General features: G+C 38.0%; 15 protein-coding genes and 1 long non-coding RNA gene across 29 annotated transcripts; 12 read left to right on the forward strand and 4 right to left on the reverse strand.

Annotated features, from left to right (window-relative positions):
* The first annotated feature begins 1869 nt into the window (after positions 1 to 1869).
* hephl1a (hephaestin-like 1a) lies at positions 1870 to 44677 on the forward strand. The gene is made up of 20 exons (XM_036562389.1): positions 1870 to 2242; positions 11002 to 11246; positions 11851 to 12063; positions 12227 to 12400; positions 14394 to 14648; positions 16507 to 16675; positions 17985 to 18124; positions 18539 to 18670; positions 19979 to 20184; positions 22454 to 22607; positions 22690 to 22902; positions 27777 to 27996; positions 28126 to 28265; positions 33745 to 33873; positions 37233 to 37333; positions 37938 to 38163; positions 41315 to 41454; positions 41545 to 41698; positions 43682 to 43714; positions 43840 to 44677. Exons 1-20 carry the CDS (start codon positions 2079 to 2081, stop codon positions 43905 to 43907), a joined length of 3276 nt encoding a protein of 1091 aa, XP_036418282.1. The 5' UTR covers positions 1870 to 2078; the 3' UTR covers positions 43908 to 44677.
* A 6364-nt stretch (positions 44678 to 51041) lies between these two features.
* panx1a (pannexin 1a) lies at positions 51042 to 64065 on the forward strand. 2 transcript variants are annotated; one of them, XM_036562432.1, is made up of 7 exons: positions 51042 to 51394; positions 56658 to 56782; positions 57192 to 57382; positions 59357 to 59858; positions 60614 to 60794; positions 60959 to 61057; positions 63735 to 64065. In XM_036562432.1, exons 1-6 carry the CDS (start codon positions 51211 to 51213, stop codon positions 61015 to 61017), a joined length of 1242 nt encoding a protein of 413 aa, XP_036418325.1. In that variant the 5' UTR covers positions 51042 to 51210; the 3' UTR covers positions 61018 to 61057; positions 63735 to 64065. The 2 variants fall into 2 exon arrangements, with proteins under 2 accessions (XP_036418325.1, XP_036418324.1); XM_036562431.1 differs by lacking the exon at positions 60959 to 61057.
* Positions 64066 to 67023: 2958 nt separating this feature from the next.
* LOC118802004 (guanylate-binding protein 1-like) lies at positions 67024 to 82606 on the reverse strand. Of its 6 annotated transcripts, XM_036562437.1 has the most exons (12): positions 81791 to 82605; positions 80878 to 80987; positions 76084 to 76291; positions 75525 to 75652; positions 74971 to 75080; positions 74432 to 74643; positions 73427 to 73669; positions 73115 to 73263; positions 71654 to 71779; positions 70098 to 70310; positions 68382 to 68484; positions 67024 to 68013 (listed from the first exon to the last, which is right to left on the reverse strand). In XM_036562437.1, exons 3-12 carry the CDS (start codon positions 76268 to 76270, stop codon positions 67619 to 67621), a joined length of 1866 nt encoding a protein of 621 aa, XP_036418330.1. In that variant the 5' UTR covers positions 76271 to 76291; positions 80878 to 80987; positions 81791 to 82605; the 3' UTR covers positions 67024 to 67618. The 6 variants fall into 6 exon arrangements, with proteins under 6 accessions (XP_036418330.1, XP_036418331.1, XP_036418329.1 ...); XM_036562438.1 differs by lacking the exon at positions 80878 to 80987 and having other exon boundaries at positions 67024 to 68010; positions 81791 to 82606; XM_036562436.1 differs by lacking the exon at positions 80878 to 80987.
* Positions 82607 to 83152: 546 nt separating this feature from the next.
* LOC118802002 (guanylate-binding protein 1-like) lies at positions 83153 to 100502 on the reverse strand. Its single transcript, XM_036562433.1, has 11 exons — positions 100402 to 100502; positions 97337 to 97542; positions 92106 to 92233; positions 91663 to 91772; positions 91071 to 91282; positions 89975 to 90217; positions 89668 to 89816; positions 87444 to 87575; positions 86526 to 86738; positions 86264 to 86366; positions 83153 to 84767 (listed from the first exon to the last, which is right to left on the reverse strand). The coding sequence occupies exons 2-11, from the start codon at positions 97521 to 97523 to the stop codon at positions 84346 to 84348; spliced, it is 1899 nt and encodes a 632-aa protein (XP_036418326.1). The 5' UTR covers positions 97524 to 97542; positions 100402 to 100502; the 3' UTR covers positions 83153 to 84345.
* A 39-nt stretch (positions 100503 to 100541) lies between these two features.
* Positions 100542 to 122722, forward strand: gbp2 (guanylate binding protein 2). Its single transcript, XM_036562435.1, has 13 exons — positions 100542 to 100647; positions 100872 to 100919; positions 101008 to 101138; positions 112149 to 112335; positions 113826 to 113953; positions 114134 to 114243; positions 114339 to 114532; positions 115327 to 115569; positions 116192 to 116469; positions 117074 to 117286; positions 117938 to 118040; positions 119289 to 119482; positions 120976 to 122722. Exons 4-13 carry the CDS (start codon positions 112149 to 112151, stop codon positions 121198 to 121200), a joined length of 1875 nt encoding a protein of 624 aa, XP_036418328.1. The 5' UTR covers positions 100542 to 100647; positions 100872 to 100919; positions 101008 to 101138; the 3' UTR covers positions 121201 to 122722.
* A 2298-nt stretch (positions 122723 to 125020) lies between these two features.
* vcpip1 (valosin containing protein (p97)/p47 complex interacting protein 1) lies at positions 125021 to 132238 on the forward strand. The gene is made up of 3 exons (XM_036562385.1): positions 125021 to 127776; positions 128295 to 128381; positions 129582 to 132238. Exons 1-3 carry the CDS (start codon positions 125157 to 125159, stop codon positions 130250 to 130252), a joined length of 3378 nt encoding a protein of 1125 aa, XP_036418278.1. The 5' UTR covers positions 125021 to 125156; the 3' UTR covers positions 130253 to 132238.
* Positions 132239 to 132590: 352 nt separating this feature from the next.
* Positions 132591 to 144370, reverse strand: adhfe1 (alcohol dehydrogenase iron containing 1). Its single transcript, XM_036562386.1, has 14 exons — positions 144250 to 144370; positions 143199 to 143251; positions 141377 to 141420; positions 141150 to 141203; positions 138684 to 138838; positions 138136 to 138332; positions 137362 to 137439; positions 137016 to 137121; positions 136488 to 136640; positions 135482 to 135580; positions 135065 to 135143; positions 134687 to 134783; positions 133570 to 133727; positions 132591 to 133073 (listed from the first exon to the last, which is right to left on the reverse strand). The coding sequence occupies exons 1-14, from the start codon at positions 144300 to 144302 to the stop codon at positions 132990 to 132992; spliced, it is 1410 nt and encodes a 469-aa protein (XP_036418279.1). The 5' UTR covers positions 144303 to 144370; the 3' UTR covers positions 132591 to 132989.
* Positions 144371 to 144413: 43 nt separating this feature from the next.
* LOC118801993 lies at positions 144414 to 149048 on the forward strand. Its single transcript, XR_005006606.1, has 3 exons — positions 144414 to 144728; positions 148401 to 148443; positions 148765 to 149048. It is a non-coding gene; the product is annotated as an uncharacterized LOC118801993 (long non-coding RNA).
* Positions 149049 to 167097: 18049 nt separating this feature from the next.
* On the forward strand, positions 167098 to 167562 carry LOC118801991 (corticoliberin-1). The gene has a single exon (XM_036562416.1). It carries the CDS (start codon positions 167098 to 167100, stop codon positions 167560 to 167562), a length of 465 nt encoding a protein of 154 aa, XP_036418309.1.
* Positions 167563 to 167870: 308 nt separating this feature from the next.
* Positions 167871 to 184421, reverse strand: trim55a (tripartite motif containing 55a). Its single transcript, XM_036562425.1, has 10 exons — positions 184071 to 184421; positions 179495 to 179667; positions 178731 to 178914; positions 178484 to 178579; positions 177166 to 177311; positions 176742 to 176829; positions 175514 to 175536; positions 175305 to 175429; positions 171586 to 171908; positions 167871 to 168659 (listed from the first exon to the last, which is right to left on the reverse strand). The coding sequence occupies exons 1-10, from the start codon at positions 184188 to 184190 to the stop codon at positions 168561 to 168563; spliced, it is 1377 nt and encodes a 458-aa protein (XP_036418318.1). The 5' UTR covers positions 184191 to 184421; the 3' UTR covers positions 167871 to 168560.
* Positions 184422 to 191206: 6785 nt separating this feature from the next.
* Positions 191207 to 217871, forward strand: LOC118801988 (high affinity cAMP-specific 3',5'-cyclic phosphodiesterase 7A-like). Of its 3 annotated transcripts, none has more exons than XM_036562412.1 (13): positions 191207 to 192153; positions 200744 to 200804; positions 203057 to 203194; positions 204485 to 204657; positions 205258 to 205321; positions 206322 to 206417; positions 206539 to 206639; positions 206857 to 206988; positions 210813 to 210904; positions 211952 to 212096; positions 213564 to 213660; positions 214789 to 214869; positions 215566 to 217871. In XM_036562412.1, exons 1-13 carry the CDS (start codon positions 192016 to 192018, stop codon positions 215757 to 215759), a joined length of 1512 nt encoding a protein of 503 aa, XP_036418305.1. In that variant the 5' UTR covers positions 191207 to 192015; the 3' UTR covers positions 215760 to 217871. The 3 variants fall into 3 exon arrangements, with proteins under 3 accessions (XP_036418305.1, XP_036418306.1, XP_036418307.1); XM_036562413.1 differs by having other exon boundaries at positions 191208 to 192153; positions 204509 to 204657; XM_036562414.1 differs by lacking the exon at positions 191207 to 192153 and adding an exon at positions 195319 to 196180.
* Positions 217872 to 221720: 3849 nt separating this feature from the next.
* On the forward strand, positions 221721 to 232651 carry LOC118801999 (armadillo repeat-containing protein 1-like). The gene is made up of 7 exons (XM_036562429.1): positions 221721 to 221768; positions 222160 to 222384; positions 222820 to 222911; positions 223026 to 223233; positions 224796 to 224912; positions 226794 to 226868; positions 228697 to 232651. Exons 2-7 carry the CDS (start codon positions 222223 to 222225, stop codon positions 228892 to 228894), a joined length of 852 nt encoding a protein of 283 aa, XP_036418322.1. The 5' UTR covers positions 221721 to 221768; positions 222160 to 222222; the 3' UTR covers positions 228895 to 232651.
* A 3281-nt stretch (positions 232652 to 235932) lies between these two features.
* On the forward strand, positions 235933 to 248499 carry LOC118801984 (cytochrome P450 7B1). The gene is made up of 6 exons (XM_036562410.1): positions 235933 to 236191; positions 241769 to 241905; positions 242996 to 243634; positions 245676 to 245882; positions 246064 to 246242; positions 247811 to 248499. Exons 1-6 carry the CDS (start codon positions 236115 to 236117, stop codon positions 248135 to 248137), a joined length of 1566 nt encoding a protein of 521 aa, XP_036418303.1. The 5' UTR covers positions 235933 to 236114; the 3' UTR covers positions 248138 to 248499.
* Positions 248500 to 248600: 101 nt separating this feature from the next.
* slc39a6 (solute carrier family 39 member 6) lies at positions 248601 to 259436 on the forward strand. Of its 4 annotated transcripts, none has more exons than XM_036562405.1 (11): positions 248601 to 248761; positions 250903 to 251598; positions 252688 to 252832; positions 252932 to 253042; positions 253185 to 253354; positions 253498 to 253683; positions 255046 to 255133; positions 256676 to 257017; positions 257899 to 257979; positions 258271 to 258461; positions 258574 to 259436. In XM_036562405.1, the coding sequence occupies exons 1-11, from the start codon at positions 248735 to 248737 to the stop codon at positions 258724 to 258726; spliced, it is 2190 nt and encodes a 729-aa protein (XP_036418298.1). In that variant the 5' UTR covers positions 248601 to 248734; the 3' UTR covers positions 258727 to 259436. The 4 variants fall into 4 exon arrangements, with proteins under 4 accessions (XP_036418298.1, XP_036418302.1, XP_036418301.1 ...); XM_036562409.1 differs by lacking the exon at positions 248601 to 248761 and adding an exon at positions 248788 to 249016; XM_036562408.1 differs by lacking the exon at positions 248601 to 248761 and adding an exon at positions 249061 to 249239.
* Positions 259437 to 261831: 2395 nt separating this feature from the next.
* On the forward strand, positions 261832 to 264374 carry cavin4a (caveolae associated protein 4a). Its single transcript, XM_036562417.1, has 2 exons — positions 261832 to 262388; positions 262858 to 264374. Exons 1-2 carry the CDS (start codon positions 261834 to 261836, stop codon positions 263452 to 263454), a joined length of 1152 nt encoding a protein of 383 aa, XP_036418310.1. The 5' UTR covers positions 261832 to 261833; the 3' UTR covers positions 263455 to 264374.
* A 2522-nt stretch (positions 264375 to 266896) lies between these two features.
* ift57 (intraflagellar transport 57 homolog (Chlamydomonas)) lies at positions 266897 to 273220 on the forward strand. 3 transcript variants are annotated; one of them, XM_036562421.1, is made up of 12 exons: positions 266897 to 266912; positions 267276 to 267435; positions 267949 to 268123; positions 268328 to 268446; positions 268556 to 268643; positions 270207 to 270273; positions 271133 to 271254; positions 271488 to 271559; positions 271857 to 271988; positions 272268 to 272330; positions 272742 to 272808; positions 272922 to 273220. In XM_036562421.1, the coding sequence occupies exons 2-12, from the start codon at positions 267281 to 267283 to the stop codon at positions 273101 to 273103; spliced, it is 1242 nt and encodes a 413-aa protein (XP_036418314.1). In that variant the 5' UTR covers positions 266897 to 266912; positions 267276 to 267280; the 3' UTR covers positions 273104 to 273220. The 3 variants fall into 3 exon arrangements, with proteins under 3 accessions (XP_036418314.1, XP_036418313.1, XP_036418315.1); XM_036562420.1 differs by lacking the exon at positions 266897 to 266912 and adding an exon at positions 267080 to 267195; XM_036562422.1 differs by lacking the exon at positions 266897 to 266912 and having other exon boundaries at positions 267281 to 267435; positions 270207 to 270272; positions 271135 to 271254.
* The last annotated feature ends 937 nt before the right edge of the window (positions 273221 to 274157 follow it).

Raw genomic sequence — 274157 nt, forward strand, 5'->3', positions numbered from 1 at the left:
ATACTTAGGTGTTCAGTAAACAATGTTATGAATGTTTGTTCAATTATATATGAAGTCAGTCAGCATTTATTAGAGAGAGACAGTTGCAGAAATTCAACCCTGATAATCCAGTTCTATCACAGAATCCACCCTCTCTGTCTGCTAACAGTTCAGGACATCTACAACTGCAGGGTCATGAAGAGTGCTGGCAAGATTAGAACTGACTCCTCTCATCCTGGGCATCCCCTCTTCTAGCCACATCCCTCTGGTAGAAGATTCAGCACCATCAAAGCCAACACAACCATTCAGACATTCTGTAGCACTCAACCACAGTGGACACATCACACCTAAAATGAAACCAACAAAACTCCTTTACTGCATTACAGTGTATCCGTACAAATGTTACTTTTACTAATGTTCATATAATTATGTAATTTACTTTGAATAGTAGTTCTTATATGTCTCCTCAGACCCTGCTTGTATGTACATATTTACATATTCAACAGCTCCTTTCACATTGGATATTTATTACCTACTCTCTTATTCTTTATTGAGTTTAGTCTGTTTGTATTTCTTTGTCCCTTAGTTAAATGTTATATTCTCTTTTCAGCATTTGTTAACAGTCAACGTACTTGGTTTAGTAAGTTACATGTCATACATGTAGGCACGCACCAAGACAAATTCAAATGTGTAACACACACAGCAAAATAAAATGATTCTGATTTTGGCAGTATCTTAGCTCTAAGGTGTCTTTAGATTCTAGAATATTTATACTAGCCCCTGGGGTACATTCTAAAATGGACAAAAACACACATTAGCCTGTCACACAAAACACGACTGTCTACTAAATGTAATAAATGTAAACATAAATACACACAGCATCTCAATCAATACCTTCTTGATGGCTAGATGCTGAGTGTGTGTGTGCACCTATGTATGTGTGAGTGTTTATATTTAAAATAACGCACTGTGGAGAAATGTTAATGTGCTATTTTTTACCCATGTATTTGATAAACCTCAGAAAGATAAATTAAGCTTAATTTATTATTTAATAAAAAAAAATCAGCACCTGTAGTAGTTACAGAACAACATATAACTATGAATACCACTTATAGTCATGCAACAGCAAAATTATCAGTATAGCAATTAAGTTCCATTTGATGTCTTACTTTCTGTTTAAACTTTCAAATAACATATTTCTGTTAAAAGTTCCACAAAACACATTCATACACAATAATACGTAAGTATAAGATGAATACAGCAGTCCAAATAGCATTACTTACATGACAAGTAAAGTGCAATGCAAAAGAAGATTCATACAAAGATAACAATATAAGTACAGCCGATTCAGTTGTTATGCTGAACAGATCGTTTCCATTGGAAGACCCAAAAGTAGGTACATCATATCATAATAAATGTTGGGTTCAGTGCTCAAACAAAATTTAGCTACCCTAAATATTGTTTTCTTGCATTATACAATGATCATTTAACGATGTAGACGGTTAGACTGCCTTTTTGTTTTGCAACATTGGTTTAAAGAACATGACGAGACTAATGAATAAGATCTACTTTCCCTCGAAATCACATACAGGCAAGTCACGAATCAAAGAACACGCAGTAGGAACTGTTAATAGTTTACATATATATGGACAGATTGTTTGTGACCGAAATATATAAAAAAACTCATTGTCATTGTTCAATACAGCATCTTTTCCACCGTAGGTCCCGCCTTCTTTTGGAGAAACTTAAGGTGTATGGTTACAGTAGAAAAGACAAGTACTATCGGTTAGTGATTGGCTCATAAAAGTGGCTGTCAACAGACAGCTTGTGGTTTGCAGTCGAAAATGATCAGCTTCCCCGCCCATTCCGGGTTGAAGCATAACGCACTTTGGGATTTACATATCACTTTCGGTTTCCAGCAGAGCGCTACAGACTGTTGAGACAAACCGGTATCTTAGCCAACCGCCCGTTTCATAAGCGGAAACCCTGCGAAAGTAGCTGCGTTTTTCAATTTTTTTCCTCTTACGTGTGTATTCAGATTTCTCACTGGCTGTAGCTCGAACTCGCCGAACGCTTCAGTTTCTCTGGTTGTTTGTACAATGAAAGAAAAAGCCTTCTGTTTCTGCTTGACAGTCCTGGTTCTGTGTTTACGCCTGAGCGAAGGCGTTACAAGGACATACTACATCGGAATTCGGGAGGAAAACTGGGATTATGCACCTCAAGGAAAAAATGTGGTTAAGGGCCTCGATATCAGCGAAGACAGGTAAGTTACTTATAGTCTAGTTATTTTATTACCGCGCTTGAAACATGAAACCAACATGACTCGCAAACATGAAGCAAGAGATCTTGTCTAGCTTTTAAAGGGGAATTCCGATTTTCCAAAACGGCAGCGTATTTCAGTCGCTGAGATGTAAACAAAGTCATTCAGAGTGGTTTGAGCTGAAATGGTGCATTGAAGAGAAACTTATCGTCTCAAGTTGCTGTGTTTCTGTTTCTTTACAATGGTGGTGAAAGGAACCAGAGTTCACATGTCTACAACGTAAAATAGCCACTTTAATTTACTGCCCAAACTATAGTGAACCTACGTGTGTCTTCTGAGTTTTCTATGTAATGATCATGGTAAATCTATGTCTGTCATTTTTAGTACATTTTAATTCAGGAGAATCTTGCTTGTAATTAAACTCTGCACGTATTTCAATACTGCTCTTGTTTTTTGTTAAGTATACGATGGAAACAAAAGGCAAATCAGGATTTGTTTTTCCCCATGGTAGATAGACATAGATAAGCAAACTCTCTTATTGATTACGACTTAAAGCACTGAAGAGAAAGCCTAGCATAATTACAAAATAACAGAGCAATCAACCGATCATGCTTTAATTTCCAGAGGACAGGACCAATTCAGTGAGGAAAAAACATCACTCTAAACCTAGGGGTGCCCGGAGATCCTCCTCATTCCTAGAAATCTAACACCCTGCACCCTGCAGAATTAAGCTTCAACTCAAATCAAAAAACACTAATCCAGGTAATGGAGGCTTGCAGAAGTGTCTGAATATTGGAGACAAATGTGTTTGATCTGAGGTGTCCAAGGTGGTTGAGCTCCAGGACCATGATTGGTCCAGCTCTAAGGCTTAAAGCTGGAATTCTTAGATACGTCACTGACTGTGAATATGAGCAGCAGCTTAATCATTGGGTTGTTAGAAATGGAAAACAGTGGGTTGTTAGAAACAGAAAACATAATTCTTCTCATTGTATCCATCTTGTAGTTGGTTGTTTTTTACTTCAACACTTCCAAGCATAATAGTCTTTTCTAAGGAATTGTTTCTTCTCAGAATATGTCCAAAATAAGCCTCAGTTTGGTTGTCTGGGTTTCAAGAGAGACGAGAAGTGTTGCTGCATGTTTGCCATTGGAACGTTCATAATCTGCTCCTACTTCCTCCTATTTATGTTGAGGTTGCCTTCAATGTGGCGAGTCCCCAGAGTTAACATAAAAATGAGTAGTCAGGCTAGAATGAGAGTGGGCCCTTGATTCTGTAAAGCAAACATTGAGCGTTGATCTTTTCTGCTGCAAGCCTTAACCACTGGTACATCTGCATGTCACATAGACTACAGCTTTGCAGTGGAGTCATGTTACTGATATGTGTATTTTCCATATGACTTAAACACATATAGCTTAGACCAGGGGGTGAGATAATTCAGTCCTGGAGAGCTGGACTCCTGCTTTATTTTTTTCCTGCTCTGCTCAAACATGTCTTATTCAACTCACCAGTTGTTTGCAAGGTTTAGATGGTGTTTTTGAGCAGAGAAATCAGCAAACTGTGCTGGACTCCAGCACTCTGTTCCCCACCCTAAGACTTTGCACTGAAGGGGAAATCGCCCGACAGCAGTGCTTTGGACCAGGCCTGTTCATACCTTTAGAGGAGCAGTGTCTTATTCCTTGCCTCCCTATGGCTAACCCCTGCATAGTGAGTTCTACAGGTCATTCTTTATCAGTTTTCAACAGTATGCCATTACTATTAACGGAACTTTCACTGCAGCTACCAGGCAAGCCTTTCGAGGCAGTATGAGTATGTCAAATGCTTGTCAAAACAACCACTATTTTGACAACTAAACTAAATTTTCTTGCTTATATGTGATGTGATCTACTTAGCTGGAAGGTCAAAAATGTCCATTCTGTTACATTTTCTTGTATTTAGATATCTAACACTGAGTAAATTGTTACATTAGTAGGCTTAGTAGTGTAGTATAAATCATTACTTCCTTTTGAATCTGTAGAAAATCATCTATCAAAAATGTAACAAAACTCAATAATGTAATAACTTGCCCAATAAAGTAGTAAAATGTAAAGTGCTCATGTAATGATACTTTTGCTTATAATGGAACACCTTATTACATTTTTGGGATTTAATTATATTTACTAGGTGATTTGTTTTTGACAGATGATGTAATACTTAGTCTGGTCATATTCTACATTTTGGGCTCTATTCAGAGTTGAGTTTAGCACATGTAGTGAGGAGATATTCTTGAACCTGTGCACATTAGTATTTAGACCTCAGATGTATTGATAGACTTGATAGGCAATGCTCAGACAGATGTGTGGAGTGGGAAGCGTTTTTACAAAAGGGAGGCTTGTTTCAGTTTTCTGCCATTCATTTCTCTAGCATGATATCTACTCCGTTACTACTGACTATTTTCTGTAATTTCTTTAATCAGTTTTTTCCCCTGACATTCATGTCTTTAAAGCAAAAAAAACACCATTGAATACCATTTGAGGCCAGTATTAAACAAATACAAAATACATAAATTATCATATGAATAAATACATTAATTTGTACAAAAGATCAAATAATTTGTGGAATACATTAATATCACAGTTTCACAGTTTTTAAAATGAATTTTCATTTCATACCTTTATGATATAAACATATTAAGCAGTCTACAGAACTGTAGCTTTTGATGGTGCACAACATTCTGTAGATATGTAAGATCGCAGCAGTATTGCAATTATGCTATTTTGAACCAAATATAGGATCTATAGTCCACAATCTGCCCGCTTGTATTTAGCACCTGCTCATTCAACATGTGTTCATCCATGCATGCTTATGTTTCATTCCAAAGATGCAACTCTCACTTTGCGTTATCAATGAAACAAAATATTCATGGTTCATTACATATAAGTAATCATTGTGGCTGATCGCTTTATAATCAAACATGTTTTTTAAGCATGTGAAAAGTGTCCCACTCTTCATAATCCATTTTTTTCTAGTGAAACAAAAAATTGTGACCGAATTAAAGCACCAAGTGTGAGGTTTGCAGGTAATTCAGAAGTGATTCATATGAGCTTCTTCAGCCAACAATCATTTTACTTCTTCAATTTAATCAAGTTTGAGTTTGTTAAAAGATTGGATTTTTTGTGTGTATTGAAATCCCATGAGATTCTATTGTCCTATACTGCATTTTGGGGGAAAAATCTATACAAATGCGTGTTAGCAAGTATAGTGTGGCTTGCTGGTATCCTAAATAATATTATAATTGACCTCCTATTTCACTCATAAAGTACAAAATGCTTGTTCAGTTCACTAAATTATTCCATTACTCTTTAAGAGTCCACTCAGCAAGTCTTAAAGAAATCTTACTAGAATGTTTAGTCACCAGCTCTGAATACATTTTCAGAAGGGTATTCCTGTACCTCCAGGAGGTACCACTGCTGCAGCTCAAATTGTGTTCTCATCAAATTTGACTGATTTACTTTTCATCTCGATCACAAATATATTTCTTTTATCTGATTGCCAGATGACTTTATAACTTTATGACTAGGCATCTGAACGCATAAAATTGACGCAAACTAGGTTTCACCAATGTTTTCACTAATGTTTTATTTAAATTTCTAACATCGGTGGTGTTTCCAGTCTATTAACATGCAGAAATCTATAATCAGATCTCCAAATACACACTTACACCCACACTTGCAGAGTTACAGTTGTAAGTCTGACAACATGTCAACCCATCCAAAATGTAAACAAAAAAAGTAAAAATAATTAATGCCCAATAAAGTCATTAGGTTGTTGCATATAGACTATATAAAAAATGTAATAAATTTCCAATAATGAAATAAAGTATTGCATATGGTTAACCTTAAAGATCCTGCACAGTTGTTTTTTTTTAATCTGTGAAAAATAAATATTTCTGCAAAAAATTTCATATATTTAAGTTACTTTATATTTTTCCCCAAAAACCACATTAAAAGGAGTGTTTTATATTTTCTTTTTTCTTTGTTGCCTTTTCTAGTGTGTGGGTCTGGACCCCAGTGGGTTTATTGACAGCTTCTCCATCAAGCGTAATCCAGACTGTGAATGCTGGACCATTTAAGATGAAACAGAATACACAGACAAGAAGCTGGCAAGTTAGAAGCAGACTTCAGCTTTGTGTTAACATTACAGTAAAAATGCAAAACCTTTGATTAGATGGCTAACAAACAGTAATCTAACCAGTACTAGTACCAGTACCAGTACTGAACAGTACCACTAAGAAGCTGCTACAAGGCTGCGATTTTCAGGTTCAGGGCCAGGTTACATTTTACGATTTTGCATTTTAACTATATTGTTAACACAAAGGTGAAGTCAGCTTTTAACTCGCTAGCTTCTTGTTTGAATTTTCCCATTCCACCTTAAATGGTGCAGCAGGCATTTTAATAACTTGTAAGTTCAAAATGATCTGAACACAAGCTGGATGGACATTTTACTAGCATGTTATCTCCCTTTTTTGGGGGGTGCAGGTGCCCTACAGACAACTGCAGAAAGGCTGTTAGGGGTCCCAGTTCACAGTCACAGTGTGGATTCCACTGTTGACCGATACTCCGCTGTTAGACAACGCTAGCTAGCTAGTTTTTATCCAGCTGGTTAACAAGGTCTAGCTAACAGGCTTTAACTATACATGCTAAACATGGAAATTGTTAAATTAAAAAATGTCAGGGTATTATATCATATATTGTTATAAAAATAAATGTGTAGTTGTTTTGCATCATAGATTAATATATTTGATGACAGATAGCTAACAAAAATGTAACATTAGCAAACTGAATTAGCTAGATAACAAAATTAGCTATTGTTATCATTTTGCTACATTGTCATTGCTATCTACATTATTGAAAAAGTGTCAAATGAAAATGATGACTTTTATTTAAACATAAAGATTTCCTCTCTTAACATCCACATTGTCCCCAGTTAGTGTCAGGAAAGTTAAGTTAATTTCAACTGGAGTCAGATTTTTTATGCTTCAAGTGAAGCTCTCCTAAAGAAAATCTTATGTATGGTCATATATGGTCCTGTATTTGAAAAGAGTAGATATTTATCATTATTTTCATTATATGTTATTTTCTTACTCACTATATGACCATAAACACATAGTAGATACATAATTAGTTAAATATGCAATATATGGTCTATTTTTTATCAGAATTTTTGTTTCATTTATTCCTTCTACAAGCTAAAAAGTGTTATATATATGTGCATGTAGACACATGCTCATCCAACGTCTTTTCCAAAATAAAGGGTTTTCTGACTGCACCACAAATCTGCTCTTGTGGCATTTGTGTTTTGATTGTGTATTGAATTGCAGGGTGAATGAGACGTATTAGTCTGATTTATAAGCCAAAGCCAAACCATGTGGTATTCATAGGTAATTAGCAAAATTTTAAAATCAGTTCTAAAACTGACTGGTAGGCAACGTACACATGTAGTGTACTTAGCTCAAAAGCTATTACAGTAGTCGGAATAGAATTATACAAAATTAAAAATTTTTGTATAATTCTATTCAGTTCAATTTAGTTTGGTCAGGGGATGGTGGGTTCTTCTTTTGAGTCTTGGATCCTCTCAATGTTTTTTCTTATTTCTCATGTTTTTTCCTTTTTTCTTGCCTTTGTCACTCTTGGCTTGCTCACTAGGGGCATGCACGTGGATTTCTGCTCGACAGCCAGTAAAAAAAGAAAAGCGCTATATAAATAAAGTTGAATTGAATTTTAACTGTTAGTTTTACATTAGAAGCTGGAGCAGCATTTCTCAACTTCAGTCCTAGGGTCTGCCCTTCCCTCAGCACTCCGCAGATATGTTTTGTCCCCTGCTCTTACACATCTGAGTCATATAATTAGCTAATTATCAACCCCTTCTTGAGCTGAGTCAGAGAGGTAGAGCAGAGAAATGCATGTGAAGCCATGTTGTTGTAACACATGCAGAATGTGGCTTGGTGTTGTCATATTGAACTAAGCATGGGTGTCCCTGAAAAAGTCTAGAAGACAGTGTATGTTGTGTCAAAATGTGCACAGGGATGATAGAACACGACGTCCATTATTTCCATTAGCAATCTGAAAGGCTGACTCATCTGACCACAGTACACATTTGCACTGTATGTCAGCGCATTTCAGATGAGCTTTAGCCCAGAGAAGTGATGTTTCTGGGCGCTGTTGGCATATGATTTGCACTGTGCACACTACAGTCTTTACTTGTATTTATGGATGCAGTGCTGAACAGTGTTTATTGACAACAGTATTCCCAAGCCCATGCAGTGATATGCATCATAGAAACATGCTGGTTTTTAATGTAGCGCTGTTTGAGGGGTTGAAGGTCATGGGCATTCATTTGTGGTTTTCAGCTTTGCCTTTATGCACAGAGATTTCACTGCATTTTGTAAATTTTTGATGACACAATGCACTGCAGAGAGTGAAATACCAAAAATCCTTGCAGTCTCTGGCTTAGGAATGTTATTTTAAAACTGAATTTTTTGTTGATTGCATTTTTGGCAAACTTGTGAGCCTCAACTCATCCCTGGTCATAAAGGACTAGACCTTTCCTGAATGCTCCTTTTATATCCAAGCATGAGTACATTAACAAGATGTTTTTTGAACATTTCACAGTGTTCAAAGTCTTAAATTGCTTCTGAGAGAATAAACATATATTTTATTCTGCACTCAAATCTAGGCATGTATTTAACTTTGAGTAACAGATTAATTGTCCTTTTTTGTTCATTGAGCACAAATATTATAGTACTGACCTGAAGTGGCCAATTGGCTGATCAGAGCTATCTTGCTTCGTATATGTCAGTACTTAGTAGCTCCCTTTAGACAACAGAAAGAGCTCAAGCTCAAATGAACAAACATTACCCATTGCTGCCCTCTACATGTTATAGCACTATTCAGAAGTTTGAATGTTTGTTTTTGTGAGACCCATGACGAGTCTAGATAAGCGTGTTTCTCTGCTCTCTTTTATTTACATGCATCAACCCAGCTGATGAATACACACCCAACTCATATTCTGTTTGTTGTGATATAAACAAGCTGACAGATGTGGAAAATAATTGCTTCAGCTTAAATAATTCTGATAATAATACTGTCAAAAGAAAGAAGATTGAAAATAGCCATTAGATCTACACCTACCACTGGCAGGTTTGAGCAGAGTAGTGTAAATAAATGGAACCAGACTTTTTTTCCAAGTAATTTTGGGCCGTTTCTTCTGTTCCATGCATTATGTATGCAGCACGCATTTTCAAATTATGTCAAAAACAGAAAAATGGAGATACAAGGTTTTGTGCTGACAGCAGCAAATTACTGCACTGAATAATTGTAGTGTAATCTTTTTTTTGTGTTGCTTTCTTATATATATCAATGCTTACTCTTGTCCCAGGCAGAGCATTAAGAAAGCTGCTGACTTTTGGAATAAGTATCCTTAAGTTAGTACAAATGCTGAACCCCTGAACTAATTATTCTGCCAGGGACAAAAGTCAGTGCTGGCATCAGGATATACAACAAAAATACAAGACCTTTAATAAGTGCAAGACATTTATTCCTGTTAGTCTCTTGAAAGAAGCCTTGCCAAAGTCTGAAGGACAAAAGTAAAAGCTTTAAAAGAATTAAAAGGAGGAGCTGTGCAGGGAGCATGCTTACAAGATATGTTGGGTTAAATGTTAGATATTAATCAAATTTAAAATAAATTTGTATAGTGATTTTCGCAATGAAGATTGCCACAAAACAGAACCAGCGATCAAAAGTGGAACCTGTCCTCTTCTGGTTGGCAATGATAGCAGAATTACAACAAGGAGAAGGCAATTTTCTCACATTAGATCAACATTAATAGGGAATTTACTGACCGGCTGATCAGTGGTTTTATGCTATAACCTATAGCTACATTTATTAGTCTCAGTCAATGCAGAGAACAATTTATTCTTAGCTCTTTAAAAAACCTAAAACACATTTGGGGCTAAACCATATTTGCCTGCATTGTTCTTATATTTAATTCTTACGAACTCTTACAAAAGCCTTTGAATTTGTGTTTAAAAGATTCAAGTAGTAATTGAAAACCAATTTGAAAAGGCAAACTCCTGTCTGTCATTAGATCAAGGGTGTCGAGTTTTAACCACAAAGGGCCGGTGTGGCTGCAGGTTTTCATTCCAAACAACCTGCAACCACACCAACCCTTTGTGGGTAAGATTGGACACCCCTGCATTAGACTGATAGACTGATATCTGATATATGTATATATATATTTCCACAGATGAAGATTAGAAAGAAGAATATATTGTGCTTCATATTATAACCAAAATTATAATCATAACTGGTCAGAGAACCTCAGTGTGAGGTAAAGGTACAGACTGGTGAGAGTTTAGCTCTTTTTTTTGAGGTAGGCTTGAACTGTGCTCTACTGCGTGTAGATGAAGTAATTCAACCATTTAGCTAATGGTTATTCTCATGCACAGCTCAAATACTACTGTATTCTCAAATTCTACTCTATAAAATGTGTGGAGCAATAATGGCTACTGTCAGAACAAACCTACATCAGCATAGTGAGCCTTTAAAAGGATTAAATATATATTTATTAATTTTTGTACACACACACACACACACATACATTTTCTAAGATGCTTATCCTTCTGGGTCTACTACGTGTAGTGTAATGCAGTGTAAAAAGGCACTTTTATTTCAGGATTTTGGTACTTTTCTTTCCTCTCATTGCTCTCTCTCTTCTTCTGTTCTATAAGGGATGCCACTACATATTTGGGGCGTGGCCCACACCGCATTGGCAGCATCTACAAAAAGGCTGTGTATCGGCAATACACAGATGAGCAGTTCTCCACCGAGGTCAGAAAACCAGATTGGCTGGGCTTCCTTGGACCAGTGATCCGCGCGGAAGTGAATGATGAGATTGTGGTGCATATGAAGAACTTTGCATCTCGGCGTTATTCACTTCATCCACACGGAGTGTTCTATGAAAAAGACTCTGAAGGTAAAGTGTGCCTTTCTTGTTTCCTAATCATTCTCTCTGTTTGTGTGTCTTTCTGTATATCTATCTGTCCACAAATTTTGTTTATCAGGTCAAACATGATTGATAACAAAACAGGAGTGTTGAACTGGAGAGCCGATGTCCCCAGGGTTCAAGTCATCAGTAAAACCCAGATTTAGTTTGCGTGTTAGATCTGAGTTCAAAACAATGTGAGTAAGTCTAGAAATGACAAAATTGCTGTAAGGAATTTTCAACTTTTTTTTCTGATCCTAGTGCTGTTGAGAATTTTCTGATTCTCAACAGCACTAGGATTAGGGCCATGCTTTGGGTGAATTTAATGCATATTTAGTTGAATGTAAGTCAAATGCAAGGTAAACATTTACAAAGCACCTACAGTGAGCTTTCCAAGTAAAGTGTTACCCAAAACAATTCCTTACATTTGTTTCTTGGAAAGTCATAGAATACAACCGCATTTAGACCTTCTTTTAAAAACTTATCTATAGTAATCTCAAGCATATTGTAACTACTCGATCTCAGCAGGCTTCTAAGATTGAAAAAAGAATTAATTAAATAAATAATTTGATAATGACATCACTGTGAATGCCAGGTGCACTGTATCCAGATGGTACATCTGGTAAGAACAAGAGAGATGATGCCGTGGCTCCGGGTGAAAGCTACAAATACAGGTGGAAGGTGAAAGAAGAATTTGCCCCCATGCAAAACGACTCCAAATGCCTTACCTGGATCTACCACTCACATGTAGATGCACCTAAAGACATTGCAACTGGCCTTATTGGTGTGCTGCTAACCTGCAAGAAGGGTAACTCACACACAGCATGCATGTTTGTGCAGATATACAACATACATAAGTGCACACACATGCACAAATTCACACTTGTATATGCTTACGCATGTGCAACCAAACACATTACCACTTATGCTATACAAATATTCAGCATGCTTTCTATGTCTTTTGTTCCTAGGTGCTCTGGACAGTTATGGACTTCGTTCTGATGTAGGTCATGAGTTTTTCCTTATGTTTAGCGTGGTGGATGAAAATCTTAGTTGGTATTTTGATGACAACATCAGGAACTGCTGCTCTGACACTGACAATCTGGATGCAGATGAGGAGTTTCATAAATCCAACCTCCTGCACTGTAAGCTGTCCAGGCAGTGGTCATTTGACAAATACATTTACTCAGTTTAGGCTGTTTGATTATTAATATTCTTGTTATTATAAATATATATTTGGATATGTCACATGTATTACTTTTATTATTATTACTTTTATTATTATTATTATTATTATTATCATTATGCGTTCTGTTATGTGCCCTAAGTGTCAGACAAATACACCCAAAGCACCTTTTGTCTAGGGGTGTAATGATACGCAAATTTCACATTATGATATGTATTGTCATTACAATACACTGCATTTTCAGTACAGAATTAGAAAAGAAATGTTAACATTTAGTTTTATAGTTATTTATTTTTTGGTAATTCCCAAAACATTTTTTTTGTAATTTGTGGAATAATGTAAACTGTAAGGCTACATCTGAATAATAACTGAATTGAGCATTACAGCTTTTACAATCTTACTTTACAACCTGATCTTGTGTTTCTATATAAAGTGTGGCTCTTACCTTCTGGCTAAAATGAGTTAGAGGGAATTTTCTAACGTGGTAAAATGTGATTTTCTAATCACTCCCAGCAAACTTCCACAGTCGAATAGAGGTGGATGCTACAACTGAATAGAGATGCAAACCAGTATCTATTAACATCACTACTGCGCAAGTTATCCCGGCTTTACACCAAATTACTTCAAGCAATTTCACTGTCGCAGACTGATTTCCAATGTTGAAATAAAACCATTAGAGTCTTGCTGCAGTGGCGTTGTGCTCACATCATCTTGATCATTTAGTAGGTGGTCTGGATGGCTGTCTTATGCCAGTCTTTTCTTGTCTTGATGCTGCAACAAAATCAACCATGTTTAATATTATGTACTTAGGGAGAGAGAGAGACAGTGCAATTAGTTAGTTCTTAACACCCGATCAACAGTGCTGAATCGCTGCATGTTTTGTTGATGTGTAAATCTTAATGTTAAATATAAAAAGTAACTACACATTTTACAGTCTTTGCCCATCATAATTGTAATCCACTGAGAAACCATTTCAAACAGCTTGGCTGATCAGCCATCAGTAGGCTAACTAAACCATTTTTTTCCAGTTCTGAGAGCTCTGCAGTGGAATTTTTAGGAAAATAATAGATTCCCAGTGTTATGTGTTTAATAGCATGAATTCTATCTATATTCTGTTCAGAGAGCGTAATGTCTTGCAACCTTCGTATCGAAATGAATATTACCATACGCATCGCTTTTGTCTTAGATTGTGTTCCGGCTGCTGCACTAATCGTGTAACATATATACATACATCATCTAAACCGCTTATCCTTCTGGGTCACTGGAGCTTATCCCAGCTGTCATTGGGCAGAAGGCAGGATACACCCTGGACAGGTCGCCAGTCCATCGCAGGGCAGACAGACAGACATACACATTCACACCTAGGGGCAATTTAGCATGTCCAATCAGCCTGACTGCATGTCTTTGGACTGTGGGAGGAAACCCACGCAGACACGGGGAGAACATGCAAACTCCACACAGAAACGACCCTGGTCGCCCGGCCGGGGATTGAACCCAGGCCATTCTTGCTGTGAGGCGACAGCGCTACCCACTGCACCACCATGCCGCCCTAATCGTGTAACAGTGACAAAAAAATATGTTTTCTCCAGACCTGAGCTCGTCACTGGGTATTATGGACCCATACTGAGTCTTATCCTTCAAGATCTTATAAACTTATTTTTACTCCAAGAACACTTGAAAACACTGTTATTTTTAAAATAACACAGTATTAGTGTGGGTATTTGAAGGTCAGGGATAATATAAATGGCGAGGATAACAAGTAACAAACATCAGCCATTAGCTTAACTATCTACTATATAGTCTCAGTTTCACTGTACTGTTTTAGCTTGCACATAATAATAATAATAATAATAATGCTCTTACTGGTAGCTGTAGTGTGTAATATTTAGTGTCCTTTCTCACCATGGCTTTTATGCATTTCAGTTTCTCTTTGTTTCTCTGTCTTCTTTCAGCAATAAATGGATTTGTTTACGGGAACTTGCCAGCATTAAATGTATGCGTTGGAAAGACTGTGTCTTGGCATCTTTTTGGAATTGGAAATGAAGTTGACATTCACTCTGCCTACTTCCATGGCCATACTCTACTTGATCGTGGTCATCGCACTGATGTGCTCAGTCTTTTTCCTGCCAGTTTTGTAACTGCAATAATGGTTCCCAAGACACCTGGGACGTGGATGCTTAGTTGCCAGGTCAACGATCACATGAGAGGTATCTCTTTGAAGTATATATAATATCTCATGAAATAGTTATTGCATAGCATTACATTTGCAATGAATGAAAATTTGCAGTAGCTCTTTATTTTAGGGTACGGTTAGTATTTAACAGATAAGTATGAAGTTCTAATAAGTAATTTTCTGGAACATACTTTGGACATACATCGTAACTATATAAACAGTGGCAAGTATGTATTTGTGTAGATTTTAGTTATACTTGGTGCACAGTATGCAAGCTCAGTATGTTAGTACAAAGTGAGAAATGTGAGTGTATATTTCATCTTCTGTTGATTCAGCATTTAAGTAAATACATGCATATGTGACAAAAAGTAATACAGAGTGGGTACATTCTAATACAACAACTCATTCCATATTATTTGGCATGTTTGCTTGTAAGTCTTCTTCTACTAACTCCCTATTTATCGTCATATCATCATCATGTGCAGAAACTATCCAGACATGCTACCAGGTGCATACTGGTAAGTTCTCTGTGATATAATAGAACCTCGACTGCAAAAATAAAGTGTAATTTTTCACATAGTAATTAGACAGTTACTGTCTCTTCTCTTATCACCATCATATGCAGAAATTAACCAGACAGGCTACCGGGTACATACTGGTAAATTCTCAGTAAGTTGATAAAAGCACAGTAAAGAAACAAATGTAGAGTAATGAGTCTGGGTGCCAGAGCTAACAGGCCAGTTATGCATCTTAAATCAGGTCTTTAGTTTTCTGCATATTTGCTCATTATGTTCTGTTCTGAACTCTGAACTGTTTGAATCTTTACAAAATTTTGTGTGCCTTTTGGATTTAGTAGCTCAATAGTTTGTTGAATTTGTGTATATTGTGTAGATATTGTCCATATTGAAAGTATAATTTTACTAGGTAGCTTGTATTATTGCAATACATTTCCATTTTTGCCTTAATCCTGTGAGTCGTTTTTGCTTCATTTCATATTTTACACTTCAATACACACACTGCTAGCCTTTTACCATTGTTTTTTAACATAGATCAGATCCATAACAGTATGTATGGTCATGAACACTATGTATAGTTGTGTTCTGCAAACAACAAATACTGTGTACAAAGTCACACTTTACTTTGCAGTCATGTTTCCATAAAATTACAGAGAACTTACCAGTAAATGTACCGAGTAATATGGAATTACTATACTGGAGTATATACTGGAGCTACTTACTGAGTACTCAGTGGTAGGTACCTTACCATTTTACACCTTTGATCACCGGTACCTGTAATCTGTTATTGTTTATCACACAGGCATGTATTTCCAGAAGCTGTTTAGGAGTATTTGCCGTTACCAAGTAACTTCTTAGCACTAAAACTGAAATATACCTTGTATTACTTGCATTATTAACTCTGTACATATATATTAAACTAATTAAATTAAATTAAAGTATGCACCAAGTATTTATTGCTTGTAAAGACCACCTGCGTTCCAATAAATTCTCCAAAAGTACTGCTGTACATACTTGCCATGTGCTGTGTACTTGCAAAGTATGTATGAAAAAATTACTTGTAAGTACTACAAATGTACCTATTAACACTGGTTACTTAGCGTACTGTAAAATAAACTACTATTCAGTGGTGACTGCAATATGTTACTATTTTTTGGTGAAGCTTTATTGTTATTATTATTATTATTATTATTATTATTATTATTATAACAGTACCATGACTGAAGGTTGATCATACATTTTAAAGACATTATGTGTACTTGTGTTTAAGTGGCTCAGGTCTTATTTGTTTAACTTTGTTTGATGTACATCAGAACCAAAATGCTCTATCATGCTTTTTATGTCTTTCAAAATCGCTGCTACCACCACAATGAGCAGCAGGTATGCAGGCGTTCTATCAGGTTTCTCTTTGTGGGAGTAACACTACACCCAAAGCACCCTCTGGCCATGAGAGACATTACTACATCGCTGCAGAGGAACATCTTTGGGACTATGCTCCCTCAGGGAAAAACTTATTAACCGATAAACCATTGAATGTAACAAACAGGTAAATATATACATGCAAGTTTATACACATGCATTCGTACTGTACGTACAAGCAAAAACAAACATACAGATGTATGTAATTTCCACCATAGCCAAATTATTTATTTTTTATTTTTTAAGTAAAAAGAAGTACTACTTCTGCAGCAAAGTATTTTAAAAAGATATAATTTTGGCAAATGTTAATCTACAGGTACTTTATATTTGATGAACTTAGAAAAATAGAAAGCATAAAATAGTAATTATCACATGTGCAGTAGTTTAGACTCCCTACTAGGTCAGTACTTAGTAACGTCTTTTCTGGTAGATATCACAGCTTGCAAATGCTTTGTGTAGCTAGCTAGGAGTATTCTTTTCTTCTTCTTTTAGGAAGTTCCACCCACTTTTCCTCGCGAAACACTTTTAGTTCTTTGACCTTCGGTCCTCTTGTGTGCATAGCCATGACATTAAATTTAAAAGACTGTGAGGGCCATTCCAAGATCTTCAGCTTTCATTTCTTGAAGTAGCTCACGGTGGATTTTGAGCTCTGTTTTGGATCTGTCTTGTTATAGAGGACAGCCTGTTTTCAGTTTCAGTTTCTTGACTGACTGTATCATATTTGCTTCCAGAATATGATACTTGTTATTTAATGGAATACATTCTTTTTGGCAAGGTGTTCTTTTTATCAAATATTGCTCCTTTTCTCACTAAACATATTCTTGTGATCAAAATGTTCCATTCATCCATTCAACCATTCATCAATCCATGGCACTTATTTCCAAAATGCCCCTGGCTTATCTAGATGTGGGTTAGCATACTTCAGATGTTGATTTTTGTGATGAGGTTGCAGGTAAGGTTTCCTTCTGATGACTCATACATGCAGATGCATTGAAGAAGAGCTGCATAGAACAGTGCTTTACCACTCAGCTAAACCTCCCTTTGCTGTCATATGGTTGTTTTGCTTTGCCTTTCTGGCCAGCATACAAGCAGTTATATCCAAGACTTTACTTGGTCTTTCAGATCTTTCCTTGACTTTCATAGTTTCCTTTTAACTGCCATTTCTTAATGACATTTTGAACAGTGAAAACTGCAAACTGGAAGCACTTTCATGTCTTTTTACAGCCTTCCCTGCTTTGTAGACATTAGTTAGCTTAAGTTTCAGATACTTAGCCAGCTGCTTAGAGTTTTTGCTGCAGATTGTGTTTGCTTTTTTCACAACATGTAATTTGCCAGGGGTGCAAAAACATTTCCATACAACTGTAAATAAGTGCACTTTTAGAACACAGCATAACTCTTAGGCAAACACTTGAGAGTTGATATTTCTCTCTTTGCAGTGACTCCGAACAATTCTTTACTAATAAGGGGGGTAAGCTGGGTGGAAGGTACTGGAAGGCCAGATATGTTCGGTATAATGACAACACGTTTAAAAACAAGCTATCGCAACACGGCTCAGAACAACACCTTGGCATTTTGGGTAAGCTTTCTTTAAATATATACAGTTAATGGTATAGCTATTTTATTTAATATTATTTATACGCACTTGATCTACGTCCCATGCCTTCCTCATAATAAAAAGGCAGTGGAAAGTGAGTGTTAGACCACTAATAGGCTGTTATTTATTAGATTATATACATAAAAATGTCTTAGTTTATATAACCTATCAATGACCCAGTGTATCTGGCCTAATTGGCAGAAGTTCTCTTTTGTTTATAAAAGATTATGAGTGATTCAGCAGATGAAATAAGCCTACTCTGTGAAAACTGTCACAGTGGCCACAGAAAGGTTGTGTTCACTCATGATCAATAAATATCAGTTATTTCCCTGTGTCTGTGTGTGCATGTTTGTTTTTGTGGGATTTGTTTCCTGATATAATTTCTGCCCTCCACAGGTCCAGTCATCAGGGCAGAATCTGGAGATGTCATTGTGGTAACATTTAAAAATATGGCTAAACGTGCCTTCAGTATGCAGCCTCATGGCCTACATTATGATAAAGCTTATGAAGGAGCAACATATCAGGATGGTGAGGCTGACACACACACACATACACTTGTATTACTACCTTTAAACAGGTTTTCCATTGAACTGTGTGTTATTTTGGCTAAATACTGTCTAATCTTAACCTCAGTAATGAAATCTTTTGACCATTTTACTTTTTCAAATAAAAGTATCATGTTACATACATGCACATAAACAAATATACACTTCCTGCTTACTTTCATTAATGCTGTTGTATGCAGTAATGTGCAAAAGTCAGAAAACATCCTTCCAGCCAAAACAACCATTAAGTAAAAGCTATTTATTTTTTATACATTTAACAGAAATTTATACAGAAGCCTCAACCACTAAATGTAATAAATGTATAATGCCTTTATTATAGCTTGTATTCTTTTTGGGAGATTTGCTTTCAGTTTTTCAAAGAAATCAGCAGTTCAGTCTTAGAAGTCTTAGAATCTTTTTCTGCTTGTCACAATCCCAGTAATCCCAAAAACATTCAATGATGTTCAGCGTTGGGCTCTGGGGTGGCTGTGAACCCTAGCAGCTTCTGTGTTTGATTTGCAGTTTTTTTTTGTCTACTTCTGTTTTCTCAGTACCACAACTTCTTGACAACTACACATCCTTTCAAACCCATAGTGTTGAGTTGTGTTCTCACAATGGAAGAACCGAAACATCTCTTAGGCTTGTTTTCATATGTAGTTTTCACATCTAGTCCACAACAGAGTTTGGGGTTTTGTGACTTTATATCTTTTTTCTTTGGTTTAGTTAGTTTCAGACAGCAACTGCTGAAGGGCATCAAATTACATATGTGGGTCTATCTGTATCACGATCAAAGCAATTATAATAAACCTTAGCAGATATCCATATTATTGGTTTGTGAATTAGAATTTAATTAATCAGGTAACACCTTTAATGGGCCTTACAAATGAAGACTATAAGTGCTGTTTTTCTGATGGTGACTGTTTTGGTGGTGGTTTTGATGGTTGTATTGCATGATCAATTTCTCAATATCTTTAAAACATTTTTTAGCTCCTGTTATGGAAACTCCTTTTTTCCCTTATTTTCTTTTGAGTTTTCCCTTTTTTATCAAAGTGGATTGTCTAATAGCTAAACTCCTCCAAAACATCTCCTGAAAAATAAATAACTTGTACTTAATGGCTGGACAATGGAAAATTGGAATTGGAAATTAATAGAAGGGTGGTCTCTTGCACAGTACTTTAACAGGTAGACTTTTGCACACTACTTTAGATCTCTCATCAATCAGACTTCTCTCATCAGTAAAACCTTAAATTCTGAATGCCGCATTGGACAACTCTACCTTTGTTCGCTTTAGGTTCTCAGAAAGATGGGGCCAGTGTGGCTCCAGGCCAGACATTCATCTATCGCTGGATTGTGACAGAAGGTCCCTCACTCAGTGATCCACCCTGCTTGTCATATTTGTATTACTCTGGGACTGATCCTGTCAAGGATACCAACTCTGGCTTGGTGGGACCCTTACAAGTGTGCAAAAAAGGAGTTCTGGATGAGAGTGGTCGACAGGTAACCCCTTTTTCTCCTCCACACTCACAACGAAAGACAGTCCAGTTTATTATCACAATGCAGCATTACATAATGACCCCCATAGAGCACACTGGAGGCAACAGTACTAATATGGTCAAATTTTAGGTTCTAGTAAGAATTGTACCTGCTGCAGTTAGAGCTTGCTTGTTTTGTCACATATAGAACATCCATACAGTAGATGCAAAAGACTTTTTCTAACATAATATATATATATATATATATATATATATATATATATATATATATATTATTATTATAAATTAACATTTTATTGAAAGTTTAAATACAAAATAAAGAGACAAAAAGAAATTGATTGAAGAACCATCAACACTTTGACTTACAAAACAGAAAAAAAGAGAACCACCAAACTGGCATTACCTCAAGGTACAAAGTTACAGCCTGTTTATAATACTGAATTACTAGGTTGACCTTTAAGTTACAGATAGCCAGTTGGAGAAAGGGCCCCACATAAGCATATATTGATCAAACCTTTTCAGTAGAACTTGTGTTACTCTCATAAGCAGCCATTGTTGTAGACCATTCTTAATTCTTCGGGGGGCGAATGTCTCTTCCTCCAGTGTCTTTGTAGAATCAGTTGTTATCTCTGTAAAAGAGAAGTCAAAGTCCTGAAGTTCAGTGGTTTAACCTAAAATAGAAAGTTAGGCAGATATTTGAAACTTTTTGTTTAGAACTTCAAACACAACCTCTTGAATTTTATTCAAGTGCTGTAAGTGCTGGACATGACCATAGAATATGTAGAATGAAGTTGCTGTTTCAATCACATCTCCAGCAGGAATCTGCTGGTATTAGATTCTATTTAAATGGTTGTTCTGGTTTTCAGTGCCATCTGTGTATTATTTTTAGTTAAATGAGTCTATTACCCATTTCTTTCTACATTGTATTAATGTTATTCGAACATACCTCCACAGCTAGGTCCCCTGTCCACTGTTTCTTCACCGTGAGCAAAGGGTCACACAATCGTTCTTTCAGTAAGAGATAACTCTTGGGAGTGATGCTGCGACATGATAATGATCTAATCAGTAGTTCTTCCATTGGGCTGCCAATGGGGCAGAATATGAGGCTTCCTAACTATTTAGACAGGGTACTTCGCATTTGGACATACCTCCAGAACTGATTATGTGGAAATTTACATTGTCAATTTGTCACTTGGTTGAAGCGTAGGAAAATAGCTTAGTATTGCTATCAAATGCCTAACATAAGGAATCCCTGCTGTATGCCTTAGTGACCAATTAACATTTTTGGCATCATTATTCCACAGAGATGCTTGGGGGACTTGAAAAAGTCCTGATGATCAGTTCTATGCATTTTATACCACCCTGATTTAGTGTTGGCTGGTCTTTTTGTAGCCATGTTCTCCTATAATTTATGTTAATAGCCCGATAGTAACATTTAAAATCAGTAAGAGAAAATCCCCCTTTCTTTGTATATGCTTGCCGTTTCTTTTTGCCTAAACAGTGTTGTGAGTTGCCCTAAAGAAAATCTGGAATAAGAGTATCTATATATATTTTATGTAATAAATCATAGGTGCATTCATTATTTTGATGGAATGTGTTTTCCCCCAAAGTAAAAGATGAATTTTGGTCCACCTACCAAAATTTTCTTTGAGGGCGGCATGGTGGCGCAGTGAGTAGCGCTGTCGCCTCACATCAAGAAGGGCCTGGGTTTGGTTCCATGGCTGGGAAACCAGGGTCCTTTTTGTGTGGAGTTTGCATGTTCTCCCTATTTGCATTAGACATTGGCAGTGTTTTTTCCATTTGAATGGAGAAAAATGAACATCCTCTCTCTTTCTCACCCTCTCAGAAAATAAGGTGTAAGTTTTGGCATTTTTACAAGTTTTTCAAGTTGACTTTTGCCATTTTTTCGCTGGACCAATTTACAGTTAAATATTTTGTCTCCTTCTGTCCCCATGTGCTACCATGGCTCATTTTTACTTCTCTCCCAGTTCTTTTTATTCTTTTATTGTTTAATGGCTGACGATAGCCTGTCTTAACTTTCACACTGCAAACCGAACCATGGTTCAGCTTGATCCAGACCGAGGCCACCTCTTTTGGTTGAATCAAATTTTGGTCCTTGCTACTTTGGCTAATAAAAAGGACATTTGAATTAGAGATTAGATTTTAATCTTTTTGCTAAATTTACTCAACTGACATCTGCTTGTCTCTCTGTGACATTTCTACAAACAAATGTCTGACATCTGGCCTTTGTGCGTACATGTGTGTGTGTCTAGCATTCAGGGTCAGAGGTGCAAAAGGAGTTTTTCCTGCTCTTCTCAGTGATGGATGAGAATGAAAGCTGGTATCTGAACCAGAACATTGAACAGTTTGGAAGCATTGAGAAAGACAGAAATGATGAAGGATTTCAGGAGAGCAATAAAATGCACTGTAAGTACTATTAATGTGTATATTTGCTTCACTGTGAATACACAGCTTAATGTGTAAATGTCTTGTGTGTGTTCCCTCTTAGCGGTGAATGGTTTCATGTATGGGAACCTTCCTGGGCTGGATTTGTGTGAAGGGGACCATGTTGTGTGGCACACGTTGGGCTTGGGCACAGAGGTGGATCTCCATGGTGTTTATTTCCAGGGCAATACATTTCAGCGGGATGGCACCACACGTGATACACTCAGTCTGTTCCCTCACACTAGTGTCACAGTTTCAATGATACCCGACAATGATGGTAAGTGGCTGCCTTGATGTTATGAAAAAAGTAGATGTTTTTCAATATGCTGCTGAAATGTTCACTGAAAGATTTTGCTAATTAGTGGTCACCAACCCTGGTCCTGGGGAGCTACCTTCATGTGGAGTCTAGTTCCAACAACAGTCTGCCACACTTGCTCCAGCTTATTAACTTCTTCAGAAGTTCTTGGTTGGCTGGATTAGATGCATTAGTGTTATTTATGGGTAGGGGGGCATATTAGATGCAGGATGGAACTAAACTCTGCAGGAAAGTAGATCTCCAGGAGGAGGGTTGGTGACTTCTGATCTAAATCATACAGAAGCCCTGAAGGGTAAGATAAGAAAAGAGTTCAAGTCCAAAGAGTCCCACTTTTACAGCAGAAGATGTATTTTGAAGTATTTAACACTTATTTATACCAATTTCATCAGGCTCTGAAAATTCTTTGGGAAAAAAAAAAACAAGAAGAATGGCCTTCTCAGCTGCCATAGTTGCTTCCCAGCTGCCATGCTGTTCAACACACCACTGTTTTGCTATGTTTTCTTGGGGATGAATGCAGACTAGGTGAAAAAATAGGTAACTGACTAACAATTAGTGTGCTAAGATTTTTTTTCCACCTTACCCACTTAGCTTCTCAGGATTTTTTTTTACCTCGTCCCTGGAGAAAACTATGGAGCCCCGGAGGGGATGGAGGTAAAAAAAAAATTATTTCGAGCGAATGGTTTTTTTTATTCGTGGTCACGATTTCTTAAATTGTTCCCTCGTTGTCTTTTAAACGTTCACACGTTTTCTTTACTTCATGGGTACATTATTTTTTATTTGTGATCACGATTTTCTAATTTGTTCTCTCGTTTTCTTTTAATCGTTGTCATGTTTCATTTTTAATGGAATGCGCGTTGTTTATTTTTTTTTATTCGTGCGCAAAATCAATGTAGTAGATGCAGGTCGTGTTATTTGTCCTGTGCAGAAGTAACTAACAGCTCCCTGACACTGTCTGACGGCTTTTGACATGTTAGAATGACGTGATGATGGACAGAGATGCTCATCAGGTCTGATTTTGATTTGGGGCGTTATGAGGAAACTGCAGCTCCTCTTCACAGCAAATGGCCCACAGATTCATCAGTGCAGCTGCAGTTTGAAGGTGAAATAAAGGAAGACATTAAACACAATCTTCACTAAACTGCACTTTCTAATGATTATATTTAACAGAGATATAGACGCAGCGCGTTCACTCAGCGCTGTTTCTGCTCCCGGGACAAGCTGTGGTGTTAGAGATCATCACACAATTACAGGAAGAAATGATCAGCGTCAACGTTTCAACAAACTCAAATTAAACACAAACAGAAATGTTCATGTGGAATGATGTCAAATGGCAAGAGAGTTTAATAGATCTATTGATTAGATATAGATATGTTAATGTGAGGATGTTGAATCACTGATCATTTCTTCTTGTAATTGTGTGATGGTCTCTAACACCGCAGCTTGACGTGGGAGCAGAAACACCGAGGGCTGTTTGCTGTGAAGAGGAGCTGCAGTTTCCTCATAACCCCCAAATCAAAATCAGACCTGATTAGCATCTCTGTTCATTATCTCATCAATCTAAAACATCAAAACCCATCAGACAGTCTCAGGGAGCTGTTATCAAAATACAAACAACGTGCATTCAGTTAAAAATGAAACATGACCATGGTTTAAAAAAAACCGAGAGAGCAAATTAGAAAATTGTGATCATGAATGAAAAAAAAAAGGTACCCACGAAGTAAAGAAAATGTGCGCGCGATTAAAAGAAAACGAGGGAATGATTTAGGAAATCGTGACCATAAATAAAAGAAAACGTGTGTACGAACTGCAAAACGTTCACTCTAGTTAATTATTTTTTCTACCTCCATCCCCTCCAGGGCTCCATAGAAAACAGCCACTCCTTGCTGGTGAAAGCTGGCGTAATTTTTTTCCATTGCTGCATGAACAAAGCATGCAAAGTGTTTTTTAAAATGGAAACGGTGGTGTGTTGAAAACCGCAGCAGCTGAGGCGTCCTGAGGAGTCTGATAAAAAATGAATTTAAATATGTGAATAAAAGTAATTATACAAACAACTATATTATAAAGTTGATGTTTTCAAAAACATGACAAAGAGTGTTTGTGGAAGTGTACACATAGCTTATTCTTTTAAAAAACTACAATAAAAATACAAACATGTCTTCTAATGTCCTCAGTAGTACTTTGCTAGAGGATTTTTTTAGAACCCATTGTGTGCACTGCCTTTTTGATAGGGCAGGGTTTATATACACGTCTCTGATTGGGCAAAACCTCTGATACACCCATCAAACAAGAGAAAACTTACATCAAAGCCTGTTGCACACTTTTTCGCACCATTTGGATTAAACATGTTCAACTCGGAAACCATAGCAAAACAGTACACAGGGTTTTGAGATTGAAAGTGCCTCAGGTGAAAAAAATTAGGGAGCTTTCTGGCTAACAATGAACATGCTAATGCTAAGAATGTTTTTTCACCTGGTCCTGAAATAGCATGCAAATCGTTAGCCATTTAGTTTTCCAGTGTTTTTTTTTTCACCTGTTCTTTAATGGGTAAGGGAACAATAGAGTTAATTTTGTGCCAAACTTTTCAACTAAAATAATAAATAAGAATTAAGTCAATTTAACTTTTTTTTCTAAAAGTTTATTACTGATTTTGGTATAAATGTAATATTTATATTGCCAGCCTTTGCTATCGTTGTCTGCTTCTGGAATATTTCTTTTGCTTCTGACATTTGGCACATTTTCACAAGGTGGGTCTTAAAAGAGGGTGTTCACCTGCAGTATCTACTGGTCAACTGATTTAGAATGACAGGTCTTCTGGCACTAAACCATGGCCACTCTGTGACATGGGAATCACACAATTGGGGTCCTGTACCGTGTGTATAAACATATATTTTGGAAATGAGTATAGAAATATATTGGGTAAATGTATTTGTTCAACAAACCTGTACCACTGTTTACGTTTGCAGCTGCTAGCGCTGACTAGCCTAGCATTGCTTGCTGAAGGGCTAACTAGGTGAGCTTTGCAGCTGTTTAAATCAGTGTTTTTAGCTTTTCCTTCAGAGACAAGATTGAAAAAAATACTTAGCATTAGCATGCTAGTTGTCAACCAGTTATCTCCCCAAGTTTTTTGTTTCACCAAGCTAATTGTTTGCCAGTACTTTTTTCATATATTATCTGTCTGGAGCACCTCTAGACTAGAATGTGAAAAAGCTTGTTTAGGTTTTCTTTCACATGGAGTGGTTCATGCAAAATTTTTTTTTTAAGTTTTGAACTTTTTTTTTTTTGTGCTCTCAGTCGTGGCCATACATCTATGCGTCCATCTTGGAGCAGTCAAGACACATAAACAAATGCTCATGTATGCATATACAGGTTTTCATGATTAAATTGCCCATAATTTGCTTATAATCCATAGACATTTTTGCATGTTTCTGATTGTTTAAACATACGATGTACATGGCATTATATTTGTAATGCACCTCTGTTTTCAAAAGACAGCTGCACAAGACCTGTCAAAATTTAAATAAGGAAGCTAATACAGCCATAAGACATGCCTGAGTGAATTAATATTTAGATTTACATTTATCTGATGCTTACATGCAGTGATGGGATCTCTCTGGAACAGAGAGACAGTAGATCAAATGTTTATGATCTAGGTTTTAAAAAACTGAGCATTAATGTTAATCTAGCTGTCTTAAAAATGCACACAAATTGTAAATACAAGCGTGTTTACACTCCAGTGATAGAGCTTGATAAGAGTGTTAAAGAAAATGATCACAAAATGCAATGCAGATTTCTGTATTTTGACAATTTGCTTACATCTGTGTACCAATTGAGTGCTATAACTAAACGAAAATAAACTAAAAATACATAAAAAAGGTGTTCAGGTTGCACACATTGCTGTCAGTTGATACTATTTCTATTTCATAACTGTGAATATGCTGGTTACCTGTCTGGAGCAGCACAAAAAAAATTTGGTGTGCACCTGATGTTAAAAAACACCAGCAACACTGCTGTGTCTGATCCACTCGTACCAGCATAACACACACTAACACACCACCACCATGTCAGACTTACTGCAGTGCTGAGAATGATCCACCAAATAGTACCTGCTCTGTGAGGGTGCATGGGGGTACTGACCACTGAAGAACAGGGTAAAAGGGGGCTAACAAAGTATACAGAGAAACAGATAGACTACAGTCTGTAATTGTAGCTTATAATAAATGCTTATGAGCGTAGAAACAAGGAGGTGGTCATAATGTTATGCCTGACTGGGGGGTGTGTGTATATATATATATATATATCGCTGTTGTTGGAACAAAACCTCATATCATTTCTGTCGATTTTCAGTTTTTGACATAATTTGAAAATTTCTGTTGCCCTTTACATTGTGTTTAAATGGCCCAAAATTACGTGGAAAAAAGTCTGGTTCCATTGACTTACATTAAAAGTAAAGTATGTTTTTGCCTTCTCCTGTAAAGTTACCATTTTGAAGATACGAGGTTTTGATTCGACAGCAGCGATGTATATATAATCCCTTTTTGCAATATTATAGATGCAGGTTGGAACTAATCTCTCCAGGGGGTTGGAAGGATGGTGACCACTGGTCTAGTACAAACCACAGTCTGCCATACCTGCTCTAGCTAATTAACAATAACATGGAACTTCTTGATTGATTGGGTCAGCTGCATTAATGTCAGGTAAGGGGGTGGGGCAGCATGTTAGATGCAGGTCTAAACACTGCAGAAAAGTAGGTCTCTAGGGGGAGGTTTGGTGAACACTGATGTATATCTATGCTTTAGATACCCTAATCTTTTATGCCCTTTGTTCTTTGGCCCCAGGTACTTTTGAGCTGAGCTGTCTTACAACTGATCACCATCGTGGGGGCATGCGTCATATATACACAGTCAAGCAATGCTCACAGAGCCAGAACCCCATGTCCAAAGTCACGACCTCTCGGCCTGATAGGATGTTCTATTTAGCTGCAGAAGAAGTGGTGTGGAACTATGCCCCAAACCGGACATGGGAGTTGGAGACACATAATGCTGCTTTGGAGGAGAGGTCAGTGTCAGTTTTTAAGGTACAAAGATCTCCACACATACACACCCTGGAAACAGACATACACATGTTGTTCTTAAGTACTGAATTAAAATATTAAAATGTTTGATCATGTCTGTCTCTCTCTTTCAGTCCTGGAAGTGTTTACCTCAGCAAATCAGAAAGTCTGATTGGCCCTGAATACAAGAAGGTGGTGTTCCGCCAGTACACAGATGATACCTTCGCAAACAGGATGGTCAGGGGTCCTGATGAAGAGCATTTAGGAATTCTGGGTACAGCATAAACATAGATCTATGACCTCTGAAGTTTCAGCATAGCTGTAGTCATTAGAGCATGTATAATGGGGCTCCTGAATGGTGCATTCCACTAATGTCTGAATCCAGATTATGCTGTTTCCATCCATCTGTTCAGAAGTTGCATGTTTAATATGCCAGAGCATGAGGGCATGATCATTAGTGCTCACTAATGTCCACTAAAATGTAAAAATCTACAGAGAGATTTTTTCTGCACAGACTTACTAAAGCCCATTATGAGAGCGCTATGCTTACGCAAATCAGCTGAATCTTTCAGTCAAATTTGATGGTTGTGGGATGGTGACAAGGTGAAAAAAGTATAGCAGGGTTAAGTAAGTTGTGTTTGAAAAGTGCTTTCAGTTCTTTTCAGCCTTCATTGAATCTTTTTATACCAAGTTTCAAGGCTCTAGCTTCACAAAGAGGAAAGAGGGAGAAAGGTACAAAAATATGTGAATCTAATGCAATTTACTTTTAAAAGCAGTATATGTTTCTCACTCGAGAATACATAACTGTTAAGAATTATTATAGGACCCCATCATCAAGGATACCCTCCAAGATTCTCCCTAAATCCTATACACTTAAGATGTTGTTCTCATATCTTTTTCAACACTTCTGTTTTACCCTTAAGGTAAAATATTTGCTTCTCCAAAGACATTAGGTCTTTTAAAAGATTCATTTATCTTTTTGAAAAAAAGGGTTGTGTCCAACCTACTTAATCATAATAGCTCTTTTTTTTCCTGATGTAACATGTTTTATGGTCACTAAGGGAGGAGGCATACAAGTGGGTTATCTGGGATTTGTCTTATCAGATAGAAAACTAGAAAACACTCTTTGCATTCTTACAGATAGTGAAATAAATTTGTTGCAGCTCATAATAGGTCACGGGTTCACTCAGATACTGCCCTAAAGGTCATTTAAAGCTTTCAGTCAATAGCAATATTTTGTTATCAGTACAGCATTTGAGTGGCAACTAGTGTAATGTTGACAATACAAGAATAATATGCTTTTTGTATAAGAATGACTGCTGCCTTCTAGACTTACTGGACCACCTACCTGAAGCTTGTTTAGGCTTTTATTGGAACATCTTCATAGCAGGTATTACAGGAGCCCAACCAGGAAAAATTAAATGCATTTAACTTGTTGATCTGCAGCATTTAAGAATAGTGCACTTAGCAGTATTTTTATGGATTTAGTAGTCTGTTCCAGTGTTGTAGCATGTGCCCTGAAAGACAAATTACAATTAGAAACAATGAATTCATACAGTTTTTTCTGTTCAGTTAAAATTTATTTGCATAGCACTTTTTACAGCAAGACATCACAAAGCAGTTTTACAGAAATCTCCATGTTCGTAATGAGCAGGACCTCAGTGGCAAGAAAAACCTCCCTGTGAGAAAGAGGCAGAAACCAAGACTCAAAAGAAGAACTACCTTCTAACTGGTTTTGGGCCAAGCAGAGAGATCTGTGTTTTGTCTTATTTGAATAGGAGGAAGTTGCTCAATGTCCAAGCTTTAAAGTCTTCAGACTTGTTAAGTTGATATTCATCATCTGAGTGTCACTGTCATTTAGTGGAAGCTGATGAGTTGTCAAAGAAGAGTTAAAGATAATTTATTTTCAGTAAGTCTGTGTCTGTTCTACAATGAGGCCTAAGCTTGACTGATAATTTTCACATATTTTACTTGTAAATATGAACTTGACTGTATGACTGACAGCTCACAGACAAAACAAAGTGTACCTTCAGAAAATGGTGCACCATTACGAAAACAGGAAGAATGTGTCAAAGACGTTCTGAAATCCGGCATTACTGAGAACTGGGAATAAGTATGCATTAAGAACAATGAAAACAAATTCAAAATATAGAAAGTGCAAAATTCAAAAGCTAATGGTAGAGTCAGCATGCAAATAAGCAGAGAGATAAACCTTACATTGTGAGCATGGGTTGTAGCAATACTGCTTTGGTTATGTAACTCAGGGGAAGTGCAGGAATGACACTCCCTGCCTAGTAGAAAGCTAGAAATTGATATGTAAGTGGCCAGTAACTAGACTAATATTCACTGATCCATTGTTTAATTTAAACTGTTTCATTTTTTACCCCCTTATTACATTTTTGTGGGTCAATAATTAATTAAAATTACTATATATATATATATATATATATATATATATATATATATATATATATATATGTATGTATATATATATATATATATATATGTATATAGTAAAGATTTTGGCAAAGATGCTGTTAACTCATTCAAGAAACAAACTTTCTTTGTCAGATATAATAATAACCATAATAAGAATCTTACTAATTCAAGCCTTTTTCCTATTCATTATACAACCCCATTTCCAAAAAGTTGGGATGCTGTGAAAAATGTAAATGAAAACAAAATGCAATGTGCAAATGATTTAAGCCCTATATTTGTTGAAACTGAGAAATTTTATTGTTTTTTAAAAATATATATGCCTATTTTGAATTTGATGCCAACAACATGTTCCAAAAAAGTTGGGACCGGGGCAACAAATGGCTGGTAAAGTTGTGTAATGCTTAAAAAATAACCTGTTGGTTAATTGGCAACATGAATGGGTATAAAATGAGCCTTCCAGAAAGGCTGAGTCTTTCAGAAGTAAAGATGAGGAGGGTTCACCACACTGTGAAAGACTGCATGATCAAATAGTGCAGTAATTCAAGAATAACATTTCTCAATGTAAAATAGCAAAGAAAGTTTGCTTTTCATCATCTACAGTACAAAATGACATTAAAAGATTCAGAGAATCTGGAGAAATCTCTGTATGCAAGGGACAAAGCCAAAAACCATTGTTTGCTGGTTGTGATCTTTGGGCCCTCAGATGGCACTGCATTAAAAACATACACGATTCTGTAATGGAAATCACTGCATCGGCTCAGAAAAACTTCTGAAAACCACTGTCTATGAAAACAGTTCGGCATTGGATCCACAAATGCTAATTGAGACTCTAAAACGCAAAGAAGAACGCCGCCACCTTCTCTGGGCTTGAGCTCATTTAAAATGGGCTGAGGGGAAGGGGAGAAGTGTCCTGTGGTCCGATGAATCAACAATTGAAATCCTTTTTGGAAATTATGGACACTGTGTCCTCTGGACTAAAGACCACTCAGCTTGTTATCAGTGCACAGTTCAAAAGCCAGTATTCATCATGGTATATGGGGTGCATTCGTGCACATGGCATGGGTCACTGGCACATCTGTGAACTGTGAACTGTGTAACTATAATAACTGTTACTAATGTAATTTAAAGTTTAACATTTTTTTTTATTACAATTAAAACTCAAATTAACATGCTGAAATACTCATTACTATGGCAAGCCATTTTTGCCTTATTTTTCATTTTTTCTTGATCTCAGAAATTCAATGTACACAATGAAATTTGAATTTCAACTAGCAAATATTTAATTCTTGATATCAGGAATTTGATTTGCATGTGTGAAAGTTAAATATTAAATATCAACTGCTTAAATGTACTTTTACTAGTAAAATGTTTTTCTCACTTGTAAATTCCATTGTAAATTGAAAAATAATATTAAGTTGCTAAAGAAGTGCAACATGTCAAATTATTCTTCACATATTTGGACTGCAAGCTAAACCTGTTTTCCATACACAAGTGGAAGATTCGCCAAACATCGAATTTGACATAGGAAAAAGAGGCAGTTTTAAGTACAGTGCCAGTTAAAAAGCCAAATCTGACCTCCATCTCTAGCAAGTCTTTTTTTCCCTCTGTACTCCTACAGCAGCATTTATGGTTAATTTGTCTGTGTGTATGTGCATTGTATGTGGAATCAAACATGTGTAATACATAATTTAATCCAGTTCAGCTTCTTACCGGGAAAATTACCATCAGAGTAGTTCAGGCTTTATTTTCTGCAGGATTGTCAGTTGTGAATTGATACCACCAAGTAAACATGTGTCAACGCCTCACATTGCCCAAGCAGTTGTCTCGAACATCGAACTCAGCCAACCATGCCATTGTATGCCTTGCTTTTTTGCACTGGGGCAGTCATGCTGTAACAGAAAAGGGCCTTCCCCAAACTGTTCCCACAAAGTTGGAATCAAACAATTTGTCCAATTAGTATGCTAATGCATTAAATTTTTCCTTGAGGGGTCTAGGCCAACCCCTGAAAAATAATACCTTAGCATTGTCCCGTCTTCACCAAACTTTACAGTGCAGTCAGGCAGGTAACATTCTTCTGGCATTCGCCAAACCCGGACCAATCCATCAGACTGCCAGATAGAGAAGAGTGAATCGTCACTCCACAGAATATGTTTCCACTGTTCCAGAGTCGATTGGCAGTGTGCTGTACACCACTCCATCCGATGCTTGCCATTGTGCTTATGATGTAAGGCTTGCAGGCAGCTGCTCAGCCATTGAAACCAATATTGTGTCCCAGCACACAGTTTTTGTGCTGATGTTAATGCCAGAGGTGGTTTGGAAATCTGCAGTTGTTGGTGACTTTTATGCACAGTGCGCCTCTGCGCTCGGCGATCCGCTCCGTAATTTTACGTGGTTTGCCACTTTGTGGATGAATTGCTTTGGTTCCTATCTAGGAGGGAAGAAATTTCGTGAAGTGAGGTGTTGCAACGGTGGCATCCTATTACAGTACCATTACAGTACCAATTCATTCTTTCACAAATGTTTGTAATGGCAGACTTCATGGCTGGGTGATTGATTTATACACCTGTGGCAAAGGGACTGAATTAAAAAACACCTGCATTCAGCGATGAAGAGGTGTGTCTTAATACTTTTGCCCATGTAATGTATTTCTTGATTCACTCTGAAAGCTGTTCTGAAAGTATGTTTAGATTACTGAGGTGAGGGTATAAGTCAAAGAATTCACACCCACTTTTTTTATTACCAATTTGTTGGCTGTCATACAGCACTATTTGAAGCATGTACATGTACAAATCACAGTAAGAGCTAGCCAAGCTGATGTGCAGCCTCCACATGGCATGGTTAGTTGTAATGCTGTGTTACAAATAGGACTCCTAAGATAAGAGATAAAAGTAGTCCATAAAAAATACATTTACCACATTTAACACAGCACCTTTTCACTACTCCTATTTATTTTGATGAAATATAATTTTTGTTTTCCATGCACTCCGCATTTAGCTTCAATCTTTATAAACGGCAGGTACTGGAAACAAAATTTTCATTCAGTTTTCATTCATTGTTTTCATTTGTAGCAGAGATGTATAGGCTACTTGCATACCAACATTAATCTTGATCAAATACATTTAAAATTATTAAGCAAAAAACAAAATGCGTCAGGTTGTGCCCCAACGAGGGAGATTGGTGAAACTCTGTATTGATAGGAATATCACTGAAGATTGGTGACATTTGCAACTGCAGTGCAGTGTCATTGTAAAATTATTTCAGTTCTATTTGTACATTCACATTTGTGTTTGATTATGTATTTGTTTATTGTACAGGTCCCATCCTCAGAATGGAGGTTGGTGAGAGGATTCAGGTAGTGTTCAAGAACAAAGCTAATGGATCATTCTCAGTTCATGCTCATGGTGTGAAGACCAGCGAGGCTCACCTGACACCTGTTTCCCAAGGTATACAAAACAGTGCTCCATCTAATGTAACAACATTATGAAGTGAGTTTTTATATTTTGGGGCAAGTTGGTCTTCACTCACATTACAAGCGTTATTTCTAATGTACAACAAATGAAGATACTCATCAGCTGTGCATGATTAGGGGATAAGCAGAAAAATGGCCAGATGCATTATGGTTTTGGTGATAACTTCACATTATCCACCGCTGCCAAGCTTCCAACACTAGATGATAACAGTAATACGTGCAAACTAATGGTGCTGAAAAAAACATGAAATCCAATCTGGCCATTGTCATTACAGAAGCATGGCCCTGAATCGGATATGTATCCAATCTAGGAACACATCATCGTTATCCAGAGAATAAATTCTTACATGAAAAGTAAAGAACATTATTCTTTACTTACATGAAAAGTAAAGAATAATGTTCTTTACTTTTCATGTAAGGGAATGAAAAAATATTTTATTACAAGCAATTTTGGAACATTTTAGTTACTCAATTCACCATGAAATTTTCAGAGTATGTAAAGGGCAACTTATGTGCTCAAACAATGTAGAAAAAAGCAATTGGAAAAAAATGGAAATACATTTTGTTGGGAAGCTACAATATATATATAAGTGGTTCAGATCTGACTTGACATATATGATATTTTTGCATTCACACAGCTCTTAAAAAACAGATTTGTGTCACATTAAAGGAATAGTTCGACAAAAATATCTAAAAAGATTTAAAAAAAAAAAAAAAGATTTGGGTGACTGTTGACTTATAGGGTTTGTTAGCTGCATTAGCTCCAACGCTAAACTAAAGAAGCCAAATTTGAACAGGAAACATATCTTGGTTGATTGACTACAAAACCAATTCCAAAAGAAATGGGACATTATGTGAAATGCCAATAAAAACAGAAATCCACTTTGACCTGTATTTAAATGAAAGCAGCACAATGACAAGATTTAATGTTTTATCTTATCAACTTCATTGTTTTTTTGTAAATAAACACTCATTCTGAAATTGATGCCTGCAACATGTTCTAAAAAGGTAGACGGGGCATTTTAAGAAACGCTTTTGAATGTTCAGAAGACATGAAAGAGGTGATGTAATCATGTTTGGGTAATAAAGGAGCACCCTGGAAAGGCCTAGTCCTTTATGAGTGAAGATGGATTGAGGGAGACCTGCAACGTTGCCTAAAAATGCATCAGCAAATAGTCCCACTGTTGAAGAACATCGTTTCTCAATGAGTGTTTGCAAGGATTTTAGGTATTTTACCCTCTACAGTCCATAATATCATCAAAAGAGTCGAAAGGGCATAAAGGGCAAGGCATGTGACACATCGTTGTCAATAAATACTGTTTGTTGCTGCATCCACAATGTATGTTAACACTACTTTGCACAGTGGACGAACAACATCCAGAGTGCACTGATGCACAGTGAAAAATGTGGTCTGATGACAGCCTTTCAGTTTGCTTGTGGAAAAAATGGGCATCATATTCTCTGGACCAAAGAAGAACAGAATTGTTATCAACATAAAGTTTAACAGCCAGAGTCATGGTCTGGGATGGTATCTTGGACATCTGTGAAAACACCATTAACACTGAAAGATACATACACATTTTGAAGCAACATATGTTTTAAGACGCTTTCAATTTCAGTGATGTCAACACCATGCCGCATTGTGCAAGTTACATCAGCATGACTAAGCGTCAGAGAGTGCGGGTGCTAGGACTGGTCTCCTGTTGAAAACGTTTGGTACATTATGAAGTGCAAAATATGACAAAGAAGGCTCCATACATATGCACAACTGAAGACACGTATAACTGAAGAATGGCAAAACAATTCTGCTTTCAAAACTGGATTGGTATGTGTCTTCAGTCCCCAAATGATTATTAAGCTCTGTTTAAAGGAAAGATGATGTAAGAATGATCAACAGGCTCCTGTCCCAATTCTTTTGGAAGGTGTTGCAGGCATCAAATATCATGTTTTTGTTCTGTTTTCAGTTGAACACAGATCAAACAGAATTTACTAATCCCTACTTTGTGTTTTTGGTGGTATTTCATATACTGTCCCGGCTTTTTGGGAATTGGCTGTGTATCTCTGAGGAAGTGGAAAACTGTCAATTTGATTTTTTGCCAAATTATTCCTTTAGGGCAAAAAAATGAATTTGTGCCACTTCAATCTAGAACTCTGTTTCCAAAAAAGTTGGGATGGTCTGTAAAATGTAAATAAAAGAATGCAATGATGTGCAAATGATTTAAACCCTATATTTAACTGAAAATAGTACAAAGACAACATATCAAATGTTGAAACTGAGAAATCTTGTTATTTTTTGAAAAATATATGCCTATTTTGAATTTGATGCCATCAACACATTTCAAAAAAGTTGGGACAAGGGCATGTTTAGCACTGTGTTGCATCAGTTCTTAACAACACTCTGTAAGTGTTTGGGAACTGAGGTGATCAATTGATGTAGTTTTTAATATGAAATATTTTCCCATTCTAGCAACTGTTCAGGGTCTCCTTTGTCATGTTTTTTGTTTTATAATGCAGCAGATGTTTTCAGTGGGCGACAGGTCTGGACTGCCGGCAGGCCAGTTTAGCACCTGGACTCTTAATATGGAGACGTGCTTGTAATAATGCATTAATGGTGCCTTCACAGTACAAATCACCCTTACCATGTGCGCTAATGCACCCCATACCAACAGAGATGCTGGTTTTTGAACTGTGTGCTTATAACAAGCCGGATGGTCCCTCTCCTTTTTAGCCCAAAGGATGCGGTGTCCATGATTTCCAAAAAGAATTTCAAATTTTGATTAATCAGGCCACAGGACACTTTTTTTCACTTCACCTCAGTCCATCTTAAACAAGCTTAGGCGGTCATGATTCTGGTTTCTGTTTATATGTGGTTTCTTCTTTGCGTGGTAGAGTTTTAACTTGCTTTTGAGGACGCAGTGATGAACTGTGTTCACAGACAATGGTTTATGGAATTGTCCCTGATTTCACTGGATTCTCTGAATCTTTTAATATACCGTAGATGTTTAAATCCCCAAGTTCTTTGCTATTTTACGTTGAGAAACATTATTCTTGAATTGCTGCACTATTTGCCCAAACAGTCTTTCACAAATGGTAAACACCTTCCTATCTTTGCTTCTATAAGACTCAACCTCTGTGGGATGCTCTTTTTTGTACCCAATCATGTCACTGGCCAGTTAACCTCATTAGTTGTGACCAACTTTTTTTGGAAATGGAGTTGTAGTAATATGAATGGTGCCTTAGTATAACACCTGTCTCACATACTGAAGAGTGTGTGTGTGTGTGTGTGTGTGTGTGTGTGTGTGTGTCTTGGGTATGTGTGTGTGTTTATTCTAGGTGAAGTGATGAGATATAATTGGACTGTCAGTGCCGGTCCTGGTCTAGCTGAGCCCAACTGCATAACCTTTGCCTACTACTCATCAGCTAACTTTGTCAAGGTATAGTTTTAGCACCATGATGGGAGCATGCTGACTTTGGTTTTGGGTACATACAAATGTATGCACAGGTTTTAACACCCACAATCAAATAACATGTTGATTTTGTAAGTGAAAATAAGTTAAACTGTCCCCTATAGCGAATTTAATATAGCATTTTCTAGCTTTTTTTTTATTTGCTAACTTTAACATATTGGAAAAATAAAGCATGGATTTGACCAGAAGTGCCCATTCTTTTGCACAAGTCTATAATAGTGATTTTTTTTTTTAACATTTTTGAATATTCCTACCGATGCACAGTGCAGAGTTTGTGGCATACAAAGTGAAAGCAGGCCATTGAGGGTGGGGAACTCAAGTCTTGTAGGGCTGTATACCAGCACAGCTTTTTTTGCCTGTTCAAACACACAAAATCCAACTTGGCAGTTACCAGGTTTTTTCCTGCGTTGGAGCAGGGAAATCACCAAACTGTGCTGGACTGTTTTGAAGGCAGTTTGATATGCATTCACTCCATATGCTTCTATGGCTTTGTGTTTGTATGTCTTTTGGATTGTGGTAAAATTGTGTTTTGTGTTATGGTTGTGTGTACGTGTATTGTGCGCTGCAACAGGACTTGGCAAGTGGTTTGGTTGGGCCTTTGGTGGTATGTCGTGAAGGGATTCTGACAAAGGACAACCGGCGAAGGGATGTAGATAAAGACTTTGCTCTGCTCTTCATGGTGTTTGATGAGAATGAGTCCTGGTACCTGGAGGAGAACATCAGAACTTACCTGCAAAAAGACCCTAAGACTTTCAATGCAGATGATGAACAGTTTATGGAAAGCAACTTGATGCACGGTAATCTGCTTGTGTGCATGCATATGTGTGTTAAAAAAAGGAAGAATCCAAATGGCATTATATGTATACCAGAGAAAGATAAGTTACAGAGGGGCCAGGCACCGTGTGATGACGTACTGACAATTGTGTTTTGTTTTACTCTCTTTCCCTGGGCTCTTTGAATTTCCCAGTTTTATTGGATCTCCAGAAAAGCATACAGTAATTAATTATTTTGATTTGGACAATTGGCTTTTGGTTTGAGTGGTTTTGTTTTCCTTTGATATGGATGACATATCCGGAAAGTAAATTAAACAGCTTAAATACGCATGCCCATTTGAAATCTTTGATGAATGACTACCTGAAATTAGAAATGAGTACTTAGCTATTCCTGTAATCACTAGCAAACAACCTAGGATCATCCACTCAAACATGGGAATAAACTGGTAACTTTTTTATTAACCCAGCTAATCTCATCATTTTAAGCCATCCCGGTAACCCTTTTGCTCCCAAACTGCCTCAAAGACCCCAAAACCTATGCTTGCTACAAAATTATTAATAGAGCCTATTACTTTCAAACACAGAGAAGCCATAGGCTTTATCCATTTAAACATTAGAAGCCTTCTTTATGATAAATTGGATAATCTGACCAGTTTGATTTCACTAGCTGATACAGATATTGTAGTTGTGACTGAATACTGGTTAAAACAGTCTGTGTCTAATGCAGTAGTATTGGAAACAAAACAAAGTTAATAGGAAAGCATCGTTTGGGGGAGTGGCTGTTTACATTCAAAAAAGTCTTAATGCATTATCCAGAGTAAAATGTTTTGGGTTTTTAGTCTTAAATGTGAGCACAGGACACCATAACAGGTTTTTGGTAGCTGGGATTTACAGACCTATGTCCGGGCACTCTTATGCTTTTGATGATTTAGCTGAACGTTTAAATCCATACATCAACTCAGAAATGCTGATCCTACATGTTTTTAATGTAAATTGGTTAACTCATGCATCTGATCACTTGAAGGAAGTGTGTATAAATCTCTAATGCAACTAATTACATACCCAACATGACCAAATTTGCTTGACCCCACCAAGTCAGCACTAAAAGATTGCATCTTATCTGACAGATCTAAAAAATTACTTCTGTAGATGTATATGACTTTGGTTTTAGTGAGCACTGCCCTATGGGATGCATAAGAAACACTAGCATAATAAAGTCAAGCGGTCGGAAGGTGGTTAGAAGAAACTTTAAAATTTTAATGACCAGTCCTTTTTAAATTACTTGCCGTTGAGTGATACTCATTACGCTTCTGAAATCCCTTCAGGCAGCTAAGAAATAAATGTACATCCTACATCAGAAATGCTAAAGCAGAATTTTACCTTGAGTTTTTTCAAATTCAGCTTCAAACTCTTCAAACTTCAAATTCTGGAAGACAGTTCATTTGCTCAAAAAGAAATCAGTGTCTGTTCCAAACTATATAGATTTCTGTATATATAATACTCTATATATACCAAATATTTAACACTAACTTTGCAGGTGCTGGACATTTATTGGATAATACTAATATGGACGTGCTTCTCAATGAAATAGACACACCCCTTACTACTTCTCTTTACAATTCACTTTTTCTCTCCTCGCTTAGTAGCTAAAGCCCTTAACACTCTCAACACTAAAAAAAGTACAGCAAACGATAGTTTGGACCCCTTTGGCTTTCACTTTCCAAATTGATTATTGCAACTCCCATTTCAGTATGGGAGGCAAATACAGCCAAAAAGAAATTAAAATTCAAACAATAAAGTGTAAATGCAAACCTCTTTTTGCCACTTCTTTTTCCAAACATCTGCGCAAATATCCTGCCAAAATTGAGAATGAAATTAAATACCTACATTTGCAATTTAATTTTTCAAATAAGCATGAGTCATTTGTGACAAAAATAAAAATAAATTTAAAACAGCTATTGATCATTTCATTTCAGTCATTATTCTGGTATTTCATGGCCTTATCTGAAATGGAAAAGCTAATAGAGAAAAAATCCAAGCCTCACTTGGGTCTGAGGTCTGAGGATGTCCTAAAATGTACCTCATAGCCCTGCCTACTGTTAATTAACATATATTTGCATGTTGGTCACCTTGAAAAGGAAAAAGCAAAGTGGGAAATGAAACGTAAATCACCACCAGATGGCGCCTGTGTTCGTTTCCGCCGTTCTGACACTTAAAGCACGTCCACACCGAAAACTGACTGTCACTTTGCTGTTGATTTATCCATTTTGCATTTTTCATTTTGTCAGATATGCAGCCTATTGCTATGAAATAGAAATGCAAACATTAACATTGCATTTTGATTTTAGTTTTGACACGCATTCTGCATTTCATGAAGGCAAAGCCAAACTGAGTCTTGGATTTTCTTTTCTCTATTAGCTTTTGGATTTCAGATATGGTCATAAAATACCAGAATAATGACTAAAATAAAATGATAAATAGCTGTTTTAAATTTATTTTTGTCACAAATGACACATGCTTTTATGTGAAAAATGAAACTGCAAATGTAGGTATTTCATTTCCATGGCAAAAAGAGGTTTGCGTTTACATTTTATTGTTTTAATTTTAATTTGTTTTTTGGGTGGATTTGCCTCCCATATTTCCGTGGGTTTTTTTGTGAAAACTTTAATCAAGCACTTTGTACACATCATCCTCATCCTCCATCAGCTTCACTGGTTAACAGTATCCTCCCGTATGAAGTAGTAAACCTCTCCTGCTATCTTTCAAAGGCTTTCATAGTCTCACCCCTACATACTCCTCTTGCGCCCTCAGATCTTCAGGCACTGGTGCACTCCCAAACACAAAAGTCATCAGTTGGTGGCAGGTCTTTCAGTGCCACTGCCCCTAAACTTTGAAACTCTCTCCTAAAATCTCTTTGTGACTGCTCTACCCTCGCTTTCTTTACAGCCCAACTTAAGACATTCCTCTTTACTGCACACTATTCTTCTTCCTCCAAGTCTTCTCATTGTAAAGCATCCTTAAATTTATGAAAGGTGCTCTCTAAACTGAAATTATTATTATTATTATTATTATTATTATTATTATTATTATTATTATTATTGTTATTATTATTTGTACAAGTACACTGGTAGCACTTTGTACTGATTTATGTTCTATTTCCTCCTGTGGTGATCAGGCATTAATGGAAAGCTCTACGCTAACCTGCATGGTTTGAATATGAAGAAAGGAGATCGCACTGAGTGGTATCTAATAGGACTGGGGAATGAAATAGATCTGCACACAGTACACTTCCATGCTCAGAGCTTCGTATACAAGGTACGCATTCCTTCATATAGGCATGTACTCTTACATTCAGACAAAAACATCTCTCTCATCTTCCACTTTCTCTTTTTCTTCCTCTTTCAGATGGACCACGCCCACAGAGCTGATGTATATGACTTGTTCCCTGGAACCTTTCAGACTGTGGAACTGGTAGCAGGAACTCCTGGAACATGGCTCCTCCACTGTCATGTGACAGACCACATCCATGCAGGCATGGAGACCACCTTCACCATCTTCAGTAAGTAAAGCCCAGGAAAGGTAACTGCACTAGACTAGTGCAGGAGATAGACACCATGGATATCTATAGAAAGTGCAGTGGAAATGTGCTGTTGCTTATCTGTTTATATTTGTTTATGAAACTTACACTATATCTTGCAACCAAAACTCTTGTTGAATTGTCCAACTCCTCTCCTTTCTTGGCCAAAGAAATGAGATTGTCCTCTAGTACATATCTCCCAGTACATTGCTCCATTCATGCTATGACTTGTAATGTCCCAGTACTGTTTGCAGAAAAGCAGCCCTATAACATGATACCCACCTTTGTAACTGTGGGTTTGGTGTTCTTGGGATCATATGCACATCTTCTGTCTCCAAATATGAATTATTGCCAAAGAGTTCTTTTTTGTTTATGTCTGACTAGAGTTTTGTTCCAAAACAGTTCTGAATTGTCCAAATGCTTGTGTGCAAATTTTAGAGGTGCTTTAGATGTGCTCCTTTTTTTAGTTGAGAAGCTGTTGTTCCTGCTGCTTCCAGGTCGTCCTTCAGTTCTTTTCGAGTGACTGCTTGGTTCCTTACCTTCCTTATCATTAGTCTGAGAGAAATCCTGCATGGCACACCTGCACAGGGCTACTTAATTGTGGTTCCATGAACTTTCAAATCTATATACATTTATACATTTAAGGTGCAAACAATTCTGCGGTTTAAGAACATGTCATTAATCTGACGTAGACTTTTTCTTAGGACTTTTCTCAAGAACAAATTTAAGAGACAACTTAAAATAAGATACTGGTAAATGATGCCCATTGGCTATGTTTACACGCAAAGATTTTTCCCAATCCGATTGAATACATTCCGATTACAGATTAAGACTGACGTGTTTATATGCACACTCTGTTCAACAATCTGATGGAGAATCTTCGTTTACATTCGCACTACAAGTAATCCAGTCCAAAATGACGTGCGTGCGTGGAGTACCACTTAGAGTAAACATTACCATGACAGCGAACCTCAAGTGAGGTCCAGTCAGAGTGAGATGAGTTTTAAGTTGGCACACTTGTGTTTTTAATTGCTTTAAAAATATGTCAGACTCAAAAAAATGTACCTCACGTGTACTTATTAAAGAAGGGTGAGAGGAAGACATCATGTTCTGAGACACATAAGCTGGATGCCTATCCGACCAACGTCTTTTAAAGTTTTTTTAAAGAACTTCGTCTTTATTGGAAGTTGATTGGAAATGTAATCGGATACAAACATTTACATGGCTATTATTCTTCTGTTTAACAGATTATTTACAGGATTACCCACCTCGTTTCATCGGATAGAAATTGTATTCTGAATGGCCTCAATCGGATTAGACTATTCTGATTGAAGTGTACACATAGACGTATTCTATTCCAATTGAGCTATTAGTCGGATTATTAACGGATTTGACCATGTTCCTCGTCTTAAATTGCCCCAGTTGCAGCTTTTATTTAGAATTGTGTTTGTAATAGATAGTTGATCAAGGTTGGGAGGGTTACTTTAAAAATGTATTCTGATACTGATCACTGATTACCTGTTAAAAATTGTAATCTATAACCTAGTCTGAGCTAACCTAAAGGATTACTATATTAAAACAATGTAATATGATTACTTTTTAAAGTCATATAATTAAACAAAGAAGAGAGAAAATTTATTGCAGTAATATGACTTTAACAGAACACAAGTTGAACAGAAAACTCCTGTGTTTTATGCTAAATGATACAGGTAACCTCACTGTCTGTACTTTGTATCAAAGTCAAAAGGTCATGCTGGTAAACATCTTCTTTTGAGACTCCTTATCAGCAATAATTATAAATAGAGGCCATTCTAAAAACTCTAACTGACCATCACTGGTGTTCTGTCTGTTATAAGACCTGTACAGGCTCATAACTGTAAAAATCTTCAAGAAATCTGTAAAATTATGTTATTTTGTTTTGGAGTTTCTAGTAGTTTTAGTTACTTTTCTCTCTCTCCAATGCAGATGCAGAATCCAAGCACACGACACCTGAAAATGGTAGAGTAGAATTTTCAATTACATACCAAATTAACAATCACATCCATCTACCTTTGTGGCTTTATAAGAATTATAACATCTTATGCAGCACATGAAACTCACCAGATTTATCTTCTATAATGTAGGTTTCATGTGTCTGGAGTGCTGTTGGAAAACACTGCTATTCATCGCAGTGGCCTCCCGGCTCCTGTGACCTAACCAGATGCAGAAACGGACGTGGTTATAAGCAGAATCTGCCCTTACTGCAGCTTTACTGGCAACTACTGGAAGGCAGGAATGGAAACACTACTGCTGAGAAAAACATGCACTAAACATGAAGTGAATAAACACCAGGAACAGTCCATCAGTGCTTTTTGGAAGCTTCTTTAAAGTAGTAGCCACTGACCAGAGAGTTTATAGTGTCCTTGTACCTAAGGCTTAAGCATCAAGCTTATTTTTTCATTATCTGGGCTGAAGAGGACTACAAGCATTATAGGAATAATCATTAGCAGACTAAGTGATTTTGATAGATTTAAGACAGACCTGCAAGTATTAAGTAGAATTTTTATTGTGAATAAATGTATACTATGTATTGTCACATACACTGAAATAAGTTAAAGAGAAAAGATTGATGTGAACTTGAGTGTAAACTCCACAGTAAATTTACTCACACTAAATATAAATGAACAACTGGTGAGAGGGCTTAGCCTTCACAAAAATAGTGAATAAAAAGTCCCTAGTGGTGGCAGTCTAACTTCAGCTTTCTTTTAGATATTTATCAGTGTTTAAATTTTTTTTTACATTTTGTTTTCACAGCATGCTGTTATTCTTAGACCGCTGATCAAATTTGCTCATTTTGTTAATGATTGCATTTTCATTGTGCCTTGCGATAATGTTTTGTTTAATATTTCTGCACTTTAAATTACTATTGAAATTTAAGAACTACATGTTTAAATGAGAATATAAAGTTTATAAATACTATAACAACAACCTGAGTGTCTCAGAGTTCATGACCGTCTTTAAGTACTGGGATGGGGTGGGGTCACTTATCAAAATGCGTATGCAGTATGTATAAATGGCCTTTGTGTGTATTTTGGAGAATGTTTTCTGTCCTGCAAAATTTATCTGAAATGTACTGGCTATTTTCTGGAAGTGAATAGTATTCAGCACTGATGCACAGAAATACTAACTTTTGATTTTGGTAGTGTGCCAGTGATGTGGTCCCAGGTATCAGTAAACCTTTTAAAGAACCTGCTTGCTTTTCCAAAACCTTAAAAAGCAAAAAGCTGTGTAAGCTTTTCAGTTCTTTTGTTGTGCTGCTTTTTTTTTTTATTTGTTTTGAAGTTGCGCTGTTGTTCTGGTGAATCTGGCTTTAAGTATCTCTTCATGTATATCCATGTACGCCTTGTCTTTCCTTTAGGAATTTCCTTTTTTATCTTGTATTTCCTTTAAGGACAATTCTGCCAGTAGAGTGTGAGGTTCTTTTAAGAACCACTAGTCCTTATAGTTTTGTGCTTTTTTTTTATTTATTTTCTGAAACAAATGATAAAATAGTGTTATTTAATTCTGCTTTTTTTTTTGACTTTTGAAAATGATTGCTTACATTGATCCCTGTAAACAACATTACATGGTAATAACATTATCCCACCCCACGATTCTTTGTGTTACTGGTTCCTTCATTCCAAACCAGCAGGATTATGGGGCCAGAGAGGCACTGATGATTAGGCACTCCATCTGTGGAAGAGTGGAAAAGGGATAGATAATGACCAGTGTTTGTCTTTTAATATAACACATAACAGGCCCCTGCAAAGGTAACAAATGACCAGAATAAAACTAGCATAGCATCACATACAAATACAGCAACAGCTTGTGACAGAGCTACCGCTCTAATTTGAGAGAGCTAAAGAATACCAAAGTTTGCCAAGTTTGAATGGAATCGGAAAAATGAGAAATGTTATCAATAAGTTATCTGTTGAATAACAAATAACTAAATACAAAACATAATTTTGTAAAGCAAGTTTAAAAGTTGCTGAATTATAAACATTGCTGTGGTTGCTCCGCAATCTAACCCATCCGTGCAGCGAGACACACACACACACACACACTAGGCTGGTTCCCTAACCTCCAGCCCACCACTGCCCCAAAAAAATTATTTTTGAAGAAAAAAATTTCTTGAGTGCGGCGAGAGACACAACGCTCTTCTCCTTGGAATTTAAATTGGTAAAATAAAAAAATAGATATTATGTAAGAGTTTTAATGCCTTAAAGGTTGTTCACACATTTACAAAACTCTTTTCAAATGTGGTTCTTTAGGGAACCAAAAGTAGTTTTTTCAGTGGCATCACTTAAAGAAACCTTTGTGGCCATTAAGTCTCCACAGTAGCATAATACTCCCTGCTACCTTTTCAACAAGTCTGTGTGCCAAATTCTTGCCCTGCTAGAGCTGTCCCATTCATTTTGTAAGTGCTATTATTGTCAAGTGAAATTCTCTAGAAACAACAAAGAGCTGTAAAGTGGATGCCAATACAGTCTCACAGAACAGGATCACTGGGTGAGCATAAACATCATCTGTCCTCAGTTGCTCAGTTGCTATTGGCTAATAAAAGAAATGAAAGTCAATATGGGTAAATGTATCAATAAGCGGACACCAGACTGAAAAGTGCCATTTCTAATTTTGTTCTACTTATTTGCCCCAGAAATCTCATAGTTGCATTTTGATAATTACTCATAGTTGCTTTTGTGTAAACCAAAGCCTGAGGCACCAAATGTGACCTGACAATAAAGAGGTTTGTAGTGGTCTTTCCCATATGTTTAATTGGTCTTGGATGAACAGCAGACTAAACTCAATTTTTTCAGCACCTAACCAAAGAGTTATGGATAAGGGATATGTAGAATTGGGCCAGTTTTACCTGTGGGAGGTCTCTTCACCAAGTGCCTAGGAACTATTTAGGTGTCTAAACCATATAAAACTAGTGGAGGGTGAGGTGGTTGTTGCTTCCTGAAGTGTACAGCCATCTCCTGTGTTTTAAATGTTAAGATCCAGGTTATTGAGATTATACCAGATTGACCAAAATTCTACCTCACATCTGCATATGGACTCATTGTTGCATATGAAAACTTTTATGCTACAGTCAACTAGCTTTGGGTGCAGTCATTTGTGTATGGGCAGAAGACTAAGGGGGATAGCACATATTATTGAAGTGATTAGGGAAAAACGTGACATACTTCTCTTGCTGCACCTACCATTTGTTGGCTGTCTGTGATCCATGAGAAAGAGTGTCAGATTAAGTGAGTAAATTTTTGTAAAGCTGCTCTGGGATGATGGTGTTAAAGGTGAAGCTGAAGTTTACACTTTGTTTGCTATTAAAAAAACTGTCAAGAGAACTCAAAAGTTTAATACAACATAATGCATTAAGATTTATATATTTTCTCAACAGTTGCTTTTGCAGTCATTACTAATGTTAATTTGTTTTTACAAACTTAGATTTGTTTGTTAGTCCAATATTAGGCTGCCAATAAAACTAATTTTTAGAATAAAACTTAACCTCTATTAAAGCAGGCACCCAGAATGGCTTCCAGTCTAATCATGTTACAGAGGTAAATTAATGCAGCATTAAGAGCCTTGCTCAAAGATGTGTATTTGCACAACCTGATGGGCTTACCTGTGTAGCGAATCAAACCTCTGGCTGCTGGGTAGAGGGTAAGGGTGTTATCTGCTACACTATACTGAAGACCAGAATGATGTTCTCATCCTTAACTTACAGTTGGTATGGTGTAGTGGATAGCACTGCTACCCTGTACCAAACAGACTGAGGCTTGAGTCCCTGCTTGGGCAAGATTCCTAATGCTACTTTAGTTACCTTAGTAATATGATTAGATTGTAAGTCATTCTGATGATAGTGTCTTCCAACGAACATACATGTAACATAGGCCGTTTGCAAATGTTTTCGAATAATCAAAATCTCCAGTTTTCCTTAATGGACACTCTGGCCAAAGAGAAAAATCACTACAGCTATTGTAAACATGTATACTCATCTCTTACAGCAGTGCTGCAGTAGTGCAAAGTGAGATTTCCTGGTTTAAAGACTAGGAAAATCCCTTTCAGATAATGTATCTTAATAGTGTGAAGTAAATTTTGATTTAAATGCTTTGGGGGTGGGCTTACATCTTTATTTGCTATCTTGCTAATTCTTCAACTGACTTATTCCTTTAACAAAGAAAAAAGTTTGACTACCACTTAAGGTTAGTGCTTATATTGCTAATTCCAGCTAGCACCACAGATGCATTTATTATCTTCTAGATCAGCATCTAGCAGCAAGGAGCGAGCAGTTTTTTGCTTTTTAACTGTTTGACCAATTTTCTCTCTAATTTGCTCAGTTGCGTTCAAGTCTGGGAAATTAGGGTAGTCAGGGTAGTACTTAGAAGTCTTGGTCATGCTCTTCAAACCAACGTCGGACATTGACATGAGCTACACGCTGCCGCCGTTGAAAGTAGGAAGTGGTCACAATAATGAGACTCGATTGTGTATATAGTAAGAACTTTAATAACGGCTTCTAAGGCAACTCAGCCAATCAGGACTGGAACTATTTGTTTTATAATGATACTTTTTAAAAACAACATTCTTTCACTAGGCGTAGCTACTATGATTAGTAAATCATCTTTCAGGATTTTGGTAAGACTGTCAGGAATAGTGTATGTGATTGTGTATGTCTGTCTGTCTGCCCTGTGATGGACTGGCGACCTGTCCAGGGTGTATCCTGCCTTCCGCCCAATGACAGCTGGGATAGGCTCCAGCACCCCACCGCAACCAAGAAGGATAAGCGGTTTAGAAGATGGATGGATGGATTCTGCCGAGTAGTTAATTGCCTAAATTTTGCTTTTTTTAGTTTTGCACTGAATATACAAGCCCAATGTAGCAAGCAGTGAAAGCTTATACCCCATCCCAGCAAACACTACATTGTCATAACATTGTCTACTTTTTTTACAATGCTGCTACAATGTTGTCAAAAAGTTGTGCTGTTTATGTTTGGACAAGATTGTCACAATGTTGTCACAACCTCATTATTCAGAAACGTTGTCATGTTTTATTATGACTATCTATTCATAGTACCGAATTATGTCATTAAGAATACCACATTGCCATGTTGGTAGGCAAGCTGTGCTCTGATAGAGCTTGCCTCATCACTGTTACTGCAGCTTCAGCTCTGCAGGTGGATAAAAACCAAATAAAATAGACCAGAATGACCACAAAAAACCTGAAAAGATATGGAAACGCTTTAGATGCAGTGTCCAGAAAACGCTTTCCTTCCTATTTTCCCATTTATATCAAAAACAGGACTGCCAGAGGGTGCTCACGAGTGAGTCTCCTATGAATGGGGGTAAATGGAGCTAAAAACGAGAAAATTAAAATTGTTTTTAGTCACGTTGCAAGAACTTTAGCTAATTTTAGAAAGTAGAAGCTTGTATTTTGCTAAAAAGCAAAGAGAACACCTGCGTTTCCCTGTTTCTACAGTAAATGGGTTTGGGGCAGCGGGACGCTAGCGTTACTGCTACTGAGTGCTGATTGGTTGGCGAGCGGAGCAACTTATTGGCTGTTTGCATTCACTAACGTCATGAATGTACATGAGGCACTGTTTTAAACTCCTTTAGCTAACTGGAGTTCAAAAGCGCTAAAGAAATATAGCAGCAGTGTTAAAAAGTTTGCAGCAAGTTTGCTGCTCTGTGTTCAGGAAATGAATGTTTTCCTTTACATTAAAAATGTTTAAGCATTTATAAACTATGATTTTGCTCAAATTCTCCATTTTAACCGATTTATTTAGGACTCGCTCAGGAGCGCCCTTTAGCTTTGGAAAACCCGGAAGGCATTACAGAGTGGTAATTCTCCTTTCTACAAGTTCTCTGATACTATAAATTGGCAGCGTAGCAAAATTCCTTTGAGTTCCTGCATCACATAATGGAACTTTTGAGGAATCTAGATGGTTGTGACAACTTACTGACAACGTTGCCAGTATCTACTGATGGCCGATGGAGCATTTGACACCCGGCTCCATGCTGCCATCTACTGTCCAGTTTAATTTCCTACAATGACTGTTTCCTATTGATTGTCATAGTTCCATTGAAGCTTATTCGCACAAATAAACCTTTATTGCAACACATATGTGTTAATTTGATTATTTGAACATTAAATACAGCACTGACAAATGGTTTATATTAATCTTTGGAGAAAGAAAATTATTAAAAATATTTAATAAATATTATTAAAAATAACTTTATTTGCCCATTACAATGGCTTCTCATCGTGCATACATCATAAACTTCCCAAGTAAGAGAAGAGTCATATTGTAATATTTGTGGTAATAGTGTTTGAATATGATAGCGTTTGGTCACATTTCATACAGCTCACTTTATTTTGGCTAGCTAAATAAAAGTAATCCCATACTTGAGGCCTGGGTCTCTTTCTTGAGTCCTCCGTGATAGATCTGTTTAATTAATGGAACAGTCTCTGTGATGTTTTCTGTGATGTTTTCTGTCCGTGTACGCGTCAGTTCTCGAGTTGTTTTTTTCACACTTTTGAACTTCTTCTGTGTAAGCGGGCGTGAATGGGTTCAGACACAAAAATAGGCCAATTATAGATGTCTTTTTTATTTATGGATCAGTGTACAATGCAAGAACACGGTATAAAGTATTTTAAATCTTACTGCTGAAAACAACGAAACCGTTTTGGAGTTCATTCAGTTTAACCCCATGGAAGAAGCCCGGGGTATTTGAATCGGTTTCAATGACGTAACGAAGCTTCGCTGGCGGTTATGTGAGCGTTCGAGGCGAGGCACAGAATCTGTTTCGAAACAATTCGCTGCCCGAAGTATCGACACTGATTCGATGCTCCAGCATCTCTACCAGTACGTTGCCACAACTTTCTGAGGATTTACATTTCAACGTTGTCACAACGTAACTGTGTTTGCTGGGATGACGCTGTTGTTTTAAATCGCCCTGTCTGATGTGCAGATGATACATATACGACGTTCCAAATGGAACGCGATGTTTTGACGATATACTAAGAAATCCAACATCTCGGGACGTACCTGTGCTATCTGGGTAATTACCTTAAAGCAAACTAAACAATACTAATTTACATATGCATTTATGGCATTTGGCAGACGTGCTGGAGTTACTTACGATTTATAATTTTTTAATTGGGTGGATGTGAATAATTATTTTTGTCATTTTTTTATTAAAATAATATGATAATAACAAACAACAGCGCTTCCAAACATGGTTAACAGAAGGCGTCCCACTTTTGCTTCTGGAGTCGGCGTTCCCTGCAGTAGGTGGCGCTTAAATGTGGTTCGGCACCGCAAATGAACAATAACAGAGGAAGAAGAAGCCTGTAGTCAAGACAATGCTCCATTTCTTTAATATTAACGCCCGGACAGTTTCTGTTTCGAACTTTTTTCAGCTAACTCTGCGACACACTTGAAATTCGATCAACATCTACAATTTTGTTATCGGAAGTTAGAAATGGCTATAGCCCACGCTGCTACAGAGTATGTTTTTACAGATTTCCTACTCAAGGAGCCAACGTCAGAGGCGAAGTATAAAGGTATAAGACTGGACCTGGCTTTGGATAAGATGGTCACTTGTATTGCGGTCGGGCTGCCTTTATTGCTCATCTCCCTCGCCTTCGCCCAGGAGGTATCTGTCGGTAAGATATAATTAGCTACTTTTACTAAGTAAATCACTTGTTAGTTTGTAGGTGTACGCTCACGCAGCTTTGACGGCGTTACGTAGTATCTCAAATTCGCCGGAGGCTGCTCACCTTTTCCTCCTTGTGTCTTTTGCTCATTTTGTCTGTGGTCGATGCAGAGTTAAGCAAAACTAATTTAAAATGGCCTGACTGGTATAAACACTAGTTAAATACTATAATAGTAACATTTTATTGTGCCTGCCGTTAGCACTCTTTTATTTGCCTGACGAATACGTCTATGCGAAATCTGAGCTCAGTAGCTGATAGTTAAAACACTAAAATGTGTTCTAGGAGTTTTAAACAAGCTGCCGGAAGGCAGTTGGATTATACATTTGTCGTTATGTTAATTTAGGTTACTTTGGCTAATGGTGGGGCATTACTGTTCCGTCCAAATCATCAACTGAAATGATTCCTTCTGAATTGTTCACTGATTCGTTTCAGTATTTCGGAAAGAATACGTAGTATTAAAGGATTCCTATAAGAATCTTATAGTAAATTGGATAATTACTGTTTACTACAGCATTATATTGGTAAAATAGGAGAAAGGAAAACCTTCTTCCAATAGAACCATTAAAAAATATTTAAGATCTTTCATTTTGTATGTTAAATTAAAACAGAAAACAATGATTTGTAAATTATTTCTGACCTGTATTACATTGAAAACAAGGTAACTGCACATTATTTGATGTTTTAACTCATGAACTTTATTGTTATTTCAAAATAAACACTTCAGTTTTGATTCTTGCAACATATTTATAAAAAGTTGAGACAGTAAAGCATTTACCACTTTTATAATATTGTAATATTGCCATTCCTTTTCAAAGCTTAAACAGATGGGACTGAAAGTGTTGAAGTGTTTTAGGTGTAATTTTGTCCCATTTTTCTTGCAAACTAGTTTTAAGGTGTGTAACATGGGGTCTTAGTTGTTGCATTCTGTATTTAAAAAAGCACCACGCATCCTCTGTTGGCAACAGGTTGGGACTGCAGGCAGGCCAGTCCAGCACCTGCACTTTCTTCTTCTGTAGCCTGTATGCTTTCATAATGTGTGCAGAATGTGTTTTTGCATTGACTTGTTGAAATATGCTTGGGTGTCCCTGGAAAAGATGTCTTGAAGACATCATTTGTTGCTGCAAAGCCTCTGTGTACTTTTTTGGCAATAATAGTGCCATCACCAGTGTGAAAGTTACCTTTGCCAAGGGCACTGACATGACCCCACTCCATGACAGACCTTGGCTTTTGGACTTATTGCTGGTAACAGTCTGGATGGTCCTTTTCATCTTTGGTCCGGAGCACACGGCATCAATTTCTTCAGAAAAGACCTGAAATACTGATTTGTCTGACCACAGTACACGTTTCCACTGTGTGATGGTCCATCCCAGAGGCCTCAGAGTCCAGATACTTGTACATTAGGCTTCCTTTTGCCACAGTAAAATTTTAACTGGCATTTGTGAATGTAACTATATATTGTAGTGCTTGACAAAGATTTGCCGATGTAATCTTGAGCCAATGAGGTTATATTGCTTAATAAACGACAGTTCCCGATGTAGTGCTGTTTAAGGGATTGGAGAGCACAGTTATTCAGCTTAGGCTTGCGCCCTTGCCCTTTTCACACTGTAATTCCTCCAGATTTGTTGAATCGTTTATTATGTTATGCACCATATAAAATATCCAAACTCCTTCCTATCTTTCTTTGAGGAACATTGTCTTTACACATTTCAATAATTTTTTCACTCATTTGTTGGCGAACTGGTGGTCCTTGGCCCATCTTTCCTCCTAAAGGACTAGGCCTTTCTTGGATGCTGCTTTTGAACCAAATCTTGATTACAGTCACCTGTTGGCATCACCTGTTTCGAATCATCAATACTGAATTATTTTACCTCATTACTAGCCCTAAATTCCCCCTGTCCCAACTTTTTTGGAATGTGTTGCAGGTCTGAATGGATGGATATATATTTACAAATGAAATGAAGTTGACCGGACAAAACATGAAATATCTTGTGTTCAAATTGTCTGCAACAAAGTCAAAGTAAATTTTAGAAATCACTGCTTTCCTTTTTGTTTGAGTTTTCTATACCGTCCCAACTTTTTCTGATTTGGGAATCCTAACTAGACAAACTTTTCTAAATACTGTCCAAACTTTAAGACAACCCCAGAAGTGTCTTAACATCTGTTTTAACTGCCTGTTTCTGTTGTTTCATGAAGCATGGTTCACTAACACATAACTAGCATAAAAACATTACATTAATCTACATTGAAAACGATGCTTTGACTTGGTTTTTTTTTTCCTAAAAGCGTTGTAAAAATCTCAGACTCAGCTTGCTGAAAGTTAATTACATGTTTATGTTTCAGCTATGTGCATATGGTCTAATATCTAACAACCGACATGACAGTTGCTTATTGACTGCGATTGAGTTAGTTAAGATTTCCTAACTTGAGATATGATACTGTAAGTTAAAATTCCTAAATTGAGATAAGATTTGAATCTGTATTATGATACTAAAACTTGTCTCGACTTGTAAGATATTAACTAAAGGCAAAAAGATAGGAAGTGTCTAACACAGCTCCTGGTTTGGAAAAGGAGTATGCTGCTTCCTCTGAAATTATTTCAAACGTGGAACCCCACTTGTTAAACACTTTACTACCGAAGTATAAACTTTGGTAGTGATTTGTGATTACTGAAGTATATACACCAAGATATAGAAGATCCAGTTTAGGTTTCCCACGTTACCCATATGCACCTTACACACTTAAAGATCGTTCTTGAAGGGTTCTTTAGTAAAGAAAATGGTTCTCTACGTCATGGTGAATGTGCTGTAGTTGGTTCTATATAAAGTAGAAAAGGGTTCTATATAGCATCAAAAAGGGTTCTTCTGTTGTTACAGACTTGACATTGTAACAATAGAAGAATCCTTTTTGGCTTTCTGACTTGGTTCTTAAGAAGCTAGCAAACCATAGCAAGAACAAAGTTAACTTGTGACACCAAATTAAATGTGTGACCAGCAAGCATGCTTGATCTATGGTTTAAGCAGGCATGGCAGGTTATGTGATCCCAACACCCGTGCTAAAACAGGTTATTGGAGAAAGGGGATATTAATTAGGTCGTCTGTCTGTTAGTGTAAGGACCAGCCTGCAGTCAGTATTTGCAGTTCCTTTTTTCTGTGCATACAGAAAACAAACTCAGGTGGTAGTATTTTTTTTCTCTCTAAAGTGACTTGTCTACATCTAACCATCCCAGTTTGTTTTGTCTGCAGATAAAAATGATTTAGAATTTTGTCATCAAAGGAGTGTTGCAAGTCTTCTTTTTTATATATAGTGCTGCTTGAAAGTTTATGAATCCTATTGTATTATGTGCATTTCTACATAGATTTGACATAAAATGAGATCAGATCTTCATTTGTCATACCAATAACAAGCAGTTATATAGTTTTTTTTATTCATTTATTGAATAGTGTGATCCAACATTCTAATATTTTTTGTTAGCAAACGTATATGTACCTTTTGAATTATCAGTTTGGTATAGGGTCAGGAGGTTCAATAAATTGGATAACAATCAGGTGTGAGGGTGGCTGACCTTACCCTATTGTGGGAGCGCTCTGGAAGAGGGAGACCACAGAGACAAGAAAATTCAGTTCAAGTATGGCTCTGGGCTGGTTTTATTCACAGTTACTGAAGTAAACATAAAAGTTAGAAAAATAATAAGTACTATAGAGTCCTTCAAAGAAAGGTTGCCTCTTGAAACTGATGGCTCATCTCTCTCTCTCTTAGCAGGGAGGGGTAGTTACAGGAGTAGACAGGTGAGGCTCAAGGCTGTGTGGCAGCTCTGTACAGTAAGTGAGGCGCAGTTCAGTCTCCTGGGCTCGGCGAGAGAGAGACGGAGAGGAAAAAAGGTTGAAAAGTCAGGAGAGGCAAAAAAATAAATAAATAAAAACACCAGGTGTTAATACAAGAGGCGTGTGAAATACTAGGAGTCACTCACTTGACTTAGCCTCTGATGGCATTTTTATGGTGCCATCTCTGTCTCGGTGAGCAAACCCAGCTGCAGTTATCAGCGGCGGCCCGACGTATTAATTTCTGAGGCCACGCAGCTGCCAGCTGTCCAAAACAACTTTGACTGTTCTTGTCAGCACCCATCGTAGAGCTGTCCTTGATAGTGATGGCTCGGGAAAACGGGTTCTGCAGGAACCCTGGACCCGCCATCAGCAACACTATTTAAAAACAACAAACTTCAGCATCAAAGTCTGGTTGATATAGCACCTTTCTCATACCCAAGGTTGCTTTGCAGAGGCAGGAAAAAAATCAGTGAGCAGAAGAATGAAAAGGGTGAGAAAAGAGGTACCATGTCACTACAGCTATGCATAATGTTCTAATGATTTATGCACATTATGATACAAAGCAATTGGTAGGCCATACCGTTTGCCATCCTGGTTTGTTGAATTTGTTTGGTATCAGAGAACGTATTGGCTGGTGAAAGTCACAACTCGGATAACATAGAACTTGCTGGTGTTTTCAGATGTTTGAGTGTGACTTCCTTGTGGAAATTTGCAAGTCGACATACCCAACTGTATAATTTTTTTGTCCTATATTGTTCTGAGTATTTGTCCTAGTTTGTCTTTTTTCCATTTAAAAATTCTGAAATCTTTGAAAGCCTCCACATACTGAGATAACTGATAGTGACAGCCCTCTCAACCCAAGTTGAAGCTACCAAAATTTAACTTTTTTTGATTATTTGTTTTTGTAAGATCCATAGAGCTGTGTATATTTCCTCATTTTAACCACATGTACTGTTGTTATTACTGCAAATGAACTGTAACATTCTTCTGTTGGGAAAATAGTTTGTGAAATTTCTTGTGAGTCCCAGCTCTAAATTACAGTAATGCACAGCCTAACTAGAGTTAATTCCGCTATCTTGACTCATATGAGGAGCATCTGGTATTAAATCTACCTACATATAATTTTGCTGTTGAAACTCCTATTTCATTCAGTACAAAGCTGCTATATGCATTTATGGCATATATGAGCTGCTATATTACTGTTAGGCAGTTTATTGTGTATCTTTATTTTATTGTCATTTGTATTCTATTGTATTCCATAGTGATTTATGGAATATGGATTTAGCTGTGGTAAACGTGGTTCATGTTTTTTTCATCTTTTTCATTTATGTTTTTGTGCTTTTATGCTTTTAGCATTCTGCATTCACATGCTGTTTTTTCTTCTTCCCCAGGCACTCAGATCAGCTGTTTCTCCCCCACTAACTTCTCCTGGCGGCAGGCTGCCTATGTGGACTCCTATTGCTGGGCAGCTGTGCAAAGACAGGACACCGGAGGGCTACCACTCTCACTCCATAAGGTACTCTCTTCATACAAGCATGCATTACACTCACATAGAGTAATATGTAAAGGTTCTGTTGCCTATTTACACTGGACTACCTCTGCCCACTTCATACAGATGTACACCCATGTGCACTGCTGTCCATGCTCTCATGTGGGCAGATTGTGCAGTGTCTGAAAGAATTACGCCTAGCTGATTTGTAATGAAAAACTCCTAAAACTCTCCTGTTGTAACAATAAAACTTGTAGTACAGCCTTGGAACTGGAAGTTGTGTGTCAATCCTGGAAGACTAGAGGAATGATTTTGTGTACGGTTTTATATATATTTTCTTGAATGCCTATTCTTAGCTGGTGATTAGTGAATATATACAAAGGCTGTTTAAACTAATAAAATGTTTTCTTTATCTCTCTTCCCTCTTCCCCAAAAGTTTTTCCCATATATCCTTTTATTTGTAGCGGTGCTGGTGTATGTTCCAGCATTGTTTTGGCGTTTTACAGCTGCTCCGGTTCTTTCTTCTGATTTGACCTTCATCATGGAAGAGCTGGACCGCTCCTACAACAGGGCCATCAAATTAGCCAAGTGCCTGCACAGCAGTCCCACACACCTTGACGCTCAAAGGTATAAACACATAAACACGCACACACATACCGCACTACATACCCCAAATCACACAGGTATGCAGTATGTTACTATACTTTACCCCATTGTTACCCGATCGTTACCATATTTACCCAGCAATACTATGACAACATAGCCCTACATACCTAACAATATCTGTAGCCAAAACATAGCCATAGAAGAAAGGCTGTGTAAAAAGTATCTTTTTGTAAATTAATTTCTGCAAATGTTTGAGGTCCAGCATGCAAGTTCTACTTTCTCCAGGAAAACACTGTCTTATGAGGACGTTTGGACCTCACAAATCCTGCTGTACAAGTACACAAATAATCAAACCCAGCACACCTCAGTTCACACACACATATGCAAATCCATGGAAAGAACACATCAGCACTGTTTTTAAAGCACAGTTTAGAGTAAAGAACATCTGAGAAAGCTGACTCATGAAGTGTTGGGATGCTCTTTAACCATACAAGAATGTGATCAAACTCTTAATTCAAACTCTTAATCAGCAGACCACAACACTGACAGCAAGCTCCAACCAATGGCAGTCAGGGTTCATGAGTGTACATGACTGCAAGCTGCACATAATGTGTTCATTTGTCACCGTTTTGCAGTTGTAGCATTAGGGGTGAGCAATATGATATTTTATCGTTGTCATGATAAATTACACCACAACAAGCCTTCCTAAGCATACCATAGATGTCAACACTGATGAACTGCCTGTTTCATTACAGTGGGAGCACAGTTATTCCTGTTTAATTGGATTTAGTACAGTGTGTGATATGTTAAAGGGTCACTCTCATACATTGCTCTTATTTTATTGTTTTCCATGGTCCACTTACATTTGTTTAGATTTATAAACCAAGAACAGTCCAGCCTCTCTTATCCTTTACACTTCACTTTTAACAGGCTGCTTTTGTTGACCTCTATTCTGATGCAGGCTATAGGCTGAATATGCATATATTAAATAAAAACCGTTAATTCAAAATGGGATGATTTTGCAGCTTAGTTTCCATATATGGACTGGGGAATTAATGAAACATGTTGAACTGCTACTGTTTGTGTGTGTGTGTGTGTGTGTGTGTGTATAAATATATATATATGGTTTGAGTGGACAAAGAATTGCCAAGGATCACAGACAGGGAATTGCATACATTAGTTAGGTCTTGGGGTCAGAATGTCTCCCAAACCACAATCAAACACCACCTATATCACAAGTTGTATAGAGGGGTTGCCAGAAGAAGGCCTCTGCTGTCAAAAGGGCAAACAAATTCAAGCACCTACAGTTAGTCAGACATTACTGGAACTTTCAGTGGGATTGTGTTCTATGGTCAGATGAGACCAAAATAGAGGTTTTTGGCAATAAACACCAGGTGAATTTGGCATGGACTTGGCATGGACACAAAGATAGCCATATAGAAAAGTACCCCATCCCCATTGTAAAGTATGGTGGTGGATCTGTGATGATGTGGGGCTATTTTTGTTTTTATATATATATATATATATATATATATATATATATATATATATATATATATATATATATATATATATAAAAAACATAATATAGGCATATATTATGGAGGGCCTTTGATCATTCTCGCTCGAAAATAATTAGGGATGGTGGAAGGGAATGGTGGAACATAAGGGTACTGGTTATTATTGGTTACTTGTACTGCTCGCTGTTGCAGGGTGATGTAGACAGAAATCAGGCAAAAGTCATTACATTTTCATGGGGGATGATGGGAAAACAAGATTTTCTTTGTCTTTTAAATGATGTTATGGATTGTACTTGATGTAGCCAAGCTAGTAAGATTGTGTTTAATGTAAGGAAGACAGTTCAGTGTGGTTACTTTTACCCACACTTTGTCATTTTTTTGTTGTAACTGAATTTTTTTTTTGTGTGTGTGTGTGTGTGTGTGTGTGTGTGTGTGTGTGTGTGTGCGCGTGTGTGTGCGCATGCGTGCACTGTAGCTCTATGCCAGACCTGACGGAGAACTGTTTTAAGTACCCTCTTGTGGAGCAGTATCTGAAGACGAAGCGTTTTTCCCATGGCCTGCTGGTCCGCTACTTACTTTGCCGAGCAGTCACCTTCTTGGTACTGGTGCTGGCCTGCGTCTACCTCTGCTACTACATCCGGCTGTCTGTAACAGACGAGTTCCACTGTAACATCCGCACCGGTGTGCTGATCAATGACTCATCCGTGCCCAGCGCTCTGCAGTGCAAACTGATAGCTGTGGGAGTGTTCCAACTTCTCAGCTACATCAACCTGTGTGTGTACCTGCTGCTGGCACCTGCATGCATTTATGCTACACTGGTTCCCATGAGGAGCTCAGCTGATTTCTTGAAACCCTATGAAATGCTGCCCACTCTTGGGGTGATAAAGCTTGGAGCAAGAGCCTGGAATGATCTAGCCATGTACTTGCTGTTTCTGGAGGAGAACCTGAGTGAGCTGAAAAGTTATAAATGCCTGAAGGTGTGTGGGTGGGGGTGCATTTTTCCATCTGCATCAATTTATTAAAGCTTCTATTATGGTAAAATAACGATATAATGGTATAATATGAAAATGGGATCATCAATTTTGCAACCTACGAAATGTTAGTTGGCCCAACTACACATTTTATATATAACCAAAATTTTTTGTCACTTTAGCATATTTACCATTACTAAAAATGTGTACACATTACCTTTATCCTTGAACTCAAGTTTATACATACATTTTTTCAAATAAATAGGCAAATTATAATAATAAGACATTTTCCTGCTTCTCCTGGTAGTACTGCACCTGACCTTGGTAAAATTTAACAGCCTAACCATGACTCAAAAATTATAATTTTTAAAGGCCTTCTGACACTAGCATTGCACCATGGGGTTTTCTTTATGATGTGAAATGCTGCCCACTTATTCTTAAAACCATAATTACAATGTCCATTGTTGTCAGTTGTGCTGCATGACATATGAGGAAATCAGAATTTACTGTCAGAAGTTGAAGTTTTGACTTTATTATTTTAAAAGTTTAAAAACATAGAACCATGCATAAGTATTTTATTTAGTTTTATATGACTAAATCACTCATTTTAATCGAATACTTAATGTTTGGTTGGTTGGCAACACTACCTGCATTTTGGTGTATGTGTTTTCATGCAAGTTATATGAAATATGAATATGTACAATTATAGGGGTGCTAGACTGTCTACATCAAATAATTTGTGTGTTTATCCATATTTGTAGGTATTGGAGCTCGTGAAGGATTGTGAAGATGAACATGCTCCTGATACAATGCTCCTCCTGCAGTCACTAGGCCAAGTTAAAATGGACGTACTGGATGGCAGATTGAAGACGATTTCACATGCTTCAGACACCAACAAGACCAGAAACCAGGACGGAGAGAGAAACTGCCTGGAGATGAAGGGTGAGGAAGTGGGTGTGGCTGGGCCCTTTGGTGTAGCACAATGGTTAATCACAAGATGATATAGAATTTTTAAAGTAAAAATCAAGATTGCAGTCTTCTCAAGATTTCCACCACATGGCACCGGCTCGTCTCAACTCTACTCGCCTTTTTTGGTTTTCCTTTAGGCCTACCTGGCACTATTTTTGGTATCGCCTCTCTCGAGCTTCCAAGCGAGCTGAGCTGATACCAAAAGGTGAAATGGAAAAACTGCAGACTGCTCATTGGTGAGAGAAAATAGTCGCCACTCCAGCTAAGAATGAAAATGCTCAAGCAATATCTTTGTAGTATTTTTACATATCTATCAAAATGATTGATTTCTGTGTGAAGAATTTTAAGCTATAATGAGTTCCACCCTGTAGGGTTAAATAGGGTCAAATATTTAAAATTTAACCTTGTCATCTTCTGATGTTTTAAAAACATTCAGGCTCTTTTTCTGCAGCTGGAACACAAAAATAATTTTCATGATCAGCAAGAAAGAGTTCATTTTGGATGCGTCTATAAGAGATTATGTGCAAAATAAATGTCCACAGAAATAGAAGAATGTATATGGTCATATGCAATGATTACATTTGTATTTACCTGATTTACATCCGGTACAGGGAACAAGCTTTTTTGTATGCACAGTTTCTATTTATATATATTTATTTTTATTTCTATTTATTGAGTTTAACATATTGGGAAAAAATAAAACATAAAATCTGAACCGTGTCATAGCGTTTGCATTGGCCACATTTTATGCTTTCAAGATGCATTAGTTGCACACTGCAAGAAAATTAAGACCAAGTCTAGCAAACGCTGTAAACCTCCCCTTTTTCAAAACCCAAATAAATTGCTCCCATTTGTGTAGATCTTGCTAGGAACTGTAGGGACACTACAACAACTAGAGGATGTACTCATTTAACCAGTTAAAGGTCAGATATGTCAAAACCATTTTGGAGTACAACACATTGATAAAATGTAGCTTGTTTATTAAAAGTAGAGAAAATTAAGGTCCTCATTCATACCATTAGGAAACAAAGATATAAGTTCACAGATCCAAAAGGCCTTCCACTGTAGTAATTTATTTATTTTATCTCCCCATCTTTGCAACAAAACCCTCTTAATGCCGAGTATTTAGCTGGTTCAGAATGACGGAAAACAGACGTGTCATCCAGTCTACGGATTAAACTCGTAAATACAATCATTCTGGTCTTGTGTGGATTTGCAAATTATAAATTGTCTAATATATGTTAATCTATATGTTTTCAGAGTATGAGAGTGTTCAAAAGATTTGTGGTTCACAAGCTGAGAACAAGACATACAATTGTGACAAGGAAAATTACGTTGGGCATTAGAGAGAGTTGCAGACACAGTGTGAATATAAGTATCTGCATGTACCAGTTTATTTCACTGAGCGGATTATCTGTAAAAAGATCTGATAATTAACCATCACCATTTTCTGGAGTTCTAGATGGTATGCAGAGTGTGCCTTCTTTATAGCAGAAGCAAGCTAATCAGTCTGGGCTTCAGCCTCAAAATCAGCTGTATCCAAACAAATACATTGGAGACCTGTAAACTGGCTATAGGACAGGCTGCATTTTACTTGAACTGGAAGGTCACTTCTGGCATGAAGAAGACTGCTTTTCTCTGTGTGCTTTGCATATATGGAAGAGAATTTTTTTAGTCACTGATTTTAATACAGGTGTTATATATATCTCACAATTATTTGAGATGACCACAGTTTTTTAAGCTGACTGCAATCATTTTCCACAATCATTAGTTTTCATATAATGCTGCAGCAAACAAAATGTGTAATGTGTATGTTGGGTTTAGGCAAAAGAAATGTACTTCTGAGTAAAAAAAAAATTCTAACTTCTAAGTTGGTGCGTTTTTGGAGGATTGAGCCAAGTAATGCTATGTAGCTAATTCTAACAATTTTAGCATGTATGCTGGCAGAATGCAAAAAGTAAACAAGACATTAAAATTAAAAAAAAAATTTGTTGTAATTATTTGGATAAAGGGCCAGCAGACCCTCTGTGAGGAATGTAGCCAGAGTGACGTCAGACTCAATCTGAAGTTCTGAAAGACACTGTAGAAAATCTGCAGTGTGTCTGAGATGGCTAGAAAGGGATCTTAAGACAAAATCCAAAAACTTGGAAAGGGGTTCGGTCAAACTGTTGCTATCTGTCACTGGGACAACAATTGCTAAGTCTTTATGCGCTTTAGGCAGAATGTAAAATACAAACTTTGTGGGGGATTTACTAAGATAATGGCTCTTTTTCAGAAATACAGAATATGTCTTGAAAAATGTTTTTTTTTTTATTTACAGTATGTTAAATTCAGCAAATTAACAGTAATTGTGCATTAAAATGTGCAGAGGTTTAGTTCACTTATCACTTAGAAAATCACCAAAACATAATTTGACCAGGGGCATCTAAACTTTTGCATAGCTCTCAAAAACGTATACAGACTTTTTAGAGCATTATAACATTTATTTAAAAAAAATGTTATTGGAAGTTTTTATCTGTTTACAGCTTTACTGTGCTTTTATTGTGCTATTGTTAAACGTTTTAAAAATTACACTATGAAGGAGCCATAGGAATACCTTTATTTTGTAATTTTTTATGTTAATCAGATGTAACTGTTCTTATGTGGAGAGTGTTCATTGGAAAAAGAATTGGTCCCTGTGGTCCCTATTGGCCCCTATAATTTACTTAAAAACTGAAAAACGTAATTTCTTAAAGTAAAAGTTGTATTTGTACCCGATTAATAATTCACCGTTTTTTTTTTTTGTTTTTTTTTTTGCTAGAGATCCATAAAAATATGGGGGTGGGAGATTGGAGGGAATATCCAGCCAAAGGATGGCATTTGTTTGTATGTTTTTGTTCCTCATGATGTGTGTTTGTGTTTTGGATTCTCCAGAAGTCTCCCCTCTCCTGCCTAAGGATGGCATCAAGAAGTCTGAGGATGAAAAGGTACTGCGCCAGAGAGTTATCTAATGTGTTTATGTTTACTTAGATGTAAGTGGTGTAGATGGAACTGTACAGACTGGAAGACAATGGACTGAGATATACTCCCCAAATGTTGCCTACTAGGTATTCCTTCTGCACTGCATGTTTGGATGTATGAGGATTTTTATGAGCATTGATAAAGCATTTATGTGCATTGAAGTGCAATGTGCTTACAAATTTTATTTATATGAGCTGCTGTTTTTTACCACTTGAACTGTCATTAAAACACAGAAGTTCGGGAAGTTTGTGTTTGTGTATATGGTACGTATGGTTGTTTTATTTATATATATATATATATATATATATATATATATATATATATATATATATATATATATATATATATATATATATATATATATATATAAGATCACCTTGATCTGTGAAACCGATGGATACATACTGACAATCGAGGACCAGCAATGCAAGCACTGTACAAAAATCCTAAGTGTTGCTTGGTTCATTGGCAGCTGAATGACTTCAGGCAGGGAGCAAAGCTTCTAGTGTTGACCTACTTACTGTTGACAGACTGTAGTACACTATGTTCCATACAAGCTGTCATTCAGTTATGCTACTTTTTTGGTATCCAGTGGTCTTTGTATACATTAGAAATACCCTGCTTTTATAGAATTTCAGCCTGAGCCATCTGACAGATGAGTTCAGAGGCCTTTTATTGTTCAGTATTCACTTACAAAGTGGGTCTTGCAATATAATGGCATGTAGTCTGTTGCAAGAAAATGTATGATGTACCTCAAAACAAACATTAGCTGTCTGCTGTAATGACATGGCATAAATAATATAAGCAATGACCCATGTGAAGCCTTTTAGAAGTCTCATAACTTCTGCTTAGAGGAAAAACAACAGACCCTACCCAGGAGTTACAAAATAACCAATGATAGTAAGTCTTAGTGTGTGGCACTATATGTACCAGATGACAGTGCCTCCAGCTTCAGGTGATCTGAAGCAATCTGAAGAAAGAGACAAAATATTTGTGATGGTATTTATTCAGTGGTGAACAGTAGAAAACACTGTATTTTTCTTATCATATGTAACAGCTGCCAATTGTGTACAGTTTAGATATACTTTAAAAAAACTCTCCTCTGAATGCATGTGTTCTTCAAAGGTACTGGATCTATTTCTGCATTCTGTATTTCTGTGTGTGTTTTAATAAACCTGAACAATTTTACACATAGTGTATGCAGTTGCTTTTTGAGCTTGTGCTTGTGATGTTACCATATGAAATTCTGGTCATAAATTTAACCAGACACATCTAACTTTTAAATTATTATTTTAGACTTTCCAAGGTGGCTCACAGCAGAGCACTTTTCTCTTGACTCAGTAAAGCTGCTACTTTCAATTGTAACCAAAGAAAATCTTACATAGTGCAGCTTTAATAATTGGTTTACTCAATAATGAGAATAATAGATATAACAGAAGGTATTTAAAGCTGTTTAAAAAGCTTTTTGGGAAGAGCAAGAACTTACTAAATGACAAATACTAAACTATAATAATGTATTAAAACAAATTCCTTAATAAGATATCTAATTTTTCAAATACAAGGCACTCTGGATCTTGTAGTTTCATTATCAGTGTTCTACAGCTTTATCATTTACTGCTCTGGTCATCCAAATGTTTTACAGCTATATACACATTTGTTGGAATAATACAATAATTTTATACATGTACATGTGACAAAATTGGTTATAAATGAAAAAAGAATTCCAAACTTTTGAGTGGTTGTGGTTTTGTGTTCTATGCTTACTACCTTATTATAGTAAATGTGATTGAAAATGGCAACAGCCCTGTTGACCTTCTCTGTGATGCTCATTAAGTCAGTGAGTCAGCTACTGGTCTACTAGAAGCTTAAGATTGAGCCTGGCTGATTGTCATGAGTAGGTATAGCCTACACTATTTTTTTTATTTATTTATTTTTTTTTGCAAGATAATTTTGTAGGATCTCACACTGTGGCTGTAGATTTACTAACTGTATATACTTTATATATAGTCTCTGACATAAATATTTGAATGAAAAAGACAATTCTTTTGTTTTTGCTATGCACAGAAGACATTTGTGTTTGAGATCAAAAGATGAATATGAGACAATAGATCAGAATTTCAGCTATTATCTCCTAATGACACCTTTGGTGGCAGGCCACCCAATTTTTAGATGAGCAAAAAAGGAACTGATGGTCTTAAAGTAAATTAAGTAACACTTGGTTTAGTATTCCTTGCTTGCAGTAACTGCATCAAACTGGCGACCCACTAACATAACCAAACTCTTGCTTTTCCAGGCTTTAACCACAGCTTATTGTTTGCTTTGGAGGGTTTCTTGCTTTAGTCTCCTCTTCAGGAGGTGAAATGAATACTCAATTGGGTCAAGGTCTGGTGATTGACCTGGCCAGTCTACAAACCTTCCACTTGTTGGCAGTGTGTTTTGGGTTCTGCATGATAAAGTTCCTCCTGATTAGACTGGATGCATTTCTCTGCTGGCAGACAGAATGATGCCTTAGACTTTTGAATTCATTCTGCTGTTACCATCATGAGTTACATCATAATGAAGAATAGTCAGCCCTTTCCATAAGCAGCCATGCAAGCCCAAGCCATGACACTACCTCTACTTTGCTTGAATATTTTGGATCATGAACAGATTGTTTCTTTCTCCACATTTTGGCCGACCTGTTCGATGTCTGATTGTTAGTACACCAGTGGTTTCTTTTTTTTCAGGATATTCCAAATTGTTCTATTTATTTATGCCTAATGCCTGTACAGTGCCTCTCATCAATTTTCCCTCTTTTCTCAACCTCAAGATCACCTGCTTCTCTCCCATAGGCAGTTCCTTGGATGTCATGTTGGTTTATCCTTTTTAACAATTGCAGTTTTCACAGGCAAAACCCAGACTTCAAACCAAGAGACATTTAGGGCTGTTTAAACGAAGCAGTCAATCTAACAAGGCACACTTGGCCAATAAGAAACTCCTGTCAGTCACATGTTCCAGTATTTTTGCTCATTTGAAAAATGGGTGGGTTCAAACAAAAGGTGTCATGTTGTAAGTTGTTTAACAAATCTAGATATAAATGTAAAATCTTTTTATCTCAAACCCTAACGTCTTTAGTGTACAGAAAAAACAAAAGCTCTTCCAATACTTTCGGCAGAGAATGTATATCATGGCTGCAGAATGCACAGATGAACATGAAAGAGAACAAGTGCACAAGAATTTAATCCAATACATAATAAATGCAAACACTATTTAAAAAGTAAAAATAAAACATGAAGATTCCAGAATTTAGGGACAACAAAACAACATGTAGTTGGATCACAAAAACAACTGTGGTTCATACTAGGAAATATTTATAACCAGATTGATCAGTGGCATAACGACTGTCAGCAACTATCAGAAAAAGGCCTTTAAGAAAATGGTTCACCTAAGAATAATTCAAGCTAAAATTTACTTTAATTTAACTTTCTTATACAGGGGTAGAATATAACAAATACATTCTGGCTACTTCTCTGGTGCATAAATATTAAGACAAAGACATGAGTGCACATGCACCACAAAATAAACAGACAATACACACACACACCCACACACACACACATCATCTAAGCCGCTTATCCTTCTGGGTCACGGTGGGGTGCTGGAGCCTATCCCAGCTGCCATTGGGCGGAAGGCAGGATACACCCTGGACAGGTCAACAGTCCATCGCGGGGATGGACAATACAATAAAAGGCAAAATTAAGCAATATCACAGTGTAAATGTAACATTGCATTTTTTAGCAAAGCACCTGTCTGGTGGGTTACAACATGGCTTTCCTCATAAGTTTATACTGGAGAAATGTAGAAAATATATCTGTAGCAGCATGCACAATCGGCATGACATAATCTTTAAAAATGCTGCCACTGCCAGAACTCTCTTTCTCTTTTTTTAGCTGTTCTATCTCCTGGTCCAGCAGCTTGGCCTTCTCCTTGAAGCCTTTCTCCAGGAGGTCTTTCTGTTCGGCCAGTTTGCTCTCCACAGCTTTGTTTAGCTCCTCCTGCTGCAAACGCTTCTCCTCCTCAAACTTCTCCTTCATCTGCTGCAACCGCTCCTGATGACTCTCTTTCTCCACCTGCATCACTTGTGCCATCTCCATCTGTTTCTCCTCTGCTGCCTTTTTCTGCTGCTCTATCAGAGCGGCTTTTTCCCTCTCTTCTGTCAATCATTATTACATACAGAGACAAAGAAGGAAGGGAAGCAAGACAAATACAAATTGAATGATATCTTGTCTGGTAAACCCTGAGCCTTCTTTCTGTCTTATCTTTAGAAGTCTTACATGTTAATTTCAGGATGCTTATTCCTTGAATGGTCCTATTACTTAATAACAAAGTAACGTTACAGTTGAACTTTATTTACATTTATTGACTGCATTCTACATTCTACTTCTGGTTCCAAGTGATATGTTGTAATACTAATAGATTTTTTGATGTTTCAAAGGCTCAAACCCACAGCCTCCATTATATAAAATAAATAACAAACTAAAGCTTACATACACTTTAATAACATCATAGTAGCCAATTTACCTTGAATTTTTTTCTCATTTTCAGTCATTTTTTTGTCAGTCTGGAGAATTGAGTTTGCTTCCACATTTCTGGCCCTTAAAAATTCTTCCAAGACGTCCTCAGCCTGCAGAGGGAACAAACACACACACACAAGGTTCTCAGAAAATTTCTGCAATAGAATTCAAAGTGCATATCAAATACAGTCTAAAAAGGTGATAGGTGTCATAGGCTACCCTCAATCCCTGTTCTTGAATACCTGGTTAAGCATCCAAGTGGCAGTTCTGTCAGGTAAGGATTACACTAGTATCTGGTCTATCTTAGCCCACTCTTCCACTAATTTTGAGCTTCATGTCAAAAGGTATTTCAGAATTGACACATAACCAAATATTATAATAGAAATGATGCATGCAACTACTTTTTTTGTCCAGTGAGGTTATGAAGGACAACAAAAGCAACAGATCTGAAAAAAACAAAACATTTGAAAGGTAATTTTTACAGAAATATTAATATTTACCTTAATGAGGGGAAGTAAACTTTGGGACCTTCTAAGGTTCTAATGGGCATTCATCTTTTTCTTGGATAGTTTTATCTCTTTTTATTAAACTAAGTTTATTTAAATTTTGTAGAAAGGCCAATATTTGGCCCCTAGCTCAGGGAATAACTATATAAATAATGTACATAACCATACAAATATGTATTATTCACAACTGTATTTTGCTGATGATAAAAAATACTGTGAATTGTGCATGTGTTGATTATCTTATTCCATTTGCTTTTATTGAATTTAATATGAAAATGTTCAAAGCACATTTTGGTATAGCATACATCACATAAATGTACAACCCCATTTTCAAAAAAGTTGGGACACTGCAAAATGTAAATTAAACAAAATACAATAATGTGCAAATCATTTAAACCCTATATTTCAGTGAAAATAGTACAAAGACAACAAATCAAATGTTGAAACTGAGAAATGTTATTGTTTTTTGAAAAATATATGCCCATTTTGAATTTGATGCCAACAACACGTTCCAAAAAGCTGGGACGGGGCATGTTTACCAATGTGTTTCATCACCTCATCTTTTAACAACACCCTGTAAGCGTTTGGTAATTGAGGAGACTAATTGCTGTAGTTTTGAAAGTGAAATGTTTTCAGATTTTTGCTTAATATAGAATTTCAGCTGCTCAACATTTCAGAGTCTCTTTTGTAGTATTTTCCATTTTATAATGTGCCAAATGTTTTCAGTGGCGACAGGTCTGGCTGCAGGCAGGCCAGTTTAGTGCCCGGACTCTATTAATACAGAGCCATGCTGTTGTAATACATGCAGAATGTGGTTTGACATTGTCTTGCTGAAATAAACAAGACCTTCCCTGAAAAGACATCATCTATATAGTTATATAACAAATATAGTTTTATATATATATATATATATATATATATATATATATATATATATAAAACTTTATTTGCTATTTCATGTTGAGAAATGTTATCCTTGAATTGTTGTACTATTTGATCGTGCAGTCTATCACAGAATAGTGAACCCCTCCTCATCTTTACTTTTGTAAGACTCAGCCTCATTTTATACCCAATCATGTTATTGACCTGGTGCCAATTAATCACCAGGTGTTTTTTTAAGCATTACACATCTTTAGCAGCCTTTTGTTGCCTCTGTCCCAACTTTTTTGAAACATGTTGCTGGCATCAAATTCATGACCACCTCCTAGCATTTTTACCTTGACTCCTTTGTTGGGCTGTATATGGTACTGGGTGATGATGCTGTCTCTGTGCCTACAATAGAGTTCGTATCCTCCAGGCTTTGTGTAAACTCCCTGCTGCAGGTTCTTATTCATCTCTTCATGCAGATCAGACAGCAGCTCCTGACACTTTTTCTCTGATACCTCAATGTTCTCATGAAGTAGCACAGCATAGTGCTTATCTACTGCCTCCTGAAAACCCATAGCCACACACAGAGACATAAATTAAAAAAATTTGGAATTAGGCAATAAGTGTTCCTGTGTTATCAGTTTGCAATTCTCATCAGAATTGTGGCCAAAAGGTGAAAAGGACAGACAGAGACTGCCGGCGTGTTTCACGTCTTGTGAATAAAAATAACTTCACTTCCAGGCAAGAATTACAACTACATTTCTTGCACAGGTGACTAATTTTTTGTCCGGTGAACTTATATGGCATAATCCTTGCAAATATATAAGGTCTGAATTGTTTTTTAAAATACTTTTTTTACAGTGGGACTGCAGTTTGAACTAATTAAGTATAATGAAATAGTGCCAGTAACCAGTTAGTCCAGGTAGGGTCGCAGGGCAGGGGGACCTGGAGCCTATCCCAGCGGTCAGTGGGTAGGATACACCCTGGAGAGGTCGGTAGTCCATCGCAGGGCAAATTAAGAATTGTCATTAGAAAAAAAAATGCAATTAAGTAAACTTTTTTGTGTCTTAATGAAAAAATCTGTCTGCTAGTTATGTACTTGCTAGCGTTTTTGAGTTGTATTCAATGTTAGCTAAAATTGTCAATACTGAAACATTTGGTAAAGTTTCAGAGGCATTATTGGTAGTGACAAAATGGAATGTTCAATAATTTATTTCAAAAACATAAAGACAATTAATGTATAGTGTCACTATAGAAAGAAGAATTTTAGTGTGAAGTCCAAGACAGTTAAAAGACCGAAATGTGTTTTCAACACTGACTTTGAACTACTTTGGTCGAATGATCCACATATACTACATATATACTAATAATCATCTGTTACTCTACTAATGTTAATTAATGTACTAATTTCCTGCTCACAAGAAACTATGCTTATACTTTTTTATTAGGTACATCTACCATATAACATACAAGTGCAATTACTTTGTATGTATACAGTTTATGTATATGTGACATAGGTGTTTAATTGCACAGAAATGCATTGCCAATTGAATGCGTCACTCTAGTGCTGCTGCACATGAGCTCAAGGTCAATATGCCCAATGCCAAGTGACAGCTAGAGAGAATAAAGCTCCACGGCCCAATGCTGTGAAACTGTATTCTCTGGAGTGATGGAACACCATCAAATATATTTTGGATGAGTTGGAGTGGCACTTCAGAACTAATCCAACATCAGCACCTGACCTTACTAATGCTTCTACAGCTCAGTGCACTCAAATCCTAACAGCAATGTCCCATATATTAGTGTAAAGCCTTCCCAAAAGAGCTGACGCTGTAACTACAGCAAAGGTAAGGGGGTGGGAGGAATAAACTTTACGAATACAAAATATTCAAAATGACTAACTTACTGTTAATTTCCTGAGATACTCTCCTTGTTCATCCTTAAAGGAGCGCCTCATGAATTCAGTGGTGGCTATGTTGCTAAGCTTCTGGTGTTCAGCAGAAATCTCATTTATGCTGACAGGAAACTTCACCTGTGATACATCATTACAGATTCAGATTCTAAAACAAAGTGTTTATTGTTGTATATTTGTTCAGTGTTTCTGTCAGTGGTTGGGTGGTAACATTTTTTAACTCTTAGAAGTTGCTGTTATTACTTGAGTTAACAAAAGTATGTTTTAATACCTATATAATTATTTCTCACTTATTGCTTGTTGAAACAAGCAGAAATTCTGTCAGAAGTGTAAGTTTTCAACTTTATACAACATTTGTGTTCATAAATAAGTTAGAAAGTAATTATTTTATTATTAATCATTTGTTGAAAAGGTACATTTGGGCATAGTGCAAATGACCTTTTCCCACATTTCTGTCATTTCTTGAAATCAAAACGAACCTGTCAATACAAAGTGTAAGCTGAATGTTAATGTAATCCATTGTACGACCTACATAATTTCATTTGAATAGTGTAGAAAAATGAAAGTCGTAACTCTTAATTATCCTGTTAAGTGTTAACTCATATGTTACTCTGAGAGTAAAAATGAGCAAAAGCTAAGAAATATACTGATGCGGAAAATTGTACCTATAGCATTACAACTACATTTCTTGTATTGTTATAAAAGGAAACCAGTAACATTACTTGTACTTACATAATCAAGTTACAATTACTTAATTTCTTGCAATAAGTTGCTATCACTGAATCCAGGCAAGTTTCTACTGTCTGGTTGAAAATTCAAGTGTAAATGTCAAACTCACAAAGACCAGAAAAAAGATAGTACGCAATGTAGTAACCCAGAATTCCTAGTGAGTTAGCTGATTTCTATTTATTTTTCCTTCTTGTGATTCTTTCCTCCTGTGATTTCTTATTTTTCCTTCAGATGTTGTTTTCAAACAAAAATTTTCACATGGTTACATATGGGTTTGGATGCACTGTGCAAATTTTAGGTATTCCAGGCATTAATGTGTTTAATGTTTCTGCTTAGTAGTGAGTTTGCTTGTAACAAAACCATTTAAATTACTGTCAACAACAGTAGTTTTTCTCAAAGCCATTATAAGAGTACGTAACCCTTAAAACTTTTTTTTTCTTTTTTTATTGTACCACATTTGTGGTCATTACAAAAATCTAGTAATTACAAGTTTCTGCAACAATATAGTTTGTGATGTATGCTTATAGTTTATTTTGTTAAAAGCTTGAATGTATTCAACTCCATGTATAATTACAGACAAAAGAAAAACTTTTCAAAGCTTAATTCATTTTAGATAATGAGTTACCTCAAATAGTTTGAGTAAAATGAACATATGAGGGTTTTCTGTGCGTGTGTAAATGGGAACATATTTTGCAAAATCAAATGAATAAAAGATAATGGAGAAACCTTTTCCATTCCACTCTGGTACACCTTAAGCCCTTCCTGTACAGCAGCCTGGTTCTCTATCTGTGCCATGGCGACCACAGCATTCTCCAGACAGGGCACTTTGCCGCTACAGATTGTATCCACGTACAACTTCACCAGATGACCAAACACTGATAATACACACACACACACACACACACACACACACACACAAAGTTATAGTATTATTATGCAGTTATGCAGATGCAGTCACTTTACTAACTAATTAGATGAATAAACAAAAGTGTGTAAATAAAGAATTAGATTAAAAGTGAATTGTGCTAAAGCTCTTACTCCTTCCAGTGACTTTGTGTCCTCCTTTAAGTGTTTTCACATTGCTCTCTTTAAAGATATAGTCACAGAAACGCTGTGTGACCTTCAGGAAGTCTGGCCAAATATCACGCTCGTCCAGGCTCTCAAGGCGAGCCATGTTCTCTTGGGAGGCCGGCAACGGGAACACAAAGCACTTTCTGGTAGGGAAATAACTTCGAATACACTGCCGTGGAAGATTATAACTGCTTTGCTTCTTGCCCATGCCTGCAGCAAGAAAGAAAAAAGGAAAAAAGCAATTTTTAGTTTTATATGTGAAGATTACACAATAGTAAATATAAGCAGGCAATTTTACATGAACGGTTTTATTTTAACAAGGCTTTTATTACCCCTACAGTTCCTAATTACTCCCTTACGTTGTTCAGTATTATAGTCCACAAGCAAGGCCAGAAAATAAATTGGTATGCTTTTGACACAAATAAGGCATTTTGGTTATATGAGGTTTTCTGCATTTGCATATCTGATCAAAGCTAAGTAACAAGAACTCAAAAAAGAACTAAAGTGCAGCTTTGCTCTATGAAGAGCTCCACTAAAGCTGTCTTCCAAACCTTATCTTTGTTCTTTATGTCTAAATGCTTATTGTTGTTGACCAAACAAAAACAAATATCTCCAAAATGCTAACTTTCGAGGAGAAGACTAAAGATTCATTGCTTTTAATGTAAGTTCATGTAAACAGGTTTTATTCCAAGCAGTTTTGGAGCATTTATATTGGTTCATCCTTCTTGAAAATTTCACACCATATAAAGGGTAACTGCTGTATTCAAATGATTCACATGGCCGTCGTTAGAAAACACATTAATAAGAGCTGGTTCTGTCTTTAAGGATACAATCAGCTAGTATAGATTCCATATCCCAAATCTAAATGCCACAAATTACCAAAGGAAGCTGAGAGATGTCCCTTCCCTGGTGTCTTTGGTCTGGCAGCCCTTCTTCTATTGTGGATTTTTAAAATATATTTCTTATTATTACCTTTCTTTAGCTGAAGGGCAAAATCCAGGTACTCGTCCTCAGTGACCTGACCCCTTTTCTCGATCACCAGCTCCAGAACAAAGTCTCGCACCGTCCAAATGAAATTTGGGAAAAACTGCACAAACTGAGAGTCGTCCTGCTCCTCCTCATCTTCAGCTCCTGCTGGTGAAGGTGACTTGATCCTAATGTGCTCTGCAAGCTCAGTGACATAGCTACAACGTGTTGAGGAGTTACCACTTAAAATGAAGTTTTGCAATTTGGGTTTAGGTTTCAGATGGGTTGTTTATATATGTGGCTGGCTTTGGGTGTTAGGGAAAATTGTGAGTCAAGATGAAGAATGCTTGTGTTTAGTGTATAGTATGTGTATGTATACCTCTGTCTATTTTTGGAAAGAAACTTCTTAACAACCCTAAGATAAGTGGTTGAGATTAGGTTATATTTAAGGTCTTGTTAATATGCTACAGTAGCAGTGTCATTACTATGGTTATGTGTTGGGTGGATGTTAGGGTTGTTTTTCTGTGGGCTAGAATGAAGGATACTGCAGCTTTTCCAGTGCTGTGTTGTCGATGGTGCCACGGCTGTTGTAGACCAGAGTGCTGCTGAACAGAACAGCCAAGCAGAAGATCCAGGCATCGTTCTTAGAGTCTCCCTAGAAGAAGCCAACTCATTATTATTATTACAGTGCATTGTGAAGCATTGGTTGTACATTCTATATGCATCATGTAGCAAAGTGGCAGTACTTTATGTCATCGCTGTCGGGGACAAAACCTTTCAATTATTTTACTGAATTTGAAAATGCCAGCTGTTCTTTACACTATGTTAAAATTTCACAAGGAATGGAGTCACATGGAAGAAAATCTTGTTTCATTACAGGCCATTTTGAAGATAAGAAAGATTTGTTTTACCTGTAAAGTTACTCTTTTGTTGATATGTTTCGCTGCGACACTGACAATAGCACAGTTTAAAGAAAATAAAGTGACTAATGCCCTTCATATTCCTAATTTTATTGTCTTAAGGTTTGAATGTATATTGTGTGTGTTTTCAGGAGGAAGATGTTATGGCTAAAGTGTTGTTATGGAGTTTGTATTCTTACCTTATCTACATCCCCCAGTCCCTCAGTGTCCAGCAGCACTAAAGTGTGTTCTGCTTTAGAAGGGTGTGGGACACACCACATCCAGATGCCCTTAGTCTTAGACTCAATGGTGCTGCCCAGGGCAAAACCTCAAACAACCACAGACAATTATGACTTAGTAATATTGAATTACAGCAGTACTGAATTGAAGTACAGACTGTAATTGTCACACCTGTCTGTTTGAAAGGCAGGATGGCTACACAAACCTGTTTATACCCTATCAAGTGTCCAGCCTTTTTATTTTGTTGTTCTGTTTTTAAACTTCAGGGTATGAAAAGGTACAAATATGTACCTTCTTTTCTGGGAAAAACTTATTGAAGGTATACAGTTGGAGCTCAAAATGACTATTGTACCTTCAAGGATACATTTACATTGTTTGTACTGTAACAAACAAAAAATGTACCTGCACAGTACCTTTTTCCTTGTCACAGTGTAAACTGTGGAACTCAATTCCACACATTTAAAAACATATCTTTTTAATTTAGAGTTTAATGAAAAAATTCTTCCTGATTGCTCTTACCAGTTTGTTTTCCTGCCAGGCGGTTCATGAGGTAAGATTTCCCCGTGCGGTAGAGCCCCACCACAGACACCACCACCACCGGCTGGTTAATCCCGTACAGGTACTCAATAGCTCCAGTGTTTACATGCAGTGACCCGTTTACATTTTCCACCATACAGATGGGCTCTGGCATGGGATCTCTGCACATGATGTTTTCTTGCTCTGCTGTCTGGAGAATGGCATAAAACTTATTGTAAATATGTTAGACAACCATTTTGAACAGCCATAATTGCACTTAGTCTGTTTTATTATTAAATAAATTGTTATTTAGATATAATGTGTTGTTTTATGATGTCTAATTTGGGGGGGTGCAATGATAAACATGCATTCACTGGCCACAATATTAGGTACACCTTACTTTTATCTACACTAATTGTGCATTTTATCAGCTTCACGTACCTTATAAGTACCTATTATAGTGCTACAATTACAAACTGTAGTCCATTTGTTTCTCTGCATAATTTGGTAGCCTCCTTTAACCCCATTCATCAGTAGTGTTGAAGAACAGGATGAATGAGGATTAACAAATTATTTAGAGAAACAGTAGACTGGACTGCAATCTGTAATTGTAGAACTCAGGAGCATTCCACCAAATTTTGAGCTCTTGGCACTGTTGTGTGCCCCAGGCCTGATCCCAAAAAATCAAGAAAAAGGGTTTATGTTGTATTTCTTTATGAGGTTATTTGGTATGCATTTAAGGGTAAAACAGCTAACAATCAATAAGGTAAGCTCCACTTTTACTGCAAACATTTTTTTTTCTTGATAACTAAAATCATCTAGACAATATATCTAATAATTCTCATTTTGATGTTGTAAGCTTATTTTAAGATTATTTCACTTATTTGCAGGCATTTTTACTTGCTTGAGGTAATTTTTTCAAATTAAATTTTCTCATTATATTGGCAGATAAGTTGGCTAGTTTCAAGCATGTTTCTTAAAACAAGCAAAATTATCTGTCAATGAGGTTAGATAATCTGATTACTAAAATCACTTAAGTAAAAATGTCTAAAATTGAGTTAAATAATTGTAAAATAAGCAAGATGAGAAATATAAAATATTTACTAGCTTTAAAATAATTTCACTTGCAAAGTGACCATTTTTGCAGTGTTGAATCATCAATTTTACTGTGGTTGAAAAAAGATAAGACTTAAACTAAAAGGTCTCTGTTAAAGACAATCAGTGTAATTACAGAGAAAAACTAAACAAAATTACTATCATTTTCACTCAAAATGCTCAACAATGCATGGGGGCAGGAAGCAGGCAAATAAGCAGAACTCATCATCAAAGTTATTTGTATAAAACAGAAAAAAATCAAATTTAGCAAAATAAGAAACCAAAATTGCAAGCCTTTTGAAGGGTGCCCCATCCAGGCAGGGCCCAGGTTAGTCAAGTCCACCCATACAGTCTATAGGTCCACCATTAATTGCGGTCTGGTGGCCCTAGTGATCCTATGCGTTGAGTAGTGATTACCGTTTCACAGTAAACCACTGTAAAATTCCTGAACTCCATTATAGGACTTTATAATGATGCCTCATGTATGTTCATGACGTCAGTTAGTGCAAACCGCTTCACTCAGCCAAAACCTCCCCAAAACCTCTGCACTCTAAAATTAAAGGAAGATCATGGACAAATAAAAACCTAATTTAACTCTTCGTTTTTAACAGTTTAGCTCCATTCACCCCAATTCATTGAAGACTTGCTTGCAGGCACCATCTGGTGTTCTGATCTCATGTTTTTGATTTAACACGAGAAATAGGAAGTAGCCAAGCTCTCCTTAAACTGGCTCAGAGATTTTTACCTTTTAAAGAGAACCAATGCCGTGGTGCTAATCGGAAGATTGTATATACGAGATGGTAAGTAGTAAATATGACTAAACACTGTTTGGGTGCTTGTTCATAGATACGCCATCGAAACCATAGAGATGTGGAGAATACAGGGTTGGGATAGCTACTGAAAATGAGTAGTCAGCTACTTTGCAGCTACTTTCCCAAAATTTGTAGCTAGCTACAATTTAGCTACTTTTCCAGAAAAAGTAGTGACTACTTTTTAGCTACTTTTTGAAAATTAGTGCACTACTTTTTAGCTACTTTCAAAGCGCAATTGTCAGAATGTTTGTGAATCTCCACCTCACACACCAAACAAGCCCAACTGAACAAGACACTGCATTTAGTCATGTGCCAGAAAGAAACATATACCTGAAAAGCTGCAAATATACAAACAGATCACCAGTGAATTTAAGTTTAACCAACAATCAAACTTACACAACCAAAGGCATGATATCCAACAAAAATGTAGACTAAGTAAAGGCAAAGTCAATCATTCCAGGTTTTTCCTAACAAAAATCAACATAAATAACTGTATATAAACCAAACAATATTGTGCAAATCATTGTCAACTGTTGAAATAAAACTGCTCCAATTTAGTTCTAACACGGTTTTCACAATAAATGGTCTTAAACGCTGTAGTTAACGCATAACTGCTAATTCATCAACGTTTAACGCTGGTCACACAGTAATGCAGACAACGAAAAGGCAAAGAGAGATACTTAAGACAAACGTCGATAATTTGAAAATGAATGGACTTATTTGCATTTATAAGAACTCAGCAGGTTTCCTCATGTCTCCTCCTCTAGTCTGCAACAACTCGCGTAGCTGAAGGCGCTTCTCATTTTCCAGCTTCTCGTTCGAATTTTCCCGTTCCACCTTAAATGGCGCAGCAGTACAATCTGGCGCCTCAGGCACCATTTAAGGTGGAATGGGAGAATTCGAGCGAGAAGCAGGAGAATGAGAAACGACTTCAGCTTCATACAAAGTCAAACATTAAGAGACATTTTACAAGAAACTCGCGGAAAGGTTTCCTGAGATGCGAGAGAAGCGGGTACAGCTGAGCTAAAGGTTAAAGCAGAGCAAAGTAAGTCTGCGTTTTTGTTTCTATTATTAGTCAAGATGGTAAAACGAACATAAAATGTTTTGGCTCCCAAGCCGGTTTCATTTTTGTTGAAAGGACAAAATGGCTCTTCTTAATGTTTCGGTTGGCGACCCCTGAGCTAAGCCTACTAGTAAGCGATGATCAAGCGCGTGCCCGTTTACTCGAACTGTCCGCGGCTCAGTCAGGATTGCATAGCTGCCAACAGCCCAGTTAACGACCGCGTTCTGTGGTTCACATTTTGCGCGGATTGTCTGAAGCCTGTAGCTAAATTGTAGCGAAAATTATCGCTATAGCTACACAAAAAATTTCTAGGCGCTACAGCTATTAGCTACATTTCATAAAACTGTAGCGGCTACAGCTATTAGCTACAAAAAATTGTAGTTAACTACAAAAAGTAGCGCGCTACTTAGCTACCCCCCCATCCCTGGGAGAATACATGTCCTGCTTTTTCTTTGTCATGCTAAAAAGCACATAGATCTAATAGAAGTGCATCAGGTATACATTTTTCCACATTCACTGCGAGTTAAGTGTTTTTCACTTAAAGGTTAAAGGTCGCGTTATGCATCACATCTCGTAAACTCGTGTATCATCTAGAATCCAGAGTTTACCCGTTGTAAATACCACTTTGCTGGCCAAGCGGGAAGACTGTTATTTCTGACCCCATTTGAACACAGCTCTAACTAGGATAAACGCTAGGTAGGATATTTATATTGCCCCAATCACACAATACCACCAGCGCTAGGAGGGCAAAGGCAAGCACAGCTTCCTTCCTGAGTCCAATGAAGCCAGCCACCATATCTTTTTGAACTGCTGCTAACGCAACTTCAATTGACAGCTGAACACACCCTTGGAGGAGAACGCTAACTGCCAATTCTGTTACATCAGACAGATGCCTGGGCTGACTAGCATGCACTGGGTGATGGGGGAAGAGAAGGGCCATCCAACCCACCCAGGGAGAGCGAAGCTAGTTGTGCTCTCTTGGACTCTCAGCTTTGAATAGAAACCTGACTTCAGCCTCATTAAAACTACAGGTAGGATAGTTTCATAGTCTAAATGTCCTTTTTAGAAAATATTACCATTATTAAAAAGAATTAGAATGTTTTGAGAGCCTGTACCAGCTTATGAGGGAGTATGTAGTATTATTAAACGGTATCTGTACTAAATTAGGGCGGCACGGTGGGGCAGTGGGTAGCTGCCTCACAGCAAAAATGGCCTGGGTTCGATTCTCAGCCGGGCGACCAGGGTCATTTCTGTGTGGAGTTTGCCTGTTCTCCCCATGTCTGCGTGGGTTTCCTCCGGGTACTCCGGTTTCCTCCCACAGTCCAAAAACATGCAGTCAGGCTGATTGGACATGCTAAATTGCCCCTAGGTGTGAGTGTGTGACTGTGTATGTCTGTCTGTCTGCCCTGCGATGGAGTGGCGACCTGTCCAGGGTGTATCCTGCCTTCCGCCCAATGACAGCTGGGATAGGCTCGCAGCACCCCACTGCGACCCAGAAGGATAAGCGGTTTAGAAGATGTATGTATATACTAAATTACATTAAAAACATAATAAAACGTAAACACTCTCATATTTGAACCATTTGAATCTGTCATGGACACATAGTACCACCTTTAATATGAATGCACATTTGATATGGTTTTCGTATGTCATAACCAATCAGCACTCAGTAGCAGTAATGCTAACCAGTGTTAGACAATTAAACTTAATCTTTATGGAAAAATAGAGTGCACAGTGCTGCTAATGTTATTTGTAGTTTTCAGTATAAAACAATACTATGTGATACTATATATATATATTTTTATATTCTTAATATTTTATTTTTACCTTTTCTTGTTTTAACTGCAAGTCCAACAAAAAAAATGGAACCACTTGTTCAAAGTGGTAATACCCTTTTAAGGTGATGTTCAAAAAAGCCTTGCCAGTCCTCTAGACACCTGTAAGAACATCAGAGAACTATAAGTACTGCTCCAGTATCATGTTGAATATTTTTGCACTGAACCTATAATGTTAAAGTATAATGCATTTTCCAATACACATCCTTATAGTACATTATGTTCCTGAGTTGGAAAAAATGATATCAGAAACATTAATTGTTAAAAATTGGTTACAGAAAATATCTTACTACTTAGCTACTTAAATCCAAATGCAGTGCTTTGTTAACACCTAGTTTACGGAAGTGCTTCAATACTATAGGCCTTAACAAAGGCATCATCTGTGCATCTGCACTCCATACAAAGGTGGTAGTATGCGATAAGGTACATTTCTTAACCATCATGTCAGTTGCATTTCACATTTGCTCAGGTTAATACGAATGCTTTTTACACAATTCAAATGTTCATTGCTTTTCTTGCTTACAAAAAATGTACATGGGATGTAGTTCATGAGAAAAGTCACAAGCCCATAAAATTAGCTTCTGTAGCACACACCATACATGCGAAGGCAAAGACGGCATGGGTAACTACAGTGGGAGGTTTAAAAATGATTAAAATTAAATACATTTTTAAAGTAAAATATGTCAAATTTACCAAAATACAAACAATTTGAGACCAAGGACTACAATATACAGTGAAAAAAATGACTGACATGAAAATTACAAGAAGTTGGAATAAAAAATCGTATTCAGAACAACTGGTTTCCAATTTCCTTACTGTAGACTGTACAGTTTTATGTCCTAAGGCATAAATGTGTCAAGCTGCTATTTGTGTACATGAACTATGAAATGAACAGAACATCTTACCGTGCTTTCGCCGCTGCTGTAAGAAGAGGAGCTGTGTACTGAAAAGTGGTGTTGTAGCACGGACCAGAGCGAGTGTGCAAAAGGAAAGCAGGTTGCTGCTCGTTGTTAGTGCTGCGGTTATTCTGTTTCTGGCGCAGAGGGAGAGCATGTCCTTTTCAGAGCTTAGGACCCGCCCAAAACCGATGCAGTCGGCACATCATTCAGGAAAAGAAGGGCTTTCCGAGAAATCACGCACAGGACCAGGCAGCCTAGCGACGCTGCAAGGTCGTGTATGCTGCAGGAATTTGCAGCCCAGTGATAATACAGCACAGTCTCTGATACTTGAACAGTTAGCTAGACATAGCTAGAAAGACAAACACAGTTTATGTGTTTATTAGTTCAGACGTGTTTTTATCTTATCTTCTTTAACTTCTTAGGACATACGTTTGCCTATTTCGCTTTCTCTCGTTCTCTTTCAGTTTCACTTTTAGTGACCGCAGGGGTCATGGATGGATTCAGTACCTTGTAAGGACAAACCAGTACGAGGCACGGACACCGTGCGCTATATTTACTTGCCAGATGAATTACAGAGATTAACTGGGGCATACGTGAGGTGTTTTTGTGTCTGTATCTGTTGGGGCGCTTAATTTTTATATTTGATACAAATTAGTAAAAAGATACTAATATTTTTCATTGGATACAGGCAAAAAAGTCTTGTCTTTACTGTTAATGTTTACAGCTTAAAGTAAACTAGATATGCATTTCCTGAAGGACATATAAGTGTTTGCAAAGCAATAGATAGATAGTTACAGATAGACACATGGATAGATAGGTCGAGTTATAGATAAGTGGAGTAGATAGATAGATAGATAGATAGATAGATCGATAGATAGATAGATAGATAGATAGATGGATACATAGATGTGTGGAGTTGTAGATAGATAAATCGAGTTATAGATAGATAGATAGATGGAGAGTGATAGAAGGATAGATACATAGTACATAATTAACTTAGTTATATGTTGCAATTGAATTAATAATATGATAAGGCTATACAAAAAAAATTGTAAATAAGACAAATACCACATTGAATACTACCTGAGATAACCACCTGAATATGACCTGGTAGACAGAGAGAGAGGGAGAGATAGAGAGACAGTCTCTCCACAGAATCCCCTTCTCTAAGGGCTTGTTCCACGCTCTGTCCCTGGAACTCTGACAAACTCAGAGTTCCTTCCTCCCTTCCATGACCCAACTACTATTGTTTAAAACGAAGAGCTTGCCCATTCTGACCAATCAAAAGTGACCACATGTTGAAAACATCTCCCAACCTAAGCCAAGTTTCTGAACACACAAATAGTTAAATGGATACACGAAAAAAAATGTAATTGTCTTTCGTTTTATTTTATAATTCTGTCCACTCAGAATCACAAGAAATTAAATTAACTGTACGCAATTGTTGCACTTCAGGAAACACGTCTGTGTATGTATAAGTGTGTGTGAATGGATATCTAATCTGTCCAAAAAGGATTTACAAAATCACACTGAATAAATAGTATGTTTCTTTTGCATAAGGCTACTGAACAAGTTCTTCATTCTCAAAATGGCAGTTGTAGAGAGTAATGGAATAAAAGATTAATACTTAACAAAGTATGGAATGAGAAATTGATTTGACATTCTAAGTAGAATTGGCATCCTTTGAAATTGCAACTGAAACAGCACTGCAGCTTTATAAAACTTTTTACATGTGTGTGACTAGGATAGTCTGCCTTTGAACCACTGGATTCAGACTCAAGCCCTTGAAGGCCGCAGATCTGCAGAGATTTGCATTGTTCCCTCTTCTAATCCTTTGAATTCATAGAGGTCAACAGAAAAATTGTACCTGCTGTTTCTGACTAAATAAACTTGGTCTCAGTTTCTGTTTCTTTGTACTATTACACCATTTCCTTCTCCAGCGATTATTTGTTTTGGTGGGGATTTAAAATATCAAAAAAAAATATTTTTACCTTGTCTCTTGGCCTTTATATTATTGCTAACCAGCATGTCACATGTGCTCAATTTTGGTTGACATGACCACTGAGTTGCATATAGTGCTGTGAGTCAGTCAGCATTAACATGTTCTCTCACTGTGACACGTTCAGGAGACAGGCTTGACTTTTTACCAATGTCTATGACAGCTGAAGAGAGTCGACACTCTCACTCTGACGACTCCACCTTATTTCAAATATGGTATTCCTGTTTTCATGCATTCATCGCTTATTTCAGAGGCTATTCCCTAAGCTCATTATTTACGAGGGAAGCCTGGCTGTTTTGGTTCAAATTCTAGTGTCCATAAGGCAAAGATGGAGGCTTCCAAGACACATACCTCCAGGGGTATATTTAAATATACAAGCACTCAAGCTACTGCTACTCTTCCTTCACTTCCTCCATGGTTGAAGCAGGTGTGGTAAATGACACAGCATGACATATAAAGCTAAACTCTGCAGTGATGTGGCCCTCTAAGACTGGAGTCAGTCATATTGTCTGCACAATTTATTCTCTTCTTGTTCTCATTCTCATTTCTCCAGGATGCTTAACTAAATTTTACTAGTTGAATTATTTTTCAAGCCTTTCAGTTTTGTCCTCACAAGCTTATACTGGAGAACAGTGGAAAACAAATCTTTGCCGACCCCCACAAGAGGCATTAAAACCTCTTTAAAAAAGCTACGAGAATTTTCTTCTTTCTCGTTTTTAAGATGCTCTATCTCTTGGTCCATAAGCTCAGCCTTCTCCTTGAAGCCTTTCTCCAAGAGGTCTTTCTGTTCGGCCAGTTTGCTCTCCACAGCTTTGTTCAGCTCCTCCCGCTGCAAATGCTTCTCCTCCTCAAACTTCCTCTCCATCTGCAGCAGCCGCTCCTGTTGACTCTCCTTCTCCACCTCCATCATTCGCTCCATCTCCATCTGTTTCTCCTCTGCTGCCTTTTTCTGCTGGTCTATCAGAGCTGCTTTTTCTCTCTCTTCTGTTTTTAGATGTAGAGGGAGAGACAGAGGGATTGAGGATGTGAAAGATAGAATATTCTATGTCAACCAGTGCCCTACACATGTACTGAATCAGTGAAATCAAAATTGATCTTTTAAGTAAAGAAAATGTATAAGGCAAGTGTAAACATATTTGGGGCCTTTACTGTGAGGCAATTACTTGGAACTAAGAAAATGCATGTCTGCAATTTTTAGTTAATTTATATTCAAAAGAATCTCACTTGCATTTAAACTCTGCAAGTATTACAGTACTACTCTTGTTTCATTGTTAAGTTTCAGATGGAAACCAAACAGGTTAATGTTTTGTAATGCAGAGCAAAAAACAGCCCAATCAGGAATTGTTTTTTTCCATGTTATCTAGATTAATACAGCTAAGCAAGCGCTCCTATTGGTTACGGTGTCTAGAGCTAAACTGAAGTCCCAGCAGATTGCCTTGTCTAGACTGCCATTAGATTAACTATCAGCATAATTATGCAGTGACAGAGGAATCAACCAATCACATTTTGATTTCCAATGGCTTGAATCAATTGTGTGAGAAAAAAAGGTCACTCTAGACCTTCTGAAAACATCACTGACTGTGAATACAGGCAGCAGCTTAATGAATGGCTTGTTAGAACGGAAAACAGATGTGGCAGCTCTATAAAAGAGCTCACTACTAAAGTCACTGTGAAACTGCTACAAGGTAAACTATATGCTAATATGTCTGTCACAAGCTTCAAGTAAAACATGAAATGCCTTTTAGAAGCTCCAAATGGCTATATTTAATCTAGAACTGCCTTTTTCAAATTTCTCATTTCAATCTTAAATGAGGCAGCAGTTGCATCTGGCGCACTAAGGCATCATAATGTAACTTGTGCACCGTTTAAGAGTAAACACATTTAGGGCTTCTAAAAGGCATTCCAAGAAGCTAACTTTAGCATGTTCTGGAAGTGTATGAGAAGTTATCTTAGTACTAACTACATAAGTTAACTATATCATCTTTATCAAGGTGTTTTCTTCCTAATGGTTTTCACATTTATGGCTGGAGCTGAGCACCTAGATAGTCATAGTTCACCACTGCTTGAGGATATTGTATGACCACACCAAAAATAAATAGAAAATTATAAATATCGGCGTTTCTCTTTTGACTTAATCCTAAAGACTTTCCCTTGCACTATAGCTTCATTTAGACAGGCAAATTTGATTTCTTGTTTACATATATGTCTGTCTTTATTGATTAACTAATTATTTTATATTGGTTATTTATCTCAGTGTAAATCAATCATCAAAGAACTCTGCTCTTCACTCTATGTGACTTCTGTGTTTCAATCAAACTGCGGGAAAAGCGACCTCTATTTATTCATTCATGTATGTACAGCATGTACCAGAACAACAAAGATCTCATTTATGGAAAAGAAAATAATAATAATAATAACTGTAATACTTTAATAACTGTATTACTATTATTGGGCCTAGTAATTTCATTGTAGTATCTTACCTTGAATCTTTTTCTCATTTTCAGATAGTCTTTTGTCAGCCTGGAGAATGGAGTTTGCTTCCACACTTCTTTCACTCAGAAACATCTCTAACACATCCTCAGCCTACACAAAGAAATCGCACACATACTGAGATATACAGTGAGGAAGGTTTGTACAGCAGGATCCTCCCTATTTTGATTCTGACTTCTTTTCCCTACTACTGTTGTCTGTTGTTAGAACAGTGGAAGACAAGTTACCATTTTCTTATAGATGATTTTTTACCTTGACTCCTTTGTTGGGCTGTCTGTGGTACTGGGTGATTATGTTGTCTCTGTGTGTACAGAAGAGTTCATATCCTCCAGGTTTTGTGTATTTTCCCTGCTGCAAGTGCTCACTCATGTCCTTATACAGATCAGACAACAGCTCCCAGCACTTTCTCTCTGACACAGTCATGTTCTGATCAAGAAGTTCAAAATAATGTTTGTCTACTTCTTCCTGAAAATACATGAAAAGACATACTCAAAAATGTCCACTAACATGAGCAATCTGTATATACAGAAAAGTGACAAATTAGAGAATAAAACAGCATAAAGAGTCTCTGAAACTGTACTGGAGGAATTAAATGAAGGCCAAAGAATAAGATTTATGACAGTTTCATATTCATCAAACCATTCTGTGACCTTCCTGCTCTGTGGATGGGGCCATTGTCATCCTAAGAGACTACTTCCATCAGGATGGAAATGTTTCATCATATTCATCATAGGACAGTTTCATGTCACTACAGAAATACAAATTGTTTTGGTCTAAAAGCAAAGCCTTGAGCTACACCCTTGCATTTTAGAGTAGGAAGTGAGACTGTAACCCTGTCCATCATGGTGAGCAGATAGATCCCATTGTTTTGAAGTGAATGTGTCTGAAAGTCAGTGTGTAACATTAAGAATTCACTACTGAAACATATTTTCTGCAATTAAGTAAACCAAAACAGTCACTATTCAAATATTGTATTGGTAGTGACAAAATGGAATGTTCAATCACTTGTTTTAATAAAATAAACAGAATCAAGGTATAGAGTCACTCAAAGACAAATAATTTTACCCCAAATCCAACTCAAAAGTTTGAAATGTGTTTTGGCCTTTGAACCAGTTCGGTGGAGTGATCAATATATGTGTGTATGTATGTGTGTGTGAATGTGTAACTCACTGAAAGTGAATTAAGGTATTCTTTTGTTTCATCTTTAAAAGAGCGCTTCATGAATTCAGTGGTGGCCAAGTTGCTGCACCTCTGGTGTTCAGCAGAAATCTCATCAATACTGACTGGAAACAAACTTTTCACCTGCAAAGGAATTGAATTCCTGAAGAAAACTTATTTTCTTAATGATATACTTTAGGTGTAGATTAGTGACTTTGCTGAAATAATTACTGTAATAGATCATAACACCTTTATGTTAGCTATTGAAAGTGGTAAAATGGATACATCAGAGATTCTCACAGTCTGCCAGCATGCCAACATTCTCATCTTATTTTTTGTGCTGCTCCAGATGAAACTTGTGACATTGCTAACATTATCAAGCCTGCATCTAGGATCATGCAGCTACATTTTGGTCAATTTACTTTCAGGTCAGTAGTAATACATGATATAATACCCAATTTTATATCCCAATGTACAAACCCAGTTCCCAAAAGTTGAGACAGTGTGTGAAATGCTAATAGAAACAGAAAGCAGTAATTAGTAAATTCTGCTGAACTGTATTACATTGAAAATGGTACAAAAGCACAATATTTTATGTTTTACCTTATTAAGTTCATTATTTTTTGTAAATATATATGCCCATTAGAAATGTGATGCAAGCAAAATGTTCCAAAAAAGTTGGGACAAAAGCATGTTTACCACTGTGTTACATCACCTTTCCTTTTAACAACATTTAATGATTGGGAACTGAAGACACAACCCAATCCAGTTTGAAAGCTGAGTTTTTTTCCATTCTTTTGTTATTTAAGTCTTAAGCTGTACAACAGTATGGGTCCTTCAATTGTTGTATTTTGCACATGTTTTCAGTAGGAAACAGTTCTGGACTGCAGGTAGGCCATACTAGCACTCACACTCTCTGATTATGCAGCCAAGCTGTTGTAATACCTGCAGAATGTGGCTTGATGGTGTCATACTGAAATAAGCATGGGCATCTCTGAAAAAGATGTCATCTTAAAGGCAGCTTATGTTGCTCCAAAATGTGTTTAGCCTTAATGGTACCTTCACAGATGTGCAAGTTACCCACTAAAACCCCCAATACCATGACACACAGTGGCTTTTGAATTTCATGCTGGTAACAATCTGGCTGGTCCTTTTCTTATTTGGCCCAGAGAACACAATGTCCATTATTTCCACAAACAATCTGAAAGGTTGACTCATCAGACCACAAATTTCAAATTTCCACTGTGTCAGTCCATTTCAGATAAGCCCAGATAAGTCAGTAGCATTTCTGGATGCTGTTGACATTTGGCTTCCATTGCACATATTACAGTCTTCCATTTGTGGATGCATCAACATACAGTGTTCATTGACAACAGTTTGTCAATGTTTTCTCAAGCCCATGTGATGATATACATCACATAAGCATTCTGCAGTACTGTCAGAATGGTCATGGGCTGTCAGTTGTGTTTTTGGCCTTGACACACTGAGATTTATCCCGATTCTCTGAATTGTTTTTATGATATGCTCTGTAGAGGGTGAAATACCTAAAATCAGTCGCTCACTAAGAAATGTTATTGTGTTGGATTTTTTGCTGATGCATTTTTGACAAAGTCGCGAGCCTTGACCCTTTCTTGCTCATAAGGGCCTAGGACTTTCCCAGATGATCATTTTGTATTTAAACATGATTGCATTACCAGTTTAATCTGTTTTTTGAACTTTTCACAAATGTTCCTAGTCTTAAATTGCTCCCCAAATTTTTTGGAACATGTTGCAGGCATAAATTTCAAAATAACCATATGTTTACCAAAAAACATAGGTAAAACTTTACATTTCTTGTCTTTGTACTGTTTTTTTTTTTAAATACAAGTCAAAGTAGATTAATAAATCACTGTTTTTATGTGTTTATTTGCATTTCACATAATGTCCCAGCTTTTTTGGAATTGAGGTTTGTATACTTGAATAGCCCAAAAATAGACATTCTTAGATTTTGAATGCATTGTTATGCTGCATTATGATAATATTTTTTATAATTTATTTATTTACTTAATTGGAATTCCAGACAAGTTCCTGTGAACATACTGAAAATATTTTGTAAAGCGGCTGCTTTTTTTCTGAAGACTACATCTTCAATCTATCCCCATGGATAGAATTTAGACAGAATATAAGATTTAGTTACACTTACGTTTTTGTTAATGCTTAGTCTTTATTTAAAAGTGTGTGTGCATGTATGTCTAACCTGTTCCATTCCACTCTGGTACACCTTAAGCCCTTCCTGTACAGCGGCCTGGTTCTCTATCTGTGCCATGGTGACCACAGCATTCTCCAGACAGGGCACTTTGCCGCTACAGATTGTATCCACGTACAACCTCACCAGATGACCAAACACTGATAATACACACACACACACACACCACACACACACACACACAAGTTACAGTATTGTTATGTAGGTATGCAGATGCAGTCACTAACTAATTAGATGAATAAGCAAAAGTGTGTGAATAAAGAATTAGATTAAAAGTGAATTGTGCTAAAGCACTTACTCCTCCCAGTGACTTTGTGTCCTCCTTTAAGTGTTTTCACATTGCTCTCTTTAAAGACATAGTTACAGAAACTCTGTGTGACCTTCAGGAAGTCTGGCCAAATATCATGCTCGTCCAGGCTCTCAAGGTGGGCCATGTTCTCTTGGGAGGCCGGCAACGGGAACACAAAGCACTTTCTGGTAGGGAAATAGCTCCGAATACACTGCCGTGGAAGATTGTAATTGTTTATTGCCTTACTACAGCCTAAAAGAAAGACAAAAAGTTTTTTTCTTACATTTGAAAGTTAACCTTACACACTATTCATTAGTTTTTATTCCACAGATTTTATTCCAATTGCAGGTAAAATTTTAAGTCCAGTTTAAGGAACATAACATCTGCAGGTAACTATTTAAAAAATATTTTCTGCAAATGTTAATGCACAGTTACTTCCTATTTAAATAATTTGAAAATAGTAAAATATCAATTGCAACATACAAAAGTTCTGCATACAACTGTAAGCTTTTTCAAACCATCAAGCAATTTTCTTTGCACATGTTCCAAAAGCAAGTAAGATCAACATGGCTGTGTGGCATGGCTGTTGTAATGCTGGTTAAGTTTCCCACTTCAAAAATAAAGACAAAGAAAACCTTGCGCATATTTCAAAATGAATTAAGAAATTCACTAATTAAAATATAAATAATACATTAATAAATAGTCTAAAATGAAAAGCACTTACTTCTTTACTTTAAAAAAATAAAAATGAAAAAAAGTGTATGCATGCAACAGGAACAGGATTTTTGTTTTTCATGCAGTTTCATGCAAGGATTACATGTTTTTTAAGCCTTTACAGTGTTCTAGGTTGTTCTAATTAAACCCTATTTTAGACATTAATCAGTAGTTACAGAGATCAATTTTAATGTTAGAAGTCTCAAAAAACTTTAATGGTACACTTTTGATTTATTCCTTTTAAGGGTAGAGCAGTAAAGGTTCAGTCAGCCTCGAGGCAACTAAATTTGCCAGACAGAACAACCCGAAAGTGGTCATCTCACAACATTACTTCATCAAACAAAAGCCAGACTGCTATCATGAGAATCTCAACAAGAAACATTATTATCACCTTTCTTTAGCTGAAGGGCAAAATCCAGGTACTCGTCCTCAGTGACCTGACCCTTTGTCTTGATCACTAGCTCTAGAACAAAATCTCGCACCGTCCAGATGAAATTTGGGAAAAACTGCACAAACTTAGAGTCGTCCTGCTCATCCTCATCTTCATCTCCTGCTGGTGAAGGTGATTTGATCCTAATGTGCTCTGCGAGCTCAGTGACATAACTGCAGCCTGCTAAGGATTCAACTGCATGAGAAATGTTCTTGTGTGTGTTTGTGCTTAGAAAAGCAGACTGTGTGTATACTTTTGCAAACGAGTGTTAGAAAGGCTTGTGTGAGACAATTTTCTGAAACCAAGAGGTGGTTTTCAGGGTTCTTTAGAAATGGTCATAGAACAATGACTTCTCAAAGAACCACTTGAGTTATTATATTGTTGCATTATTATTACTGTTATTATTATTATGTATCTCCATATGGAGAACATGCTGTATTTAGTTCTTTAAAGAATGCTTCAAAATACTTCCAAATAGAGCCAAAAAGTGGCAGAACTATAGAACCCTTTTTGCATAGACTGTATGAATGTATTTTTTTAGGATGAAGGATACTGCAGCTTTTCCAGTGCTGTGTTGTCAATGGTGCCACGGCTGTTGTAGACCAGAGTGCTGCTGAGCAGAACAGCCAGGCAGAAGATCCAGGCATCATTCTTAGAGTCTCCCTAAAACAGTTCAACATTTTACATTAGAAGAAAGGGCCATTGCTACAGGTGCCAAAAAACACCAAAAACTTGCATCTAGATTCACATAAAAGAGCGAGTTATTAAATATTTTAGCCCCCAAAAAAGGTCACACTGTGAAAGAGGTTAAGAACCTCTGGGTTAGTTGAAAGTCCTCCTAACTCACCTTTTATTGTAGTGCATCTCAGTTAGGTAAACAATGCAATTTCAGTTTTACTTACTTTTCTTACTTTAAAAATTGTGGATGTGGTTTTGGTTGCCTTATTACAAGCTGAAATTGCTTGGATTTTTTTCCTCCACAGTTGGTGTCCTTACCTTGTCCACATCCCCCAGTCCCTCAGTGTCCAGTAGTAGCAGTGTGTGTTCTGCTTTAGTAGGGTGTGGCACACACCACATCCAGATACCTTTAGTCTTCGACTCAATGGTGCTGCCTAGAGCGAAGCCTGAAAAGGTCCGCAGGAATTATTATCATTATTTGGGGAACAAACAGAAGTAACTTGGTCAGTTATGAATTACGAATACTTCTATTGTCATTGTACAAGTACAACGAGATTCAGTGTGCACTTCACTACAAGCTACCTTTTTGCTGCAAATGTTGGTTTTCTCTTTCTCTATCAGTATCTCGCAGAGATTTAGCAGGCTGATAGTCATATTTCTCTTGAGATGTCTTAAAAACAACTCATCATTAACAAACTGTGTTAAAAGGGGGCCCTGTGATGGACAGGCGACCTTGTCCAGAGTGTTTTCTGCTTTCTGCCCAATGAGCACTGGGATAAGCTCCAACACCACCCCGCAACCCAGGAAGAAAAGCGGCTTAGAAAGTGTGTGTGTGTGTGTGTGTGTTAAAGGGGACAGATTATTTAATTTTTTGGGGTCTATCTGAATAGATTTACATGCCCTAATGTTACAAAAACACATTAATTATCTCAGACCGTACATTTCTGTTCATGCTGTGAAACACTTTGTTAGAGTTCCTGTGTCTTTAAGCACCCCCTCCTGATGAGCCCAGTGTGCTTTGACTGGTCAATCACCAGAGCCACGCTGTCCCTACTCATTTTGCCCCTGTCTTGCAGTGTGCAGACAGACTCCCTCCTGAACAGCTGCTATTTTACCAATGGTGTCAGTTTGGCCATATCAGTTTGAGCCAGAGTTTAATGCTTTCAGGTAAGTGTCTTCTCAACATGGCTACAAAACTGAACTAAACTCCTCCCGGCCTCCAATAGCTGAATGTTGTGTGAGGGCGTGCCAAGCTTGCCAGTAGGCAGGCAATAAGGATTATCTTAAGAGATATAATGAGATATAAGAGCGTAATGTTGTAACAAAGAAAAAGGGCTGGAATTCCAACAAACTCGTTTCAGGCAGCTGAGAAAAGTGGCTTCTATGGAAGAGAGTTACTCCCTCTGGCGTACTTTGAGCTTTGTAACTTTGCAGACTGTTTACATGCACAAAAAGCTCCATAGCACAGTAAAGAGAAAAACTGGAATAGATAAGTAATATAACATGTGTTAAAACAGCTAACAAAAAGTGGTACAATGTACAATTTGCAGCCGAATTTGAAAGGAAAATCTCTTTGACAGTTCATTTCCAGTGTTTTAACAAGTATGATGTACATTAAATACTGTATTTACTGTAAACTGATATGGTTTTGCATTTTCACTTTCAATAAAGTACACCTTTCAATCAAACACTGACTTATTAAATTTGGAAGCCATTTGTACATTGTTTACTCACACAGGAAATGCAGCTGCAAATACTGACTGGTTAAATGAACATTTTTGTCCTATCTCTAAGGACATGCTGCCATTTAAAGAAGCTGTAAACTCAACTGCAAAATTGAAAAATCTCTATAGATGACTTGATGATCATTAACAAAGTTACATTTGAAAAAAAAAACAAAAAACAAAAGTGCAAATGGTGTTGAACTATATTTAAAATGCCTGATCAACACCGTGTAGGTGTAAAAACCCTATGGCTGAAAGCTTTTTTTTTCAGACATCGAGTCTGTGTGAGCTATCAGCTTACGGGAGTGACTGCAGTAACCCTTGTGTTCAGTGTTAGTGGCAAATGCAAGTAGGAAATAGGCTGCATTTTTCAGTTCAACTTCAAAAGGAGCAGCAGTAATATGGAAAGGAATGGAATGGAAAATTGGCTTTATTTGCATTTTCTCCTCATTCTGGCAACTGACACTTTTGAGTAACATGAGTGAGCATATTTAAGGTATTAGAATGTTGGCACTCTGTCACTGTTGACTGTTGACTCTTTGCCCATCATTATTGTACTCAACTGAGAAACCAAGCCATTTCAAACAGCTTGGCTAATCAACCATCCAAGGTCAGCTTATTCCAGTCAACAGTGACAGAGTGCCAACATTCTAATACCTTAAATATGCTCACTCATGTTACTCAAAAGTTGAAGTAGAGTCCCCCTAGAGTCCCTTATGGTCGTGATCATCTCTATTAGGGATATAAAGAATTGTGCTGAAAGTAAAAGAATATTAAGATGCATATTGTCAAACCTTGTTTCATAAATGAAGCAGTCACCAGAGAAAAACTAAGCTATCTAGCCTGTGTGAGTGGTTAGGCTTTACGGTGAAAATCTGCCATTAGGTCAGCTACCAATCAGTTTTAAAAGTCTAATGATGTTGCACTCAATAATCAGCATATGTTCCTGTGATAGCATACTTTGCTGAGCAAGCATGGGAGTGAACAACGTTTTTATTCATTTTTGCCTAATGAAGCAACAAACACTTTATACATTAGGAAAATTGGTTAATGCATAAATAAATCTTTATATGCACTGTTTTTTGTTGTTACATGCCATGCTGAATGTGGATCGTATTAGTGTAAGATTTTAACAGTGTAAGACAGGATACAAAGAAAAAACCTATATTTTTCACATAACGAAATGGATCTTCTAGTTTTTCTAGAGTGAACACTATTTAAAAATTTGGTTACCAGTTAACAATAAATTACTTTTTTATTATTATTTACATCCATTTCCATATGAATACAATACATTGTTATGTCTTTTGGGTTTACTTATTTTGGAAATAATTGTACATAAATTTTGTTCTTGTGGAAATTATATATATAGAATTATGTACAGTAAACTTATTGCAATATACATACAGACAAACATTATTAACTACTCTTAAAGATTGTTTTTTTTCCTTATAGTTTGCCACACCAATAAAATCACTAACCTGGTTTAACCTGTCTAACCTGGCCACCCTGTTAAAAAGTTCTGGCTACACCCTTGAGTGGACATAGTTAAACTAGCCAACAAATTATGAAACAAGATCTTGACTTAATACAGTTAAGTAGTGTTCACCTGTGTTGGGCAGGGCTGTGGAAAAAAGACACTGATGAAAAATATGCCCTAATTCTGCTTAGTCTAGGGAACAGTTGACATCAGTGCTTCCAATATAGTCGCACGCAACTTAAATCCAACAGAGGAAACACAACAGAACAACAATCTCAAATCAAAATGACCAACATTGTTCTTTATTAGACAGTCAGTAGTACATTCGTGAAGGATGAATGAACAACCCCATTTCCAAAAAAGTTGGAACACTGTGCAAAAAAACAACAAAAAACAAAATTCAATGATGTTCAAATCATTTAAACCTTATATGTCATTGAAAATAGTACAAAGACAACATATCATATGTTGAAACAGAAATTTTATTGTTTTTTGAAAAATTTATGCCCATTTTGAATTTGATGCCAACAACATGTTCCAAAAAAGTTGGGACGAGGGCCTGTTTACCACTGTGTTTCATCACCTCTTCTTTTAACAACACTCTGTAAGCACTTGGGAACTGAGGAGACCAATTGCCGCAGTTTTGAAAGTGAAATGTTTTCCCATTTTTGCTTAACATAGGATTTCAGCTGTTCATCGGTTCAAGGTCTCCTTTGTTGTATTTTTCATTTCATAATGTGCCAAATGTTATCAGTTGTGACAGGTCTGGACTGTAGGCAGGCCAGTTTAGTGCCCAGACTCTTTTAATATGGAGCCATGCTGTTGTAATACATGCAGGATGTGGTTTGACATTGTCTTGCTTTTATAAACAAGGCCTTCCCTGAGAAAGTCATTGTCTAGATGGCAGCATATGTTGCCAAAACATGTATATATCGTTCAGCATTAATAGTGCCTTCACAGATGTGCACGTCACCCACGCCATGTGCACTAATGCACCTCTATACCATCATGAATGCTGGCTTTCAAATTGTGCACTGATAACAAGCTGAGTGGTCTTTAGCCTGGAGGACACAGAATTTCAAATGTTGATTTGTCAGACCATAGGACACTTTTCCACTTCCCCTCAGTCCATTTTAAATGAACCTGGACCCAGAGTATGTGGGAGTGTTTCAGGATCCTCTTTATATATGCTTTCTTTTTTGCATTTAAGAGTTTAAATTTCCAATGGGTGCAGCGTGGAACTGTTTTCACAGACAGTGGTTTTCAGAAGTTTTTCTGAGCCCATGCAGTGATTTCCACTACAGAATCATGTCTGTTATTATTGCAGTGCCGTCTGAAGGCCCAAACATCATGTCCAGCAAATACTGGTTTTTGGCCTTGTACAGAGTTATCTCCAGATTCTCTCAATCTTTTAATGTTATTATGTACTGTAGATGAGGGCGGCACGGTGGCGCAGTGGGTAGCGCTGTCGCCTCACAGCAAGAATGGCCTGGGTTCGATTCCCGGCCGGGCGACCAGGGTCATTTCTGTGTGGAGTTTGCCTGTTCTCCCCATGTCTGCGTGGGTTTCCTCCGGGTTCTCCGGTTTCCTCCCACAGTCCAAAAACATGCAGTCAGGCCAATTGGACATGCTAAATTGCCCCTAGTGTGACTGTGTATGTCTGTTTGTCTGCCCTGCGATGGACTGGCGACCTGTCCAGGGTGTATCCTGCCTTCCGCCCAATGACAGCTGGGATAGGCTCCAGCACCCCACCGCGACCCAGTAGGATAAGCGGTTTAGATGATGTATGTACTGTAGATGAGGAAAAACAAAAGTTCTTTGCTATTTTAAGTTGAGAAATGTTATTCTTGAATTGTTGCATTTTTTGATCGTGCAGTCTTTCACAGAGTGGTGAACCCCTGCTCATCTTTACTTCTGAAAGACTCAGCCTCTCTGGGATGCTCATTTTATACCCAATCATGTTATTGACCTGTTGCCAGTTAACCACCAGGTGTTTTTTTTAAGCAATACACCACTTTTTTTGGAACATGTTGTTGCCATCAAATTCAAAATGGGCATATATTTAAAAAAAAAACAATAAAATTTCTCAATTTCAACATTTGGTATGTTGTCTTTGAAGCATTTCCATTTAAATATAGGGTTTAAATCATTTGCACATCATTGCATTTTGTTTTTATTTACATTTTTCACAGCGTCCCAACTATATTTTAGTGTAAAATCTCAAAAGCTGTGTGACCTTATTGCCTGTCCTGTCCTCCACTGTAGAAACTATACAAAGCAGCAGTTGGCCAAATCACGTCAAATAGCTTAAATACAGCCACTAAAAAGCAAGAAAAATGTCTTACCAGTTTGTTTTCCTGCCAGGCGGTTCATGAGGTAAGACTTCCCTGTGCGGTAGAGCCCCACCACAGACACCACCACCACCGGCTGGTCAATCCCATAAAGGTACTCAATGGCACCATCATTCACACGCAGTGACCCGTTTACATTTTCCACCACACAAATGGGCTCCGGCATGGGTTTTCTGCACATGATACTTTCTTGGTCTGCCCTGGAGCATGGAAATACAACTCATTTTTTTTAGGTCTTGGCTAAATACACTTCCATGAAGCTACAGATAAGCATGTCCTGTATGGTTCTGCATTTAGCCAATAGCCATGCCTGGCATCAGACTGTTAGCCACCACTAATCCCACAATTTTTTGGACATGTTTCTATATAGTGGCCCACAAAGTGTGTGCTGACTCTGCTTGCTGTGGGTACTGAAAACAAAAGTGGGAGATATGCTTTACTACAAGTGAAATATTACACAAAAGGCCTAAAGCCTTGGTTGTAGCACATTCCTAGGGGGGTGGATGCCTTGCTATAGATCAAATATTACATAAAACATTTAATTTGTTAAAACATAATTTGATTAATTTTTAGTCTTTTTTAATTTTTTAAAAATGTTTTACTCTGTTCATATCTGACTGTAATTTTGTATTTGACCTGTAGTAAGTTAACCATTCCTCTGGGAACCCACTACAACCGTTAATGTGATGATGTTTCATGATGATAATTTCAATGATATTTTTTACATTTTGTGATTTACTACTGTAGTCTAGGACTTTCTTGTGTAGTAAGTCAACCTACAACCTACTACAAGCTTTTAGCTGTTGTTATTTTCTTAAGTTTGACTGAAAGACACATTAAATCAATTAAAAACTTAACATTAATGTTAAAATTTAACTAAAAATTAAAATGTAATATTAAATTTTTATGCTATCCTGTATGTTATCCTGTACTATTGAATGGATAACTTCTGGAATACTGGAATACTTCTAAGTCATCCATCCCCCAGGGAACACAGCTTTTAACGTGCTTTTAACGTGTTGATCTTAATTTGTTATTTTTCTATAATTTTCTAATAATTTTCTGGCTATTCTAGAAGACAGTTATTTTTCAATAATTTTTTCATTCTTTTTTCTTTTCTTGTTTGCAATTTATTAATGTACCAAGATTTTGGATTCTTCTTGTAGTAACATCATTTTATTGATTGTCAGTCATTTTTTTCAAATGTTTTTATTTATTATTGTTTCCATGCTATAGGGTTTTAAATGATATTTCATTTGTAGTCATTTGTCCACTCCCCTAGGGAGTCTTAATGGGTTGACAAATAAATGTGCATTTTTTTTGTTGATTTTTTAGGGGGGGTTTTTAAACAATGTATTACTGTATCAATGCTTTATGACTTTTGTGTAGTGATTTCCCTTTCCCACTTGGCAGCTAGTACAACCTTTGATTTGTTTAAATATTGGAACATTTTCTTGATTACTAGTAGTTTTTTTATGTTTGATTAATTGCTGTATCCATGCTATAGGACTTTTATGCGATACTTCACTTGTAGTAAGCCATGCACCTTTCTTAGTACTACAAAGTACTACAACCTTTAATGTTTTGACAAGTTACTTTTTGTTTTTTTGTATTTAAAAAATATATTACTGTATTCCTGCTTAGGACTTTTATGTAATATTATGAATTTGTTTAAATGTAATTTTATTTATTTTTAATATTTCTTTTTAAAACACTGATGTACACATTTATGCTATTTCACAAAACAATATTTAAATTACCTTTATAGTAAGTCTGTGGCTATCTGACATATATAAAAAAATCATCTGCAGTAAATAGACTGGCTTCTTCCAAGCTTACTATATGTTTTAATTTTTTTTTTAACATGTAGAGTAACTAAACTTTACAATTTATTCATGACCTGTTTAGTATTATGTCAAAATTATTTGTGATGAAGCATAAACAAAATTCCACCAATGGATAGTTTTGGAAAAAATCTAAATTGTAGATGTCTTTATCTTTACAGTAACTTATTCATTTTCCAAGGTACAGCACTATTTAAATCACAAAATAATATTTATTAAAATACAACTAGTAAAAATTTTCATCAGGCTTGGAAGAGGCTTTTCTCTTTACTGCAAGCGATTTTGTGACTAAAGGCCAACAGGTATGATAGCTTTAGGACAAAAAAGCGACTCTTAAAATGCAGCAAAGAGGGTTTCTGAAAACTGGGATTAATAGTAGGCTTAAAGGGGAATATCACTCATTTTCCAAAATTTCTGCATAATTAAACGGTTAAGAAAATCATTCAGGATGGTTTGGTGTGAAATACTCTATTGTAATATACCAGGTCAGAATTGTTTGCAGTGCTGGTGATATAGGACCAAAGTTCTGAAGAGTTTAATGCTTCTAAAAGCTCCCTTACAGAAAGTTATTGCATAGAAATGGTTATGACATTTGTTTGTAGTATGTTCTCTGTCTTCCCAAGAGAGAGAAAATGTAGTTGAACATTTTTGTATTTTATTTCATGAGAAACCGAGGGCTGAATCTCAAATGACTCCCTTCTTACATAGCGCACTACATAGGAATTAAAATACTGACTCCTACACCCAAGCAGTGCAAATAGCCATTTGGGATTCAGCCACATGTGCATAATACCATACTGGACAAACAATAAATAAGTTTGGCGTAGACGAATTTCAGAATTTACCTACATAGGAAGGGGGCGCCATTTGGGATTCAGCTGGGGAGTAAAAAGTCAAATATCCAGTGATTGTCCCATATAAAATCAATTTTACTACTGCAATTTTAACTACTCCATTAAAGTCTTAATGCAATAGACAGCTTTCGAGACTGCTACGACGTAAAGTTCCCACTGCAGCCCACAAAACGCGTGTTAGTCTTGTATTACTGCATGACTTACAGCCATTTATAGTATTTCTACCACTCAACTGGTTAGCTCAACTACAGAAAGCGTTTGAGAGCGATAAGGTGTTAACTGATGTAACGCATGTAGTCCGTTTTTAACTCCGTCTCAACAAAATCTAATAGAGCACTAAAAATAACAGGCAACTACTTACCGTATGATGTCACTTGCTCTCAAATGTCTGCGAACGGACCAGCAGCTGCGCTAAAATGGTGCATAGAGCGAGGTGGCTTGGGCTGGTTTGGGGGATCCGCCCAAACTGCAGGAAGAGTCTGCAGCAGAAGGAGTTCGGGTAAAGTAGGGGCTTTCCGAGAAATCACCCCGTTGAGGCGAACAGGAACACAGCAGCACCATCAAAAGAACCGGCTGACGGGAGTGCAGACCAATTAGCCTAAAGGAGGTGCAGCATAAAATAACAAAGTGAAAATCCCCTCTAAGATGCTGCGTTTATTTCTGGGCGAGGCTGTTCGAATAGACTATGTATTTTGTGATTTGATTTTTCTAAGTCAATTGTTGTTCTGAGTTGTTCCGAGTGTTTATATGTAGGCTGGGCACAGACTGTTCCATGACGCAGTCTGCATACTTTCTCTTTCACTTTCATTTTCCGCGTCGCGCTTTCTGCAGGCAGAAGACAGAGCTCGGAGGAGTAAGGACGGTGCATCGCTGGGTCTGGTAAAGTGATTTTTAATCCGCTGCTTTTCCACAACCGAAACCGATGTGTAGACTTAGCTGTGTCTCTGGGTCTTTCCTTTCACTTCAGACAATAAAGACGGGGTCGGTAAAGCGCGCGGGTGGGGTGAACTTGGGAGCACCATCACTGCTGCACTGCACCGTTATATGAGAGCAAACCGCTGACCTTCAACCAATATCTTCTTAAGGACAACAGCCAAGGTAAGCACGTGTTCTTCAGCCAATATCAATCATGAAGACTAACGGGTTAGATGTTGTCTTGTGATGATGTAAGCATTTTTAACAACCATTTTACTTACAGTTGCTAACAAGCATTTTCAATAGTGAGCTCCTTCATTTATCAAACTCTTCAGTTAGTACAACAAATCTCTGTTGGGCCTAACCATGAGCAGTTTTTTTCCATGTTTGAATACAGAATTCATTCAGAGATCATTTTTCCTAATTCTTTAATTCATTTATCTCTGTCTCAGTTTAATAAGACTGCACTCTAAAAAGTGATTCAAATAACCACACACTTACCTGTGTTACTCGTATTGACTAATTTTTGTGTCATACTGAATGGTCATTTTATAATATAAAAAAAACGTGTTCTTAGGCAGCAGGGTAGTGGGGAGCTTTGTCGCCTCAAAGTCAAGAGGCTTTTATTGTCATTCCATTTTTGTACAAGTACACAGTTGAGCAAAATCCTCCAGGAACAAGGTGCAACATGAAACAAAATAGACAGTAGGCAAAGTGCAAACGTGTGCAAAACTAGAAACAATACAATAAATATGATAATTAAAATGGACATTAGACACAGTAAACAGACAGGACAGTGCAGCACCGACGCAGCACTCATTTCTGAGTATGAGGTAGTGAGAATAAGGTGCAAATATATTTAACATGCTGTGATATGTGAGTATACAGTCAGGCGAATTGGAGAAGCTAAATTGCCCCTAGTTGTGAATGTATGTGTCTGTGTGTCTGCCCTGTGATTATCGCTGGGATAAGCAGCTTAGATTGTGTGTGTGTGTGAGACATACTCCCCTTTCGCTATGGTATCAGTTTCTTCCAAAAGTTGCAGGATGAAATCGGTTCAGGTACAGACACACACAGCACTATATGTGTCAATGCTGAATGGTTGATGAATGCTGTGTTGCTTATGTGGTTAGTAGAACATCAATCAGTTTTCAAATGTGTGAAAATGAAATGCAGTTAGTTACACATATTTAAGTGCATTTGAGAAATATAAAATAGTTTCCTTTGCAAAATAGTTGGCTATGGCGAGTACCAGCTAAAGTTAGTAGTCGTCCTTCAATCTGGTTGTTTAGCCTTCTGGCTCGCTATCTAGCTGTGACGTGATAGAATAGCATCCTATTAAATATTGGTAAAGGAGAGCTTTGTGAATCATATGTACTCATGCTGCTTCCTATGCATTGTGTTTAAAAATACATCATGTTGATTGGCTTCTTTCATCTGTGGCTTTATTATTGTGAGACAGTAATTTTAGTTACAATTCTAAGAGTATTATTACGTTATTGCCTTCTGCATATTACAGACTTTTATTATAACACAGAGGGGATAGAGTGTGTCACGTGGTTGTTAAGTGGGGCAGTTGCCACTTTCCTACACTCTATCATTTATTTGATTATTTTTGCCCATTAAAAAGTAGACAAGTGCAACGCTTCTCTACTGAGTTTCTGTAAGATTGTGCTTCACTTACATGAAGACTTAAATCACCTGCAACTCCCACACCTTACATTATCTATGTTCTCTAAATTAATTTGGATTGTTGATATAGTATTTTTATGTCAATTTATGCCCCTTAATTTATTTCCCTTTTTAGGTAAAGCAGACAAGATTTAGCTCTTTTTCAATAAAGTGGCAGCAATGTAAGCTAGTGTAGAAGTGAGTGAATAAGTGAGTGTCATTTGCAATTGACACAAAAAGAAGTGAAAATAACTAAAATAAAGTGGAAAATTACTGAGGTACAAAAACTGATTTAGTGAAGTTTTTAAATAATCCCCCAAAGTCTGCAAAATTGCAGAAAATTGCATCATTATTCCCCACCCCCGCGAACATTACCTTTGCACAACACTCTAACCCCCATAAAACATTAAACACATGCCAGAAAAACAAACTTTTGAAAGTGAATATAACTTGCTGATCTGCTTAGTCACTGTGTTCAGGATATGAGCAGCCTGATGCATGCAGTCTTTTAGGAACTGTCCCTCTGTAAACAGCTTCCCTGCTTTCACTATGAACTCGCTCACCGCATAGCTTGCCCCACCTGCTGCATCACTTTCTCTTTTTGCTTGGTGAAAATTTTTCTGCTGCTGGTGTAGCAGACATCAACAAGGCCGGAAAAGTAGATCAGGACAGTTCAAACAGCCACACCGCACACAGGGATATGGAGCTCTGTGTCGTTTATTTCTGAACACATGAGACATGGGGCAGGATTAGTGCACATACGCAGACTCGCTCTTTCTCTCTCTCTCTCTCTCTCTCTCTCTCTCTCTTGCCCATTCAGCATTCACAATGCTTTTTCTTCCAAAGATGCATATGCATACATATACATAAAGACAATGAAACTGGAAAACTGTGAAAAACTTAAATGTTAGTGTTTATATCCTTAGCAATGACTAAAAGACTTCTTTTTATTCTTAGAAAGAGAACTATATGGGAGAGAGTGAAATCGCCTGCTTACCCATTCAGCATTCACAATGCTTTTGCTGATTTACCGGAAAGCACACAGTACACAGGCATTGTGTTGCACCAATTAATGCCCCATCTACAACCAGCAAGGGGGGAACCCCATAAAAACCATACACATTGAAATTTGTTTGAAACTCAGACATTTCACAGTAATATTCATTTATCATTCCCCAAAGAGACTTAGTAAAGCTTAGTGAAGCTCACAATAGCGATGCAAAATAATATTTAAATAAAATAAAAAAAATAAAAAATTTAAAAATAGTCAAAATCAGTATTATTATGGCTACACAGGGACAGATCATTGTGAAGCTGACTGACTCATCTCCCCCTCTTCTCTCCCTTCTACTTACTGATATTTAACTGAGACATACTGATGCTCTGCGTGTTTAGTGGTGTAATGGCCTTGAGATTGTGTTCATTAAGGACAGTTACTTTCTATTTGCATTTCAGACAAGTGGTAGCCATGATAAAGTCAATAGAGATATATCTCAGATCTCTCTGTGCTCCAAGTCAACTTTTCTCTTATGTTTTGAGAGTTTCAAAAGAGACATTTTTCAAGAACAGTGCTTTTTTGCAACATGTAGGAAGGGTTTAGCCCACTTGTTATGGGAGTGTTCACTGGGTAACCGGGATACAGGAATACAACCTCAAGCGGTGTTACACAACTAAACATGCAGATCAGTATGTATCAGTAAGCGTAATGTACTGCACACCACACAATCAAACCCAAAACATTCAGAAACAAACAATGTACCTGTTTGTTTCTATATTTAATACATAATGTAAGTGGTGGAGAATGACACTGTATCCAAAGAAGATGGGAATCACCTGTGTTTGTCAGCAGAATATTAGGTTGTGGCAGAGGGTCCCAAACAAAAGGCCTTGGCATACAGACTGAACTAAGCTGAAATATCCAGTAAAATTGGGGCAGCAATTATAGACCACGTTATCAATTACAGCTTGTACATTACAGAAGGTGGAATGAGGTCCCAAATTCAAGTCAATCATTTTCCATGAAACAATACAATTTACAATCAGGAGAGTAAATTACTTCAATCCCTCACTAAACAATGATCAAAAAACACAAAATAAGTGTTTCAATTTCACAGGTTTCAGCCCTCATTAGTGCTGTGTCAAAGTGTAAGAATATCACAATGTGAAACTTACTCTTGTCTCTTGGGTAGTTTTACTAGAGATACATTTCCAGGCAATATACCGTATAACCCCCTGCAAAAATAATCATCCTTAATATTCTGAAACAAATACAATTACTCCTTTTTTCTTATTTTCTATAGTCTTGAAACAAAGGCAAGAATGGTTGAGGGCAGCGCTGTCCAAAATGATACCAAACCCTAGGACTGATTATATCAGTCAAACGTTAGACTGCATCTGACAAATCATAGCTGTACTGTGGTAGTTATCTGGTATTACTGTGTTTTTTTACAGAACTTTTACAGAAACACTCTACAGCTAATTCCCATTACAATAAAATTCGTAGACACTCTGCAAACTCAGAAAGCACTTTCATCAAAATGGAGGTGTTTCCGAAGGACACTCAGAGAGGATGGAGCCATTCAGACTTTTAAATTCTATGCAGCACAAACATTCACCACAAAGTAAGTTAACTTTTATTTAAGCAGATTACTACTATCACTGTATTGTAATGGGAATTAGCTGTAGAGTGTAAATGTAAAAGTTTAACTGGTAATACCTTAAGTCTTATCTACTTCTCTCAGGGATTTTCCATCATAAATATTCCATCCCCGTTGAGCCATTTGAGTGTTCCAAGAATATTTCACTTGTGTTTTGATTCACTTCTGTTGTGACTGGCTTTGCAGTGTTTCTGAAGTGTTTTTTATTTTCAGTGTGTTTGTAAAATTTAACTCCTATGTAGTCATGGTGATGAAAGTGTTTTCTGCATTTACAGTGCGTTTGTGAAATGTAGATCAGGTGTAGTCATTTTGATAAAAGTGTTTTCTGTGTTTTTAATTGTACTGTAATAATGAATATGTTCTTGTTGGCCACTGTAAATAATGGTGGTGGTTCTTTCTCCGCAAACAGACATTAATTGCAAAGAGCAAATACTGTTTTCCTCACATATTGACTGCACAGACACAGGGATTAAACAAAAATAAGAACACGAGCAATTTCTCACCAGGATTTTTAATTTTAGCGGCAATGCATCTGATTTGTGCTTGAGGTCGGCAAAACCATGGCGAACAACATCAGATTGAGTTTAGAAACGCCCACAGGCGATGAGGGATCAGCAGTTTGGGTAACAAGAGGCGAAAAATCGTTGCTGGTGTGAACGCAGGGTAAAGCGTTGTAACGTTAAATGCTGCACTACTTAACAGGAAAATTCGAACAAGAAGCTAGCGAATAAGAAGCTTACTTCAGCTTTGTGTGATTTAAATAAAATGTCATGCCTATGGTTTTATGGTTTTACGCTTCCTATAAATATTCCTATAAATATGTGCAAAAATGTAGGACATTTCAACACAGCAGCACAATCTTTTAGAACAAGGCTGCTGTAATATGGTGAATACAATGGAGCCTCGTTACACCACACACCATATAAGGGTGGGGGGAAAGATCGATTAGATTAAATGTATCAGGAAACTAGCTGGAGTGCTTATAAATGCAAATAAGTCTCTTCGTCTCCAAATTATCGATGTTCGTCTAAAATCTTTCTCTTTGCCTTTTCATTAGCTATTAGCTAAGTGAACTAGCTTATTTAGACTAGATTAGACTCCATAAATTCTAGCGTTTAATATCATTTATTGTTAAAACTGTGTAAAAAGATCAGCAGAGCTTTATTTTACTGCAAAGGAGGAATATTTTATTTTTATCTGGAAACTGCAGGTTGCCGACCCTTGAGCTAGCGTACGGAAGCACTCTGGCTTCTATGGAGTTGAGGGGGAAAACCATATTAGATGTTTCCACCCATTTTCCGTCTGGTTGTAGTTGCTGCCAACCAGAGAAGGGTCTGACTGCAGAGCCGCAGAGCCGCAGATTTACACCCGCAGTTTCCCGCCAGCGGTTTCAGGCCAGTGGAATGCATGCGCAGTTGGACAGCGCGATTGTGCCATGTAAACAAAGTTCTTATTAGAAAGTTGAGCATTACGAGTGACCCATTCATATTTCAACCAGAGAATGGTCTCATTTATAACATCTCTGATGTAAACAGAGTCTGTTCGTGCTGGTTGTATGTGTCGCCATGAACATTATCATTCAGGAAGGGATACCGTCACCAATATATTAATCAACCACTGGTAACCGGTTAAACCATAAGACAAAAACACTTTACGAAACCATCAGAAAGCAAAGGAAACACTTAGCTTAATGGTTTCCTTCAACGATTTAGTTCAAAAACTAAAGTTTGTTTTAGCGTAAAGCTTAATATTATGCTCAGTTTAAGCCTGCTTAAGGTAAAGTTCTATTCCTGTACATGTAATGTAAGTGTACGCATAAAGCCCTCGTATTAAGGGTAAGTTGATTGAGCTATATTTGTACATAACCCATTAGTTTGCCCAGGCCACATCAGCCGAGATACAGCGTCCTGTCTCAAAGATAACTGTAACATGTGATGCATGGACGTCCATTGCCACAGAATCTTATGTCATTGTAACTGCGCATTTTATCACAGATGAGTGACAGCCTGCGTCTCATGTGCTCCAAACAAGAGCAGTGAATGAGAGCCTTCCAGTTGACATCGCTTCCGTTTGATTTATTAATAAAAGATATTGGAAGTAGATTTATTATGGACTATTACAAATACTTTGCTTTAAAAGTTCCAAGTTGTCACACAGTGAGAAGAAAAACAACACATCACTGACATTGCTGTGCTCTAGTTGTACAAGGAGATAAAAACTTTAGTGAATAAAGACTAAAAAGGTATATTTTGTCTTATCATTCCATATGTTTACACAGATTTTAGAATGAAAAAGAGAAAGCATCTGAAAACAGGGGTTTTCTTCAACTTTATTAGTACCTTTCAGATGGTAGTATTTTGGTTTAATAAGTCTATTAATGAAATTGGCATTAACAGTTACTAAAACTGTAGTCGTTCAGAAGCAATGTTCCATATTTTACTGATATGTGATGCTTTTTATTTGCTTTTACACTGGACAAAAAATTGTTATTGTTTGACACAGTCTCACAATGGTACCACATGTGAGAGTATGAGAGTATTTTCTATAAGCTATCGCTACTTGTTTTCCTTTTATTTTGCACAGTTATTTAATGAACTTTTGTGTTCTGTAAAAGTATTTGAAAAATGACAGAGAGAAATGAGAACACATTAATACATTTGCCAAGGGACACTTCTGCTTTGCTAACAAAGTGACAATGAAGATTATGTTGACCCCAATTTTGTTAAATGTGTTTTAGCGATAAAAAATTGTAATAAACCTATAACAATGTGAAACATAGTTATTATTATCATAATTATTACTTTACATATTTACATTAAATAGTGAGTGAAGATGAAATAGTTGTTCAGGTTCATGTGGAAACCCATTAAATGCCTGGTGGCATTGTGAGATAAGAAGTGTCCCACCTTAAAATGAGCTTCAAATAAAAATCTGCTCCTTTTGTGCAAAGACCTTAACATGGTAAATGCCACTTGCTAATGACTTATATATTTGAAATATTTTTGAATATTTGTTCTTCATTTTACCTGTCCTGACATTTTTTTTTGTTAAAATCCTAAAACTCGTTGTTCATTTCCATGTTGAAATGGGAAAAAAAGCCCAGATTTTTAATGTGGTCTCAGACTTTTGGACCCCACTGTGTATATATTCTATATTGTTTACTAAACTGAAGTGCAGTACTAAAAATGTGAGTTGAGAGAACCTTTAACTCAACTAAGAAGTTGAGTGAACTCTAGTACCCTCAAATTGAGTTAACTCAAAAGACACAGTGTAACAAGTTGAGCTGACTTTTCATTTTTTACAGTGTACCTTCAGAAAAAGTAAAATAATGTAAAATCCAGGAAGCTATTTCAGATCATCACCACTCACATTTGGGCACAGGGCACAGCTTAGCTTTGTTCTCTTGTTATAAGGACATGATTATGCATGTGGTAAATAACCTTGACGTAAGGTTACCTTTAACATTTAATTGATTTAGTTAAAATCTATTTTACATGCATATTTTACCTCTAGAACAGGAGTATCTAACCATAGGCGTGTCTAACCCCTTTTTAGGGGTGCTATTGAGTCCCTGCACCCCTAAAAATAAGAGTAAAAAGTGTTTTTTTTTGTTTTTGTTTTTTTTTTTTAACGGAAGTTTGTCTCTGGTAAGCAAATACTATGATTCACTTTCTCTCTCCTACTCTTTCACTACCCCGAAGCCATGCATTAGCTCACTATAGAGCCAGTAGAGCCAGTTACAGTGTGACTGTGTGGTGTGTTGGCTCCAGTAAGTGGCGCACACCAATATTTCTTATCACTCAGCATCAACACATTACAGTCATTAGCAGCAATCCTCATTTTTGCTTCACTGAATCACAGATCACTCTTTATGTTGTAATTGTCAGCTATCTGATGTTTTTTTATCTAGCAAGCCGATGTTACAGGTTGTCAATCAACAACCATCCACTGTTTGAATTCGAGTGAGAAAAGCTAGCTATTGTGCCAATGGTAGGCCTATGTTGATATTAAAGCCAAGGTGCTAGACTAGTACTGTCTGTATTCGTATCAGCTAATTAATGTTAAACAATGATAGACCTTATGATGAGAAAAAAAAACTGGTGGTCTCATTGGGTGCTCAGCACCCCTAAAGCTCTGATCTTAGAATCGTCCCTGTATATAACTCTGGTCCTGGAGGGCTGGAATCCAGCAGTATCTAAGCAAGAATATCACCAAACAGTGCCCTCTAGGACCAGACTTTAAGACCTCTTCAGTAGAAAATTCCTCCTGCACATTGTTGTGCTTTTTCTCTCACTGTTGTTCACTTTTCTGTTCATCTCAGTTCTTCTCCCTGTCAGAGGCTATTTATTGTCAGAAGTTTTTTTTTCATTTTATTGTCAGAGGTTGAAATGCAATGCCGGAACATGATTGTGATTTTTTAGTTAATGAAGTTAATGAAGTTACTGGAATATCACTTTCCATTGTTATATTACATTAGTAAAGGTTGTGTCAGGGAATATTCATGTTCCACACTTTTGTATATAAAAGTAAACACAGTATAAAATATAAAACATAAACATTCTCAGTGAGATGTTTGCATACTGTTGATTCAAAGTAAAAAAAAATGTAACTCAGGCTACCAGGCTGGACTGGGCTGTTTGTTGTAACACACACATCATAGGCAGTAGGTCAATAGAGCGAAAAGAAGTAAAATCACAGCAACTTGGAGCACCAGCAACATCAAATAGACTGTTCTAGCCCTTTATGAACTACAGGAAAATACGTGATTATTTAAATTAACTTCAACACACAAAACAAAATCTTTGACCCTAGACAATCCAAACAGTAGGTCTATGGCACGAGTGAACAAGCAGACAGTAGATTTGTATATTAATACATTCAGACAAACGAGTAGGATTATGGGATGGTCATTGAAAAAAAAGTAAGGCTTTTATTATTTATAACGTATTTTGGATAATTTTTTTTATAAAATCTTTCTTCCAATCATATTGTGGTGGCACCTCTGTTTGCTGCTCTGTGGGGAGTGGACCACGCCCTTAGTAAACACTGTTTAGCTCGTGTGGTGTGCTTCAACCTCACTTCACTTTTTAATTTAAGCATGTTCAAGTTAAAAAATGCTGGACCAGGGCATTTCCTCCCCCTCTAGATTTTCTCTCTGCACCCCCAAGTACAAGCAATGTCCTCCTCTCATGTCTCTGGTACAAGTCAAGTGATTCATTTGAGCACTGTATTTTTTCTTTTTGTTCTTTGCACCATTTCTTCTTAGTCAATAACAAAATAAGTTTTTGATATACAATATAAAGAGATAGCTGTTTTGCAGTTTTGATCTATAGATAATAGATATAAATAATATGGCACACACCTTCAACCAGCTTGGGATATTATTCATTTCGACAGCTTTCAGGCTAGAATTGATAAATTCATATTCTTCATGAGACATTGTTAACTTCAATTATATGTAGTGTTGGTGCTTACTGATGAGACAAAGTTAAAATTAACCAAACAAGGACTTTTACAAACCCCTTTGATAATGCACAGAGTTAATGCTTTTAAATATTTATGAAAGGATTCACTAAAAAAAGTGCAACATATAAAGTAAAGTGGCACAATGCATGTCTTAAAAGCTTGAAGTGTCAGTGTTCCAACTCAACTCCAACAGAGGAAACAAAACTCTCAACTGAAATGATTCTTGTTTATTTGACAGTCAGTTGTACATTCATGCAGAATAGCTAAAATCATAAACAGATGAACAAAATTAGTTGCCAACCCAATTAAAATATCATGTGGCCCCCTTAAACTATCACAATAGTGTAGTGATACAGTAATTAGTATACTCAGAGATTGAAGCCATCTTTAGAATTTGCAGAGACTACAGTGGATTTGTGATTATTAGGGTGTTGGCAAATAATTACACCTTTATGTCTGAGCAAACTAAGGATGCAGGGTATTAAAAATGATAGTATAATTTCATGATTAATGAAACTTGATTCAGTCTGCTTACAAATATAAGGATGGACTACAGGTCATATGATTTGTAACCAATCGCCCTGCAGAGTAATTGATATCTTCTGAGTATTTTACCAGTGTCTTTCGTTAATTGGTTCCCAGCACTTCTAGTTGGTACTTACACATTTTATTGCTGTTAATTCTGTCATTATTGACTAAATAATATATTAGTAGTTTAGCACTGCATTTTCTTTTGTAACACATCATCTATTGTTCAGATATCAGATATTATGGACATTTGCATGCTTACTATCTCTCTGCCTTAACCATGTCATAACCTCTGACATGATTTTTGTTGGTGTAGTGCAGTGGGTAACACCTCTGCCCTCCTTGTTACAGACTATGGGTTCAGTCACCTGCTTGGGCAAGCACCCTACACTAAACTGATGAGAGTCTTAGCAAGACTCCTAACACTGCCTTTGCCTACCTCTGTAAAAAAAAAAAAGATCAAATTGTAAGTCACTCTGGATAAGAGCAATTTACAAATGCCACAAATCTAATCAGAGACCTCTGAAAATAGTTCACCTTTGTTACAAGTGGGAATTTTGGTATGGCTGCCCTGTGTTGGCTGACCCTCGGCATAAGCTGCATTAATGTAATGATAGACAGATTTAGTTACGTACAAACAAAAAACAGCACTAGAGTAATGCTATTTCATTTAGCTATTTTTTCTTGCAGTGCACCACTCTTTATCTGGCTTTATGTTTTTAAAAGTATCCTGATTGGTCAGTCCACTATGTGCTTCGGGCCAGTTTCATACCCCTCTTAACAATGGACCTGAATATTACATGAATATTGTGCTCCACTGATATGTTGAAATTCAACTGGTTTGCCAAATTGCACTGTAATTTGTGTTCAGATGTCCCACATCATGAAGGAGCCAATATGTCTGATCAGCAGCGATCATGAGGGACAACTACGTGTTCAAGAAGAAGCTAAAGCAATTCTGGATGAGATAACTCAGCCAGTGGTGGTGGTGTCTGTGGTGGGGCTTTACCGCACAGGGAAGTCTTACCTTATGAACCGCCTGGCAGGGCAGCAAAAAGGTAAGAAAAACTTGCAAACCTGAGAAAATGTATTAGAATAATACTCTCAATGAGATCTTATTTGACTAGCCATACCTAGACCTGTCACAATTATGAACACCTAACTGCAATTATTTGAGATGATTGCAATTATTTAAGCTGACTGCAATTCTTTTCCACAGTCATTAGATTTCACACTCATATTATGGCACAACAAACAAAATGTGAATTAGGTGCATTGAGGCAAACATATCGCTGTTGTCAGAAGAAAACCATGTATCTCCAAAATGGAATCAGACATTTTTCCAAGTAATTTCGGGCTATTTCTTTTGGTCCAAAATTATGTCAAAAACTGAAAAACGACAAAACTGAAGATACAAGGTTTTCTTCTGACAGCACACACACACACATCATCTAAACCGCTTATCCTACTGGGTAAGTGGGGTGCTGGAGCCTATTCCAGCTGTCATTGGGCGGAAGGCAGGATACACCCTGGACAGGTCGCCAGTCCATCGCAGGGCAGACTCTTCTGACAGCAGTGAAATGTAAATAAAAGAAAACAGTAAATGCATTAATTGAGACATCATGTGGCTTATGAAAAAGTTGTAATTTCTAAATTGGTGCTCTAACCTGTTTAGAGGGCAGCGCTGAGTAATGTTTGTTTATTTGTTATGTATATAGGTAATTCCAATGTTATTAACATGTTTGCTAGCAGTGATTCCTTATATTTTCATTATTGTGAAGAACAAATAACTTTGCTTAACTATACAAATAATTCTGTGTAAATATAGACATTTGTGTGAGTGTATTGTTCTGACCATATAACCAGTTTTAGCTACTAAGTAAATATAGCTAGCAGGTAAGGTGGCTAATCTTTAGGCTTTGGCCACTTTAGGCATGTATTTTAATAATTACAAACAATGAACAAGAAAACACAATTAAATCATTAATCACAATTATTTATATGACAATAAATCATCAGCTAAAATGTAATGATCGTAACAGCCCTAGTTATACCCAGTATGAATTTGTGCATGCTGGCCTTTACCAACACATGTGGTGGAATAAAAAAATGAGACACTAAGTGGATTTATGCAAATGCCTGTCTCAAAAAGATTACAATGTTTTCCAAGCAGTTATCATACACTGTAAAAAATGATTTAAAGTGTTTTTGAGTTTTGATTTTATGTAAAATGTTGCATCTAACCTATAATTGTGCTTTGCTTCATTCAAAGCATTTTGAGCTGAAGAAAACCAGTTAAAATGCTTATATTGTAGTGACTCTCAGAGTATGACACCACTACTCCGAAGGCTCTGATTTTGTTCAGTTTCCCAGTGAAAGAAGTCTATAAAAAGCCCACAATACAATGCAAAAATTTGAGTCAACATTCTTGAAAATTATGTAAAGTATCTTTTGTTCTTATTATCGTTCTTCACAAACATTTGTTAGTAACTATGTAGTTACTTCATAGCAGTTCAAGAGCAATGTTGTTTTCTTTGATCCTGCCTAGGTTTTGCCCTAGGCAGCACCATTGAGTCGAAGACTAAAGGTATCTGGATGTGGTGTGTGCCACACCCTACTAAAGCAGAACATACTTTGGTGCTGTTGGACACTGAGGGACTGGGGGATGTGGACAAGGCAAGGCATTTTCATAGAATCTTCATTTCATTCCATTTTGTTCTTGTCATAAATGGATATAGTCACATAGAACATATGGTGCTGTACTTGTGTCATGTCACCTGACCATACAGTCTCTTCTGATTGTCAGAGTAGTTGGTGGAATTTGGTGCTAATTGAGTCCTACTGGCATTTTTTAAGGGTGATGAAAAGCATGACACCTGGATCTTCTGTCTGGCGGTTCTGCTCAGTAGTACTCTGGTCTACAACAGCTTAGGGATAATCGACAACAATGCACTTGAGAAGCTGCAGTATCCTTCACCAAATGTCACATACACTCTGCATCATGAATTCAGAGAGATATACACACAGGTACAGTTGCTTTCTTGAACAGCGCCCTCTGCAGCTATGTGACAGAACTGACCGAGAATATTCGGGTGAAGGCACAGAGGGGCGCTGACGATGATGACTCAGCAGAGTTCATGCGCGTGTTCCCGTCATTTATCTGGGCAGTGCGAGACTTCACACTGGAGCTGAAAAAAGAAGACCAGCCCATCACAGCTAATCAATACCTGGAGAGTGCTTTGGTGCTCAAACATGGTAAGAAAGTCTAAACACATAGATACACACACACACTCATTTACACTCTTGTAGTCTCTAAATTAAGAGTTTGAATGGATCATTGCTACTATATTAGTGTAGCTAAATGCTGCTACTACACTAACTTTAGTACAGCATCTCAGGTTAAAGCAACAAAACCCCCAAATTAGTCATTGGTAATGCCCATCCATGGACTACAACTCCCCCTATCACACAGTACCATCAACCTGGAGATGTGAGGACTGCCTCCTCTCAGACTGCTTTCAGATAGATGGCTGAGGAATCACTAGGTTTTGAACTCATGAGCTTTTAATGATTAGGCAGTTAGATGACTGTTTAAATTTCCACAAAGCCACAAAATTGCTTACATTTCTGTGTCCAAGTAAGAATGAAAAGGTGAATTAACTCAGAGCAGTGTGACATGTGCTTAAATAATTTCATGGTATTTTAGGGGCTTAAATTAGATGATGAGTTAATTTTCTCATCTAAATTTATGAAGTTGAGAACATTTTTAAAAAGCTATGCAGAAGGTTTACTTAAAATGTCAAGCTGACCTCACAGTGCACATATTTCACAGTGCACACACATACACAGTATCTGCGCTATATGTAAACACTTTTTCACTGGTGCTCAGAAAAGGTGGGAGGGCAATGCTTGTGTCAAGTCTAAGCACAGACATATATATTTGTAAATATATGTTTAATTTGGGTTTCCTTATTTTTAGGTACTGTGACCCAGAAGGATAAGCAGTTTAGAAAATGTGTGTGTGTGTGTGTGTGTATGTGTATTTCTAGGTAACTCTGCTAAAATTGAGCAGTTCAACCTGCCCAGGCGTTGTTTGCGGAACTTTTTCGCAGAGCGGCAGTGTTTTGTGTTTCCACGGCCAGCCGGAGATGATGACCTGAGGAGGATGGAGGAGCTGACGGAGGTGGAGCTTGACCCACGGTTTCTGCAGCGGGCTAAAGAGTTCTGTAACTACGTGTTCAGCAATGCCAAACCCAAAACCGTAACAGGAGGACGTACACTTACCGGCACCGGTCAGTCATTACTGATGGAATCTATCCAAGCAAAGCTTACTGTTTTAAAGGGCCCACTTTCTACATTTTTCTTGTATTTTTTCTTGATTTCCACTTTTAACATTTGTGCGGTTTTACAGACAAACAGCAGTCATAGTTTATTTTTACAAGACCATTTTCCAACCTTTCTTTATGATATAGAATTAAACAGGCTGTTTTGTTATGTAGATGACCTCTCTTTAACACATGAGGAACATTTGGTTTTCCACTTTGAAGTCAAAATTGGTGATGAATGAATGAATGTACGAATGGATGAATAAATAGATTCATGAATGGGGGTATACTTATAAGATATGTATAGGTAAAAAAGACATGTTCTTGAAAGACTAATTTAAATATAAAACTTCAGTGATTTCAGACGCAGTACAGCAGTTCATTTTTTTCCTACTTTGGTGGTCTCTTTTAGAAATGTCATGGAATTCAAATCAAAACCATTTGAATTTATGTCAGTAAGTCTGATCACAAATATGTTTATAGGGTAAAATCTAACGAGATTTGATCCACAGAACGTATTGTATTGCAACCACGTTAATATCATCATCATCATAACACCCCATGACTAAATAATAATGTTCTCTGCCAGTTCTGGGCAATCTGACAGAAGTATATGTGGAGGCCATCCGTAGTGGTCGGATTCCATGTCTGGAGAACGCAGTGGAGACTCTGGCCCAGATCCAGAATGGGCGAGCAGTGGAACAGGGCCTGCAGGTCTACCGGAGTGAGGTATTCGAGTATCTGTGCTTTCCACTGGACCCGGCTGAGCTTTCCGACATCCACGCTCAAGCAGAGAAGAAGGCAGTTGAGGTCTTCATCAGCACTTCCTTTAATGACACTGAGCAAAAATCACAGCTGGAACTCATGGTACATCACAGATACTGAGAAATAAATGCTAAAAGGCTTATTTTTTGCAATGTTTTATTATTTTTTCTTGATAAACTTTATCCACTTTATTTTTCACATGACCACTGTGTTTCGAGATTATGGCTGAAATATCTTGTTTAGGAATGAAAGTGTCATTTATTACTGTTTTTAGCCTACTTTTTAAGTTTTTGTTTTGTTCCATTCAATGTCTCTGAGTGATTTTGGAACAACATGCAGTTTGGGGCTGTCAGGAACAGCAATGTTATAGGCATGAAAAGCGCAGTTAAATAATTTCACTTACCTGCCTGTTGTATTTAAACTAGAGTTAACATCAAAATCCAGTATTGCTCGGTGCTAATGCCACTAGCATGATGCTAACATACCATGGAGAGCATACGAGGAGCATTATCATACCGCTGGTTTAAAAAACTCATTTCTATCATGATAGGCACAGAAATAAGGTGGATAATGTATTTGACCTGTGTTTATTTTAGGGTTAGCCATATAAGATTTTATTTGGAAAAAAAGAAAAACTCTCACTGTCTCTCAAATATACACAAATCACTCACTCTTTTTTCATTTTTTTCTGTCTGCATTCCCAAAGAGGCAGATCCAGACTGAGTATGAGGAGCTGTGTAGTCAGAATCAAGACGAGTGTATGCGTGTGTGTCACTCAGCGCTGGAGTGTGTGTTTGCTCCTCTGGAGGAATCTCTGAATGATGGCTCCTTCATGAAGCCTGGAGGATATCAAGACTATCGAGACACACTCAAGCGCCTCACAAAGGAGTACAGACAACGCACACTCACACAGCTAATGGTGTGTCTGCCCACGCAGTCTGTTTGTTTGCTTATGTACAGACAAAAGTGAAAAGCATTTGGGGGGCATCCAACCTATGTGTCCCCACCCAACCCAGCATTATCATTTTGTATGCCAGAACTAAAAAACTAATTAACTAAACAAAACTAATTAATACTTTTATACAGTTTTGATATTTTTTACAAGAATTTTAATACTTTTTATTTTAATTAAGAGAAAGTTAGTTATGGCCTATAGAGGATAAATAGAATCTGCTAAATTATATGTCAGACAAAAACCTTCTTTATCACTTTACAAAATTGTAACTTTACAGGAGAAGGAAAAAGATTTATAACCCTGAGTATAAGTTAAAGGGGTTTTATTGCAGGTGATTTTGGACCATTTCTATTGGTCCATTCATCAGGAAATTTTCTCCCAATGTAAAGTGTAGCTGGCATTTTAAATATCCAAAAAATTAAAAACACTGACAAAAATGGAGATACAAGGTTTTGTTCCGACAGCAACAATATATAAATACAACAATGAAACAATAAATAATGTACAATAAATAGCAAGAATAGCAAGGGATCCTGTGATAACAGTAACTACACTATTAAAATACACAGTGTATTTGTGTATAAGTGTGCGTTATGCATGTGTGTGTGTTTACAGAGTGAGGAAGTGTTGAGTCAGTATCTAAAGGAAAAGGAAAAGTTTGCGAAGAGTATTCTGGCAGCGGATCATTGCCTTTCTAAAGCAGAGCAAGAGATGGAGGGTAAACAGAGACACACACACACACTCTCTCTCTCTTTCTCTTTCTACCTCTCTCTCTCTTTCTCCCATTTAAACCACAAGTAGTCTCTCTCACACATAATACAACCCACATTGGCACTACAAAAAATAAAACACTATGCTTGCAGGGATGGGTCCCAGCAGTGGTGTAACTATCTTAAGACCCTCCCCCATCTGACAATTACTTTCAGTTAATAAAAATGAATGTAATTTGTTGGTTTACTTGTTACTGAACTTGTTTCAAACAACTTGATGGTCTCTAGGCCTGCCACTCTACTCTACTAGCATCTAACTTTAACCTGAATGTTTATGTTAGCGGGGCTGCCAACTCTCACACACTGGCTGTGAGACTTTTAAGTCTAATCTCATGCTCTCACGCTGCACTTGACATTTCTTACGCATTTTTACATCTCTCCTCAAAACAACCCAAAAATTATCAGTATTGAACAAAAGCAGAACTTACCAGCTTTCAGTTTTTGCTCCTCTTAAGGTTTACCTGTTGTCACTCCTCACTTAATGTGACAGAACATCATTTTATGTAAGTTATGCAAAATGTTCTATGTATGTATTAAATTTTACTTAAAAGTAATGATTTTATTTTGAACGGGTGTTTATGGTGATGATGTGGAAACAGGTCAGATTTGAGCCAATTAAAGATCTGATGCTGATACAACGTTTTAGTAATATTTAAGATAGTGTTTTAGGCTAGAAAATTAAAAATGTCTGCATTCCTAAGAAAATCAAATGTTGTTGACCCAAACTGCTCTCACAAAATGATGCAGAAAATTAATTAAAAAGTTTTTGTGTTAAACATTATATGTAATGGCATTCATCACTGGTAACAAAACATTTATCAAGAACCTGAAATAGTGAGCATAAGGAGTAGCACTTTCTCTACTTCAGGAGTCTCAAAGTACTGGCCCACAGGTCTGCCATATGTCTGATTAATTTAAGACATAACAGTAAATAAAGCATGTCAGAATGAAGAAATTAGCCAAATTATCAAGCAATAAAATAACTGCTTTCCATTCTCAGCAGTTCGCTCACAAAAACTTTACTTGCATTCAGCAGAAACATCAGTGCTATCATAATAATCCCATGCAATTCTACTGTTCTATGTAGTCCAGATAAGTAGCTTTTTAAATGTAGTTTTTCTCAGGTGCCTAAACCTTTTGCACAGAACTATATGTGTGTGTGCATGTTTGCGTAATGTTGCTTTTTTATCTCTCAGTGGAGCAATTAAAAAGAGAGGCTCTAGAACAGAAGCAGAAGGCTCTAGAAGAGCAGAATCGGCTGCAAGAGCAAGTGTTCCGTGACCAGCAGAAAACCTATGAGCAACATATGCACCACCTGCTGGAACGCATGGAGAAAGAGCACGAGAGAGTGAGAGAGGATAATAAACAAGTGCTGGAAGCCAAACTCAAAGTAAGAGATGAAATGAACTTTATTACTATGTATATGTTTGACTGTTGCAAGCAAGGATGCACTGATTGATTCTCTGTCCATGCTTATTCCAAAATCTAAACTCATACAGAGTACCAATCTGATACCAGTACTCTATTAAGAAGCTCATGTTTTGTAGTAGCACAGTATATACAATTAAATATACAGTAGAGGTAAGTGTATCGTAGTGGTGATGTTTATATTATTGTACAACGTTTATTAAATTACACTAATAAATTGTATTCTTTTTGAATGTGACTAATATCTAAAGAGTTTAATATGGTTAATATCCAGTTCAAATAAAGTATACTGGAATGTTTCATCATACTTGTTGAATGTTGTGTGTGATTGTATCTCGTATATGCTGTGCTTCAGGCATGTTGTACTACGGTTGTATGCACAAATAATTTGGAACGTTTGGCCAAATTAACATATTTTGTAGATTTTTAAGTGAAAAAGCTTCTTGCAAAATTCTCATATGACAGCAAATCATCTGCAAGAAGCTGTAGCTGACAGAAGTCTTGCTTGCACAAACATGATCTTCATGGAAGAGTCAACAGACGGAAACTTTGCCTACAACCTCATTACAAAAGTCAATGTCTGAAGTATGCATAACAACCTTTAGATAAGCCAGAGGAAGAAATAAAAATGGAACTCTTTGGCCATGATCACCAAAGGTACGGAGAAAGAAAAGGAGCATTAACTGATTAATAGAACAGATTGCTAACTGTTAAACATGAGGGTGGCTCTATTATGCTTTTGGGTTGTGTGGCACAGTCAGTGGCACAGGAAACATGATGGGTGGCAAGTGTGACCCAGTTAGTTAAGAAACAGAAGAGAAAAAAAAAGTCTGGCTTCTACAACAAGACCCAAGTGATCCAAAATATACCTCAAGATTGAACATAAACTACTAAAAGGAATGCAAGCTGAACCTTTGGAGTGGCCCTCACAGTCCCCTGACCTGAACATCTTGGAAGATCTGTGGGTAGATCTTAAAACATGCTATGCATGCAGGAAGGCCCAAGAATATAACACGGCTAGAACTGTTCTGCATGGAAGAGTAGGATAAAAATCCTAAAACAAGAACAGAAAGACTCCTAATTGGCTAAAAAAGGCATTTACAAACTGTGACAACTCTGGAACTGTGCCAGTGTAGGTGTTACTAAGTATTGACTCAGTAATGTGTTCAAACATTTGTACATGCCAAAATTACTACTTTATTTAAGTAACTGTGCATTAACATTTGCAGAAAGTTGACATTTATAAAAGTAGTTTGCTGCAGAGTGTGCAGGGGTAGCCAGGGGTACCCAAACTTTTGCATACAAATTTGTGTGTGTATTGAGTGTACGGTCATACAAAACTAGAAGCTTTTTGTTGTACCATCTACTTACATAGTTAAGATAAAGTCAAGTGCTACAAATACTGTGTGTATGTGTGTGCCTGCGTGGGTGTGTGCATGTGTGTGTGTGTTTCAGGAGCAGGAGGCTCTGTTACAACATGGTTTTCAGGAAAAAGCTGCTCTGATGCAAAAGGAGATTGAGAGCCTAAAGCATGAGATGAAGAAAGAGGGCGAGTCAGAGCGCTCTACATTCAGTAAGGTGGTGGACACCGTTGGCACGGCAGCAGCACTCTTTCTGCCTGGCATTGTCCCCAAAGCTATTGGACTTGGCGCCTCCTTTCTATCAAAGTGGTTCAGATGATCCAACTGTTCGCAGCTTTAAATTGTGAGGAACGTCATTACATTTTTTTCCCCAAGTGTACATCAGCAGTAGCATACAATAAAGGTAACACTGAACTATACCAATGCTAATACTGAGCGACACTCTTAAAATATAAAGGTGCCTAAAGGTTTTTTAGGGTGCTTCGCACCTACCTTACACTCTTTGGATACAGTCCAAAGAACTGATCCAGCAGTTCACTAGTGGTGGGAATTTTCATGATGGTGTGCACCAAACGAGGAAATTCAGCATGCTCTGTTATTCTTCTAGCAGTACATCAGTGCTGTACTGGCCACATTACCTGTCTGTTTTGCCGTCTGATTTGATTGTGACAGAGATAGACATTAAATAGTCTCTGGTTTCTATTTCTCTACTTTTATGGTGGCAAATGTGAGAGTAACAGAGCACTTGTATCCATGCAAAACTTCTGACCAATAAACAAACACCCACCTTTGTCATTTTTTTTAATTCAGTGCACTTTAACAGTTGCCATCAAAGTTGCATTCGAACCAAATAAAAAAGATACAGTGTCTCAAAACCCAAACTCTGGTGTGGACTTTAGCAAGCAAACTAGGTATGAAAACAGCTGTAAATTAGATGTGTAAGAGTTTAAAAATGCTTCTTTATAGTCTTTTGTCTCATGTACAAAATGTTGGAAGGATCCGTTTATTGAAAGGGGAGAAAGGCATTGCTTCAAAGAACGCTTTTGATATCTTTGCTTTTAAGAGTGTACTAGGAAGTATAAAATGACACAAATATCACAAGCTTAGTAATAGTCCATTACAGCATACGACTGCATACCTATATGAGATGTTCATACCTCTATGCCAATTCTTTCTTCAACCTTTCTCTGGTTAGGAACTATAGGTGAAAATATTCCATGCAAAATGAATGGTGCCATTCTAGCTAACTCTGACATGTTCAGCATTATTGTTACATAAAACTGATAAAACGTACTTTTCTAAATGTGCTTCAGAACTGTTACTAGAACTGACATGCAAACTGAGAAAGATACAGCCTTGAAGATAAGGCTGCAGAAGTTTTCGCTAATGTAAAGCAGACAGTGGACAATTGTATCTTATACAACCCCTAGTGTCCCTGTAATTTTTTTTTTAATGTTATCAAGCAACATTTAATTAAAATGTATTTTCTTTTTTAAAGCATAAATATTTGCTTGACAAAGGCTATAAAAGATCCTAAAAATTGTTAGTAATAACAGTCTGTAATGTGTACTCCAACTGTGTGGTGATAATAATGCTTTATGTTTGCAAATTCTTTCACACAAATCTCAGAGGATTCATCTTACATTTTGTGTTTTTACAGCAATGGCTTCTATAATGAACTAACAGTTTCATAGTTATGGTATTTGCCCTCTGTTGTTCTTTACTATTAGCAGTGCTTTGTTAAATGTTTACTGGCTTTGTTTTCACAACTGAAATGTATTAGTATATAAATACATATATCTATATGAATAAAGTGCATTATTTGACATCAATCGACCTTACCTATAACGTCACTGAAACTTTCTGTCAGTCTTTCAGAGTTTAGTTGTTTCTTAATGTAATTGTGCAGCTGAAAACCATGTTACACAACTATGAAACAAGGTGTAATTGTACAAACTCAATTCCAAAAAAGTTGGGACAGTACATAAAACAAATAAAAACAGAAAACGATGATCTGTAAATCCACTTTCACCTGTGTTGTGGTGCATTATGAAGTGCAACATATGACAACTAAGAGCCCCATATGGTTGCCCCGCTGAAGACTTTTACTGAAAAATGGCAAAAAATGTAGTCCCCAAACATTAAGTGCTGTTAAAAGGAAAGATGATGTAGCATAGTCCTAAGCTCTTATGTCAACATTTTTGGAACTTTTTTAGCAGGCATCATATTGAGAATGTGCATATATTTACACAAAAACAATAAAGTTCAAAAGGCATAGCATTGAACATTGTGTCTTTGCCCTGTTTTCAATTTAATATGGGTGCTTCTAGTTTTTTTGTAGCATTTCATGAACTGTCCCAAATTGTGGAATTGAGTTTATACTTAAAAGCACCTATATAGTCTACAGTTAACTCCACTGGACTGGTTTACTGAAGAAAGTGTTCAACAGTATTTAACCACTAGCCAGGTTAGGAAATTCAAGTATCTGCACAACACCACATGTTTTTGTAAGAGGACTCAGACTTTATAGAGTATATGGGTAAATCGCAAACATAAAATACCCTTAATTTTCCATTCTCATGTAAGGTTTTTGAACAAAATTTACACAGATTATTCACTAAACATCTGTCTCTCTATATATTTATCAGGACTGAGTTAATGTGGCCATTTTTACCAGCAGTTAAATGCCTCGGCGCCCTTGTCACTAAAAATGGTTTAAGAGAAAGATTAAATATGCATAACAATTTAGAAAATTGCAGAAGTAAATTAGGATGTGATTACAAAGAGATATTACCATTATAACAAGAATGTACTGTACTTCACTATGATAGTTTAGCAGGATGATATCAAACAGCCCAAATAAATAGAACAAGGGTATTGCAGTAAAGGGTTTGAATGGTTTTCAAATTGGCCTACCTGTCCTAAATGAGGCCATTTGTAAAATCATCACTATGTGCCCATGACATACCCACAAATTTTTGTCTCTCTGTTAAAAAGTAAGATCAGTCCTACTACATACTGCTTAACCCTCTCCATCCAACATGATTGGATTAGCCAGCCTTTAATTAATTTTAATGTGAAATCTATTCGTCTGTGAGAAACATCAGCCTCCCATAGTTTAAACTGGACGCTCCAGAAACAATAGTTAATTTAATAAACAAAGATCATGTAGTACTCATGTTCTTATAAATCCAACATCTCCAACGTAAGCAGCACTTCTAATGTCTATGCAAATAAAACGGACTTGACATATTAAAAATGATCTAGTCAAGAAAACACCCCCTTAATTAAAAAAAAAAAACATTTTAAAACGTCTATTTCATCATCCTTAATAATACTTTTATTCAGTTAAATTGAGAATAACAACAACATATCACAAATTTCCCTTCAATTTACTGCCCTTATACTGAACACGTCACACTTCCTTTGCCTCACATGGAATCATGGAAAAACTATTTTTAAAAAAATCCTCAATCATGCCTTTTCCCATCATATTTTAGTAGAAAGATTTGCCTTTTTAGTTATAACTGTAGAAATATACGTATTTTTTAAACATTATTTATTTTTGCACTGGTAATTTTTATTCATAAGTAGACGAACTCTAAAATAACAGACTCGACAATAAACATTTTTCCTCTCATACAATAAAGTGGCGTATCTTTCAGGACTGTTTTTTTATATTTGGTCACCCTCATTGCTTTTTTCCTTCGTTTGAATTAACACGCGATTTTGCACTTTTATCTTACTTTAAACCGACCGCTGATCTTCAAGCGATTTCCAACGGCAGTTGAGTTCATGTGTCTTTTTTAAGGAATGACACTTCCGGTACATACATAAGCGGTCGTCTCTTAAAGATCAGCGGTCGGTTGTAGGAAAGCAGCGGCGGTCTTCAGCGCTGCATTGCATTCTGGTTATTGTAGTGTATAAAAGCACCCCGTTCAATGAGTACACAATGCTTTGTCGCTATATCTAAATCATTATTAGCAAAACGAAGTACGAAATAATAGTAATAGTTGTGCATATATTTGTATGTTAAACGGGTACATATTTTGTTGCTGGGGACTTCATTCAACTTCACTGCAAACTACAATTTCCGGCTTCCTAAGTTCTTTGCGAAGGGTATGTCCTAAAACAGACAGTGGGGTCTCGGTGGAAAAAATAACCGCTTCCGTGTTGTTCTCTACGGATAAATAACAACTGAGGATTGAACAAACTGCAGAGTAATACTATAATGGTTTTATAAACTGCTACGACACTGAAGAATCACCGGTCAAAATGTCGTCAGCGCAAGGCACAAAGAAAAGGGACAAGCGAATTTTATCAGGTATCTGCCCAGATTCCAAATGCCAGGCGAAGCTATTCTTCCCTGCTTATGGCTCAATTAGCATCGAATGCACTGAATGTGGCCAGCGTCACGAGCAGAAGAATCTTTTGAATGTGGAAGAAGTAACCGACCCAGATGTTGTGCTTCATAATTTACTGAGAAATGCCTTACTCGGTGTTACGGGAGCTCCGAAGAAGGGCACGGAGCTGGTCAAAGTGATGGGTCTCTCCAACTACCACTGCAAGCTGCTGTCACCGATTCTCACCCGTTACGGGATGGACAAACAAACGGGGAAAGCGAAACTGCTACGGGAGATGAATCAGGGCGAGATCTTTGACTGTTCTTTGCTGGGCGGTAGGGCCTTTCTTATCGAACAGGAGCACGTATCGACAGTTGGTTATGGTAAGGACAGATCCGGTAGCCTTATATATCTCCATGACACTTTGGAGGAGATTAAGAAAGCCAACAACAACAAAGAATGTCTCATTCCTGTTCATGTGGACGGAGATGGCCACTGCCTAGTCCATGCTGTGTCCAGGGCGTTAGTGGGTCGCGAACTGTTCTGGCATGCATTAAGAGAAAACCTCAAACTTAATTTCAAACAGAATCTAGACCGCTACAAGGCTCTCTTCCAAGACTTCATTGACACAGCAGAATGGGAGGACATAATCAATGAGTGTGACCCTTTATTCGTCCCCCCAGAGGGAGTCCCACTCGGATTGAGAAACATACACATATTTGGGTTGGCAAACGTGCTGCACCGTCCCATAATCCTCCTGGACTCTCTCAGTGGTATGCGAAGCTCAGGTGACTACTCGGCCACGTTCCTTCCAGGCCTGGTGCCTGAGGAGCAGTGCCGGGGAAAGGATGGCGCCCTCAACAAGCCCATTTGCATTGCCTGGAGTAGCTCAGGCAGGAACCACTACGTCCCTCTGGTGGGCGTTAAGGGTATGCCACTGCCCCAGCTGCCTACAGAGCTGTTGCCCAAAGCTTGGGGTGTTCCGCAGGAGCTTATCTGCACATACGTGAGTCTGGAACCCTGTGGAGGATGCATGATTGGGGGTGACCGAAGCTTGCAGGAGAAATATCTGCTCCGTTTAGTTAGTGCCATGGAGAATGTCTTCATGGAGAAGCATGGCATCCACCCTGCGCTCGTGGCTGATGTTCATCAGTACGTTTACCGCCGTACAGGAGTGATCGGCATCCAGCCTGAAGAGGTGACTGAGGCGGCAAAGAAGTCAGTGCAAGAGAATCGTCTGCACCGCTGTCTTATTTGCGGTGCGCTGTCTGAGCACCATGTTCCTCCTGAGTGGCTGGTGCCTGGTGGGAAACTCTACAACCTGGCCAAATCCACTCATGGCACTCTCCGGGGGGACAAGAACTACAGCTTCCCCCTGAACAACTTGGTATGTTCCTACTGCCCTGAGAGGGACACGCTGCTGCCTGACTACAAACTCAGCTCGCTTTCCACCTGCTCCTGGTGCCATGGAACCTCTATGCGGCACGTCCATGGTGACGGATCAGTGGTGTACCTGGATGGGGACCGCACCACTACACGCTCGCAGGGAGGGAAGTGCGGCTGTGGCTTTAAACATTACTGGGAGGGAAAGGAGTATGATAACCTGCCAGAGGCGTTTCCTATCACGCTGGAGTGGGGGGGCCGTGTAGTCCGAGAGACTGTTTACTGGTTCCAGTATGAGCCAGACCCAGCACTGAACAGCAATGTATATGAGGTGGCAATGCGCCTTGTCACCAAGCACTTCCCTGGAGAGTTTGGCAGTGAGATTCTGGTACAGAAGGTGGTGAACACCATCCTGCACCACACAGCCAAGAAGAACCCTGATGAATACCACCCTGTGGCCATAGAGGCTGCTCACATGCAGGGCCAAGGACAGGGTGGAGGAGAGGTGGTGGAGTCAGATGCGAACCCCCCCACAAAGATCATCCTAACGGGTCAGAAGGGCCGCACGCTACATAAGGAGGAGTTGGTGATGAGCCGAGCTGAGAGAAGTCTGCAGCACAGCATCAGCGAGCAGGCAGCTCTGTCCCAACGCAGACGCACACAACGCCAGCGTATGCAGGACCAGAGTGCAGAGCCACGCCCTGTCTCCCCTGCCTCGTCCTCTTCTTCCTCAGCTCCACCAACACCTACAAAAGCCCCACCCCCCAGCGGCGAGAAGAAAATCCGTGTGACAACGAGTGATGGGCGGCAAGCAATGCTACAGCTGCAGGCCCACACCACCTATGCAGAGCTACAAGCAGCTATCGCCCAGGCCCTCAACCTGCAGCCCCATCAGCAGTGCATCCGGCATGGCTTCCCCCCTAGGGAGCTACTGCCCCCACCGCCTGAGCAGCAGGACCTGCCTGTGGCCCTGCAGCATGGAGACCGCATCACTGTGGAGGTACTGAAAGAGAAAGTCTTGGACACACAAACACATACTGGGTCTGAGACGCACACATCAGATGCTCATACCCTAACAGAGCCCCGGCTCAGAAGGACCAGCAGCCGAGAGATGCAGGACAACATTGACCTGGAGATGTCATCACTCTGTCTCCTAGCAACGCTAATGGGTGGGTCCACTTCCAGGCATAGAAAACAGTACTTGTTCATAAGCACCTGTTTATATAACAGTTTTGGAAAAAGAAGAGTAATACCGTACACATACCGTGTACTTAAAACTGTTTAAAGTGTACAGGTCATGTACTATTTGATCTGTTACTGTAAAACATTGATACTAAACCTGCACCCCTGGGTTACAGTGTTCATTCACACTGACTTCAAAATGAGGCTTTGATGTGTAATTATTAACATAGGTGCCAACAAATATATAACCTAAAAATGACTATTGCATTGGCTTGCTGGTAACCACTGGAGTGAACCTCATAACTGTAGCATGAGATAATACAGTATTATTAGGTTTGAAAGACTTGTAAAATGTGAGAAACTGTGAAATCAGTGATGCACAAATGAGAACATTCTAGTATAATATTTAATCTGAATTATAAGCTCATTCCATCAGCCTCTTATTGCTCTGCTCTTTTTCAGTGTGGTGACTATTATTATGTCCATATGTCCTGTTCTCTTTCAGGTGAAGATGTGTGGTCATATGCTAAGAAGTTGCCTCATTTGTTTCAGCAAGGAGGAGTCTTCTACAACATTGTCAAGAAAGACATGGGTATATCTCTCTTTGTTTTTTTTTTTTGTTTTTTTTTGGGGATATATATATATATATATATATATATATAGAATTTTTATATATATATATATATATATATATATATATATATAAAAATATAAAAATATAAATATATTCAGTCATTCTGAATTCAGCTATGTCTCTGTAAGTTTAAAACAATGTACAGTCATTCAGTGAAGTCATGTGAATTTTTAAACAGTGCCATTAGGGAAAACACAAAAAGCAGAATTAACATTTCTTTGATTTACCTCACCCCTGCCCCAATCATAAGTCAGAAACTTTCCTAACCCTCCCACCATTGTGACTTACACCCCTTTTTCAATCCTCAAAACGCCTTGTCATAATTCATCCAAATAATAATAATTTAGAAGAAGAAAAAATTCCAAAACAATAATAATAATACAAAAAAAATCCTCAATCAACACTTCAGTCAAATCCATCAGATGTTTAAAATGGTTAAAAGGTTGCCAGCACTGCCCAAAACCGTCTGCCATCCCTCTCAGATCGAGTTTATTTTTTTCCAGATTTGAGCCATATAGGAAGCAAAGGGGATGTGGACTTCCATTCAGTTAGAATCCTTCTCTAAGCTAAAAGAAAAGTAAAAACCATTGCATCGATCACACGTAAATTACCAGAGAGGGTGCTGGCTGAATTTAAGTTACGCTAAAAAAAAATAAGATGGAAAAAACTCCTGACCAGACCTTTTCTAACATTGTTTAGGCCCAAAGAATATGAAAAAGGTCAGCCAGTTCACCATTACACTGAGGACAGGTTGGGTTAACATTTGAGTAAATGCTTGCTAATCTAGCTTTGCACATGTATGCTTTATGAACCAGTTTAAACTGAATTAGATTCAGTCGAACACAGGAGGAAGAGGAGTGGCTCTTGTGTTCTATAGCAAAGAAGCACAGGAACCCTTCATTCCAGTGACAGTGCAGATAACTGCGTCCCCCAGGTGCAGAACATAATCAGCGCTAAGCAGCACTTTTTTGTATGTTAATGTCCAGACTTTGAAAATGTGATTGGTGAGAGTTGAGGGTCTCACACAGTCATGTTTCTGGCTAGGACATAGAGCTTGTAACAGTTTATATTTGATTTAATTCCAGAGTATCATATGCAGGGTAGAATTTTGCATGTGTTTTTCATTGTTTTTGTATGTGTTTGTTGTTCTGAATTCAGGTCTGATGGATGGGAAGCACTGCACTCTGCCACACCTAACCGGCAAGACGTTTGTGTTCAACGCAGCAGAGGAGCGTTTGGAGCTGTGCGTGGATGCAGCAGGCCACTTCCCTGTGGGCCCTGATGTGGAGGACCTTATCCAGGAGGCCCTTTCCCAGCTTTGCTCTGAGACCTCCTCTCGCAGCCGTGAGGGAAGTCCCGCCCACAGCCTTAAGCTAGGCAGCGGTGGGGTAGTGCGCAAGAAGGAGCAGACCGTCACGGCTTTCCAGGGCAAAGGTCACTCACTGGGGTCTACTCTTGAGCACCGGCCAATCAGGCGGCAGCACAGCAGTGGCGTGGACCTGAGTGGCAGCGCTCGTGGAGAAGGGCTGACGTTGTCAGGGGAAGAGCTTGTGCGTGTGGCTCCAGGCATGCTCACCCTGCGTGAGGGGCGTGGCGGGGTGGAGCTAGAGCCAGCAGCAATCGAAGCTCAGAGGCGTCGTCTGCAGGAGATGGTGTCAAACATACAGGCCTCTATGGACAAACACCTACGGCAGCAGACGACAGCTGCTGCCACTAGCGCTGCAACCACTAAGCAAGATGGGAAGGAGGTGGAGCCGGATGAGCAGGAAGAGATGGAGAGCCAGGGGGCGGAGCCTCCAAGCACCTCTGAGCCCATGGACCAGTCCTGATGAAGTGTGATCTGTTTCCCCACACACATGGCTTTCTGATTTATGTAACGCACACATACATAGAAATGTTGTTCACGCACACTTATACACACATCCTACTAACCGAAAAACAGTGCAGTCTGTTTACTGCTTTGTGTGTGTGTGTGTGTGTTTGTTGAATGCATTCCTGAATAACTGTTGAGTCTTAAAAGGCTTTGGAGATGAGCAAAAGAGCTGGTTAAAAAAATGTTCAATTCTATTCATACATGCTTCACATACATGCTTTACACATGCTTCAGTGCAGAACACACTAACCAGGCTTACAGAGTGTGTGTGTAGATGAATGTGTATTAACTGAACCAATCTAAGTGCATCTGAAGCGTCCTGTAGCAATTTCTATGTACTTCTAAAGGAAACACACAAACATGCCTCCACCTTCCTTAGCTGGTGTCAGAGTAGTATTTGTGTTAGCATGGTGAGGCTGAAAGGAGTAATAACTGTCTTAATCTGGTACAGAGGCATCATTCAGAAGGCACTCGGAATAGTACTGATTATTAAGAGGTGTGTGTTTTGCCCAGTGATATTAAGTATTCTTAAAAGTAGGATTTGGTGTATGTTCCTGTGGACTGGTTTTGGATTAAAATTAGCACAGTCAGTGGGAACTTTGTACTGGAGATTCCTACTTCTCTCGTTTTACTCTGTGACAAGACTGGATTTGTGTGTATGGTTAAAAAAAAGGAAAAATGATAGAAAATATTGCAAAGATATAAATGGGACAAATCACATACATAAGGAATTCATATTTAATTTTATTCACAATGCCATTTTTCAAAATGTTTCTTTCAATGTTGATTTTTACTTTAAAATGCTTATGCAGCCCAGAGAAGCTAATACTATGGAGAAGGTCTAGTAATTTTGAAGATGAAGATGAAGGACATTAGTTGCTTTAGGTTTGACTGAATGGTTAAGACTGGTAATGCTTGTGCAATAAAATACAGCTTTATTAAAGCTTTTAATTTTGCGTTAAATGTGTAAAGGTGCAGCTGCAAAGATTTGCTAATAGGCAGGTGTTTTGCCATGGCTAGATTCCTGATCTTCTGGTGTTCCTACTCCCCACATAGGGGTTGAGCTGCCTTCTATCCTGATCAGTTAAACCTTAAAGGATGCGACTAGAGTTAAGGAGGGTTTTGTTTACATTTGACAATGGCATGGTGGTCCTGTACACATGTTGCCATTGCTCATACACATACACACCCACACAGCCTTAACAATCAATGAGGTTTACCTACAACCCACACTACACACTGTTAAATGCACCCCCTTTCCCTGCCCCATTTTTTTTTTAGAGTTTGTTATTTAAGTTCCCATTAACATGCTGTGTACTTCAATGCCTCCAGTGGAGTTTCCTTTTTTTTAGCATTTGAAGCTGAAAGGGTGTTCCATTGCTTTTTAACCCTTTTTCCACTCATGCCTCTCAGTGCAAAAGAGGATTGGGGTAACTGCAGAATAGAAGTGGCCTAGGAACCAGACCCAGATTTAAGTATTAGATATGGCTAGCTTGGTAGCAAAAGTAAAAAAAAAAAAGACTTTTCATGCTTGATGGCTTTCCACTGTAAGCAGACTAGCTCTCAGAACAAATAACAATAATAATCATCCCTATCGGACTGGGAAGGATAGTTAGAATGTTTACTAGCACTGCTCTTGAATATTGGTAATGATTTGATCAGCATTAAGAATGATTCAAAAGAAATTATTTATTTCAAGTGGATACAAACAGTTTGTTTCTCTCTGACTGTTGGCATGGTGGCCTGTAAGTTGTGTATTATAATAGTATATATTGTACTATACTTTATCCTGTACATATATTCTGGTTGTTTTTTTGGTTTGTTCCTCCTCTGTTTGCCAATAAAGTGGTTTAAAGAGCCCACACAGCTGAAGTGTTTGCAGTTTGCATGTGCAATGAATTTTCAGCCTAATAACAAATAAAGTTAATGCCTCTCTGCAAAATGCTGTGGTTACTGGCCTCTGACAGTTAACATAACCTCAATCTTGAAATTGAACTCTAATCCTGCTTCTAGCCCTATTCTGTCACAGCTTTAAGCAATTTAAACAACTACTTGTACTGCACAGTGTTTAAATGCCTCTCTTTAGAATGTCCATGAAAATAACTGACAAACACAGGTATGGCACACCAACCAGAAGTTTCTGTTTGTGTTTGTATGGTCGATGTGCTCTGGCCTTTACAGCAGATGATATATGTTCTAATAAGATGTTCAGATGACTAGTGAGTTATAGTCAGCTTCAAATTTAAGCCATCACTTTCTGTCCCAGAGTACAACAGCCATTCATAGGACACACCTCAGATTATATCAACAGATTTAATAGGCAGCAACAATACTTCCACTTAATACATTACTAAGAGTACTACTGCAGCATGTCCAACACTAGCAACGTGTCACCTTTTTTCAATTTGAACTTAGCCAAATCAGTTAAAAGCTATAGAGGAATCAATGTTACATGAACAACACAACACTTCTGTGTGGTAGATTCTGAAGGCTAAAACAATTCACCAATTACATGATATGAAAAGCTTAAAGAAGGTACATCTATCAGTTATCCTAGTCACACAAATATTATTTATTTCATCATACTCATGATTTCTCGATAGCAGATCTGAGACAAAAGTGGCAATTGGGATAGCAATTCATTTACAACTTGTGAAGTATGTAGTAGATGTCTGAATACCAGTATGGTTTGTTCAGTACAGTTTCATGGATGCAGCAAACAGATCAGTAAGATCTTCTTCAGTGTGAGATCTGGGGGCCAGTTTTGTCACCCGCTCCTGCAAAATACACACACAAATATTACCTGGACACTCAATACAGTAGAAAGCAGTACCCATCTTTTTCAAAAGAGCAATTTGGCACATACAATGCTAGACAACACTGAGTTGCCAGTTTAATAAGTAAACCTACCTTGTACCCACACTTTAAAGGCCAGTTTGTCAGTACACCTACCATTTCCAATATTTTGCAACACACACCCAGCACCTATTTGACTTTCCCTTTCCTTATGCCACATCCATGTTTATATTACTGCTGTGCTGAGAACAGCCAACACCTACCATCAATATTCTAGTCAGCAGTAGTCCTATGTCCTATGGCTGCCACTGAGGCTGGCTTACAAACTGTGCAGCAATAGATGTGCTATACCTATATGTACCTAATAAAATGACCAGTAAGTGGAATAAATAAACCAGTTTCTCAGTGTATGGTCACTGTGTTTTCAGATCTTAAATTTTACAACACAGGCCTGGGAATTTGCCAGAGGGGGCAAACCTGAGGGATGGTTCCTTTCACCAGGGCAGGAATGTCCTCTTTAACATAGCCAATTGCAGACAAGCCATCTTCCACTTCCAGGTCATACAAGAAGTTTCTCAGTGTGTCTGCCAACACACACCCAGCATCTTTTCTCTTCACTTTCCTAACATCAGCACCTGGCCATCACACACACACACACACACACACACACACACACACAATCATATATACATGCACACAGGCACATACACTTATATCTACATCGGTAAAGGCTATATGATTCATTCCACCAAATTAGTTGAAATTCAGTTCACCATCAATACAACAAAAACACCTCCAAAACCATTTACCAAATGTTTTGATAGTGTCAATAATAGGGAAAGCATTTTTTTTTTCATTTCTAAATTAAACTCATGAAAAATCGACATCTTTCAACTTCACTTTAAAGAACTTCACAAGTTAAAATTTAGGGGTTAGGGTCTGGGACAGCCACCTTCCAAAAGAAAGTACCCTACAAATGATGATTTTGTATATATTTAATTTATTACTATCTCTATGCCTTGCTTTTAAATAGATCATTATATTATTTTGTAAATATCTAAGCTCATTTGTTGTTTTAAATAGTTTTACTGTGGGACCACAGTTTGAACTAATTTACAAGAAACCTGCTTTATGCCATCACCTTAAATTTTGATATACAATTGTTAATGATCAACCACATTCACACCTTTATCAAACTTTTTTCCCACCAGCTTAAAATGAATACTTATCTTTTATATGTTGCTACTAAAAGAAGGCTAAGCACTGAACCACGGCTGAAGCCCCTCACCCTTCCTATCAAACTTTCTAAAAATCTCCTTCTCTAACTTCTGTTTTTGCACTCCACCACCTCCCCATATACTCCCTGTATTTCTATCATTTCTCTCAGTCCTATCTCTGTTCAACAAGGATGGGTCTAGCCATCTAGCTTAAAGCAGAAGTCACGCAGAACTTAAGCCCAAGTTCTCAGAGCTCCCTCCCCTCAGACATTCAAACAAAGTCTTCTCATACTACACCCACATGTTGACGTTAAGGTTTTTGATAACTACACACTGTTCTGTGTGTCTGTGTGTGCGCGTGTGTGCACATGCATTACCAAGTATCTCTGCTGCCTCTAGGTGGCGCTCTGGACACATGCTGGCAGTGAAGGCAAAGACAGCAGGAGAGGTGAGAACCACAGAGAGACCATGTGGCTTAAAGAATCACACACAAACACACAAACACGCACAGACACAAATCAGAAAATATGGGGAAACATCACAAACATATGGTAGGTTATATATGTAACTTAAAAGCGGTACTGCTTTCAGTGTAAGCACTTTAATATTTTAAAATCATACTGAATTATGGAATACTAGTTTTAATAAAAAAATATTACTTCAAATCGTTTCTGCTTTTACTCAAGTGAAAGATTTGTATAGTTCTTCCACCACTGGTAGTTTGTTTGTTGTTCACTGCTCAGGACTGTTCTTACCACCAAGGGATGGTCCACACTGTAGCCTTTAGCTTTATGATTCTTGACATTACCAGCAATAGGGTACGACATTCCATGACTGAAACAAAGAAACAGAAGAAGTGTACTTTATTGAACAGAGTTTAATCAAGCAATGTTTCTGATTTTTAGAATCTGTATCTCACTTTTTCGAAACAAAAGTAAAAAAAAAAGCAAACAAAATCATTATTAACTGAGTTTATCCACTTCTAACACCATTCAGGCAGAACTAAAACTTTTTTCTTACAGAGTAAAAGTATTGCAAATCTTCAACAAAAATGACAGATAGCTTTTCTGATAATGCCTACATATCACCCGAGATGAGCTTCTTCTCTGACATAATAAAGGGTTAAATGATATTTGCAGCTCTAAATTAGGTATGTAAGTGAGGGAAATTACCATAAATGAACTCCTGCATTGCCAAAACCAATTCCAGCAAAAACACTTGCCAGGTGCATGTTGGAGCGTGCCTCCACATCACTGGGGTCCCTCACCGCTCTGACACATGCCCACAAACACAAACACATATTATGAGCACACTAACACGGACACAAATGTACCGTTTTATAGGTATGCTTATTTACTGCATGTTACCAAAATTAAAATTTGAAACAATTTTTTGTTACTTTTTGTTGGCAGATTTCACCATTTGAAAAAACTGAAATGTTGACTGATGTAAAACTGACTGCACTGCTCACAGTTGGAGTGATGGACATTTCCATCAGAATGGTGCAGTGAAAAAGTCATCCAATTGAGTGTTAATAATTTTGTCTGGGTTATCTTTCTGTTTGCTTTAATGGAAGTTATACATTTACTTCTTGGGAGGGGATACACTATATGTTCAAAAGCATCCAGACACCTATTTTAATTAGTGAAGTCAGCTACTATAATGTGCACCAATTAATGACACAGGTACCCAGCTGTACACATAGCTTGTATAATCTTCAATCAAATGGGACACTCTGGACAGCTGCACATGAGGCTTAGGTCACCTAGTCCAATGTTAAGGACTGGCTAGAGGGGTATAAAGCCCTTAGCATTGAGCTGCAGAGCAGTGGAACTGTGTTCTCTTGTTTTCATGGAGCCACTTGTGATCCAGAATTAACCTGACCTGATGTCACTAATGCTCTTGTAGCTGAATGCAATCAAATCCTCATAGCAATGATCCAACATCTAGTGCAATGCCTTCCCAGAAGAGAAGAGTCTGTTACTGCAGCACAGGGGGGACAAACTCTCTATTAATACCCTTGATTTTAGAAGAAACACTGAATGAGCAGGTACCTATAAACTTCTGGACATATAGTGTATGACCCATAAAACTGGGTAATAAATAAATAAATATATAAAAAATAAATATAGAATAAACTTGGTTAGGACTGTAACTTTCTCTCACGCTCAGGTATACCGTTTTAGGTACTTGGCAACCATGTGGAGGGCATGTCTTGCCCAGACATCGCTGACTGGGTTGCTGCCCTGGTAGGCAGGGCGGCTGATAGGATTGTCAGGGCATGGACTTCTCATGTTATATGGCAGTGCAGTGTAGGATTCCAATGCATGGCTTTGGTGGGAGAGGAGAAAGAAAGCAAGGTGCGGGGCGTAATTTTGCATGTTAAATTTTGTGATACAACATATAATGTATTTTTTGCCCAATACAATAATTTTTTGATACAGAAGTAAAAAAAAGAAATACGAACATCAATTTTGTTTTTATTTACAATTACCAAAAGAGGACCATAGTGTCATCAGCCAATCTGGCAACTCTAGGCTTATACTTTTAGAGAATGTAATTTTCTTTCAGACGTGTTAAAAATTATTTTCAAAAGAGAGTGAATTTTTAGAGAGTGAATATAAATATGCATACTTTGACACACACTCTAAAAATAAGCACTCCTAGTACCTCACAGACCCACACACACTGTGGAATGAGTATTACCAGAGCACATCGAAGCCGCTGTTGGCAGCCACTCGGGCTGGCATGTGCAGTGTGTGAAGTGGATCTACCATACCCAGAGTAGGTCGTAGTGACCGATTCGCTATGCCTGAAAAGAAAATGCATGGAAACACATACACACCCACACCATCCTGGCTTGACATCACTCATCAGAGACTCAAAAAACTACTAAGTGACATCCACCTACTGTTGGAGTACTTCTGTAAAAGGATGGATAGTAAACAAAATCATTTTGTGTTTAGAAGAAGTTTCTTCTAGATTTGGATCAAACTTAATTCTTAATGTGGTATGTTTTGAAGAATGTTTTTGTGTTTTAATTTTCACACACCTGTTTTAGCCTTCAAGTCTTCAAAGTCAAAGATGGCCACACCTGTAGTCTCACTTCCTGTGCCTGCCGTAGTGGGAACTGCAAGTCACACACACACACACACACAGACATGTACATATATACACAAACAGCAGAAAAGTTCTCTCCAGTATCTCTGAAAGTGAGTGTGTGTCCATTTGTTTGTGTTGTGATGGCTCTCAAATCAGATGGACTATTCTACCAAATTAGTTCAAACTGTGGTCACTCAGTAGAATTATGTATTCAGAGCTTAGATATTTACAAGGATTATGTTATGATCTATATAAACCCAAGGCATAATGAAATAGTAATAAGCTAAAAATATACAAAATCATCAAATACTTTCTATTAGGTACTTTCTATTAGGAGGTGGCTGCAGTTTTTTCAATGTTTTTTAAAAGACACCCCACACCCCTGCATTGAGTTATGCTCAAAATTTGCTAAAATTGTAAAAACTGAAACAGTCACTACATAAACATTTGGTAAAGTCTCAAAAGTGTTATGGCTGTTTTGGTAGTTACAAAAATGAATGTTTCATCGTTGTTTTGATAAAATAAACATAATTAAGGTACAGGGTCATTCGAGGTAAAAGGATTTTAGGCTAATGTCCAATTCAGCTAAAGCCTGTGTTTTGAACTCTAAAATGAACCAATTCAGTAGAATTATTCATATATGAGTGTGTATGAGAACTTTGATGGTCCTGTAACTGTGAGACAGTCTTTTTGTGTTTGTAAATGTGTCAGTGTATGTGAATACCAGCAATTAGAGGCTTCAATGATCCTGTAACTGGCTTTCCTTTCCCAATTGGTGCATTGACAAAATCCAGAAACTCAGCCTCCGGGTGACATGCATAGAGATTTGCTGCTTTACAGGTGTCAATCACAGAGCCACCGCCCACAGCTACATAGGCATCAAAATCTCTTTTCTTCGCAAAATCAATAGCTGCCTTGAAACTAAAAATAGAAAGGAATTTTAGAATCTGTTTGAACCACTAGAAAATGGATCTTCTAAAAAACTTCACCCTGTCACAAATAATTAAATAAATACTGCATCTTTAAGTACCCAACACTGTCTGTGTTTGTTACACTGTGTGTTATATCCCAATATTATAATTTAAGAAGTTAAAAAAAGATAAACAAATAAAGTATGGGTCTTTTGTAACTAATGTGCATTAAATCAGAAAATCAGAAAATACATATTATTAATTGAAAACATCTATAATTCACTGTTCTTTGCTATTGGCCTTTTCATACCTTTTTTATTTACAAACAAGAACAGCAGACAGACACACAAACACACATCACCTGCTGTCTGTAGGTTCCACCCTCACACTGTTGTAGCATTCATACTTCACTCCATGTTTGGCCAGTGAGTCTAGCACTGCTGTTACTGGTGGCAACCTGGACAAGTTCCTGTCAGTCATCAGACACACATTCCGTGCACCCAAATTCTGCAGGTCCTGGACAAACAATTGAGAACATTACTTGTTACCAACTTCATATCTTCATATTCAGTCAATAACGATCTTCCTTATTACCCTATTAATGATACATATCTACAACAAATGTGATTAATTTTTTGTTGTAGGTGAATGTATAAAATCCAGCCAAGTAGACCTCTTTATAAGCATTTAGAAAAATGTTGTGAGAGAAGTGCATGTGCGGCAATACAGGCGTTCAAAAACGGACTAGACAGGCAGAAGGCTATCATAATGTTTATTCTAGGGGTAATGATTACATGTCCAAGGCTGATCAGTTGTGGTTCCATCAGTTCCACTTGCATATTATGGAACTAACTGTACTGACAGAGATGTTTAGGGTTATGGCTCTGTAGCATTTTCCATTTCAGTGATGTTTAACAATGCTGTCCCTAAGAACTTTAGAAAGCCACTTCACCTTACCCTGTGATTGCTACTTGTTGCGTGGCAACATCGTTTACAACACCAGGTGCAAAATATAATGCAAAAAAGTTCTAATATTTACAACATGATTTAGTTTAATATAGCATTGATATATATAATATATAATTTTAATATGACCTGAACGAGTGTCTGAATATGTTTTCCTTATTAATTTTGTTTTTCTTTAAACATATATTTGTTTATGCTTATGATTAAATGCATTTTTGTCCAAACACATTTGATGTTAAATACACTGAGTTGAAACAATTATGCAGGCATTTGTTTTCCTTTCCACATATGCAAAGGCCTATGGTTTGGGACCCTCTGCCACAACTCATTTAACTGACACATTCTTAAGCCTAGGGAGTGGCATCATCTTTTGGTACAAATACTACCTTTCAAGAGGACAGAAAAAAAACAAGCAGAAAATTGTTTCTGAATGTCTTGGGTGAAACCTTTTTTGGTTGGGGTTGTGCAGTATGTTGCACTGAAATGTATCTCTGGTAAAACTATTTAAAGAGACAAAAACAGATTCTAATCTGTAATATTGTTAAACTTGTAAAACACATTTTAAATCTGTTTACAGTAACGCAGTAGCAGATAGTACAGCACTGGCATACAGCAATAAAGAAGGCTGAATAGGTTCAAATCAAAACCTGTACTTTTTGTTTTTTGTGGTTGTTTATTTAGTGACTGACTAAAGATATTTATTGACCTGATCGTAAGTTTAGTGTCTGTCAGAAAGTTTGCTTTTGTGGCATTTGTTTACTATTTTGTGGGCGTTTGACCATTTTGCAAAGAAAATGTGTTATTTTGGCTGGCAAGTCTCTGTTTAGTTATCATGTGATAATTCAGGGAACCACAGGGGTGAGTGGGAATTTGACCCACCACTTTTTAAAGTTCTGGGGAGATGACCCACCACTATTTGATCAAGTTAAGGGCATACTTTTCATAATTTCACATAAAGAAATAAGACTTAGTAAACTAGTACATATTTAATTCTTGATATCAGTAATTTTATTTGCACTTGTGAAAATTAAAATTTAAAAAGCAAATATTAAATATTAACTAGTAAAAATTCATTTTTTACTGGTAAGAAATTAATTTTTACTAGTAAATGTCATTTTCACATATGTAAATTCCTTTGTAAAAATTAATTTTAAATCAGAAAATAGGATTCAAAGCGAAAACTGCTTGAAATAAAATCAATTAAAATATATGCTTAGAACCTCAGCATGTCAAACTGCTCTTCACTTCTTTGGATTTCAAGCTAAATCTCCTTTCCATTCACAAGAGAGCTAACATAGAATTTGTAGGAAGGAAGTAGTAGGAAGCAGTAGGAAGAGGCTGTTTTAAATACAGTGCCATTTAAATCTGCCAATACCTGTTAAATCTGAAATCCTGCTCAAGCAAGCTGTTTTCCTCTCTGTACTCCTATAGATGTTTCAATCAAACAGATCCAAACCTGTCTTTCAACCCCTTAAATGGCCAGGGCCCACCGATGGGCCCAAAGTTTTATTACACATAAGATTTATTCTATAATCTAAGAATAGCTCAGCCAGTCCCTGTAGTTACTGAATAATAAGACTTGATGTGTAATGAGCCTGGGATTTTAAGGGGTTAAATATATTGGCTAATCAGCCGAGTGTGTGTATGTGTGTTTTGTTGTATGTGGGACCAAACATGTTTGGAACTATTGTAGAAAATATCACATATATTCCTTATTCATTAATGAGCAAGCGTGTTACCACTACACTATTTGCTCTAAACGTCACTGTAAATCAGGTGGTGCATTTTATGAATCTGGCCCTATGTCTAATAAACTATGTTTCAGGAGTATTCTCTCAATATTATGAAATGAAACTATTACCATGCCAATTTCTCTGGTGACCCCCTCTCCGTATCTGATATTAGAGCAGGCCATCTGAAACAGGGAGACACACATCATCAAATTAAGATTTGTAATCTGAATGTTTTTACAAACAGCCTGTCTGATATTGATATTTAACCGAGTTGCTCTGTGTAAATGAAACTTATTTCAAATTGTGTTATAAAATTGTGTTGCACAGATATAAAGTTATGACTACTGACACTGACCTCAAAGGCATAGTCAGTTTTTCTCCCACAAGCATGGCCAGGACCTGACCACACAAGAAAACAGAGTGATTTAGCACCATGCAGCATGCTACTTTAACTTCATATTTTGAGTTTAGATGACTTAAACAAACTTAAATTGTTGAGATGTTAACAAAGTAATTCGGATGACTTTGGTATGATGTGAACTGGTTAATTATAGAGAAACCTACAGATTAGATACTTAGATTCTTAGATTCATCGCGATGCGGACGTGAACAATTCTGAATCGATTCACAAATGTCAAAAATCGATTTTCTAAATTTAAATTTGTAATGTAACGTTGACGGAACGCAAAAGGCGGAACCTGTAAGTGCGGAAGTGCAGTGCCCGGACAGTCTGTGACGCGCACATAACAAAAACACAACTGGATGAGTGAGAAATCCGACCGGTACCCTCTACATTAAAGCCAGGTTAGATCAGGAGTCACAACCCAAATGATAAGAAGAGACATTTTGTCTTTTCAACAAAAATCAAACCACCTTGGGAGCCACAACATTTTATGACCAGTATGTCTCATTATGTGATAATATTCTAGTATAGGCTAAAAATTATAAACAAAAACGCAGATTTACTTTGCTCTGCTTTAAGCTTTAGCTCAGCTATAGCTGCTTTTCTTCCATCACCGCCAGAAAACTTTTCCTCAAAAGTTTAATAGTTTCTTGTAAAATGTCTCTCAAAGCTCGACTGTTTTATGAGACTGAAGTCGCTTCTTATTCTCCAGCTTCTTGTTCGAATTTTCCCGTTCCAACTTGAATTCTGCCTGAGGACGTAAACGCGGTGCTATTAAAGGTGGAACGGGAAAATTCGAAAGAGAAGTGACTTCAGCTGTGCGACTTTTTAGTGTTTGACAGTTTCTTGTTACAGATTTAACGTACCAGGAAACCAACTGCGCTGCTTATTAATGCAAATAAGTCCATTTGTCTCCAAATGTTCGTCTGTCTTTTCCTTTTTCGTTCGCTACTCACTCAGCGAAACCTCGTTGCTAGATGACCTGCAGTCTGCACGCCAATTCTCAGTCGTTGTGAAACAGGGCTTTTGCTCTATGTTGCACACGTCCCGTCTCGAAGATATTTTACTGAAACAGCAATTCCCCAACTCTCTACAATGAGACCAAAACTGAAGTTATAAAATCACTAAAAACGGTTAGGACGGCTGTAACGTGCTGCATGGACATCCATTACCACTGGATCTTATGTCAACCTAACAGCGCATTTTATCACAGATGAGTGGCAGCAGCGTCTCATGCGCTCCAAACAACAGCAGTGAATGAGTCTTCTAGTTCACTTGCCACATCACTTCCATTTGATTTATTAATAAAAGATATTGGAAGTAAATTCATTATGGATCATCACAAATACTTTGCTTTAAAACTACCAAGTCATCAGACATTAAGAAAACAGAAATCTTGTATAGAAAAAAAGATGCATCGATAATCGTTTTATTATCGCATCGCAGCCCTCTGAACCGTAAAAACATATAATAATAAATAAAAATAAATACATATATATAAATATATACATATATAAATATATATAAACACACACACATTATATATATATATATATATATACACACCATTATCAACATTAAACATATCAAATTTAATGGCTATATTTGCAATGTAGATACTGTGACCCCTGGTTCCTATCACCATCAGCAGAAATTATTGAAAAATTGAAAAATCTCATTAACATTCCCTCAAAGACCTCTGAGAAATAATGCATTTACTAATTTCCATGCACATTTGTGCTAGTTTAAGAGAAACCTTTCAGTTGACATGTACCTTGAAGATAGGTGTGTGCAGAATACATATGTGAGTGAGCTGGGCATCTGCACCTGTTAAAAGTGACACAATGCATTTCAACAAACATAAACCTTTAGCAGTGGAGGCACAGTTAGGTCTGAAACTTGATTCACCAGTTATCCATCTCTGTCAGGCATAAAGACAAAAGCTGACTGTGTGATATGGCGGACGGAGTGTGACAAAATTGGAAATGAATGAATGAATGAATGAATTAATTAATTAATAACAAAAATAGATAAACTTGATTTGAGTAACAGAGAAGTAAATAAATAAATTCAGAACATAAAAATGTAAATAAGTAAACAAAGAAAGAAAGAAAGAAATTAGCCATAAATAAATATGGGTATAATAAAAATGGGTTAGAAATGCATAAATAAATTAATATATTTATACATATGAGCAGAAATACTGAAGTGAATTAATATTTTATTTATTTCTCTATTTATTTATTTCTGTGTTTCTTCCTCCTGTTCATGCGAATAAGGTGGGCAACACTAACGTAATTCCAACAAACTACTAACGTAATTCTAACTAACTAACAAATTCCAATATGGCGAACCGTGAACTTTGTCAGGTTCTATGAGATTTCGCAAACCCACTCAGTCGTTTCTGTTAAATGACAGATCACACAATTACCCAGCAAACACACATCATTGTCACAACGTTGCCTACTTTCTTTGCTACACGTTGCTTCAACGTTGTCGAAAGGTGGTGCTCTTTACACTGCCTGAACAAGGTTGCCACAACCTCATTATTCAGTAATATAGCGAAATTCCATGGAGTTCCATGCACAACATAATGGAACCTTAGAGGATTCCAGGACGTTGCGAGAACTTACTGACATTGCCATGTTTTCACAACTTCCTGAGGAATTACATTTAACAATGTGACAACGTTGTGACCACTAAAACAATAGGTTGTCACATCGTTGTCGCAACGTAACTGTGTTTGCTGGGTAGCTACACCTCGCAGCCCTGTTCTCTGCTGCGTACACGCGCGGAATTCCTGCTGTGGCATTTTGGAGACTTACGCCGCACCGGCGAGCTGCCTCAGTAAGTGCGCTGCCCTGCTGCGACCTGCCATGGCTGTGAGTCTCAAAGTTTCTCCCTCTGCTCTGCGCTTCCTGTGCGCAGGACTTCTATGGAGGAGGAAACAGGCCCTTTACGTCAGCGAACCGATTTCCGGTGACGGGGTACAGTTTAAACTTTTGAAGTTTTTTACTCGGCGCGTGTTTTAATGGATTTATTTTGTTTATAAAATTTAACTTGTTATTACTTTTCATTCTCTGTCGTCTGTCTTCATTTTTAATTTCTGTAGATAGTCTAGTGTTATTTTCTGCTTAAATAAGAGTTATTTAACCCGACCACTTTATAATTTTGGAGTGTGTCTGTCAGAATTTGTGACCATTCAGTCAAAGGAGCCTTTGCGAGGTCAGACACTGATGTGGCCTGGTGCACAATTGACGATCCGATTACTTCCAGAGGTGTTCAGTGGGGTGAATGAATTGAGGTAAGGGCTCTGTGCAGGCCACTGGTTCTTCCACATCAAACTTATCAAACCGTGTTTTTATGGACTCGCTTTGTGCACAAGGGCATAGTCATGCTTCCCCAAATTGTTGCCATAAAGTTGGAAACATATAATTGTGTAAAATATCTTTGTATGATTTAGCATTAACATTAGCCTTCACTGGAACTATAGAACCTAGCCCAAACGCTGATAAACAGATCCAGACCATTATCCCTCCCCAATTTTCCCAAATTTCATTAACTGATTTGTGGCAAAGGTGGCGTGAAAGAATCAAACGGCACTTTTGCAACTAAGAAGTCTTATGACGTTGAGGATTTTTCTCTACTGCCATCCTCATCTCAGAGATGTTTCTGATCAGACACTGTGTCTTGAGCCTTAACAGTATGTGCCACTGACCCAAGCCGACGAAGAGTTAATGTAGTGCCAGAAAATGATTAGCAGCCAGTGGCAGAGGCGTCCGAATGGTAGAACGTTCCCTAAAACCGTGACAGCTAGCTTCTACTTATCTGTTAAGCAGGTTCATATTCGATAAAACCCGAGTCCTAATTAGATGCACTGCTTTCTGAATTAATAAAGAGGATTTCTTTGAACACTGTCTAAGTTTCATTTAGTTTGAGGTCAACATCGCAGACTGAATCACCGATCAGCCAGGGTTTGCTGCAGTGGCCCTAAATCCTTACGTTCTGCAAGCTGTTCATGACACTTACCGTTTAACATGTGTTTCAGTTCCCACTCAAATTCACGTTCCCCTTCATAAATCGAACCGTCGGCTGCGCACACTCACTAAACAAATCAATGGCAAGCAACACTGGAACTAAGGAAAGAGAAGGGAAAAGGTTTCAGAAAGACTGTACGGACGAAAGGTTGACACAGTCCGTAACAATGGCCATTTAACGTTAACCTTTCCTGAACCGTTTCTCTTTCCATCATTCCAGCGTTGGTTAGTGTTGAATTCTGTTCAGCGAGTGCACACGCACAAGGTTTGAGTTGTGACGGGAAGCTTGAATCGGATGCAACACCAGCGGCTTTATGGAGACTTGCAAGAATCCTAACTTAATCGGTCCACCATCTTTATGGCATATCGCAGCCTTGTGAGGTGATGCTGAGGATATTTAGCTCAGCGCGTGAGTGTGGTTATCTTCTTGCTCGAGGCTCCTATGCTTTCATATTTATGAGTGTGGCACAAGTAGGGCGTCATCGGGGGGGTGGTAATGTTGTTTGACTGATTTGCATACTGTGTCATCTGCGCCTATAGCAGAGTTGAGTCAGTGGGGTGCTGCAGAGGTGGAACTGACCAAAAATTACATTTTTACAGTTTGGAAAGATGTGTTCACATTTTAAGCAAGGCTGGTATATTTTATTATTACAGAGTAGTGCATTTCAACTGTTAATGAAAAAAAGGTCTTAGGGTGTAGTTACTCTTTAATCTGCACATAGCCACAGTGAGCAAGTACAGTACTCAAGTGTTCAAAGAATGAATGCACAGTCAAAGTCAATCTGCTAAACAGGAAGCAATATCAAGTCAAAATATTATTTATTGTGCTAAATCTCATAAGTAGCTATGTTTTGCAGTAAAATATATTAAAATTAATTCCAGCTATACCACCGTAGCATTAAAACTCAAAAAAGCTACTGATTCTGTTTTGGATGTACACCTTTGTAAAATTTGAATTAGCATTAGATCTTACACATATCTCATCATAATTTTAGAGTTCACAATTATCCAGGTGTTTTATTGTATTTCCGAATAACACTGACATGTAGTATCTTGACAGTACTAGTCAATGTAAAAGTGCTGCCAAAAAGATGCACATTGCTCAGCTGTCTTTACAATATGTATGAGTGGTGTTGTGTGAGAACAACAACACTTACACAGTAACTAGTTCATTTTAGTCAGATTGTTTCAGTAGTTTAATACTATGGTGTAATGGTAATGCTCTTTGTCATTCTGGGTTAGGGGATATTTTCAGACATTTGTCACAGTTGGTTCCACGGTGGTATTTAGCCTGAAAGTGGAGACTGAAATGTTACTGAGAACATTTTGCCACAGTCCACTCACCTTTAAAAAACTGTTTTACATTGGACTCTCTTCATTATTTCCCAAAGGACGAACTTACACACTTTGCCAGCACCACAAAGACCAGTTCTTTTTGCAGAAAAGCAAGTCTTTAATTAGCACAGTGACAAGTCAAGGCAGGTGAAAAAGACAGTGATAGTGAAGAAAGGAAGGAAAGCTGTTTTTCTCTGGTTAGATCCACAGTCTGTAATACTTAAACTCCTGCTTTCTGAACATGTTGTATTTTAATGTAAAGGAAAACACACATATTTAAGTAACACATAGTTCCCATGATTTTGTTGTTAAATCAGATTCAGCAACAAGGCAAAAGTACACACAAATTCCATTACAAACAATTTCTCACTATGCTTGCACACTAGAGCACTGTAGTAATATAAAGGGTTTAATGAAATGTGTACTTACAGTTTACACATGTAGCAAAAATAAAATATGTCTAGCTAAACATCCACTACTATGTCTGGTAATGTAACGCTCCATGTAAACCACATTTATATCTTTGTGCAATATTTTTCTATTGACTTGTGTACTACTGTAGCTATTATCTAAACCTAATTTCAATACTCTATGTCCTGTACATATTGTAGTATTGACAGTAAGCTGACTTGACTTGACTTGACTAATCCTAACTTTAACCCTTCCAGTTACAAAATATCAAATAGTAAACCTCTCTTTGTTGATTTTTGTGCTTTTTCTTTTTCAAATAAAATTATTGTTAAAAAACATTTTTTGGTGGAAACCAACCAAGCAATGTTTTAATTTCAAAAGATTTCTCTTTCCTGTCTCCCTGCTAAGAGTTTGTCACCACAAAGACTTGCATGCAGGTGTGATGCTCTGGACATTAAATTTAGACAGTTTCCATCAGTGTCTATGGCCTCATAACTCCTAGACTTAAAGGAGAATTCCAGTGACTTTTCATAATTTCTGCACAATTAAATTGTTATGAAGTGAACAAAATCATTCAGAGTGGGTTGATGTGAAAAGCTTCATTTTAGAGAAACTTACCCAGTCTGAATTTTGATTTTTGAACCAGATGCCTGAGGAATTTGTTGCCTGATGTCTGAGGCATTGTTTTACGATAGTTTTGATGTAAGGTTTGGCCTTTTACCTTCAGTAAGTTAATTTTACTAAACTTAAGTCCTTTTTTTTAATGTTGCTTGTATGTACTTTGTACTTGCTTTTAATTGTTTAATTGCTTGTAATTTGTGTTATGTCTTTAGGCTACTGCACTTTGTATCTTTTTAGCACTTTATTTTTATTTGTATTTGTTTTCACATTAATATTTTAAAGTTTCATTTTAATATTACTTTGTACTTTTTATGTAAATCATATTGAATTGCCTCTGTGTATGAGATGTGCTATATAAATAAACTTGCCTTGCCTAAAACATATGTTTTATGTAACTCTTACTAGGGGGGATGTACATGCAGGACATTGTAAGGCAAAATAGTGTCTAAAGAAAACTTTCTGAAATTTACCATTTTTCCATCATCAATATATATGTATGTATACTCAGAGGACACATGTAAGTTCACTAGTGATGTAAAATACTAAATTAAATGGCTATTTTTGTTTTGTAGACCCTGTGATCCCTGGTTCCTATCACCACCAAATCAAATTAAGGTAAAGAGTCTGTAAGTTTCTCTATGCTGATCAATTTCAAACCTCTTTGAATGACTTTTCAACAATTGAATTGAAACTTTTGAAAAATCAGGGACATTTCCTATTAAATGCCTATTCACATCAAATCTAAATGATTTTGTAAAAAAATGTAATTATTTTTTATGATTATAATAGATCGGTCAAGTACTTCTGTACAAGTACTTTTGGAGGCTATACAGCACATTTTCTAGGTATCCTCCGTCTGTATATGTAAGTGTGTGTATTAACCTGTCAACTCTGTGTTCTTATTTTTCATAAATCATGATCACCCTTGGCAACCAGGGAACGGAAGTGAATACATGGGGGAGGAAACGGCAATCACTATGAACTAGATGTGAAGTGACACAGTGGTGCGTGTGCCTGTGTTGCTGGACATAAACATAGATCTTTTACACATTCAACACATTGGTGTTTATGGGGTAGCCTTTAGCATTGTTTTGGATATAAGTGTACTTGTGTGTTTTTGTCAATTGTTTTATAGCAAGATTTCTGGTGCAATTTTTAGAATTTACCTCCAAACTGTTTTTTTTTCATCCTTGCAGCAAAGCTCAGAATAAAAACAAATGTGTCCAGGCCTTTTTCTTTCTCTCACTTACTTAGTTAGCTGGATAATTCTGGTGAACACTGCGAATAGCCTGTGTTGTGCTGTCTCAAAAAGTTGCAGTCCATCAGCTTTGCTTCAGTCTATCAACCAGCAATGAGCAATAGATTAGACAAAAGGTAAAAAAGGTGAACATTAGCTTATAGTGAAACACAAACAACAACCATAACACAAAGTAAGACAACAGTATGTGACATATAAATATGCAAGAAATACAAACTCAATTACAAAAAAGTTGGGACAGTAGGAAAAATGTAAATAAAAACAGACAGCAATGATTTGACCTTTTTGAAAACAGTACAAACACAAGCAATATGATGTTTCAACTAATTAACTAATGTAGTTGTGAAAGTGGAATTTTTAACAATTCTTCCTTGATATAAAATAGTCTCATTCATCATATATTGCGCTTCATAATGCACCACGTTTTTAATTGGTGACAGGTCTAGATTGCAGATAGGCCAAATATGAAGCCACGCTATTGCCACACGTGCAGAACATGGCTCAGCATTGTCTTGCTAAAACAAGCAGGGACTTTCCTGAAAAAGACATCGTCTTGATGGCAGCATATGTTGCTCAAAAATGGTATGTACCCCTCAGCATTAATGGTGCCTTCACAGATGTGCAAGTTACCCATACCACTGGCACTAACATGTCCCTGTACCATGGCAGACTCTGGCTTTTGAACTTTGCATTGGCTACCTGTTACCTATTCACATGTTTAGGAAAGTTCTAAAGTGGGTGTTTTCACAAAGCAGCCTGAATCTCTTAGCACTACTCAGTTCACAACAGTGCTGGATCAATTTGAATATTAGTTCAATTTGAAGGTCTCTTTTAGTTTGATATTTTGGTCTCAGGTAGTTTATTAGGTCCTGCCTACTTGACTGGATGAACCAACATCAGCCAACCAACATCTACATAATGTATAATGTTATTTTCACTATTTTATTCTGTAAAGACAGTTTGTGTCTGCCTTTTCTTTCTTTTAACCAAACTCTGTAGGCGTTTGGGAACTGAGGAGACCAATTGCTGTAGTTTGAAAAGTGAAATGTTTTCCCGTTCATGCTTAATGTAGTATTTCAGCTGCTCAACATTTCAGGGTCTCCTTTGTTGTATTTTTCATTTCATAATGTGCCAAATGTTTTCAATGGGTGACAGGTCTGGACTGCAGGCTGGCCAGTTCAACACCTGGACGCTTACTATGGAGACATGCTGTTGTGATGTCTGAAGAATGTGGTTTGGCATTGTCTTGCTGAAATAAGCAGTGGTGGATGAAGTACACAAATCATGTACTTGAGTTAAAGTAGAGATACCCAAGGTAAAATATTACTCCAGTAAAAGTAGAAGTCCTCCCTTTAGACCTCCACTTGAGTAAAAGTACAAAAGTATTTGCCTTCAAAGTATCAAAAGTAAAAATACTAAAAGATTAATTTTGACTCTAATGTCCTATTACCTTTTTTGTCACAAGAATCTTGCTTCATTAACTCATTTTAGGTGAAAATACTCTGTCACTCTTGGTAAACCAATCTTTTAATAGAATGTCATTATTTAGTCTGTCACTGATGTCTATTAAAATAATCATAAGCACAAAACACTGAAGGCAAACAATTTCCATTAGGTAGAACCAAGAGGCTAAGAAAAGCTTGTTTAAGATTTATTTGCAAATTAGTTCCAAGTTTAAGTTTAATAAAAATGTTGCATCTGTAGGTCTCTGTTCATAAACATAAACTAGAAAAAAACAAATTTACTATAACATGAAAGTGTTTGTATAAATTCAGAAAAAAGACACATGGCAGTCACAAGTGCATATGTGTACATATTTCTATATTGTGGTCTATTTACACAAAGTTAGGTTAGTTCCACCATTTATGTTGGCATAGGCACTCGCAAAATTTTACATTGCTGCACTGACGTTGAACCGTACGACAGCGTTTTAGGGCCACTGTTAATAAAAATAAAAATAGTTGACTTTGAGAATAAAGTCGTAATATTTCGAGAAAAAAAGTAGAATTACGACATTAAAGTGGCATTAATACCAGGAAAGGGAGCAATATTGTGGCCAAATGCTTTGCAAAGGGAAGGCAGCACCTCCTCCTGTTAATATTTCTCAAAATATTATGACTTTTTTCTCTAAATATTACAATTTTATTCTTGAAGTCTACTATATTTATTTTAATGAACAGTGGCCCTAAAACACCGTCATTGAACCATATGCTTGCATTGGGTAGGTATGTCCAACAGGTCAAAACAAAACAAAGTGTGCTCTGTACCCTGATTGGTGTTCTTGCTTCACGCTTCTTTGTTTTGACTTTGAAAAATGTTACGTTTTTATACACACATAAGCCAAAAGGAATGACAGATTTCGCATAATGTAGTGGAGTAAAAAGTAAGATATTTGACTTTGAAATGTGGTGGAGTGAAAGTAAAAAGTCGCCCAAAATAGAAATACTTCAGTAAAATACAGATACACAAAAAAAGTACTTAAGTACAGTAATGAATTACATTTACTTTGTTACTGCCCACCACTAGACATAAGTAAGGCCTTCCCTGAAAAAGACGCCGTCTGGAAGGCAGTATTTGTTGCTCCAAAACCTGTATATATCGTTCAGCATTAATGGTGCCTTCACAGATGTACAAATCACCTACACCCATCATCTTTTTTCTCAGTACGATCACATTAACATGAATTATTCAATGACTACATAGTCAGACTACACAGAAGTGGAGAATTTGTTCCACTATTTCCTCACTGTGGAAACGTCCCCTCTCCTTGCTGTATGGCTCCTTAGAACACATTTAAAGAACTGATCAAGGTCACAGACGGGGGCTGCAAGCAGGACCCATATGAAAGAAAAATCAGATCTCTTTAATATCTATGTCGTTTCCCCCAGACAGCAATGAGATTAGAAAGTCTCCTGCCACTTAGATATTTCTTTTGAGCAAAAACCCCAGGAATCTCACATCTCCCATTGAGTTTTGTAGACATTTTTAGATGGTTGTACTTAGATTGCCAAAGTGATAACACTTTAACTAAAGAGATGAATCTGAACTTGAACCATTTCTCTTCCAAGACTAAGAGCCTTTTCAATAGAGATGCTGTGAGTAACTATTATAATCTTCATCTAGACCAGAAATATCTCATATCTCCAATAGAATCTTAGCAGAAACATCTGTGACCATTTTGATAGTGTAGCGTCAGTCTCCTAATCCACCAAAGATCAACTTTTGAGCAATTTTCCTCTGGTTATAGAATTGAGGAGGTATCAGTTAGAGTAACTATTAATTAAAGTGAGAAGCTATATGATGTTTTTTTTCTAGCAAGCTAATGTTGCAGGTTGTCAATCAACGACCATCCACTGTTTGAATTCAAGTGAGAGAAGCGAGCTGTTGTGCCACTGGTAGGCCTATATGTTGATATTAAAGCCAAGGTGCTATAAAATGATCGAAGATATGATGAGAAAAAGGGGGGGGGGCGGGGGGGGGGGCTTGGTCTCATTGGGTGCTCTGATATTAGAATTGCCCCTGGTTACTCCATGCATATAAATGCATCACTTCAGTAGCATGCACAGCTTGAACATACACTGCTCCAACATACACACACGCACTGTAAAAAGTGGGACTGGGGTTAATTAATATTTACTAAATAACTAATAGTAACCTTTACATAATAAAAAAGATTATGTTCAGTTAGAAATCAAACTGAGCTGAGTTCAAATAAATTTGAATGATTTATTAATTGCATTTTACACAGTTTTGGTTGAATAAAATTAGCTGTGACACATTGAGTTTTACTTACTTATGTTTATATCTATCTATCTATATATCTATCTATCTATCTATCTATCTATATATATATATATATATATATATATATATATATATATATATATATATATATAAGGAACAACAACGATGCAGAAAATTGATAGATTTTACTTATTGGGAGGTCATTGGTTTTAATCACCTCACACTTGCCCAATGCATTTTGTGCCTCATGGACACCAGTGACTACATGTTTCAGAGGTTGCAGTCTTCCAACTTCCCAAAAGTAAGACCTTTTTAATTATTTCTAGGAAACAAACAATTTCCAAGTATGTTGCTGTAGCATTTGCCCATTCTTTTAAGTTACTGCAGCTTAACAAACATGTCAAATTTCCTGTACTGTAAGTCAAATTTAAGCTAGCAGCTAGCTAATGCCTTTTAGTTTTGATTAGTATAGAAGCAGGGCATGGACTTAATTACAGATTTTGCTGTTACGGTACGGATAGAAGCGAAGCTCTCTGATGTGTCGGCAAAAAACATACGTGAAGATTCCACCCATATTGAGGAGAGCAGATTACACCCGTATTGAGCTCCGAGCCATCACCAACGTTTCACCGCGGAGGTGAAAACTGCGCGCCTAGAGCCGCTTCTGGAAACTTCGAAAGGAATCAAATAGATCTGGTGAATAAGTTATTGGTTTATTTGACGTAGCAGCAGTTTTTCAATCGGATATTTATTCAAACCTAATTCTGTAATTTTTGAATGTTGAACTCTTCATATGTCAAAACGAAAATAAGCATCACTTGCTAACAGTTAAGTTAGCTAGGTTAGCTAACTAGCTCACTAACAAGTCTCCTCTTTTAGATGACTGCTCTCACAAAATATGGGAAAGGTACCTTTTTAGCTAAATTACAATTTAAAAGTGAGACGGTGTTGAATTTATGGTATAATAAACTACTTACAAGTACACTTGTTAAGCTAGAGTTGCTAGCTAGCTAAATAACCTAGCTAGCTTAGCTACTTATGTGCGAGCTTAGACTAGGTTAATAGCTCTGCTGGACGACCGGTTCACTCCGGCTAACCTGTGCTGACCATGATGGGCTCAAATCTGAATGTGAGATGTCGAGTGACCCAAGTATATGTATCTGCAGCCTGGAGAACCAGTGGGCGTAACGAATGGGCGGAGACACTGTCAATCATTTCTTGCATCGGCCAGTCATATAACAGAGATGGACTGTCAATCAAAACTTACATTGGCCAATCACAAGAGTGAATTACCTGTCTCTCATTTTATGCATCAGCCAATGGTTTGAAAGAAAGTGCAAAAGGGCGTTCTATATTGTTCAGGCACGCGGAAGTGGGAAGATAGTTTAAAGCTTTGAAGTTGCCTTAAATATCACCTAATTTCTTATTTCAGCTCAAGACATTATTTTATATATATATATATAGTAGTATAAAAGTATTTCTATTTTGGGAGACTTTTTACTTTAACTCCACTAACTACATTTAAAAGTCACGTCTTATTTTTCAATCCACTACATTGTGTGAAATCTGTCGTTTTTACTTTTGTCTTATGTGTGCTTGTGTACATGCTTATATGTACATGCTTAGGTCTGTTTGGCAGGTAAAGCAGGACGGAGCTCATGCAAACACTCACTGACCATCACACATAAAAGCATTAGTGAACTGATTCTTCCTGACTTTGTGGGTAAATACATGAACACAATATAGAAATATGTGCAAATATGCAGTTGTGCCTGGCATGTGTCTTTTTCTGAGTTTATACAAACACTGTTTCCACCTAAACTTTGCTTGTTCACAAAAAGTTATTTCATAGCCACTTGGTTCCTAATGGAAACTGTTTGCCTTCAGTGTTTTGTGCTTATGATAATTTTAGGTCTCCGGTCTGCAGCATTCTCCTTCTCACAACATCTAGATTACACGTTAACGTTTGGCTGCTTCTGCTTAGCGATATCATCACTTAATCCATTTTTCGTCCATAATTCAGCTAGAGAATTCCATTTAATGTACCTACCTGTTGAAAAAAGTCATAGAACCCATTAAAAGAGTCTGTCGGTTCCTGGTGGTTTTCAGTAGTCACTAATGATGTTCTGGGTTGATATCACAGTGTAAAGGATTCAAATCATTTAATTAGGTGTTCTGGGACTGATTTCATATACAGTCGTTCGTTTCCTAAAGGTCTCTAACGGCAACCGTCAAGCCAATTCCCGTTAGGAAGCAAAACCATCAGGTTTTGTTCCTAACGGTTCTAATCGTCTTCAGCATGGTTTTCATGAGTTTTAGCAGTAGTCTGTTTGTTTTTCTGCGAATGAGCCCGCCATTATGTTTTATCGTCGTGGTTTTATTTCTAAAGTTTCCATATTTAATTACCTTATAATTAGTATGACAACGGTAATATACATTCAGTGTAAGTCTTGTTGCCCAGCAGTACGTGATTCGCTCTTTTTTCTCATAAAACCAACAAAAACTCTGTCGTGTCAGAGCGGCGCTTATACGTCGTTAACATGCTAGCGGTGCATGTCAGGCTGAGAGAGAATGTCTGCAGCCAGACCCTTAGATTGGCTAATGCAAAAAATGACGGACAGCTCGTTCTAATCTGCGGTTGGCCAATGCAAAATATGATTGACGGCCAAGAGTAGTTATTTAATTGGTTGATACAAAAAATGATTGACAGACTCCCGCCCTTTCAGGGCTCCGGTCTGCAGCATTCCCCTTCTTCAATAACGGGCTCGCACACCACAGAGCATGTTCGATGCTTTTCTCACACGAGTTTAGAGAATAAAAACAGAAATCTAAGGGGGAGATGTGGAGTGACTGGTACAGTTAAAGCAGTAGGTTAAGAAGGTCAACTGAGCTGCGGTTTGGCAACTAGCTGCCAAGTGATTTTACATGTTAACAATCCTGTATCACACTAAAGTTTGTGAAATCTGTTCTTTCTTCTCCTTATGTTATGTTATATTTTCTTCTTCTAGCCAACATAAATGTGCCTGTATCTGTTTCAGTTGTTGAAGCTAGTCTTTTAAACCTTTACCAAATGTTTTATCTTTTACAGCCATCCACTGCTGCTTCTGGTTCACTGATCAGGAATTGTCCTAGGTACTTTAATTTATAGTGTCTTTATGGTATTGCTCTTCTTACGCTAAATATTTTATTATGTCTTTTCGTGCAAGTCAGTATTATGTATTTTAACATGTATTTGACTCACCTGCTTTGCTTTTTTTCTTTACTTTGCAAAACTGTTGTAGGAAAATAATAGAACTTTAAAGTCTGTGTGCTATTGTAAAAGACATAGTACACTGTTATTCACAGTAACATGCTCTTTCTTGTATGTTTTGTATGGTCAGTGTTTATTACTAATTTTGCTCACTTATTTCTTCATTTTAGATGCAGTCATGAGGAATCCATCTTCACAAACTGCAAATAACAAAGAAATTGACCAGAGACCTTCACATGTGTTAAGAGCTGAGTATATTTAACAGGTAGGATTCAGATGTTCATTATTCATGAAACATTCCCAGCACTGCAGTAACACTGACGTGGTGTTGGTGTGTTAGTGTGTGTTGTGCTGGTATGAGTGGATCAGACACAGCAGTGCTGCTGGAGTTTTTAAACACTGTGTCCACTCACAGTCCACTCTATTAGGTACTCCTACCTTGTCAGTCCACCTTGTAGATGTAAAGTCAGAGACGATAGCTCATTTGCTGCTGCACAGTTTGTGTTGGTCATCCTCTAGTCCTTCATTAGTGGACTATTCTCAGTCCAGCAGTGACACTGAGGTGATTAAAACATTGCTGTATCTGTTACACTAGTACCACACTTACTATGTCAGTGTCACTGCAGTGCTGATAATTACCCATTGATACCTACTTTGTGGTGGTCTTGCCAGGTCCTGATCATTGATGAATGGTGTGAAAGGGGCCAAAAAAAGTATGCAGAGAAACAGATCAGCTACAATTTGCAATTACAGAACTACAAAGTGCACATCTATATTTAATGGACCTAATTCAATAGAAAAGAAAGTAAATACAAGGCAGAATTACCTAATAAAGTGGCCAGTAAGTATATACATATAATCAAGCACAGTGATGTAATTTAATTAGTATTTTTTGTTAACACCGTTGTAGCTGTTACCTGCTATTCCACTCAATATGTCTGAATTCTGTATATATTTTGCTTAGGCCGTTAATGCATCATAATCGTTTCTAAAGTATTTCTGGTGTCATCAATTCATGTATGCTTACCTGTGAACACAGGTGAGCTTTAAGAATTGTGAATTTTTCAAGACATGGTACAGTATGTAGTGGCTTAATATATGATAATGTATATATTACGTTCTTAGAACAGTGGCAGATTATTGACTAAGCAGCTGTGTTCACCTGTGTTGTACTTCTTCTCCCCTTTGCATGAGACTAGTTGTACTTAGTACAACAAATATTCTTATGTTAGCTCAACTAAATATTTTAATGTTGGCAGATATCAGTCAGTGAAACTAGTAATGTACGGAAGTTGACCGAACAAGATAAAGCCAGGGGAAATTGGTATGAGAATTTTTTCTTGTACAAACTACTTTTTCTTTTTTTTACAGAGTAGGTGCATAAGGTGGCTGCTGGATTGTTATGCTCGCTAAAGTGAACTACGTGGTTGCTAAGATGTATTAGGTGGTTTCTAAGGTGTTTGTTGGCAGTTGCTAGGGTGTTTCTAGGTTGTTGCTAAGATGAACTAGCTGGTTGCCAGATCATTACAGGTGGTTGCTAGGGTGTAGTAGTTTTTTGCTAAGGAATCTGATTGACTGGAGGCATCTGTGCATTTAGGCTGCTAGTTGACGGAGGTGAAACAAATGCTGATGATGTCTTAGCACTAGAATGTGACCTTTTTTACCTTTCACTCCCAATCTCTATCAGTTATAAAAGTGACCAGCAACACTGTGTTCCAGAATTCTGTTTTCTCCCATGTATACTTCATTGGAGATCAGTTGAGCAACAGAAGGCCTCCATGCTCAAGCACTGCATCAATCTAACTTGTGCTTTGTTTCTGTTTTCTGGCTACAGAGAGGGTCAAGTCCTTATGCAGAACTGGTGACAGTGCACACTTTAAGTTCCAGTAATCATCCAACATCATGTCTGTGTGAGACTCTATCCCATGTTGAGCCCCCTCTTTGGTCAAGTCTGGACTCAGTGACTCCTTATTCTTGATCAACCAGGGCAAGTGGCTAATTCTTTTCATGATCTTCATTCCACCGTGGATTATCCTTTATATATATGGACACATGCTATTTTTTTCAGCATCTCAGCACTGCTTTGTGAGTATCCTGAACATTTTATTGCATCACGCAAGAAAAGTTTCTTAAAGTTCATCAAAATAGTCTGTACCTTGGATTGTAATGAGTGTTATTTGTTATTTCCTTTGTAATTAATCATAAGCAGTTGTTGACTGTTAAATCTATGCCAACTAATTGTAATTCCTTATGTGCTGTACTGTATTTTTTGCAATGAAATTCTGGCTACAGCTGCCAGTAATTTACTGTAAAGTTGAACTTTGCAATAGAATACTGTAATGTGTCATATGGTTGTACTGTGTTTTATCACTGATAGACTGTAATTATGTTAACAATATATCTGTTGTTTTTAAAATAATGTACTGTATACAGATTTACAATATATGCTTTATTTTCACAGTAGTTAACTGTAAACAAACAACAGTTCTCAACAGTGAAATTTACAGTTGCCAAAAAAGCATACTGTAATGTCTCATACCTTGCCACTATATTTTTTACGGTGAAGTTCTGGCAACCACACCTGTAGTAAAGTGTAATAAATATAAACCAGTTTTCCCCAGATATTTAGTAAATGTAAATCAATTTTCCCCAGATATTGAGTAAATATAAATTTATTTTGCTCAGACACTTGGTAGATATTACTAAATTTTCCTTGTTAAATTAATTTGTATTTACTAAATATTTGTGGGCTACATTAACTCATAATGTGGCATACTATTACTAAATACAACACATTTTAACTGTTGCCTTTTTTAACATTTACTTAATTTTTTTGCTTAAATTTAGTTAACTTATTTAATGAATTTGAATCAAAGTTTAGGTAATTAAAATGGAACTATTGGTCACATTTTTTACAGTGTAAATGACTTTATCACACACTGCTCCAATTAACACACATTACTCCGGTATACATATGCACTGCGCCAATACATCAGTAAGACACACACTATTCCAACACACCAGTAACAAGAATTACTCTTAACACACACACACACACACACACACACACACATACACACATCATATTTTTATCTTTGTTGGGAGCTGATGTCAGAGGGCTTTTATATAAGAGGTAGAGAGAGAGTTTGGGTCAGGCTAATTATCACAGTAATGGGTCTTTCATGTCAGTCAGAGAGCTGGAGGAAGGGACAGTAAGGAATAGAGAGAGTAAAGAAAGAGTCGAGAGTGTATGAAAGACAAAAGAGACAGATGAGGGTTATGAGGTCTGGTGCACAGTAAAATCACTTTCCCCTACGAATAAACACGTGCGCATGTGTGGTGCTGGAACTTTCACTTTTCAGATCAGTTATTAGAAACGGCTTTCTTTCTATGCATACTCTTAAACTCCTTTGTCTGCAAATTTTTCTCCTTTGCATGCACTCAAAATACAAACACACAGACAAGCACACAGACAAACAGTACTCAAAGCTTTTATCTTTGAGAGACAGGAGAAATTAAAGCTGTAATCTTTCTCCAGATTTGAAAAAGTAAGGACGGGGGTACTTCTTTCAGACCTCTAAACCATCTCTAAATATTACTGCAGTATACAGCATAACAGTTTTTACAACTGCTAACATGCATTTTCAATACTGAGTTCTCTTTCTCAAAACTCTCTCCATAGAGTTAGTACAACAACACTGTATTTGGATTAAACCATGAACAGTTTTCAGAATGCATTCAGTGACCACAGTTCAATTCAAAGTTCTTTAATTCACTTCTCACTCTTTTCACTCAGTATCAGTTTCTGTGTTTCTGTAGCTTAATTTGCAAATGCTTGTGTACATGGTTACAAAACTGTTGCATTGAAATCCAGAACCAAACATAAAAAAAACACCAATTTGCTAAATCACAACTACTCTATCAGACAACAATCAAAGCCCAAACAGTGATGATTACAGAGACAAACTGATTGAATTTATGTAAATAGGCCAATCACAACTGACTTTTCCTGTGCTGCCCGGGTGTTGACCATCCATAAAAACAGGTCACTTCTGGAGTTATTTTGTTCACATTAGATGTTCCATTTAAAGTCCAGCTCATTAGAAGCAAGTGCTTATTCGTAAGTGCATAAGCAAGGAAGGACATTAGGTGTGATGTGGATGAAAACATATGTCCAAATGATGCAGATCAGGTCAACTAAGCCTTTACTTAGCCTTTACTTTACTTTACTATATATATATATATATATATATAAATGTGTGTGTGTGTTTATTTCATGTGGTAAAAAAAACTGTACACTGAAAAAAGCAAAGCAGAAAAAAGAGTTTAGATAAACAAAATCAATATTTTTCATCAAACCTCTTCAAACCTCATCAAACCTCTGCAAACCTTAAAACACTTCAAATCTGCCCTGGTCCACACTTTACAGTGTCGTTTACACATGATCAGTCAAAAAATAATAAACCAACTGCAATATGAAACAAAGCTACCAGTTCAAATAACTCTCCATTACTTCATAGTGGATAAAACAGTGGATCTGTGTTAATGCCAACAGTTGTTAATGTTTCTGAGGTGGTTCCTGTGGTAGAACACTAGTGTTGATGTTTTGATGGAATGGATGTATTTTGTGTCTGAAGGGTTTTTACAGCTGGAGAGCATTTAGGATATAAAATGAACTCTTGTACCAAACTCAGCAGAGAAGAGTATGAAAAATTTTGAAAAAGTAGACTTTTGAAAAATGAAACTTGTAATGGCAAAAAATCTGAAAAAGGAGCATAAAAGCATTGTAAGTGACATTAAGGCATTCATTTTGCATTTGTGCCAGTTCATCCTGTGTTATTTTAAAATTCAAATTTCTCTTCACTAAATAAGTTAACGCAATAATAGGTCGGTATACAGTGAATGGAGGGCTGAGGAAGTAAGGCGGTGCTTGGCGGACAGCGTGATGATTTTGACTCGCCATAGTACAGTGACAGCAATCACAGAAAACAAATCAAGTTTCATTATCTTAAGAAGAATCAGCTTTATAAATGTCCCATCTATATTTGATTAGGTAGGTCTGTGATACACGTGGCACTGCTCCTGAGTAGGCTACTGCATTATCAGAATGCTGATTTTTCTAGGCCTATATTAAATCTCACAATTGAAGATATGTGAAAAAACTTTGAAACTACTCATTACTAGAATTGTTGATTGACAGCTGTGATTTGTATGATTCATCCAATAACACTGTGAATCTGCAAACAGTCTATGTCTCCACATAAAGTCATCAGAAGTAAGATATAAACTTGCCTTGGCTCAGTGCTTTAGCTTGACGGTTTGGGTTTGGTGCCTTTTTGCTATGTACATGAAAGTGTTGTATTGATTGCTGGATTTATGTTAACCTGTGCTCTTGTTAATATGTGCATAATCTTGCTATTGTTTTATCTTGATAAACAAAGTAGTGGTGATCTGCACAACACCGTGATTAGTATGCTGCCATCGTGGTGCTGCAAAGCCCTCATATAACCTAAAATTCTTTGACCACCCAAAAAAAGGTAGCTAGGCAGTGGGCCACCAAACACAGGAGCCAATAACGTGAAGATGCAGGCATGCTAGGCTTGCTGTTTTTGTTTTCATTTTCTCTTCTTTCACTTCCCCAAAGAACTTTGGTTACATACTATATGGTATCATGGTCATTTCACAATCAAATTTTTCATATTCTGCGGCTCTGAACATGACTTGGTCATAAAACATATATATAGTCTGCTCCATTGTACTGCTGTGGCTAGTTCTGTACCTGTTGGTATGCCAAGCTGCTGTTTCTGTTGGGATGGGAATAAGTGAACACTGTTTCTATTGTGTGTGTTTAAGAGAGAGAAAGACAGAGAAGGAGATAGGTTAGTGAATGAATATGAATCTCTGTTTGAGAGTTTGAAGTTATTTAGGTAGAGAATGGGAAGTACAGGCTGTGCATGTCATGCTGCTGCGGTGATTCTTAGGAGCTCTCACTGTTTGAAACACAAAGACATCACAAGTATGTTTTTCTCCTCGCTTTGGCTCTGATGGTGAAAACCACGGCATGGCTCAGCACCTCCTGAGGCTAAAAAATAGCCAAAGCTGACTATTTCCCTTCAATAGACGCCAAAGTGTCCATGATTTTACTAAGAATAGGGAAACACATCAAAACTGTTGTATTGATGTACATTGTAAACAACAGTATGCCAGAGATGTGTCAAGACATTATGTTGAAAAACATTGGAGTATTCCTTTAAATATGTCATATCATTCAGAAAAAATAAATTGCCTGTCTATGACTCGCAATGGCAGTCTCGCCATCAGGCAGTTGTTTTTAAATGACTCACTTACTTTGAAATTTTTTAGTCAAAAACTGTCCTCAGATACATTTGCATTCCAGCATAATGAAAGAGACTGTTCAGTCCAGCGTGTTTTTTTTTCCTTTTACAAACCACAGTGATACTCTCACTATTATGTGAGCCTGACACTGTTAGAAAGTCTCAAGAACGCAACATAAATTCTGTTATGCAACGGTGCTGACACTACATAGCAATAGAATTTCAGATCAGATGTTATCCTTCCTCATTCCTAGATTGTCATTTAAGCTAAAGCCTAATTGATCAGAAGCCATGAATAGATCACAGTCTCCTCGCTGTTCTCTCTTTTTGCTTGACTAGCAGTCAAATTCTGTGTTGAAACTCAAAAAAGCAAAAGAAAAGGGGACTGACTGGGAGAGGTGGCACTATCCATCTTAATAGAGCAGGAGGATTAATTAACTGCCTTTGAAAAGTTTATCATCCTTCCAGAGAAAATAAAACTTATCACAGAGTAACTTTCTATTTCCTCACTTAGCCATATTAATATCATATTACTAGGAATTTTGCTCTTATGGAAGTAGTAGTTTTTGTCAGTCTTTATCCTTTCTGGTCAAGAATGAAGCAAAACAGTTTCTCAGTTAAATTAGCAGAGCACTCAGAACAAAGTATCATGCTCTTAAGAACACTTAATATGGTTAGACCATACAATACTCTCCAGAATTATTGGTAAAAATTCCAAACTGAGGAAGCAGAGGAACCAGCAGCTTCCCCTCGTCATTCTGGACTCGCTGAGCTGAGGCACAGCCTTCCTCACTCTGTGAAAAGAGACAAAACATGGAACAAGCTTGGCTAGTGCGGATGATGCCCAAACGAGAGGCACCTTGCTGTGGATTGCAGTGATACCGACCATGACTGTGGCTGCAGCTGTGTTTGCCGACCTCGAGGACTCAGAGAACGAATGGGAAGCACTACCCCAGGCAGTAGCCAAGATCTCCATGTCGCCCCCATCTGCCTATTCCTGCACACCTCCCAGACCAGCAGAAGCTCCTGTTCCCCAGCTCCCTCTCTTGATTCTGTCTCTCTTTCACTCCCTTTCTCTGAGCCCTCCAGGTCATCAATTGTCTTCAGATGAGCTGCCAAGGCAAGAAGACTAAAACAGCTCCACCTATTAAGCCTTGCCTTTCTTGCTGTGGCCCAGCCACTGGACTTCTCCTGGTCTTTGATCCTGGTGGCAACCTACAGGTGGAGTCATTGCTGAAACACCTCAAGCTATGGGCAGAATGGTCCTCTCCCTGATTGAAGACAACTGTAAGGAATCAGAGGAGGAGCATAGCTCTTATAAAGAGGCTCTCCAGTTTGAGAGCAAGAGGCCACAGAAAAACAAGACTCTTAACAGGACTCAGTAGGGCTTAGGTGGGTTTACTTGGGGTGATTATACTTAGGATGTATAAATAAAGTACTGTGCCCACTCGCGCTGGTGTTTGTGTGTGTTTCTGAGCTTTCGTCAGGTTTCCCAGTCAGTGTGCGTCTACCCCTCCCCAGGCTGGTGCCACACCACATTATCATCCTGCCTTGTGCATCTCTAGGGGTGTGTTGTACGTAAAAAAAATTACTACACAGATATCACAGTTGTTTGATAGCATAGCTAAGGCATAATTATAAGACAGTTAGCTAGAAGTGGCACCTTGAATGAAAATAAAGCTATGAAAATTAAATGGTGCATTACAGCTTTCCATATCTTGGTTTCAGATTCTTCCAACAGTTACTATAGTGGCCGATTTAGATTGTCCTCTACCACACTGAGTAATTTTCCTAATCCAGCATGACAACTGAGCTTTCCAAAATGCTTTACTGATCTCTCAAAAACACATCAGTGACCAAAATAAGTGTCTGAGTCTATGACAAAACTGTATGCCAATATTTAATTAAAAATTCATCTACTACAAAATTCAATATCTAAAGAGAGTCAAGTGTGGAAAGAAAGAAAAAATGAGAAATGACAGAATGATTAACTGCATTTTTTCTTTCTACACATTTCACAAACTCACTTGGTTTTGATCTGATGCTGCAATTTCTATAGTGTTTTAATATAGCACAGAACTTTGCTGCTGTTGATGGAGCTGCTGTCTGTGTTAATGAGTTTTAGTGGAGCACTTTGTTTGGACAGGTGAACCACTCATAAATAGTTATCTAATGTGTCAGCAATTACTGTGGCTGTGAGTCACACAGGTTTATTGTCACATACACATAAAACAAGGCACCTAGGTTTCTTCTGAACAGTTACACATTAGATATTTTGAGTTTTTTTTGTTTTGTTTTGTTTTTGTTGTCTAGTATAGTTGACTTGTTGTAATTTCATTGCAGCTATACCCCCACCTCCTCGGTCATGGTTCTAATAGACTATTTCATGTTGTTATGTGATGACATAACTGCAAGACAGACCAGCATTAACATGACAATTAAGTGAAAATATACATTATAGAGAGGAGGTTTTTGAGTGTTGAGAAGCAGCAGAGAAACACAAAAAGAGTGAGGAGAGCAAAAAGTTTGTCACTTCACTACCAAAGTTAATGTTATTTTTTCAGTCAGAATAGAGTGCTGTACAGGCTCAGCATACTGACAAATTTTGTAATCCATTTCAAGTAACTAATTACTAATTACCATTTATGAATTACTAATTACCTCATTCTACATTACTCTGTACCTTATTATCTCACTATATTGGCAGATACAGCATGTTTCTTAAAACAAGCAAAATCATCTGATATAGTGGGATCATTTCACTTGTGACAAAATAACAATAACAAGTAAAAATGTTGAGAAACTGTTAAATAATCTTCTAATATTCTTACAACAGTCTCAAAATGAGATACATCACATTGACTAGATTTAAGATTATTGCAGTTGCCAAGACATTCTTGCAGTGTATACAGATGCACCACTTGGGAGCTCAAAGCCTCAACTAAGACAGGAAAGGGTCCAATTCCTGTCGTTTTCTTAGGACCCCAGAATCACTAAATCCACCCCTGGAGAGAGAGATAGAGAGAGAGACTATAATTTGTACCGATGTTTCCATTGTATTCTGGGGAATGTTACTGATCCAATACAGATACTCTGCATTGATAAAGGTCAACCACGTCGACGTGGGAGCGCCGTGTGTGTTTGTGTGTACTGTGTGGTCAGTAGTGCTGCTTCCTGTGGTTTGTCGTAATGGCATGAGGCTCAGTGGGACCTTTAAACACACACACGCACGCACACACACACACTGTTTTGGGATATTTTCTGATCAGGCTTGCCAAACCGAGTTACCACCTTTAAACAGAAAGCCGCTAATGCGCTTCGAGCGCGCCGCTGAAGATGCAGGTGCGGGGACATGCACGAGCACAGCTAAAACATTCGCAACAAAAAGTAGGACTGCTGTTATGCAGTATTATTTTAGTGTTCTTATATCTATCGTTCAAACCACCTAACTCTAGGTTACTAACTAACTAACTAACCACCATCATCGTCATCATCATCATCCTCATCAACGACCGTGCGCGCGACCTCGTGTAAACAACTCTTCTGCATCTGCTGTAATCCTGGCTAGTTTTCTTCTCTACATGAATCGAGGGACAGTCTTGCTGCTCGCTGTTTGATCCGTGCTCACGAGCTCGAGGCTTGTTGTTTGGTCTCCAGCGCTTCGGTGCCAGAGGATTCAGGAAGTGTGCGCGCGCGCCAGTCCGCTCCTGCGCCACGTGCGTCAGCTCTCAGTTACAGGCACGCGAATCAGATTCAGGGCGTCCCGGCTAACGTTATTATAGAATGGAAAGCCGACGCGTTGGAGCTCTTTTCAGACGCTCGTGCTAATGGCGCGAGTCTCCGATGAGAGCGCGCCTTGACTGTCAGCTTTAATTGGGAAGCTGTCGGACGGCGTTTAACGTAATTGGCTCTGAACTCACAGTATCAATTAATTAAGCTCCTCTGTGACTCACTCGAGATGCCGCCACTCAAATAAACGTTGTGGGGCACCATCCCGTTCAGGTGTGTTGCCGGCGCGCGCATGCGCACGGAGCTGCGTTCATCTTGGATATAAATCTGAGCAGCGCTCGCGCTCTAAGCAACGTTTTTGCTCCGGACTGAGCGCGCGGCGGGAGGCGGATTTCGCAAAGCTCAGCAGCTGTTCAGGATTCAAGAAAACACATTTGCAGGTAATGACCGCAGAAATAGACTCAGGAAAAGTGTGGAACCGATGTACACATATGAGTCATGTAAATTCAATAACTTTTTTTTAGTGGAATCAGTAGTGGTTAGTAGTAATAGTAGTACTAATCATATTAGTCGTCATTCTTTAAGGATTTTGCCATTTTTGAGTTTCTTTAGATTTACTAAATATTTGTTAGAGAGAAATAGCGTTTATACAGACCTTAATTTTAAGTGTTAGAAAGAGAAACCTGGTTTAATCAGCAGAGTGGTGCTTTGGATCAAAAAAGAAACAGTTTAACTTTCTGTAATGCAAGTAGATATTTCTTTTTTCCTTATCCTTTTTATTCAGCTGATTGTTTTGATCATTGTCACTGAAAAGCAGAAAGGGGAAAGTGAGGATGGTCCCGTTTTTTTCTTATATCTTTACTAATTTCATTCTTATCATGTTCAGCCGTCGCTGGTGGTCCTCTGTGATGGTCAGTAATTCAGTTTCCTTTCCAGATAGCCGCGGATCCTAAATGAAGCTGCACGTGCTGCTCGCGGCGGCGGCTCTATTGGGAGGCTTTCTCCCGCGTAACGAATGCAAAGCAATAGACACGAGCGGCGGTTTTTCTACGTTACCGGAACTGCAGCCGCCGGTTCTGCCGATTCTCATGCGCGTGGGAGAGGAGTACTTCATCAGGCTGGACGGCCCACAGCGGAGCGCGCGGCTCTCCCCGCAAAGCGGCTCGCCACGCGCGAGCGCCGGAAAGTGCGCGCTCCAGCTGCAGCTCACGCGCGGGCTGCTGCGAGGGCGGGTCGCTGAGGCAGGAAACGCGTTAACGGACAGCGCGACCGAGCGCGAGCGTCGCTCCGACGAAGCACCCATCTCACTGGACCTGACGTTTCACCTGCTGCGCGAGGTGCTGCAGATGGCGCGAGCCGAGCGGTTAGCTCAGCAGGCGAGCAACAACCGCAAAATGATGGACATCTTTGGCAAATAGAAGCTACACATTCCCCCTCAAAACTTTTACACCACTCTGCTACTGATCTGTGGAAGCCTGTAACTTCTTTTCATACGTAGCATTAGGCCACGTTTAGTCGCGTGTGTTGGGTGACAGTGATTACAGTACAGTGAGATATGTTTATTTGTTAAAAAAGTTGTTAAATAAACAGTTTTTAAAAAGTAGACATGTTCATTTTCTTTTATTTGACAAGATCAGTCGTATGTTTCTGAACGGTTATTAATCCACTTGCAATATTTTATATATATATATATATATATATATATATATATATAAGTAGGGTCCAAGTGGGTTTGAGACCACACTGAAAATGTGGATTTTTTTCAATTCAACCTGGAAATAAACAAGAGCAAGTTTTAGAGTTCAAACAAAGCAATTCAAACAAAGCAAAAAACTATGATCAATAAAATGAAGAAGAAATATTCAATAAGTCTTATCTCTTCCACTGAAGCTTATAATCAGTGGAAGAGATAAATCTCTTGGGTGGATCTGGCTTTTGCACAAACTTGTGGAGCCCAGCTTGAGTGCACACTGTCACTGAAACAAAAGGGAGACATACCAAATACTAAGAAATTCTGAAATGCATGAATGCATAGAATTTAAAAAGGTTCTACTTTTCACTTAAATGTTACGCTGATCATATAAAAAGCATTGTACTATATTAGAAAGTATAGCAGAATAGAAGCATCTTCACTAGTAGTCTCACATTTTTGGACCCCACTGGATACATAATAATAATAATAATAATAATTATAATAGTAATAAAATATACACTCTTCTTCCTTTTGAAATATAATATTTTACTGGCACATTCTTATGTGCACACATGGTGTAGCTTCATTTGAGGGAAAAAAATTAAAGACACACACAATAAAGTCATAAAGAAAATCTGTCACATTGTCTCCACTGATTTTCCAGTAACAAAGCAGAACTTGAGAGAGTCTATCTAGCCTGGGCAGGCCGGCAGTCAGGTTATGTTATTTGGGTGTATTGAGCCAGGAAAAGGAGAAAACATGACGGGGTGGTCCTTCATCTGTGCTCTGAGAACTAACTGCACCAGCAGGATTGGAGGAGGCCTGAGAGAGAGAGAGAGAGAGAGAGAGAGGAGATAGAGAGAGAGAGAGAGAGAGAGAGGGAGGGAGGGAGGAAAAAAAGCGAGCAAGAGAGAGACTGTTAATAATAGGCTGTTATTAAACTGTTAATAATAGACTGTTATTAAAAAGCAATTTACAATGACGTTTAGCCACATGAAATCAGCTAATTGTCGAGGTTTGTACCTGTGTAACAATGGTTTGCAATTTACTGGTTTGTGTTTTTTAATGACTGACTATAAAGTGTTATTGGGTTATCTTTTTAACATGACCTTCTAAATTCCTCTACTGTCCATATTTACATTTTAACTAAACAAACAGAAGGACGGTATCTAAGTGAAATTACTATTAACACAAATGAAAATCGGAAAGTCCATCAGATGTAGAAGTTTCTAGTTAAAACACTGTATGGAGTTTAAGATTTATGAAGGCTAAAATAGTGAAGGATTAAAAAGAAAGGCTGGAGAAGGAGGACTAAAGACTGGAAAAAAATAACGTAAGATGAGCCAGAACTCTGAAGCTTCACACAGAGTTTGATAGAACTGGAAAAAATTACTGTGTACTTTAAATGTTCAGGTTCTAAGCACCTTTCTGTTACACTTTTTATACATGTCACAGTGTTAAGCTGGGCTGTTGCCCGGTTTGAAAATAAATGTTGGACAAATGAACGAATGAACTAACAAACAACAAACAGGCACGTGAGCCAGCTTGCTCACTCATTTATGCTTGCTAGGTTGGCATTCCTTCAATAGTTAAGTTGCTAAGTTGCTTAGACTCAAAGAGAGCAGGTCAAGCATTAAGCTTGCTCAGCTGGTTTGATGTAACGCATGCAGTTAAATTTTTTTGTCTCGCTTAATGGGGAATTCCACTGATTTTTCAAAACTTCTCATTCAATCTATGAGATGTAAACAAAATCATTTAGTGTGGTTTGATGTGAAATGCTCCATTCTAGACAAACGTACCAATTTTCTTTACAATAGTGGAGACCGGAATCGAGGGTCACAATATCAACGAAGAAAATATAACCATTATTGTCTCAGGCATCAGGCAAGGTTTTCATTACCATTACCTGTAACAATTTCCCACGAGGGAGCTTTTAGAGATCTTAAACTATGACTTGGTAAGTTTCTTTAGAATTGAGCATTTCACATCAAACAAAAATCAGTGGAATTCTATTTTAACTGCATCAGAGGCACCAGGATGTCATGACTACATAGGTCATGTTAATCTCACAGAAGTAAGACTGCTGCAATTTGAGAGCCATCCACCGCAGTCGCTTTCCACAGGCTGCATGAGCTGATCCCTCAGTATAACCTGAATCGTTCTCTGGGTGTACACCACACATGCACTCACCCACTTGTTGAGTATATGGTAAAAGTTGATTTATCTGACTATATCACTTCATCCACATCTATGTTGACCAGTGCCTAGGGTTTTTTGCAACACTAAACTTGTGCTTTTATCTGTCGTTTATCTTTGTAATGAATGGCTCATGCACTGCAACTCTACTATAATATCCCTCCCTATGTAATCATCAACAGGCTGTTCTTGCTTTGACATTTTAACATTCTTTGTTACCTGAGGAACAGTAGCTCTTCTGATTTTCCCTTCACATCACAAAAATGCACAAAAATCCATCACTGAATGTGTGCTTCCAACCACAATTTCAACCCTATTTACTATCATTTTCCCCACAGATGTAAATGCAGATCAAGTCACTTTAGATAATGTCCCTAATGAAACATTAGCTAGTCTTTGTGACTAAGTGACTTGCCATCTTGATCCAAAATTGAGGTCATCTAGACCTCCTCAGCATTTTTACACATGCCAAAGAGCATGGTAGGATGTTAACTGCTTAATCGTATCATGTAACGTAGCATGTCCTAAAAGCATACCACGAGCACATAACATTTACGTAGACGTGGTGTGAACTATGATAAAGTTATGTCTAGATATCAACACAACGAATTTAGGATATGATTTAATGAACTGATCATGGACAGTCTCTTAAAGATAGAAGAACAATGATCTCACTGGCTGGGTGACTTTTGAGTGTGTGAGTGCATTCTAGCGTATATAGAAATGCTATAAAGAGGAGATCATTGTCCACAAGCTTACCTGTGCATACCACTCTCCAGTGTTTTTTTGTTCCATACAGTTCAGATTCCAACATCTTCCTACCCAATATCATAATATTAGTGTCCTAAGTCACACGTAAGTTCCTGGGTCTTACATAGAAGCCTCAGATCTACATATAATATCACATTTCTTTAGTGAGTCCACCCTTACAGCTTCTACCTCCAAAGTTCATTCTTAGAAATTGGTTGTATATTCTGCTTCTTACAGTAATCACATTCAGTGATGTTGAGGGCTGAACTCTGGGGTGGTTACTCCATTGCTTGAAGAACACCTAAGCAGTTTCTTTGTTTGATTTGCATTTTTTTTTTACCTTTTAATCATCAATTTCCTATTCTTGTTAACGGCTTCTTGATAGCTATACATCCTTTCAGACTTGAGTTGTGTTCTCACAGTGGAATGATTCACAGAAACACCTGTGGGCTTTGTCAGATCAGGAGCAAGAGAGGAGCTTGAGTTTCTCCTCTCTCTCAAAGATAAAAGTTTTAAGTACTGTTTATCTGATGGTGACAGCTTTGGTGGTCTACCAGGCCTTGGTTTCACATTCATATATATAATTATTTATATCTTACTGATTTTTTTTAACTTCAGTTTCGGAAACTCCTGTTTTTTCACCTATTTTCACTTCCATGTGCAAGTAGTTTATGGCTGATTAGAGTAGAAATTAAGTCAATGTAGGGTGGTTTCTGATTTTTCCGTAGTACTGTAGTTGCTGGTGTGTGCATTTGTTGATGTGTTTTGGATGCAGCAATGCATTTGATTACTACTAGCTTACCTCTGTGGTTGTAGTGGCTGGAGGGTTGTGGGCCGAGCTTGGAGCGGGTGTGGCCAATGGTGTATTCTGTGCTGTATTGATGTTTGTTGTTTGTGCAGGACCTGGAGTAGGGCTGATATTTAGTGTTTGGGCAGGACCTGGAGGTGGTATCTGTGCAGATGTGCTGGGTACTGGTGGTATGGAGTCTGGAGAGAGGATAGGTTTCTGCTGGACAGGGGTGGGGTTTACTCCTCCAGATGCCTGACTTTGAGACCTGCCCTGCCCATCATCTTCATCATCATCATCATCATCATCGTCATCGTCATCCTCTGCCTCATCCTCTTCTGCAAAAGAGAGATGCACAGAGTAACCTTTCTGTTAAATCAAATACAAACACCTTAATGATGGTTTGCTTTGTATTTGTATTTTAAGCCTTCATTTTAGAAAACTCTGTGCATGAGCAAGATATTATACAATTATGCTCATAGTAAGTCTTTCCTTCACATTACTATCCTCTGCTTGAACATTAGGGGTCTAGGCCCAGATTCCTGAAAAGGTATATTGTGAAAATGCCTGCTGTATAAAAAAGCCAAACAAATAAAATTAACTAAGTTGAATTGAACAGTTATATTTGCAGAAATTCCAGACAGAGACAAGTTTAAAGAAGCAAACAGAAGTAGGGAGGAAATAAGCCATCTGTCTGTGCAAGAGACTTAGAGCTGTATTTCACTCCTTTCAAACAAGCACTGAGGCATCACACGTCACTGTCAGTTCACATTACATACATCAGACACTCTGATTTTTTGACATATGATATTTGACTGATACTCTGAAGTTCTGAGATGACATGTAGGTAGCCACTAACCAGGAGGAAATGGCTTAAATCTCTATGTAGCAGACACGTCAAATGGCCAAATGGACCATTCTACCAAATTGGTTCAAACTTTAAAAAAATAAACAAATAAATAAAAAAACTATTTAAAAACATTTAGGTATTTAGATCTTAGACACAAAGATTGCTATCATGTTTTTAAACCCAATGCATTAACTGAGATAATAATAAGCTAAATACATACAAAATCCTCATTTACAGCGTACTTTCTACTGGGAGATGGCTGTCCCAAACCCCAAAATTTCAACTTGTGAAAATAATACTCACCCAAAGCATAAGGATTTTAGTCAGATAAAGTCTTTGGTAAACTTCTAACATTAGCTTCTGGTTTTCACTGGTTGATTTAAGTGCTTCACTTTAATGCCTGGGCTTGCCTCATTTCTTTGCTTGTGATTCTCATCATTCTCACACTTGAAAATATTTGAAAAAGATATTTTAAAAATATTTGAAAAAGATATTTTAAAAATATTTGAAAAAGATATTTTAAAAATATTTGAAAAAAGAATTTAAATTTTGCTATCCAGTCTCAACTTTCTCAGTCCCCTTTTGAGTCTTGGTTCCTTGCAAGGTTTCTTTCTTATGTTTTTATGGAGTTTGTCCTACCACTGTGTCCCTTGACTCGTTCATGGGACTTTGACCTGGATTTCTGCAAAGTTGTCTATCATAAATTTAAATTTACTTGAATTACCATTTTGTAATCTCCCTTTCACAGCTAGACTACTGGAAAAAGTTGGTGAGCTACATTTCCACACATCTAGCATTAAAAAAATTGTTACAGTCTGGTTTCCATTTATGTCATAATACAGAGACAGTTTTACTTAGATTTGTTAATGACCTTCTAGATGCTTCAAATTCTGGAGCAATTAGTATTCTTCTTCTCCTAGATCTCAGTTCTGCTTTTGGGTACTGCTCTTTCCTGGTTATTTCCTACCTCACTGACAGACAACAGTTTATCACTAGCAAATAATATAAATCCCCTACTGCTAACGTTACTCAAGGTGTTCCCCAAGGTTCTGTTCTTGGCCCTCTCCTCATAATGTACATGCTCCCACTTGGCCATTTAATTCATCAACATGGATTCAGTTTTCATTGTTACGCTGATGATACACAGATCTATATCAGGTTCAGCCCCTCTATTCCCTTGCCCCCTCCCTCTCTAACTGCCTGTATCCGTGATAGGAAGAGTTGGATGTGCTCTAATTTCCTTAAGCTTAATTCTGATAAGACTGATGTCCTAATAATTGCCCCCAAAACATTTACTAGTACTCACTCTGATATAAGCTTTGACATTGATGGAGTACATGTAAAACCATCAGAAACCGTTAGTAATCTTGGTGTCATCTTTGATTCCTCCCTTTCATTTGATTATCATATCAACTTACTTATTAAAACCACCTTCTATCCCTTCTGTAACATTTTCCAAACTACATCCCATGCTCAGTAACAATGATCCAGAAATGATTATTGTAATGCCTTTCTTTCTGGTCTCCTCACTAAATTACAGTATGTTCAAAACTCAGCATTTCTCACTCAAACAAAACACTCTGCACACATTACATCTATTCTCTACAAACTGCATTGGTTACCTGTCTCTCCCCATATACAATACAAAATAATTCTCATAACCTTCAAAGCCATACATTCACTTGTCCCTTCATACACAGCACTTCTCCACCCTTACACCCCAGCCCGTACACTTCTAGTACGGGTTTGCTCAAAGTGCCCTGGTTCAGACTGTCCTCAGTCGGTAGTAATGTGTACAGTGTTACAGCTCCAAAACTTTGGAACTCACTTCCTCAGAGTCTCTGTTACCTTACCTGTGTCTCAACTTTTAAGACACATCTTAAATCCTACCTGTCTTTAGTGCTTTCCTTTCTTTCTTTTGCTCTAAATGTAATTTTATTTGAAAAGCGACCTTGGGTGTGAAAAAGGCACTACATAAATGAAACATCTACTACTATTATTATTATTATTATTAAATCAGGTGTGCTGCTGATGGAATTTAATAAATACATGTAATAACTGAACCCAAGGTTCTTCTCCTAACTACGTATATTCTAACCAACACATTAACAATGTTAAAAAAAAACATTCTACATATTTAGTTGTATTAATTTTAATGTTATATACTGACTTTACTGGAAAAAACACACTAACTGCCCCATCAATCCTTACTACTTTCTACTACTTTCTGCTTTTTATGGAGTTGTCTCTACCCACCATTGACACAAGCACTGCTTGCTTGAGTACCACCCCTTTCATGGACTCTGAACCCTCCTGCGATCTGGCAAAGGTACCAGAGCATCTGTTCCACCATCACCAGACTCTGCAACAGCTTCCTCCCATCAGAGGCCATCAGATTACTGAACACACTGACGCCCCTCAACATCCACGAGGGCTTGTACTCAGAAAGTTTCTCGGAAATGAGGATCAGAGGATTCTCTTAGTTTCTATGACTGTACTGACAGGAATTCATCCTAGATTAGCACTCCTACTCCTACTCCTACTTTGACGAGCTTCATAAATACAGGCCCTGGACTAATCTAGACCCATTACAACATCCACCATAGACTGATCACATATCCATTAACCATTACTGCACACCAGCACTTTTACATATTCTGCAGTTGTTTCACATTGTCATGTATTCATCCTTCCTGTAGTCCTGCATAGTATGCTGCCGTTGTGTGTTCCACTGTGGACCTGAAGAACAAAATTTTCTTCCACTGTATACAAGTTCATACTGAGAAATGAAGACCATTAGATTTGACTTGTTAAATAGTTTTAAATAGCTTTTGTGACTGCCTAAGACCTTTGCACAGCATTATAAATATTCACACAGTGATACCTTTGATGAAATCAATGTTGAGGATGGCTCTCCTCTCTGGCTGGAAATTGGCAGTGAAGTGATCCATATTCTCATAGCCACGCTCCAACTTTTCTAAATGAGAGGTGTTCCTGCTCTCTGCTATCCTGAGAGAAAGGGAAAAAAGTTCTAAAAGATGGACCCTCAAAAAGTGTAAGTGTAAAGTGTTGAGTACATCTGGGTTTACTAACTTCTGTAGCAGAGGTTTGGCAGTCTGTTAGAAAGAGAGAGAAAGACAGACATAAGTGTTTTCATTTATAACTTTAGGAGGATTCTGGTTTATTTATGTAATACCTTTACCATATTGTATGTTACCCCTTTAATGTTAATGACGGTGATAAAGACTTGGTGTAATTCCATATTAATTATTTTTCACTCAGTAGATCATTGAAATTCTATTAAACATGTGAATTGAGAACTTTTACATTTTACAAGTACTTTTACAAGTACATACGTAGAAAATGAAATACTGTCAAAATTTAAAAAAAAAAATGATCAAAATTTTATAAAATTATTGAAATTATTAAAGTATTGTCGTGAACACAGTCATGGATTGCGTAATGAATGTAATTACATTTGAGTGCTACTGCATTAAAGCAAGGAAAAAAAAAAGCTAATCATTTCAAAAATGTCTTAGGTTAAGTTTTAGGTCAACCTTCTACATAGCTTTTTTTAAAATCTTATCAACATCTACTGACATTTTAGTACTGCATCTATGTCAGGTCTATAAAATACAGTTTAAGACGAGCATTACATTGCATTTTTACTCAGTTCCTCCACCCGTGTAGTTACCCCCCATCACCCTATTACTCAGCGGCCCCAGCCAGAGAGGGTGACTGCTTCCTCCTCTCAGATTCCTGACTGCAGAGAGCCGAGGTGCTTTTAGGATTCAAGCTGATGATTAACGCCACTCTAAAGCCAGAAAACTACTGAAAAGTTTATCAAAAATACAAGTTTTTACACTGTTTTTTAAAAACTTGCAGTCCCTGAGTGGCATAACTCTCTGCCTAATTACCAAAATATTGTGAGTTTTAATCCTGTTGATGGCCTTACGTTGAGAGGAAAAAGCCATCACCCTCACAGGCTACAACACCCCCCTCCCATCACGCAACACTCCCAGCCTGTGGGTGGGAATTAAGAATAATTAAATTGGGGGGAGAAGCAATTTCAGCTTTAAAGGTGGTAACCACGTTTTTTTTTTTTTTTTAATAAACTCAACATAATCTTTAGACTTTCTCAATTAGATTAAGAAAACTAATGCACAGAGTTGACTTAAAATTTCAAGTTGGTACATTGTACATATAGTAGTATTTAGCCTCAATAATAAATACTTCAGTCAAAAACCCCATCAAAGATAGCCTTACAAGCACATGTCTGTGTGTGTGTGTGTGTGTGTGTGTGTGTATGTGTGTGTATGACCTGCAGGAAGACTGCCATTTCAGGTTCCTCCATTGTTTGGATTCCTGTCTCCACCAGTTTAGTACTTTTGTCCAGGTGGTCTGTGTACCTGCACAGGTAAATACACTGAATTGGTCTACTGTGTGGTGTTACATTCTGTGTGTGTGTGTGTGTGTGTGTATGTATGTGTGTGATCAAGAGAGATAGCTCACTGTACAAAAATTATGAAACCTCAGCCACTTGTACAATTGATCAGTAATCTTATATTCTCATTATATTTCTAATAGGAAGCCTTGATCTTCCACATAGATTGGTTAATTAGGGGTAAAGCAAAACAGCTCCCAAAATATTGCTCCATGTTATGTATTTGGAAGCAGGCACATTTTGAGGAAACAATGCTTAATTTATCCATAAAAGTGTGTGTGGTGTGTGTGTGTATGTGTACCTGCGCTGTAGTCCCTTTATGTAGTCAAGTTTCTCTTGCTGTTCAGAGCTGATTTTCAGAGTTAGCTCTCCTTTTCTCTCCTCCAATAGTGCATATAGGTGATCAAACGACTCACACACATGGGACTTCTGCCTTCGCCCATTCTCCTACATACAAACACACATAGGTGTGTATACAGAGTGAGTTGCCATTTTATTAGGTACATCTTATGCCTACACTCATTGATCATTTTATCACGTACATCTACCATGTAGATGCACTTTGTATGCCTCATTCTCTCACTCTCATTCTTCTCTTTCTCTCTTTCTTTGTACAATTTATCATCTCTTTTTATCTTAACCATCAGCAGGAAGAGACCACCACAGGACCACTGTTGACCAGACTTAATGATGTCTGGGAACTTAAATATACATGTCTGTAATTTTGAGTTCATTTTTATTCAATAGAACCATGTGCGTTGATTTGTATTAAAACCTGCAAGTATTACAGTATTAATCATGTTCCATAGTTAATGATACGATGGAAAAAATGGTAATAATAAACTACTAGAATTCTTTAGGGATGCTTGCAGGAGTTAGCGTTATTGTTGATGTGGGTGTTTTGATAGAGTTTTGACATTTATGTCCCAAATTGAAGGCTTAGCTGTAATTTCATGGTTCGCTACTAGAAGGGATACAGTGTGATATTCTACAGACATTAATTGTATACCTTCAAAGTACACCTATATGTTAGGTACTAGCAGACAAACATATATTCCTCTGAAGTGGAATCTTTCTGTTTGACCAGAATAAAAATCTGAACACACAAGCCCTTCACAGATACCCCTGTTCAACACACCTTATAGAGCTTATGTTAATTTACTACTACACTTTAACACATTTGACACAGTTTCTGTGTTATACATACCCAAATCTAAAAATGTTGGGAGAGTAGGGAAAATGCAAATAAAAACAGAAAGCAGTTTCTAAACTGTCTTTTACAGTGTTCAATTAAACTGCAGTGCAAAACATTACACACCTCTGCAGAGATTAGTATTTTCAATACGTGACTCTTGTAACATTCACAAAGACTTTGCTAATTAATCGATTAATTGAATCAAGTGTGTTTAATGAGGTAGAACACTCAAGTCTCCAGTGAGTGGCCCACCAGGACTGGGGCATGGTACATGTGATGCAACATAAACTGCCTGAATAAAATTTGACAAGGGACTCCAAATATACCACTTTACTGTATGCTCAAGCCATAAAGATGGAAATGACTGCTTTCTGTTTTGTATGTACAGCTTTTTAAACTTTATATAAATGCATGACACACAAACCTCCACAGTTCTGCAGCTTTCCTCCAGCAGGGTTATGATAGCTTGAATTCTGTCATTGTTTCCTACTAGCATTGCAACACTTTCTGACATCTCTAACTGCACACAGACATAACCACACAGAAAAGACAAAAAGACAAAACAGCAAAAACTGTAAAGGGAAGGAGTGAAGGAGTATAGAATGGAACTGTAAAGTAATAGTGTGAGTGGAAGAGCATATGGAAGAACTGGAGAGCTAGTGGCGTATTACCTTCTGACTCTCGTAGACATTATTGAGTGGAGCGACTTCACAGTTCTGATGAGCTCCAAACACTTTGCACAGAGAGCAGGTGGGAGCGGAACAAGTAACACAGTAAATATTAATCTTCTCATCTTCATGTACCTCGCACATCAACACACCTGGCTTCTGCTCTGGTTCCACCTTACTGCTGGTGCTGAGAGAGAGAAAGAGAGAGAGAGAGAGAAGAGAGAGAGAGAGAGAGAGAGAGGGAGAGAGAGAGAGAGAGAGAGAGAGAGAGAGAGAAATAAGTTTAGAGGTGCATCATATTATCATATTTAAAATATCACCACAATCTGCACCTTCAAAAACCAAAAAGGCTCCTAAATGGTTCATTCTCAGTTCTAGGAAAAATCTTTAACTGGTACAGAACATTAAGTAGAGGTTCGTTAAAATTAAAAAAAAAAAGTTTGAGTCACATAAATCCTTTACAAAAATGATTCTTTGAAGAGAAAAGTTCTGAAAAATTCTGAAAAGTCTTTATGGAACCAAAATTTTTCTTCCAAAAATCCCCATTAATTTCTTATCTTTTATGATAATTATCATGCATTTTGGGAGCACAGGAAAATTTTAGATTTTTTTTGTATAGTGTTATTTTAAGATGAATCTCTTGATTCTGATATTACTAACAGGAGCTGAACAGTGTTCGGAGGAGTGCTCTCTGGCTAAATGTATCTGGCACAAGCCATCTAGCTGGGTGGAGCTGATAGAAACTGTGTTGTGTTTGTGGTCAGTACCTGATGGTCTCCTGTTTGTACATGTCAATGATGTTCTCTACCAGCAAGTTTCGTTGCAGTCCATACACACCATGCCGGTCTAGAACTACTTCGTGCCTGCAGGATGGGCAGCGGAACCGGCCACCAGAACCTACTGTAGAACCCCCACGCGTCGGCAGATAGGGATTAGAGGCCTGCAAAATGCATACACACATTACCCACACATTAAATATAGATTCATAAATGCTGCTTGTGTAATTGTTCTAATCTCTCTTTTTTTACTGATGTTCCTACTTAGAGCCATGTTAAAGGTAATTTATACTGGTGTTTAAAGTATCATTTTGCCTTCAGCTTTATGAACAATGTTCACAAGCCATATTATAAGGCACAGTTATCTTGTAGCTATACTCACTTATCAGGTTACTACTTATGATATAAGTACATTGGGTAGCTCTGCAATTACACACTGTAGTCCATCTGTTTTTCTGTGCAATCTGTTAGCCTTTCTTTACTTTGTTGATTAATATTCAGGACCACCACAAGACCACAACTGAACAGGTAACATTTGGGTGTTGGATCATTCTCAGCACTGCAGTGACACCAACTTGGTGGTTGCGCTATAGGATTGCGCTATGGTGACGTGGTGTGTTGCACTGGTATGATTTGAACAGACACAGCAGTGCTGCTGGAGTTTTTAAACACTGTGTCCACTCTATTAGACACACCTACTTTGTTAATCCACTTTGTAGATCAAAGACAAAGACAACAGCTGATCTGCACAGTTTGAGTTAGTCACCCTCTAATCCTTTATCAGTGGTCATTTTCTGGACACAGAGTGCTGGATATTTTTGGTTGGTGGACTATTCTCAGACCAGCATTGACACAGAGTTGTTTAAAAACTCCAGCAACACTGCTGTGTGTGATCCACAGCCACTAACAAACCTCCACCATATCAGTGTCACTGCAGTACTGAGAATGATCCACCACCCAAATAATACCTGCTCAGTGGTGGTCCTGTGGTGGTCCTAAAAGGGGTTAAAGGGGAGTTAACAAAGCAGAGAAATAGATAGAATACATTCTGTAATTGTAGAATTGCAAAGTCCAACTATATGGAAAGCAGACCTGAAAAAATGAACAGTGAGTATAGACACAAATTAGGTGCACCTAATATAGTGGTTAAACATAACCAATGAAAAGAAAAAGTTTCCAAATGTTTATTTTAGAACACTAAAGGCAGTGTACTGATCCTGAACATGAGTGGTTGCTGAGTGTTTGGATTAAAGTACTACTTAAAACATATAACACACTTCATAATGACGTAGAGCAGGTGAATACTGCTCTGATAACACAGATACTTAATAGAAGCTTAGAAGATTTACGTCTGTACTATTGGTGAGCACAAAGAGAATTGTGATTCAGAAGAACAGAAGAACAGATCAGTCCATTTCTTTAAAGCTTCTTTTCCCATCAAGGATGTGGCAAAAACACTATTTAGTGCACAAGAGCCTAAAGAGATGTCTGTTTGGTAAGGCTGTGTGTTGTCCAACATAGATTTCTGTAATGATTTCTTTGTAGCAGAAGGAACAAAGTGTGTGTAGTGCTTTTATGTTTTCAGGGAGTGCTTTTTCAGAGCTTTCAGCTCGTTGTACCAGCAGAGTAGCTGAGACAACGACACTGCTTAAAGCCCCAATCAATATACACTGCGCTTACTCAGCCATCCCAGTCTGATACTACATATCAGGGGTCATCTTTTCCGCAAAGCGCTGGTGGCGGCAGGTTTTTTTTTCCAACCAAGCAGGAACACACCTTATATAACTTTATGAAGACTGAGACCAACTGATCAAACACCTGGAATCTTTCTGTTTGACCAGAATGAAAATCTGAACACACAAGCCCTTCACAGAGACCCCTGTTCTACACACCTTATACAGCTTATGTTAATTTAATACTACACTTTAACACATTTGACACAGTTTCTGTGTTATACAAACCCAATTCTAAAAAGATTGGGACAGTAGGGAAAATGCAAATAAAAACAGAAAGCAGTTTCTAAACTGTCTTTTACAGATATTTAATTGAAAGGTAAAATATATTTGTGCTGTTATCACCTTTATTGATTTTTATCAATATATGTTAACTCCAAATTTAATGGCTGTAACACATTGCAGGAAAGTTGGGACAGGGACAAAGTAAGATTGTCAAGTTTCTGGAATGATCAAAAGCACCTATCCCTGTTACCAGTTAATAGTTTAACACAGGGGTGTCCAATCTTATCCACAAAGGTCCGGAGTGGGTGCAGGTTTCCATTCCAGACAAGAAGAGCACACCTGATTTCACTCATTTAATGAGTCAGTCTCAGTTTTTAAACAACTGATCAGGAGTGCTCCCACTTTGCTGCAATGAAAACCTGCAGCCACACCGGCCCCTAAGATTGGACACCCTTGGGTTAACAGGTAATGCTATTATGATTGGGTAGAAACTGAGAATATATGAAAGCTGGGACTTTGTTAAAAAATGTGTGAGCAAGTAGTCCAACAGTTTAAGAACAGTGTATCTCAATGCACAATTGCAAGGAATTTAGGGATTTTACCATCTACAGTCCATAATGCACTCAGTTGCATCTCACCGCATCTACAAATTCAAGTTAAAACTCTACTATGCAAAGAAGAAGCTATGTATTAGCGACATCCAGAAACACTGAGTTCTCTGAGCTGAAGCTCATTTGAGATGGACTGACGCAAGGTGAAAATGTGTGCTGTGGTCTGACGAGTCCACCTTTCAAATTCTTTTTGGAAATAATGGATGTTGTGTTCTCCGGTGTTAGTGCCAAAGGCATGGATGACTTGCACATCTATGAATGCACCATTGATGCTGAGGGGTACAAACGCATTTTGGATTATAACATGCTACCTATCTAGGCAATGTGTTTTTCCCATTTTTTCTATATGTAACACTTGAGCTGCTAACAGTCTTTGATGTTGCATATTGCACTGCATAATGTGACCCACATTTTCAATGACAGGTCTGGACTGCAAGCAGGCCTGCACTCTCTTACTACGAAGCCATGCTGTTGTAACAAACACGTCCATTATTTCCAAAAACAATTTGAAAGATGAACTTGTCAGACCACAGCACACGCTTCCATGTTGCATTAGTCCATCTCAAATGAGCTTTAGCCTAGAGACATCGGTGGCTTCCGCTTTGTGTAGCAGAGTCTTAACTTGCATTTGCCAATCCAGCCACACATTAACTGAAAAAGGGTTTTCCAAGTGTTCCTGAGCCCATGCGGTTACAATCATTACAGTAGCATGTTGTTTTTGTAAGGCAGTAATGTCTGAGAAATCAAAAGTTACAGGCATTCAATATTGATTTTTATCCTTGCCCTTTACACACAGATTTATCCAGATTCTCAAGATTTAATACTGTACATGATGAATCCCTAAATTCCTTGCAATCGTGCAACAAGAAACGTGGTCTTATACTGAGGAACACAGTTTTTCGCAAAGTGGTGACTGAGTCTTTCATGAATGCTCCTTTTGTACCAAATCATCATAGCATCACTTTTTACCTCTTTGCCTGTTTACGTGTGGAATATTCCAAAACAGTTGTTTTTGATCATTCCACAAATTTCCCTGTCTTATCTTGCCTTTGTCTCAATTTCGTGGAATGTCTTGCAGGTGTCTAATTTGAAATTAGTGTATATTTACAAAAATCAATAAAAGTTGGTAAAGTAAAATGTTGAATAACTCTTCTTTGTGTTGTTTTCAATTTAATACCTGTAAAAGACTGTTTACAAATCACTGCTCTCTATTTTTCTTTGCATTATACCCACTTTCCAAACTTTTTTGGAAATGGGCTTGCACATCTTACTTAACTACCATGGCTCTAGCACACCTGATTCAGTTCCTGAGGAGTTTGATAACCTGAAACAGGAAAACACTGAGTTGGAATGCCCCCAGACAAGGACACAAGGAAAACACTGTTTAAATGAATGCACTGTTATTGCTGAAAGGCACCTGTTGATTTTGCACAAAAACTGACTTAAGCAATGTTGTGATACTTTCTGGAGGAGGTGCATAAACAGTTTATGAAATCTTTAATTTTCAAAATAATCTTTCCCCTCATGGCACAGTTTCTTTATTTAGTTCACCAGGTAAAAATATTTTCAGCAAGCACAGCCTTAGGTAGCTACACAGTTAAAAATGATTTGGTGTTTTAACTTGTAAAAGAGCAAGTAACCTGGTTGCCTAACAAATTGTAAAATAGATTCTGTTAACTTACTGTTTGAGGTTAAATGTTCAGTGAACTCAAATTGTGAAGACAGTCATGCAATATGTCCTCAGATTAAAATGGAAACCTCGGAGCAGGGTCTGAGATGAAGCTCGTATTTAGTCATTGGGTCAGTAGCTCACGACCAAGTACTAATTCAAGCCGTACAGTCGTATAGCTACCATCAATTAGGGAGAGAGCTGTCGCCGGTGTGACGTCATCACCGCTTGTCACACTATAGCCTGTGTGCTGGTGTAAAACCAGCAACATCAGTGACCTGCAAAATCATTCAACACAGTGAAAGACGAAAAGGTTCGTTATAGGGTACCTGAAATATGTCGTTGGCACATTTCCGGCAGAGATTGTGCTGGCACGGTAAGATCACCACCGGCTTGGTGAACATCTCGAGGCAGATTGGACAGATCAACTGCTTCTCCAGGCTGTCCATGGTTTCTTCCTTTTTTGAGGCCGAGCGCTCCAAAGACACACTCTTCGCACGGTAAGCCGCGCGGAGACACACAAACGCGTTCTGGCTGTTTTTTGGTTTCACCTGTAACTTGTCGTTGTCGGCGACAACGGACTAGTTTCTGACAAAGAAATAAAACTGTGTGAAGAATGCCGATGCCTGTGGCGCCCCAGCACTGAAGCCTTTCCTCTTGGAGCGTGCGCGGCCCGAGTGGGGTCTGTTTTTAGCACGCGCACGTCAAGGCTGTCATGAGTACGTGACCATATATGAAAATGTCAATGACATCTGTTAGACCCGGAGCGTGATCTACTGCCTCGACCTGTGCGAACCTCTCTGGAGCCAGGCCTAGGTGGAACAAACGAGCTTATCGAAAACTATAAGGAAAAACCTCCATGCTGTGCGCTTGGAGTTTCTGTAGGCCATAAATCTCCGTGAAGTGTGATGCTATGCAGGAACGGCATAAAGGACAAAACTAAACAGTTAGGAACCCATGTAGAGTAGAAGGCCACTGCGTTTATCAGAGGAGGACACCGTTTAAATGAATAGCCTACATTGTTATTGTTGAAAGGCATCTGTCGATTTAGCACAAAAACTGACCTGATTAATGTTGTGAGATAACTTTGTATAGGAGGGGTGTGAGCAATCTTTCATTTTAAAAAATAATCTTTCACATCACACCACAGTTTCTTCATTCAGTTCACTGGGTAAATGTAAGTACGGCCATAGATAGCTACAAGTTTATTAACGAGTTGGTATTTTAGCTTAAAAGAGTAAGTAATCTGGCTGCCTTGTGTTTCATTTAATTGAAGTTCACCTATATATATATATATATATATATATATATATATATATATATATATATATATATATATATATATATAAATATAAATATGTAGCCCTGCGATGGACTGGCGACCCGTCCAGGGTGTATCCTGCCTTCCGCCCAATGACAGCTGGGATAGGCTCCAGCACCCCACCGCGACCCAGAAGGATAAGCGGTTTAGATTATGTATGTATGTATATTCTGTTGATTTGCTACTAGAAGTTGAACTTTTAAATTAAAGCAGTACATCAGTTTTACCTGAGTATGTACTCAGATTAAAATGGAAAATTCTGAGTAGGGTCGAAATTGAAGTTCGTGTTTAGTTCTTACGTCACTAGCTCATGACCTAGTGCTAGTTTAAGCCTTTGCAGCAGCACAGTCGTATAAATATGCATGAAGTGTGATGCTATGCAGGAAAGACTTAAAGGACAAAACTAAACCGTTAGTAGCTCCTATAAAGTAGAGGCCACTAAGTTTATCACGAGCCCCAAATAGCTCGAAGCCCGAAGAGTAGTTTCCTCGAATAAATTTAACACTTACGAACTATTACCTCCATATATACAATCACATTGACACAAGTTTCGTACGCCTTGTTTTTATTGTGAATTAAAAGTCTTTAAGCGGAGTCTGAAACTGTATAACAATTCCGCCCACTGGGCGTCAGTGCCGAAGCAGTAGTCACGCTCTACACACTGACCCACTTTCTCTGTAGACTAGCGCTGCCCAGCTCAGACACTAGAGGCCGCTGTAATCCTTTAATTCAGGGGTGTCCAATCTTATCTTGAACGGGCCAGTGTGGGTGCAGGTTTACGTTCCAGGCAAGAAGAGCACACCGGATTTCACTCGTTTAATCAGTCAGTCTCATTCTTTATCAGGTGTGCTCCTGCTTTGTTGCAATGAAAACCTGCAGCCACACAATTATTACATAATCACCTATTCACAATTATTCGAGATTATCACAATTATTTAAGCTGACTGCAATCATTTTTCACAGTCATTAGGTTTCTGTCATGTTCTGCTGTAACAAACAAAACTGAGGCAAATAAATGAAAAAAAAAGCAGTTCATGCATTCATTGAGACGTCATGGGACTCATAAAAGAAAAACAGTCTAATGTCTAACTGGGTACTCCAGAATGTTTGGAGGGCAGTGCTGAGTAATGTTTGTTGATTTCTTTGCTATGTAGTCTAATGTTTTTACCGTGTATTCTTACACAATGAGTGTTTTTTGCTTGTATTTTCACTCTAATGAAAAGTTGAGCAAACTAGAGTTAGCTTTGCTTAGCTTTGCTTAACTCTACACCTTATTCTTGTAAATGTAGATATTTATGTGAGTGTGCAACCAGTGTTAGCTAGTAAATAAATAGCTAGCAAGGTGGCTTATCAGCCAATTTAGGCTTGTATTTTAATAGTTTCACACATTGAACAGAAAGAACAATAAATTATTTATATAACAATTAATCATCAGCTAAAAATTCATGATTGTGACAGCCCTAAATGCAAATCTGCTACAGCTGTGGATGTAACCGTGCTGTCTGTGAACCAGAACAACCGTGGCAGCTTAATTTTCTTTTTTAAATAAGCTGCTGTATCCCAGTGTGTACTTTCCATTCCAGACACCCGATGCTCCACAGCGAAATTTGAGAGCAACAAATAATCAATGAAAAGATAGGAGCATGTAGATGGATGGATGAATCGATTGATGACTGGAAACAGCCTGGGGGAGACACGCTGTCAGTTAGATGCTGTGTAAAGATTATGTCATTAATGACTTTATGACTTTGGAATTGTGTGTGTTTGTGTTCTAACATAAATGTTGCCATTGGGGGATTCTTGCCTCAGAAGAACAGGTTTGGAGTACTGACATTAGCAAATAATTGTCCTTCTCCTTTTCAGACAATATTATAGGACACCAATGAAAAGCAAATAAATTAGCCATGTGCACAAGTAATGGTGTTAGTCTCTTCCCCTTCACTATTCTAATGAAACGCCTCAGCTGAAACTGTTGAAACCAACAATCATGTCCTAGAATGATAAATATGAACCTGTGATAGTTTTATCTTGCAAATGTCTTACAAAAACCAGACTGACTGGTTTCTGTTGAAAGATGGTGTGGCTATAGTAGTGCACATGCCAGGCCCACGTGCATGCATCTGGCTCTACTAAACCTAGAGTTTAGTTACCTATGGCCAACTGCTAAAATAGAGGAAGTGCTTGGACAAACAGATATATGTTGCTCTTTATCAAAGCAGATGTTTCAACACTAGTTTGGAGTTTCAGTTAGCTATGTGAGTACTGTTTGCATCTAAACAAGTACATCTAATGTTGTATCATTTCTGTTTTCATGGGAGTAATCACATCCAGAATAGCAAGGTCCCCTCTGCTTTGTTCATAATGACAGACTATATGATATTGTTCTCTCAGAAACCAAATTTAACCATAGCAGAAGATAATACAAAGGGTCCAGAGTGGCTATTGTAACCATCGTCGACAAAACACTATATGATGAAGGTCCTATTGCCATAGATTCTACTAGTCTAAGTGATGGAAAGCTGTCTCACTGATCAACGTGGGTTATTCTGTGGACACTTTGTCTTCAGCCAACTCTGTAACTGAATGAGATGGAGCATTTAGCTTGCTCAGCAACCACACCTGTTTTGAAGTATCTGCTTTTGTAAGATTTGTATCCATTATTTTGGAAGTTACCTGTAGCTTATCTGATTACAACCCCTACTCCACCCAAAAAAAACCTTACAAACCTGAGCTGAAGTGTGCAAGAAACCCGCACAGGTCAAAGGTGATTCACCTCACCCAGAAAACAAAATCTCAATGATTATATCATCACAATGCACATAAATCAGATTCACTTCGTTTGAATGAAAATGAAACCTATTACCATGTTAAATTGCTTTTTGAACAAAGAACAATGCACAGTAGGCAATCAGAAAGTGCTTGTTTATATCTGTCAATCTTAAAGGTTAACAGCCTGTTAATTCTAAGGAATATAGAGTTGAAAATGATTATGTTGAGATTAAGACTTTTTGTACATAAAACCACTCAAATGTCAGTTGACCACAGGAGAAAAAAATTAAATACAAAAACAAAGTAGGATATGGGCCCCTTAAGAGACGCAAGACTTAAAGGGCCAACCCATCCTCCTTTGAGCAGCACTGAATAGTGAAATTATATTATGAGAATAAAGATCTAATTAGATCATACAGAAGAAATGTTTGTGTCTAGGAAAGGTCTGAGAGGTGACCAATGTTAAAGAGGAATTTCACTGATTTCCCCAGTTTCTGCATAATTCAATATTTAAGATGTGAACAAAGTCATTCTAGAGAAGCTTAATGAGTCTATATTTTTTTACAGTGGTGGTGAAAAGAACCACACATCTGAAGTGCTTAATGCCCCTATAACTACCTTACAGAAAGTTATTACATTAAATATACTGCTTGATGTCTGAGACATTGTTTAATAGTAGATTTGTGATTATGTTTTGGCCTAAAACCAAAATATTTTTATTTCTTTTAAATGGTTTTTTAAATACATTTATAGGTGAGAGGTACATGTTCAGGATTGTAAAGAAAAATAGTCCCCAAAGACAACTTAATTTTTCAGATTCACCACTATTTTACCATTATCAACATTTACACATAAAACTGAAAAGACACATGTATGGTTCACTGGTTATTTGGGATAGCAAAGAAAATATTTTATTTGCATTGTAGACATTGCAATCCCTAGTTCCTATGACCACTTTTATAAAGTGTCAGTAAGTTTCTGTACAATGCACCATTTCATATGAAAACACTCTACACAGCTGTTTGTATATAAATGACTGAATTATGGATACTATATTTTTACTCCTTTAAAAGTCTATTAGGTCTAGACTACTCATTATGTTGGATACAAGATGTTATAGACATAAGAAAATGATTGGTAGAAGTTTTGTATGTGTAGGCAGGACACACCCTGGACAGGTCGTCAGTCCATCGCTGTACACCCCACTATTTTCAGCTAACTCCGCCCCTGGCTCAACTTTGAAAAATGCTCAAAAAGGGGAGGGGCACGTTGGCGCAGAGGAGGGGCATTGCAGTGATCTACAGGTCTGGAGGTGCGCCTGTGAGGGAAACCGGGCAGTCTGGGCTGCTGTGTTTTTATAGCTAACCTTAGGTACCAGAAAACATGGAGAGTGACAGAATCAAACAGCACATTTGCAACTCCGAGTTCTTACAAGGTTGACCATTTTTCTCCACTACCATCGCCATCTTCAACAAGGGAAGGTGTTTCTGATCAGACACTGTTCCTTGAGCCTTACCAGTATGAGCTACTGACTCAAGCCGCCAAAAGAGGGAGCTTGCAAGAATCCTCACTTAATCGGTCCGTCATGTTAATCATACGCTGAATATAAGGTTCGTTAAGCCTAAAAACTACAATATCTACAAATAGAATAACTAAAAATTACCAATAATAACTAACTAGAACACTAAATAACACGCTAAATGCAGTGAGACGATATGTATGAAAAAACAACCAAAACGGCGCCGATGTTCTTCCTCGCTCTAGGCTCATATGGTTTCATGTTTATAAACGCGGCACGAGCAGAGCCAGCTCGCTACACGGCTCTGGGCACGGGTAGGGCGTCTTCAGGGGGCGGTAACATTGGTTGACTGATTTGCATACTGTGACTTCATCCGAGTTGAACCAGAGAGGCGCTGCAGAGGTGGAACTGACCATGATAAAAATGTTATTTTTACTGTTTGGAAAGATGTGTTCACATTTTAACCAAGGCTTGTGTACATTTTTATTACAGAACAATGCATTTCAGCTGTTATTGAAAAAAAGGTCTTAGTTACTCTTTAATGTTTAAAAAATTCTCAGATTAATGTGTGAATTATAAATGCGTAATGTTTTCACTGAAAAAACTAGCATGAAATTATTTACCACAGGTTTAGCATTTTGTTATATAGTTATATAGTATATATAGCAAAGCGGAAATGATATATAGAAATGCATTATATCATTCACATGAGCATACAGTAGTAAAGTAGCCCCAGGCAAATTATAATATTACATGCAATGTATTCTTTATCAGGTCTTCAGATGGAAAAAATACAACTGTTATTGCATTGCTAATGCAGTAACAGTTTCCAAAAGCAAATTAGCTGTCTTGTTCTTTGCCTCATGGAACCCTCTGAAATAGGCTTGTATTGCATAATAGTATTGCATAATTGCCTGATCACAATTATTTGAGATGACTGCGATTATTGAAGCAATCATCTTCCACAGTCATTATATTTCATAGTCATACTGTGCAATAACATACAAAAGGTGAATTGGGTGCATCATGTTAATAAATGCAAATAAAAATACTTTTAAATAAAAGAAAACAAAGTATTCATTGAGACACATGTGAAGAAAAAAGTTCTAACTTCTGGTGCTCTAACATGTTTAGAGGGCATTGCTGAGTAATCTTAGTTATAGTTGTAGCTAATTCAACTACATTTTAGTATGGCAGAATTTGTGTTTTATATATATATATAATATATATATATATATATATATATATATATATATATATATATATGTATGTACTCTGTAACTGTTTGTCCACAGCTGAGGGCTTTGTGTACTTTGCAAGGGCTGTGCTTTCCATAATTGTAGGTACTGACAAAGACACTTAACAATCAGCTGTGACCAAATGTAATAAACTGAATAATTATGTCTCACTAAAGACGTTGAAAAAGCAAGAGGCTAATAACAATATTTTATTAAGCTTAGTAATTATGTTTTGTCATGAACTTGTCACACATTATACTATTCATGGTTGGAATAATCTTAATGAATGAATTCTAGATCTAGAAGTAGCACATTTTCAGCGAGAATATCTGCTCGCTTACGGACGTTTTCTTTCATTCTTTATTTCTTTCGTTCTTGTATTTTTTGTAACAAATTTCGTCTCTTTGTAAGCAGCAGGCCTATAAGTGCCCCGGATAGGGAGGGCAGCCCCCTGTTCACTCAGGATTCCTCTTTATTGCTTTATCATTCCATCGCGGAGCTGCCTCGCACACGTCTCTGACCAATGAGCGTCTTCTTCCAGAGAAAAGCTCCTGCTGTCGTCCAATCAGAGGAGGCGGTATATTGCCGGGTCGAAATAATAGGACGAGAGCGACTCTGGAGCTTTACGTTGCCAGATCCCACCTCTGCCAGTGGTTTTGTTTCGAAGGAGGTCAGGGAAAATGTGTCCCGTACCGAACAGCCCGTCGTATCCCTGGCTCGCATTTGTTCCGCACATCACGCAAATCTTGCAGTCGTTTCAGGAGTGATTGTTTTAACAGCCACAATAGAAAATGTCTTTTGTTTTGAGCCGGGGAGCTCGCAGCCTGCTCTCTCACTCTCACACGAGTATGCTGAGTGAATCCGGAGCGCTGCGGCCGCCTGCAGCGCGAGGACTCTGTTCGCGTTGCTAACTTGCCACTTTCGTCTGTACAGCTGCGGATCGGACGGGACGGACTCGCCTACACGCGACCCAGTTAGCTGTACCCGGACACATCGTCGTCTTCCTGGTCGACTTTTCATTTTTCTCGTTCACGCTCGAGAGGCCTCCGGGAGTTGTTTGATGTTGGAATGTCCCACCAAGCTTCGACTCGATCGGACGAGATACTGCTTTAACAAGAGGAAGCAAACGGACTGAGTGATGTTTTTTGGTGCGCGGCCTGTTTTTTTCGGAGCTCTCGCTTAGAAACTTAACGACTGAAATATGGGACAGAGGGAAGCACGGAGCGGGTGGACCAGACTGTCTGACCAGTCGACGTTTCGTTTAAGTACGAAGTCAGGGGAAACAGCGCGAGAGATGATGTCCTAATCTTTGTGCTACGACCACCCCTAAAAATTAGATGGATTCGAAGCCCGTTTCAGTTTCCTGTGTTGACTGTTGTTTGCTCTGATTTGACATTGGCTTGTTCGCCGCATCTTCTGAGTCTTCAATGGAAGTATGTTACCAGTTGCCGGTGCTGCCGCTGGACCGGCCGGTACCGAAGCACGTCCTCGGCCGGCGTGGCGCGATCTGCCTCACCTCCAGCCCGGTCCTGTTCGGTGGGCCGGCTCCCCGTCAGCTCTCAAAGGTACGTGAGCTCGAGCGGGACCCCCGTGCCAGGCGGCGCGAGGGCCCGCAAGCCAGAGAAGTTTAAAGACACAGCGCGGGTCGAGCGGGCCTCCCCATCCAAAGACCCCACTGGGCTTCCTCGTGCAGTAGTTTTGACAAATTCACAGCAAGCATGTTGTTCTTTTATTATTAATCTCAAGATTTATTATTCAGTAATTTCTCTAAATGGTGCGGTGCAGTTATGAGAGTGAGTCACTGGAGTGTGGCCCACATATGGGACCTTGCAGTTTAAAGGGGTTAAACAGTTTTCCACTTTTTCTTTGGGGGAATATACTGTGGTTTTGAGCCCAGAATAAGTTCTGCTCTTACATACCTGAAAAGGCTACTAAGTTATTACATGCTGAGTATGCAGATGCCCATTAGTCTGTTACTAGATACTAGAGTGGAGTCAGCCTCTACAGTGTGAACACAAGTGTCCTGTGTAGTGTTCCTCTGTCTACAAAGCAGGAAGGCCTTCATTGTGAGCGATGAGTTGTATCAGATGTGTTTTAAAGTGAGCAGTTCACTAAGTTGTGCGACATTGTGGCCACAGAAGCTGATATGTGATCAATGTTAAAGTATTTAACGGTGGCATAAAACAATAGGTCATGTGCAGTATATGAGGACAGAACAGAAAGCTGCTTCAACAGTCCATTACAACAATCACCTAGGAGCTGTGTACACATACATAGATAGGCTATGTACGCACACATGCACACACATGGATTGATGTACGAGCGTTGAGGGGAAGTAAAAAGCAGGAAGTCCTGACCGTTATTCTCCAAACTTCACAGAATGCCTCAGAAACCATAGTCTTATCAAACTCCTCATTCTTCCTGTGACTGAGCAGGATGAGCTCTCATTTCATGTCTGATATTTAATACTGACACATGGCACAGCCTTGAATAGCAGGCTGAGACATGGCGCAAACATGGCACTGCACTGGACTTCTCGGTTTGTGCAGTTTTGTTGGGTTTTTAATCCGTTTCCACAAGGTAAGCACACACAAACACTCTTATAAATGCACACATACACGAACTCTTGTTATAGAGTAAAGGGACTTTTCAGCTCATATTCAAATATAATGTAAATCAGACAACCCCCTCAGCAGGAAGAGCAAAAAGATAAGTGGAACTATCTCTAAAAGACACACACACCCCACATACAAACTTTAGAACATACTGATACACATGCCGTAACACACACTTCCCTCACACACAAACTGCAACACATTGCATATTGTGGTTAAGATGTAGATCCTATAAATAAATGTCACAGTGTTGTTGCTAAGGTGTAACAATTTGAATACAGCAATGAAAAGTTGGAAATTCAAAATATTGAATGGTTGTTTTGAAATTTAAAACTGTATTGCCAAAACTCCCCTCTTAACTTCTGAAAGCCTCTCGTTTGCTGATTTTCATCAAAATCATTAAACATGAAAAAGTTTAAACAGTAACTTAGTTTCATTTTTGTCAGACATTTACATTTTACATTTACAGCATTTAGCAGATGCTCTTATCCAGAGATTTACAAAAAGGTGCTTTGTCTATCTAGAGAAAGTATCTTTGCTAGTTACCAATAGGTTAGAGAGAAAGCTAGTCCTGAGCTCAGATACTGCTAGAAACAAAAATCCATGCTGATACCTAGAGAAAAGAAACAGAGTTAAACACAGCACAGTGCAATACAATACATTTCAATAAGTGCAGTACAATACATTACAATTAATACTTAACTCAGTGCTCATTTAAGTGCTGTACTAAGCTTAGAGTTTGCCCAATGTTTAATAAAGCAATAAACCACTCAAAGCCGTTCATTACTGCGATTTTATCATGGGGATGGGTGTTCTTAGGCAAGACAAGAAGTGGTGGCCAACATAAAATATGATAAAATATGTAATTGTTTAGAAAATAATTTAATTTATTATTAATAGCAATCTACATAAACAAGTATTTCACCAAGAAATGTATGTTGCCAAGCAACCCTGGACTGCTGAATTAGGAGAAGAATGTTTGATCTCCTATCACTGAATATTGCGATCATGTCATAACTTTTTAACTTTTTGTCATACAGTTGTGAATATATCGTAACATAGCACGGTTTAAGGCAAAAATCTTCATTTATAAGCACTTTTTGGTCACCAAATTACCACCACAAGTTATATAACACCATGCTGGGGCCTATATCTTAAATAACTTCCTGCTCCCTACATAGTGCACTATGTAGGAATTTGAATACTGGCTCCTGCACCACACCAGAGCTTAATATTGCTAAAAATATTTTTTGGGATTCAGCCACATCCATACTTAGCAAATAGTGGACTGTTTGGCTGTAGAAGGTAGAATTTTAAAACTTGCATAGCACACTATTCACAGAATATGGAGCTGTTTGAGATTTGACGCTACCTCTGACAGTAACACGAACATTTGAAGCATGTGGGCCACTCAGGTAACATTCTTCAGACTTTTCAGCATTTTGATCAGTGTTTTTGGGGCCGATACCAAATGCATTTTGGTACAATGGGCTGATAGCCAATATCAATCAAGGACGGGCCAGATGCCACATAGGTGCATTAAGTTCTTTTGGAGACTGCCGCTGAATTCCATTCCACAGGGTCCCTAAAGCAATACTGTTATGTTCCCTACACTCTTGAGTACAGGATTTTGGTTAACGGAACTGCAGTTAATAAATACCTTCATTCGGAACATCCTACAGTGTCATATTCAAACTCGCATCTTCAAGAGACCTGCAATGACTGATGGATAAACTTTCCTGCAGCTTCCTGCGAAGTAAATAACTGTTGTTAACTACTCTCTGTGCAGTTTAAAGTTCGCTTCCACATTGGAACTTTTTCACTCCCTGTGGTTTGGAATCACCCTTAAAATGTCTTAATACCCTTTGCGGTACACTTTGAAGGGAACTACAAGGGCGATTGGAATGCACCTCGATTGGTAATATTCGAATTTAGCAGAAAACAAATACAGCCCTCCCTTCAGTGCTCCTTCAGAAGCTCTGCCCCACAAATTCATGAACGCACATTGCCAAGGCAAACAACACTTTCAGATTTTCAGATTTGCCGTGCAGTGTGAGGGGGCAGCAGTGCCCGATTAACTTCACAAACGAGCTCCGACTGAGCAGTCGGATGACACGTTGTTTTAGAGCACAGTGTGGCACAAATTAGCAAAGACGTTGTAGCACGGTTTATCAGTGGCTGAATCTCAAATGGCCCCCTCCTTCGTATGTAGTACATTATTTAAGTTCTGACTTTTATAACAAAATAGTGCGCTGTTTGTCCAGTATGGAATTGTGCACACATGGCTGAATCTCAAATTGCTATTCATCAGACATATGATTCTGACACTGTTTCTATGAGTGCAGGAGCCATAACCGATCGCTTTTTCCATTTTTACTCAAAACAGTAGTGGAAGCCATTTTGATGATAAGTCGAATCTTTCAACAACCACATACAAGAGGTTGTCCATCATAGAGAGGAAACATTTAATGAGGCAAAGAACCATTTAAGCATTCAAATGATTCTTTGAGTTGTCATGCTTCTTTATGTAACCATTGCCTTTACTAAAGAACCCTTGAAGAACCCCTTATTAAAGGGTATATCTTAGGTTGATAAAGTCACCATTTTGTAGAACATGCTATAAACTTTTGTCTCAAAATAAAAGTATTTTTCTGAACTAAATTCACATTACTAATACACGTTACACATTACTAAGAGCAGTTTGGAAGAGTTGGGATGTCACCCACAATGCTGGACACAGCAAGCTAGAGTGTGGTCATGTGACCCAGCGACTTTGTGATAAGGAAGTGAAAGCTGCCTTTAGTAAAACTAGGGGTTTTAGCATATGAGTGCTGTGGCTAAAACAAGGGCAACTATGTAATTCAGCTCCAAGGATACTGACAATATTCCTCTGTACAAGATGCACAGAATGTCTTTCAGGCAGCCAGGTGGATGGATTTCAGTCTAGCTGACCATAACTCTAAACTCCAATGTTCAGGTAATCATAGCCATTGTGGATCAACCTATTGAACCCAGGGCTATTGTTCAGTTTTTCATTAATTAAGGTTTATCATTCAGTAACTGTAAATTAATTTGTAACTACTATAAAACTAATATGTAAGTAGTTATAAGAGTGAGGAGCTAAGGTGAGGAACCACATTCAGGCCTTTAGTGCTTTAAGAGGTTAAGCTAAGGTAATGTGAAAGTCTATGAATGTCTAGTGTTGTTTAAAAATAACAAAGATCTCACCTATGTTCCCTCTTCCAGAATGGTGTATCAGCTGCTTCCCACATGATGGCTGAGCTGCTACAATTTAGCAGCATCATTGATAAACATCAGGAGTGCTACATTTGTACCAAACAAACGGCTGCACATTCATGTCTTTTTGTATATTTCAGCTTTAGTGCTGAGACAGTCAGTGTCACATAGTTTGTAACTTAAGGAAAGCTTCTATACCTCAGTGCATGACAGCGAATACATGTATTTGTGTTTGTCTTTTGGAAGAAGCAGTGAGAGGACTGTGTGTGATGGTTGAGCGTAGGGCCCAAGGCAAAACACAAGCTCTCTTAGTCTGTGTCTGTGGGTGCTAATGTGTGTGTGTGTGTGTGTGTGTGTGAGAGAGAGTGTGTGAGATCTAGCGCTGATCTGCATTCAGAGCTTATAGGAATGTATAGAAGACAAGAGAGTATAATGGATTCTTACAGCGGGGAACCCTGGGAACCTTCTAGACCTTAAGGCAGGGGTGTCAAACTCAACCACTAAAAGGGCCATATCAAAAAATCTCAACAAATCCGTGGGCCAGAGAATTTAATTTTAATTAACATTTTGCTATAAACTGAACTGACCATTGTTTATTCAAAATTTGCTAAAACATCAGCAGTAAAATATAGGCACCTGTAGTAGACCTTGAAATATTACATGAATACTTAATAATCAATAAATAATAAATAATCAAATTTTAAATGTCCCCAGGTTCTAGGTCTTTTAAACCTACCTATTTGCTTAAACTAGACACCTGGCATCTTTTCTTTGCTGCAAGTTCATTAATACTTGGGCTCAATTTCTGAGCTGTTGAGCTGTTAAGTGTTTATATTGGCTGAACTGCAGTTAGTTGTTTGGTGATACGACTGGTGTGGAACTGTGAAGAGTTGTGTAGAACTGAGGTGTAACCACTGTCCCATAGATCATTGTTGGGGAGGGGCTGGGAGCACACATTATGTTGAAGTGCATGCTAGGGACTGTAGTGCAGCTCATGGTGAAATGGGCTAATAATAATAGAACATTAAAATATATAAAAAATAAAAATATGCATGTCTGTAATTTTTAGTTGATGTTTATGTAATGTAATCATCTTGCTTGTTGTATTTAAACTCTGCAAGTATTATAGTAATATTCTTGTTTCTTTAGTTTTGTTTGGAAACAACAAGGTTAAATTCTTGGAATGACCTACAAAAAAGGATCCATCTACATTTTTTTTTTCTACATGGTACCTAGGTAGATACAGCCAAACAAGCTCTCCCATTGGTTAGTACTTCAGGAGCTGGTCTTAGGAGCTGTTAGAATAACCACCAATGCAATTAGGAACTAATTGTAGTATCAACAAATCTCATATTTATTTACAATGGGTAGAACCAATTCAGTGAGAAAAAAATGTCAGTCTAGGCCTTCTAAAATCCCTTTTACATCACTGAGTGTGAATACGTGGCTAACCAGATTTCAGTCAGTTATTAGAATATGTCTGTTACAGGTTTTAATTAAAACGTAGAATGTAGAACCGCCAAAAAGTGTTAATGTGAATTGCTGTTAGCTTAGCCCTTACATACTACTAGAGTTCTATAAGGCCACTAACAGAAGTTAGCATTATCACACAGGTGCTTTTTTCCTCATTTTTCACGTTTATGACCTGGACTAAAGTCCTAGCTCTAGCTACCCACTGGATTCCTGAGTAACAGTGTCTGTATGTGTGTATTTGGTTACATTTGAATGCTTGGGTGCTACTGGTTTTAGCATTTGCATCATATTTGACAGTGAAAAGGAAAAACAAAAGATGTCTGTGTAACTGACAGTAACACACATACTCATGCACATGGACACATTCAAAGGTCATTGAGACCTACTTCCCTAAATCAGGAGTCTGTTAACACACACACACACACACACACACGCATATATATATATACATCATGATGTGTGTGTGTGTGTGTGTGTGTGTGTGTGTGTGTGTGTGTGTGTGCATATATATAATTATGATATTTGTATTACATTTACATATTTACATTTACATTTAGTAGAAGTCCTTCTTGTCTGCTTAGAAAACCTATGCTTAAGCTAGTGCAAATAGGCTAAAGTCTAAATATACCCTTGAGCTTAGAAACTCAAGTTAGCGCAGAGACTAAATACACAAAAATACAATGCACGTTTCAGGAGGGATTTTTTTGTGTGCATGTGATTTAATATTTTAAATAATACCCATATATAGTTGTACTGAGGGTTTATTGTAAATACTTATTCTGTCTGTTTGGTGAGGTTGTGTTTTTAGGTTGGCAGTGTGTCTTTGCACTTTGACTGTGTGAGTTTTAGTTTATTGTGTGTGGTGGTTTTGTGTGTCTTGGGTGGTGTGTGTGTGTGTGTGTGTGTGTGTGTGTGTGTGTGTGTGTGTGTGTGTGCTGATTATGTATAGTGCTAGCCTGCTATGAAAATAATGAAACAATAGTGCACTTATTTGCCCGTTCGGATTGCCCTTCTGACAGTGTGTGAAAGTGTCTGTGTGTGTCCAAAAAAAATGGTGGTGAGAGTTGGTTCATGTCTCTGTCTGTTTAACCCTGATGCACACATAACTGCCCGTATTAAGGCAGAGAATGAAGTGCTCTTGCATTGCACTAACCGTCTATCACTGTCTTCTGTGTGTGTGTGTGTGTGTAGTAAAACAGTTGTATAAGTATCAGCCATGTATGTGCGTGTGTGTGTTACGATAGCTAGTGGAACAGTACTGTAAGTACTGGCTGTGTCTGTTTGTGTGTTTTGTCTGTGTTTTCTACAAACCTCATTTATGACATCATGTGAAATGTTGACTAAAGCAATTTTTTACATTTTTAATGTTAATGTTGTAAATTGAAAACTGTAAAAACACACAAAATATTTGATGTTTTAACATTATTGTTTGTTTTGTAAATACATGTTTATTCCAAATTTGATGCCTGCAAAACATTACAAAAAAGGTCAAGAGCATGTTTAACACACTGTTACAACATATTCCTCTTAAAAAACACTTAACAGTTGTGGATTTAAGATGGGCAGTTTTGAAAGAGTATTTTTCTTCTTGCCATACTTTTATTACAAGTCTTCAGCTGCACAACTGTACGGGGACAGTATTTTGCGCTTCATAATGAAGCCAGACGTTTTCAGTGGGAGACAAGTCTGGACTGCAGGCAGGCCTGTCTAGCACCCACACTCTCTGATTACGCAGCCATGCTGTTGTTAAGTGCAGAATGCAGCTTGGCATCCCTGGAAAAAGATGATATCTAGAAAGCAGCCTATGTTGCTCTAGAATGTATACATATCTTTCAGCACTAAGGTGGTTACACAGCCACCAATGGCATTGACCAGTGACCAAGGACATGGGACCAGCTTCGAGCAGAGGCTCATAAGTCTGTCAGACAAACACTGCCCTGCACATTTTAGTGCTTTCACTGCCTTAACAGGTTAAATAGTCAGTGGTTGCACAAAAGTGTCTTCTGACATCCCACCCACAACGTTTGGTTGACAGGAGTGCCTCGTTGGCATGAAAGTCCATATGTTGCCATGGTTTAGGTGGTGTCTAAAGTTACTAAAATTGTCATTTCCACTGTTCATAAATTTAGTATTTTAAGTATTCATCACAGCTTTCTTAATATAGATAGGTAAAACTGACTTAACAAACTGATTGGTAAGAGAAAACAAAAGAAAAGAACCTCATGGCCTTTGAGATTCGTTATGAGGTCTAAATTAATTGTAAGGAGTAAAATACATGTTTTGTTTTCTTGGAAATGTAACTGTAAGTAAAAGTACAAGTATTCAATTTGTATAATCCTTAAGTCAAATACAAATCTTTCAAAATAATGCTTTAGTACAGTGACAAAGTACAGTTACTCAGCTGTTTTTATACTCCTGCAGTCCAAATTCTTTTTCACTCAAATTCTTTGGCTTATGCCAAAAAAAAAGCTCACAAACCATGAACTTCCGCCATATTGGATTTCAAGCTCATTTGTATAATATGCAAAACCTACATTTCAGGTGCCACTATCTCAGTGATGTCTCATTTTTTGCTCTTGAGTGCCAATAATTTTGTCAAAGTCTCTTGATTTTCTATGTAGAAAACTAAAGACTAACTTTACTCTGCTTTCCTAAGTTGTAAGTTAAATCAGCAACAGTGGCCCAAGCTCGTTTCTGTCGATTTCAGAAGGTTTGCTCTAACACATGACCAGTAAATCTGCTTGCCAATAAACTTGGCCATGGCTGTATAAATATTATCCAGTGTTGTTTTTTACATGTTGTTTTGTTTGAATCTTTGTGTTCGTTACAGAGGCGAGGAGCAATTTCATACGACAGCTCAGACCAGACAGCACTCTACATCCGCATGCTAGGTATGTCAGCATCTCACCATAAACACACATTAAAAACGCCCACAGTAATCACACATACACACACCATACAAACTCTGTAACTCTACGTTTCCCTTGTAAACCTCCCACACACCATGGAAGAGTAGAACTTAGTTCATAAGCTTAAGTGAAATGACTGCTGGATGGTCAAGAGACTTTTTTCCTTGCAACATTGAACTAAAAAATATAAAGAAGACAGCATGAGTTCTTGGCTAATTTACCACCAAAAGCTTTGGGGAATTTAACAAAGTTCATTGAAAATTTAATAAAGGTTGACCAAGATGACATATGTGAAAATCTAAAAGCTAGCAAATCTAACCTAAAATAGAACATACTCTCATGGTGTCATATCATGTTGTCAGCTTGCATTTCTTCCTGTGGGGTGGTACTTTCATTGATGTCAATTAAATCTTTTTTTATTTTTTTAATTTTAAAGAGTAGTCATTTTAAAAGCAGAATTATTGGGTCTCAGTATAGGAAAAGAAAATAGGTATTTGGTAATCTATACAATTTTTCACTCCTTTCAGATAAAGGCACTGATGTCAGGGGCCTCTCTCTCTGTGTGTGTTTCTTTCTGTGCATGTTCTCAGCCATGTCACACATTGCTGCTTTTCAGCATGGCCACATTTCTAACACACTATAGAACCCTTTGCAATTCAGTTCTACATATTCTAATACATGAGGTGAAATATCAGAAGCTTTACTCTTAAGAATGAAAAAGTATAGGATAACTGATTACATAGCTTTTCTTGAGTTAACTTGAGAGGTTACCTTCAAACTTCATAGAAGTTCTCTTATTTTTTTTTTAGTTCTGCTTCTCAGTTAGGTTAATAATATAGAATTTAAATATATAACTCAGTTTGCCCACTAGCTGGGACTCTTCATCACCCAATCCCATCAGACATTTTCTCTTAGATACTTACAAACACCTGAGGTTACTTAGATTTCATGTCAATTAATGTTTAATACACTGTAGAAAATATTTGTTGTTTTAATTTTGAAATATAGCAACTCAAAAAACTAAACAAAAAAGTCTATGTAATGAGTTACTTTATATTTTTTTTAAACCTGAGCTGATTTCTCATTTTTCACAAAATGATATGATAAATGTGAAATCATTATATGCAAATGCTGTAGTTATAATGTTGCTTGACACTGAACTGAATAAACACAGGTTTCTGTTTAAATCACTGGGCACTGTCCCAAGTCTTAACTTCACCAATTCCCAGTATTCACTACAGGTTCCAGTTCCTTGCTGGGTGGTTGGTCTAAATAGAGGTCCAAGTACTGTAGTTGCTGGAACCCTATTGGAACTGCTCAGATTCTTCTTCTTTCGTGTTTAGAATACAAGTTCCTTAATGTGTTGTATTCTACCGAGCCTGACAATTTTGCGAGTGCAAACCTTTTTAAAACTCTCTTGTTTTCCAGTTCAAGTTTGAAAAATGAATTTTTATATTCTTCCCTGGATTTTTATTGCATCTTCTCAAACGTGGTCTTAAAACCACAGGTGAAGTCTCAAGGTCAATAATTTATAAATATATTTATATTTATATTTATCCTCAATAAGACCTAACACTTCGCAAATTTATTTATTTATTTATTTATTTATTTATTTAATTATTTAAAGCCATTCTTATATTCTGTTTAAAATATATTGTGTCTAAAAGTCATATTGTGTTTATGTTCCTAAACTGCACAGGAAATCCTGTAATTTGATTAATGTCATCTTGATCACAAAATGAGGTGTGATTATTTTGTTTGAACACTAGCAGGAGCTTCAGCAGTAAAGTTGCAAACATCAAGCAAACACGTTTTCTGCATTTATCTTTTGGCAAAGAAGATTTATGAATGTTAGTTGCTCCACACAGCCTGACAATTTTGCAAATATCAGTTGAGTCTCAGTATGGCTTACTACGAAAGCAGCTGCCTTTGAAGACTAAGGTCCTTGGTTTGATTCCACCATTGGGGTAATTGATGTATTTATAAACGTTAGTGTATATAACTCTCTAACGGGCACTACTACATACATTCTGCATTTGGGCTTTCACCAGCAGATGGAGGCAGATAACTAAAATGCTGACACACACACACACATACACACACACACACACACACACACACACACACACACAGACATAAGGACTAGGCAGTTAAACTCTGAGGATTAATTGTTATCTGAAGCCATCCTCAATCCCAGTTATGTTTCATGGTGTGTATTGTATATGGTATTACAGATGTTCGATTGAGAGCTCAAACAAGTTACACACCGGAGAGACAGGGGAGATCAGAGAGAGATGAGAGAAAAGACAGACATGAAAGAACACAGAGACGACAGCACGCACATTTCTGCACTGACTTCCGACCTCTTCAGTGTGAGTACAAACACACACACACACACACACACACACACACACACACACACACACACATATATATATATATAGATATAGATATAGATAGATAGATAGATAGATAGATTAAAGGTTACAATGCGAAACAAACACTTTTTTGTGTTTCAAATGCTGAAAAAACACAGGTGTGATAGTCACCAAAGTGATAACTTTTATGTTTAATGTATTTTTATTTCCATGTTATCTTCTGTTTTCCCATGAAATTCGCCGAGAAGAAAATTGCTCTTTGAAAGCTGAGGAGACTAAAATTCCATAGACAAAAATAGCATTTAGACAAAAAGGACACACGAGATACTTCTGGCCTAGATAAAAGTGATAATAGTTATTCACAGCATCAAAACTGAGAAGACTCATAGTCTCAGATGAGAAACCTGATAGAAACTGTGAAATTCTTGTCCTTAGTTTAGTTGCAGATAAACATTAGCCTTTCTTGTCAAATCTGAGCACAATGTCTGACCTTGAGATCTCTATGAAAACTCAAGAGGAGACACGTGATAACTGAGGTTTTTTTTCTTCTTCTCCTCACATTGTTGTCTAGGAGAAACTACAGTAATATTAAGAAGAGATCTTTTTCATTATTTTACTTTTCTAGGAGAAGTTTTGTTTTTTTTTAGATGGTGTTTTAGCGAGTTAATTTACTTTTATATTTTACTTCCATTTTTTTCAGTACTCATAGTTAGTTGGGCAGTGTGACCATATTTATCGTTATCATGATAAATTACATCACAATATGTCACAATATGCTTTTCTGGGTATATCATGGATATCATCAGTACTTAAAAATCATGTCCCAACTGCATGTTTGATTTCAAAGAGAGCATGATTAGTATTGTTTAACTGTATTTAGCATAGTGTATGAAATATTGAATGGAAGTAATTGGTTTTACAAATAAATGTTTTTTGAAGTGGAGTGTTGGGATGGAATGCTATTTTTTGAAATTCTCGTCAGTGTTCTAGAGCACATTCATCTATAACTGTCAAAACAGAAAGCAATTACACTGCTCTGAAAACATGCTTAATATTTACTTAAAATGATTTACAATTTTGCCCCTAAAACTTGCATGTAAGAACAGTTTTGAGTAAATCTATAAGCTCTGAAGTATATGGATGATGTTATGAATATGACTGACAACATTAACGTCAAAGATAAAGCTATAGGTAGGAAATAGGCCCAGTTTGAAATTGTAAGATAACTGTAGATGGTCTGTTTGTAAACAGATGTTCTGGTGTTGTTTGCATGTCTGTAAACAGGGTGTTTTGGTGTTGTTTGTGCAGCCCGGACGGACACTGTGGGATCGGAAGCAGAGCAGCCGGTCAGAAGTGTTCTAAGCTTCCAGAAGAACCTACACCCTTCACATTACAGCAGAAATCACACACATGCCACACACCACACTCTAGACCAAGAGTACATCGGCCAAGCTAAGGTGAGAAGATAGAAGAAGGACTACAAGAACAGAAATAGAGAGAGTAGAGCACAAAGAGAGCTAACAGGCTGTGGTGAAAAAAAGTAATCATAGACAGCACATAAGAAAAGTAAGATATATACAGTCGTATAAAATGTTTGGGCAACCGTGGTCAAATTACTTGTTTTGTTGTTGACATCATTTACAGACAACATTTTTGTACTTTTTAATACACAATTACTGTGGATTTGCTAAATTTAACTTATTAAAAAAACACTAAATGTGGCCTGTGCAAAATGTAATACATATGTAATATTTTATGATATATTTCTTCCAATATGTTAAATTCAGCAAATAAATACAAATTGTGCGCTAAAATGCCCTATTTAGGTTTGTCCCTGTTCTCTGTATGTTAACTTATTTTCACTGTTTCAACATGTCATTTCACTGGGGGTATTCAAACTTTTGCATACAACTTTATATTCAGTGCAGAACATAAATCTACCCCTTAGTGAGCAAAACAGCCATATTTCCATATTTCTTTTTAATTAGAGATATTAGGGTGTATGTGCATTTAATGTGCTTGATGTTTTTCATTGTGAAATCTCTGTTCTGTGACAGTGTTTGCTGCGCAAAGTTGGAAGCTGGAGCTTTGATGTCTTCCTCTTTGATCGACTCTCAAATGGTGAGCCACCTACTGGCTACTACCTGTAATTGCAGTAACCGCTCTTCTTAATACACTATATAGAATTAAAGGAGCATTTTTGGCCTAACACGAAATATGTTAAACAGGTTTACTATGTTGTTCATTATGTTATAATACATTATTCTGTAGAACATCATTATGTCCTTCGACCTCCTGGGTTTGACATTTTATATCATTTTCTCAGCTTTCATTAGGCAAATATATCATACAACCATTGAAAATTCGTATGGTGTCAGCCAATCCTGACTACTAGCCTGGCCACTGATCAGTAGGCTAATAAATACAGCAAAGCTGTAGTTTTTTAGGTAAGCCATTGTGTTGACTATAATGATGATTTGAAGACAATTACTATAGTTAAACACCTAAAATAATATGTATGGTTCCTAGCAATACAGTTAGCTATTTGGCTTCCCTCTGCTAACATAAAAAAACTTCACAGTAGGTTGCCACCAAAAATGTACCCTAAAGCAGTTGTAGTTTTTTTTAAAGCATTCCTCCCACCTTTGCAATTCATCATCAGAATGGGATTTTCCAAGTCTTTAACATGGAAAATCAAACTCCAGAGACTACTCTGGCATTGATGTAGGATGCCAGAGTAAGCATATTTACAACTGATGTAAAGGTGGCTAGAGGTGTTAGGATTTTAGTTAAAGAGTGTGGAGCTTTTAATTCTCCAGATACAAAAAGCTACACAGACAATATATGATCAATGCTGTTCATATATGTCGTTAAAATAAAGCATAACACAGCCCTTAGTATTAGTATCGGTAATAAGGATGTAACAATACATCAGTATTTATTTTTCCAGTAAAACTGGTCCTTTTGGATAGGTAAAGAGTTTTGTTTGGCATGTCTGTTGTGTTGCATTATACAGCGGTTCTTTTCAAGCACAACAGTTCGCTCCAAGTAAAACTCATATTGTAGAAGAGACATGTCATTACTTCATTTATACCCCTCTGCTCATTCTTTCTTGACACAGGAAAGAGTTTAGTAGATTTAACCCTTCACCTCTTCAGTGACTATGGACTAATAAAGCTCTTCCGGCTGGACTTGCTCAAACTGCGGCAATTTTTAGGCAAGCCCACAAACACATGCACATACACACATGTTGGGTTGGGTTGGTTTACTAAATGCAAGTGGTAATACAGGCTTCAAATTCATCGTAGGAGATACAGTGATGTTTTTTTTTTCCATAGTGATGGTACATGAAGCCTACCGCAGTCAAAACCCGTATCACAATGCTCTCCATGCTGCCGATGTCACCCAGGCCATGTACTGCTACCTGCAGGAACCACAGGTGTGTGTGTTATTGAGGGGGAAGGCCAGGCCAGGAGATGCAGCCTGCAGGGAGCAAGACTGGGAGAAAGGGGTGACAGCAGTGAGAGGGGGTGACCTAAGAATGAAGAAAGGGGGAGGAGGGAGAGATACTGTTTTACACCATAGTATGAGTGTAAGACTGGTAAACACCAATGCATCTAATAAAATTTTTTGTGTGTCTGTGTGTATTTTTCAAGCTTTCCGAGTCTCTGACATCCTGTGATATCCTGTTGGGTCTGCTAGCTGCTGCAACTCATGATTTGGATCATCCAGGTGTAAATCAAACCTTCCTCATCAAAACCAACCACTATCTGGCCTCACTCTACCAGGTAAGGACACTTCCTCTGTATGGGAGCCAAAAACGAAATTAAAATTAGAACAATAAAATGTAAATGCAAACCTCTTTTTGCCATTTCTTTTTCCAAACATCTGCGCAAATACCCTGCCAAAATTGAAAATAAAATGAAATACCTACATTTGCAATTTCATTTTTCACATAAACACGAGTAATTTGTGATAAAAATAAAAATAAGTTTAAAACAACTATTTGTCATTTCATTTTAGTCGTTATTCCGGTCTTTCATGGTCATATCTAAAATGAAAAAGCTAATAGAAAAAAGAAAATACAAGCTTCACTTTGACTTTGGCTTTTCTTCATGAAACATATAATACGTGTCAAAACTAAAACCAAAATGCAGTGTTTACATTCTTATTTCTTTTTCATAGCAGTAGGCTGCATATCTGACAAAATGGATAAATCAACAGCAAAGTGACAGTTTGTGATTCCATTTTCGGCGTGGACGCGCTTTAAGTGTCAGAATAAAAAGGCAAATGCAAACGAACATCAACACCACCTGCTGGTGATTTACTTTTCATTTGCCACTTTGCTTTTTTGTTTTCAAACTGACCAATATGCAAATATATATTAATTAGCACTAGGCAGGGCTACAGGGTACATTTTAGGACATCCTCAGACCTCCGTGTCAGAACATCATTCCTCAAGCTAAACGATTTCGAGTCTCGAGAAAAAATACCGTCATGTCTCAGATCTGGTGAAACTGAACATCAGACCAAACACTGTCAGACCAAACGGCCACAGAAAAAACTGTGAAAATGATATATTGGCATTTATATCAAGAATACACAATTTTTCTAAGTAATACGAACCAGTATATGCTCGACCAGGCTTGCATTTGGTCTGATACCTTTTCTCTGAGGCCGTTTGGTCTGACGGCGTTTGGTTGGATGTACAGTTTCACCAGATCTGAGACATGATGATGTTTTTTCTCGAGACTTGAAGTCATTTAGCTTGAGGAATGATGCCGTTCTGATGCAGAGGTCTGAAGATGTCCTAAAATGTACCCCATACCCCCGCCTAGTGTTAATTAACATATATTTGCATGTTGGTCAATTTGAAAACGAAAAAGCAAAGTATGAAATGAAAAAGTAAATCTCCAACAGGTGGTGTCGATGTGACTGACACTTAAAGCGCGTCCATGCTGAAAACTGAATCACAAATTGTCACTTTGCTGTTGATTTATCCATTTTGCATTTTCATTTTAATTTTGTCAGATATGCAGCCTATTGCTATAAAAAAGAAATAAGAACGTAAACATTGCATTCTAATTTTAGTTTTGACACATATTCTGCATTTCATGAAGAAAAGCCAAAGTCAAAGTGAAGCTTGTGTTTTCTTTTCTCTATTAGCTTTTTCATTTTAGATATGACAATGAAATACCAGAATAACGACTAAAATGAAATGACAAATAGTTAATTTAAATGCTAAATAGTAAATTTATTTTTATTTTTGTCACAAATTACTCATGCTCATGTGAAAAATGAAATTGCAAATGTAGGTATTTCATTTCATTTTCAATTTTGGCAGGATATTTGCACAGATGTTTGGAAAAAGAAATGGCAAAAAAAGATTTGCATTTACATTTTATTGTTTTAATTTTATTTTCTTTTTTGCATCCCATACCTCTGCACCCAGATCTGACCACTGTTAATTTCATTGGCCTGGGACATGTGCATTAGTTTGTAGTACACAAATACCACAAGGCAGAGAAAATAAGAACATGTAGGGGGCCAGATGTACTAAACCTTTTGCGCCAGTCCCCACACTTCTCTGCTCCCACTCTTGCCTCGTCTCATTTGTTCCACCCTAGTTCTGCCTTCTTGTTATTCTGGTCTGTTATGGCTGTGTAATCCCTTCTAGCACTAATTGCCTCAAAGGTGTAACGGTTTCAGTGTGTGTGTGTGTGTGTGTGTGTGTGTTTGTTTTGTGTTTTTGTGGATTCCCCTGTGCTCTCTGTCTTTATTTTTAAAACCTTTTCCAGCCCCCTCGTCTGCCTCGCCTGCAGCAGTTAACTGGCAGCAGTCATAAGCCTTGATCACTTTCCAAAAAAAGATTGGCCAACAGAATAACACTATTTCAACAGAATAACACTGTTTCAAATCTCAGCACTCTTCCTCTGCCTTTTCTTATGGCATTGATGTCCTGTGATAGTACTTTACAAAACTGTATTCAAAATATTGTTTCCAAATTTTTGATCCAGAGTAGAATGACACCTCTATAGAATGTCTTGGTGGGAAAGAACAGTTATTAATACTACTCTTTCTACCTCAGTAAACTTTTTTTATGTTAACTAAGTGGTTGTTAGGGGGTTTCCTAGTGGTTGCTAGGTATTGTTAAAAATGAATGGGAGGCTATAGGAGTAAAGAGGGATGAGAAAACATACACACATAGAGGAGTGTGGTTCAGTATGGCTGTGGATTAAAGCTTGGGGACCTACCCTGATTAAGTACACTTGGTTTGGTGGCTGTCAGGCAAATTAAGTTATAGGCCTTGGGTTGGATAGATGAGTGCGGGTCAGAACATTGAATTTGTGCTCGGAGGCCTGCACTGAGATAGTATATGCAAAATAGAGTTCTTTGGTCAAGCAGAAGTACAGTAGATGTTTGTGCCACTTTTGCACTCAATTCATTCCTATGGGGGGAAAAATAGTCATTTAACAAGGATTCTACAAAAATCGTACGTCAAATCAAAAAGCAGTATACAAGCACACCATTCCTGTATACAAGACGGAACATTCCGGAGTTGGAATGGTGTCAATATCCCAAATACTTTGGGACAAGTTAGCAGACAAAAAATGTGTACCAAGAAGAAGAAGAAGATACCATATAACAATAGTGTTGTGTGTTTTATTTAGTTCATTTGAAAACGGTTGAAGATGATAGTTTGGATAAAATATGTAACATGTATGTAACAAGAAATGTAATATTTCTTTCTCCACTAAACCTAAAGGCTCTGAATCAGGGATGAAGTATTTTTCATTTTTAAATTTAAAGACTTTTAAAATTTAATCGGGTTTTCTTATAATTGGCGAAGCAGAAGTACTTTATTAGAAATTAACTCAAGTAGAAGTACATTTGCTGTGTTTTTTTTCTACTCCAAATAGTACTGTTACGGCAGAAATATACTCAAGTACAGTAACAAGAGTAAATATAATTTGTTACTTTCCACTTCTGGCTATATCTCGTACTTGAGTGTTGATAATGCTTACAGACTCAGTGTCAGCTGAGTGAAACCACACAGGCAAAGCCAAGAGATAGAAAATGAAGAACAGCCTAACTGTCAGAAAAAAGGTACTGTACAGGTACATTTTTATTCAAGGTACAAACAATGTGAATGTATCCTCAAAGGTACAATAATGCTCTTAAAGTCCAATTGTGTAAATTAAATCAGTTTCAAAGGTACACTCACTTTTCCAGTTGAAATACTTGCATCTTCTCATAACCTAATGTTTTAAAATAGAAAAAGCCTGGACAGAGTGCATGTAGGGCTGAATGATTTGGGGAAAATGTGTAATTGTGATTTTTCAGACCAATATAGCGATTGTGATTTAAAAAAAGAAAAACAGTGAATTGTTTAGTCCTAGGTGTATGCAGTCTTGATTTCAGCTTAATATATATAACTGAAACGGAATATGGTACAATTATGTTCCCTGACTAAAGGTACTGAAGATGTTCCCTTGATGGTACCACCGCAGTGACAGTTTAGTACCTGTTTTCTGAGAGTGATAGGTGTGTGTGTGTGTGTGTGTGTGTGTGTGTGTGTGTGTGTGTGTGTGTGTGTGTGTGTGTGTTATAGAACACATCAGTACTGGAGAACCACCACTGGAAATGTGCAGTCAGCTTGCTCAGAGAATCAGGTCTTCTGTCCCATTTTCCATCTGAGGACAGGTACACACACGCACACACAAAACATCTTGCTCTTTTGCACTCACTCACATGCAGCTCAAGAAAAAATATATAGCATCTATTTTAAATGTGTGTATATATATAAATATAGAAAATATAGAAATGACACTCCTGTGTAAGAACACTTCTAAACAATAAAGAATCTCATGCGTATGTAGGTATGTTGAGTTGATGTTTTAAAATAATCTGACATAACCTCTGCAATTTGCCCCTGTGGACACCAGTTTAAACCAGGGTCTGTAGGTGTTTCATGTTTTCTCCCACCTGTGATTCTGGGTTTCCGTTACCTGTGGCCAGATGTAGTAATTCTTTTCAAATGCAAATACATATATACCAAACGGATGCAGTTTATGCACCACTTACATACAAAGCAAACAAAATGCATTTCCCTCTTTCATACATATGTATCTGAGGGAGGATTCCACCAAAAATTGGTGGAGATTTTGGAATTATCGCTTATTACATGTTCTGTTCAAAGTACTAAAGTGTAATCAACTAGCAGTGGCCAGTTTTAATTAACACTATCCAAATTAACAGTATCCAAGGCGTGTTGTTGGGAAACTTTCTTTAACAATGGAAACTGTCATTGTGGCTGGACAGATTCATAGGACTCAAGCATGTGCTGAAAGAATATTTACCAGCAGAATAACTCTACTGCCTTTCAGAGACAGATGTATGTATGTGAGAAAGCGCAGTACAAGATGCCTTGATGTGGGTAGAATTTGTTTTGTTTTTGGTGGGAAAGAAAGTAATTTTTTAACACCTCTATCTCTTTACTGTGCCTTTTAAGTCCTGAGCGTTGTAAGGATAGCATAATTAGTACGTGGTCCTGTGTACAGTTTGCATGATTAGCTGGAGCTTAAACTGAATATTAATTTCATTTCATGCATTTGTAACACATATTGGGGTCTTATCAAGGCACATTTTTCACTGTGCCTTCTCACATACATACACATATATATATCCCTCACTGTCTCCATTCCTCTCTCATTAACTCAGTATGAATAAAAACTGTCTGTTTGTGTGTAGACAGAACTTGGAGGAACGACTGGGTTCTTTGATTCTGGCGACTGATATTAGCAGACAGAACGAATATCTGAGTCAGTTCAGAGCACACCTGGACCGAGCTGACCTACACTTGAACAATAGCCAGAACAGACACTTCGTACTGCAGGTGACTACACACACACACACACACACACACACACACACACACACTACATAGTATGCTTATAAATGCACCTTGCCCAAACACACATGATGAAAACAGCACACTCAACACATACTGTTAGAGCTTAAAATATTTATCCAAACTTGGGATCAGACATCATTTGCCAAATATGCATTGCACTCAGATTTCATACAGCATGCCTCCAGCTTTTAACAGATTTCATCCTGTACTTCCCCCTCCTTTAGTTACCTCTTACTTTGTGTCCTCTACTTTCATTACCTTGTTTTAATCAGGCATGCTTGTGAATTTAGTGCACCTGTGAGAAAATGGAAGCATGGGAAATTAACACAGCAGATACAAACTTGTTGCTATGGGCAGGATTGGACTTTGAAAAAGTAGGCAGAAGATGGCAGAATACTGAATAAACTGTCCTGATTGTGTTCAGTAATGTATGTCATAACAATACATAAAAAGTAACATATTCAGAATACATTTAGAATACATCTTGGTAAGCCACATGGGAATTTTACTTAATTTACACGGTTCCTCCTGTTACAGCTTGGCAGATTTCTTAATGTAATTATTCTGTTAATATGTTTCACGAACAATTTTCTTATAACTGAAGTCACAAAAAGTCTCAATTTTTTCACACATCCTGCTTCATTCTACTGCTGCTCCCATAATCACCCAAGCAGGAGTCCAGTACAAGACTGATGCTATGCACCAGTGTTCTCTCACAAACATGCCCACTACTGAGGAGATTATTAGTTTGATTATCCATTAATAGAGCTCAGTAATGTGGATAAATAACTGGTTTATCACCTTAATTTATCAGTCTACTCAGGCTTTAGTAGGGACTGAAGTGTTTATAAAGAAGTTGTTAATTAAGGTTCTCTTTATAATTAATTTGTCTAACGAGTTTGCTACATTCAGTGCACTGATTCTAAAACAGTTAATAAACATGTTTATGAATGATTTTTTTGATGGTTGTATATATTTTTTCTTATTTTGTAGGTAGGTATTGTAGGTATTTTAAGTGTATTCTCCTAAAAATAACAAAAATAAATAATTGTCAAAAAAACATACATCAGTCCAAGTTACATTTTATAAAGGCAGTATTCAGAATACATTGATTTTATTTCTGTATTCTAAAAACATATTCCCAACACTTGTATTCCATCACATCCCAATCCTGGTTATGGGTCATGTTATAGCTTGGAAAGAAAGTTATTGGCTGTATTCAGGTTTAGACCAAAATTTCAGGCCTGATTAAAACTCTACAGCAAATGCACTGCATGCTACACGCATTACACCCAGCTCAGACACTGTTCACTGCAGGTGTATTATGAACCAATTCTGTGCTCAAAAGTGCTGATTTCTCATTACATTGTATAACTGCAGTGATTTTGCTGTGTGTAATACCCTGAATATCTCTTTCTCTTTTTCTCTGTTGCTCTTTCTTTCTCTCAGATGGCTCTGAAATGTGCAGATATCTGTAACCCCTGTAGACCCTGGCACCTCAGCAAGCTCTGGAGCCACAAAGTTACTGACGAGTTCTTCAATCAAGGTACAAACCCACACTCACTCTGTCCACCTTCTTTAGTCAGTTCAGTTCAGCTGACCTGGGCTGGAATTCCCAGAAGCATCTTGGCACTAAGATGATTCTTAAATGGTAGCGCAAGCATCATGCTGAACATTCTCGGTACCACTTAAGATGATCTAAACACTAAGATGCCCAGCCCAGCCCTGTTCAGTTACTTCCACAGGGACAGCATTATATTCACTTATAGCTATAAGCTATATGCTATGTGCTGAATAACTGCCTAAATCGGGGATGAATCATGGTCTGTGGGGCCCCTGGGCTAAGCACCTTTGGAAGCCTGTGAACTTTAAAAGTATTTTTTTCCACATCAAAGGGTAAACCACTATAACACAAAATATTTATCAGGTACTCTATGCGTTTGTATTACTACTACTATTACTACTACTACTACTACTAATAATAATAATAATAATAATAAAATTAATAATAGTAAGTAGTGGTTGTTGTGGTTTGTGGTAACAGAAACCTGACTGATAAATGAGTGTTTTTGCAGTTCAAATTCATACCTTGAAAAGGTACACTAGCTAGTATTGAGTATTTTAGTTTAAAACATTTAGTAAAACTTTAGGCAAAATAACTTTTATGCAGTTAAAATTCATACTTAAAAAAGAATATCCCAGGTAGTATTAATTTAAGACCCCGCTGTAGTGTGATTGATAAATGTAATGAACGTAGCTGTAGGTGCTCCTACGTGGTGCAATCATCTAAGCTTTCTCCATATTGTTGGGAGAAATATGGGGAAGGTAGCTGTAGTATGTTGGAAGAGTTTGAATCCCAGGCCAGGAATCAGAGAGAGCATAATTGGTCTTGCATGCTCCATGTGGGTAGGATGGCTCTTTCATTCCCCTGCCACTTGATGCTAGCTAGTGTGGGCATAGAGCTGTCCAATGAGAAAAAGCAGTGGCTTGGCTTCATTCACAGGAAGCATGTACTTGTCTTCACCATCCAAGCACCATCCAACATAGATAGGGAGACCTATTTAGTGGGTGGGAAGTGGAGGGGAAAAGTGGTTGCTGTAGTGTGTTTCAGCATGAGTTGACTCCAAACTGTGTGACATGGATTAATTGTTTGTGTGTTTCTTTGTCTGTGTAGGTGACATCGAGAAGAGGCAGAATCTGGATGTGAGCGTACTATGCGACAGGAATGCAAACACTGTGGCCAAAATACAAATCGGTACTTTAGGCAAACACATGAACATAAATACAAAAACGCACAAACACATTTGCACATTCATGCACACATCTACAATATATGGACAAAAGTATGTGGATGCCCCTCCTAATGATTGAGTTCGAGTGTTTTAGCCACAAGTACATAGCCGTACAATCTGCATAGACAAAGGAATGCCACCTTAGCTGCAAGTCAGTTCATGCCCTGCTGGATGTGCCCTTGTCAACTGCAAAGTGCTAATATTGTTAAAAGGAAGCACCTGAAAGCAACAGCAGCTTAGCCCTGAAGAGGCAGCCAACGCAAACTCACAGAGTGGTCACTGAGTGCTGAAGAGCACAGGACATAAGAAACCCCTATCCTTTGTTGTATCACTCACTATACACTTCCAAACTGCCTCTGGAAGCAACATCAGCACAATAACGGTGTAGGGCCAGTTTTCAGGGTCTGGGCTTGGTCCTTTAGTTCCAGTGAAGGATACTATTACACCATACACCATACAAAAACATATTAGACAGTTATTATATATTAATGCCCAAGGTTTTGGCATATGATGTCCAATAAGTTCATATAGGTGTGATGTTAAGGTTTCCACATACTTTCGGCAAAATAGAGTATGTACTTACTCATATGTTCACTTACTTACTTACATACCATACAAACATCCTCTCTGTCTCTGTCCCCTTCTCTCTTTTTCGATAGGGTTTATATCGTTTGTGGTGGAGCCATTGTTTGTGGAGTGGGCTCGTTTCTCAGACACACCCCTTTCCCATATAATGCTGGGTCACATGACTTCTAACAAGTACAAATGGACCCACCTACCACAGGAGGACCTGAAAGAAAGCACCCAGAGCACATCATCCAAAACTCTACCTCAGGGTGGCCTGGGGCCATGACCTTTTTGTACACACACACACTCACACACACACACACAAAAAACAAACACATACTATACCTATGCCAAGGAGGGTAAGAGACTGAAGTACTGCCAACCCCCGTGAATACAGACACACACATGCTTGCACACACTTCCCACTTCATTAAACCACTAATGTTTCTTATTTTAAACATAATTTATTATATTTAATAAGAGCTTTTCTTCTTAAACATAGAGCAATACAGAAATACCTCACACTGCCTATTCTTCCAGTGCTCCTCGTCAAGCTTCTGTTTAATTTATTTTGTGTGTGAAACAGTTGAAAGTTGAATTGAAGGGAATGGAAACCAACATACAGACATATACACATAAACTGTTTGAGCTGAGAAGGGGTGTGCGCGCTCCTCCTGAACTGATGTGCCATTACACTGTACTTAATATTGAACTGTACAAGTGATGACACAAGTTACTGTTACGTGCCATACTCCACTTATCCACTCGGTTTTTGCTCTTTCTCACACACATGCATACTTGTGCACACACGCACGCACATATAAACACATTGAAGTAAGTGCACTGATGCGTTTAACGCCATAAAACCAGTGTGTTTCTGTCTTTACACTGTGAACCATGAGCAAATCGCTCTTGCACATACACAGCACATCATAAGCCAGCACTACTACTTCTACTGTCCCTGCTAATACAGACACACACTCATACAACATATGTCCAAAAGTTTGTAGACACCTGCTCATTCTGTGTTTCTTCCATAATCAAGGGTATTTATAGGGAGTATTCTCCCCTCCTTGCTGCAGTAACTGCCTCTATTTTCACGTGATGGTTTTGCACTAGATGTTGGGACATGATGATTTGCGTTCAGCCAGGAGAGCATTTGTGCTGGATGATTAGTTCTAGATCATAAGCAGCACTCCAGCTCATCCCAAAGGCCTAACGCTGTGGGGCTTTATAGCCGACCATTGGCATTGGGCATGGTGACCTTAGGCACGTGTGTGGCCTCTTCAGAGTATCCTATTTTATTGCAGTGCTTTTCTATGCAGATTAAACAAGCTGTTTAAGCAAACTGTGCATAATTAAACGCCTGTGTCAGCAGTGGGTGCACCCAACAGTAGCTGTATTCACTAATTGGAAGACGTCTACAAACTTTTGGGCATCTAGTGTACTTATTTTAACCCCTCAAACTCTACACTATGGTGTGTGTAGCTTTTACTTCGAGTCTTCATAGTCAGCCTGAAATGTGAGTTTGCCTACAGAAACTACACTCTGGGTTATACACATCATTGGTCAGATGAGAGGGATGACATGGCCCACTGAGCCTTTATAACAGTCTTTGTAAGTCTTGAAAAAGACAGTTTAACACCTTTACAGCATTTTTTTAATAAAGACAGTGAGTTTTACTGTCTATATAGCAGTATAGACAGTGAGTTTCAACATCTTTACAACAGTGTTTATAAAGACAGTGAGGCTCAATGAGTTATTACACCTTGTAAAGACAGTTATTCTAAAGCTTTTGTAAGGGTGCTTATAAAGACTCATAGGACAAAGCAGTTTAATAACTAAGCTTGTTTATAAGCTATGCACTAAGCTGCGTGACCAAATCTTTGTCACAGAGAGAGCTCAACCTCTTTCAGCAGCTGCTTGCCTTTAGCGAGGGACTTTTAGGTATTTTTTCTGTTTTTGATTTTCAGGTTGATACATTCCTCATTTATTTGATGTGCCCTTATTACATTTTCCTGACACTCTCCTGCTTGGTTTGTCCCCTCCAGTAGAAGACAGCTGTGAATGGTGATCTAGGGTCAATTATCTTTCACGTCTTGATTCTAAACCCATTGAGGATGGGTGGGGGATTTTCCTAGATCAGTAATTTGAATCTTAGATACTCCATACACATGCAAATAGATTCTCTGATCATTTTGCATTGCTCTTTCTTGGCAAGCACAAGGAGGCTGAGGTTGAGTTGAGAATGCTGTTTACCATTTTGTGGGAAGTTCTTTTTGAATACAAGCTTTTAACAAATCGAAGGAGAGTCGTTTCTAACGTTTTGCCAAAACTGATTTTGATACACACCCATTGCGGTAACATTTTCTTTAATAAAAAGGCAATTGACAGAAAAGGTTTTCTGTTTTGTGTCCTCTATTATGCCACATTTGTTGTGTTTTCTGAAGCACAGAGCACAGTACCCCAACTTTCCACTCCAACAAACAAACACCAACAAACTCAAATGTTGTTGGTGTGTCGTATCTGTGGCTCTAGAATATTCTTGTCTATTTACACTAGTTCATTTGGTTTTTCACTTTTTTAAATTTGGAACAGTGTAAATCCAAATGCTAAAACTGTAGTCATGTGAAGAAGTAAGTACACCCCATGGAATGTTTCTCTTTTTTTGACATATGTGGACATATCAGTAATTTATCTTCAGTTAAACAGTATGTAAAAGAGAAAGGTTACATAATAGAACAACTATGGAAATTTGACTTTACAATCATTTATTTAAAATAAATCAACTTTGTCCATTGAAAAAGTAAGTACACCCCTGGCCTCAGTAACTGGTACTACCCTTTTTGGCAGCAAAAACTTTAGGGAGGCATTTACTATAACTGTCAGTTTCTGACACCTACTACCTGAAGATCCTGTGATGACGTTTTGGGGTTCAGAGAGTCTTAGCATCTTACAGTCTGTTACACTTAAATTTGCTGGGGAGGCCTGGCCTGGAAAAGTTGGCAGTAGTTTTAAATCTTCTTCTCTTGTAGATGATGTTCCAGACAGTGAAATAATTGATTTCCAATACTTTTGAACCTCTTTTGAGACTCATATGCATCTACATCTTTCATTCCGAAGGCATTAGAGAGCTCTTTTGATCTAGGCATGATGATATTCCACACTCTAATAACAAAGAGCAAACCAGACCAGATATCTGATGTTTCAATAAGATAAAGTTCTCCTAGATATTCTCTAACAGTGTTCTAATTATTAGCACCTGAGCACTTGATTTCAATTTGACACATTTAAAGTAGAGCTTACTTTTTTTTTTTTTTCATGACAAATTTGCATTACTATTTACTTTAATTATATACAGGATGACAAAATTTTTTAATTCTAAGTGTCAGTGTTAAATTATATCACCTTTGTCTATCAATGCTGTTTAAATGCAGACTTGATATCTGTATCACTAAATATGTTGAAAAAGCCTACATTTTAATCAGGTGTTCTTCTTCGCATGATTGTATATTTGTATATGGCACTGAAAGCAAAGGTAAACAGGATAATTACACAGATTTCTTTTTGTACATTTTATATGTGGTTTTATATAAATATTATTACAGTACTACTTTTCACAGGTTAAGTCTAGGTTGGAAACAAACGCTTAAATGCTTAAAACACAGAGCGAAAAATTGTCCAGTCAGGCATTGTTACACTTTGTGGTAGCTACGTCGATATAGCTATGCAAACTCTCCTTTTAGTTAGGGCTTCAAATGCTGAAGAAAAGTCCTAATGTGTTGGATTAACTATCAGCATAATTACAAAGTGTCAGAGGAATCAACAAATCATGTTGGGAGCAAAGGGTGGAACTAATTTTGTGAGAGGTCTAAGACCTATGTGTCAAACACAAGGCCCATGGGCCAGATCAGACCCGTGACACAATCCTATCCAGCCCACAAAAGTATTTTAATTTTCTATTAATATTAGTCTGTTTCACAGTGCACTGCACTACTGTCCCCAGCATGCACTGCAACGTAAAGTGCGCTCTGACTCTCCTATTCCAACAACAATCTATTTGACAGTAGTTACACCTCAATTCTACACAATTCCACACCAGTCATATCACCAAACACACTAATTTCATTTATACCTAATGTTAGCTCAGCAGCTCAGAAATTGAGCCCAAGTCTAAATGAACTTGCAGCAAAGAAAGGATGCGAGGTGTCTAGTTTAAGTAAATAGATTGGTTTAAAAGACTGAGCCCCTTGGGAAATTTAAATTCTGAATATTTCAAGTATTCATGTAATATTTCAAGGTCTACTACAAGTGCCTAAATTTTACTGTTGAAGTTTTTGTGTGTTCTGGCCCATGGATTTGTTGAGATTTTTTAATATGGCCTTAATATGGAGTTTGACACCCCTGCTCTAAGTCTTCTGGAAGTCCAAGATGTGTCACTGACTGAATACCAGTAGCAGCTTAATCAGTGGTTTAGAAATGAAAAGAGCAGTGGCAGCTCTAAAGCTCACTACTGAAATAATCACTGTGAAACTGCTACAAGATAAATTATATGCCAATATCTCTGTCACAAGCTTCAAGTTAACATGAAATTTCTTTTACAAGCTTCACATGTCTGTGTTTAATCTAGAACTGCTCCCAGTTCTTTAAATGATGCAGCATTGACATTCTGGTGCCAATAAATGTCCCGGGCCACCTTAAACATTGCAGCAGTTACATTCTGGTGTCTGGTGCAATGTTTAAGGTGGAATGAATAGTTCAATTAAGAAGTTATCTTTGGCCTCATCAAAAGCGTTAGCATGAATCACCGTTAGCTTTGCGCTGACAAACTGACGTTGAGGTGTTTTTTCCTCACCTTCACCATTCTACTTCTACTTGTGCATTGTTGCTTTTAATGTTGATGATTGTTAACATCTAGAGCAAGTGGATCACAAAGCCCTTCAGGAAAAATTGTCCTAAATTAAGGCACAAAAAAAAAATCTGTTGAATAATAAATTGTTTTACATCGCCAGCGTGGGCTCATGCCGCTTCCTGCAGCTGTTGTTGGTGCTTGGGGCTCAGGTGCTGGCTTCACGCTGCCTCTCATGGCTCTCGTGGCTCATGCTCTCATTTTAGTTTATTTGACTGTGAATTATTTAAGCTGATTAATGTACAAAAATAAGCTGCTATGTAGAACCCTACAAATCGCTTTTGTCAAAAGTACTGAGAAAGTACGGAAAAATGTGAACTCTGCACTATGGTAACACATTTGATACAAATATCAGTCTATTTAGCCACAATAAGCCATTTAAGAGGTGTTAACAATTAAGAAACGCATTTGTGCAGTGCTGTGTCTTAAGATGTTTTAAGATGTATAAATGCAGCTGGGTATGAAAACATTAATGTTAACCATTAAAAAGGAAATAACCTGTAAATTTTATTTATGGTATAAAGTGCAGTTGTGAATATCTAGCTATTGAAATTCACAGGCAATCTAATGAAAACCACTTGAAAAATCACAAGCGACAGGGACAGACTGATTTTTCTACATTTCTGTATAACAAAATGGTTAAAATGTAAACAAAGTCATTCAGAGCGGTTTGGCATGAAATGCTCTGTTCTAGAGAAACATCAAGTCAGAACTGTTCACAGTCATGGTGATAGAAACCTGATGTCTGAAGGGTTTAATGCCTATAAAAGATACCTCACAGAAAGTTTTGACATGAAATAGCTAAGAATATGCTCCTTGATGCCTAAACTTTGTTTTTTTTTTTATATGCTTTTTAGAGGTTTATTTGTAACAGCTATTCATGGTTCACTACCACTGTACAGAAATCTGAGTTGGCAGATTTCTCTACAGTTAACTATTTCACATAAAACCACTCAGAATGACTTTGTTTACATCTTAACTATTGAATTATTCAGAAACTTTGAAAAAATTGTGGAATTCCCCTTTAACAAAGTAGCACTTCTAAGTCGGAGTGGCTAAAGATTTATCGTTACTAATTGAGATCATGCTCAATGTGTAATACTGACGATAGGAGTGCTTTTTAGAAATCTTTGATCTTTTAGGGAAATTTAAAATTAGCTATAAATATCTGTAACAACTGGCACACAAGTCGGTACTGCTGTAAACTTGTACTTACTGCAAGGCTCTGTGCGACAGGATGTGCTCGAATACATCTACAGGAACACGTTTAAAGCGCACCGTTGATTGGCTTGTACCAGTAAATCTCATCCAATGACACGCGAATGGGCGAGGCGGAGCCCACAGCCTTTTACTCGGAGAGGATGCTGAGGTTTAATAGCGAGAGCGGTTAGTCCCTGGACTTATGGTGTCAGGTTTTGAAAGATGATTCACAATTCGTGAAAAGGAGTCGGATAATGTTATATCTGATGTCGTGTAGGCTGAATGTATCTTCAAAGCCTTTATGAGTATTTTGTAGATCTGCTGGTGAACAGTGTGGGTGTGCTCGGGCTGTTTTGTCTTGCTTGTACACTAATGGGCGTAGCGTAGTGCGTCCAGTAATATTAACAGACGTTGAAAGATGCAAGGCTACAGCCACAATCATACTTCACACAGACTGTAGGCAGAAAATTGATAGACAGTTGACCAGCTAGCTTAGGATAAAATACATAGGCCTAGGTTAAAATTACCAGAAACGATGATAAATTCTGACTGTGAATCGTTTGTGGCTTGTTGATAGCGCGCTTCAAGACTGTTTGCTTCACCGCCGAGTGTGTATGGGTCGCTTAGCTGAGAGGGCAGTATGAGCGCGGAGCCGGACGCTTTAGCCGTTGTGAATCAGCTGAGGGAGCTGGCGGCGGATCCGCTGAACCGGCGGGCGATAGCGGAGGACCAGGGCTGTCTGCCCGGTCTCATTTTATTCTTGGATAACTCCAACCCACAGGTGGTCTATACAGCTCTGCAGGTGAGAGAGACAAAACGTACACACACGCGCTTATTTCAGGAAACATGGGTTTCTGGGAGACAATCCATCGGTTTAAGTGACGTAATCTGCTGTAGTTTACTGTGTGTGTGTGTGTGTGTGTGTGTGTGTGTGTGTGTGTGTGTGTGTGTGCGCGCGCGTCTGGGTGCGCGCTTGTCCGCATGTCCTCGCAATGATGGAACAACATGACACAAGTAAGGGCATTTTGGCTGGTCGTCAACTGAACAGCCGTTTTTATCACATTCAATTGTTTTGGGAAAAAAAACTAAAAGAGCAGAAAGATTGCCTTTTGGATACTGAGGTTAAGGTAAGGTCAGGTTTAGCTGTAGTGTTACCAGGTTACAGTAATACAGAAATCAATGGAAATCAGTCAAAGTTCTCACAAGTAATGTAAGACAAACGTGTGTGTATGTGTAGGCTCTGCGGTACCTGGCTGAGTGTCGGGCTAACAGAGAGAAGATGAGGGGGGAGTTTGGGATGCTGCTGAGTCTACAGAACGTAGTAGAGAAGTGAGTACAGTGCTGCTCTCACTCACAGACAGACCATTCTGTTTGGCTGAGAGCTGAACTGAAAAGCTGTATGAAACCTTTGGGGTTGTGATTCTTTTCCTGTGTGGTTTCCAGGACAGCAACGCTGGGGGAGACGCGGCTGCTAGCATCTGAGGTGTATGAGCTGTTGAGGAACGTAGGAGCAGATGGAGGAGAGGAAGAGAGAGATGGAGAAAAGGATGAAGAGATGGCCTCCTGCAGGCGCAAAGCCCAGTTTTTCCTCGGCTCGTCCAACAAACGTGCTAAAACTGTCATACTGCACATTGATGGCCTTGATGATTCGGTGTGTGTGTGTATTTAGTGTTGCAGTGTCCTGTTCTTCATGACTGATGGCTCTCATTGAAGGTGTATACAGTTGTGTACAGTTATAGTGATATGAAGTTCCTCCCTGCAAGCACACTCCCAACTGTGATACAGACACCATTGTTCTACTGTTCGTGAAGCTCTAAACGGGTGCCTTCTGACCCCTATGAGGTAAAGAACTACCTCATAGAGATAGCCCCAGTCTGACACCAGGTTTCAGGTCTGCAGCTAATATCAGCACAAAATGCTGGACCAGATATCATCACATCCTGTAACAAATTTAGCCTGAAATAGTACACTCTTATGTTGTGTTATGTCATGCCTGTGAGTTTCTTCTTGTGAAATAGTATTTGAGTAGTTTGTGCATGGCAGCATACATTTAGATGCTCATCTTAAAGTGGAATTCCACCAATTTTTTTTTTTAATTTTGGCATAATTCTGTTACTGAGATGTAATCAAGGTAACTCAGAGTGGTTTGATGTGAACTGGTTTGTTGTAGAGAAACTTGCTGCCTCTTATTTACAGTAGTGTTGATAGGAACCAGGGGCCACAATGTCGACAATGCAATGATAGCCATTTTATTTACTATCCAAAACAACCAGTAAACCTTCACGTGTCTTCTGAAGTTTTATATGTAATGTTAATATTCGTAAAATAGTGGTAAATCTGAAAAATGTTCGGTTTCTGTGAAGGAGCTTTTAGAGGCATTAAGACGTCTGGTTCCTGTCACCACCATTGTGAATATTTCTGACTCGGTAAGTCTCTCTAGAAAGGAGGATTCCACATCAAACCACTCTAAATGACATTGTTTATACCTTTGTGATTTAATTATCTGCGATGGACTGGCGATCTGTCCAGGGTGTATCCTGCCTTCCGCCCAATGACTGCTGGGACAGGCTCCAGCACTCCCCTGTGACCAGAAGGATGGGCGGTTTTAGAAAATGTGTGTGTGTGTGTGTGTGTGTGATTTAAATATACAAAAAAATTGAAAAATTGTGGAATTACCCTTTAAGTTAATTGCTGCAATTAAAATAGGTTCCTTATGCAGTATTTTTGCACTAATCTTTATTTTAAAACTTAACAGCATTTTCACTTGCCCATTTACCTCCGAGAGGACATATTTTGTGTAATTTGCAAACAGAGATTTTTTTTGTTACACGTTTTCACAACATTTCCAGTTATTGTGAACCACTATTTAACCACTATATAATTCCAAATGTTTAGGTTTTAAACACTTTTCTGTAATACTTTTTAATCACACTTTAGTCGCTTTGTTTAGCTTAGCCTTTCCTTTATTTTAGAACAACTTGGGGAAAGCATCAAATAAACACCTAGACATCACAGTATTATTTTTGAAACTAAAAGTTCTCTTCTTCAACACTGATGTTTATTTGATGTTACAGCTAAGCGTTCCCAAAATGGTCCTCAGTTATGGTAACAGTACCACTGTGATTCATTTAAAAAGGTTTTATGGAAAAGTGTTTTATAATATACTTATATTATAAAACTGTAAATGTTTAATGTAAAATCCTGTGAATGCAGGAGCGCAGGTCCCTCTGTGAGGATGCTCTACTGAGGATTCGAGGTGTGATCAGCTTCACTTTTCAGATGGCAGTGAAGAGATGCATTGTCAGGATCAGATCTGACCTAACTGCTGAGGTAAAATGCACACACTCAAAAAATCATGAAAGCTTAACATTTATTTCCATTGAAGTCCTTATATGGCACAGACCCAAAGCTCCTCATACAGCAATGATAGTGAAGGATTCAGCAGGCTAGATATATGTAACACACTGTGGTTTTATGGAATTTATTGTAATGTTTGTTGTTTTTCTAAACCTAATACTCCTATAATTTCAGTTACTTGCTAAAACAAAATCATCTCACGCACATTCCATACAATCCAGGCATTCCAAAGCAAATTAGTGTCCAAAAAGGGTTGAGATTCTCGAGCACTTCCATTGTTAATTTGTTACTGAGCAATTTTGTATGTTTGTGGTTTGATACTCAGTGGCCTTTATACATCAAAGTGGTGTTTAATGACGTCCATACTACTCTACGTCATACTACTCTACATTCATAAAACTTTTGTATGATGTGTAAACACAGAGTGCAAATGATGAATCCGTTTCAGTGTGTGAAATCTCATTTATATGTCATTTGTGTGAAGCACTCCTTGATTCATGCATAATTTTTGGTGGGGGGCCAATAAAACATCATTCAGCTGCTCATGAGCCAATGGCTGGGCTCATGAGGTCCAGCAGTGAGTGCACTGCTCCCTTACTGACCAACATTGAGTTTATCTAGAGTGCACTGCTCCTCCTACCGACCAAACATTGAATTCGAGAGTGCACTGCTCCCCCTACTGGCCAGACATTAAAATTACGACCACTGGGAAGAGTAAGGCCCAATCCCATTTCACCCCTTGCCCCTCCCACTTAGCCCTTAGCCCTCTGTTTTGCGCGTTCATGTCTAGGGTTAGGGTGTCCCAATTTTTGTTGAGATGGAGGGGTAGGGCGAAGTGTTAGGGCTACATGGCCCTCCAAACGGAGATTTTTCAGAGGCACACTCCAAACGGAGTGTTATCAGAAAGAAGGAAAACCGGCAAGATGGCTGCGCAAGCGACCAAAGAAACCCACAAATGTAAATATTTTCTCTGTTAAAAAATTACAATAACTATCGTATTGTCTTAGTTTAATGTTGTTTCAATGTATTATGGTCGTTTTCTTCATAACAAGCATAAAAATCGCTAATAGCATGCTAGTTTTTCGGTAGCTAGCTAGCTAACTTTTCCGTTCCACCTTAAATAGTCCAGCAGTATTGACGCCTGAAGCTTCAGAACAGAGAACTTGTAGAGATGAGAATTACCAGAGCCGGTTTATGAGGAGCCTGGCCACTCCCTATTCCTCCCGTTATATCAAAAACAGGACTGCTAAACAGCAGAGGGCGCCCGCGAGTGAGTCCTCAGTGAATGAGAGTAAATGGAGCTCAACGACTCGAGTTTTTAAACTCGAGTTATAGGAGTTTAAAACGGCGCCTCATGTATGTCCATGACGTCAGTGAGCGCGAACAGCCAATGAGCTGCTCCGCTCGCCAATCAATCATCACGCTCTAGCAGTAATGCCCGCCTGTATGCATGTAAATTATTAGTATTATTGTTATTTTCTATTTTTATTCTTATTATTGGTATTTTAGATGATATTCATAATAGTTTGGGTTGGTTAACTGCAATTCAAGCATTTTCTTTTTCAGTTTGTTAATATATTATGCTTAAATGTACACACAGAGTACACCAGACTAGAGTTTGAACGTACAGGTACACCAAAAGTGAAACTGATGGATAACAAAACTGTTGGTGAAATCTGTGTCTGCTAATTTTATGATCAGATTGTAATTAATTTTGATGACTTAAGGGCCAGTGGGTTTGTGGTCCTGTGTTTCTGCATTCTTTGTCTGACTTTTTACTGCCCTCTGGTGGTGTATAAATTTGTTTAACTTAAGTTGCAGTAAAACACATAACCATGCCTCCTCTCTTAATAGACTCTGGCCAGTGCAATTGCCTCAACTCAGGTGCTAAAGGCTCAGCAGGTGGTGAAAGGAGAGAACGGCGATGAGGTCAGACTCTAATACCACACCTACCCTCATGCTACTACTATCCTTACTTTAACACTAACCTTCACTCTAACATTAATCTTAATACTAACCATGACTTTTATGCTAACCTTTCTCTAATACTAACCCTTACTCTCAAAAGAATTGTTCCTGCACCTCTACAGCTAACTATTATCCCTAATGCCTAACCATATCCCTAAAACAAATACAATGAGTTCAAATTTGCATTGTAATTTTTGGAAGCAAATGATGGTGAGGTTATTCTCCATCCATTCTTCTCTAAAACATCACACCACAACATTCATCCATTTTCATTGTTAAAACAATCTGATCTGCCCAGTTAAGGCATCATCAATTAGATTCCCACTTGGCAGCAAACAGATTTTATTTAAACATGCACAGCAAAAGACAAAAAGTGTCTCAGATTTTTTTCAAAACATGAATTTTATATATATATATATTTATACACTCATTTAAGTGCATGTTAGTCAATGCTTAGCAAGTCTTCTGTCACCACAAACCACTACTACAACTACTGATGATGAAGATAATTATTATTACTACAAGTACAATTGTAGTATAAAACATAGACCATCTGATAAACATTTTCTCTTGAATTAAATAAACTTACATTTAGCAATAGAATAACATGGGACTCATTTGCATTTCTGCTGAATGTAAGTGAAGTTTTTGTGAGTCAAATGCTGGCAAATTCTGCGTTCTCAGTAGATTTATTTGATAATTCTGTTCATTTCATAATTCTGCATTCTCACTGTATTCATCTGATAATTCTGTTAATTTCTGTTTCAACTGTGTTCTATTTCAACTTCAATTCTGACATACTGTATCTACCTTTGTGTAACAATTGAGTCAGGAACATTGTGAACCCACAGGCCGGTACTTTGAGACCCGTAATGTAGAGAAAGAACTGTTTTACTGGACTTGAGTGCCCGAGTACTACAACACTACTTGTGCGTAATTCTAGCGCTATCAATGCTCTAGGCCTTATAAAGATATGGGGTCACACTCAAGTTAGGTCAAAACAATTGTATTTATGTAGCAAGTACAATATATGTGGCTTTTTTTGGAACGTTGTAGGGCCAAATGGTTCTGAGCCCAGAGAGTAACCATTCCAGTGGAATTTCCACCTGGTATGGAATGCTTACAAACCATGCCTAGTACAGTTTCTTGGCATGGTAAGCTAGACTTGCTCAGTGTAGCAGAACCAGTTGCATAGTGGTGGATGGGTTAATGACGTATGTATTCACTGTTCAGCTTTATATTTCTGCCACTCTTGTGACACCTCATAGGACATTAATGCTGATTCATATATTCTTATCTTGGTTTGAAAGAAAAAGAAACTATAAATACTTACATGAGTCTATGCCAGTGCAGAACGGCAGGATTCGGCCATGGTAACCTTAACCCTGCAGTACAGAAGAGGCTATTGTGAAAAGCAGCTTTACAGAAAACTGACAGAAAACTAACGAGAAAGCCAAGTGCAATAGTGGGAGGGAAAACTGCCAAGATAACATGAGAAAGAAGCATGTGTCATGAAGCAAAATGGCAGGATGGCAGCAATGAAAAGATGCTAACCCTGACCCTAACTTTACATTACCCTAACTCTGTTCTTTACAAAGTTCTGTTCTTTCCTTTTCTGCCATGCTTTCAGTGTAGCACCTGGGCCAGAGCTGTAAAGCTGCATGTCACTACTGAAATTACTACTGTTATTTGAAATCAATGAACATTTTTGCAATAATAAATCTGAATCTCTGCTGGCATCACTGGCCAAGCTCATCAAACTATCAAACTCTGTGCCTGTGTTGTGTAGGTCCTGATTCCATTCCATGAGGAAGGGGAGGGTGAAGAGAGTGTGTCGGTGTGCATGAACCTGCCAGAGTATCTGTCTGAGGATGACAGTCCGAGTGTTGAGAAGGAGAAGGTTCTGAGCCGGGTTGGTTCTGCCAGTGAGGGCAGCGGCTGGCTTGCCTCTGCCGCAAACTTCCTCTCTAGATCATTCTATTGGTGATCACTTCCTGTGCTGAACACTCCTGGGATCGCTATAGTCTGGTCAGAACTTTCTATTGGTGACCAGTTCATGCTCTCAACATTCCAATGATGACTCTTTGCTGTCCAGATGTGCTGCAGGGATCAGGGGCAGTTTACTGTTGCAGAGAGAACTCAGAACACACACACACACGTATACTTGTGAAAGTATTCAAACTTTGAAGCTTTGAAGTTTCATTTTTGTTGAAAAAAAGCTACAGACAAGTAACTAATTTTAGCTTGTAGACAAATTGTAAGAGCATGTGAGTTCATATCAAAAAAACTGATTAGAAAAATATGTGAGGCAGGAGAAAATGTTGATAATTTTCAAGGGGTTTGAATAGTTCAGCAAAGCACTGTATATGTGCAGGGCCTTTGTCACAGAATCTTTCCAGTCATGTGAATTGGTCTGTGTTAAAATGTACATTTCAAATTACACTCTTAACGTCTTAATGACCCTAGTGCAAATAATGAGCACATGATACCACTTTTTATAGGAATCCCTCAGATGCTGTACACAGGATAATCTTAGTCCTTTGTTACAACTGCAGTGAGAATAGGATCTCTCTGGATTTGTAATAGGTTTAAATTTATTTAATGGGCCTTTTAGGTAGACAGCGTGGATCAGCAGGGAGTGTGGGATTTATACATAACAGGCGGTAAGATTTTAAAAGTGGAACCAGTTAACAGGAGAGTTGTTGAGAGCCTTAATTCGACCACTTAAAGTTAATTGGTCTCAATGCCTAGTGAGCTACATAGGCAGCTAGGCAGCGTGGAATTGAAATGAAAGCTTATTGAGTGAGAAAGTAATTGTATCACTTATTTCTTCTTCCTCCTGCAAGCTTTTGGTGTTTATGCACCTCAGGCATTTGCATTGTTGCAGCATTTTCTGTTTTTAAATACTGCTAGCTAAGTAGCTAGGTAGCTCCTTAAGAACACACTCACTCTCCTGAGATGAACTACAATTCCAGCCATGTTATTTAATGCCTTTCGGCAGCTCATTAGGTTCAGTTGTAAAGTGGCAGGGCTCTTGAATATTGGCCTGCCAGAACTCATGTATAGCTTCCTTATCCTTTACAGCAACCTGCAGAAGTTTTTTCCCCATTTATCTTGACTTGAACTCTGGTGGGCACCCAGCCAGGAGGGCTCAGACAGACAATCAGGAGAACAACAAGATAGACTATGTTCACCATGACTCAGCAGCTTAAACGCAGCTCCCAGGAGTGGCTTAGGCACCTTTCTCTAAGACACTGTTTCAGTAGTAGTAGTAATGGGTTCTCTGATGCTTCCCAGAAACTGTCATGCTATGCTGATGCACACAGCATGCCCCAACCACAGCATTATCGCCTTTTGTGTTGCTTTATCTTGAAGCTCTTAACAGGGACAGTTGCCAGGCTCGATGGGGGCTTGTGCTGACTATACTTGGTGAAGTAGGGCTCCATTTTCATTGTCGTTTTCTGTGAGCTTGCATTGACTAGCACGCAACGTAGCAACACATTGCTTTGCACTGGACTAGGCTTATCCTGAGTCTCTTTGGCTTCCTCGATGTGGCCTTACTGCCAGTGCCCCTGGGATAGCAAGGGTGGAAAGTACCACCCTGATTGCTTTTGTTGCTGGCTTGGGTGTCCTGTGAGCGCTAGCTCCATCAAGAATTGCTTAGAATCATGTTTGGTTACCAGGCTTACCTGCGTCCCTTCTTTGAGGGTCGGTCAAGGCAGGCAGGATAGGCACTTGGATCTCTAATTGTTAGCCTTCTTGTTACTGTTTTAAGAGTACTTCCAGTTGCTCCATCCCACTTGTGACACCAGTGTAGCGAGCTAGTAGTAGTGGGAAAAGAATCCAGAGGACCAAAGCTCAACTGAGACATTAGCTTTTCTCTAACTCATCAGTCTTACCAGACCCATTTTAACAACAATCATGGGGAATCCTTTAAAGGAGCAAATTATACGATTTGTATTTCAAAACATTCCAAAATTATCAGCAGAATGTGATGAAATAACAGTTCTGATATTGTCTAAGACGTCTATGTATCGTGTTGCTGAGATATCTACTGAAGTTAGCATGCTAACCAGCTGGGCTGGCCTGTCCTTTTTCAGAATACCACTTTGTACCTCAAGAGGTGACAGTGAGTCACTGTAGCATCGAGTCTGCCATCAGTCCAACATAAGAGGATGGAGAAGTATTTAAGAATTGAGATTGAGATCGCATTTGATGGTTTAAAATGCTGCTGCACCACTCACAGGGTTTTGAGGTATGGTCTCTCTTTTAATCACTTTTTAATCACATCCTCAGACCACATTTTTATTTTGTAATTGCAGTTTAAATTAGTGCGATAGGAAATTTAACCTAATAACACTTGGCCTGTTAGACCAATCAGAAAAATACACCCATGTTCTGTATATGTGACATCACAACCAGCACAACTAAATGTTAGTCTGGCGCACTCGGATTTCAAGCTTTGTTTACTTACACCAACTTTGACCTGCGCACGAGTAGTGTGTAGTAGTGTGTCTAGTAGTGTGTTGCATGTCCTTTGGCCTTTAGAAAAGCCTGAATTTGTCTTGACATTGCAATTTTTGTGTGTGGAAGGGGGTTAACTCAATAAACTGGGAAAACAGTATAAATTTGACTGTCGATAATACACACTTGCACACTGTTTGTTGCCAAATCACCACAATAACCACGTCCTACACACCCCTCAAAGGGATTTTTTTCATTTTGTATCTGTAAAAACTTTCCAGCACTCAATTTAGTCAGAAAAACAAGTTCTCAATATCTTTCAAATTTCCTGTTGATTTTTCCAGTTTTTCTATCCTTCTCACAATGTCTATCATGTGTTTAGATATTAAAATATTCCTGCATTGTATTTGTTATGTAAAACGTCTGCCACTAAAGCATAACAGCTGCTCACAGACACACAACATACTTTTTAAAAGTTGTGGTATGTATGTGTTATTTATACACTTTATTTATGGGCATTAAAATTTAGTAATGGTATTGTGATTACAGTTTTGGTGAATGTGTTGTGTCTAGTCATCTTTTATCTAAGGCATGCCTCAGTGCCTCTGTGGGGACAGTGAGCACCTCAAATCCATCAATTACAGGGCTTGTTTTGTAATGTTCAATCATTAAGCAGTACTGTGCAAAAGTCTTGTAAGGCCAAGAAAATTGCTTAAAAATGATTATCTCAGTGGTAAGTGTACAAACTACATTCCAAAAAAGTTGGGACAGTATGTGAAATGCATATAAAAACAGAAAGCAGTGAATTTTGTTTGAAATGTATTAAATGGACAGTGGTACAAAAACAGAATATTAGATGTTGTACTTTATGAACTTTTATTTTTAGTGATTTTGTGAATATATGTTCATTCAGAATTTGATGCATGCAACACATTCCAAAAGAGTTGGAACAGGACTAATCCAGTTTTGAAAGTGTATTTTTTTTTGGGAGGTCTTCAGCCGTACGTATTTTGAGCTTATTAAGAGCTTAATAAGATTTCAGTGGGAGAAAGGATGGACTGCAGGCAGGCCAGTCTAGCACCCACACTGTCTGATTGCCCAGCCTTGGCCCACCCCGCCATGACTAAAGCTGGGTTTTGAAATCTACAGTGGTAATGATCTCTGCTTTTCTTTTTTGACCCAGAGACCACAACAACCTTTTTTTCCATAAAGAATTTGAAAGGTCAACACATCAGACCACAAAACAAGTTTCCACAGTTCATCAGTCTGTTTCAGATGAACTTCAGAACTGTTTTCTGTTTTTATTTACATTTTACCTACTGTCCCAACCTTTTTGGAATTGGGTTAATATTTTGCCTGTAAAAACTATATATGATTTTATAATTGATGCAAATAAACATAAATACAAGGGATAACAAGGATTCCTTGTTTATAGCATTTCAAGTTACTGATATCTTGGCTAGAAGAATACAATTAAAAGAACACAAGTTCCTGACTTTTTACTGCACTCCAGCCATTGCATGGACATTTTAAATTCCATCACCAGGACACCTGGTTCCATTTTCACAAAGCTGATCTAGTAATTGTAGGGGTGCTGATCTTGTATCCCTCCCTGTCTATAAAGTCATTGTAAAAAAGAGTGGAATCTGATCCTAGATCCTGCTCTGAGAAGCTTTGTGAATACAGCCCTGATTTAATTTACTGTAAGATTAATTAGCCAAACTAGATATTAGATGGTAACACTAGGCTTCTTCAAGAAGAGGTTTAGAAATAGTTAATCTAACACACGGACAGACATAAAATCAGAATGTATTGTTTGTTTATATTTATTCTAATATTTGTGTTTTTTAAACAAACAAAGGCATACTCCCCAGTTAAATGCTTGGCATCTCATGTTCTCAAGTGGCCTTTTGCACAGTACAGTATACTTCAAAAATAACAAGATCCTGCAAGAGCCAAAAACAACAGCTGACTGCCTGCGCATTTGTAGCTTTATAGCAGTTTTGTATGTAACCATAAGTAAAAGAACTAGAGGAAGTAAAAGAGGTTTATCATTAAGCATGACATACTAAAGTAAAATTTTGTAGAGGAACTTTGTTATATTTTTGCTTGGCAGCTGTGTGACTACACACATTCTTTATTTACCAGTGGATTTGAGATCAGTGAACTTACGCTCAAATAACACACGTTTAGAGGATAAAGAATCCGAGAGCATGCTGAGTGACTGGTGTTGGTGACAGATGGAATCAGACATGTTTTGTAGTGTCTGTGTAGGTATTATGCTGTTAGCAAAAATAAAATAATAAAATAAAAAGAAGCATTCAGCTTGCTGGTTATGCCCCAAGTGGGGAAAGCCCCCTTCCCTTGTGGAGATCTGTGCAGTAGCCAGAACAACCCAAAAATAAAACATTTTTTTGTTTGTAACTGAGCCAAACGCTACAAACTGTTTATGAGGTTTTTTCTGGTTCAGCAGCACAGTTCATGGAAAAAAGAAACCCCGACCAGTCTCACGAGTCTGCACCAGTTTGGAATGGCACAGTCTGGTCCTGAAAACCATTTGGCTCTACAGTGGGAAAGAGGCCTTACTGACTCAGATTTATTTACAGTGGTGGTGATGGGAACCAGGGATCACGATTTCTACAATGCAAAAATATCCATTTTATTTACTATCCAAGTAAACCTGCTTGTGTCTTCTAAGTTTTATATGTAATGTTGTGTGATGTCTACATTGCAAATTTCATTTAATTTACTATCCAAAATGACCAGTGAACCTACATGTGTCTTCTGAGGTTTTAAATGTAATGCTGTCAATGGTAAAAATGGTGTTAAATCTGAATAAAATACATTTTCTTTGTGGAGTGTTTGACCTTATAATGCCCTGCATGTACTTTTCCACTATATATATCTTTTTAAAAGTTTTGTGCTGAGATCCTGTTGAAAAACTTGTCTTAAGTTCTATTCGGATGGAATTAGTTTTACATAGAGAGGTGGGGTAATTGAATTTTTACTAGTGTTTCTCAGTGACTTTAGTCCTGTCCGAATGTGTCACTTCTTTCACCGAGTCAGTAAAGATTCTGCCCCCTTTTATCTTCTAAAATAAGCAGTAGAAATGACCTCAGGTAAAATTTATTCCTTGTGAATAAACATGCTATCATATTCTGTGGAAAAGGAGTTTCTTAAGCATGGAGGCTTGAGGAAGCATTTACTTGTGTTCTCTGTGGCTAAATTCAAGCCAATATGTACTGTCCTACCTCGAGCATACAACTCAGAAGATTAAAACCTAAAAAACTACAGAAAAATATTTGATTTTATATGATGATGTTGTATGTTGGTTCCCAAGCTTATGACCACACTAATAACACGGTGCATTCACATAAGACAGCTGGATAGGGTAAACGAAAGTATCTAAATGAAATGTTTTGACGTTTTCTGTTCTTTCCTAGATTAAAGGGTGTGTGTAAATTGAGTAGCCACTCCCATCTCCCATCATACCACGATTTCTTATCCTGTGTGAGTCGGCCATGAACATAAACGGCCTGTGGTAAACTTTTATTACCCTTCCTTTCATGAAGGATCATCTGAATAGTGCTGTAGGCATCAGGCAGTGTATTCATAACCAATTTATGTAAAAACTTTCTGTAAGGGAGATTTTAGCAGCAATAAATGCATCAGATGTCTGGTTCCTATTACCACCACTGTAAACAACTTTGACTCTGTACAATTTTTGGGTTTTTTTTCATCAAACCCTTCTGAATGAGTTTGTTCAAGTCAAAGGAAGTTTGCTTTAAAGCTGGACCTGAGCTCTGCAGGGCGCTAGATCTCCTGTAGCCGAGTTGGACATACCTCCTGTGTAATAAAATGTATGATGGGTGTTGTCTCTCCTCTTTTCAGGCTTGCCACGAAGTGCTGAAGAGGGGTGACCAGTTTCTAAAACATCCAGTGGGGCATTATGTCCTGTCTGTTCAATTTCTGATTGCAGACTATGAGTATGTTCAGAGGTCTCTGATCCTGACAAATAGCAGAGCACTATATAATTAGAGAGAGTGAGAGGGAGAGAGGACGAAGATATGGGTGGGTCTGGACTGCAGTCAAAAGAAACCAAACAGAGAAGGCTTTATGTGACTAAACAACAGCCTTGAACACACGCGCACTAGTGAAGCCTGGGGCAAATTGTAATGAGAGAGACAGAAGCACACCCGAGCTAAGGATGTGTGCGAGGGAGGAAGGAACACACTCGCACGTGTCTGTCTTCATGACGGAGATTTGCGACTTGGTCTATATTTTATGGTCATTAAATGAAGGAGAATTAGTAGTCCACAGACTAGGCAGTACCGAAACAAATGCATACTCCTGCATACGCTGAAGGCAGGTGTTAATTCTTACTACGATATCTGCAACATTCGTCAGTTGCTTCTGCATTGGAAGCTGTGGTTAAATAAAAAAGACACTTACAGCCTACAGTGCTCATGCGCCACACCCCTAAAATGCACCGCCCCCAAAACGCTGAACTCGGTCGATTCAGTTTGTCCAGATTTCAATTAGACACGCCTTCGCTGATTTTCCCTTTAGGTTTTAGTAGACAAGACCCCTGCTGACCGCTTTCCGTCGTCCGCTCTGTCAGAACGATCTCAAGGCAGAAGCTGAATATCAGTGCAGCTGAACGGGAAACAGTCTGATGTGAAGAGTTCGTGGGAAGGTGACCACCGTCCGAAGCTTTGAATCGATTAAACCGAAGGAGCTGACATGTTGGCGACTTTGTTAACGGTGTTTCTCGGCATCGCTTCCTTTTTCGTGCTCCACAGGCTGTTCGGGAGAAGGAGGTGAGTGAGTTTATGCGTCTTTTAATTTCATTTCAATAAATCAAAACTTAATTTCTGGGAACAGCCATGCAGTAGCAGTCAAAGTGCCGTATAGGAGGTAATAGGGCTGTTGATTTTCCCTGCTGAAAAAGGGCTATTAGAAACCATTAGGATCAGAACCTTATGGTTTTGCTTTCTAATGGGAATTGGCTTAATTGTTTGCAATAGACCCACCAGTTTCCTGTAGAATACGTTTAGATCCCATTAGGAAACCACCAAATGCATTTAGAATCAGCCAATGCTCACCTGTTAAACTGTTAGGATCCTTTACCGTGTGATATCAAATGTTTAAAAAGCCAAAACACATTACGAAACCATTAGGAACCAGCAGAAGCACTAAATGGTTTCCATGTCAGCAGGGTATTGACGACGGTTACAGTATAAATGATTGTTGAGTTCTAAATATTTTTGTCCTGTTTTTACAGTTTAGGGGTCTTTTATACTGCCTGATCATATACCTACAGAAAGCGTGAGCAGTAGTGAAACCATTTTAACTGCTTTCAAATTCGGGTTCAGGTTGTCAGAGTGGGCTGTGCAGTTAATTTTCTGCCTTCATAAGCAAGAAAAACGTCTCTAGTCGTGTGTTTTTCCGATAGTGTGGCGATGAATACAGACTGGCACTCTTCTGACTTTAATTTCCCAAATCACACTGTTTTAAGTCATATTAAGAAGAGCATGAAAATGTTTGCATCAGTTTCTACGGGCAGATGAGTCTTTTATTGCACACCTTGCACAATTAATTGTTATAAAGAAAACGATGTTATGACTTGCTGCAATGAAATGAGAGGTTAAAAGCGATGATGGTTAATGATAAAATTCCTGACTGACAGTAGATCAAAAGGCCCCGTTCGTGATGGAACACATGAACTAACCAATGATCTATCAAAGCCCTACCCGTAGTGTTGTTGTGTAGCCTCTGCCGAAAAAGCACACATCAGCCAGACAACCATGCATTTTAGTGCTGGTCTAAGCTGGTTGATTTATGCTGTTCTGGTGCCGTTAAGCTGGTCACCCAGCATAGTCATGCTGCTTGATCCGCAGAGCAACATCCAAAACACAGCATATTGTCGCTTTTCTGCAAAATTTTCGAAATTCATTTTTGTCATTTTGAACTTTTGTATTGAAAATTCCAGTTATCCTTTACATTGTGTTAAAATTTCAAAGATTGGATCAACGGAAATAGTCCAAAAAGAAAAAAAAATCTTCTTACATTAACTTCCATCACAAGTTAAGAAAGTTTTTAAGAGATTTTCTGGATTGCTGGTTTTGCTGGTAACCTACAGAGCCGTGCTGGTGACATCCTGTATAAATAAAAATAATGCATGGCCACAACTTAGTAAGGCATGGGAACAAGATCGCAATGCGTGGCCATGACTTAGTAAGGCAAGGTCTCGTTCCCACACCTTACTAAGTCGTGGCCACGACTTAATTATCTCATTCCCACACCTTACTAAGTCGTGGCCATGCATTAGGATCCCGTTCCCATGCCTTACTAAGTTGTGGCCACTCATTATTTTATTTATACAGGATGTCACCAACAGGGCTCCGTAGTAACCAGCTGTGCTGCTCTATATTGTTCTTTCTAGCAGGGTCCATTGTTGCGAGGTTGGTCATGCTTTACAGAGCACAGGCAAAACTCAACCTACTACAAATTCTCAAAAATCCAGTTTCTGTTAAAACATACACACAAAGGAATTGTATTTTATATGCTTATAAATGTCACGTTGTTAGATATACTTGTTAGGGTGTCATTTTTTTCGGGGCACTAAAGCTTTGTGGCGCTGTGCTTTGTGGCTTTTGTCAGCCAGTGGCAAGAAGTGTTGCTTAGATGTTGCTGCATGCTGTAAATGAGCAAAATGGCATTCTCATCGTGCACATGGCTGCATTTTATATGCGCAGCATCTCCTGGACGGCTTCTCTGGCAAGCTAAAGATTCTCCACAAGGGTGAGGCTATTAGCGCTCAAGTAGCTTTTGATGCTTCATAAGAGTGGTGCTTTGCGTCAGTGATACTGTGTCCTAATTGAAGTCATATTCATTACACATTAGCAGTAAAATGCAAGAAAAACATTTTGTAATGGCTTTTTCTTTGGTATTAAAATGAGTAGATATAAACAGTGATTTAAGAGATTAGCAACATGTGTAGTCCTTTTACCCAAAGTGTCCCAGGCGACCTTAAAAAACAGATGTTTTTCATATAAACTTTTGGGTAGTAATGCAAAAAATAAAGCGTGTTAAATATGTACTGGGTCTAAGGTCAAGATTGATCTAAACAGTCTGATCGTGAACTCAGGGTCACATAGTGAGTCAGCCAGGCTAATAATTAATTGATGTTATGTAAGAATTCTTTCATCTCTCCCAAGACACAAAACAGACAAACAACAAACTATTTGTTGCTATTGAAATTATAAGTATTAGTGCAGTTTAGGGGTCTTTTATACTGCCTGATCATATACCTACAGAAAGCATGAGTGGTAGTGAAACCATTTTAACTGTTTTCAAATTTGGGTTCAGGTTGTCAAAGTGGGCTGTGCGGTTAATTTTCTGCCTTCATAAGCAAGAAAAACGTCTCTAGTCGTGTGTTTTTCCGATAGTGTGGCGATGAATACAGACTGCCACTCTTCTGACTTTAATTTCCCAAATCACACTGTTTTAAGTCATATTAAGAAGAGCATGAAAATGTTTGCATCAGTTTCTACGGGCTGATGAGTCTTTTATTGCACACCTTGCACAATTAATTGTTATAAAGAAAATGATGTTATGACTTGCTGCAATGAAATGAGAGGTTAAAAGCGATGATGGTTAATGATAAAATTCCTGACTGACAGTAGATCAAATGGTCCCGTTCGTGATGGAGCACATGAACTAACCAATGATTTATCAAAGCCCCACCCGTAGTGTTGTTGTGTAGCCTCTGCCGAAAAAGCACACATCAACCAGACAACCATGCATTTTAGTGCTGGTCTAAGCTGGTTGATTTATGCTGATCTGGTGCTGTTAAGCAGGTCACCCAGCATAGTCATGCTGCTTGATCCGCAGAGCAACATCCAAAACACAGCATATTGTCGCTGTTCTGCAAAATTTTTCGAAATTCATTTTTGTCATTTTGAACTTTTGTACATATTGAAAATTCCAGTTATCCTTTACATTGTGTTAAAATTTCAAAGATTGGATCAACGAAAATAGTCCAAAAAGAAAAAATCTTCTTACATTAACTTCCATCACAAGTTAAGAAAGTATTTAAGAGATTTTCTGGTGTGCTGTTTTTGCTGGTAACCTACAGAGCCGTGCTGGTGACATCCTGTATAAATAAAAATAATGCATGGCCACAACTTAGTAAGGCATGGGAACAAGATCGTAATGCGTGGCCATGACTTAGTAAGGCATGGGAAAGAGATCGCAGTGCGTGGCCACGACTTAGTAAGGCATGGGAACGAGATCGTAATGCGTGGCCACGACTTAGTAAGGCAAGGTCTCGTTCCCACACCTTACTAAGTCGTGGCCACAACTTAATTATCTCATTCCCACACCTTACTAAGTCGTGGCCATGCATTAGGATCCCGTTCCCATGCCTTACTAAGTTGTGGCCACTCATTATTTTATTTATACAGGATGTCACCAACAGGGCTCCGTAGTAACCAGCTGTGCTGCTCTATATTGTTCTTTCTAGCAGGGTCCATTGTTGCGAGGTTGGTCATGCTTTACAGAGCACAGGCAAAACTCAACCTACTACAAATTCTCAAAAATCCAGTTTCTGTTAAAACATACACACAAAGGAATTGTATTTTATATGCTTATAAATGTCACGTTGTTAGATATACTTGTTAGGGTGTCATTTTTTTCGGGGCACTAAAGCTTTATGGTGCTGTGCTTTGTGGCTTTTGTCAGCCAGTGGCAAGAAGTGTTGCTTAGATGTTGCTGCATGCTGTAAATGAGCAAAATGGCATTCTCATCGTGGACATGGCTGCATTTTATATGCGCAGCATCTCCTGGACGGCTTGTCTGGCAAGCTAAAGATTCTCCACGAGGGTGAGGCTATTAGCGCTCAAGTAGCTTTTGATGCTTCATAAGAGTGGTGCTTTGCGTCAGTGATACTGTGTCCTAATTGAAGTCATATTCATTACACATTAGCAGTAAAATGCAAGAAAAGCATTTTGTAATTGCTTTTTCTTTGGTATTAAAATGAGTAGATATAAACAGTGATTTAAGAGATTTGCATTACTGTATAAAGTATTTTATTCTGCACCACAGTCCTTCCAGATCTGCTTCCACAGGTGGGACCTGCCTGCTGCACTTCATCACAGTGGCCAGAGGGGGCCGCCATTTCTTCCAAAGATGAACTGTAAAGCAATCCGTCAAACTTCATTAAAATGTAAAATGCATAAAATGGAACTTTTCTGCCTCTTAAGACAGGTCCAGGAAAAAATTAGAATGTGAAAACTTTGTGAAATTATTTATTTGTTTGTTTGTTTGTTTGTTTGTTTGTTTGTTTTTTTCAACATGTCTGAACTATGAACACAAGTCTATCACATTTAAACTACCACCACATAGTAATAAAGATTAAATTTAATGGAGACGTTTACTGTAATACAGCGTTCAGTTCTCTACACATCTCTTCCTGCACTCTTCCTGCACTGTTCTGTCAGTGGTAACACATAAGCCCTAGGTGGATTATGATTATGGAGTATGAGTGGTTCATGTGTTTACACTCTGTATGAGCTTCATTTACTTAGTCGTTAAACATAAACCCCTCGTGTCCTCTTGAACCAGACATGGTGGCCTTGTTGTGGTGCCATGGTTGTGGTGACCCAATTCTATCGGCCCAGTCCCAGAACTTTTATTTGGACAGTTTCACTTGAGTAATCTGAGCACACTCTGTCCCCCCAAACTGAGAACTCGCAGAATCGCTGAGTTTATGAGATTAAGAATAACAAAAACACAGACTCACACATTCAGTACACGCACGTACACACGTCTTCACTCTGCATGTACACATGAACTATGTATGCTGTGTTTATTTGACTTATGACTTTATTTGTATTGCTTGAGGGTGAGAGCCCATGCTTGTGTGTGTAAGATCCCTTACGCCCACTCACTCCCACACACCCACCCCAGTGTTCTTGTATAGCCACTGTTGTGCGGTTGGACAAGTTTTACAGAGCACTGGCAAAACCCCCATTTAAGCTCATGAGAAATTAAAAAAAAGTCATGAGAAAAGTTTCTGTCAACACACTTATATTTAGAGTGTTTTTTATTTGAGATTATTTTAATTTTGTACACTTGTGAAAGGTCATGTTGTTAGGATATATAAGGTGTAGTTTTTTGTCATGTAATCAAGATTTTTAAGGGTTGATAGTTTCTAAGTTGTTTTAGCTGTGCCAGGTAGCTGAGTTAAACTTGGCATAGTGTAAGAGATTGGAAAGTATTTGTGACATGACACAAAATAAATTAAATTAGTGATGAACCAAAATGTGTTGTTAATTAACAATATTTTAAAAAAAGTGTATGGCAATGCAAGAGTGTGCTTGTTTGTTTTGTAGGAGAGAGGGGGAGCCTCCTCTCATAAAAGGATGGATCCCATTTCTGGGAAAAACTTTGGAATTCAGGAAAGATTCCCATCAGTTTCTACAGCGACTACAGCAGAAGCATGGAGACATCTTTACTGTTCTCATTGCAGGTACAATACACAGTCACATACATACGTACAAACAGATGGATGTACAGTATAAAACCTGACTCTCAGTCCAGAAGGAGTGATCATAAACCAGCTGGAATTCATTAGAACAGGAAGTGCTGGTCAGAGAAAAACGTCCCTCTGTGTAAAATAACTGAGTTATTTTAGCCCAGTGTCGGGGGGGAGTGGGGTTAGCAGTATTGCACCATTAAGACATGCAATTCTAGTTGTTAGCCTGTGTGTGTAGGAGGAGGGGTGGGCGTCCAGAGCTGAGAACAAAGTGAAGGAGGAATGGGAGATGATGAAATAGAGGAGATGGAGAATAAAAACGAACATTTGTTTTTAAGAAAATGTGTGTGTACTTAACACAGTCATTCTTGCTCAACGGTGAAACTGTACTGCTGAGATCAGTCCAACGCAGGCTTGCAAAGAGTTTTTACCAAGATTAGCACATTTCACGTCAGTGGTGACAACATGGAATAGTCCATTACAACCAAGGTGAGAGGTTGGGGTGTATGGAGTTAATATTGTGCCGGAGGTTTTGGATAAAATACTACAATCCACAAGCAAAATATGAATTATTAAAATTTGTTGCAAATGCAAATCAAATTTGACTTGGGAAAGTTTGTCGGTTTGAAAAATGCTTAAAGCACTATAGTGGTCATTATTTTATTTTTGCTCCATAATAACAGAGTGCAGAACACATGTTATTTTGGTTGAGATAAAAAAAATAAAAATATGTACTGGAAACTAATGAAATACATATATACAGTGTGTGACATACACCCTGGTATTCAGGGGGTCCAATGTTTTCTGGCTGCTAACTCAATAGCCATTGCAGCACTGATACTAGCTTGAATGGCAGCAAAATTTTGGTTGAACCATTCTTTTTTTTTGGAAATGCTCTTTTCTAGTTTGATAATGCAGTCTTCCACACATCAACTAAGATCTTACACATCTCTTTCTCATCATTCTGGGCACATCTAAAATTTCTTAAGTATTTACAGCTTCCTGCAAATCAGCAGAAACCTTAAATGTAAATCTGCAGCATTATAATAGAATATATAAAGTGTGTGTGTTTGTTATGTTGTAGGTAAATACATGACATTTGTGATGAACCCTCTCCTGTACCCAGCCGTGATTAAACATGGGAGGCAGCTGGACTTTCATGAGTTTTCTGACGCAGCAGCATCTGCAACATTCGGCTATCCAGCTGTCCGCTCCGGAAAATGCCCTGGCATGAGCGACAAAATCCAGAAATTGTACCTGCTCCTACAGGGCCCTGCTCTCAACTCCCTCACACAGACAATGATGGGTAACCTACAGGTCATCTTACGACATCGCTTAGCCTCCACCCAGGTTGCAAAGCCAGAGTGTGATTGGTGGGAGGAGGGCCTGTATCAGTTTTGTGAACATGTAATGTTTGAGGCAACATTTCTGACACTGTTCGGACGACCCCCACAGGCAAACAAAGATCCAAAGATATACTTAGAAAGGATCAGATGGATAGATACACTACGTGAAAACTTCAGGAAGTTTGATGCCATGTTTCCACTGCTGATTGCTGGCACACCCATTGGCCTGCTGAGGAAAACCAAATCCATTCGGGAGAAGCTGATCAAGTTTTTTCATCCTGACAGAATGAAAGAATGGACCAGTCCATCAGAGTTCATTCAGTCACGTACTGAATTGTTCCAACAGTATGACATACTCAAAGACATGGACAGAGCAGGTAATCTGTACAGACCTTCCTACTATATACAAGCACACATATAAATTGTTGCAATAGTTTAACACACTTGAAGCTTTTGAGTAGGTAAGACATAAAGGTGGCCCACTGAAAGACAAAGTGTAGACAGAAACTTTACAAAGGGGGTATCCTAATAAACGAAATGGGAATTTAAACAGGATCCATGCTGTTGGCTAAATGGTTCCCAATTTCTTTATTATCGATTTTATATCTGAGGAACTTAGCAAGCTGCATGGGGCCTTTTGAGGGACAGACTCTTTGGATGGTCATATAGATGGAAACCTTCACACAGAGCTATCTCTCTGTTTTATTCCAAACTTAAAATGTCCTGTTACTAGAAACACTTGTGGAACTCAAAGCATCTGGTACTAAGATTAGGTTTCAGTGTTCTCAAATTGTTTAAATTACCCTAAAAATCATAAATTAAAACAAGAAATCACCTATGATGAATAAGAAATTGTTACATATATTTATGCATTATCGTTCTGCCCAAGAAACTGCTAAAAATGGCATCCCTGAACCCTGCAAATTGCAAACCCCACCCCTTTCCCCCAAAGTCCTGCACACTGTCTCTATGTTTCAACAAGACAGCAGGAACAAAACTCCCATTGTAACTTCAATAATCAGAAAGATTCTGTCTTTATGTCACTCTGGCAACAGGCTGTGGATTTTACTCACTCAGATTTGAGTCTTCATTCTCTAAACTTGAGAGTCTTTAGTGAAGTAGAATGTAATGTTTAGACCTTCTTGCTAATCTGACGCTTGTGGCTGGTGGCAACATCTAGCGGTGTGGCTGCCGGACCATTCCTCACATTGAGGAATGGCCGTTGTTGTTGCCGTGGGATATTAGGGGCAACAAGTTCTCTCTCCCTCTTGGCTCAGGTGCTCATGCTGCCCTTAATGGTGGTTTAGCATTGGCAGCGTGAGCTCATCCTGCTTCTCGCTGATCTCTTTGGCACTGAGGCTCGGGCCCTGACCTCATGCTGCCTCTCCCAGCTCTCATTGCTGCCTGGTACCTCCTCTCATTAGCATATTTTAGTATATTTGACCATGATCGATTCAAGCTAATTTGTGATGTACAGATCTAAGCTGCTATGCAGCACCCCTCAAATTGCTTTTTTCAAGTGTACTGAGAAAGCCTGAAAAGTTTTTTTTTTTTGTGGAAAAATGTGAAGATGTGAATGTTAAAACAACTGTTACAAAAATATTAGTTTGTACTCATAAGCCATCCAAGATGAGCTAATAATTTACCAAAAATGCACATTTTGAGTGTAATATACAGTCAGACATGATAAATATCTAAATAAAAAAAAAAAGGTCATGAATGTGAAGGTAAGAAATATCTTTGTGGTTAATTGTCTCACACTGAAAATACAAAAACAATCTACAATCTAAGTAAATTTAGTCCAAGAAAACAAACTATTATCATAGTCATTGGCAGTCCTATGTTTAGTACTTTGTGCAACCTCCATTTGCTAACACAAAAGCAGTTAGTCTTTTTCTATGATGCTTGATGAAAATGGAGAATATAGAGCAAAATACTGAATCCCCTCCTCATTACAGAATGTCTCCTGATCCTCCACAGTCATAGGTTCTCTCTTTTGAATTCCCCTCTTCAAGGGAGATTCACTGCAGCTCTCATTGTTTGAAACTTCTTAGCTATAGTGTAATTATTTTCTTATAGTCATCACCTCATTAATGAAAGTCGAAACACTTTTGTGTTAGTTTTATGTGTACATTCTCTAATTGTAAATCTATTTTAATTAATGATTAATGACTAAGGGAATATGGCCTCTGTTTTTATGAGTTTTGTTTTCTGAGACTAAATTCAATTAAAGGTTAGGGTTTTCTCATATTCTGCGTGAGACTAAGCTAATCAACCACATAAACATTTTTTTCGTGACCCTTTTTTTTTAATCCATCTTTACTATTATTATGGAGCAGACTGAACACGCCAGTCAATACACACACTGGTTCTATATTTTTCGTTCTATATATTTTTCTATATTCTCTTTCTCTCTAGCTCATCACTTTGCCATACTGTGGGCATCGGTGGGAAACACTATTCCAGCATGCTTCTGGTGTGTGTACCACCTTCTATCAGACCCACAAGCCCTCACAGTTGTGTTGAAGGAGATCATGGAAGTGATTGGAGAGCATGACATGGAGTATATCCGTAATCATAATATCACACTGACCAGAGAGCAGCTTAACAGAATGGTTTACCTTGGTAAATCACACTGACATGCACTGTACACACTCATATACATGCATCTTTTTCATTCTTGGTGCAAGAGAAATTGTGAAAAAAGATGACAAAGGGGCATGTAGAGCATTCCTTTTTTCATTTATCTTTCCTCATGTATCTCATTCTCTCTCTCTCTCTCTCTCTCTCTCTCTCTCGTCTGTAGAAAGTGCTGTTAATGAGAGTCTCCGTCTGTCCTCTGTTTCAATGAATATACGAGTGGTTCAGGAGGATTTCTGTCTGCATCTGGACCCCCAGTGCTCTGTGTGTGTGCGTAAAGGGGACATTGTTGCTCTACACCCCCGGAGCACACACCTGGACCCTGACATCTACCCACACCCACAGGTAGCTGTAGAGACAAACCACTGTAGCTATGGAAACAACAAATGAGTATAACTACCAAAACAGCTGTCTGATTGACTGACTCAGAAGTAGCCTGTTCAAACTGTCATATAAACCTCTCACTTTGTTTTGCTCCATGTATTGTAATACCCAAGTGCTAGAACATTTCCCCTGCCACATTTAATTAGAATCAGGTTTTATTGGTATTTGCACATACAAGGATCTTGTCTTTGGTTACTAGGTGTGGAAAATACTTGTGCTTTAGTATTATTTTGGAAGAATACAACTTTATTTGAATATGATTAAAAAGAGTACTCTTATTCAGTTTAATTATACTTTTACTCAATTACATGTATTCCATTATGAAAAAATACATACTTTTTACTAAATACATCTTAATTTTGAATTATTACATTTTCATTTGTAAGTACAAACCCAGTTCCAAAAAAGCAGGTAAAATGCAAAAATAAATAGAAAGCACACACAAACATCTTCTAAGCCGCTTATCCCTCTGGGTCACGGGGGGAGCTGGAGCCTATCCCAACAGTCATTGGGTGGAAGGCAGGATACACCCTGGACAGGTCACCAGTCCATCGCAGGGCTAAACAGAAAGCAGTGATTTATAAATCTACTTCAATCTGTAGTATAACAAAAACAATACAAAGACAGTATATTTAAGGTTTAACCTTATCAACTTTGTTTTTTTTTGTTTTGTTTTTTGTTTTTTTTTAATATTCTGAAATTGATGCCTGCAACACGTTCCAAAAAAGTTGGGACAGGGCAATTTAGGACTAGAATCATTGTGATGTTAAAAAAGCATCTTAAACAGTTGGAGCAATCATGCTTGAATATAAAAAGAGCATCCAGGAAAGATCTAGTTTTTATAAGCAAGGATGGTTCTAAGCTCGCCACTTGCATCAGCAAGAAATAAAAAATAATATCCTCCGTAAGCATGTGTGATAGTTTTATGGAATTTCACCCTCTATAGCAGGCATGTTGAACTGGGGACCTTCTGGGCCAAAGTGCTGCAGAGATTAGCGTTTACCCTCATCTAAAGCTTTGAATTCAGTGGGTGACTTGCACATCTGTGAAGGCAGCATATATTGCTCAAAATGTGTTCAGCATTAATGATGCTTTCACAGATGCCTTCTAGATGATGTCTTTTTTCAGAAATGTCCCTGTTTATTTTAACATAACAAACCCAAAAAAACATTCTGCATGTGTTTCAACGGCATGGCTACGTAATCAGAGAGTGCAGGTCCTAGACTTGCCTTCCACAAGTCTTCGCCTGTCTCAATGAAGGACCCACTTGGTTGCACAGCCGAAGACTTGTATTCCCACATGATTATTAAGTTTTGTTAAAAGGAAAAGTGATGTAACACAGTGGTAAACTTGCTCCTGACCCAACTTCTTTGGAACATGTTGCAGTAAAATATAGAATATTCTATTTTCAATTTAACAGGTCAAACAGAATTTACAAATCATTGCTTTCTGTTTTTATTAGCATTTTACCAATGAATGTGAAGGAATTAATGTGATTATATGTTTTATGTGTTTTTATGGTCTTGCAGCAGTACCAGTTTGACCGGTTCGTGAAAGATGGGAAGGAGAAGACTGACTTCTATAAAGATGATCAGAAGGTCCGGTACTATCGCATGCCATTTGGATCAGGGGCCACGATGTGTCCTGGGCGATTCTTTGCTGTTAACGAGATGAAGCAATTTGTGTGTATCACTCTGCTGCTGTGTGACATGCAGCTAGTTGTTGGCCACCAGAAAGCGACGCTGGACAGCAGCCGAGCAGGCCTGGGTATCCTACCACCTGCCAACCACATCACCTTCAGATACAGATTGAAACATCCACTTAAGGAGAGGGAAGAGGGAGACAGAAATGAATGATGGAGAACTAAGTGAGTGAGAATGAGAACTGTTTCAGTTCTCCTCTCAGAAACTATAACAAAATGCCTAAAAAAGGATAGATGTGACCAAAGATTAAAATTATATTGTGCTAATGAGAATTTGAGAAGCAAGAATGGTTTCTGTTGATGTTCATTAACATTCTGAAATGAAGTGTAACATAAATTTTTCATTAACATGTGAATGCACTGTACAGTAATAATACAAATCAATGCAAATATTGTGAATTACAAAATTCTTTTTTATGTATCCTTATTTCCTTGTATGTCTTTACCTGGTATGACAGAATTATGTCATTGTATATATAAAAAGAAAGAAATGCAGAATAAATCTTACAAACCTGATCAAACGCCTGGAACTATGTGAATAGAAAATTATGCACTTGGATCCAGACTAAATGAGTAAGACTTACAGGATCATGTGTTTCTAGCGTCTGAATCATGCTTTGTCATTGCCGCTAAGTTAATGTGTTGGATGAGGAGAGGATATTACTGCGCTGTGACTCATACTGAGCAACACTGTGAAGCATCAAGACCCAAGAGCTTCAGAGGAAGTTCAGATGTGAACTGAAAAGCGCGCATGGCAGTCCGGATTGGCTCTAACTGGGTAACGTTACATAGACTATAAAATAACAAAATTTGTTTGTGAACATTGACTGATACAACAGGCCCTGGACGAAAAGACGCAGTCCTTGTAGCGTTTGGTGAATTTTCTATCCATTCTCTGTAGGGGGCGACACGCACAATCCTTTTGGTAGCTTTCAGTACAAAACGAAGAAGTTCAGCAGTATTTTCATGCGAGAGCCTGTGGCATTGTGTTTACATATTTTAACAGCAGGCGAAGCTAATAACCGCTAGATTGGTGAGTAATTATAGCTGTTTTGTAATGGAAGAAGTTAAGATAGTGAATCAAAGAAAAGACTTTTGTCAGTTTGCGCGCTAATACTAGGAAGCGCGCCTGATTTCCGGTGGTGAGGTGACGTGTATTTGCACACGAGCCGAAGACAAAGCGAGTTGTGTACTGTGTGCAGCGCTGCTGGAAAAAGGGCGCTTTGATTCGATCGTGCTGAGCGTCGCTCGCTCCGGTAAGCAGCTGGTGATCGTAACGTCCGAGCTCTGCTCTTCACACGTGTGTTATTATTATGAAAAGTGAACAGCGCCTGATTTCACCGACCAGGCCGCGTCCTGTGAGACACAGGCACGCTGTGCTGCTTTGCCAACTCTTCGTGCTTTTTAACACTCGTCGTTTCACTTTAAGTTTGAGGAGCAGGAGAGGATGTTTAATTGATGTTGGGTAGATAAAATTCCGTGAGAAGAACTAAACTAAACGGCCCTTCGGAACGGGGTCTTGTCGCTTACGTTGATAACGAAGTGACACGTTACACTAGAGATGCTCAACACATGGTGGGTACGACACAACCTACTAATAACGTTTGTGGATGACTGCATGTTTCATATTCGTTGTAGTGGTGCGACCGACACGTTTTTTTCGTCTAGGGCACATCAGATTCAGTCTTATTAAGCTGTACATGAGCTGAAAACAGGAAAACACTACACTTTGTAGTGCTGTTCGAAAGCCGCTGTAGGCGTGTGTGCGCGGGGAGTCCTCTAGATGCCACAACAGACCCTTCGCCCTAACCATGCTGTAGGTTAGTTAGTTCTAGTTACATTTGTAGTCAGACAGTCCGAGTTCCAGGCTACATTTACTGACTTCTGTTCACTTATATTTATGAATTTGTTTCTTTCTCATGTAATTTCAGTTCAGTTTCTGGTACTCTAGTACATTTATGCGGGAAGGGATGTGCTTTTTACTTCATTGCATTTTAATCGTTCGCTTTCAGAGATTCCTTTGTGGGTTGAATTTCATTCTGTTCTCTTTGGATAGTATCTGGACTGATTTGCTGATGCTCACACCTCTTACATTAGAGCTTGTCATTTTGTTTTCAGATTAGAAGTATCAAAAAGGGAAGAATAGGATCTGACAAACTGTATAAGTAAGTTCTTTAGCATGATGGTTTTCAAAGTCCGGTAACACTTCATTTGGATGGTCCACTGTAGATGCTTTGTAAATGCTCGGTATATCTTTAAGTAACGTTCAGCTGAATATCCATTAAATGCAACTAAACTTTGAGTGTTATTTGAATGGTCCACTGTAGATGCTTTGTAAATGCTCAGTCTGTCTTTAAGTAACATTCAACTAAATTTCCAGTAAATACAACTGAACTTCAAGTCCAGTGTGAAAGAGTTTATTAAATCGAGCCCTAACCCTCACAAGAAAGGTTGTTAATGGTTTAAAGATCTGTAGAGCATCTACAGAGGACCCTCCTAATAAAGTGTGACCCAAAGTCCTACTCAGGTGTTTTTTTTGTTTTTTTTTGCTACTTCTACTTCAGTCAAATAACAGGGAAATTCCATGTTCTGACTTCCTGTTTTAAAGGTTTCTGGTATTACTCAGTCACGCTGACTTGTATATCAGTTTGTTCTGCTCACCATGTTCCAGGCCAGAAACACTGTTTTTATCACTGATAGATACAATTAATAAGTCATTATTTAAAAGTAAAACTGACTGAGAAATGACAAATGACAAATAGAATTGTCTAGTTTTATTACAAATATGCATTTGACTCAAGTTTTGCTGTTGATCCCAATTTTACATATTATGGTGTCAAAAGTTTAAGGTGAGGAATTGGTGTTGCTGTATTATATGTAAATATAATACCAATATATTCATTAATTCTTCTACTGTAGGTGACAATGTTCCCTGCCTGGGCACACCTCCTGGCAGTTACATCACTGGTGCTGTTTGGGGCGTGCTTAGTGGCAGTGCATGCTGACTGTGGCCCTGTTGCAGTGGAGACAGACAGTCGGCTGGCGGAGCAGACACAGCAGCAGCACCTGCATGCACTCTTCCTGAAGTATGGACAGAATGGCAGCATATCATTGGCTGGTCTTCAGAGATTGCTGGAGGGAGTGGGGCTAGACCGCATCAGGAAAGTAGTAGTTCAGCACCACGGAAACGAACACAATCACACACACTCACATTCACACTCACACCCGCATGCACACAAACACACCACACAGACACTCTCAGTGTCCAGCAAGAAGGAGAGTGACGGTTCTCATGTTGAGAAGAGTGACTCCACCCCCAACATGCATCCTGATTCTGTTTCTGGAAAGAAGAGCCAATCAGATGCTCACCATAATCTTTACATGAAGAGAGCTCCTGACTCGACTGCACTTTTGACCACACCCTCTTATGCCACAAAGTCCCGCAGAGCGAATCGCAGTGCAAACTACAACCTTGTGCAGGATGCCGATTCCCCTCAGTCTAATACAACACACTCTAACCAGACTGAGAACTTGTCCGCACATCATCTGGATATCCATGAGCATGATGATCATGAGCATGATCATGGCCAGACCAGCCTTAACTACAGTCAGGAGGTACACATACTCATAGCGCTACTGTTCAAACATACACGATCATCATTAACAAGCAGTTGAGTTTTAAATAGGGACTTTGTAGCCTGTTGTTAATGTTGATTATAGATGACTTAGTCGAACGTTTCACGCACTCTTTGGGTGAAGGATTTGCTATTTCATGATCCACGAAGTGCACTACATAGGGAAGATGGTGTGCTTTGAGACGGGACCTCGCGCGAGTAAACGCTGCGTGCTGCTTTTAGGAAAAGTTTCAGAGATGAAACTGTAGGAGTGTTTCTGCTGCAGCTCAGATGCATGTTAATTTTAAGTTATGTTTTAGTTTTTAATGCTTTTAGAGAAGCAGCTCCACAGGTGAAGACACGCTGTGTGAGTTCTACACTGTCTGCAGCTCACAGCGCGGTCACGCAATTCCTCTGTGATTTTGGCTGTTTTTCCTAGTGCACTGTATTGATTAGGGGTTCAGCGCCACAACGGCACAATAATGCTGCAGTTGCAGTTCGGACAGAAATCCCCCGAGTGCAGCACCTCTTAGAAGTAGTAATTTTCCATTAAGACCCACCTCAGAGTTGGTCGAGATTTAATTCTCTATGCAGGGAAATCCCTAGTTATTGTAATTAATATTAATAATAATAATAAGAAGAAAAAGAATAATAACAGTAATAATAATAATAACTGTAATAATACATTTGCTATTCTTTTGTTTACAGACTATTACAAGTATTGTAAGTAATACAAAAGTAATACTAAAAATGTGTTGACCTTATTAAAATAAAATTTGGTGAAACGAGTTTCAGTTCGTGTATCAGTATTTATTTTTTTATTTATTTTACTTTTCAAAACATTTGAACAATATCGCGATAATACCGATAATCGTGATAATTTTGGTCATGATAATCGTGATATGAAATTTTAATATCGTTTCATCTCTACTCTCTAATAAGTCTTAAGTTTAATAGTTGAAATAATAAAACTAGTATTCAGTGGGTTAACATATGGGAAGTGCAGAATTTGGCATCACATAGCAACCACTGATGTTTTTCCCATTGTTTCAGAAACCCAAATATGCCTAAATGTGTCCCTTTCTCTCAGTGCCAGAATGCCACCGCTATTTTGCAGTCCCATGGCATGTCCCAAGAAGTTATCCTCTCTGTACGAGACTTCAGTTTCCTTTGCCCTGCCCTCCTTGCGCAGATTGATTCCAAGTCCTGCCTTCTGCATCCTGAGAACCAGTCAGGTTAGAACATTGTCCAAATGATTTGTAAAGCCTGTCTTATGCTCAGTAATTGATGCAGTATGTTTAAGAGATGTGGTGGTTAAAATGTCACTTTTTCAGATTATAAAAATCACCGGCACCATGATGATGATCATCATCATCATCATCATCACCACCATCATCATGATCTACCCAATGACAAAACGCATAAGAGTTCCCCCATTCAGATTGGTAAGTATGTAATATATACATGCAAATAAAAAAGTATATTAAACATGTGTATGAGGAGATATATGGAATACAGTCTAGATTCCAGAGAGATGTGCCTGTGTGTCATATCTATGTATGTGTGTATTTAATGTGTGTATTGCAGCTTGGATTGGTGGGTTTCTCGCCATCACTATAATCAGCTTGCTGGCTCTGGTGGGCGTGGTCTTAATTCCACTCATGAACAGAGTCTGCTTTAACTTCCTGCTCAGCTTCTTGGTTGCCCTCGCTGTGGGCACACTTAGCGGAGACGCCTTCCTGCACCTTATACCACATGTATGATACACACACAATATACACACAGTTCTCTGTTCTAAACTAATTATTAGCTGTGTTGCATATGTTCCTTTGCATTCCAAAGCTTACACATATACAGCAGCAGTCTGGAGTCTTTCTTTTCTTTGACTTTCTTTTATCAGTCTCAGGGTCACCACAAGCATCACCTGGAAGCCAATGAGAGCTTGGAGCACAGTCTGCATGGAGACGATGAGGATTCTCTGAAGCCTGTTTGGACAGGGCTGACAGCGCTGGGCGGAGTCTACGTCATGTTCCTTATTGAGCACTTCCTGACCCTTGCAAAAATGTACAAAGACAAAAAACAGAAGGTCAGACAAACAAACAGATGGTCTGACAAATGCACATGTGCATGCATGCACACAATGGATTGAGCTGATTGCAGGGCTGGGTGATAAATTACAGTATATTTATAATTTTTTCGATACAAAATTAGGCAAGATTGTTAACATTGTGAAGATCCTAATGCACATTTTATGCAGGTAGTTGAAGTTTCCTAAAGGCTATGGCATTTGTAATAATCTCACGACCCAGACTTCTTGCGTTTATGAGCTTGTTAAGTCTCATTAGCAAAATGGAAACCTCAAGTGATAGTACAATATGTAAAGTGGTTGTGTAGCACTGTTTATTCCGGCATCGCCCCACAGGCAGGAGATTGGGGTTTGATTCCTTGTTCAGTCAGGAATGCTAATTCTATAGCAAAGACTACCTTTGCATTTGCTAACCATTGTCACTCTTGATATCAGTGAGTGTGCGCTAATAATTCTATCATTATCTGATTTCAGCTGTTATCTGACTGGTCATGTAAGCAACATACTTTAGTTTCATAGATCAGATTAAAGTCGTTAATGAATTTCCAGATATCATGTAAAGAGACCTGGATTTTCGCTCAGCAACAGAGTTTGTAAATCCTTATTCGGATTTGTTTCATTTCTACACCTGCACTGCCTGAGAAACAGTAAACACTAAATTAACTTAATGCCATGGGCTGTGCTTATTTAGGGAGTTTATTGGCTAGTTACAAAGCAACGGTAGAGATGTGCATTTTGAATTCATAAATAAATATGATTATTGAGAGACTCCTGTAGACCCTTATTACTGAATTGCTTTTAAAAGTGCCAAACAAAACTTTGCCAAAATTTGTTTTACTGCAGTTATCGGATTATGTGCATGTAAATGTAGTCATTAGCATAAAAAAACAAACAGAACACATTTTACCACCTCTAACAGCACACCTTGCATTTTTAGGAATCCAAGTTGCACAAAGTTAATTGTGATTTTATACTATTCTTCCTTTTGTTAATTTAGTTGAAACATACTTCATTAGAATTGGATTTATTGTCAGAATGCTGAAAATCAGTATCATTTTTTTAATCACCAGCCCTAGTTGACTGTAATGCTACAGCTTTTAACCAAAGCTGTACCATCACAGTCATCAATCACTATTCTACTTCAAGGTCAGATTCAGGCCCTCATGCTGCACATATATAGCCGTAGTAATACTTTTGTCACAGTATTTAAGCCTTAACATGCTTTAAATGCAAATGCTGAAGTCAAAAGTTTACAAGTGAACAGTTACTTAAAACATGCTGAACAAAAGCAGGGTAGTGGTGTTATGCACCATTACATTGTGCTATCTGGCTGGCTGCAAACGCGTGTTTGTGTGCATGCAGGTGCAGAGAAGGGCAGACTTGGCTAATGAAATTTTGGAGTCGGAGAAACTGCCAGCTCTAGAGGACCATGATGTTAAATCCCTGGATGGTATGTGTGTGTGTTTGTGTGTGACAGTGAATTTGTGTATGAACCAGGTGTTGCACAATTGCTGCACAGTACCAGTTTTGAAACCTAGACTTAGTTGTTAACTGTTGTTGTTTGTTTTATTTATTTATTTTTTTTTAAATAATCTTTATAATTTTTCTTCTTATCCTGATTCTCCCCTAAAACGTGTCATGCAGACCAAACCTGTAAATTATATGGGTGTGAAACTTGGTAAACTGGTAGTAGTCCCTTCTGCTAATTAGGCGCTCAAGATGAGCCCGATCGGCCTGAAGGGAACGCTACTGCGCAGCAAAATGCTTTTTTGTTTTTGTAACTCATACGCTGTTAGGCATACGGACGGAATTCTTTTTTACCCAATTTCTTGACTCAAACCAAAAAAAGCCCCAAGAATCATTAAGCTCTGCCCACTTATAATTATGCTGATTTGCATAATAATATGCAAAAGCTACTTTTGCAAACTAGACTGTTTTTTTTTTTTTTTTTTTCTTCATCTGATCCTCACAAAACTGTTACACTATTCTCGGGAGTCTGAACCATGATAATTATCAACATGTTGATGTTTCTAAACAGTATGACCACCCTATGCTAATTAACCCTTCCGCATTGGAACAAAGTTTACTTAAATAACAGTAACTGAAGATTGCTTTATTTGACAGAGTTAAGTGGCACATGATTCTAAAATGACCTATCAATTTTTTGTCGCATATACATCGTTAGAGGGTGTTGCAACTGATAACTAGCTGTTTCTTGGCATCTGTGCATCCTATCAAGCTGAAATTTTGCATGCTGCATCTTTTAGGTAGATTATAAGTGGATCCTTAAGGCCAGTCAGATGTCAGCATGTATTTGATAAACCTAACATTAAGCAATTATGATGAAACTTCAGTGGTATGTTTAATAGGGCACTTTCTATCGCCCTGTTCAATTTCAAGTGAATTGGCCACTAGGCGGAAACTGGATTCGAGTTATTCCCTCACAAAGAGGTTTTGAAAATCATTAAAAATCATGTTGCCATAATTTTCTTTCTGCAGATAAGTATGGGTGTCTCATGATTGTTTATTAAGTTGAACAACTTTGCAATTACAACATGACAGAAATTGTCAGATATTTTTACTTACTTGTTTAAACTTACTATACCAAAGTCAAAAAGTAAATTTTACTTGAACTTGACAAAAACCTTATTGGTGCACATTTCTCATCACAAATTATGATAAATGGAGGCTCTCTTGAAAACTCTGTCTGCCTTTTGTTTATCTTTTTTTTTTCTGTGCCAAAGCCCTGTACTGTCACATTAGGCCTCATAGTGCTGATAGAGCTTGTATATATTGTATTATACTTGCAGCTCTACTTGGAGTCCAAACCATAGGTTGTAGAACCACAAGACACGGAGGTTATGTTAATGACGTGACCCACACCAAAGAACTCATTGTGCCGATGAGTGCTTGGACCACGTGTATTGTGTATTGCCACTTGCAACTACATGTAAATATTTCTTCCCTCCTTCTTTTCCCTTTTCACTTTCAGATGCTGGGGCAAATGGTAGGCATGCACGTGGACTCGGCTTGCCCGAAGAAGAGGAAGTAATGTTATCTCAAAGCTGCTACACAGATGAAGACTGTGAGAACAAGTGCCATTCCCACTTCCATGACACTGTTGGCCAGTCAGACGAACAGCACCACCATCACCATGACTACCACCATATTTTGCACCACCACCACTCCCAGAATCACCACCCGCACACTCACACACATCGACACACGCAGTCATACTCTGTCCAGCACTTTGAGCATGCTGGGGTCGCCACCCTTGCTTGGATGGTTATCATGGGAGACGGCCTGCACAACTTCAGTGATGGACTGGCAATAGGTAACGTACCCACACACTGAGAGACCCATGCAAGCTCATTGCTGTAGCATAGCTTTAGTGATGGTCAACCTTCACACTAAACTTGCTCCTCTGATGAATCCCTTCTCTTCCACAATCGCAGCTCAGCTGCAGTTGATTGTGATTATTCTGCAGACCCACAGATATAGTATTTGATTTTTAATAGGTCAGTTGGAACTAAGATAATGATGTGTTTAAATATTATAAAGAGAGGCGTTTTGTGAGTGAAGTTTTTTATTTTTTTCAGTAGCCTTTGAACGGCCGGAGATATAAAAGGTTAACATGTAATTATTATTAGCCAACAAAAAAAGAGCTACCACTTTATTTTTGTCTGAAATTGACACAGAACACAATTATTTCTATGGACTTTTGTAACAGCTATGTCTTCAAATTACATTGCAAGTAGTGATCAAAATCACCTAAAAATTACCTAGAAATTAAAATAGTACAATAGTAATGGCACAGCTGTTTAACTCAATTAATGAAACTATTCCATAGCGATATACCCATGTATTTTAGGCTTAGAGTGTACCAGAATGTTAATCACTGAAATAATGCCACCAGACAGCACTGCAGAGGATTGTTTTCTGAACTTGTCACCTTTTACACTGCCCATGAGTTTTCATGTCTGCAAACACATCTAATTCAACTTATCAGTTAATTGCCAAGTTGAGTTGGAGTATTAGAGAAGGGAAAACACCAAACTGTGATGTATACACTAAATTTGAGAGGTTTTAATTATACAAACGCTTTAAAAAATCAAATTTAAAAACAGCAACAGTAAAATACAAGAACACAGAAAATAGTTACCTCTTGCGCTAAATGTATCTTTTAAAAATCTGTTTGTATGTATGTTTTTTCAGGAGCAGCATTTACAGAAGGTTTGTCCAGTGGTCTCAGCACATCAGTCGCTGTATTCTGCCATGAGCTTCCTCATGAATTGGGTAAGTAAATGTCCATCTTTGTCATTACCATTAACTTTTGTGAGCTCATGTGTTTGCATGTGCAATTTGGAACCCTGCAGTTTGTGAGTTTTGAGCCCATGTTGGCTTTTCTGACTTGGGTTTAAACAATGAACCGGCACAAAATAAATTAGATGAATTGAGCATTGTCAGAATGACTTATATTAGATATACCTCATTGTATGTCTGCTCTAGAGCAGATGATTGTTTATGTTCTTCACTCTTCTATTGGAGAACACACAAAGTGATCATAACTCTTCTCCCTCTGTTCAGGTGATTTTGCGGTCCTGCTTAAGGCTGGGATGACGGTGAAACAGGCAATTCTCTATAACCTACTCTCAGCCCTAATGGGCTACCTGGGGATGATAACGGGAATTCTGATTGGCCACTATGCGGAGAATGTAGCCATGTGGATCTTTGCTCTCACAGCTGGACTCTTCATGTACGTCGCACTGGTGGACATGGTGAGTCGGCATTGAAACTAAAATGGCTATGCCCACTTTGTATTTATTCATTTATAAAATACTTGTTGCAAAGCAAATCTCACAGATAGCCTTGTTTGTAATTTGTGTGTAGGTCCCGGAGATGCTGCATAACAATGCCAGTGAGGCAGGGTTCAGTCACTATGGGTTCTTTGTCCTGCAGAATGCTGGCATACTGCTGGGTTTTGGCATCATGCTCGTCATTGCCGTGTTCGAGCACAAGATTCAACTCAGCATAGACTTCTAAATCCATGACCATCAGTTACACCAAACCTAGTTGGTAGCTTCTAGGATAATACTTGGTTCCTTATCAACCCATGTCAGTAGAATGGACCTGTACCGTTGGCCAGTAGCCATTTTCTGCTCTTACACTTGGCTGCCCATGGAAACATTTAGCTGGGAACAGTCAGTTGGACAAATGGGTATTTTGGAACTTGATGTAATAATTAGATGATTCATGGAAATCAGGTCTGTGACTTTAGTAGTTCAGGAATTACACTGATTATCTGAGAGGATGCTCAGTTCAGAGACTCCATAATCACCTGGTCATCTCACCCTGCTTGATGTGTTCAATGTGGTTTGCTCAGTGTTTATTCTATGGCTGAAGTTACATTGTGGCTGTTAAACTTGCAGTCATACAGTGAATAAGTTATCTCCAGTTTAAATAACCATTCATCCCTATAAATACAGTCTCAGCAGTCACAAACATTGACTAGAGTCTGTAAATATCACTGGCATTCTGTATTCACTCTGCCCTTCATTCATTCCATCAGTGCATCACTTACTGTATTTTTATTGTTACAAATGTCCATTGTGGCAGCTTGTGTGGCAACTGTTATTATACGTTATGTGCTGTAACAGTGCTGAATGTGCATGTATACATGTATACATTTGGAGTATGATGGAGTTTCCTGTGTTTCACATTCCAGTAAAGATTCAGAGAATCTCGGCAAGATCTGTTTTTTTCACTCTGCAAATTTGTGAGTTAATTTAACTGACAGTGTTTATTTGCACTTTGTTTATACAGAAGATTTTAGAATTGTTTTTAATGTACAGTTGAGGCTGACATGCATACAACCATTTTTTATGTGAGTATTGATTCCTTCATGCACCAGCTCTCACTATGCCTAGTTCAGTCTTTGGCAAATTGTTCTGCATGCAGTTAGAATCTGTTGACCACAAGCTTAGATTCCAATGGCTTCTTATACAATAACTGAGACAGAACCATAAAAACCTGTGCTTCTTACACCTGTAGAACCACCCTGAATACACCTCAGTGTTCCACCACCTCCCAAAGACAGAATGATGAGAACAGTGAGACACTGCAGCTGTTTGTTACACATTTCAGAGCAGCATTTAACTTGAGTCAAACAGTTATCAGACCTAGTTTCTTTTGCCAGCTGCCCATCCCAACATTCCTGGCTGTTCCACATTCATTCGTCATGATGACTGCAGGAACAGTGGTCTTCCCTGAAGCATATTGAAAGTCTGTAGTCTGCACCATCTAAGGGTGAGGAGCAGGGTGTGGCGTCCATGCCCAGATTATGTTTAGTTTTGGCAGTGGCCCATGGACCCGAATCACCTTGTCAAAACAGGTGATGAATGTGTTGCTGGAGAATGTTTCCTCACTGGTGTGAAGCTAATCATTGCAACCCAGTGCGGTGCTCTTTTCTTGCGGGTCTGCAGTGCAGAGCTGTTGGAAAAAGGTCACTTCCCATCCACACTCAAGGTCTGTGTGGCTGCTATTTCTTTGAATAATGGGTTTGTGGTTTATTATCAGTTCCCTGCTGAACAGCACAGGGTGCCTTCACTCCTCTCAGTCATCTGTGAGAAGTGTGCTGTGAGAGTTAATCTTGATGTTAGACTCACTGTCCATTCTGTTATACACTCAGTCAGATACGATAGCTCATCTGCACAGTTTGAGCCTTTAGTTCTTCATCAGTGGTCACAGGACACTTGGCTGGATATTATTGGTTGGTGGACTGTTTTCAGTCCAGTAGTGACACTGAGGTGTTTAAAAACTACGGCAGCGCTACAGTCTGTGATTGTAGTGCACCTATATGCTAAGTGGAGCTGATAACATGGGTAATGAGTGTAGAAACAAGGTGGCTGTTATCCACTGAAAACATTTGGCATATTATGAAACAAAACAAAAAAAAACAAAATATGACAATGGAGACCTTGAACTGTTGAACAGCTTATATATATATATATATATATATATATATATATATATATATATATATATATATATATATATATTTATCTCTCAAGCAAGAATAGGTATGTGTTTTTATTTATTTTTCTGTCTATGGACTACACCTCTGTTTCAGTAGTGACATGAAAACATAGGACAGCATTATTTAAATCGTCTGAAAGTTTCTTCTTTGAAAAATTAAACTTCTCTATCTTTGAAAAGAAATAAAAAAGGAAGTTAAAAAAAAGCAACGTATTTAGGGGTGAGGGTTTAGGACAGCCACCTCCCAGTACTAATGAACTTATTCTGTAGAATGATCCATGTATATTATATCCAATAAGAATAAGAATAATTAACAGCACAAGTTCAGGAAGATTTCAGTAAAATATTCCATTTTTCTGTTAGTTCATCCCCTGTTGGGGATCCTTTCCCCGCCGTCACGAAACTTGAAAAATTAAGTGATGCGATATACCTAGCAGTCACTTTACAAAATGAACCAATCAAGTAAGGGGATAAGCTTCCACACGTGCAGTGGACCACACCAGATTTCGCTAATGCAAACCCTAGACCACCAATTTCAGGAGGACCTCAACCACTCCCGGGCTTGAAAACAACTTTCACACTTGGCCAAACGAAGTGTACTGCAGATCAAGCGGCCCCGGATCTGACCCTGTGAAAACGCCCTAAATGTCAGCATGCAGACTGAGGTTATAGTTGAATTCCACAAGGAAAAAAAAATAGGCATAACCTAATAGGTTAGGTTACATTGTGCGCATGTGTGTGGCAACTGCAGCTGTTGTCTTCAATTGAGTTGGCTAAGTACCCCCTAGAGAAGGGGGGGGGGGTCACTCTGTGAAGTGACTAGGCCTTCTGAAGCCAAATTAACTGCCCCAACATACCAACACACACACACAACCAGCACCAAACCCAATACTGTACTGTAGTTGAATATTTCAAAGGAGAATCATCAGCCTAATATAATCTATGCACACACACATATACACATACGTACTGAGACTTTGTAAATTATCGGGGCTTTCCGTTTCGTTTCCCTGTACTGCTACTTCCAAAAATGCCCCCGTGTCCTCTTACAGTTGTATTTATATCTTTGAGGTGTGTACGAGTGTGTGTGTGTGTGTGTGTGTGTGTGTGTATGTATGTGTGTACGTGGGTGGGGGCTGTCTGGCAGGACAGGTCTTTGCGTTTGCAACAGTCAGTCTTCTTCTCCAGGTCCCACAGCCTGGCTGATTTCCTGCCCACCAGGGTCTGTGTGTGTGTGTAAGGACTTACCCTCTCCAAACTACCAGCAGTCTGTGAGTTGTGTGTTGGAGATGGAGAAGAGAGGAGATATCATGTTGGGCGTTGAAGATGAGTCTGGTCAGCCAGTGTCAGCACTGTCGATCCTATCCCTGCTAGAACGCGTCTCTACCATCATCGATGGTGTGCAGGCCAGCCAGCAGCGCATGGAAGAACGCCAGCAGCAGCTCGAGACATCCGTAACTGCTGTCCAATCAGAGCTCCTCAAACTGGCCCAGGACCATGGAGCCACAGCGAGCACTGTGGACAAGTTGCTGCAGAAGGCCCGGCGTGTGAGTGCTCATGTAAAGGAGGTGCGTTCACGTGTGGAGAAACAGAATGTCCGCGTGAAGAAAGTGGAGACCACGCAAGATGAACTTCTCACCAGGAACAAGTTCAGAGTTGTCATCTACCAGGTACTCTCACACACAATAATCATGTATTTGCATTGTTTTAATGAATCCAGAGTGTGGTTTTAAGTAATATCTGAGTATGCAATCTGAAGCAGTAGTGTGCTGTTGTGAGAGTAAGTTGGTTGTGATTTGGTAAGAGCACAACATAAGCTAAATGACTAATCAGGCTAAGAGCATCTCCTTAGGTAACATCAAAGAGTGAAGTAATTCAGTAAGTAAAACTAAAGACTATAATGGAGCTTTTATGTAGTATTTTGGCATTGCCGTGTACCACATCTGTTAGATTTTAGACACACTGGTATAAATCAGAAATGTGCTTTCCTCTTTGAGCAGCTTATACTAATAAAGTTAGTAATAAATCAGATTTTTACAGATAGGAAATAAAACTTTTTCTAGGCAGTTTTATCAGTCAAGCCCTATTAATCAAGTAAACTAGCTTAATTTCACAAACTTTTTTCATGATTTCCTTCAGGGTGAGACTGAAATGCCGTCTGTTGCTGTGACAAAGACCCCTAAGGGGGCAGGGCTTGCCAATGTGGAGGTGGAGCCTGATGAATATGAGATCCCTGCAGACCTTTCTTCTGATGAGGAATATATGGTGGTGGAGGAGGCGGAGTCGTCACGGGCGGCACGTCTGAAACAGACAGGCTTGAAGGGGATAGAGAACATCAAAGCGGCGTTCTCCAAGGAGAACATGAGTAAGACCCGTGAAAGAACCCGTGAGAACCTCAGCAAGACTAAGGAGAGTCTGAGCAAGACAGGACAGACTCTGGGCACCAAGTTCAACAACCTAGGTGAGAAGATCATTCCCTCTGAGCAGCGGGAGAAGATGCGTCAGAGTGGCGAGAGGCTGAAGGAGAACATTGCAAAGAAAGCTCCCAGCATCAAACTCAAAAAGGAACGTGCTGTCGCTGAGGGCGAGGAAGGAGCTGAGGCGGAGGCTGCTGTGACCCCACCCAAAGGCAGGAAGTCCAACCCAGAGGTCACCTACACAGAGGTTGTCACAGAGAGCAAACGGGAGGGTCCTGTGTCTGAGGAAGGAGCCACCCGTATTCCGGAGAAAGAGTAGAGCAGGTTCCCCGTGGATACAGAAGAGAAATGCGGAAAATGGTGGAGGAGGAGGAAGAGATAGAGGGAGAACAGGAGTGTGAGAAAATGAGATAGCATTGTACAAATGAAATTAGGTGCTTAAGAAAGAGAACGAGTATCAGAGGTCATAAGTGAGAGAGAACTAGACTGTGTGTGTGAGCGTGTGGATGTAATTACCCAGTTCACAAGAAATATCCTGGTTAAAACCTTTTAGCTTAAATCCCACTGTGAACGCATTACAGAGGTGTCAAACTCAGTTCCTGGTCGGACACAGCTTTGCAGAAATTAGGGTTTTCCCTCTTCTAACACTCTGAATTCAGTTAAGATAAGTTGAATTAGGTGTATTTAATGAGATTTAGAGAAAGCTAAACTCTGCAGTGCTGTGGCCCACAAAGGCTGGAATCTGACAATGAGAGTCAGTCAGTGAGACAACAGTTGTTTGTGTCATAGTTCCCAAAATCAGGAATAATTCCCAATCCTGGGGGACCACAACATTGCCAAAATCAATGTTCATCACTCCCAGCCTTAAACTGAACACAAGCCCAATCCACCTCATAAAGCCCTTGATAATTATCCTGTGAGTTGAATTAACTGTGCTGAATCAACAAGAATACAGAGCTGCACAGAAATCATGGAATTGTTTTAATGTCTAATTGATGTCTGTGAGATTTGGTGTGTATGAGAGAGATCAAGAGAAAATGAGAGAGGAAATGTCTGCTTGTTTATCCAGTTAGGAGCTTACTTGAGAGGATTTTAGTAGAAATGTAAAGCCAGTAAATGACATCTGTATGGAAAAGGAGAGTTATTTTATTCCTTCACTTTTTTCTGTTTTGCGCTGCTTTCACAGTCTTGGGTCTGCATTAAGTTTTTCTATGATTAAAGTCACATTTATGAATACAAGTAATGCGTCCTGAATCCAAACACAGTGCATTTGTGCATGAGTGTGAGTGTATTTGCTTTCATGAAAGTGACTAAACTCATCCTTAAAGTACCCCTAAAGTCATACATAAAAAAGATCCATCCATGTTGATTATAAATTGTTAAATATTTTAATGTATTATTGTTTATTGCCCAAAATCTGGGAGAAAAAGTGCATGGTTATGCAAATTGTAAATGTTCCCCTGGACCCTGATCAATTGAAGCACCTTTCGAAATGTACAAAACTAAGCTGCTACATAGTGCAGATTAACTGAGAAAGCCATCCAAGAGGAGCTAAGCATTAAAGAAAACACATTTTTGAGTGCAATGGGTCTTTAAAAAGGCCATGCAGTGTACTTACATATAAATATGAACATATAACAATGAATTTTTATTAGGTTTTTACATATTAAATAAGCATCCAAAGTTGGTTAAATGTCTTACCTGTTCTTATTGCTTTGAAAGAGGTTTCTTCAAAGTCCTGTTGGGCCCAGGTCTTTGGCAAATGAGGGCTCATCCTAAAATGATAAAACAGAAGCTTGCTGACCAGCCAATAAAGAACTAAAATATTCACCAGTGACACATTCAGCTTCTATTATCAAGCATTCAAAGTTGGCCCAGCACCTTTATATGGATGAAACTACCAAATTAGTTCAAACTGCAGTCCCAGAATAAAAAAAATGTTTTCAGACCTTAGATATTTACAAGGATTATGTTATGATCCATTTAAACCCAAGTCATTAACTGAGATAGTAAGCTAAATACAAAATAATTATTTATAGGGTTTTTTATTGGGAGGTGGCATCTGAAAATAATATTTTTTTGTATTTTTTTCAATGTTGCCTCTAAAATATCTTTCTGATTTCTTAAATTAAAAAACTTTATTTAAAAAGTGCTGTCCCACGTTTTCATGAGTTTTTGTACATGGGTGGAAACTCATTTTAGCCACACCCTGGATTTTAGAGCAATCCCTGGCTCCATGGTGAGCAGTTAGATCCCATTGTTTTGAGGTAAATGTGCCCCAAGGTCTGAAAATCTGTGTGTATTTTTTTGTGAGAAATATCTTGATTTTGTGTGTGTACAGCTGTTCAGAGTTGTGTTCGCTAGTCATGTACAGGATAGCGTTTTTGAGTTTTGCTCAAAATAAGCTAAAATTATCACTACTGAAACGGCCACTACATAAACATTTAGTGTATTTCAGTAGTGTTATGATTTGTTGATGAATTGTTAAATCATTTACTTTCATAAAATAAACAGAAGTACAGGTCACTCAAAGCAAAGAGATTTTTCTCTGAAGTCCAAGTCAGTTAAAATTCTGAAATGTGTTTTTAACTCAGTAGAATTGGTAGAATGATCCCAATACTATATTTGTGTGTGCGTGTCAGATAGACTGTGAGTCAGAGTGTGTATCTGACATGTCTGCTAAAAAAAGATGACTTGAAATAAATATGAACAGCTGAGCAGCTCTACTGGAATTTTCTCTCTCTCCCTCTCTCTCTCTCTCTCTGTCTTTCCCTCTCTCTCTCTCTCTCACACACACACACACACACACACACATGTAGATACACACATACTTTATTAAACACTAAGACAGTGGTTCATGCCACATCTTTAGAAACACAATTTACACACCTGTGCTTTGCTGCTACAGAAACCAGAACAACAATACATAGACACTGTAGCACTGCCATACAGAAACACTTCTACAGGGACATGCACATCAGAGAAATCAACACGTTATCACGAGACTAAGTAGTAGTACACTCTTAAAAATGATCGTTCTTCAAGGGTTCTTTAGTAAAGAAAATGGTTTTATATAGAGCCATATACACTCAAAGAACCTTTTGCATGATTAAGGGGTTCTTTGCATCGCTAAATGTTTTTTTCAGATTGATGGAGAATGTGCTGTAGATAGTTCTATATAGCACCAAAAAGGGTTCTTCTATTGTTACGATGTCAAGCCTGTAACAATAGAAAAACCCGTTTCAAAAAGGTTTTATTTAGAACCATATAAAACACATTCTCCCTTCCTGTTTTATCGGTTTCTGAAATGTTCTAGATTGTTTTTACAAATGTAGCCAATGTGTGAAGTAGTCAGGGGGTCCCGTTAGTGCTCCAGGGTTGGCAGGCTGCAACGGCAGCAAAATGTTGGGTGGAAATTTCTCAGCTTGAAATATTTTCATTGTTCTGTTTGATTTCTAGATGGGAATCACTTCATGGACCTGCTTGTAATACACCAACTAACTCACTTGAAAAATTTTCCACAAGAGGCGCAATTAGCATAAAAATAGCTTTTGGTGCTTTGCATCACTGACACTGTGTGTAGATAATATCCTAGGAGAGAATTTTGTTTTCTCCTTTCAATTTTACAGTAGAACCTCGGAATCTTGATTCATGGAAATAAAGACTTTAAGTAATGACGGCTGAAAAAAGCTCTGCTGTTCTGCGCAGGCGTACATTTGATCACAAATCTGCTGTTCTACAAAGGCAGAAGCATCACGTTGCCATTGTCGCAAAAACGTGAGGTTTAAGCGAGTTAATTTGACATTTTTTACGTATTGAATTAAACTTATATTTACCGTGGGCAGTTATTCTTTCAAAGAGTTTTGTCAGTTTTTCTGAATATATACCATTATAGACTTTCGATTCAATAAAAAAGACTGTTGACGTTCAGTGAAGCAGTTTCACAAAACGTTTGCTCACGTTTCAGTCTGATTGAACTCAGCCCTGGTTTCCTGACGACAGTAACTAAAACAATCCAGCACAGGTCGTTCGCACTTAGCTTAGCAGTTGGCTTCTTTCGGTGCGTATAAAATGCACAAACTGTCGATAAACACGCACAGTGAAAGAATTTGACTACCTATGTGGTAACTACTTTGACAGAATACATGGCAGACGATGGCCGGAGAGGAGAGGACGATGAACGGGGTCCAGGAGTACAGCATCAGATGTTCGTGGTTATGGAGGACTTATTGGATAAGCTAAAGCTGTTGGATTATGAGGAGCAAGTTCTTGTAAAGCACAACATGAAACCGTTGTCTAGGTAAATGTTTCTAAAGCTAAACGGCATTGGCTACAGCAAGAAAAGACTAAACTGATTTTTCGCTGCCACGCGAGAAGGTTAGCTAGGTTAGCTAGCTAACTAGGTTTGCCTAAGATTAGCCGCTACGTAACGCTAACTGGCTAATTTTACCCAGCGCAGTGTTGGTGAGTGGCAAAATTAGTTTTTAAGCGGTCGGCCCTGTTATGCTTGTTTTCAAACCCACACAGGTTAGCTAGCTACCACTGCGCTGAAAAAAATTGCAGATGCCACAATCAGAAGCGACAGGCTGCCAAGAACACTTTTTTGCTAAAATTGGTTTTGCTGTTTGACAGCATGCCAAACACACACATACAGCTATATACACAGTCAGACGTACCAATGAACCCGTTTTACTTGACAAGTTGTTGTTGCTACTCAAAAAGGCTGTGCCATAAACTGACTTGCCTGTATCAAATCTTGATTCTGTTTTTCCCTTCTCTCTCTCTTTATCTCTGTTTTCTTGCCCTCTCCTAGGCATTATTTTGTAGCAAGTCCATACACAGCAAATAACCCTGGGGAGCAGTTCTATATGTTCAGCGTGATCGCAGCATGGCTCATAACACTGTGTGGCCGGCCGTTTGAGACCCCACAGGAGCATGATGACCCCAACGCAACTGTCTCCAACATCCTTTCCCAGCTCCGAGCCTTGGTCAGTTATAACCATGCGGGAACACAGTATTGTGTGTGAGTGTGAGTGTGAGAGAGAGAGAGAGAGAGAGAGAAAAAGCAGCTGAGATACAAACGTGGTACCATTGTTGTAGTAATTAGTACTGTAAAAGACAAAAAAGGACAAACAAATGTCACCTCCAACCTTTCCCTTATGCCTGGTGTGTATGTGTGTGGTTTTATGTAGGGTGGGCTGGTCGATTTCCCACCCTCTAAACTGAAGTCTGGTTCTGGAGAGCATGTGTGTTATGTTCTGGACCGCCTGGCAGAGGAAGCACTGAAAAGTAGAGACTTCATCTGGAAGAAGTAACACATATGCACATATGCATACACACACATACACATCAAAAATGATTAACTAACAAGAACTTAGAACAACAACACTTGCTTTCTGTCCCACTTTTTTTTCTCTCAGGCCTCTTTACCCCTCTGAAGAGTTGGAGGAGGAGTCTGTGATGGAAGATGATGCTGAGCTCACGCTTAGTAAAGTGGAGGAGATGACTGTGAGGCAAACACAATTTGCAAAATACTAATAAAAACAGGAAGCACTAAATGGTAAATTCAGTTTGACCTGTATTAAATTGAAAATGGCACAGAAACACAATATTTGATGTTTTACCATATAAACTTCATTGGTTTTAGTAAATATACACTCATTCTAGACATGATGACTGCATTCCAGATAAGTTGGGACAGGAACATGTTAGCCACTATGATGCATCCCATTGCTTTAAACAGAACTTAATAATCATTTGGGGACTGAAGACAACAGACTTTTGTTGTTTTGTTAAGTCTTCAATCATGCAACCATATAGGGCCTTTGTTATCATTATTTTGAGCTTTATAATGTACCACATGTTTTCAGTGAAAGACAGGCAGGCTACTTTAGCACCTGTACTCTCTGATTATGCAGCTGTGCTTTTGCAACATGTGCAGAATATAGCTTAGTGTTGTCATGTTTAAATAAGCATGAACATTCCTGAAAAAGACATTGTCTGAAAGGCAGCATATGTTGCTCCAAAATGTTCCTTCAAAATTAGTGTCCTAATTTAATGGTACCTTCACAGATGTGCAAGTTACCCACTAATATACCCCCATAACATGACAGCCCCTTTGCTTTTGAACTTTTTGCCAGTTACAATCTGGATGGTCCTTTTCTTCTTTGGTCTCTGAGAACACAACATCCATAATTTCTATAAACTCTCTGAAACATTGACCCATCAGACCACAATACACGTTTCCAATGAGCATCAGTCCATTTTAGATGAGCTTGAGCCCAGAGAAGTTGGCAGCATTTCTGGATGTTGTTGACATTGACTTTCACTGTGCATAGTACAGTCTTAACTTGCATTTGTGGATGCACTGATGAACAGTGTTTACTGATGATATTGTTCTTAAGGTATTCCTGAGTCCATGTGATATCTATGACATTCTGTTTTTAACACGGTGCCGTCTGAGGGGCCGAAGGTCACGGGAATTCAGTTGTGCTTTTTGGGCTTGCTCTTGATGCACATTTCTCTGAATGTCCCTAAATCTTTTGATGTTATTATGCACTGTAGAGGGTGAAATACCTAAAATCTTTTCAATCTGTGCCTGATGAACATTATTTTTTAAACTGCTGATGCATTTTTGGCAAAGTGGCGAGCCTTGACCCAACCAAAGCATGATTGCACCGCCTGTTTAAGATGTTTTTTGAACATTTCACAATGTTCCCAGTCTCAAATTGCTCCTGTCACAACTTTTCTTGGAACATGTTGAAGGCATCAATTTCAGAATTAGCGTATATTTACAAACAATGAATTTGATAAGGTAAAACATTACATATCTAGCCTTTCTACAGTTTTTGTTCAAATACGTGTCAAAGTAGATTTATAAATCACTGCTTCCTGTTTTTGTTTTCATTTTATCTACTGTTGTAACTTTTTGGATTGAGTTTGTATTTTTAATTATGTTTAAGTATGTTTAAAGGTATCTTTTTGTTGTTTGTATTTTAGAATAATAATACACACTCTATGTACAGTACAGGATTAAATTATGTGTGTGTGCTTGTGTTGGTGTGTGTGTAGGAGGAGCCTGATGAGGAAGAGGATGTTATTGATCTGGAAGAGCTAAAGACCAGAAGCAATCAGAGTGTGAGTTAAAATCTAACAGCACCTTACCAAGTGTCCAAACCATTCAGGCCACATAGAACACTGACAAAGGTGCTTTAATGGAGTACCAAGTGAAACAGGACCACGAAAGCATTTCGGCAAAATGGCAAGCCTCAGCCCATCCTTACTCATAAAGGACTAGGGATTTCCTGGATGCCTTGTTTGTTAATTTTATATTCAATTTAATTCAGTTCAATTTATGATTTATTTATTTATTGTTTTTGTAATAGGCATTGTACCAAAGCAGCTTTACAGGAAACCTGGGCCAAAGAGCCAGATAAGCAAGCCAAGGGTGACTGTGGCACAGAAAAACTCCCTAAGAGCAAGAAAGCTTGAGAGGAGCCAAGACGCAGGAGAGGAATCCATCCTCCTCTGTTCAACATCAAATAGCAAAACAATTATGCAAGAGCAATATGAATGAAAAATAAACACCAGCTAAGGGTACACCTTTGTAAAGAGATAAACCGCAGGTACTAAAAATAGCAATGTTATTATTTTGTTTTAGAACTGCAGGCCAGTAAAGGGAAATGCAATGTCATTGCGGACTCAAGAAGTAAGAGTTCTGGCCTTTGATCATTGGCTGTTTGTTCCAGTTCCTACAGTGGAGATGTGGCCAGTGTCTTCACTACTACGCCATCACTAACATTAGAAAATATCTATCAAACAATTTATTCAATTGTTCTCTCTCTGTGTCTTTCTCTCTCACTTTCTTTACAGGAGGTGAGCCACCCTGAAATGGTTGTGACTGAAGCTTATGTAATGCCAGTATTGCATATCTATGTATGAGCGTGGATGTGTAGTGTGTGTATGTAATGCATATGATTGTGAATGGGTGTGTGTATAGGAGGCAGGTGGGGCGAGGCCGGAGATGATCCTGGAGTCAGTGACAGATTCAGCCGAATGGAATCTGGAGGTGGAAAGAGTTCTGCCCCAGCTCAAAGTCACCGTCCGATCGGATGTCAAGGTCTAAAGTTATTGCAAACATTTGTGCAACATCTGTTTTTTTTTTTGTTTGTTTGTTTTGTACCATGCTGGTTAAGTTGTACTGATTAAAACACTTTCTCTCAGACTTATGCATACAGCTGGATTGAAATTTATGAGACATAAACTAGAAGCCAACTATCTTTCACCTTGGATTTTGAATAATAGCCAACTATTATTATTATTATTATTATTATTATTATTATTACATTTTAGGATTGGAGAATCCATGTAAGCCAAATGCATCAGCACCAGGACGGCATCAAAACATCTCTGAAGGAGGCCAAGGTTTGTTATATACTCTTACATAGAAAACAGACACACACACACACACACACATTGTTAGTGCCAGTGTTCTGATTCCAGTCACCACCATTGTGAACGGTTCTGACTTAATAAGTTTCTTTAGAATGGCACATGACTCATCAAACCATTCTGAATGACTTGTGTACTTTGTGTGCGTAATCAGAATTGTTACAAATTTTGAATGTGGTGGAATCCCCCTTTAATGCTTTTGGAGCTCACTGTTTGTGTCTGACTGAGCCCCTGTCTGACTCTTTCTGTTTTTCTGTCTGTGGCTTTCAGGGATATCTAGATAAGTTGCTGGAAGAGATCAGTAAGACTCAGGAGAAGGTGGGCAGTAGGGAAAAGTACATTAACTCTCAGCTGGAACATCTTATCACCGATTACCGAAATGCTCAGTCTAAACTCAGCGAGGTAAATTTCTTTTCCGACTAAGGCTCTTAAGGCAGACTTCTCAGGCTTGTCTCAGCTCATGAAGATAATTGAAGTATGGGACAAGTGTTTGTTAAATGTTTATTTGATGTGGATGAAATTAAATGAAAGTAATTTAAATCTTGTACCCAAAGACAATTCAGTTTAAAAGTGCTGGAATCTTCAAAGTGAGGTTGTTGTCCTTCATTATATTCACTCAGGCAAGTTAACTGTGGCTAATCCTGTGTGTGTGTGTTTGTGTGTGCATGTGTCTGTTTTCAGGCCAAAGAACTCTATCAGCAGGGCAGCGGAGGAGTGACAGAGAGAACCAGAACATTAGCAGAGGTAATAAAAATACAACATATCGCTGCTGTCAGAAGAAAACCTTGTATCTCCATTTTTGTTGTTTTTCAGTTTTTGATATAATTTGAAAATACCTTTTGTCCTTTATACTGTGTGTAAATTTCGTGATGAATGGACCCAAAGAAATGGCCCAAAGTTACACAGAAAAAGGTCTGGCTCCATTGACTTACATTAAAAGTAAAGTAATTTTATTTTCTTTTTCCCATAAAGTTACCATTTTGGAGATACAAGGTTTTCTTCTGACAACAGCAATATATGTAAAACATACAGACGCCTCATTTAATTTGCTAACAACAGCTTGCAAAACATTTGCAGACACCTCATATAATCATATATTTTAAATGACTTACTAATAGAACTGTTCCTATGATGTTCCTGTAACATTGTGTGCAGATCAGTGAAGAGCTAGAGAAAGTCAAACAGGAAATGGAAGAAAAGGGCAGCAGCATGTCAGATGGAGGTGAAACAGCACACACACTCTCACATTTACAGATAGTTAGCTCCCCTAACAATTGTTTCTTTCGGAATTCTGAGTGTTGTTGATATGTTTGTTTTGTGTACGTTTGTTCATAGCCCCGGTGGTGAAGATCCGTCAGAGCCTCACTAAACTGAAGCAGGAGATCCAGCAAATGGATGTGCGTATGGGGGTGGTGGAACACACGCTGCTGCAGGCCAAATTAAAGGAAAAGAACAACATGACCAGAGACATGCATGCCACACACATAATGGAGACTAGCACACACACCTACTTATAACACCAAATACACACACAATATTTGTATATTTATATAATGTTTAAATATGTCTGTGTATGTTGCTCAAATATCTTATTTGTTAATCTTTATAATAAACTTAATCTTTCTTTTATATAACGTATGTGTAAAGCTTTTAGTCTCAAAAAGACCAAACATACACTGGGTGTACCAACTAAAACACCATGTAAAATACTCAAACTCACTGGCCATTTTATCTAGTACTCCTACGATGTAAGTTTGTCGGTTTATTATTACTGACTGTATCCCATCTGTTGTTGCACAATTTAGCAGGCACCCCCTACCCTATCCAGCAATGGAAAGGGACCACATTAGGACTACTACTGACCAAATATAAATTGGTTAGGGAACCATTCTCAAATATCAGTGACAGTTGTGTGTTTTGCAGATGAAAGCGTATCGGGCAAAGCAGTGTTACTGGGGTTTTATGAAAGACTAGAGAATGAAAAAAATGAGTTACTCTCCCTAACAGCATACCTCTAAGGCAGTTGTGTGTAATAAGGTGGTTACGAAGTGTACACAGTGTTTAAAAACAGTCATAACAGTGCAAACATGCCACAGCCATTTTGGTGTCACTGCTGTGCTGAGAACAAAATGCACCTATATGATAGGTGTATCTGATAAAATGACCAATAAGTATTTTGTGTGGTAGTTTAATTATTTTGTGCATCCCCTGTATATGTTACTCACAGATTCATATTTGTTGACAGAAATTCGTAGGAACACAAGTTCCTATATAATTAAATGGTTACAGTGTAGTCGTTCAGTGGTTTGCGTTGAAATGCTTCACTCTAGAGAGGCTTAGTGAGTTAGAATTCTACATAGTGGAGGCGATAAGAACCAGACATCCAAAGTGTTTAGTGCCTCTAAAATCTACATCACAGAAAACTATTACATGAGTTGGTTATGCTGTCTGAGGTCCGTGTTATTGTCTTAAGAGAAGTATTTGGTCTAAAACATAATTTTTCATATCTGTTAATGACAGAGAGGTACATACAGGGTGTTGTAAGGCAAAATAGTCCCTAAAGAAAATATT

Source organism: Colossoma macropomum, unplaced genomic scaffold (assembly GCF_904425465.1).
Source record: "Colossoma macropomum unplaced genomic scaffold, Colossoma_macropomum, whole genome shotgun sequence".
In the NCBI taxonomy this organism is placed as follows: domain Eukaryota; kingdom Metazoa; phylum Chordata; class Actinopteri; order Characiformes; family Serrasalmidae; genus Colossoma; species Colossoma macropomum.

Excerpts from the sequence above, each read along its gene's own strand:
- gbp2 (XM_036562435.1), top strand. The coding sequence starts at position 112,149 with ATGTCCCACATCATGAAGGAGCCAATATGTCTGATCAGCAGCGATCAT. Across the intron at positions 114,244-114,338 it reads AATGCACTTGAGAAGCTGCA|CTATGTGACAGAACTGACCG; the intron begins GTATCCTTCACC and ends CGCCCTCTGCAG. Across the intron at positions 119,483-120,975 it reads TGCTGGAAGCCAAACTCAAA|GAGCAGGAGGCTCTGTTACA; the intron begins GTAAGAGATGAA and ends TGTGTGTTTCAG.
- LOC118801991 (XM_036562416.1), top strand. The coding sequence starts at position 167,098 with ATGAAGCTGCACGTGCTGCTCGCGGCGGCGGCTCTATTGGGAGGCTTT.
- ift57 (XM_036562421.1), top strand. The coding sequence starts at position 267,281 with ATGGCAGACGATGGCCGGAGAGGAGAGGACGATGAACGGGGTCCAGGA. Across the intron at positions 267,436-267,948 it reads AACATGAAACCGTTGTCTAG|GCATTATTTTGTAGCAAGTC; the intron begins GTAAATGTTTCT and ends GCCCTCTCCTAG. Across the intron at positions 271,989-272,267 it reads CTCAGTCTAAACTCAGCGAG|GCCAAAGAACTCTATCAGCA; the intron begins GTAAATTTCTTT and ends GTCTGTTTTCAG.
- adhfe1 (XM_036562386.1), bottom strand. The coding sequence starts at position 144,302 with ATGGCAGGTCGCAGCAGGGCAGCGCACTTACTGAGGCAGCTCGCCGGT. Across the intron at positions 138,839-141,149 it reads TCACCAGAGAAATTGGCATG|GACCTGCAGAATTTGGGTGC; the intron begins GTAATAGTTTCA and ends TTGTTTGTCCAG. Across the intron at positions 138,333-138,683 it reads GTGGAACCTACAGACAGCAG|TTTCAAGGCAGCTATTGATT; the intron begins GTGATGTGTGTT and ends TTCTATTTTTAG.
- trim55a (XM_036562425.1), bottom strand. The coding sequence starts at position 184,190 with ATGGACAGCCTGGAGAAGCAGTTGATCTGTCCAATCTGCCTCGAGATG. Across the intron at positions 179,668-184,070 it reads GTGCCAACGACATATTTCAG|GCCTCTAATCCCTATCTGCC; the intron begins GTACCCTATAAC and ends TGCATTTTGCAG. Across the intron at positions 175,537-176,741 it reads AAATGGCAGTCTTCCTGCAG|ACTGCCAAACCTCTGCTACA; the intron begins GTCATACACACA and ends TCTTTCTAACAG.
- LOC118802002 (XM_036562433.1), bottom strand. The coding sequence starts at position 97,523 with ATGTGCAGAAAACCCATGCCGGAGCCCATTTGTGTGGTGGAAAATGTA. Across the intron at positions 86,739-87,443 it reads AATACCTTAATTCACTTTCA|GAAGAAGTAGACAAACATTA; the intron begins GTGAGTTACACA and ends ATGTATTTTCAG. Across the intron at positions 86,367-86,525 it reads AGCCCAACAAAGGAGTCAAG|GCTGAGGATGTGTTAGAGAT; the intron begins GTAAAAAATCAT and ends TTCTTTGTGTAG.
- hephl1a (XM_036562389.1), top strand. The coding sequence starts at position 2,079 with ATGAAAGAAAAAGCCTTCTGTTTCTGCTTGACAGTCCTGGTTCTGTGT. Across the intron at positions 38,164-41,314 it reads GGAAAGCAACTTGATGCACG|GCATTAATGGAAAGCTCTAC; the intron begins GTAATCTGCTTG and ends TGTGGTGATCAG. Across the intron at positions 43,715-43,839 it reads GCACACGACACCTGAAAATG|GTTTCATGTGTCTGGAGTGC; the intron begins GTAGAGTAGAAT and ends TCTATAATGTAG.
- cavin4a (XM_036562417.1), top strand. The coding sequence starts at position 261,834 with ATGTGTGTACGTGGGTGGGGGCTGTCTGGCAGGACAGGTCTTTGCGTT. Across the intron at positions 262,389-262,857 it reads TCAGAGTTGTCATCTACCAG|GGTGAGACTGAAATGCCGTC; the intron begins GTACTCTCACAC and ends GATTTCCTTCAG.
- LOC118801984 (XM_036562410.1), top strand. The coding sequence starts at position 236,115 with ATGTTGGCGACTTTGTTAACGGTGTTTCTCGGCATCGCTTCCTTTTTC. Across the intron at positions 241,906-242,995 it reads CTTTACTGTTCTCATTGCAG|GTAAATACATGACATTTGTG; the intron begins GTACAATACACA and ends GTTATGTTGTAG. Across the intron at positions 246,243-247,810 it reads ACATCTACCCACACCCACAG|CAGTACCAGTTTGACCGGTT; the intron begins GTAGCTGTAGAG and ends ATGGTCTTGCAG.
- LOC118801988 (XM_036562412.1), top strand. The coding sequence starts at position 192,016 with ATGGAAGTATGTTACCAGTTGCCGGTGCTGCCGCTGGACCGGCCGGTA. Across the intron at positions 205,322-206,321 it reads CTTTGATCGACTCTCAAATG|GAAAGAGTTTAGTAGATTTA; the intron begins GTGAGCCACCTA and ends TTCTTGACACAG. Across the intron at positions 206,418-206,538 it reads CAAACTGCGGCAATTTTTAG|TGATGGTACATGAAGCCTAC; the intron begins GCAAGCCCACAA and ends TTTTTTCCATAG.
- LOC118802004 (XM_036562436.1), bottom strand. The coding sequence starts at position 76,270 with ATGTGCAGAGATCCCATGCCAGAGCCCATCTGTATGGTGGAAAATGTA. Across the intron at positions 75,081-75,524 it reads GACTGGGGGATGTAGATAAG|GGAGACTCTAAGAACGATGC; the intron begins GTAAGAATACAA and ends GGCTTCTTCTAG. Across the intron at positions 70,311-71,653 it reads AGTATCTCAGGAAATTAACA|GAGGCAGTAGATAAGCACTA; the intron begins GTAAGTTAGTCA and ends ATGGGTTTTCAG.
- slc39a6 (XM_036562405.1), top strand. The coding sequence starts at position 248,735 with ATGGCAGTCCGGATTGGCTCTAACTGG. Across the intron at positions 252,833-252,931 it reads GCATCCTGAGAACCAGTCAG|ATTATAAAAATCACCGGCAC; the intron begins GTTAGAACATTG and ends TCACTTTTTCAG. Across the intron at positions 255,134-256,675 it reads TGATGTTAAATCCCTGGATG|ATGCTGGGGCAAATGGTAGG; the intron begins GTATGTGTGTGT and ends TTTCACTTTCAG.
- panx1a (XM_036562431.1), top strand. The coding sequence starts at position 51,211 with ATGGCTATAGCCCACGCTGCTACAGAGTATGTTTTTACAGATTTCCTA. Across the intron at positions 56,783-57,191 it reads TACCACTCTCACTCCATAAG|TTTTTCCCATATATCCTTTT; the intron begins GTACTCTCTTCA and ends CTTCCCCAAAAG. Across the intron at positions 57,383-59,356 it reads ACACACCTTGACGCTCAAAG|CTCTATGCCAGACCTGACGG; the intron begins GTATAAACACAT and ends CGTGCACTGTAG.
- vcpip1 (XM_036562385.1), top strand. The coding sequence starts at position 125,157 with ATGTCGTCAGCGCAAGGCACAAAGAAAAGGGACAAGCGAATTTTATCA. Across the intron at positions 127,777-128,294 it reads TCTCCTAGCAACGCTAATGG|GTGAAGATGTGTGGTCATAT; the intron begins GTGGGTCCACTT and ends GTTCTCTTTCAG. Across the intron at positions 128,382-129,581 it reads CATTGTCAAGAAAGACATGG|GTCTGATGGATGGGAAGCAC; the intron begins GTATATCTCTCT and ends TTCTGAATTCAG.
- LOC118801999 (XM_036562429.1), top strand. The coding sequence starts at position 222,223 with ATGAGCGCGGAGCCGGACGCTTTAGCCGTTGTGAATCAGCTGAGGGAG. Across the intron at positions 222,385-222,819 it reads TGGTCTATACAGCTCTGCAG|GCTCTGCGGTACCTGGCTGA; the intron begins GTGAGAGAGACA and ends GTGTATGTGTAG. Across the intron at positions 226,869-228,696 it reads AAGGAGAGAACGGCGATGAG|GTCCTGATTCCATTCCATGA; the intron begins GTCAGACTCTAA and ends TGTGTTGTGTAG.